This window comes from Mus caroli, unplaced genomic scaffold (genome assembly GCF_978045245.1).
Source record: "Mus caroli unplaced genomic scaffold, Mus_caroli_1 scaffold_8, whole genome shotgun sequence".
Taxonomy (NCBI): domain Eukaryota; kingdom Metazoa; phylum Chordata; class Mammalia; order Rodentia; family Muridae; genus Mus; species Mus caroli.
Window position 1 is genome coordinate 64,714,926 of NW_028227263.1, and position 268,542 is coordinate 64,983,467.

At 43.4% G+C, this 268,542-nt stretch overlaps 6 protein-coding genes across 11 annotated transcripts; 4 read left to right on the forward strand and 2 right to left on the reverse strand.

Annotated features, from left to right (window-relative positions):
- Positions 1 to 39,853: 39,853 nt before the first annotated feature.
- Positions 39,854 to 51,646, forward strand: Bnc1 (basonuclin zinc finger protein 1). The gene is made up of 4 exons (XM_021168544.2): positions 39,854 to 39,971; positions 40,941 to 41,176; positions 43,278 to 45,130; positions 49,479 to 51,646. The coding sequence occupies exons 1-4, from the start codon at positions 39,854 to 39,856 to the stop codon at positions 50,161 to 50,163; spliced, it is 2,892 nt and encodes a 963-aa protein (XP_021024203.2). The 3' UTR covers positions 50,164 to 51,646.
- A 30,921-nt stretch (positions 51,647 to 82,567) lies between these two features.
- Hdgfl3 (HDGF like 3) lies at positions 82,568 to 142,133 on the forward strand. 2 transcript variants are annotated; one of them, XM_021166349.2, is made up of 6 exons: positions 82,569 to 83,066; positions 121,150 to 121,226; positions 126,361 to 126,499; positions 126,956 to 127,111; positions 132,764 to 132,910; positions 141,012 to 142,133. In XM_021166349.2, the coding sequence occupies exons 1-6, from the start codon at positions 82,983 to 82,985 to the stop codon at positions 141,015 to 141,017; spliced, it is 609 nt and encodes a 202-aa protein (XP_021022008.1). In that variant the 5' UTR covers positions 82,569 to 82,982; the 3' UTR covers positions 141,018 to 142,133. The 2 variants fall into 2 exon arrangements, with proteins under 2 accessions (XP_085697718.1, XP_021022008.1); XM_085841592.1 differs by lacking the exon at positions 141,012 to 142,133 and having other exon boundaries at positions 82,568 to 83,066; positions 132,764 to 132,925.
- Positions 142,134 to 143,007: 874 nt separating this feature from the next.
- Tm6sf1 (transmembrane 6 superfamily member 1) lies at positions 143,008 to 167,949 on the reverse strand. Of its 2 annotated transcripts, XM_021166344.2 has the most exons (10): positions 167,516 to 167,949; positions 163,863 to 163,966; positions 161,853 to 161,950; positions 158,369 to 158,472; positions 156,319 to 156,401; positions 155,634 to 155,755; positions 153,209 to 153,313; positions 151,283 to 151,375; positions 151,006 to 151,125; positions 143,008 to 143,859 (listed from the first exon to the last, which is right to left on the reverse strand). In XM_021166344.2, the coding sequence occupies exons 1-10, from the start codon at positions 167,605 to 167,607 to the stop codon at positions 143,668 to 143,670; spliced, it is 1,113 nt and encodes a 370-aa protein (XP_021022003.1). In that variant the 5' UTR covers positions 167,608 to 167,949; the 3' UTR covers positions 143,008 to 143,667. The 2 variants fall into 2 exon arrangements, with proteins under 2 accessions (XP_021022003.1, XP_085697717.1); XM_085841591.1 differs by lacking the exons at positions 158,369 to 158,472; positions 163,863 to 163,966; positions 167,516 to 167,949.
- A 27,899-nt stretch (positions 167,950 to 195,848) lies between these two features.
- Positions 195,849 to 230,134, forward strand: Btbd1 (BTB domain containing 1). The gene is made up of 8 exons (XM_021167718.3): positions 195,849 to 196,372; positions 203,763 to 203,919; positions 206,104 to 206,209; positions 216,154 to 216,351; positions 220,848 to 221,040; positions 225,041 to 225,128; positions 227,914 to 228,060; positions 228,490 to 230,134. Exons 1-8 carry the CDS (start codon positions 195,954 to 195,956, stop codon positions 228,646 to 228,648), a joined length of 1,467 nt encoding a protein of 488 aa, XP_021023377.1. The 5' UTR covers positions 195,849 to 195,953; the 3' UTR covers positions 228,649 to 230,134.
- Positions 230,135 to 232,735: 2,601 nt separating this feature from the next.
- Positions 232,736 to 239,025, forward strand: CUNH15orf40 (chromosome unknown C15orf40 homolog). 3 transcript variants are annotated; one of them, XM_021168487.3, is made up of 5 exons: positions 232,736 to 232,893; positions 233,643 to 233,769; positions 234,476 to 234,603; positions 237,808 to 237,905; positions 238,379 to 238,618. In XM_021168487.3, the coding sequence occupies exons 1-4, from the start codon at positions 232,864 to 232,866 to the stop codon at positions 237,901 to 237,903; spliced, it is 381 nt and encodes a 126-aa protein (XP_021024146.1). In that variant the 5' UTR covers positions 232,736 to 232,863; the 3' UTR covers positions 237,904 to 237,905; positions 238,379 to 238,618. The 3 variants fall into 3 exon arrangements, with proteins under 3 accessions (XP_021024146.1, XP_029335765.1, XP_029335764.1); XM_029479905.2 differs by having other exon boundaries at positions 232,737 to 232,996; positions 237,808 to 237,915; positions 238,379 to 239,025; XM_029479904.2 differs by having other exon boundaries at positions 232,738 to 232,996.
- Positions 239,026 to 252,031: 13,006 nt separating this feature from the next.
- Positions 252,032 to 256,565, reverse strand: Ramac (RNA guanine-7 methyltransferase activating subunit). Of its 2 annotated transcripts, none has more exons than XM_021168488.2 (3): positions 256,453 to 256,565; positions 253,807 to 254,003; positions 252,032 to 253,175 (listed from the first exon to the last, which is right to left on the reverse strand). In XM_021168488.2, the coding sequence occupies exons 2-3, from the start codon at positions 253,974 to 253,976 to the stop codon at positions 252,986 to 252,988; spliced, it is 360 nt and encodes a 119-aa protein (XP_021024147.1). In that variant the 5' UTR covers positions 253,977 to 254,003; positions 256,453 to 256,565; the 3' UTR covers positions 252,032 to 252,985. The 2 variants fall into 2 exon arrangements, with proteins under 2 accessions (XP_021024147.1, XP_029335767.1); XM_029479907.2 differs by lacking the exon at positions 256,453 to 256,565 and adding an exon at positions 256,188 to 256,409.
- Positions 256,566 to 268,542: the final 11,977 nt, after the last annotated feature.

Genomic DNA, 268,542 nt, shown 5'->3' on the forward strand with positions numbered 1-268,542 from the left:
TATCAGCTTGTGGTCCGGGGTGAGGCATCCATCCATCCATCCATTCATTCATTTGTTCTAGGTGCACTTATTTATTATGGAGCTGCCATTATGACAAGTTACTTGTTCCTTGTTATTAACCTCAGTAATTCCATTAGGTAAATTGGAAGGCTGAGAAAGAAGTCGAAATTCAACACAAAGTGGGGAATTTCTGCCAAGAAATTCAGATGGGGTGCGGGCACTAATTCACCTCTGTGGTGACTGTAGAAGTGACAGAGGAAATGAAACTCAGGTCATCTTCATCAGGGTACAGAGTCTGATGACAACAGCAGTGGCTGTGTGATAAGGACTTTGCTGAGGCTTAGGTGCAGTAAGGGAATTACTTACTAATAACGGGCAGGGAGGAGCTGGGAGGAAAATGTGACGGGACTCGTTCAGCCTTGTCCAGGCCACACCCAGTTTAGTCAAAGACTTTTGAACCCTAAGAACAGGAAAGGAACACAGTGGAGCCTGCGCTTGGGACAAGGGACAGGGTGGGAGAGGACTTAAGAAAATATAGCAACCCACCCTCTCAACCTGGAGAGTGACCCCCGTGGGAAAGGGTGGTCTGGAAAGGGATACCTGGGGGTTTGCTTCAGAAAGGTACCGCTGGTGGTTCTGCCTCCTCGCTTTATATAGGACTTGTAGGAAAGCTTTGGTGAGCGAGCACCTTGTCAGCAGAAATCACTCGGAGAATTCTGCCAAGCTGAAATTCAAGCTGAGGACATGTCCTACAGTGGCACTTTATGATTCATTTTCAAGGCATCTGAAATGTTAAGGCGTATTAAATAAATAAATAAATAAATAAATAAATAAATAAATAAATAAATAAATGCCAATCGGCTGGCAATCGCAGCTCTAGGGAGCTGTCCCTTGGGGAGAAAAGAATGGAATGGAGGGGAAATCCTTAGGAGCTCAAAGCCCTTCACTTCAGCAGCACTTCCTGAGCCCAGGCTCTGACCTATCCCGAGAACCTTCCCTGGCCTCACAGGCAGGATTTGCAAATCAATGGCCCATGGGCTAAAAATCCAGCTGCCAGCTGTGTTGCATTTGGCCTGAACAGTGAATTCGTTTTCTGAAAGCTGGAAATCCTTAAGTGGGACCTGTGCTTTCCAGTTTACCACAATCCCCACTGTTCCCTGTTGTCTTACACCACCTCATCCCCCTTGAGTTGTGAGTTGTGGAGCCTCAGTGAGCTGTCAGTTCTGTCCTCAAACTTCAAAGCGTCAGAAAATACCCACTCTTGAGTCCAATCCCAGAGATAGCAATTAAACCTGTCTCATGATGCCCAGCAAGGGGAATTTTAAAAAGACCCAGCATGGTTCTACTCACATCACAGCAAGATGTGAGGTGCAGCATCCTCTGGGAAAGCCATGCAGCTAAAGGTTTGTAGTGCCAGGGTGTGTTCCGCCAGCTACTGCTTGTCTTCGAATCCAACCTTCCAGAGCCATTCCTGATAGGCTAGTAGCAACCTCTCTGCTAAATGAGAGGTGATTCTGGCTATCAGCATAGCCACTCCACTTGTCTAATTCTTTACACAGATTGATAGCAACATCAGGGAAGAGGGTTCTACCTCCTCCCTCCCTGTTTTAAAGGCAGGAGAGTGGAGGCTTTCGTCCTGTGACTGTAAAACCCCCCAAGGTGTCCTCAGTCACTCAGGCACCCAATAAATTGATTACAGTAAGAATTCTCACCTGTTCTGCAGCCTGTAGAGAGCCTTACTCCAGCACAGCCCTGGGGACAGCTGATAGCCAGCATCTGTTCTGATTGGTCAGAGCTTTGCCATATTGGGTGGTGACCACTTAGCTCTTGGTCGATGGATTTGTGTTAGACACCAGGAGCTTTCTCACCCTTCTGACAACCAGTTTGATTAACATGGGCTTACTCTTGTCTGTCGCTCAAGCCCTGAAGGGGAAATAAACAGACCCAGAAATACTTGTGATACCACGCGCGCGAGCACCAACACACACACACACCCCGGCCACTCCTGCCACAGTATTGTGAGTACATTGGAGAACCACCTTCATCACCCTCTGCACCACTGAGAAAGGCTGCACAAAGCAATAAGAGTTAGAACTGTAGGCAAAATGGTGAGCAGGCTTGCTCCAGGCAGAGAAGGATGCTTAGGGATGGGAAACCTAGCAGAGTAAAGGAGTGGGTGTGTCCACTGCACAGCAGACCTTTGGAAAACTTGGTGTTGCATACAAAAATCACTACATTTCCCTTGAAACTTAGTCCATCCTGCCATCTACAAACCTTACGAATAGTCTTGTTTTTCACATCACATTGCAGATTCTTTTTTCTTTGCTACAGGGACAGTGCTCACTAAGGTGGCAAAACCCCTTCTCTGTTACCCAGCATCTCTCAATTCTCAAAGAGCACTGCAGAAATCTGAGCATGGCCCTTATCTCTATAAGAAAGCAATCCTCCCCCTCCACACACACACACACACACATACACACACACTAAATACAGTCACAGGGCACACTAGCATTGCAAATTACTTTATACTGACTGGTTCCAAAGGCAACATCATTATAGAAAAATAATCATAGGAAGAGAAGAAATCACAGAAAAAGAGTACACAGCGTGGCACTAATACTTGAGCTATTTGATTTAAGTCATTTGGAAATATGCACAATCTAAGTCCTTAAAACCAACCACTGTTATCTTCAGATCCTCTTGACCAAGTCTTTGTGGTGTGTGTGTGTGTGTGCGTGTGCGTGTGTGTGTGTGTGTAAAATCGTTCATATGTATGAACATTTGTGTATGGTGCATGTGGGGGCCAGAGGTCAGTGTGTGCTATCTCCTCAATCTCTCCTCACCTTCAATCTTTGACTGAATCTAGAGCTGGCAAGCCATTTTTGAATTGGGGGTCTTTGACCAGAGCCCAGCAAGCCATGTCTTTAAAGCCCTGTGCTCCTGTGCTTTGTCGCTTATTCTGGACATCTTTTTAAATGCCATCAAATATAGAAAGTATGGATTTTTAATAGTCAATCCTGTTCAGTTATCTAAAGGCTTTCATTTGATCTAATTATGGTTACGCCTTCCAAGCTGAGCGCATCGTCAGAAGTAACATTGTCCAAGATCAGCCAAAACGCTGTGCAGGAGCCTGCCCTTCCTTTTTCACGTGCTTGAGTTCTAGCCCGGGGCGATCTTCACGACTTTGATATTCTTCAATATTTTCAAACGGGAAGGCCTGTACAAGATTAATTACAAACCTAGGGCCTGATGTAGCTCAGACCCTCATTATCATTAATGAACCTCGTCTTCTGTACTAAGAAGGGAAGAGGCCTCTAATTGGGTTTATTTCTTAGAGCAGATATATAAGTAGCCCTCAGAAGTGTACTTTTGGCCAACCTATTATGTAAAGTGAACCTGCTAATCCATGCAAACTGGAGGATCCGCTGAGAGTAAATGAATTCTGCGACAGTAGCTGCTTGGGGGAGGAGGCCACAGTGAAAACCCACTGCATTGCCACGTACGCATGGCTCATTCATCTGTAAGGAGAACTTGGCCTTAATTATTCATGATAATAGCCCTTAATATACTAGTTTGCCGCAGCATATTTTGTAGCCATAATGGAGGTCTCCATCTTTTAAAACTTATGACAATTCTCCACTCTTAAATCTTCCCTGCGAGGTGGGGTAAGAGTCTGAGGTTTTCCTGGGAATGTCATGTTTGTAGCATAATAATCAGGCTTTACTATTCTCAAGAGACTTTCATCCTGGGGATCTCAAAGCATTTTATGAGCCTTCATTAGTGCCAGGAATCCCCGGGAGGCACCAGTGCCTTACTATCTTTGTTTTATAGGTAAAGAAACAAGACAGGGGCTGGTGAAGTGACTTGCCCAAGGTCACATAACAAATCAGTGGGACATCTTGGAGATCACAGGCAGGTTTGGGAGACGACTGACTTCCTTCAACCCTGTAAGGTGCCATTTTTGTGTCTGGGGTGGGGGTGGGATGGTGCTAGAGAACTATGACCATGGTTTTCGATGCTTGGCGACCATTGTATATTCCTGAGACATTCTGGGCACATCATGGGCCCTTGGTGGTTGCTGGGGAGTAGAGGTAGGGGACGACAGAAAGAAATAGTAGTCTCACTAGGGTTTCCAGTTTTAAAACCTTGATTACCCAAACTTTCATTCAGTTTCCCTTCCATTTGGGAGAAGACCTTTATGAGGTGTGTGGATCATGACAGAGCTATCACTTTCCTGTGTATCATTTTGAAGAAGAATTGAGTATTTGGGGTGCAGGTAAATTTGGGTATCCACAGAGACTGGAAAGCAGCTGCAGCTAGAATTATAGTCTGCTAAACCACCCCATAGAAGTGTTTGGAACTGACCTCTGGCTCTCTGGAAGAGTAGCAAGTGTTCTTAAGGGCTGGGCCATCTCTGAAGTCCCATGTTCTTATGGGGGGTGGGGGAAGATGTCTACCTCCCATATTATTAAGGAATTTTTTTTCATATTATCATAAGACTTCAGATAAAAAAAATCTTTGCTTAAGTTAGAACCTGCCATTGTGCTGGGGAAATTCTAGATAATTAAGTCGTGGGATTCTCCTTATAAACTGGACTAGTCCTTCTAAACTCTCCAAGCTGTAAGAAAATGGAAGAGCTTTTGAAAAATTATTTTTTATGGCTAGGAACATCTATGATCTAGGTCCTACTTTTGAGTGGTACAAATGGGATCTTTTTGTTTGTTTGTTTGTTTTGCTTTAAATGTGCACATTTGAGCCCAGCTCTGATTTACATTGAGAACATTTTTAAAGCCTATACACTCCCAACCGTGTGGAATGCCAGGTTCATTCTGGGAGGAATGAGCTTTCAGCTCTGTCCTCGGTGACAGACTCCAGAGCAGCTCTACCTTAAGGCAAGCAGGTCACCAGGCCGCTTTGGTGACCCCCCCTAACCTGTACCAGGCTGCCGGCGAGCACTCCTGTCAGTTCTGTTTACTCTGACAAGACTGATGGCATCCAGGTGGGTTTCTCCACCCCCGCCCCGCCTCCTTCTCCGGCCCCCACTCCTCTGCAGCCCTGACACGGAGTTTGCCAGCAGAATCATTCTGCCCAACGCCAGGCTATGGAAGCAGCTGCTCTCCTGAGTTAAACCACTTGCTTTGGTTTAATCAGCACAGGACTCTCTCACCTGGTTCCCTTGCAACCGGAGGAGTATCCTTGAAGGGCCTCAGAGCTTTGAACTTTAGAAAAATGTGCCTTCTTGCCTTTTCTAGCCTCTGCATCTCCCTGATGAAGTCTCGGCCTACGAAGCATGCGCTGTAAGGCAGATAAGCCTGCTAAGCATCTGGAGGGTCTGGCCAGGAGATGTTCAGCTCAAGAATGTCAGAAGTAGATAGAAGGGTTGCTGAAGGTGGACGGGGGAGGGGGGGGCAGTGCTGAGGGTAAACAGGCTACTTCTCAAGTGAACATCAGCCTGAGTCGGCCAGCTCCCACTGGCCAGGTCTAAGCGGCTGATGGTGGGGAATAATTACTAGTGGACGCCTGGTATGTGTTAAGTGTTATTGGCCCCTTGGATGTGCCACTAAGCACTAGGGACTCAGACATGAGTAAGATGAGGTTCTCAAGTAATGCGTGTAAGTGTGGGGGAGGGGAAGGGTGCAGTTAAGGGATAAGACAGCCAGCAAGAAATGATGAGTTACAGAGCCAGAAGAAAATAGCCTTGGAGGAGTGAAAGGTGAGCCCTGAAGGAACAGGCAGGACACAAGCAGGGCCTGAGGAGAGGGAGGGTGTTCTTGAAGGAAGATGTTACATAAGCCAAGAAGGCGTCGAAGCAGGAAGGAATAAGCAATGCTTGAGGATCACAGAGCTATAGAACCGGGGCAAGAGTTCACTGGAGGGAACAACAGAAGAGCAGCTATGGAGAGCCTGGGTGGGGCCAGGTGAAAAGGACTCTAGAAGGATTAACCAAGAAGGTGGGAGGGTGACATGATCCAGGTGGTGTTGTGAAAAAGAAAAAAAAAAATCAACCTGGCATCAGGGTGTAGACAGAAAGAGACGGAAACTGTTTGAATGTAATAACCCGCACAGGATCTGATAAGGCTGAGCCTGGGAAGTTAGTCACACACACACACACACACACACACACACACACACACACACCGTGCTGTCTAGAGCTGCTTCAGCTTTTTTGTACTTTCTGGTTGATCCATTCACAGCTTAGGTCTTGTCTTTCAAGTCCTCAGGGGAGATTGCCCTGACTGAGTCTGAATCAGGCAGAAGCCTCCCTGTTGTATTCCCACAGAAGCTTTGTCATAATATGCTATTGTGTTGTCTGGGGCATTTTATTTTTGTCCTGATAAAATGTTTTAAAATGTTTTAACCTTGATCAGTGCAGTCACCCTGCTGTGCAGCCCCTCTCCAAAAACCTTCATCTGAGTCCATTAAGCAGTCCCCCTAGGCTCCATTCTGACCTCTCTCTTGGGACTTCAGCTACTTTAGGGACTCATAGAGATTCTGCCTTTTTGTAAGTGGCTTTTTCCTCCTGGTATAACATCCTCAAGGTGGATACATGTTTAGCACATGACAAGATTCCCTTCCTTTCTAAGGCTGAATAATACTCCATTGGATACACCTGTTGTATTCATCCATCTGATGGTTGGTGGCTGTGGGTTGAATGCAGAGCAGTCTACATATGAAGCAAGTGTTCTGCCACTGAGAAAAATAGTTCTACTCCTCTCTTAGCTTTTATTTTGAGACAGTGTGACATTGAGTTGACTAGCGTGGATGTGAACTCATTCTGCTGCCCCAACCATTCTTGAACTTAGACTCTACCTGCATAAGTTTTCTAAGTAGGCCTGACTGGCATTAGCAGACCTTTTTTTTTTTTTTTTTTTTTTTTAGAGACAGGGTTTCTCTGTATAGCCCTGGCTGTCCTGGAACTTGCTCTATAGACCAGGCTGTCATCAAACCACAGAGATCTGTCTGCTTCTGACACACAAGCACACTGGGGCTAAAGGTGTGTGCCACCGCTGCTGCCACCACTCAGCCCCTTATAATGTCTTAAATAGGGACAAGAAGGTGGAGGAGGGTCAGAGGAAGGAAGTGGGGAGAAGGCACTAAAGGAATAAACCCAGTGTCCACCCCTGACTTTTACATACTAATATACAGTTTCATGTGTACACACACACACACACACACACACACACGGTTAATAGGAAACAGACTTTAGGGAACTCAGCCCCATCTTTATGCTGCATGTATTGTAAGCATTACAGTAGGCATAGACTAGCTAGCTAATCTTTACCTGACTCATCTCAGCTTAACACCCCAAAATAAGAAATGGGAGAGAATTACAGAAGTACCATTCCTTCTGGCCACATTTTCCAGGGTATCTGCCATTCTCCAGCATAATCTATCTCAGAATATGCACAAGCTGATTGGGACACATGATAATAGAGCTAGGTGGGTGGGCAGAAGCATAAGAGATTTTAGCCCAGTCTTGGCTACATCATAAAACCTTGTCTCAGACAAACAAATAGAACCCAGAAGGCCATGCTCTGGCCCCTGGCTTCACTGTCCACTGGAGCATACTGAGCTGCTACTGTGAGCCCTTCAGATCTGTGTTCCTCATACTATTCCCAGAACAGAAGAGGAGCCCTTCCTCTAGCGCATGCCAGAGGGGTCCACAACATTTCTCTGAAAACATTTTACCATAGCGGGAGGTATACCTTCACATGTGCATATGTGTATATGCATGTGCATACACATATGCACATACAGCTTGGTGTGAAAGAAGCCAAGAAGTGGGGTTGCAACTGCACCTTGGTAACTGTGGGGAAGGAGAGGAAAACATCTAAGTGATTATCCCCTTGCTTTGTCCTCTGGTCACCCCCAAGGACACCTCGGCCCTGGTTACGTTCTGGCAATTACACAGAAGAAATTCTGCGACCTCATCAGAATAAAGGTATTTACCTCAGCAGCCCTGGGTGCAGAAGGGCTTTGTGACTCTATGTCTAACATTCTTGATTGGCCCAAGGCTCCGGTATTGTACTTGGCCAGGAGCAAAGGCATGAACAGTGTCTCTCCCTGAGAGACTTAGCCAAATTTGTATCAACAGATTTAATAATGATAATCTACTGGGAATTGTTTAACATTGTGGTCATATCCCTTTCCATATATCAGAAGTCAGATTGATAAACCATTTAGACTTGATAGAAGTAGTGGAAGGGAGGATGGTGTATAGAATGATTATGCTAGTTTTAACTACAGAGAGCTAATAAAATAAGACTTGAAAATTAAAGAATCCAGTCTAATGTGTATTTAGAAACTAAGTTTTCATTTCTGTTGGAAATGAAAATACCTTTTTGAAATGTAGACCCTGAAGACAGGAAACCGATACCAAATCTCTGTAGCAGATTATACATTGGAAGCAGCACTGAGAGTCAAAACTGAGTTAAGTTTATACCGAGAGTCCCTCTCTAACTCTCAACATTGGCGCAGTGATGGATACATGTGAAAATGGAATGCCATTCATATATGCTCATACTCAAAGCCACATTAAGCACCACAGTTAAGCAGTGAATCCCCAGGAGAAATAGGTACCTTGGCTGTCAAATCACTGAACAAGCAGCAAGAAGCCAAACACCGGGGAATGACATGGCTTTTCTCAGGTCCTGATTGTGTACAAGGTGGTATTTCTCCCACCTACCTACAAATATGAATAAAAGTAAATAAAAATAGATTGTTCCAGTGACAATCTATTTTTTTCCCAGAGTTCATTACAGGGTAGGACCATCCTGCTGTAAGCTCAGGTTTATATGGCCATCTTAGAGAGTATCTTTTAAATCAGCATCAGTAGACTAATTTATTCCGGATGAAATGACAATATAATTATCCAAAAAAAAAATGTTGTTAAAATGACTATTTTAGGGTCTTCAAAGAAATAAAAGAACAGAGAGTTACCAAACTAAAAATAGACAAAAATGAAATAGGGGATAAAAGAAAATATTTATAATAAGTTTCAGAAATGAACCATTTATTCATTGACAAACAACATTTCATATTGGATGTAAAATGAAAAGTAACAAACTGAAAAAAATTACCAAGAATTTATCCAGAACCAAATATAGAACAAAAAAGGCTAAAAACAAAAACAAAACAAACAAAACCACTGAGAGAAAAACAAAACAAATCCAAAACCAGAAGCAATTCAGAATCTCAGACTGACACACAGATTCCTGAATTATTCTGAGAAAAGACAAAGAATCCAGAGCAAACAAAGGACAGAAAAAAATGCAAAATGAGAATTTTCCCTCATATTGTAAGAACGTATCCAAATGTTGAGCAAGATAACAGAAATTGTTCCCAGGTACAGTCTTAGAAACTTCAGAAAATTAATATAGAGACACAAAGCCACAGAGACAGAGCAGATCACTGTCCAGAGAGGGTGGTGAGATCAGGCCTCAACACTAAGAACCAACCAGCTTCTCACAGAACGTCAGCTCACTAAGGGGTGGGGGTGGGGTAGCAACCGTTCAAAAGCTGCACACAGGCAAACTTTAATGGTATTGAGAACAAAAATAACAAGAAAGGCCTTTTCACATGTATGATATCTAAGAGTGTTTGCAACTTCCAGTCTCCACTGAAAAGACTACCCAAGGATTTACTTCAGCTAAAAGAAAAATGAACCTGGGAGGATGGAATGGTTTGTGAAGAAAGGTAGAAATCGCCAGCAAGGAGAAATGCACTGGTAGGTTAAACACTGCATGTAAATTTGGACCAGGATTTACCTGAAGAAGCATAAGATAGAGAGGAAATGCCCAGACATGTGTCAAAACAAAGAAATAATTCACCAGCATTAATAAAAATAAACTGGTCTCCTTAATATTCTCTTTGGCCAGCCACTCAGCAGAGGAGAGATGAGTGACCTGCATGTATTGATTGATTTATAGCCCAGTATTATTCCAAGTAAGATTCAGATTAGCTAACCTGAAGCTATTCCTGGTCTAGCCTTCATTTCCAGATCCAGGAACTTCCTAAGGGAGCCGTTCGCAGCTTTTGATTGAACCTTTGGCACCAGTCCCAGGGAGAACTCTTCCTGTTCAAATGAATCATGGGATGTGGTTGGGTTTCTTTCTTTCTTTCTTTTTTTTCTTTTCACTCCAATCCCTCAGGTCTTCTTGACAAACACAGTAAAAACTTTTTTTTGGGGGGTGGGGGGGAGCCAAACTCAAAAGAAAAAGGAGTGTGGTAGGGGGAAATGTTGCAGCACTAAATATTATATAAGATTTCCCCAAAGGAAAACCTTGCTGCCCAAGGAAGTTAATGTGAAGATAGATCTGTTTTGTATTTCCAAAGAGATAAGAGAATCCATCACATCAATCAGTGAAAAGTCAGCATAAAAGGAGAAATGACAAAATTATGTCCTGTCTTCATTAAAAGGTATAGGAAAGTTACTAAAAGTCTATCCATCCATATAAATGATGGTGTTAAGAATGGTATACCAAATTAAAATATGTTAATAAAATAGCTGACCAGAAACAAAGGAAGACAGGAAAGGACCAAATTAGCCTAACAGGTAGCCTGTCAATAAAATATGTCTGGTTAACAACTGGCTAAGACTTGAGTACTGGAGTTCCTGATATTTCAGACTGACTTTATCCAAAATATGATCGCCAAAAAAAATTAATAATACGAACTCTAGTGTGTTCTTAAACCCAAGGATAAAGCAAGCCGACGAGTTGATTGAGGGGCAGGGAAATTGCTAACTGAGTTACAAGTCAGGAGTGCAAACCCAGCTTGTTGGCACATGCTTATAATGATAGCACTTGGGGAGGCGAGCACAGGAAATTATGAGTTCAAGGCCATCCTGAACTCCATACAGAAACTCTGCTTTTAAGAAATAAGTAAGCATATAAAGTTTGCAAGACCAAAGGGCCTCTCTTCCCAATGATGGCAGACTAGGCCATCTTCTGATACATATGCAGCTAGAGACACGAGCTCCAGGGGTAGTAGTTAGTTCATATTGTTGTTCCATCTATAGGGTTGCAGACCCCTTTAGCTCCTTGGGTACTTTGTTTAGCTCCTCCATTGGTGGCCCTGTGTTCCATCCAATAGCTGACTGTGAGCATCCACTTCTGTGTTTGTCAGGCCCCGGCATAGCCTCACAAAAGACAGCTATATCAGGGTCCTTTCAGCAAAATCTTGCTGGTGTATGCAATGGTGTCAGCGTTTGGAGGCTGATTATGGGATGGATCCCCGGGTGTGGCAGTCTCTAGATGGTCCATTCTTTCGTCTCAGCTCCAAACTTTGTCTCTGTAACTCCTTCCATGGGTGTTTTGTTCCTAATTCTAAGAAGGGGCAAAGTGTCCACATTTTGGTCTTCCTTCCTCTTGAGTTTCATGCGTTTAGCAAATTGTATCTTATATCTTGGGTATTCTAAATTTCTGGACTAATATCCACTTATCAGTGAGTACATATCATGTGAGTTCTTCTGTGATTGGATTACCTTGGTCTTGCAAACTTTATATGCCTCAGTACAGGGGATTGCCAGGGCCAAGAAGTGGGAGTGGGAGTGGGGGTCTGGGGGACTTTTGGGATAGCATTTGAAATGTAAATGAAGAAAATACCTAATTAAAAAAATAAATTAAAAAATAAGAAAGAAATAAGCAAGCTTCATACACATCTCCTGAAACTATGAAAGCTGAAAGAGGAAGAGGCATCTTCAGCCCACCAAAGCACAGGAGTGACCCTAGAGTTCGGCTGGCCTCGAGGTGTTGATAGATAAGACAATATCAGAAGATCTCCAGAGACTGAAAACATTCACACCCTCAGGGTTGTTTGCGCATGTCAAGCGAATACGAGCATTATGGTCAGAATTAACTTATAATTGAAAAAGAAATAGTGATTGCCCTGGAGATTAAATGAGCTACATTGTGCTTTAAAGTAAAAGACAAGGAGTGTTGTTATGGCTGAATGATAAATACAGATACAGGAACAAAAGGGAAATGCAGTTTTGAAAGAACAAAGAGGGAGCCTTCTGCTAAGCCAAGCAGCTTCCAAGATGGCGGCTTCCTCATCCCCTTCCTCCTGATTTTGGGCCTCCCAGCAGGGTGAACAGTATCTTTACTCTTTTCTAGCAAATAAAATGGGGGCACAGCTGACAGGATGTCACTTCTGAGATTAGGTTACAGTCCATTATGGTCTTGCTGTACAACTCTGGCTCTGGCTCTCTCATTTTGCCATAAGCAGTGCTCTATTGGAGCTTCTCTATGGACAGACCTTTAAGGCAGAAACAGCTACCTTTTCCAGCATCCAGGCAGGACCTGATGCCTTCCAGCCATCACATGAGTAAACTTAGAAGCAAATCCTTACACGATTGAACCTTTAAAAGACTGTAGCCATGACTAACTTCTTAGCTATGATCCTTAGCTGTAAAACACAACTAACCCATATTCTGAAGCAGGAAAAATGTTTTCTAAATAAATGTTTTATGATTTTATAAACTTTACTATAAGAAATATTGCAGATAAAAAACATCATACGCCCAAATTAAACAGATCCAAAATCAATGCATCTCAGTGAACTTCTATACAGTTAGAATAGCATTTGAAATGGGAGTTGTATCATTTTACAGTTGGAATTTACAAAAACAAACAAACACCTTTACTGTTTTGAACCATTCAACTGTTGAATAACTGGTGGCAATACAGAATTAATGTACCTAAAATTATATTATGTTATGTTATATTATATTATATAAATATTCTGCCATGAGAGCAAGTGAAAAGATGTCAGTTTTGATTATAAAACAGAAAAGGAAAAGCATGTTGCTTTATGAAAATTATTACTTTGCTTAAAAATATAATGTCAGGCTTCCAAATAGCTGAAGGTAAGGAGAGTCTACTTCAGATGTCAGAATGAAAATAGAAGAGAAAGGCTTTGAGGGCTACGGTGAAGTCCTTGGGGTTCAAGTAAGTGCAGGAGCTAGACAGGTCCTGTTGTAGAGAACAACCTCTCCCAAATGCATTTCACAAGAGAGAGTCCAACAGCAGTTACTTATTTGGTGTATACTGGGATCACGGTGGCACCAGGACAACAGTGGAGTTGTTTTATTCACTGCTATTAAGCTGTGGCAAAGGAAATAGAATATTGTATCAAAACACTTAGAACACAGTCACACTATCACTTTAACACATGGTTAACATATACTTCATAAACACAAACAAAAACTCATTTTATATAAGTTCCCAGTAGACTCAAATGAGTAAGGTTATGTTGGTATGATCTGCTCATAGTCCAATAAAATGAGGAACCATGGGAATTAAGAGACAAGATTATTAATGCACTGGATATCCTTGCATGGCATTTGCTTCAGTGAAAATATTAATAACACAATAAGATGTCCTTTAGAAAAACTTCCAATAAGCAAACATAGGAAACGTGGCTAAAGACATTCTTAGAGCAGAGTGTATGAGGTGATTCTAAGAGAATCGACTCGGTATTTAAACTTGTCTGGGTAGTACACCACAGAGAACCTAAGGGGAAGGGGCTGGGCACTAAAAAGTGTAGAATATTGTCTTACACTAAAGAACAAATAAACTGTTCTCCCCCTCAGCCTCCAGAGTGCCAGGACTGCAGGCACATGCCCCAGGCCCAGCTATAGTCACAGGCACATGCCCCAGGCCCAGCTGTAGTTACAGCTCTAATTTAAAGAGAAAGCAAATTTAGACTTGAGAAGAATTATACAATAATAGCTATATTTTCAATTATATAACCCTACACAAATATGTTCTTAGATTTTAAAATAGCAATTAGACAAATACTAATCACTAAAAACTAAACAAGTAATTTAAAATGCTAGATATAAAAAACTTGAGGGAAAATATATTTAAAAACTACCTCCATCAACAGGTACTTAGAGGGAGTTCTGATTTCCATGTTAGAAAAGTATTTCTTTTCTAACACTGGGGCAAAGTGAGGAACTATCAATTAATGTGTGTGTGTGTGTGTGTGTGTGTATCTATGAAGAGAGAGTCTATGGTGAATGTGTGCATGCATTCGTGTGTGCATGTATGTTCCCTGAATTATGCCTGCGTGGAGGCCAGAGGTTGATATTGTTCTATTGCTGGATACATTATGTTTGACACAGTATCTCTCACTGGACCTGGAGCTGGCCATTCTGACTAGACTGGTTGGCCAGAAAGCCCCCGGGATCTGCCGCCTTTTTCTGACTGCCACCACCCACCAGGGCTGAGATTACAGATGTGTGCCACCACATCTGGTTTCTATATGTGTTCTGGGAATTTGAACTCAGGTTTTCATGCTTACTCAGCAAACACTTATCCCCTGAGCCATTTCCCCACCTCTTCCCCAATTTACTTTATAAATTAAATGTGTCAGTGGACGCTGAAGTTCTTTGATTTACACACATGCAATTATAGGCCAATTTCCCTTCTAAAAACATAGATATGAAAAATCTCAACTTGGGTAGAACTCCATGGAACCTTAAGAGGAGAGCTTATAACTCAGTCCTCTGACAAGCCCTTGGTAAACACCTTTGACCAGGTGCAGATGGGACACTGAGCACTGTGCTTAAATGCCAAGAGATAATAATTAGTAAAGCATGGTCCTTGCACTCAGCAAGCTTAGAATTAAATAGGAAAGAACACAGTTAGAACAATTAAAATGTATTGCACACACACAAAGCTACAGCCAAAGCACAGCCATGAGATGGGTTGCCCAGCCCAGCATGGGAAGGGAAGGGGGACTATGGACAAAGACATCTAGAGGTGAGTGTACTTGGGAGGGAGGGGTTTGGAAGCAATGGTGCTGCAGGTGAGGTACTCAGGGCAGAGAAGATGAGACTGGAGGCATGAGAGACAGGAAATGGCCTGGTGCTTACAGAAAACTCCTGCATACTCATTGGCCTGCAGGTTTAGACACATGCCTGTTTTTCATATTGTCTAAACTAACATCCAGCACCTGGATTTAGGGATCAGCAGCCTACATATGGTTATGGTTCAAATCATACAGAGAGATCATCCAGGCAGAAGGGGAAGTGTGAAACATTAAAAAAATAAAAACAGCTGGCTGAGAATGAACCCCGAGGATATGGACAGGGCAGGCAGAGAAAGAGGAGGCCTTAAGAAACAGAAAATGTGTGGGGAGAGAAGAATGTGGAGACCCTGGAGCTTGAGGAGTTGCAGAGACTGGGGGAAGAGTGATGGAGGAGAGGAGACAAGGACAGAGAGGCAGTTCTGAAGAACAGCCCTTAGATTAGGAATTGAGGGATTTTTTCACACCACTTACAGGGTACCTCCAAAAGCTTAGACAAAAAGAGAGAGTGGAGAGGGTGGAGATTAAAGTGGGTTTGGGGTGCGTTTGTTTGCTTGTTCTCCGGGTTGTTTTCCTTTCCTGCTACAAGTTGCTCTGAAGCTTATGGCTTAAAAGAATAATTTATTTTTCAGTATCCTAATATTTGAGTCATTCTTCAGCTCTCTCTCTCTCTTTTGGCCACTCTTAGGTGTACTCTTAGCCAAGTCATCTGGTTGGCCTGGGTTCGTCTCAGGCTTTTCTATATGCCTTCAGAACATATAGAGAATCTCAGGTTCTAGGGCCAATTCCATATAGTTGTCTCCCCATCAGAACAATGTGAGCTTTCTAGTAACATGGCAGGTGGGCTCCAAACAGGAATGATCGAAGTGAGAGAGATCTGGTGGGCAAGCACTTACCAAGACTCTATTTGTATCATACCTGCTAATAACTTTGTAACCAAATCTAGCCTTTCAGTCAAGTTTAAATCCCTAGAGGGGGATACTACTCAAGGGTGTGATACTGGGAGAATCGAGGAAGAGATGCCTGTCATGATAATAGCCCACTACAAAGGTGGGGATGTTTCCCCTTGGTATAGAACGTCAAATTTTTCTAGGCTGAGCCTAAAAGAAACGAATTGAAAAGGAGATGGTGGGAATGGGTTAAAGCAAAGAGAGATTCTTACTAGATAGAGACTCGAGGGAAGGGGATGGCATCTTCTCAGGTTAGAGAAAAAAGAGAGATTGAAAATGGGCATGCTCAGTAGTGTGATGTCACCAAGTAAAGGCATTTGCTGCCATGGCTCAAGTTCAATCCCTGGAGCTAAATGGTCAAAGGAGAAAATCAACTCCCGTGAGTTGTTCTCTGACCTCCGCATGCATGCCATGGCATACACTAAATAAATAAGTACAAATGTCAATGGTACTTGTGTGTTCTTATTGAATCAGTGAGGAAATTGGAGAGGTATTCTTAGAAGTGCGGACAGATGCATAGAATGTATGGGAATTCCATTAGTCAGGAGACTGAGGCAGAAGGACCATAGGTCCCAGGCCAGCCTGTATGAATTAGTGAGACAAACGAACAAACTAGAAAAAAATGTCCTAAGTCCATATGCATAAGTAAAATAGCCTGGGGGAAAAAATGGCAGGAGAAGCAGAGAGTTCCTCTGCAGACTCAAAGTACACTTGGTGTGAATAATGAGGGCAAAAGACAGAGATAGGTAGATAGGTAGATAGATAGATAGATAGATAGATAGACAGATAGATAGATGTAAGGTAGATAGACAGATGAAAGATAGATGATAGAGACTTAGAGAAACAGACAGATGAAAGATGGATAATAGATAATAGATAGATAGATAATAAATAGACAGGCAGGCAGACAGATGGATAGATGAAAGATATATAAAGAGAGACAGACAGACAGATGAAAGATAGATAGGTAGACAGACAGACAGATAGACAGATGAAAGATAAATGAAAGAAAGATATATAGATGATAGGAAGACAGACAGATGAAAGTTAGAGAGACAGATAGACAGACAGATGAAAGATAGATAAGTAGACAGCAGATAGACAGATGAAAGATAAATGAAAGAAAGATATATAGATGATAGGAAGACAGACAGATGAAAGATAGATAGATAGATAGATAGATAGATAGATAGATAGATAGATAGATAGATAAAAGATAGAGACAGGGAGACAGATGAGAGGTAGATAGATGAAAGATAGAGAGACAGACAAACAGAGGAAAGAAAGATAGATGATAGACAGACAGATGAAAGATAAATGAAAGATAGATGATAGATAGATAGATAGATAGATAGATAGAAATAATGAACACGGGGAAGCAAAGAAGTCAAACAATTGTACTGAGAAGCTGTTGGAAATAAATGAAGTGTGAGGCAGGGTGGGTGTGTTTTGGTTGGTGTTGGTGTGACTTAGAAGTGTCCCAGAAGTGGCAGAATTGCTAAGGGGTGCTGCTCATGAATACAGGACCTAGATCTGCTGTCAGCAGCCCAGAGTATGTAGACAACACTAATTCTTCATGAAATTAACAAAAGACTTTCAACTCCTTCACTTTTCAGATGAGCCTAGCAAGACTCCGAAAGGTTAAATGTATTACTGAAAGTCACAAGACTGGTGTCCAGTGAGCCAGAGCTTCCTACTTTCTTACAAAGCCACACCCAATGAGAGATCCTTCTCAACGTTCCCAGAGGCAACTCGGTATTTTATTGTCTCACGACTATATTAAATGGCATTGTCATTCATGGGATGACGGGACTAAATGCCCTAAAGTTGAATAAAGGGAGTGGTTAGAACCTTCCTGGAGGCCCAGAAGGACTTACTCACTACATGTCTTTTCAATGTACTGCAAAGAAGCCAGTCCTGTAACCATATCCTAGCCAGATTGACAGAGTTCTGCTGTTCTCTCCTCCCTTGCCTGGTACCATGCTATCAATGTCTTTAAGAATCAGAAGATGAGGAAGATGCACCAACACACACACACACACACACACACACACACACACACACACAGAGAGAGAGAGAGAGAGAGAAACAACAACCCCGTCTGCCTATAGTCACTATGGACTTTTTTCATGAGCTCTAGGATTAAAGAAATTAATTAACTTTCCACTGCATAGGTTTGAGGCTGTTAAAGTCTTACTGATTAATATCCTTAAAGAAAAAAAATGAAAACATCTTCCCCAAAAGCTATTGTCAGCTACGGAATTCAGCTTAAGAAGGAGGGTGGTGACATGTTCCTCTTTCCCACTGGACCCAAATTTCAAAGCTTCAAATGTGTGGTAAATCTAACCAAAGATAAAGATTTGCAGGTGTTTTTTCCATAAAAGCAAGGAGGGCAGATGTATCTGAGACGTGCTTCTAACCAAACGGGACATCTGCAATCCATTAGCGATGTCCTGATGAGAGAAAGTGAGAGGAGAGGTTCAGGCAGAGAGCCTGCTCTGGAGAAGCGCCAGCCTGGTGCATCCAGACCTTTCTGCCTGGCTTCAAGGACAACAAAGCTCTGAAGAAGGGACCTCTGCAGGGCTAAGCTTACATCTCTGTCAGATCACCCAGTTCCTCTTCTTTTCCTGGCTTCTACCAAGTTATCATCAAAACATTTGTGTCTCCTCTTTATGTAAGTCCATCTATGTGTATACCCTTTGAACTTAAGGCTTGGCGGCTCCCTCAGATAAAGGGAACAACTTGCTTGGAGTGTGTGTCCTCTCCTTTCTCAACACTCACGGGGAGCAATCGTGTCCTGACTCGGCTTCTTACACTCCAAGGGAACAAAGCAAAATTGTCACCACAGGCATTACTTGTAGGTTACTCACTGGCTATTATGTACCCTGTTTCGAACTCCCAAGGAAACCACTAACTTTTATGGAAGGTATTTTGAAGCAAAGGCTGTTGCAAAATAGCTGCAGCTGTGAAATGAGTCCGACACGTGTGATTCCTGCAGTTTGGCTTTGTTCATACCCGGGATTTATGGCCAATTTTGAGCTTCCACTGACTGGCCCCGAATGAAGCATCACAGAGAAGTGGGGTGTTCCTTAAATGAATTCAGTGAACATGCCAGATCTGTTTCCTGTATCATGTCTCTTGCTTGCTTACTAGCCTTTTGATAAACCATTAGAGCTGTGGCGTTTTGTTAATTACCAAACTCCTGGTGACAGACTGAACTTGCCTGTTTAAACTTGTGTTGTAATTTGAGGATTAAAAGCCACACCTCTGGGAAATGGAAATATCAGAACTGATTTGGTGTTGGAGACAAAGTGTTAGAAGCCACAGTTCAACAAAATGGATTTTCTGAGCACAGTTAGCAATGGGATTTTTAGAAGTCTTACATCGTGCCATTGATGGGAATGAAATTTTAAGAGACTACAAATCCAGAATGTGCCATTTAAGTCTCCTCACCCACACTGGTACAGGTAAAGTCCTTCTTTTTTCAAAGCACCTCCTATGTACGTAAAAGCATTGCTCTGTGCCAGATACAGTAAAAATCAGAAGTCCCTACCCATCACATTCTCAAAATCCAGTGAAGAAAAGCCTCTTCTAAAAGTTAAAGTATTGGTCCATGTATGTCTCAGAAGTATTTTTTCTTTCTTTTACTTTGGCTGAAGGAAAAGAACGTGGCTATAGCCAGAAGGAGGCTCTACCTGGAAGAACCTCGCCTGGCCTCAGGTTTATGAATCATGAGTCTATGTCAAAGATTCCTAACCTCCTAACACCAATGCTATTTAAAAGTTCCAATACTGAGCCAAGGATGGCTCCTGGGATGCCGGCGCTCTGCTTTTTCTTCCACCTAGGACCTCATAGCCCCAGTGGGCGTGAGCGTCTGTGTTTTGGTTGAACAGCTCTTTATTGGAAACCATCTCCACTTAAATGACGAGAGTAACTTAATTTTCAGATTTCTCCCGGGGCCACGGGCTTTGGGAACGCTTTAATCAGAGTTTCACCTGATCCTCCTGTGATTTGAGTCTCCGCCTGTCAGCTGCACTACCAGACTGACCCTCATTGTTCACAAAGTGAAGGACAGTAGCAACGAGTGTCACAGAGTCCAACAGGAGTCACGGAGTCTCTTCTTCACACCTAGGGGTTAAAAAAAAAAAAGTGTTTTGCTCCTTAAACCCACCGAAGTCCCGGGCTATAAAATGAGTGAGTGGGTTACCTAGACCTAACTCCTGTTGTGGGAAAAATCCTGTAGGACTAAGATTGTGTAACAATTGAAAAGACATTGTCCCTACATAACCTGGGAGGAATGACATGGAGGGTGAGGAGGCCGTCAGACAAGATGCTCTGATCCTTCTCGAGTGTGGATTCTAGAATGATGATTGGCTTTTATTTAATATCAGAGCTAACCTCTAGTCACAAGCATTATCTCAACTAAACTTGCTAAGTTAGACGTTGGAAGATAGTTTTACTTCTTTAAACAAACAAACAAACAAACAAACAAACGACTAAGCAATTCTGGCTTTGTGAGATAGTCTCACTATTGTAACCCAGTGTAGCCAGGAATTCACTGTATAACCCAGACTAACCTCATTCATGTAATCCTTCTGCCTCAGTCTCTTACATACTGGAAATGTAGGCATTTGTCACCTGCCTGGCCTGGTGGAGGGTTGTTGAATTTTTCCCCTAATTCTCTCTCCTCTTAATATACAGTGATACCCAAAGAAACATTTTTTTATATATACTTTGAATAATTGAAGATGACTTGAAAATCCATCCCCTTGGGCTGGAGAGATGGCTCAGTGGCTAAGAGCATCTAGTGCTCTTCCGAAGGTCCTGAGTTCAATTCCCAGCAACCACATGGTGGCTCACAACCATTTGTAACAAGATCTGATGGCCTCTTCTGGTGAGTCTGAAGACAGCTACAGTGTGCTTACATACTTACATATAATAAATAAATCTTTTTTTTTAAAAAAAAATCCATCCTCTTGCTCATCTTTCCTACCCTGTTCATCCCAATTTCCAAAAGAAATATGAATTATCTGGAATTCTCACTTAAGGCAGCCCAACTATTTTCTCCTTTATCTTGGATAATAGATCAGTGTTCAGGGTGTCTTAAATAATATACCTTAAAAGTTTCCTGCTGTCTGTTCACCAGCTTTACTGCCACTCCCTAGATATATCAAAGCGGTACTGGTCTTGTCCTCATAAAACCCACCCCAAATTCATCAGCTCATCTGTAAACTGTCCAAGAGATTTCCAGCGACTGAGTAGTTCTTCCACAGGTAAATTAGAAACGAGGCTCCCTTAGCTCAGAGATGTAATTGTAACACCAAACAAAGTAGCCAGGGAGGTGATTTCTTCCCAGCGCCTTCTAGAGAAGAGAGAATGAAGTGTTTGGAAGGCAGGCCATTGTAACTGCTTAAAGGTCGCAGAGGGACTGGAGAGATGGCTCAGCCAGCGAAGTGCTTACCACACAGGCACGAGGAACCGGAGTTTGGGTCCCCAGGACCCTCAGAGAGCTGTGCATACATTTGTAACCCCAATGCTGACGGGCCTGGGAGGGAACAAGCGGACCACTGCTGCTCACTGGCCAGCAGATCTAGTAAAAGGGGGGAGGGTATGCTGAAGAGTGGCTGAGGAAGATGCTCAGTGTCAATCTACCTGTGACTTCCATACATGTGCACATACAAAGGCCACAGACACGGGACCAGTCAACTGGGAACCCAACTCAGACATTCCCAAGCTATGATCAGTGCATCTGCAAACCACCCCACCCCGGAGTGTAACACTTGAAAGAATGATAAGCCTCTCCAGCTTGTCCATATTACAAAGAGGTAATTTTTTCCCCTTGATTGCAGAAAGGGCCACTGGTGTGTTCAAGCCACATGCCTGCTGAAGCATTTAGAGAGTCGGTTAGGCCTGGGTCTGTTTTCTCTTTGGAATTTACTACTCTCTTTATCCTGCTTCCGTTGATACCTACCCCCACCCACCCCGACAGTCTTGGACTCCAAAGCCCAAACTACCAGGGGCAGTGCACTCCTGTCTCTGTTGGAGGCAGTGCATTTGCCTGCTTTCAGCCCTAGGCCTGACTTGTGTGACGGGTAAAAGGGTAGGAATGTTACCAGCACCCCATATCATCTTCAGAATGGCCTCATAGGTCTATCTCCACAGCAAACAGCTCTGGAGCTGGAGGGGGGTGGGAGGTTGCAACACCTGCGTCAAGCTTGCAGCAGGCCAGCCTGCCCTGCAGCAGGCAGCCACGTGGGGGGGCCCAGTTGGCTCAAGCACTGCTTAGTCAGGCTCCAACACGGATCTGAGCTTTCAGATGTGCCCAGACCTGCCGCCACCAGGTGTCTGTGTCTGGGCCGGGAGGTGACTCTTGCCTGCTGCTGTTTCCCGACACTGTCCTCAGAGGAATGTGGATGACTCTGGGAGGCCACCACCACCACCAGGCTACATCTCTCTGCCCACGCTCTAGGGCAGAGCCTCTGCCTGCCCTACCCTTTTGGCCTTTACTCTGTCCTCTTGCCAACAGCCCCAGGGCTGACTCCTCTTTCCTCAGGCCGCTGATGGGCTCAGGTGAGAGGTGGCAGCCTCCTTGGGCAGGTTACCTGCTTACCCTACTGTTAGAGGATGTTCCCATCTTTACTGTCCAACCCTCCTAGCTGGTATGAGAGGATTTTAAAATACAATAATCCAAGTGATTAAAAATGTTTTTTAATTTACATTTTTTGGGGGGGGGGTTTTCGAGATAGGGTTTCTCTGTATAGCTCTGGCTGTCCTGGAACTCACTTTGTAGACCAGGCTGGCCTCGAACTCAGAAATCCGCCTGCCTCTGCCTCCCGAGTGCTGGGATTAAAGGCGTGTTTTAAGCTCATTTTTCATCCCACTCCCCCGCCCCCCGCCCCGAGGAAGTGTTTCTAAACATTACTTTCCTAAGAAGCTGTTCTGTATTTTTAACAGCATTTGTGAACACTAGAGATGTTCTTCCAGAGGGTAAATATTAGAAACTCTTACCAGCTCGTTTGTAAACTGAATCCAACACAAGGTTGAATCTAAACTCAGCATGGTTTTCAAGACATGTTTAAGACTCAAGTGGCGAGGAGCTGTTCTGGAGCAGGAATCTTACCTGCTCAGCAAAGACTCCCTGCCAATCTGTTGTGTGATATAAGACTGGACCTCAGGAAGACATCACTACTCGCCAGAGGATACGAATGACGGCTACACTGGCCAGATTCAGCTTGCAAACATGTTGTTTGACTCATACTATATTTATCAAAAATTTGAATTCACTGGCAGCTTTTAAATATCAGAATGTTTCCAGCCTTTCTTGAAAACTCAGAAAATCTGGCAAAACTGAGCCCACATTTCCAGCTGATGACAAGGAGAGCAACAAGTGCCCACTTCAGACAGCATTGGCCCTCTGTCCCTACAGCCCATACCTTCCCTGCCTCCCCTGACCCAAGACCCAAACAGCCAGTCCCCCATAGAATTGGGAGAAAGAACTCACTCAGAGACAAGAGGGACCCAATCTGGTCCCTTGTCCTTCAAGAGCTGACTCTTGTTTCCTTAAGATCACAAAGATTTGTTTTGTGTCTTCTTAATTTTTGCTCTTTTTAATAGATCGGTTTTAAAAAATTCCTGGCAGGGTTGGGGATGCATTGTTTTACTTCTTGCTAAGAGAAGAAACTAGACATCAAGGGAAAAGAGCAAGGCCGGATTTCAAAAGGAAATGCTGAGGTTTAGGTTTGAGAGAGCAGTGTGAAGGACCAGGGATAGACACACTCATTTGCCAGATGAGGATGGCTGAGGCCGAGAGAGGGGGCGAGCTGTGCCAGATCCCTCTGCTGATGAGAAAATGAAAAGGGAAGCATGGTCTGTGCCATCTTCACCCAGCCTGCACCAAGTGCCTTCCTCTAGCCACAAGTGGTTTCTTTCTCCCTGTTTCTGAGTACCTGTTTCCAAGAGGTGGCAGAGAAGCCAGCCCATTAGCTCAGTAGAGTGTGCTAAGAGCGATTTCAGAAGCCACGTTGTATTGTAAGATATGTTATTGTAAGAGAACCTACGGGAGATTAATTAGTAATTTTCATCTAGACCTATTCATTCCCTGTATGTAAAATGTGATACATTTTGAGAGAGGCAGCCTGTTCTCATGTGTTCAAACCCATCCCAAGTTGTCCCTGTGTTTGTAAGCAGGAATAAAGTTAACACGTTGACTCCAGTATCTGTCACTGGTGGAAGGCTTTACTAAATCATTTGCAGTGAACACAAAATTTGAAAAACATTTAGAATATTTAAATGGACCGTTTACTGGGATTTAGACACTTTGGTGCATGTATAACAAGGAAATATAAGTGTTCTAAAATTCTACAAGAGTTAGTTAATTAATTTAATTAAAAATAAGCTCTACATGTAGTAAGAGAGATTATTCTATTTAACTTGCCAACCTGAATTTAGAGGTGGTTTCAGGTCCACTTTTACAGATCAGAAAAGGGAGACCGAATTGGCTAGCTTCCTCCAGCAGTTTCCACTTGTTGAGAACAAGCCCAGGTCACTCTAACTCCTAAGCAAGTGTCCTGTCAGCTACAGCAACTCATTGCACAGAATCCACTAAGATGTGCAATGGCCAAGAAATTAGGACACCTCTAGGCTTCAAAATGCAATAAGCATGGAGGGTGGCAGAAACAAGTGAAGGGTGCAGAAATATGTGGAGTGGAGGCCTGGTGGGTCAGGGAAGGCTTCTGAGCCAGGGCCACATTCCTCTCTGAAGAGAACACCTTGAAGCAATAGCCACAAAAGAAAGGACCAGAAGAAAGGCCTAAAATGTTGGGTGGTGTGGTGGACTGTAGCTGTTTGGGAAGGAGCAAACAGAAGGTAACCAACCAGTTTAGCTTGGTCACTAATAAAACAAGGCTTCATAATGAAGTTTGCCATGTGGCAATATTAATGCGCATCTCCAGGTCAATGTTATCGCAATGGCTAGGCAACTTCATGCCTGCAAGGAAAAGTACCACCAGGTAGACCCAGGACAGGCACCTGGGGGAAATCCAGGTGTCCAGTTTCCGGACCCCGTGCAGCACAGATGCCCACACGTTTTTTGTTTTTCTGTCATGTGTCCTGTTCTCACCTTTCCCCCCTCTGAAGCCTGTTGTCAGCACGTGGGGTAACTGGCATCCTGTCTTCTGTTTGCAACTCATTCTTTGTCCCGGCATCTCTGATTTGTGCAGGACTGTGTTCCCTTTTCAAGGACGCCCACCAGCAGCGAAGCAGGTGCAACAAATTGGGGGAAAAAAAAAAAAGGAAACAGGACCTACCACTCCAAGTCTAGGCTCTCTTACTTCTAAAAAGGACAGACCCAAAAAGCCAAACACTTTGGCCTCTCTTCAGGTCTCGGGTCCCGCCCTGCCCAAGAGCTATGTAGTAAAACCTGGTTCTGTTTCACACCAGCTGTGGACTATCTTCCCCTGTTCTTAGGGCCGAAGGATTCTTTTTCTTTGTCCTCAGGCCCTGGAAAGCAGGTTCTCCTGGCGAGCCCCTCCCCATCAGCTCCCAGGGGACGAAACTCTTGTTTGATTTATCACTTCATCTCCGTGTCTCCTTAGAACCTAGTTAAGTCTAATCCCGCTTTCCAACTCCGAGAGCGAAGTCACCTGTCCCAGGCAAGCGGTAACACCGGGACTTTAACACGGAGCACACAAGAGACCGGGGTGTTTGAGTTCCCAATCAAGCCTCCACGACCTGACCCAAGTCCCCACATCTGTGGAAATAAAAAGTTCCCGGTGGGGGCGGGGGCAGTGCAGCCTTCTGCCTGGTCCGCACCGGGACCCGAGGCGCCTCCGGGGGAGGCGAGGGAGGCTGCACCAGCCCCAGAGAGCAGAGCCAGGGAACTTCAGAGAGCGTTTCGCCCTCGCCGGGGAGAGGCAAACACCGACACGTCTGTCTCCTTCTCAACAAGTGCCTTCAAGCCCGCCGGGGGCAGACACCTCCGCGCCCGCGGCCGCCGAGGTCTCCGCTGTGCGCGGGGGGCCGCGGCCTGGCCTCAATCGAGGCGACTCTGCGTGGCCTCCCCCCACTCCCTCGAGCGTTGCCCGCAGCCCCCGGCAGCCCGAGCAGGGGCGCGGGGCGGGGCGAGCGGAGGGGCGGACCCCGGGGCGCGGGGCGGACACGAGGGTGCACGAGGGGCGCAAGGGCCGGCGCGGTCACCCGGCGCCGTGGGGAGCCGCCCACTTCTCCTGCGCAGGGGGGGCGGGGGTGGCCCAGACGGCCAGAGCGTGGATGCGGCGGTCGCCGAGCCGGGGCGGACGCGGAGCGGCCCGGGCAGGGGACGCGCGCCGGGAAGGCCGGCTCCGCAGCGGCTGCAGGATGGCTGAGGTAAGTGGTCGCGCGGGCGACGGGCGCGGGGCCGCCCTACGAGGGCCACCTGCTCGGCGGCGGCGCCGTGTGCGTCCCGGGAGGCCGAAATGCAGTTCCTCGCAGCCTGTGCCCGGTCGCAGCGAGGTGACTTGTGAGCGGCGCCCCATTTCTCTTACACCCCAGAGCCCCTGTCCAACCGCTGTTGGCGCAGGGACGTCCATCTGTCTGGTATTTCAAGCCGTGACCTTCGGTCATCCCGGGAGGAGAGTGGCGGAGACGCCCGAGGGGCGTGGAGGGGGCGCCGGACCCCTGAGGGACAAATCCTTGCTTTTTTAAAAAGGGAAGAGACAAAAGACCAAAAGCGCCGCATTAGACGTGTCTGAAGAGGACGGACGCTCGCAGATGAACCGCGCGAAGGCGTGCGTTGGTTTGCCGGCGTTACTTCTGGCTTGTAGAGCGTGGGACAGTGAGGGGTGTTCTTGCCCTCCGGTCGCTCAGGGACTTGGAGGAGCGCATCCGGATGCTGATGGGGAAGCCAGAGGGCCAAGGTCCAGTCTCTTCGGAGATGGTTTACCTGAGGGTGACAGGAAGGGACCCTGGCAATGCAGAGGTGAGGTGCTTACTGGCCGCAGTGACTGTCCACCCCGCAGCGGGGTTCCAGCCGGGCGTACCCCAGCATCCGCTTCGGGTGCCCGCTGTCCACGGGCGCTGCTTCCCCAGGGGACCCCCTTAACCCTACTGGCCTCACGACTTCGGATAAACTCCTGGGGATTTGTCAGCCAGATGTGACAAGATTGGAGAGGCAAGTGAGAGAGATCTGATATCAATCAGTACATAGCTCGGAGCCAAACTTTCTCAAATGCGGTGTAGAAACATGTTCTTCTCGTTTAAGGCATCTCTTTGTGGCTGTGGGGCTGCCACCAGCCTGAGTTTGACAGTTAAATGGAATGCCAACTAGCAGCCTTAATTGTATGAGTGAAGTTGTGTGCGGTGCGGGGAGGGGGGGGGGAAGATCAGACACTCTGGGGTTCGGTAATGTCCCCTAGTTTTATGGCTAGGCTCACCGCAGACCTCTGAAGATGAGGGCATTTAAATCGGGCCAGACGCCTGGTCACAGCCAGGCCTCTGCTGTTAACACTTAAGGGGCTTGAAAGAGGCCCCACTGGTGTCCTGGGAATCCCTGTCAGAGTGTGTGTGTGTGTGTGTCTGTACATGTTACTGCATGGAAACACATCAACAATAAGAAGTAAATTTTTCTTATTAAAACAACAAGATTTTGGTGTGACAGCATAGGAAAACTGAAAAACAGCATTTTGGCAAATCTTTTTTGGCAGTCTTTTTTCTTGCTCGTTGTCTTCACTGTGCTGTTAGATTTTCATGGGATCTTTTCAGATTTAACAGAGGTTGAGTTTACAAATTGATGTTTGTGCGTTAAAACTTTTGTTAAGTAGTGAAACATATAACTTTCTCATTCGCCCCTCCCCAAATTTGTTGATGCATATTATTATACCTTTCTTAAAATTGTATGCATCAAAGTGTAATTTTGCACATTACTTAAAGTGTTACAATTTGTGCTGTATTTTATTTTTCTTTAAAATAGATACAGACAGCTGTCCTTCTTTCTCTGGAGAATTTTAATAACTATTCTTTTTAGCATACTTTCAGATAGTTAAAAAATATGACTCATCTTATTTATTGTTGCAAGTTCACAAACTTCAGTTTTACAGAAACTGTAACTGCCTCCACTCAGGTGTTGACGGTGTTCTGTTGTAGCTGAATCCTCAGATACTTTGATGGACTCTTTTTAGGGTGTGAGCTCCTCAGAGTTTGAGAACTCAGATTGTGTTCAGACAGCTGCATAATTTAATTTGTACTCTCATGTCCACCCATGCAGACTCATAAGGATTCCCTGGAGCTCTGTCTGTCACAGAGAAAATGGTTACTAGTTTGCCCATGAATATTTCCTAGGATACACACACACACACACACACACACACACACACACACACACATATATATATATATATATATATATATATATATGTATATATATATACCAGTGATGTGTGCACCTGGGTTGGAATTCACATAAGAAATCTTTACCCACATAAATCCATTGCCTTAGAAATATATGGTTTATACAGAGGATGATTTGGTTTTTATGACCTCTCCCCTAGAAGAAGTTAGACCTGTATCCCAGGCCCATACTCATATTTTATATCTCAGATCATCAGCTTGGAAAAGTGACCCTGCCCTGTGGTGAGAAAAAGCCATCTAGTTTTCCCCACACAACAAATAATTGTCTCTTAAGCACACACTTGTCTCTTCGGGATGCCAAGAAGTAAGTGTGAGGGAACATTTTAAAACTTTGTTAGTAAAATGAAACTGCAGTACAAGGGGCCAGAAATGTCTTTGAGCTTCTGTATATGGCTTTGGAAGTTATTCTGACGGTGGCCATTAAGAGGAGTTGCCCTGAAGGCTTGCAAGGTAAATTACTTGCAGGAGGAGTGTGCTTTACCCCAGGGTGGATTTTCTCCTCTACAGATGTCATTTAGAGTGAGGTAGTTACTTTTGTCAGACACAGTCTGGTTAGAAAGAAACTAGAAATGCCGTTTCCCCAGGTTCTCCGATCTGATGATCTGACGTGGCTCTGGCTTTGCTAAGATCAAGGTTTAGGAAGTCACAGGCTCTTTTTGTCCTTTCCCTTATTGTATGTCACTACAGATCATGACTGTTTGTCTACTGTTGGTGACTCTTTTGCGGGATGTTTGAGATAACTGGAGGTGGCACAGAAGCAGCGTCAGGAAGTGCTGGGACCCTCCTCCCTTGTTAGTTGGTTTCTAGCAGAAACCCTTTTTTCTTATCTCATCATCCTTTGAAGTCTTTTCTCCCTCCTTCTGGAGTTTCCAAGATTGCAGTGTGGCACCCCCGCTCTCTATATCCACCCGTATGCCTCTTTTAGCCAAGGAAGCTGAGTCCAAACACAAAGCAGCCCTGTTTCTCCAGAGTCCAGTTTGGGGCCTCCTCAGACATACATAGTTACTTGGAAAAAAAGCTCTCTCGGTTCCTGTCCACACACGGACCGTTTATTATAAATCAACCTAACCAATTGTAAAAGGGCTCTAGCTTAGAGGCGATCCCCATTTCTCTCCACTAATGTAAAGGAAGGGAGAGGTTGGGAAAATAAGATGTGAAAGCTGGGCTGGAGCAGACCTGTGTAGAACAGAATGCTGACCTTAGGGGGACTCTAATTTACACTTTTAACTGTTCTTCCCATTCATTATATGGATGCGGCTGTCCCTTCCTGCGGATTGTGTGAGCCTTTCATGTACTGGAATGTGGGAAACGGTTTTCTGCTCTTTCCCAGCTTCTAGAGACGGCATCGTCCCTCCGTAGTCCTCCACCTGTTTCTGGAATTATTATGACATTCAAGCTTTCTTACCTCCAACTGTAACATTTCAGGATGCACTATGCTGGGTCTTAAGGTGGGGGTGGAATGGCAGAAATAACTGAATTTGAGTTTATCTTGGCAAAAAAAAAGTTGTTTTTTAGTTCCCTTTGAATCCTTAAAATGGTTTTATTTAAACATGTTCATTCACACTTGGCTTTTACACCATCATCAGTAATAAATTTGTGTGAAGTATTTAAACTACCTTAACTAAAATTTTGAAGTGTTTTTTAATTCCCACTTTCCATGGCTAATTGTATGTTACATATCACTGATGTCTTTTTAGCCTTGTTATCTAAGGTTTATGAAGACTTCTGAGTTTGTCTACATGTAGGTTATAAGGAAAAAATATGCCCATATCATTTATATTGCTATGTGTTTCAAATCTTTTTTTTAAAAAAGGAAATATTCAGCTTAATTTCTAAGATGTTTGTATATTTTCTACAATTTTTCACATTTTCAGTTTTAAAAACTAATAATATGAAAAAAGGGTGTAGATGTTAAATTGTTTTGGCATAGGATATAGGCTTTGATTTATAAACATCAAAAGAACAAGTATTTTTCCCATTATCCTCTTTGAACTAAGCACCAAGGGAACTTTACAGAAGTGTCCTGTGTACCTTTTGCTCAGAGGTGGACTTAGTCCAACATCCGTCCCCTGAAGGGCATCTAGCTCCCTAACTCTCTCTTGCAGGCCCATCTCTGTGCCCTGTTGCTTCTGTATTCTCTCTTCAGCCCTAGCTTGCAGTGAGATGTCTCTCATGTCTCTGTCAGTTCTCTTTCAGTGTCATTTTTACATTGCAAATACTAACTACATCCTGAGGCTCCCGGTATCCCCCATTTCGATCATGGCTTTCACTCCTGATAGTGGTAAGCAGTGCCTTCCATTGTTCAGAACCCTAGAAGACCCAACAGAGAGACTCTTGACTGTCCATCAGGGCTTCCCATCCCTCAACCCCACCTATGTTGCTTTTCAAGATTGGCTCTCACTGGCCAAACAGAAACCTATGTTTTGTGGGCCATGTTACTGCACTCAGCACACCAACCCAGGATATTGCTTGTACACAGAGAACATGTCTGCTTTCTCCTGGAGGAAGACTCCTCTGGCCTCTCTACACAGGTTATTCTCTGTTGGCTAGTGCAAATTGAAATTTAGAAGGAAATGGGAGCCTTCACATAGTTTACTTTTTCACTTTTTATTATAGAAAATTTTAAATAAAGAGAATTAAACTGTACTGAAACTTGGTGAATGTGTGTTTGGGATGTCAAGAGTTGATCTTCTTCATCTGCATTTCCTATTTCCTACGGCTAGAAATCTCAGATTACTTTAAAGGAGGTTCTAGCTGTCATACAATTTCATTAAAAATATTTTATATGTTGCTGTAAAATATAAAAACATTCCCTTTTAGAAACAAATCCAATATACCATAAAACACCTTAAAATAACTTGGGGGCGTGGCTCAGTGGTGGGGCACATGCTTCACATGTTCAGGGCCTTAGGTCCAAGCCTTGGCACCAGAAAGTAATACTAGCTAATTATCATATCTCCTCACCATCATTACATTTCCAGGCAGTGTTCAAATTCCCTAGACTGTTTTATAAACTTTATGTTACCATTGGTTTGTTCAGATTAGAATACAAGTGTATACACTATCTGTAGCTTCTAATTTCTAGGTTTATAGTCTTTGTTTTTTTCAGCCTTGCCATTATCTGTTGAAAAGGCCAAGTCAGCCATCTTTAGAATGCTAGTCTGAGTTCTTAACAGTTCCTTTCTTGTGATGCCATCTACATATATTTCTGTCTCCTGTGTCTTCCAGATTCAGTGTTGGCGAAGAACCTTGCTCAGCCATAGGTTTGGATGTTTTGACAAAATACCACATGTGCAATGAGCTGTACGCTCTATTCAGGGTCTGATGGGGCCGATTGCTGTCCTCCTTTTATTAAGAGCTGTGAAATGGGAGCGTCTTAGTCTTTCCCGGTTTGACTCCAGAGAACCTGTCTTGTCAATATGTTGGCTTCCCTGGCCTCAAGTCCTATAGGAAAGAACACCTGCTTCCCTCTTCCTCTAGTTTACTGGTTTTCAAAACAGTTTGTTGATCTCCCAGAAGTCTCTAACTGCTGCCAGTGACTTCCGCATTGGTTTTGAGTATGTTTCGAAGCCTTGAGTTTTCACCTGTAAATGATACAAGCTGACTGATCAATCATAGTCACTGCTGGGCTTTTTTCTTTTTAATAATTAATTTTATTTTCTGTGCATTGGTATTTGACCCGTGCATGTGTCTGTGTGAGGGTGTTGGATGCCCTGGAACTGGAGGTAAAGACAGTTGTGAGCTGCCATGTGGATACTCGGAGTTGAACCTGCGTCCTCTGGAAGAGCAGCCAGCGCTCTGAACCACTGAGCTATCTCTGCAGTGCTAGCACTGCCACTTCTTGCCTGGCTGAGGCTGTGCAAGGTGAAGGCGTGATGGATGCGCTGTGGGATGAACAGATATCTGTTCTGTGTGCTTGTCACGTGGACTCCTGCTTAGCACTGCAGGCCAGGGAGGCTGCCACACACACGAGGAGGACCTCAGTGGCTCTCTTCCTGCTCCAGGTTGTCCTGACTCCCATCTGACAAATGACAGTAGTATTTTCAGAATCCTAGTTGCACTCCTGTGAGGTTTCATATATGATAAAATTGATGGAGAAAATAAAAAATAAAAGAAATCTATGGAAAGGGAGTGGGGAGGTCAGAATCAAAAGGCAAACCTGGCTCTGGTAAGAAAAATGACGAGTACAGAACTACAGTGTCAGCGTGGCTCCAAGGTGATGACTCCCAGCTTTGAATGTTTGGTTTTCAGAGCCAGGAGAGCCAGGCTGTAGCCCCATAGGGAGGAGAATGGGAAACAAAGCCACACTCTCACAGGGCATCCTAGCGACTTTAAATTATGTTCTGACTAGCAGTTTTGGATGGGCAGTGAAATTTCCAGGACTCACACAAACCAACAGCAGTTATCTATATCCAGTGTTTAAAAATACAAGCTGGAAAAGCCTGAAGCCTTTCTGTCCCAAAACCTAGTGAATTGTAAGTGAGCTGTGGTTTGGCAGCCTGGGGTTCTTTGATTTCAAGTTGAGATCTTAATGATATTTTTACTACTGGGGATCTGGCAGAGTCTTAATATTTTATCATTAAGATAGGTCCTCAGACTCCAAACTTAGGCTCAGCCGTCTCTCCTCGTGAACCATTTTCTAGGTGGGTTTTATTTTGTTTTTGATTTTGTGGCCCTTTTAATAGACAGTGGGAGATCACTGTGTAAGTGCAAACTAGAAAGTGCATTTGATGACTAGTAAAAGGCACCAAGATAATAGTGACCATTCTTTATTCTCAGCCATCCTTGCGATGTGCCCTCTAGGTTGCCTAATGGTTACAGAATGCCCTCTGGTGTCTAGCTACCCTAGTTTTGTTCCAAGATGGAGGAAGGACAAAGGAATTGACGTTCTACCCAGGAAGTTCTAGTGTCCACCATGCACCAGTGCTTAGCTGCCTGCCCATCAGTGATTTAAAATTCCTTTTTTCTTACTTATCCTACTAGAGGTTGAACCTAAGGCCCACACATTAAGCAGTCACTCTACCACTGAGCCATATCCTCAGCCCTCTGTTTAGTTTCCAGCTTGAGATGGGGCTTCACTGAGTTGGCCAAACTGGCCTCTAATTCACTTTGAATTACTAGCAAGCCTTGAACCTCCGCCCCTCCTGCCTTAGTCTCACATGTAACTGGGATTTATAGGTCTGCATCATGAGGCCCAGCAAAAATTCTTTTACTAAGGCAGATAAGAAGAAAAGGATATTGTGGGACAAGATGGCTCAGTGGGTAAAGCCGCCAAGCCCGATGGCTGGAATTGAACCCACATGGTAGAAGGAGAGAACAAACTCCCACAAACTTTCTGACCTCCACATTTACACTGTGGCAGGTGTGCCTGTGCACAATAAAGTAAATAAATAAATAAAAATGTAAGGAAACTAGATGGACTTCTGTAATCATTGCACAAGGTAAACTTTGCATTGGTCAGTCATTCACTTCTCCACTCACGTAGCACAGTGGAGGATTTACCAAACATGGGACTCTGCTAGTCAATAGGTGTTCTAACTGTTGAATCACCTTTTTTCTGAACTGGGGAGAGACTTTTGGGAACATTTTTATCTTCTGTCGACTTTTGGTGGTTGTGTCTATGCAGAGTCAAACCACCAGAGCCAGAGGACCTGAGAACCTACTCGTGGACATGACAGCAAGAAGCATGGTCAGACCGTGTATCTGTTTCTTCATTCCTCTGCTGTGTATCCACTAATATGGCTGACTGGCCTGAGGAGAGCAGGAATGCCTAGCAGCATAAGCTGAAGACTGAGCCAGAAGTATGACATAGGATAGGGAAAGTTGTAGATTTTATTACACTCAGTGAAAGAGCTCAATGATGTGAAAGGCGTTCGTTCACCTGTGTCGCTAGAGTTCTCTTTGTAACAGCAGACCACATTCACTTGTCTTGTTTCCAAAACGCTCACTGTTAGGACAGAATCCGAGCTCTTGGCTTGTCCCACAAGGCCCTGTACAGAGTGGTCTCCAGTGCCTCTATGACTTATTTTCTACCCTTCACTTCACTCTACTAGGCACACTGGCCTCCTTTCTCTCTCCTAAACTCACTGGTCTCTCTCATATCTTATGGCCTTTGCCCTTGCTGAGCTTGCTTTCTGAGGTACTCGCTCCATCTTCTCTATCCCCTTGGCACTTGGCTTGACATGCTCCTCTGAGGCCTTAGATGACAGATGGCTCTACATACCGACTTGTTGATACTCTGCATGCCAGCAGGTTTTAGCACTGAGGTCTGCTCAGCTCTTTCCCAACACTCACTTTATTGTGAAATTCTTACTTGCCTTCTCATCATCTACCTCCTCTAGATTTAAGCCCCAGGAAGCTACAGGCCTCTGCAGTCCTGTTCTATACTGCAGCCTCAACAGTCCAGAGTGATGTCTCACTCACATCCAAGAAATAATTACCAAGAGAAGTTTCTTTACCATATGAAACTTTAACTTCTTGATCTTGTGCATAGTGTAATACCCAACCCTAAAAAGTATTGCCACTGACTGTTACTGTGCTAACACAAAATACTGATACTTTAAGGCAGAATGTACCCTGAATATTCAGACTTTAGACCACCTGGATAGCCTGTAAACTCTTCAGCTTCTTGGTATATAAAAGAGGAATGGTAGCACCAAACTCCCTTAGTGGTTATGAGAAGGAGATATGAGTTACACATGGGTGCTCTTTGATGCATTGTCTCACACATAATAAACGTTTAGTAACACTGACTAGCTGTGTGACCCTGAGTAAGTTATAAATCTTCCATTAATTTAAGTGTTATAATTCTGTCCTCACGGTGTGATAGTAAGGACTACATGAAATAATGGCTGGTCTCATGGCCTGGCTGGCCTCACTCCCGAGCTTAGCACTGGCCCAGAGACCTTTCTGCAATGATGGTATCATCGCTGTCCATTGTTGTAGTAGCTACTAGCTACAAGTAGAGCACCAAGTATGACTGGTGTGACCAAGGAATTGAATTTAAATCCTAGTAGTTAGATCTCACATGTCAAATGCAGCTAGTGGTCTAGACCGTGAAGACAAAAGCTGACAAAGCTGCACAGCTAGATAATGTGACCCTCCAAAAAATCAGTGCAACAAACACGGGGATCCCAGAGTTCTCGTACTTACCACTTTAAAATTATGAAAATATATCATATTAAAGTATATACATGTTGTAGAGGTGACAATAGTTTTGAATGGTTTTTATTACTGGGGTCAGTTCAAATCCTGAAACAGTCTTTCATTGTCCAGTGCTGGATATCTGCATCTACCCCACTGTGTGCTTGAGATGGGTACTCAGCCCCTCTAGCAAAAGCCCGTGGAAGCATCTCCCCAAGCTAAAGGTGGAACAGGGGTGTCTGGGAGATCAAACAGATCCATCAAGCTAGCTAAAGTCTAGGCCTAGGCAGTAAATGACCAAATGTGTCACATACACGGTGTGAATGAATGATCACATGATGGTTGTAAGTCAGCAAGGCAGAACTTTAGATGTGGATTTGTATCGAGATCATCTGATGAGGACAAGAGGCTAAGACTGGACAATCATGTCTTGTTGAGTTTGGATTGCTGGAATCCTCTGCTTTCCTTCTGAGGAATGGAGAGAGAATTAGGCACCCAAATGAAAACATGTAAATTTCAAGTTTTCCATTTGATTTACATGAGGACTTTCATCTTGTAATTAGATGATTTTTTTTTTATTTCATTTGAGATGATTTAATTTATCTTCAGCTAAGGATGCTATAATTTGACTTTGTGGAATTCTGAGCTACGTGGAAAAATCTAATGGTCTCTACATCAGAATTTTTTGTTATTCTAATTAGGTTCTCCTAGTTCACAAATAATTCCTCTGACATTTATTTCTATAGATGCTTAACAAGCTTTATTAAGCCTTATTCAAATAGCTTCACGTGCAACCACGTGACTGTTTCTCATAAATCAATACTTATAAATGAGACTTGTGATACTGTTTGTTATGTTCCTTAGGTAGAAGCTGCTATATGGGAATGACCAAATTGAGTCAGTGGTCTCAACAACAGATGACATAGGTCATAGGGCATTTGGAAATGTATAAAGGAGTTTACTTGACATATGGTGAGACAGAGGCCAGGGCCACTGTCACTGACTAACACACAGGGAAGCACAGAGACCTCTGCACCTGAAATGTCAGTTATCTGAGTTGGGACATAGAAGTGGAATGGCGAGAGATGGAGAATAGAGGCATCAGTCCTTGGCTAGGGAATATGCTTGGGATTGTTCCTTAAGGTTTCATTCTGCTGAATGGGAGACAGTTTCACAGTATTTCCAGGAACTTTGTGTGAGCCTCGGTCTTTTGAGCAAAATCTTTTGAGCAACATTTCCTTCTCTTAAAACAGGCTTAATTTTCAAAATAAATGAAATGTAAGTTTATTTGTATATTTCCATAACCATATTTGTTTTTGTTTTTGTTTTTTGAGACAGGGTCTCCTTATATAACCTTGGCTAGTCTGAACTCACTAATATATACCAGCCTATCCTTGAACTCATAGGCCTGCCCACGTTTGCCTACTGAGTTCTGAGATTAAAGGCATGTGCCACTATGCCTAGCCATCCATACCTTTTTCTAAAAGAGTAAATGCTATCTCAAAAAAGCAGAGGTGAAAGAAATGTTCTTCCTTTTAAAATATTTTCTTCTTAAGCAGTATTTGTTAAGTCTGGGTTGTGAATTACTTCAGCTTTATGTAATGTAGTGTTCTGTTAGCATTTAGCAATCAACAAATGATTACTTTGTTTGTACGGCCACCATTATCATCTAATTTTAGGACACTTCACCATCTTAAAACCTACTCAAAATCTGAAACCTCTGTGTTTCAAAAGATACCATTAAGAAAGAGAAACGGTGGGAGAACACATTTGAGATAATGTATCTGGTAACAGACTGGAACTTGGAAAATAAACTAATGCATACAGCATAGTACCAACAAACACAACCTTATATTAAAAACTACTCAGATGATCTAACGGACGTGTCTCCAGAGAATAGACACAAATAGCAGGTAAACACAGAAAAGATGCTAGCCCATCGGGCATCAGGGAAGTGTGAACCAAACCACACTGAGATTTCACTTACATCCACAAGAATCACAAGGACGGCTATTAAAAACAAACAAAAAACAAACAAACAAACAAAAAAAGCACAAACAAACATGTGAGGTGACAGGAGTCTGCAGTCCCAGCTTTTAGCTGATGGAGGCAGGAGAGTCAGGAGTTCAAGGTCATCCTGGGCTATGTTTGAGACCTGTCTGGGCTTCCAAAAATCCTGTCTTGAAATACTAGCAGGTGTTGATGAATCCCTCACTTGTTACTACGGGAATCTAGAACAACCCAACTGCTTCCCAAAACTACCTGCCAGCTTCTCCACAGTTAAACAGAGTTACTACATGCAGATCTTAATGAGACTGTGCTTAATCTACAAGACACAGCAAATCATACACTTTTTGTAGTTTTCTGTGTACATGAAAGTTAAGTTATGCTATAGTCTTTTAAGTGTGAAATACCAGTTACGTGTGTATACCTTAATTGAATAACAGTGTATTGCTTTTAAAACTATGGATAACACTGAGATGTTGGAAAAGCAGTGCTAACAAACATAGTTTTGTCACAAGTTTTTAGTTGGTAAAAAGTGCAGTATTTGCAAGCTCAGTAAGTGAACATCGCACAAAGCAAAAATATTCCTTTATGTAACGCGAAGAGTCCCCTTCTGCTTCCATCCAGTCTCTTCTCCCGCTGCTCTGCTGCTCCGTTCCCCACAGTCACTCACTCACCCCTGCTCCATTTGTTCCGTAGTCACCCCTCTGCTCTCTGCCTCTATGAATTGACCTCCTGACATTTCATGTAAATAGAAGCATAGGACCATGTGATGTTTATGCCTGACTTCTTCACTCCATTGGTGGGTAGACTGCATCTTGCCTATTCATCTGCTGGTGGATACTGGGGTTGTTTCCACCTTCACTGCTGTGCATAGTGCTACAAACAGTCGTGTGGATGATTTGGGGATGGACACACAATTTTTGTTCTCTTGGCTGTATATGGAGGAGCAGAATTTCTGGGTCATACAGTAACTCTATGCTTGACATTTAAAGAAGCTACCAGACTGTCCCAGAGTGTCTGTACATTTCACAGGACTACAAGCAGATGATTTTTTTTTTTGAAGGAGACAGGTTGCACTAATCCATGGAGTGAATTTCCTAAATCCTTGACCAGATTCTCCTTCCTTGTCCTTCACACTGTGCCTCACAGTTCCTTCACTGGCAGACTAGAGGTTTAAGCCCAAAGTCAGAGGTCTATTGTGTCTTCTCCAAACACACATTCTCCCAGTTTCAAAGCTCTCAAACCATACAAATTGCACCGAGAAGCATACTTTATAGCTTTAAACATATTAAAAAAATATATAAGTAACTGAGTTGGAGCCTCACTGCCTGAGCTCCTTTTAGGGGTCTTGTTGGTTTGCTAGTAATAGATTATGTCCTTTAGGCCTCTAGCTTGTGAGAAACTCTTGACAAGATGGGTTAGTAAAGTACTTGGCATGCAAGCAGGAGGACCTGAATTTAGAATGGCAGCACCCATGTAAAATTCTAGCACAGACTTGTAACCCCAGGAGTGGGACAGGGGCTACTGGGGATGGAACAGAAGACTCTGTAGGAGCTCACTGGTTAGTCCATCTGTATGAATTGCTGTGAGACCCTGACTCATAACAAGGTGGAGGCTAACTGAGAAAGCCGCTTGGGCCATTGGGTAGACACACACACACACACACATATTCAGACCCATACATGAATGCACACATAAATGTACAATACCATGCACACACACTCACACAGAAAACATTATACGTGTGTCTCTCAATCTTTTTTTTTTTTTTTTTTTTTTGGTTTTTCGAGACAGGGTTTCTCTGTATAGCTCTGGCTGTCCTGGAACTCACTTTGTAGACCAGGCTGGCCTCGAACTCAGAAATCCGCCTGCCTCTGCCTCCCAAGTGCTGGGATTAAAGGCGTGCACCACCACGCCCGGCTTGTGTCTCTCAATCTTAACACTGGGACTTTGTTGAACACATGCATCTCTGCTTTCTATTTCCACTGTACTTTTGGACATTGCAGAAACATACATGTACATGCACACACATATATAAAACCTGAGGCATCAGTGCAGGATTTGCCCAACCTATATCTGTCTCTAACAGTCATGTAATATCAGCCATTCTGCTTCCTCAAATCTATTTAAGCTTTTCAGCTTCTGTCATATCGTAAGCATCTGAGGGTAACAGATCTGTACATGGATCACTGTTGCTTCCGATTTTTCTTTTACTGGTTCCAAACTAGTCTTTATTCTTTAAGAGTTGCTGCTCTGATCAGCTCAGACATTTGGTAAAAATATTATTTTTATTTTTTTCATAAGAGCAAGGTTTCAAACCATAATATTTTCTAAGAAATCCTTATAGAGTCTTAGTAATTATCATATGCAAAATATCTGTGTTGAAGTTCATGGTCTCCCAAGTGCTGGATTCCCTGCTTCTCTTTCCTAGTGCATACTGCGCACCTTTGGCCTGGCACAAGGCACCCACTGCTGAGCGAATGCTAATGAGTGTGGGAAGTCCCTTTGTTTAATAAATGCAGCATACCCTGCACGTAGCTCTGACGTCATACCCATGCATGTGTTCTCTCTTGCAGGCTATCGGCTGTACTCTGAACTGCAGTTGCCAATGTTTCAAACCTGGGAAAATAAACCACCGTCAGTGTGAACAGTGCAGGCACGGATGGGTGGCTCATGGTAATTTTATTTCTTCCCTCTCATCCTTTAGTGGCCTTTGTTAATAACTTAAATTTACAGAGGAACTGATTTCATAGCGAAGACTGACAGCTGACTCCTAAACTAAGTAGTAATTTCTAGTGTGTCCCAGGTAACGGGCGATATAAATTATATCTTCACATTTTAACTTATATAATATTAACTCCATTCTAAATATGTCCAAACTGATCCTTCAGGTGCTGTTGTATGACAGTGATAGACATGTTCCACGGTCACAATTAGCCTCTGGTATTTTTTGGCTGAAATGTGTCCTGATACAAGCATGCCCCTTATTCACGATTTAGCTGAAATTTATAAGTGGACATCCTGCTTTTGCATTCGCCAACTCTGACAGTCATGAGCCACTTGGAACTGGTGAGTGCTGGAATGTGGCAAAGGCTGCTGGAGAGTGGTGTTACCACCTTTCTTTAACTTTGATTGATTTCATGTAAATAGCCCCCAGAGGCTGGTAACTCTTGTGTTGAACAGACTGGATTTAGGTGGCTTAATTTCTAAAGCCCCAGTCCCACACAGCAGATTAGGCCCCGGCCCCAGATCTTTGAAGTTCCTAAGGCTATCTTCACCTCCAGACTCTGACTCTCAACTGTCTGGTCTCTGAGTCTGTCCTTGCTGCTTCTGTGTTCCCTTCTTTCTCCCTTCCCCAGTGTGTGAACATTTTCCTTCTCTGGCATGTCACAAGAGTGGGAGAAAAATCTTAAGTCTGTCCCTTTTATTTTAGAAATTTCTGTGAAGAACGTGAAGCCCTATGGCTCTTATAGATATTAGTCCTTTATGGATTTTTGGGTCCCCCCGCCCCGCACCCCCTGTTGACATAGAAAACTAAGAGCAGCCCAAGCTACCCCTATGGTTCTTTCTTATTCTTAAATTCTTTCTGTGCATTGCTTCCCCTAAAATTAGAGCTTTCCCAAACGTCTTGCACTTGATTTTCAGCTCTGAGTAAGCTGAGGATTCCCCCTGTGTATCCAACAAGCCAAGTGGAAATTGTCCAGTCCAATGTGGTGTTCGATATTAGCAGCCTCATGCTCTATGGAACCCAGGCTATCCCTGTTCGCCTGAAAATCCTATTGGACCGGCTCTTCAGTGTGCTGAAGCAAGATGAGGTTCTACAGATCCTCCATGCCCTGGACTGGACGCTTCAGGATTACATCCGTGGATATGTGTTACAGGTACAGCGACCTTGGCCCTGCTCTTCTCCTTGAGTGCCCATGCAACTGATGTAAGCCAGTGCCCTACCAGTCACTGGCCTCCTTCCCTTTGAACTTCTTCCTAATGCCTTCAGGCCCTGACTCATGTTCTGGAGGAATTGTGTGCTTTCCTAAGGTCTCTGTGAAGCTTTAGGCTGTGAGGGCACTATGTGAACTCTTGAGCATATTTCACTAATCTGACTTCCACAGAACACCACTTGCTTTATTTGGGGTGTCAGAACTGGGGGATGAGAAAAGGCTCTTGTGTGTCTGAACTACACAGCAAACAGCACTCAAGCCGATGTTCCTTTGCTGTTCTGGAAAGTCTTGGCGCCACGTGTGATGTTGTTGTGTTCATATGCTAACCCTTCCTCTCTGTCTCCATCCTGTCCTCTCCTTCCTGCTATCGACTCTCCTTCACCCACTTTCTCCTCTTTTCACCACCAACACCAGATTCTCTCTCAGCTTCCTCGCATCTTCTCCTCTTTGCTTCGGCGCCTCAGTCTTCTCTCCCTTATCTATTTCCAGAGTAGTTGAACTTCTTTTCCTGTGTTACATCTTGGGTGCAATGTTTCTTGAGAAAACAGTACACTTTCTGCAGCGTCAGAGGATGGTTTCTCGCCACTACACTAGAAATATCAGCAAGCTTCAGTTAACATTTTTTTTCAGTGAAACGAAAAATACATGCATTTTCAAGTCTAATATTAACTTTAGTTTTAGGTCAATTATATATTGGCAATAACTATTAGTGGACATATTCTTCTAGTATTTTTATGATAAAATAAATATAGTATCCCTGTTTGTCTGTCTGTCTTTCTTCCTTTGTTTTTCTCTCTTTCTTTTTTTCTTTCTTTCTTTCTTTCTTTCTTTCTTTCTTTCTTTCTTTCTTTCTTTCTTTCTGATAGGGTCTCACTATGTAGCCCTAGCTTGCCTATAATTTCTATATTTGTATATATACTGGGCTGGCCTTGAACTCACAGAGATCCACCTGCCTCTGCCTCCTGAGTGTTGGAATTAAAAGTATACAGCACTAAACCCATTTACCTTTGTTTTCTAATTGAAAATCCAGAAGGCTGTGAGTGTTCTTGCTGAAAGTTATTCCACCAGTATGGAGCAGACCCAGAAATGAGCACATTTCTTCCTAATTCTAAAGCCTGTAATCTTGCCCTGGAATCCTGTGAGCACACCTCTGGTGTGGGGCCCTCGGCTGAGTAGAAATGGCCATACATAGAGTAGCATTATGGTCTTGCATTATGATATAGATCAATATTTAATGATCCTAATAATCTTGCTTTCTAGTGTTAGGATTAAAAATGTGGAATCAATTACCTTGAACCTCTGGTGCTTGAAATATTTATGATGTTACAGTCTTCCTCATCTTCAAAACTCTCACATGCACTGTGAAAAATCTCAGTAGGCCATTGAATACATGTTCTGTGATAAAATATTTATTGCAGTTTTGGGAAAAGTTAGGCCTTGTTAGAGTTTGACAGATCTGCAGCACTCCAGCATGGCCATAGCTCTGCTTCATGGACATGTGTAGCAGATCAATATGTGCTCACTTGCTTGTTGATGGTAGGTGCTTAGGAGATTATTAAGTCTGCAGCAAATGAATACTTGAGCTATATCCAGACTTCACTGCCCCACTTGTACTCTTTAGATGAAGATATTACTGTCGTTCAAATGATACATATTTCTATTTTAGTGAAGAAAATCATTGTGCCTAATATATGACAGAAATTATATATGACAACCAACTAGTTTGAAATAAGATGAAAAATAACTACCAAATTTTCCTGACTTGGGTTTGAGTAATACACATTTAGTTAGCTCTTCTAGACCAATGGTATGGCCACTCTTTACATTTGTGTAGTTTATGATCTGCACAGAGTATCTGGCCTAGGGGAGTGGGGTGGGCAGGGATTAAGTTCAGCAAGCCCTGTGTTGATCCGCAGTAGTGTTTTCCTAGTGTGCACAAAATACCCTCTTACAGTCTGGAGGGGGCGCCATGACACACGCCTGCATGGGGAGCAGAGCAGGCAGCCGTGGACTGGCATTCTCTTACCTTCTGCTTTGTGTTTAGGATGCCTCAGGGAAGGTGCTGGATCACTGGAGCATCATGACCAGTGAGGAGGAAGTGGCTACCTTGCAGCAGTTCCTTCGCTTTGGAGAGACCAAGTCCATAGTTGAACTCATGGCAATCCAAGAGAAAGAAGAGCAGTCTGTCATCATACCGCCCACCACGGCTAACGTAGACATCAGGGCTTTCATCGAGAGCTGTGGCCACAGGAGTGCCAGCCTCCCCACTCCCGTGGACAAAGGAAGCCCCAGCGGCATGCACCCCTTTGAGAACCTTATAAGCAACATGACGTTCATGTTGCCTTTCCAGTTCTTCAACCCTCTGCCTCCTGCTCTGATAGGGTCGCTGCCTGAACAGTACATGCTGGAGCAAGGGCAGGACCAAAGCCAGGACCCCAAACAGGAGCTCCATGGGCCCTTCTCGGACAGCAGCTTCTTGACTTCCACCCCATTTCAGGTTGAAAAAGAACAGTGTCTCAGCTGTCCAGAAACTGTCCCCCAAAAGGAAGACAGTGCTCACTTAAGCGACTCCAGCTCATATAGCATTGCCAGTAAGCTTGAAAGGACACAGCTGTCCCCTGAGGCCAAGGTGAAGCCTGAGAGGAACAGCCTTAGTGCTAAGAAGGGCCGGGTGTTCTGCACGGCGTGCGAGAAGACGTTCTATGACAAAGGCACTCTGAAGATCCACTACAACGCCGTCCACCTGAAGATCAAGCACAAGTGTACGATTGAAGGGTGTAACATGGTATTCAGCTCCCTGAGGAGCCGGAACCGACACAGCGCCAACCCCAACCCTCGCCTGCACATGCCAATGAACAGAAACAACAGGGACAAAGATCTCAGGAACAGCCTGAACCTGGCAAGCTCTGAGACCTACAAGCGCCCAGGTTTTACAGTGATGTCTCCAGACTGTGGGCCCCTCCCTGGCTACACTGGTTCAGTGGAGGACTCCAAAGGCCAACCTGCTTTCTCAAGCATTGGGCAAAATGGTGTGCTTTTCCCTAATCTAAAGACTGTCCAGCCAGTCCTTCCTTTCTACCGCAGTCCAGCCACTCCCGCGGAGCTGGCCAACACACCCGGCATGCTGCCTTCCCTCCCTCTGCTGTCCTCTTCAATCCCAGAACAGCTGGTTTCCACAGACATGCCATTTGATGCTCTTCCCAAGAAGAAATCCCGCAAGTCCAGTATGCCTATCAAAATAGAGAAAGAAGCTGTGGAAATAGCCGAGAAGAGACACAGTCTCAGCTCAGACGATGAGGTGCCTCTGCAGGTAGTCAGTGAAGACGAGCCAGAGGACAGCAGTCCTCAGTCAGACAGAGTACCTGAGGAGCAGCATACACAGCTAAGCTTAGAGGAGCCTCTTCCACAAGAAGAAAGAGCCTGCCATCTTGAATCTGTGATTGAGTCGCATGGAGCTCTCAGCAGAACCCTTGAGCAGACCACGCTCACTGAGAGGGAGGCTGAACAGAAGGTAGCACTGAGTTCAGTGATGCCAAGAGAGGTGGAGGATGGTGGCCACGAGCGCCATTTCACAGCTGGCCTGGTGCCCCAAATCCCTTTTCCTGACTACATGGAGTTGCAGCAGCGCCTGCTGGCTGGGGGACTCTTTGGTGCTTTGTCCACCAGGGGGATGGCTTTTCCTTTTCTGGAAGAGTCTAAGGAGCTGGAGCCCCTGGGTGAGCATGCACTAGTGAGGCAGAAGGAAGAAGCCCGCTTCCAGTGTGACATCTGCAAGAAGACCTTTAAAAACGCTTGCAGCATGAAGACACATGAGAAGAATACACACGCCCAAGAGACACACGCGTGCACAGTGGAGGGCTGCGGGGCTGCTTTCCCTTCCCGTAGGAGCAGAGACAGGTAAGGTGGCTGTCGGCAGGCCTCTCCCCAGACAGCAGTTCTAGGTTGGTTGGTTGCTTGGTTGGTTGGTTTTTGTTTCTCCAGACAGTTTCTCTGTATAGCTCCGGCTGGCCTGAAGCACAGCTCTGTAGATGTGGCTGGCCTCAAACTCACAGAGATCAGTCTGACTCTACCTTCCAAGTGCTGTGATTAAAGGCATCACCGCCACCGCCCCAAACCAGCAGTTTTTAAACCTTAGCATGTATTGGCCTGAAAGGTCAGGAAAGCAGGCTTCTGGACTCTAACCCTAAAATATACTGTTGTAGGTCAGGGGTGAAACATGGGAGTTTGCATTTCTAGCAAGTTTCCAGATGATGTGGGAGTTATTCTGAGGAAACTCGTGAATTTTCAGTTCTAAAAATCTAAAAGTATTTAACCACAAAACATGACCTGGAAAGACATGATGCTTTTTGTGGTAGATTTCCACTATTACCTTCTAAAGGGCTTATGTAGCTTTGGTATGATTGAATTACTAATGAATGTATTGATATTAATTTATTAATAGATACTCTGATATACTTCAGCACACATATCATTCATTCTACCTTTCTAGTCTGAGAGATCCCAAATTGAGAAACACATCTGCCCCCAGGTGTGTGTGCTAACAATATGCTGGTTCTCAGGTTAGCGGTGGTCAGAAGGGCAAGTGTGGGGAGGAGGGAGGGAGGGAGGGAGGGCTTTTTAAAGTATCATGCCATTTCTCAAAACTAGCCTGATTTTCATTTCACCAAATGGAGACTCTACCACATGAAAACTTTTCTCTGGTTTATAGTCATCCAGCAACATTTGCAGGAAAAAATAGCAGTTTGATTAGAGACTTTTTAAAATGTTAACCTATCAAAAACTATAGATGATCGGCAGCTCATTTCAGTGGCTGTGATATATGTTGGAAAGATGCTTTCTTTTCCTGAAGCACATGGACTAGTCTCAGAGCGCACACGCACAGGGCTCTCATCGTCCTGGAGCACAGCACTGGGCTTTTCTTTGTGCACGTGGGCTACCAGTCATAATTTAGAGCGCCTCCTCCCAGCGTCTGGAAGGGCGAGCAGGTATCTCAAAGGTGATCTAAGAGGTGTAATGAAAGGGTCAGCTGTCTGACGAACACAGTGTGATAAATGGCTCAGAGAATGTGAAAAGTGCGTTTGTTCAAACAAGCTTGACTTGAAGCAGCTCAGCATCACCACTAACTTAGTCCAAATTGTAACACCTAATTTGTTAAGAGGGTGAAAATGTAAAGCCTCCCACACACATTCCTTGCTAGGGCTCACAAGAACACGCTCATTGTCTTTACTGAGGACACAGGAGATATTAGTTAAAATTCCTGCTTCTGTTGCTAGGATGTTTAAAGCAAACCACTAGGATACCCTAATTAGTGAACCAGCCCTTCTCCTTCGTCCTCCAAGAAGAGGAGGGTTTGCTCATGAATAAGCTGTTGTTATAAGGAAGAGGTAGTCATATCAGTGAGGTTATCTTTGCTGCTTGTGAGACTGTTGTAGTCCACAGGGTCTACTAGATTATATCACAGACTAGATCAACAGCTCTTTTCATATGATACTTCATTTTCATACAGTCAATGTTTTCTTATGTTCTGACCTGTACGTATAGAAATCTCAACTATAACAGATTCTCATCTTATGTTCTAAATGTTTCAATACAACTTATTCCAAAAGTCAAGAAATCTGAACATTTATCTAAAAATCTATAGTTTCAAAAACACTATTTTAAGTAGGACTTTATGGGTAAGTGCAGGCCCAGGTCTGTCTCTTCAGCTAAGTCAAAGGTTGAGAGCTGCATTACTGTTGTGTTAAGGAAACCAACTTTCCCACTTTGAGCTGCAGTTCCTAAGAACAGAGGGAGGGAGGGAAAGGAGGGAGGAAGACACACACACACACACACAAAGGTGGGGGGAGAGATTGTGAGAGAGAGGGGGAGAGGCAGGCAGACAGATAGACAGAGACAGTTGATCAGTAACTCTTCCCAGGAAGGGAGGGAGGGAGGGAGGAAGGCAGAAGAGGGAGGGAGAGAGAGAAAAACAGACAGACAGACAGACAGACAGACAGACACAGAGTTGACTAGTAACTTTTCTTTGTTAGGTACTCAGGAAAAAATCCTTGCTCACACAAGTCTACAGTTTAGTGGAAGAGACAGACAGCACAAGGTAACTGTAGGTGGCCATGAAGATTGCTGTCAGGTCCTGTAGGCTGTGGTGACACATATTAGGGTGCTTACCCAGGCTCCTCAATATGCTAATCCAGGCCCCCTGGATGAAGGGGAATGTCCAAGCCAGCAAGTATTAAATGTCTTAGTCCCATAACATTTTCTAGTCCTTAGCTTTTCTCTATTTAAGTTGTAGCAATCATTGCTTACTATATTAGGAAGTAAAACTGGAAAAAAAAAAAAGACATGTCTCTTTAAAACAAGAATATACATATTATATGTTAATATAACATTTTAATGGGAAAGACTTATTTTTCTCAAATATAGTGAGGTAAATTGTTTTATATATTTGAAGATCTCTAATATCTGCTTCAGTAGAAAACAGCCTGGTTCTCATTCTTTTGCCAATAGCACATGCTATATACATTCTGGAAAACTCCCCTGAATTAATAATTAGTTGTCAACTCTTGTCCTGGGAGCTACTATAAGGCTTTCGGGAACTAGGCTTGTTTAGAGCATGCTTTAAGGGTCACTGATCTCAACTAAATAGAACTGAGAGGGAGAGAACCCTTAGTGGGAGGTGGAGGTTGAAGAGAGGATGAGGCAGGGGGCCCAGATTTACAAAGTCCTGGGAGAAGAAAACCTGGTACATAGTCCAGACAGTCATAGTATTTCCTGCTCATAGGGAATGGCTTTAGCACCTTAGGAATGGCTAACTCTCTAAGGCCTGAGAAGAAGGGAAGAGTTCGCTGTTAGTCTTCACTGGATACCCAGGAACTGGACAGGAGACCCAAGAAATTTACATTGTAGTAGAACCTTCATGTTCCAGGTTCTTGCAAATGTCTGACTTTTTTAAAACTCTTGAATTTAGTAGAATTAATATGTCCATCTGCTGTCTGGTTTTCTGCCAGACAAGTACCAACCCTTCAGTGCGGAACATTAACATAATCACAGGGCAGAGCTATAGCTGAGAAGAGCTGCTTGCAAAGTGGGTGATCTTGAGGTATAATTCTCATTATGTCCACAAAAATGTATAAAGGGCTAAAAAACTGCATAACAAAATATCTATATTTTATGAAATATGATTAAGTCTCCTTCATACATGTACCTTGAGAGATTTAGAAGGGAAATTCTAATTATTTATAGAGAAGGTGTTTTCTTGACTCTGGCGTAGTTCTGATCTATATCAGGGGAGACACTTCCTTCTTTGGGATCATTCTCTTGTCACCTATAAGATTGTCACCTTTTGATATTGGGATTTTTTTTTCTTGTCTGAAGTGATCAGGGGATCCCAAGAAAGAGCAGCATTGATTTTACAAGTTACATCCATGATAACGTGAGGGTAAACAGCATGTGCCATAATGGATGCTCATCATCTGCCTGTTAGGAGTAAATCACTGGGTGCAAGATTGGCAGTGTGTTCACACTGCTGCATTTGCAAAACTCCTGTCTGGTTCCTTATGAGACACTGCAAACACGACCTACCCCAGCATACACACACACACACACACACACACACACACACACACACACACACACACAGTTTCCAGCTGATTAGGTTGTCAGCTGTAGCTACAGGATTTCTGGAGTGACACATGTACCCCTGCTCTAGACCAGTGCTATCCAATAGAAAGATGACGGGAAATCACATTAGGAATCTCTAGTGTTTTACCTACCACACCAGAGGAGCAAAAAGGAATCGGGGAATGTAAGGTTTAATAACATGTTTAATTCAATATAGTTTAAATACTATCATTTCTGTATATGACAGTGTCAAATGTTCGATGGCCATATGACATGGTGTGTTTTAAAGATGGTAGTCGTTCCTCATTTCCCCATTAGCCTAATTGAAGTCGTCTCGACATCCTCTCTGGTTGAGATAAAGGCAGTTAGGTGTAATCTGGTGGTGAGAATTGAAGTTTCCAGACTGTTAGCTTTCCTGGGGGTGGGAGGAATGCTGGCTTCTGATAGATAACCACACAGTGGTGCAGTGTCCGCTGACCACATAGCCTGGCTCACAGGATGCTAACCCTGGCGGTGACTCCCACCACACCACAGGATTTCCTAGTGTCTGTTGAGTCTCTCTACTCAGAATAATGGCTCTAACAACAACCAAAGCCACTCACCTCTGACTGTCTGTTCACTCTTGCAGACACAGCTCGAACCTAAGCCTCCACCAGAAAGTACTGAATGAAGAAGCATTGGAGACGAGTGAGGACCATTTTCGTGCAGCTTACCTTCTGCAAGATGTGGCCAAGGAGGCCTATCAGGATGTGGCTTTCACACCACAAGCATCACAGACATCTGTCATCTTCAAGGGAACAAGTGGCATGGGCAGTCTGGTTTACCCAATATCTCAAGTTCACAGTGCCAGCCTGGAGAGCTACAACTCTGGCCCCCCTAGCGAGGGCACCATTCTGGATTTGAGCACTACCTCAAGTATGAAGTCAGAGAGCAGCAGTCATTCCTCCTGGGACTCTGATGGCGTGAGTGAGGAAGGCACTGCCCTTATGGAGGACAGTGATGGCAACTGTGAAGGACAGAGCCTTGTCTCTGGGGAAGATGAGTACCCTCTCTGTGTCCTGATGGAGAAGGCAGACCAGAGCCTTGCTAGCCTGCCCTCTGGTTTGCCAATAACCTGTCATCTCTGCCAAAAGATATACAGTAACAAAGGGACCTTTAGAGCCCATTACAAAACCGTGCACCTCCGCCAGCTCCACAAGTGCAAAGTGCCAGGCTGCAACACGATGTTCTCATCTGTTCGCAGTAGAAACAGACACAGTCAGAATCCCAACCTGCATAAGAGCCTGGCTTCATCTCCAAGCCACCTCCAGTAACAAGCCAAAGACTCTTATAAGTGTTTGCCATATTTCAGGAATAAAATAATCCAAAGAATGAGGTAGCTGGACTGTTTAATACCATTTCTCAAAAGCCGAGCAAAAGTGATTTGACTCTACAGCCTTCTACAGCAGGGTAAGCACAAGACTCGCCTGTGAGAAGCTGACACTGGGGTAGCCCTTCCTAATATTTTTTTTCTTAGCCCACAAAGTTTTCCACTGACACAAGGAAAACACAGAAAGCCAGATTTCCCATATTTGTTTACATGTTTCCTAGGAAACCTCCAGGTCTACAAATTAACTGGAGGGAGTAGGGGTCAGGAGCTAGGCACGAATGAGGCCTGCAGTATTAAGGGTATCAGGAAAGAAGTTCCCTGGAATACAGCACCATCACGTGGGCATGACACCAGTCCCAAAGATGTCATTTTCAAGTCCTCCCCATTTAAACCCAGACTTGAGTTTAGGGAATTGAAGTTCAGAGAGCATCCATCCCTCCATTGGGAGTTGTTCATTGCTCCCTCCAGTCTCTCATGGAACGGCAGGGAGTTCTCCAAGGAAGCTGGGTGGCCTCCACATTTCTTGTCAAATCTTAATCTGTAACATGCATTTTAAAAGCTAGAGGGAAATATTTCATGCTCTTAAGAGTAGTGGTCTTCAGTTTAATTTAAAGTTATTTTGATAATATTTAACTTGAGTTTATATTATGTAACTATTTGGTGTGAGTGCAAACATGTCCCTGTCACCTCTGAATCTCTGTTCAGAGTTAGAACAAGTGACAACTTATGCTCCAGAGCACCGGCCTGTCTTCAGGTGGTGAACTGCAGGGTCTGTTGGCCCACCGGGGTGAGAGTAAGAGGGATTCTGACTAAATCATTTGCATATAGCCACCAAGCTACTTAGAGAACATGGTTCTTATAGCTGTTGAGTATTTTCAATATCACTGGATCCCTCAGTCTTCACCCATTGGTAAATATATAAGGTTTGGATGAACTTTGACATTTATTTGGTAGAAAGTAAAGTAGAGACCGTACTGCCTTGTTCTATGTCTTAATATTTAACTTATTCCAAGATCTATTCTACACTGTTACCCATGTTTGCCACTATAGAAAGGATTTGTAATCAGCCCTGTGAAGTGAGAATGTCTCTTGGAATTAGGCATTTACAGTAGTCAAAGGGCTATGCAGCTTTAAAAGAAGTGGATTTTGTATTCAGAGTTCAAGTTAACTGTCTGTTTGACTCATGTTGACTCAATTAAAAAATCCTTAAAGGAAATTGATGGTTATAAGAGATATTATCCCCCTGGCTTAAAGATAGAGAAAGCCAACAACCTGTAAGCAATTATTTCAACTTAAAAAAAATTACTTAAAAGTTGTCTCTGCTTAAGGAATGATGTATCCTTCAAGCTTTTTTGTTACTGAGATGTTTAACATTCTAGTTTCCCCAAAATGGAAAATTTTGTATGCAAATGTTTTCTATGATTTAATAAAAATATATGGCATACCTTTTGTTTAAAAGGCAAATATTTATAACAATGGTTTCATTTATATGTCTGTATTTTCATGAGTGGATTTTCTCATATGTACAAACACAGAGACACTGTGGACTTGAGAGAGCTGAAAGTCTACAGATAACAAGACTTCCTATACCAATATAGATTGCAATAAAAAGGTCAAAGAGATGAAGTGATTAATTCATTGAGAGGATGAGCTGAGTATTGATCTTTAAAGAAAAAAGCCACATACTGTGATGTCTCATAAATCCTGTGCTGTCCAAGATAAGCCTCACCTAATACTTAAAATAGAACAACGTGATGAGACAGTAAGCCTTTCCTTAAATGTAACTTCTTCACTTTTTGTCCACCTTCATTAATCTAGTGTTCCACTTAAACTGGCATAAAGTATCTGGCCACTCGGTCAGTGCAGGAAGCCGTGTGTCCACCAGATGGTGAAGTTGCAAACTACATATTCACAGTTTGCAGACCGTTGCGTTTCCTGGTGAATGCTAACTTCTGAAAAGCAGTGAGTGACAGCCCATAGAGAAAGAGCTTGAACACATCTGTCCATCCAGCCTCCCACATCTTCAGAGGGAAGCTATCTACTAGCATTTATACAGTCCCGCCCTACTCCTAAGCCATTTCATCCTTCTTGGGTGGCTACAGTGGTACCCTAAATGATCCTTTGTTTCTAGTCTAGCATCTTATAGCAGCTAAAATGATCTTGACCAGTTGTAAATTAGATCATGTGCCCAAGTCCAAACTTCCTCCACTGGCTTCACCTAACGGTTAATAGGAATATCTACCTGTATTAACTTCTCCATCCTCTTGCCCACTATGCTGCCTTCTTTGCATACAGTGTACCTCTTCCTTCTCCTGTAGTATCTCGCTTGCTTGCTTGCTTGCTTCCCTCCCTCCCTTCTCCCTTTCTTCCTTTCCTTTTTTTTTTCTTAAGCAACTATGCTGATATCCTGGTAATGGTTAACAACAGAGTTGGCATAAACCAGGCCCAAAATGCCAACCAGCTATTGGCTGCTGTTCTCCCAGCAATGTAACACTTGCCTAGGTACAAGGCAACCTAGGTAGCTGCCTACAGCTGGGGTGCGTAGCTCTTTCAAAACTCCACTCACAAATCCCATTGCAGATGACGTCACTTCTTTCTTCAGATAATTAAATAAGAATCCATTTGTGCACTGCCCTAGTCACAGTGTCCATATTCACTTTGTTGTGTGTGGTCATATCTGTCTACACCTACAGAAGATCCAGCTTGTGTTTGTGTGCCATCAGAGTGACCTGCAAATCTCTCTGAGAAGTGAGTGGGATTCCCCCACCACCCATTTTTCTCTCACAACTCAGTCTCATCCCAGTCTCCCTAGAATCACCTATGACTAAAAGATCCAGTTTTCCCTAGCTCCACCTGTCTGGCTTTTTTTGGTTGGTTGGTTTGTTTTCCCCATTTAGAGCTATGTATAGGTCTGGAACCTCCATGAACCAGATTTAAAATACAGGATGATTTTATTGTGACGAACTTCTTTAAGACTGAAAGGGAAAGCAGGACAGACAGCATACATGGTGCAGTTCTATCCTGAAGGGAGAGAAGATCTAGAGAAAGCACCCAACATCACTTCAAAGTCTAGGCAGCCATGGGGCCTTCAGTGTAAATGTAACCGTGGACTTCAGAACACAGTGCCTGGAACCCTTAGCCAAATGTCACCTTTCTGAAATCTGTATGTCCTGGTCAAAGTGAGTTCAAACCTTTACTTTTTCTAGACTCCACAGAAGTATTTGTCCTGTCTGAAGGATGCTACTCTGAACTCACCCTCCAGGTTTCTTCCCCATGTCTGTCATCTCCCTCCCCTTGAGGGACAGTAACCATCACTTCTCCTGTCCCACTCAGTGTCAGGCCAATCCTTTCCACTACTTGCTTTATTTTAAAGACGAGAGCATCCCACATAGCCCAGGCTGCCTTGACCTAGATAGAGTTGCTTCTGCTTCAGCCTCCCAATGGCTGGGATTGCAGGTGTGCACCATCATGCCCAACTCACTCCAGTGTGTTCCCTTATAACGTTTACAAAGCTCCTTCATCTCAGAAGTAAAGCCAAGCTGTGATGGTTTGTCTATTCTTGCACCAAGGAGTGGCACCATTTGGAGGTGTGGCCTTGTTGGAATAAGTGTGACCTGGTTGGAGTAGGTGTGTCACTGTGGGTGTGGGCTTAAGATCCTCTCACCCTAATTGCCTGGAAGTCAGTCTTCCACTAGCAGCCTTTGGATGAAGATGTAGAACTCTTAGCTCTGCCTGTGCCATGCCTGCCTGGATACTGCCATTCTCCCACCTTGATGATAATGGACTGAACCTCTGAACCTGTAAGCCAGCCCCAATTAAATGTTGTTTCTTATAAGACTTGCCTTGGTGATGGTGTCTGTTCACAGCAATAAAACCCTAACTAAGACACAAGCCTTCTGGGCTCTCATCCTTTCTTGTGGTATTCTCCTGCAGCGGAGTCAGTTGTGGTTCTTCCATTACCCTATCAACGAGCTAGCACACACCAAGGTTCCCAGTGACTTTCTGATGGCCACATTCAAAGGACACATTTGGTTCTTTGTCATCTCTTGCTCTTGACTTGAACTTTGTCTCCTCTTCCCCAGGTTACATCTCCACAACTGTCTCCTATGCATAGCTAGTGCCTTCTCAGGCAGGAAAATAAATGCCCATTAGATGTCACAGAATAAGCAGTTCACAGCCTCTCCAGCTCAACTTACCCTAAACTCAATTCCGTGGCACTTCAGTGTCTCCTCTACCCAACCATTATCCTCTGAATATTTCCTCATGTTAGAGAAGAGGTATCATTACCCATGAACACTCACAACCTGGAAGAACATCGACTGTAGTCAAGGATATTGCTCTTGTCCAACTGTCCAAGGTCAAGTGGCTACTCCACATTCTAACAGGCGACTTGAAGGAAGGAAGGGCTTCTCTGAGTCGTAGTTCCTCATCAATACCAGGAGCATAGAAAATGGTCTCCACTTCCGGAGTCATGAAAGACCCTAATGACAGTGGGCATGTACCTCTTAGCTCAGTGCTAGGTACTAAGTTCTTAATAAATGTGGTCTGTTGTGGGGTGTGAGCTGGGCAGTGGTGGCGCATGCCTTTAATCCCAGGACTTGGGAGGCAGAGGCAGGCAGATTTCTGAGTCTGGTCTACAGAGTGAATTCCAAGACAGCCAGGGCTACACAGAGAAACCCTGTCTCAAACAACCAAAATAGGCTGCCTATCACAGGCCCACGTCCTGTGGTGCCACACACAATCTAGCACTTCTTTTCCTCACTCCAAGTGGGCAGCAGTCAACAAATCCCAACACAACTACCTTCCCCACACACTTCTTCATGCCCAGAATGAATTTTTGTTTATCAAGATTGATGGTTCTCAACCCTTGGGGGAGGGTGTCAAATGAGCCTTTCACAGGGACCACCTAAGACCATTGGAAAACAGATAATTGTATTATAATTCATAACAGCAAAATTACAGTTATGAAGTAGCATGAAAACAGTTTTATGGTTGTGGGGTCACCAGAATGTGAGGAATTGTATTAAAGGGTTGCAGCATCAGGAAAGTTGAGAACCACTGATGAAGACAATGCTTTCCTTTTTTTTTTCTTGTCCAAGACTGTTCCAGTAAACTACTTCTGTTTGCTCTCAAATTCTCACATCCGGCCTTCACATAGCAATTGCAGGAAGTTCCACCATTGCACACATTTGACTGCGTCCCAACCTCTAGCTGCATTCCACTGCCCTCAGGTAGAATCCAGCAAGATCAAGCCTGTCACGTATGATTGCAACCATGCTTCATAGCCTGATCTCTACAGTTGTCCCTCTCTCTGTGCTCAGCCTCTTGTGGCCCTACATATGACAGCTACTCTACAGAAAGCACCTTTCCAACTTTGGCCCACTAGTCCACGGTCTTCCTTTGAGATTCAGCTCAGCAATCATGGTTTGTAGGAAGCCTCTTTTGACTCCTACTGTTTTCTACGGCAGGGTTGGCTCTCAGATTTCCTTACCAGTTGGTCCTCTTGTCAGTAGTCACAGATCTCAGTATTCACAGATCTCAGTATTCACAGATCGTGATAGTGGCCTCCAGGTTGGTGTCCATCAACAGAGAGAGACTGAGAGCCCAAGAACTGCTAAATACACAGTATCAAGTCCACTAAGCACTTAGTCCCTGCCCTTAGGAAATTTGGAGTCTATCAAGAAAGGGAAGGGTTGGGAGGAGTGGAAGGAGGGGAAGTGAAGATGTCAAGTATGAGAGAAGGAAAGAAGGATTGTAAGCCAAAAATTAAAACAAGAAAGTAATACAAACTAAACTGTTAGAAGACAATTCTGTTTTGTGTTTTATTTGCTATGATCCCTCTCATAGATACCCATTTGTAAGTAACTGAGGGCTAGGGTCAGGACACCTCCCAGGACTTTTCTTCTTTAAGACAAGGTTAAAAGCTCATAATGTTTGTGGTGATTTGAATGAGAATGGCCTTCGTGGGCTCATGTGTTTGAATACTTGGCCCCCAAATGGTGAAATGTTTGGGAAGGATTAGGAGGTGTGGTCTTGTTGGAGGAGGCAAGGGGGGAAGGCTTTGAGGTTGCAAAAGATAACATTTTGAGTTAGCTGTCCATTTTCTACTTATGGATCAAGACATGAGCTCTCAGGTGTTCCAGTGGTCTAAGCCTCGGAAATCATAAGTGGAATTAAAAGCTTTCTTTTGTATTACCTTGGTCATGGTATTTTGTCACAGCAATAAGAACGTAACTGAGATACTGCTTTCTCAGAGGACCCAAGTTCATTCCCAGCACCTATGTCTGGCAGCTCACAAGTCTGTGTAATTCTAATTCTGGTGGATCCTATGCCCTCCTCTGGCTTTCAAGAGCATGTGCGCATGCACAGACCCACAGAAACACAGAGATTTTTTTTAAAAAGACGAGCTACATAAATGGCTACATACATGCATGTATCCTGAGTGTCAATTGCCTATAGTGGCGAGCTGTCCTTCCATTTATACTCATGTTAAATAACTGAGTCTCCACCACACACATGAAGAAAATTGGTCTCAGCAATGATTCTCTCCATTAGCCTCTAAATGTCAGAAAAGCACAAACCTCATTCTTAAGACAAATTTTCAAATAATAAGTTACAGCTCCCGGGAGAAAGCTTGCATCATTGCTTTTCATCACAGGGTCTGATCGCACACACTTCAGTCAAACTCCAAAGCATCGCACTCCCTGTTCTGGTCAAGTGTTCAAAATCACAGGAGTACAGCTATGTCGTGTTGTCTACGTTAGGGCATTTCCCCTGACTAAGCTAATAGACAATGTAGATTGTCCCTGGTTTCTTAAAACCTTTTTTTAGGAACACTTACAGAACACCGTGGTTAGCTTTGTTTGTTGTGTGCATTTTCCTTTGAGATAAGATCTGTGTGGCATAAAACTTACCACTTTAAAGCGTTCTCTTCGATGATTTTCATAGTGTTGTACCACTCTCTCTTCCAAATGTCCCAAAACATTTCATCATCCTCAAATAAAGATATGTCCGCTAAACACTCACTTTTTGGAAATTCCCAGCTCCTACCAGCCCCTAGCAACCACTGATCTACTTTCTGTTTCTATGGATTCACCCATTCTTTTTTTTTTTTTTTTTTTTTTTTTTTTGTGGTTTTCTGAGACAGGGTTTTTCTGTGTAGCCCTGGCTGTCCTGGAACTCACTTTGTAGACCAGGCTGGCCTCGAACTCAGAAATCCGCCTGCCTCTGCCTCCCGAGTGCTGGGATTAAAGGTGTGCGCCACCACGCCCGGCTGGATTCACCCATTCTTAATACCTCATGGAGATAGATTCATACAATTTGAGGCCTTTTGAAACCTGTTTCCTTCCTGTGTTCAAGGTTCATCCATGTGTAATGTGTCATTTCTTGATATCACTAGACACTATTCCATTGCATACACAGAACTCGTCTGTTAGTTGCATTGATCCATTCATTGGCTAGCAGGTATCTTTGTCCCTGCTTTACGGCTATTTTGACTGTGAACATTTGTGTACAAGTTTTTGTGTAAATTCATGTTTTTTTTTTATTATTCTCTTGGGTGGTTATCTAGGAGTAGAATTACTGATCATATGTTAACTCTATGTTTGAGAAGTTGCTAGACTGTTTGAAGGCCCCTGATTTCCTAAATGCAGCTTTATACTGGAATCCCCTGTGCAGCTTTTTAAAAGACCAGTTATCCGGTCCGGCCTTCAAAAGTTGTGACGCAGCCTGCCTGGTCCTTCTGTGACCTAGGTGCGAAGCCAGGAACCTCCCCACTGATTGTCCCATCTTGGCTCCACAGTTTCTGCTGTAGGCCTGAGAGACCCAGAGATTGTGTTAGTCAATAACTCCTGCACTTAACCCCCGAGACAGGAGCTTCAGCCCAGTTTGAGCATGTGTTCTGATACACTGGTTTTTCCAGGAATTGCTTAAGTAGCTACTTAAGGACACTTCAGAGGAAGGATTCCTACCTGATGCTTTTACACTAGAAATCTGTGTCGTTGGTAAGTTTTGCTTTGAGCCTATATTGGTACATAGTGGTACCAATTGTACGTGGTGGTACATTTCATGAAGACATTTTCAAATGCATGTCATCTACTTTGGCTGAATTCACCCTCCGTGCCTTCCTCTTTCTTCCTTCTTTCTAGGGTCTTTCCTTCCCCCAATCTCACTTCTAATTTCTTACATGTATGTAAAATATTATTTGATATTTCTACTTTCATGTTTATATATGTAAAGAGTGTGTGTGTATGTCTAGATGTCTGTGAGTGTGTATGTTTATGTATCTATATAAAATCTAGGATTCACAAGTGAGAGAAAACATGTAAAATCTGCCTCTATAAGTCTAAGTGTGAGTTTTCTCTAATCATAATCGTAGCACTTTATCTTTACAGAAGGGCTGGAATACTGAGGTCAAGGGGAAAGTTATAAAGATATACTGTGGCTTTCCAATCAAAGCTGCTGGCTATTTAGATTATTAGGGAGGAGTGCCCTCTACCGGAATTTATGGGTTATTGCAATAGGCACTGTGTGCTACTCTGGAGTCCTCCGGATTTAGGAATGTAATTGGAAAGTTTCCTGAGTCTGCCATCCTTGCCCTCCAGTTCTAAGGGCAGCCAAGAAAGGACCTGTTCCCTGCATAATCCCTCTTCCAGGAGTTAAGTGCCTTAGATAGAATTTAATCCAGGGTTCCAGACAACACAGCTTTGTCATTTCCTTGGTGAAACAAAAGCAGAATGGGGAAGTCTGTGTCGTCAGGAACCTATCCTGTTTCCTGCCCTGACCCCTGGCATTACCTTCCACCTCAGCACACCTGGCTGTGAGACCTTAAACATCAACTCTGGAGTCCCAATCTCCTTATCTGTGACGTGGTGGCCCCACAGTGCACGTTGAGGTGTTCTGGGGGGAAACCTCAGAAATGCCTTGCGTGGCATTATTGAAGGACAGCAAAGAGAATGTAGAGAGAAGCTACTGTGCTGGAGCTCACTCTACTTCATGAGATGGAGTTCACTCGATTTCCATCCCATTGCGGTTTTATTAGGGACTCGGGATTTTTCCTTGGTTTGGGGGGGTTGATGGTTTTTGGGGGGTGGAGTTTGGTTTTCAGTTACAGTCCCTAGTGTTGAAACAGGTTTTCGTGTAGCTCTGATTGTCCTTCAACTCTTGATGCCCCTGCCTCCACCTCCAAGTGCTGGACTTAGAGATGTGTGACATTATAGTCTCCAAGGTTGGTCCTTTTAGGGGTCGTTGTTCTTTGTTTGTGTTCCATGTCTGTTGCGAGAATTCCTTCCGTGGGGAGATGTGAACAATGTCCACCCACTCCTCATAAGGTCCCAGCAACAAACCAAAATATGAATCCACCAAAGTTCACCTGGGGGACTGATGGGCTTATCGGGCTTAGCAACAGCATGTGAATAAAGAGTGTGGGTTACCCCAAAACAGTGGCACTGCAAAGTCCTCAGCAGCATTGATGCTGGCATCTCATGGTCCCAGAGAAAGAGAACCCTTTCATTCCCAGTTTATCACCTCCTAAGACTGAAGTCTCTGCGGCTACAGGCAATGAAGGTAAATTTGAATACAAATGGCTAGGAAGACCTGCTAGAGCCACTGTAGGCACCAGAGGACCTGACAGGACCTCTGTCTTGTCAACGGTCATAAGGCAGGCCCTGAGGACCTCTTGCACAACTGGTTTGGCAAAAGTGGCAGCTTTTTTGCTCAAAGGGCCACATTCTAGAACACATAACTGCACAGATACGGTCTACTGTACACTAATTCAATACGGGTGTGTGCCATGCAATGACCTCACCAAGCATTGCCCCTCCTCGGGCATCAATTATTCTTGTGCCGGTGACCTTTGAACTTCTAGTTATCTTGTATATAGATTATTCTAGACCATAGTTACTCTACTCCTACCTAACCTCCTACCTTCCCACCTCCCCTCCCACCTGGTTTTATTCATAGATGCTTTTCAATTTAAGGATTCAGCCATCTTCTTCTAAATCTGCCAGCCTACTGAACTGCACAGGTGGTCTGTCCCACCTTAACTCAACACCCGAGTTAGCCTAGTGATACATACTCATGCCACACCTTTCAATATAAAGTGTTGACTGTCTCACTGTATGGGTTCACTTTTGCACCATCACAAAAGGCACAGATCACTAACTATTGTACAGATTGATACTAAAAAAGGAAAGACTTTTCTCTCCAAAACCATCCAGAAGATGACCTCTAAAGTCCATGTTTCTCTGACTCCTGCCCCCTGCTCCCCTCTTCCCTGTTTGTCAAGCTGTGCTGTAGAGAACAGTGAGAGCAAGGGTGACCTAGTTTACAGTGAGCTGCAGTCAGTTGCTCAGTGTACTGATGACACCGGCTAAAATCCATTTCCTAACAAGCTCGATAACTTGTCATACACGGAGGTTCGCTCTGCATCTTCTATGAAGAGATTGGTTCAGCCAAATGCAGCCTCGTTGGAGCTGGTCAGGAAGACCTGTGACTATACCTTGTTCAGGGGAAGCTGACGCAATACTTTGAAAATCATTTCTAAAGTTTCACATGTAAAATGTGACACCTCCCCCGTCCCAGGAATGGGGAGGAGGCTCAGTAGACATTCACATTTAAAATAGAAGAGCCCAGGAACAGAGAGGTGATTCAGAGGATACAGTGCTTGTTATGAGTTCAAATCCCAGCACCCATGTAATGCCGGGTGCATCTCAGTTCCCACAAGGTGTCAAGAGAGAATAACTCCCTAGAATTGTACACACACACACACACACACACACACACACACACACTAAGCTCCTGGTCGGATGCCACTCAATGGTAGATAGAGTACCTGCCTAGCATACACAAAGCACTGAGCTCAGGTCCCAGCACCAGAAGAAAGTAAGAGATCTGACACAATGTCCACCCAAATTCTAGACATTGAAGCTGGGCTCCCACTCTGTAACAGTACTTGTGCCTTCATCAGTGGCTTTGCAGGCCATGTGTGTATACGGCTGTTGTAGCTCAGTCTTCCACTGGAGATGCTGCCTATTTTCTTCCTAATGTTAAAATCTGAGAATTGAAGTCTGCTGGGTTCATACAACGGGTGAGATTTTTAAATTCTCACTGAGTCTGGTAGAATTTTTTGAATCAATAGTAGCTCCTGGGGAAAACCCACTTTTCATATACTTGAGAGGTCCCAGGCTCAGAGCTCAGGAATGAACTAAGCTAACATCACTGTTTCATGATTAATTGTAAACTACCAAATAATTCCTTGGGCTTTTGGAAAGCACCAAATAATTTGCAGGGCACTTCACATGAGCCCCTCCAGGCATGTACTCAAGAACCAACAGACCCAGGACTGTAAACCCAGTCAAAAGCCCATGGCTAGGAAGCTCATAGGCCCCAGTTGGGAGCTCATTATGGTTCTTTAGATAAATTGGCATGATACAAAACTACAATCTAAATATCAATGTTTGTACTCATAGACACTCCTCCCATTCTTAATCAGAGAAGCATGCCTTTGCAGTGGATGCAGACTCGCAGCTGCTCGAGATACTTAGCAGACATGATGGTTGAGCACTCAGCCCTAAGCAGGGCATTTATACAGCCTCCTCTGATGTTCAGGGAACACTACAGAAGAGGAAGCGGAAAGAGTGTCAGAGCCAGAAGAGCTGCAAAATGCTATTTTCAGGACATAACCTAGCCATTGCAGACAGGATTTCACAGCAGCTGGGATTGCTTGCACTGGGTCAGCAATAAGACTGGGGTGCCAGCCTCCCTTGCTCTCGGTTAACTGTGTACCAAACAGTGGCCTGCCCATTCAGCTCCAAAGGGTAGTTATAAACCCATGGGTAAACAGAGGGTGCTAGTTAAAAAAACAATGTGGTACAAAACAAAAGGTCATGAAGGTGAGGAGACCTGTGGGGTGCAGGGAGTAGAACAGCATGGGGGAGATGTGATGGCAGGGAGAAAGTAAGCAGGACTCACCAAATACATGTATGAAATTGTCAAAGAACATATTTAAGTTTTTAAAAAATGACTTTCTCCTAGAATTTTATCTTGGGTTATTAATTTGCTATACAAGGCCACGATTATTTCCAACCTGTACCCCAGTGTAATTTCCACACAGCTTCTTTGGCTGTGATTGGTGAGTTTGGGCGCAATGCATACTGTATCAGAGTTGGAAAACCCTACGGTGGAAACTTTTCCTGGGGAAATGTGAACAAATCTCTACTCACCCAGAGTAGGGCACCAACTACAGAGCAAATAATAGACCCCCCCCCCAAGTCTAGCTGGATGAGCCAATGACTTTATCTGGCTTACGTACAGGTGACCCCCAAACAGTGATATCCCTACCCAACATGGATGATAACTTCCCCAGAAATGGTCTCTCCACCCACTTCATCCAAGCTTCCAAATGCTATATATTCTAGCCCCTCCTGAACCCACATGCCACAGTGGCAGAATTACAGAGCTGGCAGAGGCATGCAAGGGAGGGTAGCCAGGGTATTGGTGAGAATTTAATGACCCCCCCCAGCTCCTTCTAGGCAGGGATAGCAACAGCCAAACTTGGGGGCCACTTGTGAGTAGTCACAGCTGCCCTGATGATGGTGATAGCTGCTGTCCTCAGAGGAGAGCATCCTACAGTGGGTCTCTTGCATAGTGGAAACATATCCTAGGAAGAGCTGGGGGGAGGAGTCACCTACATGTCTACTTCTCAAAAGGAGCAGTGGCCCCATTGAGTGAGTGATGGAAGTTTCCTTAGGCATAGTCGTTATTGGCTGTTATAAATGGGTCACAGCAGAATCGGTTTGTCCAGAACTAGTAAGGCACCTGAAGCTTCACCTTCTGGTTACACACTGGTGGTGGATCCAGGTGCTTCCCACAGAGGGACGGGGGCTGACAGCATCCCCTCTGGCATATTCACACTCTGTCTTGTCAGTAGTGCCTGGTCAGAGAAGGTGTGGGGGCACCCACTGTGGGGACCCACGTGGATTCATAGCTGGTAAAAATGATGGTACTCCTCTCTGCTGCTACCACAAGTGACCTCAGGCCTCCCTTGCACATAGGCATGAAAACAAAGTATTGGCCAGGATCTTTTCTCGCCATTTCTTTCCTTGTAGCATCCTCCAGAGATCAATAGTAAATAGGCTGCAGCTGGCTCCGGCTGGCAAAATTCCTCTCAGCTAAGGAGCTCTGGGAAGAGCCTGAGGTCAGACACCACCAACACGGGGTTTCTGGACCTTCTTGGGCTGTGCATTTGGAGCAAGGCTACAGCATCAAGGCTGGATGTATTATTTGTCAGGGATCTCTGGAGGAACAGAGCTGGTGGAGTGGATCTATAGATATATAGAGCTGGGATTTATTAGAATGGCTTACGGGCTGTGGCCTAGCTAGTCCAATGATGGTTGTCTGTCTACCAACTGAAGGATCAAGAATCCAGTAGTTGTTCAGGCTGTCTCAGCTGGTCTTCAGTAGATGCTGGAATCCAGTATGCCATAATGTCGGTAAAGAAATGGACTTGCCAGTGAGAGTGAGAGCAAGCAGACAAAAGCCAGCAAACTTCCTTCCCCCATGGCCTTTATATAGGCTGCCAGCAGAAAGTGTGGCCCTGATTAAAAGTAGACCTTCCCACCTTGCATGATTAAATCAATACCTCACAGATAGGTATGTATACCCAGCCACTTGAGTTTTAGCTAATCCTAGATGTAGTCATGGTAACCACCAAAACAGCCATCATCCTGAACACGGCCCCAGAACTCCATTGTGGGTTGGGATTAGTAGAAACTAATAAATCCTTCTGCTCTAGTAAGTGATATAAACACCTATATTTGACAATAGGACAATTGCCAGTGTCACCACTGTGGTCCTGGCTCCCACAGGAAACTATCTTCAAACTCAGTCAGCAGGCAACTTCATCTCCTACCCTTGGTTCCTCTAGATGGCAACCTTCCTTCCTTCTGCTTTGCACTGTCTCCCTCCCTGTAGTAGCACTCTCTGGAAGTCTGTGTTAGCATTGAGCCACAAGTCAGGTCTGGTTTCTAAGGATGCCACCTGTAAAGTCAAAGCAGTAGTGTCTGGGGTCCCCAGGGTGGGGGCATGCAGGGCTCCTAAAGTAGCCCAAATTCAGCCAATTAGAGTCTCTCTCAAGAGAGCTCTGAATGAAGTCAATTCCTTTTCAGAAACAGGCAGCTCTGCAGATTTCAGGTGGCACCTAGCTGTTCTGGCTGTATGCCTTCAATGCTGCAAATCTGTCTATAGCTAGTATTAGCGCTGGTGGCAGAGAGCTTTGCCTTGCTCCTTAAGAAAGGAGACTCTCTCTTCCTGGCTTTGGAGCTGGAACAGGGGACGCTGGGACATTTTGTTTCTCTTTCTATGCTATTTTCACCCCCAGGCTGTTTGTTTGTTTGTTTGTTGTTTTAATTTCACAAAAGCTCCATATTCCATTCTCAAAAGCTAGGGTTGCTCTTATGATAACTAGGAATTTCTGGTCCTCATTGCCTCCCCGACTTGCTCCTAGTCTCCAGAAACAGCCATTCACAACTGTTGTTTTAAATAATCATTTTTACAGGGGCTGGAGAGATGGCTCCGTAGTTAAGTGCACTGACTGCTCTTCCAGAGGACTCAGGTCTGTTCCCAGCACCCATGGCTGTCTGTAACTCCAGTTCCAGGGGATCCACCACCCTCTTCTGGCCTCTGCAGATACTAAGCATACACACAAGGCACACATACACACATGTATGCAGGCAAAACACTCATACACATGAAAAATAAAGTAAATATTTTTTTCAAAAAATTAATAATTTCTTTTCAAAACAACAACTTTATTTGTATGAGTCTGTGTGTAGGTATACTGTGTGTGTGCAGGAGTGTCTTAGGGTTTTACTGCTGTGAACAGACACCATGACCAAAGCAAGTCTTATAAAGCTCAACATTTAATTGGGGCTGGCTTACAGGTTCAGCGGTTCAGTCCATTATCATCAAGGCAGGAACATGGCAGCATCCAGGCAGGCATGGTGCAGGCAGAGCTGAGAGTTCTACATCTTCATCTGAAGGCTGCTAGCAGGATACTGGCTCCCAGGCAGCTAGGACAAGGGTATTAAAGCCCACACCCACAAGGCCACACCTACTCCAACAAGGCCACACCTCTCAACAGTGCCACGCCCTGGGCCAAGCATATACAAACCATCATAATAGCCATTTATAAACATTCCGTATGTGCTCATCAGATATAAATAGTAACTCATAATGACCCTATGGAATGGATAACCTTCATTCTGTAGAGGTAATTGAGACACAAAAAGGTTAATGACCGTTAGAAATCACTCAGTAATAGAAAGGAAAACCCCAAGCTTTGAATGGAGAGACTCTGCCTCACATTTTCATGTTTTTTAAATCATTAAAGTGAAATAGTTTTATTTATTGTCTCTGGAGATCCCTTTTACTACTTGATAGTTTCTCTTCTCCATCAAATTCCCGAAACTCAAGATTCAGACCAGTGTATTCAATGCATCCTTTGAAAATGTGATTGAAATCTCCCTCCCTCTCCATCTCACTCCATGGCCGGGGCACAGAGTCACCACAGAAAGCAGCAGGAAGAGGGATCTGCATTGTTAATTCCTGGTGATGCCCCTCTCCTGGGCAGAGAAAGAGCTGGAAGAACTGGGTCATCCACGCTACAAGCCTCTTAGATCAGTGTCTGTTAACATGATATGGATAGTGGTAACTCCAACCAGTCCTGTTGGTGATGGGACCGTGCCATTAGGAGACATAGCTTCATCTTCAGGGTGACTGACAGCTAGTGAAGTCATGTTACATTCCTGAGATGTCTTATCTTGTCATTGCCCACTGTGGTGGTCCTAGCAAGACTCACCCTCCCTTATGTCATCTCTTCTCCATGGGAATCCATGAGCCCTTGGGTATACGTAGGTTCTCCCATTTTTTTTTAGCTGCTATCAAGTAGGGCAAATAGTCCTAGTGCTTCTGTCCCAGCACACACACGTTTCTCTCCCAGCAGAGGGATCAGCTGACTGAGCAAGCACATAATCAAGAGACAAATGCCAGTGGCCTCTCCTTAGAGTCGCTCCCAAATGCTAGAGGTGGTTTCCTGACTTGCCTTTGATAGACAAGTCAGTCGTGGAAAGACAAAGGTGGTCCAGACGGTGCCTCCCTTCTTCCTAGAGCTCTGTAGTTGAGACACCCTGTGCCCCAGACGGTTTTTCCCACTCTGCTCCCTGGAATGCAAGCTCTTGAGCTGTTTCAACAGTAAAGGATACTGTGAGTGAGTTCTTTGTCTTGAAGTTTTCCCCCTTTGGTTAAATTCTGTAAACATATTAAAGGCTCTGAGAATTCCCTTAGATGTCTCTGTCTGTGCTTTTATTTAGCATTTCTCAAACTATGCACTTCATTTTGCTCCACATTTATATACTGTCCTGGTCACAAGCCAGAGAAGCCTTTGTCCGGGAGCCCACAAGTAACAAACATTCCTAGGACCCAGAGAACGGCAGCCATCTATTGCTTTTCTAGCCTCTGCTCTCTCAAACTCCAAGGTGACTGTGTGAAAACATAATGAAAGCGTGTGGGTGACTCGGCTGGAGTGTGGATGCTCCCAGCTGGCTAGGAGTCTGGAGAAGAGCCAAGTGGGCGAAGCACTTAGGTAAGAGTAAAGAAAAATGAATGCGCCAAGATAGCTGGAAACAATCCGTCTTTACATAACCAAGCATCTTTCCCTGGTGGAGAGAGACTTCTTTTTCTCTTCTTTCTCTGTATTATGAAATCACAAAGGTGTCCACCAACAGTTGTATGCAGGATGGTTCAAAAACATGTTGTGGACTCAACCATTTAAACTATGCCAAAAAACCCATGTGACAGCAATACCTTGTATTTGTAACTAGTTGGACATTTTAAGCTAGAAAGGCAAATACTTTTCATAAAAAAATTTTTTGTTTAATCCCTATAGGTACAGTAGTGGCACACATACCTTGGCAGTAACCAATGGCTCTCTAATTGGACTTAAGATCCTCATAAATAAGAGGGATAGTATGTGTGATAACCAATCTAGCTAAGAGACAGTAAAAGCCATGATACAGAAAATAATATACAGTGAAATTGAAGGATTTTGTGACATATTCTATGCTAACGATCATTACCATAAGCTAACCCATTATAATGATATGCATGGCAGGTAAGCTTGCTGACTTGTCTCTAAATCTTATTTGAAAATATTATTCACAATTAAAGTTGTTACAGCTCAGGCAAAGCTGTGGTTTTATTTTAATTTTTAATTTTTTAAAAATTTCCCGTCCATGAGTGTTTTATTGTTGTTGTTTGGTTGGTTGTTTGGTTTTTTTTTTTTTTTTTTTTTGAGGCAGGGTTTCTCTGTGTAACAGCCCTGGCTGAGTGCTGGGATTAAATGCAACATACCACCACTTTTGGCCTTTTTTTTTTTTTTTTGTCTATAAATGTGTTGCCTACATGTATTTATGTGTACTGCAAGCAAGCCTAGTGGCCGAAGTGGCCAAAAGAGGATATTGGATCCCCTGAACCTGGAGTTTCAGATGGTGATAAGCCATCATGTAGGTACTGGGAACCATCCAGATACTCTGCAAGAATAGACTGTGCTCTGAATCACTGAGCTATTTCTCTAGTCTGTCTTTTATTTTTAGGTGTTTGTTTGTTTGTTTTTAAGAAACAGGCATTTACTTTGGCTTTGTTGCATATTCTGGCCCTGACCTCCTAGACCTAAGTGATCCTCCTGCCTCAGCCTGCCAAATAGCTGAGAACTCTGGTGTGTGCCGCTATGTTGTACTCTGAAATAGCTTTGTAAAAACATCTCTTATGGGCTGTCTTCCCTGATTAAAGACCTGGTATCCCCGGGTGAAGCTGCCAGGAGGTGAAGGGATTTTTTCCAAGTAGGGCCACATGAAAGGTCTTTCTGTCATCTGGATGTGTGCTCAGTGAGGCTGGTAGGTACCAGTTCCTCCCTACTCCGATTTTCTCTCTTTCTTATCCTGGATCAGGTCTGCTACTTGCTCATGCATACTTCAACCACTGCTCTCTGCCATGATGGGTCAGAGCCAAGAACTGAGCTAACGTCAGCACCGTGCACTTAAGTTTCTAAAACTGTGAGCTAAATGAACCTCTCCTTCTTCAGGAATAGCCTGTGTCCAGTATTTCATTCCAGTGATAAATAGCTCAATATACTATTGAAGAATTGCAATTGGGGTATTATAGACATTAGTTATATCTGTTTTTACATTATTGTCAATAAAATGCACCTTATAAATCTTGGTTTTGCTAAGATAAAGGAAAGAAAGTAAACAAAGAGGGAAAATACAAAATAATTAGCTATATTTGCTCTTTATTATTTTATCCAAACATCACTTGGACACCAACAGATGAAAAGTCAGACATGCTTGAGACTATTTTATTTTATAAAACAGAGTCTCATATAATCCAGGCTGACCTCCAACTCCATGTGTAGTCAAGACTGACCTTGAGCTCTGGATCCTCCTAGCTCTATTTTCCAAGGCTTGGAGTTGTAGGTGTGCAGCATACCTGGCCAGATATGCTTAATAATCATTGAATTCGTCATCATTGATTTCTACCATCTTTCAGATGCATGAAGAATTTTGTTGTTTTGAAGATGCTTGCCAAAGTAGGTAAATAATACACATTTTATCTAACATCGTGTTATCATGATTCATAAGCTATGCAGTTGCAACTTACACCCTTGACCTGGGTCTTGGGAATATTCAGAGCAGGCCTACGTTGACTTATGAAGAGCCTAAAAGACAGTCTTCTTTGGAACAGCTATGTGGGAGAAGGTGATGTACGGTGTGGTTTCCTATTCTGTTTCCATTTCACTGTGATGAACTGCCGACATCTTTCACTAGTCTTTGTCTTCCCATCAAACTTGATTGTCTTCACAGTAATTGTATGGATTGGTTCACTGACGTTTCTGTCATAATATCCAGCATTAGCCCAACATCCTTTGGCTCCTACTGTGAGTTCCTTGACCAATGATGTTTATAATTCAGTATTCCACAGCATCCATCAACATCCTATGGTTGTGGAATTTAAGGCCTCGAATGGCTTAAATGGTCTCATGAACCGCTGTTTTGTCTATAGTATCTACATACATGGCTGAGGGGGAGGCAGAACATTTCCTACTGATCCTATGGGCAGTTTCGAGATGCATTCTTCTATACTGCTCCAGGTATCCATAACCAATGGTTTGGACCTGACACAGTGGATGAAACCTATTTGCTTTTGCCTCGCCCAAAGTTGGGTCAGTTTACGGTAGATTCTCAGCACACCTAAGAGAATTAAACAGCCACGCCTTAGGGGAAGTCTAAATGCTACCGATAAGTGACCCTTAGTGACCTGAACAAGATTCTGAGTTTCTAAGAATTCTCTCTCCCATTCCTGAAGTCATTTTGAAAACGACAACTCCCTTTCATCCTTTAGAGATTTGTTCAAAGAAACATTAGGCATTCAAGCTCTTTTGTGGTACTCAGTTCACAATGTTTAAGCCATGGTTCCAAAACTCAATTAATGCTTTTATTTTAAAGTAACTTTATTCAAGCATAATAGTTATAGTGAAGAGAATCTTGTGTGCAGCTTGATGAATTAGCATAAAATGAACATACCTGTGCAGCCAATCCCCTGTGAGAAATAAACACTTAGCACCCCAAAGTCCTCATGCCCTTCCAAATTCCATCTTTCTACATAAAAGCAACCACTGTTGCTTCAAATGCCATTGACAAATTCTGACCTTGGTGTCAGAGGAATGGCACGGGATTTGCTCTTTCCCATGCCTGGCTTCTTCTGTTTTACATTCTGATACAACCCGGGCATATAGTGGCCATTCGCTCTCCATTCCCATGTGCTATTATATGATCGTCTCACGGTGTATTCATCCATTCTCGTGCCGGCTTATTTCCAGCTCTTGACTACCATGAATGATGCCTCTAGTAAACCTGTTGTGCCTGACTTCCGTTGCACACATGTTCACATTTATAAACATAAAGAGGTAAGTCACTTCAACTGTGGTGGATAGCTCCAACTTTAGTGAAAATTGACCACATGATTTCAAATTTATTGAGGTGGAGTCTTGTCTTAATCTATGGTCAACTGTGGTTGGAAAAATAAATGAAAAACTTTCAAAAGTAAATAATTCATCTTGAAACAACTTTTTATCACAGCAGTGTTAAAATTATCTTGCTCTTTGATTGTTGTTACTTGCTCACTGTGCCTAATTTATAAATTAAACTTTGCTATAGTATGTATGTATGTATGGGAAAAAACAGAACTTAGATAATCTATTACAGATAAGCTAACTGGTCAGTCTGATCTGGGCTGTCCCTCAACTAAGACTCTCTTCTCAGAGGACTCTAGGCTGTGTTGGCCATTAAAGCTGACTAGGACATCAGGTTTTTACTATATAGCCCAGGCTAACTTCCTCTTAGCACAGTCTCCTGACTGCTAGGGTTCCAGGTATATGCTACCACACAGGCTTAAACAAATATGTTGCCAAGGAGCAGCCCCAGCTTGGAGAGGGGATCTCAGAGAAGGGTTGTCTGAGAGCACAAATAAGAAAGACTCAAAGTCAAATCTTGGATTCAAGCTGACGACCAGTCTGTTCCTCTGTTCTGCTTTCTCTCTGAAGATTTCTATATTCTGCTTGCTTGCTGTTCCAAGAGATCTCTCTGTCCATGTCCTGCTTGTGTGTGTGTGTGTGTGTGTATGTGTGTGTTCTCCAACCAGTTTTCTTTTTATCCTAAAAAATTCTCTGAACAGCGCATCTCCCACAGAAGACAGGTCCAGCCTTTTACTTTACATATTGATCCAGTCATTCACTCCCGGTCTCCTTTTGATTATCTTAAGAATCCGGATCCCATGACTCCAACCATTTGATTTTTAGGAGACAGCAAGCATACCTTTTTTCTTAGCATTGCAAAAGAATTGTCCTAGGCTGATCCTGAACTCAGGAATCTGCCTGCCTTTGTATCTTTCTGACAAACTGGCTCATAGTGTAACTGTCTCTCTGTTCCTTCCTCTCTGTGAAGCCCCTCAAATAATTCGTAGCGCATCCTTATTTTTTGCATAGTTGAGAAATTATCTATTTTCAAACTCATGTATTTAGAGCTCTTTGCCATGACTTTAAGGGCTGTTCTGCAGGCCCCAGTATTTACCATTTTGCTGAGAGGTAGCTGCACCTCCCAGACCCATGCTGTTTCTAATTATCATGAGTCACTAACGTTAACAGGGAGGACATTCCTCAGAGAAATGTGAAATAAGTATGTTAGTATACAAACGAGCCTTCTGCCCACAGCAGTCATCAACACCAGGGCCCCGTCTCAGGGGCAGGAACCATGGCACTCTGTCCCCACCAGGGCCACCCCAGGCTCCGCAATACATGTGTGGTAACTGATCTTTCAATTTTATCTCATAGTCTGTTAGTCTACTTTCATTCTAAAACTTACTGTCTTGATCACGGTATATTGAATTAATATTGAAAACTATTAATATCTAGTAGCATCAATCCTTCAATTTTGTTCTTTAATATTTTCAATATTTTCTTGTTTCTCTTTGGTATACTACATTTTATATACGTTTTAGAAGCAAAGAGCCATATTGTTAGTGTCCAAGGATGGCTAAAGAATGGTACCCCAGACTTAAACAGTATGCAAAAGCAAAGAGCATTGCTTCCATTGAATTTCCTGCACGCAGGGAATTTCCTCTATTTGGGAATGGAGACCCCTAGTGGGCACAGGCCCAGCTTTAATAGTCAGGGGAATTCCAGGGAGGGGCGCGTGCCCTTTTACCTTGATTGGTTAGCTCTATCTCTAGGGGTCTGACTGATTCTACAATTGGTTAGGCTCTGGAGACCTCCCTGGAGGGTCGCTTATTCATTCTAGCTACCTATTCTTACTTCAGGCCAGAAGACAAGGTGTCCTTGGATTAGCTGCCCGAGACAGTGGTTGGCTGACCACAGGTTCCTAGATCCCTGGGAAACAGAAACTTAGGTCTCGTCTCCTAAACTGTCAGTTTGCAGCCTGTCATGAAGTCAGCCTGGTTTTGAGCTTTGTCCCTTCAATATACCTCAAAGAGCACTGGGGTTTTCATGTGGCTTAATTAGAACCCACAGATGAGTTTAAGGTGGGGTAATATAATATTGAGTTCCAGGATATGTACATGAGATTCCACTGATATGTTGGTATTAATTTCTCTATATAATGCTTTATAGTTCCCTGTTTAGGGTTCTTATAATTTTTCACTAATTTATTCATAAGTAGTTGAATTTTGGTATTATTATAAATGATGACATCATTAAAATTTCACTTTATAATTGTTGCTGTTATAAAGAAATACATTTATTTTTCTTTCAAATTAAAAACATTTATGTTGATGTGTACGAGTGGTTGTGTGCATGAATAGTCTGTGCACCATGTGAGTGCCACGCCCACAGAAGCCTGGACAGACCTCAGATCCCCAGGAGGGTGCTGGGAACTAAACCCTATCCTCTAAAAGAGCAGCAGGTGCTCTCAACCTCTGAGCCATCTCTCTAGCCTCTACAGCTAATTTGTCTGAAGCAACATTTTCAGCAATAAACTTGTTGGATGTACTTCTTGATTGTAATAGCTACCAGTTTTTAAAATTACTATATGCGTAATTATATTTTAAGTTTAAAAAGTGGATTGATTATTTTCCAACCCTGTGGATTTTTTCTTACCATATTTCACAGGCCAAGAATGTATTTAAGAAATAGTATCAGATGACTTTTTATTCATAATTCTAGAGAGAGTTTTCAATATTCTACCACTAAATGTAATGTTTTCTGCAGGTATTTTGTGGATATCTTGTATTTGAGTTAGACAATTTTCCCCTCTCCTATAATCTATTAATGTGATGACATCAGTTGATGTCAGGACAATGCCTGTGTTCTGTGTAAAGGCTGTCTTTGTATTATTTAAATGCTGATTTCAGTACCAGCAGAGAGTTGAGAGGAGGCCACACTTTGGTATTGTTATTTTTATGAAGCACACCTATCTCAGGATTTTGTAAACATCTTCTCCATCACCTTCTGTTTGGTTTAATAAAGAGCTGAATGGCCTAAAGCAGAACAGGAGAGGATAGTCCAGCAGAGATAGGAACTCTGGAAAAGAATCAGGTACCAGAGATTGGCCAGCCAGAAATGGAAGAAACAGGTGAGGAGAGGTAGCAAGCCATGTGGCAGACGGTAGGTTAGTATAAATAGACTAGTTTAAGTTATAGGAGATAGCTGGGAACAACCCTAACCTAAGGCTAAGCTCTCAAAACTAATAGAAGATCTCTTCATCCTTGGGCGGCTGGCAGGGTGAGACAGTTTGATGATGAGTTGGTTTTCAAATGCTGACTTGCATTCTAGATTTATTTTATTGGTGTGCTGGACTATCCTTTCTGTATATACCAGAATTTAGTTTGATAGTTGATTTTTCCACTACTAATATGAGAGACTAGTGTGAAGTTTTCCTTTCTCATGTTATACTTGTCAAATGTTAATATTAAACAATTTAATAAATTCACCCTCTTTGTAGGCTCTGGTTTGGTATGATTATTGGCATGGATTAAGCCTAAAAATATTTAGTATGACTTGCTAATAAATCTATGCAAGCCTGAATTTCTTTGACAGATTTTATATTATAGATTAAGTTTATTTCTCTGGAAGATATAGGATATTTTCTAATTCAGCTAATATTTCAAATGTATGGACATTTAATTGTCCATAATATCCTTTATGTTGAATATCCATTGGATTTGAAGTTATATGCCATTTTTAACACTCATATTTTTATTACACTTTCTGTCTTGATCAAATTCTTAATCAAATTGATTACAGTGGCATGTGCATTTTATTATCCCTGGTTTTGCTAAATCACTATATTTTTATCATATATTTATTTTCCCTTTTGAGTCATATTTTGGGTGTCTCCCTGGCTTTTTGAGATAGATTACTGCTTTTCAGGCTTCTTTCTAAGATATGAATTTAGAATTCTCTAAACAGCTTTAGCTTGAGTTTTCAAGAATAGATACATTGTGTTTCCAGTATTATTCATTCAAAATATATTTTAATTTCCATTGTTATTTCTTCCTTGAATCATATATTATTTAATTTCCAAGTTCCTAGGAATTTCCTAATATTTTGGTTATTGATGCACAACTCTAGGATCAGAGACTATAGAGCATATCTAATTTTAAAAAGCTAAAATTGCAAATGTATGGAAATTACCATACTGTCCTGCATATGGTCAATTTTGACAAATGTTCCATATGTATATTTGGCATTGTGTCTTAACTATATTAATAAAGTTACGTTTATTATTTGTGGGGCTGTGTATGTGTGTTGATGTATGGTGTGAGTCTAGGTAAACATGTGCCATTGATGGAGCTCAGTGGACAACCTCAGGTGTAGGGCTGCACTTTCTACTTTAAGAAAGGGTCTTTCAGTATTCATCTACGTGTGTGCTACACTGACTAGCTGGCTTCCCAGGATTCTCAGATCGCAACCTCCCATCTAACGCTGGGATTACAGGAGCAAGCGACTGCATCTGGGTTTGCGTTCTGAATTCACTGATTTATTCTTGCACAAGGGCTTTAGCCACTGAGCCGTCTTCACAGCTCTACTCTTGTTATTTATCTATGGCCTTACTAATGTTTTTGCAGTACTAGTGATGGAATCCGGGGCTAAGCAAGTGCTCTACTGTTGAACTATATAACCTTTCTCAGAGATTTTTTTTTTAAAAAAAAATCTATATATTCTATCAGTTCCTAAGGGAATTATATAGAAATCTCCAACTATGATTGTAAACTCCTCTATTTCTTTAGCTGTCATATTCCTTTATATATTTTGAGATACGTTTTAATCTATACAAACTAAGCATTTCACTTATTGATCCCCTTGTTTTTGTATACTATCTCTTTGTAGCAGCATTTCTCCAATAAGCATATTGATATAGAGGCAGGATAATGAGTGTCTAATAGCACCCTTTTCCTCAATAAACTACATGGTAGTAGTATCCTCAACCCAAACTGCGAAGATCAAAACTACCTTTAGGTATTGTCAAATGTCCATGGTGGTAGACACTTGGTGGTCATCACTCCTGGTTATGCACTACCAATTTATAGTAATGTTTTGTGCCTTACAGTCTATTTTGTTTGATACAAACAGAGCCACTTGTACTTGAATTGGCAAGTGCCTTTGCCTATCCATCATCTTACCTTTCAATATCTGTATTCAAGCTATCTCTCTGCCTGGGAGTAGTGACTTATATCTACAATCCCAACACTTGGAAGGCAGGGTAACTGTAGTGAGTTCAAGGTCAACCTGGAAGACAAGTAAAACTTTGTCAAAGAAGAGGAGTGGGAGAAATCTCTTGTGAGTGGTATAAAGATGCCTTTTAAATTCAGTTTGGCAATCTTTTAATTGGAAAATTTGTCACTTAATCTTTGGTGTGGTCATTGATGTACATGAACTTATAGGTTCTGTGCAATTATTTCATATTCTATGATATTTTTCTCACTTTTCCCCATTTAGGAGCATGGGTTCTTTTTATTAGTCTGAGCATTTAATTATCATTACACTGGTCGTTATCCTAAAAGTCACATGTATCTTTGTTAAAATTTAGTATTTTATTGCCTTCGTTAATTCTTTATATACTAAGAATGTAGACCTCTTTATTCCATTCATTACACTCCTGTGTTTTTTTAGATTTTTAAATTGTGTGTGTGTGTGTGTGTGTTTGTCTGTGTGTGTCTGTGTGTATGTTTGTGTGTGTGTGTCTGTGTGCTTACCTGAGTGCAGGTAACCATGGAAACCAGAGACATCAGATTATCTGGAGTTTAAGTTATAGGCTCATGTCCTCTTCATGAGCACTAGCCACTCTTAACTCCTGAGTAGACCCTTCAGCCTCATTTAAAGTTTTAATCCCTGCATAAAATTACACATGACTATGGGCTACTGTGATTTTTTAAAAATTTCAACCTTTATTTGTATTTTATGTTTATAGGCAGTTTGCCTGTATGTATGTCCATACCATATGTGTGTACAGTGAGTGCTGAGACCAGAAGAGGGTGTTGGATCCCCTGGGATTGGAGTTACAGAAGATTGTGAGCTGCCTGTGGATTCTGGGAAATGAACCTAGTCCCTCTGTAAGAGCAACAAGTGATCTTAACTGCTGACTCACCTCTCCAGCCCTCCCCACATCATGTTTTGGATTGAATATATACATTTTCATAATCCTCATGAGTTCCCTGTGCGTGTATTCTGTGTGTGGGTGCACATGAAAGTGTATGTGCATGTATGTGGTTGCCCAAGGCTGATGGTGAGAGTATTCCTCGCTTCCACTGCAACATTCATCAAGGATGGGTCTCTCGGGGAATCCATCGCTACCCTACCAACATACCTTAGAGGTATTGTAACTACAGACAAGACACCAAATGTAACCAGCCTTTCCATGGGTCTAGGGATCCAAGCTCTGTTCCACATGCTTGTTCAACAAGCCCATTATTCACTAAGGCATCCTCTAAGGCATCCTTAGGAATTCTTCAAAAATATGTATAGCTAAGTTGATTCGTGTGCATGGGGGTATTGTCTGGAAATGTCTGTGTCCACATGTTTTCCTGGTACCCATAGAGGCCAGAAGAGGGTGTCAGATCCCCTGGTACTGAAGTGGCAGATGGTTGTGAGCTGTCCTGTGAATGCTGGGAATCAAACCCAGGTTCTCTGTGAAAGGAGCTAGCTCTCTTAACCTCTGAATCATCTCTACTGCCACCGTTTTATGAATTCCTAATTCACCATATATAGCTCAAGTAAGCAATCACTGCCTAATTAAAGCACTCCATTTTTATTTTGATTTACTGCAATATTTGTTCTCTCAATTGTCTGTTTCTTCCGCATCTTCCTGCTTCAATTTAGGACCACTTTGGTTTTGCCTGACTGTCTCTCATTAGTATTTCATTTAGTATAAATTTGATGTTGATGAGTTCTCTGGATTTCTATTTCTAAAGTCTTTATTTCTCCTTTATTTGAAAGCTAACTTGATTTAGAATTTTAGGCTGCTACTTATTTCTGCTGATAAATCAGCACTTTGTCTTGTGCTGTATCTCTGAAGATAATGAGGTTTTGCACATCTTTTTTTGTGTAGACACATCTTGCCTATGTGTCCCAATGATCGTATGATAAGATTAAGCTGTCATCATGATTGGCATACAAAATACTTTTTAATCCATGTGTTTGTTACTAAGTATTTTTAGGCTGCTATAACAGAGGACTCTCAAAGGCAGCTGAAAAAGCCACTAAAAAGCTAACCCCTGTTTATACAAGGAACCAATATGGCTTTACCCACGTGGCTGGCAACTCAAATGTGGAGACAGAGATGGCTTCGTCAGGCTTCTTTCTCCTCACTTTCTATCACTTTGTCCTTTCGGTATCTTACCCATCATCTATCTATTCTGGTTTCCTTTCTACTGCTGTGATAGAACACTATGACCAAAAGCAACATTTCTTGGGCTTACACTTTCAGGTCACTGTCCATCACTAAGGTCACGGCAAGAACTCAAGCAAGAATTTGAAGCAGAGCCCATGGAGAAATGCTGCTCGCAGGCTTAATGGCAGTCTCATGCTTACATAGCTCTCTTACATGTCCCAGAACCATTGGTCCCGGAAATGCTACCACCAATAATGTGCTTCCCACCACCACATCATAATCAAGACAAGCCCCCACAGACACACACATACCCACAAGCCAGTCTGATCTTGCAGTCCATCAATTCAGACTCCTTTCTCGGGTGACTGGCTAGGCTGTGTCAAGTTGACAGTGAAAGCTAACTAGGCCACCATCTCTCTCCATATGCCCTTTCCACAGCATCAACATTTTCATAATTCTTGACACAGTGTTGGGACTCTAAGAGGATAAAAGCAAAAGCACTATGCCTCTGGATGTCTGATCCTGGAACGATCAAAACATCATTTCCTCTACGCCCTTCACTCCACATCCCCTTGTGATACCCAGAATCTCAGCCTCTGCCCGCAGAATCCTGTACCACTACTTTCATGGCTTTGCATCTGGCACCATCACTCTTTGCTCTCTGTGGTCCTAGGTCTCTAGAATATGACTGGTACACACCAGCATTCAACAACTATTCACTGAAAAGATGAAGGAATGGATGCTAATATTGATCCAATGCCTTCTTCATAACCATGCACATTAACATTAGAACAATGCTAGCAAAAATGATAGGCAATTTTGCAGAGTCTTTGAGTGTTTAACGTATTCTACATCCTGAATCTCTCCTTCCCAAGTAGCAACTAACTTATTAAACTTATCCACTTTCTTCTTCAGTCTGGAACAGGACAGTGAAGGAGTAAGAGTGGAAATGACCTTGTTTTAAGCTGTGTCTCAGAGTTCCCAAGACCTGCAACAACCTCAGGCAGTCCATGCAGCATCTTCAGGGGCTTGTACTCTGTCCTAGATTATAATGAGAGCATCCTCTGCTTATCTGCTTGGTTGCCTCAGTGTGGTTTCTTATGTTACCCACCCCACTCCAATGCTCAGATGCTAATACTGCCAGCCCCCAACCTCTCCCCATCCTAGCCCACGTAGGCTTTTCGGGGCCTTCCGTCCATTTAACACTGCTTCCAACGCACACTTGATGAGGGGGTTCTCTCAGGCAGTTTGCTATGACTTTCAAGATGTCAGTGTGGACAAGCCAATTATCTCTGAAGGAGGATAAGACCTGGGGATGAGTGGCAGACATTTAAGAGATGCTTCAAGTAGCAAAATCAGTGGAAATGGCCTGATGCACTGTGCCTGTTGGATTAGGCTCAGCTTTCCCAGACTCCCTTTCCAGTTACTTTCCCCTTGCCATGTTAACAATTAAAGAGCAGTTACTGTGTGCTCAGCACTGTCTACATTTTATTTATATATACATATATAATTATATTGATATACAAATATATACATAAATATGTAGTAATATATACAATTTATATATGTGACACATATTATATATGTTATATAATTATAAAATGTATAATATATAATTACGTTTATATATAATTTCATATAATTATCTCTATATATTTTACTTCACACATAATTTCAGGCAAAGAAATAGGTTTTTGGCGATTGGATTGGGCGAATTTAAGGGCAAGATGCGAAGACTACTGGAACTTTACTGGCTGCTAACTTAAGATATGAAGGAGAAGGTAAAAGTAGGATCAGCTCAAAATACATGGATGGAGATGAATGAAATAAAGACTTGCAAAAGTAAATCATGGAGCCAGAGGCAGAGAAATTATTAGCCCAGGGGATTTAAGAATACTAAATTTAAAAGTAACCAAAGAATATAGATAGCATTACATTTTTAAATGGATTTCCCTCCAAGTTTTAGAAATAAAATTAATATTTTTTGCTTTTGTTTTTTTAGATATGGTCTCATATTACCCGGATTGGATGCACAGTCATTTTGTACCTGAGCTGGCTTTAAATTTTTGACTCTCCTGCCTCTGCCTCTCAAGTGCTAATGTAACAAACAGACCAACTTCTGGGACCACACAGACTAAATAAATACATGAGGTTCTTTTGTATGGTCCTAATGATCCCTCTAAAGGGTTTCATATTATCTGCTAAGTAGAGCACTGCTGTGGAGTTTCCACAGCATCAGTCCTTTGGAGAAACCAGTCAGAGCTTCCGCAGGACAGTGGGCTGCATCCAACCTGGCTGCAGACAGACAGACAGACAGACAGACAAACAGACAGGCTCTTAGCCAGGCGTGTGGCGGCCCTGATGATCATCCAAATCAACACAGAAGGTGATTCCCTGTTTCTGTGTTACTATGTCTGGCTGGGTTAGGGAACAAGAGTGGGGCCAATACTATGCGCTGAGCAGTAAGGCCAAGCTCAATTGGAAACAAGAGACAAAAGTTGGGAGAAATGCCCACCTTCTCAGAATAACCCAAGTCCTGTCAATGGTCCCCTTTAGCCTCCCTCTGACAGTCTGGCTAGCTCTTTCCCCTTTCTACAAACACCGATGCCACACTAAACCTTAGCCCTCTCCCTGCCTCCTGGCGGACTTCCCTCCGCTGGTGAGAATGAGAGCGGTGGTCTGCACTTCCTGCTTCCACAGTTGCGCCTCTGACGCACCTCAAGCCTCCGCTCTGGTTTCTTTCCACAACTCTTCATTCCCAACAAGCTCACCAGCGACTTCCCAGTCTCCTTCACAGCTCACTCATCCTCTCTGGGCCATCTACTGAGACACTTCCTTTCTCCTAGAGATGCTCTAACTCGCTGGCTCCCAGGACGTTTCTCCTCTATGTTGAACCACACTGGTGACCTGTCTCCGAGTGTCTTCTGGTGACTTGTCTGTGGCTTCTCTCATTCTACAGACCTCGGGCTCTGCCAGAGCTTCAATCGCCACTCGTATATTGACATCATTCAAATTTCTACATTAACCAACAGCCCACTAAATATGACCTACAGAAATCTCAACACATCAAAAACTCACTCAGGGCCAGGCCCTATCTTACAAACCTGCCTGTTCTTCACAGACTGCCTGGCCTTTCCAGATGCTGAAGATCCGTTACTTAATCTGGAAACAAAGGAACCATATTTTAGTCACCATTCTTCCTACTACTTGCCACTTGTGAGTTAGCAAGATGGCTAAGACCATGTCTTCTCTCTCTTGGTGAAAACCCCGCTCCAGCCCCGCACCCTCAGATCAACCTCTCTTCTGGCCACCTGAGTACTCTTTAACCCAATTATGATCACTTCCAGCTTAACTTCCTTGCATGGCTTCCACACTGATTCTCTCCCCTACTTATGACTGCCCAGAGCCCACAGGCAGCCTCGGCCATTCCAGCTTTGGACAGTTAGGGCTTTGGTGGCCTGTCAAGAGATGCGGCTTTGACGTAAGGCTCTAGGAAACACTCCAGGCACCTAGGATGTGTGTGATCTGACTTGTAGAAGTGAAAAGCTCATTCTCGGGCTATCACAGCCAGGGGGAAAACCTAGACTAAGTTTGCAGCGGAAGAGAGGACAAGGTGAGCCTAGAGGGAAGGTGAGGGGTGGGTGCTGGAGAATTAAGAAATGAAGAAAAAAAAAAAAAAGAAGAAAGAAACAGCCAAGTACTGTGAACAAAGTAACCACTCCTCAAAATGTCTCCAGACTCTCCAGCCGGCCACTGGAAACCCATCACGGAGAGGCTGCGGTAAAGCACAGTTCTCAAGCACAAGTGAGTGGAGCAGATGCTTGGAAAATCTACTTTCTATAGAGGGGAGAAATGGCCAAGAGGGCAATTCACAAAGGAGAGCTGTCTTCCAAACTAGGTGCAGCACCAGAGGACCTTTTAAAGAAGGCAAGTTCACAGGGATCTTCCACAGGGTGCATTCATTCATTCATCGAGCAGATTCAGAAAAGAGCGGATTATTTTATTTACCTCTCACAAAGGAGAATGCTATAAAGATTCTCACTCCCAAAATGTCTTTTTGAAAGCAGTCAGCTGAAATCCAAATAAAACAATGGTGAATGCACACGTTTGTCGTAGACCTATTAATCTGTAATAAAGAAATCTCTAGAAGCTGCTGTCCAGTATGTTACCAGAATTGAAAACAACTGATTTGACTTGTCAGGGTAAGTCCTTTGCCCCAAAATTATTGGCCCATGAAGCCCCCACACAGAGAAGCATAACTTTGGCTATGGGCACTGAACCATATAGATCCATGTTCAAAACCTGACTGTGCCATCCTGTCGGTGAGGACTGGCCTTGACTCCAGTGAAGTCGCTTGCCCTAGGTGGGTCACAGTGCATCATTAAGGCAGACCTGGGGCAAGAACCTTGCCCTTGTTCTTTCCAGCTGCCTACTGACCAGGCAGCGAGTCCCCTGCGCAGCTATCCCCCATGCCTGGGAAGCCTTTGTCCCCCCCCCCTCTCCCCCAACTCACCAGAGAGCACCCGAGGAAGTGGCCCACGGGTAGGGGGCAGTCAGAAAGGGGGTGCAGTCCACAGGGGGTGGGCGCGAGCAGGAGGGGAAAGAGGGGCGGCCGGGTGGTGATTGGCTGGGCTTCACCAGGCAGCTCCCGGCCAAGAACAAAAGAGAGCAGGCGGCGGGCGTCCTCGGAGTAGGCGCTCCCACCCGCCGGGCACCGGCTTCGCTGCTGCGGGAGGACGCGCCCACCAGCAGCCCGCGGAGCAAGCCAGGCGGCGCGCGCGGTTTCTCCGAGAAAGCCGGCCGTGCACCTAGGAATTAACCGGCCGGCGCGCGAGGGGAGGGAAGCGGGGCGGGCGAGGGGTGGAGGGGGGGAATGCTGAGCGCGCGCGAGAACAATAATAAGATCGTGTTTGCGGTCGCTGCCCGAGGAGGAATTCGGAGGAGGCGCGAGGCCCGGAGCTCGCACGGAACCCAGAAGCTCGGCGGGGAGGCGGCGGCTGCATGAGGCTGGCGACGCCGCTCCTGTGAGCAGTGTGAGCAGCGCGCGGCAGTAGCGGCGGCGGGACTCGGCGCGGCCGGACGCGGGCTCCCCTCCCCCGCAGCCGGGCGGGGATCTGCGGGGCCTGCGGTGCCCCCCCGCCCACCGCTCGCCTCGGCCGCTGCCTCGCCGCTCTCCCTCGTCGGAGCGGCCGCTCGAGCGCCCGGCTCGAGGCCCCGCGGGGAGCGCGGCGCGGTTCCGTCGTCCCGCGGAGGGGCGGCCTCCCAGCATCTTCGCGGCGGCCAAGGACCGGCGAGCAGGGGAACGACCGGGATGGCGCGTCCGCGGCCCCGCGAGTACAAAGCGGGAGACCTGGTCTTCGCCAAGATGAAGGGCTACCCGCACTGGCCCGCCCGGGTGAGTACGGCGGCCGCGCGCGCGGGCCCGCCCGCCCACCATTTTCCCTTCATGATGGCGCGCCCGCCCCCTTTCCCCATCACCTCGGCTCGAGCCCGCCTCGCGCCTGGCCGCCGCCTGGGCTGAGCCGCGAGCCGTGCTGCGCACCGGGCTCCGGGCCGAGGCGAAGGTTCCCGGCTGCGCCCTCGCCTGCTCAGCGGCCATCCTGACGCCCACGTTCGAAGGCGGGTTCGGCCGGACAGGCCCGACGTCGCCTTCCTCATAGAAGCCGGCGGGGACCGGGAAGCGGGCCCGGGGTGGAGGCGCCGGCTGGCTCCCAGCACGGTCCTGAGTAGACGCCCTGATCCGGGCGAACGTCGAGGCAGGTAGGAGAGCGAAAGGCTGTCCCCCAGCCGGCGAGAGCCGATGACGGTCAGTCCCGGAAAAGGGGATGGTCGGGTAGAGGCCAGCGGCAGTCTCATGGTAGCAATCTTCGATCTCAGAGCATCCTTCATCTTCCAGACTTGTTGAGTGTTTCCTGGGCGCGATCCCCTGTGCCTCACCTGCCCTCTCATTGTCCATTGCCTCCCTGGTGCCCTGGTTCTTAGAAACTGACACCAAATAGCCTGTCACTGGCTGGTGAATTCAAGGAGCTTCCTTGTGCCTTTTCACCTCCATATTTGTTTTAGGTCGGTTTCCGAACCTTATTCTTGGCCTCGAACCAAACCACGACAGCTCTCTTCTTCCTAAACAGCAAGACTGTCGCTAGGTTTTCTCTAGAAAGCATCTGCATTTAATACACAGCATTCAGTATTTTTATTCCGCTCCTTACTGAGGAAGAAGCACTACCGCGTCTGTGCGCACCTTATTTTGAAAAAAGTCAATCACTTTCATCTTCAATTTGTTTAAATTTAATAGTTGGCGGTTGACTGACTAACACAAATATAGTTAAAGGATAGTTAAGGCAGTTTGGAGACAGTGTTGGTATTCTTGAGGAACAAAAGTAGTCAAGGGAGAAGCTGACAGAAATCGAGAGCCTTGGGAGTGTGAACTCGTGTTGTGTGGTAATAAAGTGAAGGTAACAAGACCAAGGGGAAAATACACCCATTCACACAAGGAAGTGACATCAAGAGGGGCAGGCTGAAGATCAGTGAAGTTGAGGTAATGGATAGACATAATCATTTTGAACTCGTTTGTTTTGGCATATTTTAAAATGGAGAGGACACTGGGCCAGGAACTTAGGGGATGTGGAGAGTGGGTCAGGCACTGTTAGGAACTAATCATTTAACTGCCTGCACTTCCATTTCTGTAACTTTAGAATAACCATCTCCAGGATTCCTTCCAACACTAACAACCTCGGGCATCAAGAGGAAAACCCCAGCCTTACTCAGATCCCACTCGGATGTGATAAGTTCTTCATGTATAACTCTAAGACCTGAAATAAGGCAGAGTTTCGGCGTCGAAGTGCTGGTTGTTACTGTTTTGTGACTTGTTTGCTTTAATCTTACAAGATTTCAGGGAGTCCCTGTGTGTATTGTCAAGCCAATAAACAGCTCTGTGAGGTTGTATGTGTATACTCACAGTCGTGCCATAGAGTCTGGCTATGGAGAAGTATCTTCTGAGGATCAAAAAGAAAATACTTAAACAGCCTCATTAACACATTGCTGTCACAGGTTGACCACCTGTGGTAATTAGTGAAACAAAACTACTACGAAAGTATTTCTAGTTGTACCAAAAAAAAAAAAAAAAATTCCTAGAAGGTATAATTCCAAACCAATATAAAAAGGGAAATGAGAAAGCAAAACCATTGGATTTTCAGATTTAAAAGGATGCATGGAAGAACATGTGTTTACATTTACCTTCTTCTTCTTCTTTTTTTTTTTTTTTTCTTTTTTTCTCCCCACCCACCCCTGGGAGCTGAGGACCAAACCCAGGGTCTTGCGCTTGCTAGGCAAGTGCTCTACCACTGAGCTAAATCCCAAAAAACCTCCCCCACCCACATTTGCCTTCTTAAGGAAAGTTCTAAGCTCACAAAAAACTATAGCAACATTTTGCATTTTCCAAGGAAAGGTAAAGGTTAGGAGAAAAAGAGTATTTTGAGGCCCTACTCTTGATTACATATGTTGATTACATAGGTTCTCATTTTCATTTCAATTTTATGCAGCATATCCCTCCTTTTATACCTGCTTCTAACTTTGAAGGTTGATATTTAAAAATACTAACTGGAAAATGAATCTTATTTGCATTTCCGATACGTTCACCTTATATAAAATCTAGCAGTGTATGAGGCCCCAAAGAGTCAAGCCTCAGGTGGGAAGGTGTGCTCTGTTTCATACAGCAGGAAGGAGCTGCTGCAGGGCCAGAGCTGATGCATACAAGAATGGGAGAATAGCTTCCTTGCTTCTGAGGAAGATGGTTGGTTCAGGGAAGCACCTTGTGAGGAATGTGGGTCAAGAGGATGCATAGGGAAAGCTGGATTCCACTCCTGGCAGGATCAGGCCTTGATGCTTAGTGGTCTGGCTCTACTTCTGTAATCTCTTCTGCATTTGAATTTAGTAATAATTCTCACTTCAGAGAGCTTATTAGTCTGCTTTACTTGTGCTTTCATTTCCTGCAGTCCAAAAGCCCAGTGTGGTGCCATACAATATTTTGAGAGATAGGCAAAGACAACACTCAAATGACTTTTATTACACTAAATTGTTTAAATTATTGTACTTTATTGTTCCCCTTTACATAATTTGTAAGTTGAACTTTTTCATAGTTATATGCATTTCAAGAAAAAAAAACAATTTTACAGGATTTTATACTATCTCATTTAGATATTGACTATGAATCTTGAAGTCTACGGAGGTGATAAGGAGCTACTGTCTCCCAAAGCAGTGTGTTTGAGCAATGTCCCTATTTTTCCTTTGTAAATTCATAACTTACAGTACCATTATACCATTGACGTTCATATCTGGCAGTTTTCAACTCTTTCATAGATGTGTTAATTTTCTCAATATTTTACCATGAAAAATGGTAAGAGAAGTTCAATTATACAGTGAACATCCATGTATCTTTCACCTGGATTTGTATCAATTATACTGTAGTTTATCATATCAAATGTCAATCAATTCTTTTATCCATATAGCAGTCTACTTTAATTTGATATATTTCAACCTAAGTTGTAGACATTATTATAATTTACTCTTAGACAGTTAAATATGCTTGTCATTAACTAAGAGGCCAACATATTTAATGAATCTTTTTTTCCTTATGAGGCAAAATTTACAAAAAGGGAAACTTAAATGTGCATTCACTAAATTTGACCAATATATATAATGCTAGATTATACATGACACAATAAAAATTACTTACCAAGATATAAATTAGTTGCAGTAACTATGACATTTCTCTTGTGTCTCTTCCCAGCAGTCCCCCTCCCTTTTCCTCCACCATTTGTGTGTGTTATTTTAATATTAAATAGCAACTATTTCTTCAACTGTTGTATATGACTTTAAAAACTAGTTCATTTGTGATAAGGATTTGCTAGTTTAATACAAAAATAATGTGCATTAGACAAGGATCTGAGCTCTTGATTGAATATCCTGTTGGTAAGATTGAAGCATATATCCCTAATATATGTAAATGCACCTTAAAATATAATACATCCTTTTATTTTATACTAATACTTTGTACATTGTAAAATAAACACCAAAATGATTCACAGGGGATGAAGTTAAGGCTATTTTATGGTTCAAATGTTTTATTGTCAAAATATTAACAGTATCGTAAGTTACTAAATTAATAGTGAGACTAAGGTAAATAAACACAACTGTCTTGTGTAAGGACATTACTGTTTATTTATATATTAAATGGTAGTGAAACCTACTTTTAGATAGAAGAATAAAAAATGAAAATAGAAAGTGTTTTCTTCCCACACACCCACCCCATTCACCTTGTGTGTGAGTTACAAACACTCTGTGTAACTGAGTTCAGGGAATAACCTCAAAGCTTTTGTACTTCAACTGAAGAGCTTTTTTAAATGGGAAAAGTTGATATGATGGACTTCAGTGGTAACCGTGTGCTTTGCCATCCCTAGTTCCTCCCCTCTGCCCCAAGTTATTTTCAGGCATGTTAGCCTATTCCTTTAGTCCTACTACTCAGGAAGCTACCACAGGAGGATGGAGAGTTCAAGGACAGTCTGGGTAACATAGTGAGACACACACCTCCTCCTCATCTCAAAGTTTCAATGAATATATTTTATATGAACTCCTAAACACTGTTCATAAGTAATTAATATACTCACTTTCAAAATATAGCTTTATCTGATGAAATTGGACCCAAACCTACTTTATAGCCTAGCAGTCTGTTGTCTTAGAATCAAGAAAAGATATGTGTTTATGTCTAGCAAAAGGTCTAAGAGTGTCTGCACACAGCAGCATATTCATAATAAGACTAGTAGAAACAACCAAATGCCCCTCAGAGGAGACTTTGTACTGTGTCAAGTATTACTGATGATACCCACAAAATATAAAGGTGAACCAAAGAAGGCAGGCCTGACAGTATACTGAGTAGAAACCTGTTTATATAATGTTCAGAAACAAGCAAAGTGTCACAGTGATGGTGAGCATGCAGTGGGAGCCGCGCTGCAGCTGTCCTGTGCCTTCATCTCTGGTGCTGGATAAGCCAGAGTTCACAGCAAGCCTGTCCAGTTGTGCTGTAATGCACTTAGTTTTTAGAAACACATTTTGGGGCAGTGTGTGGTATTGCAGCCTCTCTCCCATTTGATATGAGGTAAGGAGACAGGAAGTGGTTCTATAAGCAACATGGATTAGATTTCTCCATTTATAGTGGTCAGTGTTTTGCTTTCCTTTTTCTGCTGGAGATTTAGCTCAGTGGTAGCTCACTTAGCAATGTGACGCCCTAAGTTCCATCCCAAGGCACTGGAAGACAGAAAAAAGTAGGTTCCATTTGCCACTTTACAGCTCTCTCTCTTTCTCTCTTGTATTTTTTATTAGATATTCTCTTTATTTACATTTCAAATATTATCCCCTTTCCTGGTTTCCCCTCTGAAAATCCCCTTCTCCCTCCCCCTGCTTCCTAACCCACCCAGTCCCGTTCACAGTCCTGGCATTCCCCTATACTGGGGCATAGAGCCTTCACAGGACCTAGGGCCTCTCCTCTCATTGATGACCGACTAGGCCATCCTCTGCTACATATGCAGCTAGAACCATAAGTTCCACTGTATTTTTTTTTTGATTGGTGGTTTAGTCCCAGGGAGCTCTGGGGGGTACTGATTAGTTCATATTGTTGTTCCTCATATGGGGCTTCAGACCCCTTCAGCAATTTGGGTATTGTCTTTAGCTCCTTCATTGGGGACCTTGTCTTCCATCCAAGAATGACTGAGCATCCACTTCAGTATTTGCCAGGCACTGGCAGAGCCCCTCAGGAGACAGCTATATCAGGCTCCTGTCAGCAGGCTCTTGTTGGCATCTGCCGTAGTGTCTGGGTTTGGTGGTTGTTTATGGGATGGATCCCACACCTTTCTCTCAGATCTTCTCTCAGTTCTGGATTCAGCTGTCTCTTTACTTGTGTTTGTCCTTCTGTTCCTTTCTTACTGAATCACTGAGGATCATGTTTTAGATCTGTCTAAACCTCTATCACTTGATAGAACTTTACAGAAAAGCATTTACCTCACCCTTCTGTATTGCTTGAAGTCCTGAACTCTTATTGAAATTTTGTTGGGTATTTATTCTGTGTAGGGCACAGTACTAGATGCGATTTAAAACTTAGTCAAATTTGTGGCATGGTAAAGCCATAACTAACTATAAAGTATTTTTCTAGCCTTTACTAATGTAAGGATTTGGAACATTTTGGTTCCTTACCGTAGCACTGTCCAGGCAGGGGTGGTCATGCATTTGTTTCTTTCCCTTTGGCAGTAAAGTACTAGTATATAAGACTTTGTTTCGGGAAAGCAGGCTACACATTTTCAAGAATTTAAGTTCACATAAATCTCAGCATAAAGGAAGATGTCTATAATGTTCACTACTTACGCAAGAGTCCAGAGAAGTTATCTTCAGGTAGAAAACAGCACAGGCCTCTTCCCCCAGGGGCTGCATTGACCTTGCCAAGAAATAGTTGGGTTGTCTCATTCTTTTACATAAACTGAGAGCAAGTAGGCAGCTTGAACCCTTAATACCAATCTGTGCATTAATTCTTTGATGTAGAAACCTCTACTCTAAGGTACTGTGTATGATTCTTTTGAAAGGTGACTGATAGTTTAGAACTGTATACAACTTTATTAGAAGTGTCCATGAGCATCAGAGCAGTATGGGCTGGCCAGCAGGAGAGCATTTTCTAATTGTTGAGAGTATCCAAAGGCCAGCCAAGAATCTGGTCTGCTTGCTGTGGTTGCTGGCTGAGGCCTTCTGATCACTTCATCCGTGTTACTGGGAACATGATCTCCAGGTTGTCAACTGTCATTTGCAAAATAGATAAAGAAAAGTATAATAAGAATGTGAAAATGTAGCCCAGTGGTGGTGACGCATGCCTTAAATTCCAGCACTCATGAAGCAGAGGCAGTCAGGAGTTTGAGGCCAACATGATCTATAGAGCAAGTTCCAGGACAGTCAGGACTACACAGAGGAACCCAGTTTTGAAAAACAAACAAACGAACAAACAAAATATATGTGAAAATCTTTTAGGGTAGTTTTGTTTGTGAATATAATTATTTTAAACCAAGATTTAATTTTGTGTGCCTTTTAGTTATTACTTTTTAAATTATTTAACCTTATTATGTTTTTTAAACACCAGTAAACTTTTAAAAAATATCAGTGTCCTTCACAGTAAGTACAAATGCTATTTATAAAAGACTATTTTAAGGCAAATTACTAGTGGCCTTTTCATCTAAAATGTTTGACTCAACACTATAAACTGTACTATTACCAACTTTTTAAAAAGAAAATAGATTGAATTTTATATTGTATGTACTAGTTGCTGCTGATAAAAAGTTGTATTATGCAAATAGTATTCATTGTAGAAAGATTAATATTACCGTACCTAGTTGTAACCAATCTGAATTTGCACTTAGAGTAGTTATAAATTATAATAGTTCCTGTTATACACCATAGGTTATTTCAATTTGTAAGTATATTACAAGACTCAGAAACATTCTAAATCCTGATTTTAGTTGATGAGCTAGCTCTAGAAATTCTCTGAGTCAAGAGATGTGTGTGCATTTTTGAGCTCTGGATTTGTATTACTAAAATGGCTTTAACAGAGACATTTTGCCTCCCACATGTTTATTAGCAAAGAAAATGAATACCTATTTTACTTCTAATTAATTAAAAATAAACAACTTGACTTTTTAAGTGTCTAGCATGCATAAGGCTCTAGGTTCTATCTTCAGCACCAATAAATAAATCAATCTGTCAGTTTAATAAATGCTCACATGTACCTGAATCAAGTTATTTAGTTATGGTTAATTATCTCTAAGTGTGTGTGTGTGTGTGTGTGTGTGTGTGTGTGTGTGTGTGTGTGTATGTACATATACATATACATATACATATGTGTGTATACATATATATACATACATACATACATACATACATATACATATGTGTGTATACATATATATAATATATTTTTGATAATAGGATAAGGTAAATATAATAATATGTTTTACTCCCAAGACTTAAATGCACTAAGGATTGCTCAATTAATGAATATCTTATTTTTATTATTGTTTTAAAACAGAGTCTCCCAGCACTTGGGAGGCAGAGGCAGGTGGATTTTGAGTTTGAGGGCAGCCTGGTCTACAGAGTGAGTTCCAGGACAGCCAGGGCTACACAGAGAAACCCTGTCTCGGACACTAAATAAATACCAGAGTCTCCTATTTTCCAGGCTGACCCCAAATCCATTATGAAATAATAAATGACTTCTGCTCTTTCTCTTGTAAACCCGCTGAGTACTAGGACGATGGATATGCATTACCAGTGCTGGGAGTCAAACCTGGCCCAGGATTTCTAAGCAAACACTCTGCCATCTGTCTTAATCCCTGACTGTTTTTTTTTAATTTAATTATTATTATACATAAGTACACTGTAGCTAACTTCAGACACAACAGAAGAGGGCATCAGATCTCATTATGGGTGCTTGTGAGCCACCATGTGGTTGCTGGGATTTGAACTCAGGACCTTCAGAAGAGCAGTGCTGCTCTTACCTGCTGAGCCATCTTGCCAGCCCAATCCCTGACTGTTAAGAATGACTCAAGAGGCTAACAAGTGTGACATTAGATTAGATGAAATGACTGAGGAGACATTTGAAAATATGTAAGAAGATCATCAGATAGATAGATAGATAGTCCAAGCATCTATGAAGCTGACAATCTTAAATCATAGGACATTCATTACAGTGGTTTGTATTATATGTCTTTAGTTCATCTCTTTAAAAGCCCTTTTATTTAAGAGAATATGAAAATAAATAAGGTAGTTGTTATGTATTTAGACATATTACAGAACTATTAAAATCAATTCTGAGTTAGTTGCACAGTATTGTTTACTTAGGTGAAGGTTTCAAAACCTGCATGTGTAAGAGAAAATGTACTCTCTGAACATCAGATAGGGATCCATCCCATAAGCAACCACCAAACCCAGACACTATTGCATATGTCAACAAGATTTTGCTGACAGGACCCTGACATAGCTGTCTCTTGTGAGGCTATGCCAGTGTCTGGCAAATACAGAAGTGGATGCTCACAGTCATCTATTGGATGGAACACAGGTTCCCCAAAGAAGGAGCTAGAGAAAGTACCCAAGGAATGGAAGGGGTCTGAAGCCCTATAGGAGGGACAACAATATGAACTAACCAGTACCCCCAGAGCTCATGTCTCTAGCTGCATATGTAGCAGAAGATGGCCTAGTTGATCATCAATGGGAGGAGAGGCCCTTGGTCTTGTAAAGATTATATGCCCTATTACAGGGGAATGCCAGGGCCAGGAAGCGGGAGTTGGGGGTGTTGGGAAGAAGGGGGGGAAGGGTATAGGGGATTTTCAGAGAGGAAACTAGGAAAGGAGATAGCATTTGAAATGTAAATGAAGAAAATATCTAACGGGGAAAAAGCCTTCTTGGCCTCCAGGAAATGTCTTCAAATTCAATTAAAAAAATTTTTTTTAAAGACTTGATTTCTTGAATAAATGATATAAACATAAAAAAGAGTATTTAGTTGCTGGAGCCTTTAAGTTAAGTTGTAAGACTATTAACCAGTGTAGTTTCTACCAATTTACTGCATTCCTGGCCCTGAGAACATCTTTCTGAATTTCCCTGCCATCCGTATGGTAACCTTTCATCCTAATTAAATTAGAGTTAGTAAAGGACGATTCCTGCCCTGGCGTTCCCCTGTACTGGGGCATAGAATCTTTACAAGACCAAGGACCTCTCCTCCCATTGATGGCCGACTAGGCCATCTTCTGCTACATATACAGTTAGAGACAGGAGCTCTGAGGGGGTGGGGTGGGGGTACAGGTTAGTTCATATTGTTGTTCCTCCTATTTACTTTCTATGTGTTTCTTTTCTATCTCTTTCCTGCCCCAAAACAAATTGATTATGGTTAGTCTGGTAAATAACTGTGATTACAGAGAACCATGTAGAAGGAAAGGAAGGAAAAAGAAAGAAAAAGAAAGATAAGTTCAAACCTGTAGGATAACATCTTCCAGATACTGAAGAAGCCAGGCATCTGTTCAACCGCTGTTTAGGCCTGCTAGGTTAGGCATACCTTCTACAAGAAGGATGATAACATCTCACATCTTTTCTCTAGGGATTGACTATTAACTAATGCATGAGAGAACTATTAAGTGACTAGTCTGTTACTTCCTAAGAGCACCCAGCTCTCTACTTAGTAATGCAAAAAAAAAAAAAAAAAAAAAGGCTAGTAAATGCAAATGTTTTATATGGCTTGGCTGGTATGTTTTTCAACAGTTTCCTTGTGATTTCATAATGATCATTTTGGCAATAGGTTCTGAGATGTGTGGGGCCTTCCTATTGTAAGATTTTCAAGTGCAATGAACCATTTCTAGAGATTCCACATAGCTTCAGAATTTGGGGGCAAGACATGGTGACCATTTTGGTGCACAAGTGGGTCAGTGAATGAACAAATCAACTTCTCTGTTTGGTCACTGGGACTCAAGCACCATAAAAATACTGATAATAGTTTAAGAAGTGATGTCCAGTTTCCACAGAGTAGGATAGTCAGTGATGGCAACAATGTTTCTTGTGTGGGCACTGGAAAATTCTTGATAACACAGTAGTAGTTTCTAGTGCGAAATGTACTTAAGATGAAAGTTATTTCAAGTTTGGTTCAGTAGTGCTTAGTGCACATAAACATAGGCTTCCCGGAAGATTGAAAAATTATGTAGGCAGGAATGTCAGAAAAGAACTCAGCTTTAGAACTCTCCTTTTTTGATTCTGAAGTAGAAACTTTGTACTAATGACATCTTTAATTTTAAAGAAAATACATATCTAGAAGGAAGAATATTATAAATTCTCAGTGAGTTTTTGAATTCACATGTTGAATTGATTGAAAATGAGTTTTCTCTCTCCGTGTCTTTGATTTTTCAGTATGAGACCAACTGTTGTCAAGCAAGGTAAAACTTCCTACGTCACTGGGCTGCTGTATGATTCACTCACAGGTTTTGAAGATGTAGACCCTAAAAAAATGAATAATTGCTGCTTCACTTAGGGTGTGTTTTGGTATGGTTTTGATTGTTTTTGCTATATTCCATGGGAGAAAATAAATCCTCGTTCCCAGCACACATACACTAGAATTTTTTTCCAATCCATACTTTGTACATGTAATGCAGCCTGATAGTTTTATATGTAATTTGATGTAAGGTTAGGTTGAATACCAGTAAATCAGTTTTTACTAATTTAAAAGCACGGTTTTGTTCTATTAGGCAAGGGGGGGGGGTTAATCTATTGTGTGTTATATGTGTTTATATGGAATAATTGTTAGGCTTTAAGAATAATGATTTACTAACATTCCTGAATTGTGTATTTTAGTACTACAGTCTTATATCAAAGTCATAAATAGAAGAAATGAAAGTGATATTGTGTTAGATATTTTAATCATCCAGACCTATATATTTCTTGTTCTCAAAGACTCTAAAATACAAACTTGAACTTTTCTACTTTCCTATTCTTTCTAATATTTTAACTGTAATATACCTATAACTACCTCAAAGCTGTTATAATTTTATGTATATCACTTGTTAAGGGAAAAATACTATGTTCTTACTAATTGCTATTTATGCAGAGTCTGACTATATAATATTCCCTGGCTAATATTGAGGCTCTGGAATGTGCTTGGGTTTACAGTGTTAAACTGTTCAAGTGTTAGACCATCTGTGACTAAGGATGAAGAATTTTGTTAAGTTCACAAAAGGCAAGTTTGTGGAATACAGGTGGTGGAAGGAGAGGACCAGTTTCCAGAAGTTGCCCTCTCGCCTCTAGAAGCACTAGAGCACTTACACACAAAAGATGTAAATGTATGGGGAGAAAACGTTTAAAGGAGAAAATTTGAAGCATTTATGTAGTATTTGTGCACCACTAATCAGCACAGAAGCCCTATATAATAAATATTATTATCCCTCCTTTTACAGATGGAAAAAACTAAAGTCTAGAGAGATTCTAAGTATCTTCCCTAAGTTGCCCAATTAAAGTAATTGATACACTGAAAACTGTCTCTAGTACTTACTTTAAACTATCCAGTGAATTGTGTGTTTATGTCTGGCAGTGCAAGTTTATTCATCTTTTTCATTCAAAAGCTATTGAGTGCCTGTATACTGGTCTAGAGACAGGGTTTATATGTTTGGAATCTGACAAAGACCCTGTCGTCAAGCATTGCTTAAATAGCTGAGGAATAAAAAGTTAAATGGTGGTACTTTCTGAAATGTAAGGTTTAAGGTTTGTTGTTTTAGAGAAGATGAGAAAATTTAAATGTATTACTCTAGGCAACCAACTAAGTTGCTTAGATTACACTCAGTTAATAGAAAGTGCTTTGCTAAACTTGATGCACTTATTTACCTGTGTAATGTAGAGGAGGAAGTGAAAGTAAATAAAGTCACTCTGGTTTTGACAATTAGAAATCATGGTACAGTACACATATAAAACCATCTTAGCCATATCTTGTTTGCTACAGGACTTTGCTATTTTTAGAGCAGTGTCCAAGTTTGCAAAGAAAAAGACCACCATTCCAATTAAATAGTCTCAACAACTTGACTCAATCAAGAGGGTATGTCCTCAGGAAAGGAGAAGAGCAGGGGAAGCGCACCTAAGTGTATTCTAATGTAGGTGGTGACAGTGTCTTCCCCGTTGGCTGGAGTCCAATCTCATAGTCTTTTCACAATTGGCTAGGTTTAAAAGAATCCACATAAAAGAAAAGGAGAAAAGCTGGTTGAGGTGTGCCACTTAATTCATTTAAGTTTTGAGAATGCAGTATGACCTTTGTGTACACACAGGTTTTGCCCAGTGGGAGTGTTTTAAAATTTGTACTAAAGTCTGACCAGGTAGGGAAAATAAAAAAAAAGACTTGAATTCCTTGTAAGGAACACAAATTTTACAGTGTTTGATAGAAAAATTAATATTTAATGTTTTTACACTAGGTGGCTCAGGCCTAGAACTTTTAGCTTTTTTTTTTCTTTTTCTTTTCTTTTTTTTTTTTTTTTTTGTTCTTTTTGGTTTTTTTGTTTGTTTGTTTGTTTTTCCCAGACAGGGTTTCTCTGTATAACCCTGGCTGTCCTGGAACTCACTTTGTAGACCAGGCTGGCCTTGAGCTCAGAAATATGCCTGCCTCTGCCTCTGCCTCTGCCTCTGCCTCTGCCTCTGCCTCTGCCTCTGCCTCTGCCTCTGCCTCTGCCTCTCTGCCTCTGCCTCTGCCTCTCTGCCTCTGCCTCTGCCTCTCTGCCTCTGCCTCTGCCTCTCTGCCTCTGCCTCTGCCTCTGCCTCTGCCTCTGCCTCTGCCTCTGCCTCTGCCTCTGCCTCTGCCTCTGCCTCTGCCTCTGCCTCTGCCTCTGCCTCTGCCTCTGCCTCTGCCTCTGCCTCTGCCTCTGCCTCTGCCTCTGCCTCTGCCTCTGCCTCTGCCTCTGCCTCTGCCTCTGCCTCTGCCTCTGCCTCTGCCTCTGCCTCTGCCTCTGCCTCTGCCTCTGCCTCTGCCTCTGCCTCTGCCTCTGCCTCTGCCTCTGCCTCTGCCTCTGCCTCTGCCTCTGCCTCTGCCTCTGCCTCTGCCTCTGCCTCTGCCTCTGCCTCTGCCTCTGCCTCTGCCTCTGCCTCTGCCTCTGCCTCTGCCTCTGCCTCTGCCTCTGCCTCTGCCTCTGCCTCTGCCTCTGCCTCTGCCTCTGCCTCTGCCTCTGCCTCTGCCTCTGCCTCTGCCTCTGCCTCTGCCTCTGCCTCTGCCTCTGCCTCTGCCTCTGCCTCTGCCTCTGCCTCTGCCTCTGCCTCTGCCTCTGCCTCTGCCTCTGCCTCTGCCTCTGCCTCTGCCTCTGCCTCTGCCTCTGCCTCTGCCTCTGCCTCTGCCTCTGCCTCTGCCTCTGCCTCTGCCTCTGCCTCTGCCTCTGCCTCTGCCTCTGCCTCTGCCTCTGCCTCTGCCTCTGCCTCTGCCTCTGCCTCTGCCTCTGCCTCTGCCTCTGCCTCTGCCTCTGCCTCTGCCTCTGCCTCTGCCTCTGCCTCTGCCTCTGCCTCTGCCTCTGCCTCTGCCTCTGCCTCTGCCTCTGCCTCTGCCTCTGCCTCTGCCTCTGCCTCTGCCTCTGCCTCTGCCTCTGCCTCTGCCTCTGCCTCTGCCTCTGCCTCTGCCTCTGCCTCTGCCTCTGCCTCTGCCTCTGCCTCTGCCTCTGCCTCTGCCTCTGCCTCTGCCTCTGCCTCTGCCTCTGCCTCTGCCTCTGCCTCTGCCTCTGCCTCTGCCTCTGCCTCTGCCTCTGCCTCTGCCTCTGCCTCTGCCTCTGCCTCTGCCTCTGCCTCTGCCTCTGCCTCTGCCTCTGCCTCTGCCTCTGCCTCTGCCTCTGCCTCTGCCTCTGCCTCTGCCTCTGCCTCTGCCTCTGCCTCTGCCTCTGCCTCTGCCTCTGCCTCTGCCTCTGCCTCTGCCTCTGCCTCTGCCTCTGCCTCTGCCTCTGCCTCTGCCTCTGCCTCTGCCTCTGCCTCTGCCTCTGCCTCTGCCTCTGCCTCTGCCTCTGCCTCTGCCTCTGCCTCTGCCTCTGCCTCTGCCTCTGCCTCTGCCTCTGCCTCTGCCTCTGCCTCTGCCTCTGCCTCTGCCTCTGCCTCTGCCTCTGCCTCTGCCTCTGCCTCTGCCTCTGCCTCTGCCTCTGCCTCTGCCTCTGCCTCTGCCTCTGCCTCTGCCTCTGCCTCTGCCTCTGCCTCTGCCTCTGCCTCTGCCTCTGCCTCTGCCTCTGCCTCTGCCTCTGCCTCTGCCTCTGCCTCTGCCTCTGCCTCTGCCTCTGCCTCTGCCTCTGCCTCTGCCTCTGCCTCTGCCTCTGCCTCTGCCTCTGCCTCTGCCTCTGCCTCTGCCTCTGCCTCTGCCTCTGCCTCTGCCTCTGCCTCTGCCTCTGCCTCTGCCTCTGCCTCTGCCTCTGCCTCTGCCTCTGCCTCTGCCTCTGCCTCTGCCTCTGCCTCTGCCTCTGCCTCTGCCTCTGCCTCTGCCTCTGCCTCTGCCTCTGCCTCTGCCTCTGCCTCTGCCTCTGCCTCTGCCTCTGCCTCTGCCTCTGCCTCTGCCTCTGCCTCTGCCTCTGCCTCTGCCTCTGCCTCTGCCTCTGCCTCTGCCTCTGCCTCTGCCTCTGCCTCTGCCTCTGCCTCTGCCTCTGCCTCTGCCTCTGCCTCTGCCTCTGCCTCTGCCTCTGCCTCTGCCTCTGCCTCTGCCTCTGCCTCTGCCTCTGCCTCTGCCTCTGCCTCTGCCTCTGCCTCTGCCTCTGCCTCTGCCTCTGCCTCTGCCTCTGCCTCTGCCTCTGCCTCTGCCTCTGCCTCTGCCTCTGCCTCTGCCTCTGCCTCTGCCTCTGCCTCTGCCTCTGCCTCTGCCTCTGCCTCTGCCTCTGCCTCTGCCTCTGCCTCTGCCTCTGCCTCTGCCTCTGCCTCTGCCTCTGCCTCTGCCTCTGCCTCTGCCTCTGCCTCTGCCTCTGCCTCTGCCTCTGCCTCTGCCTCTGCCTCTGCCTCTGCCTCTGCCTCTGCCTCTGCCTCTGCCTCTGCCTCTGCCTCTGCCTCTGCCTCTGCCTCTGCCTCTGCCTCTGCCTCTGCCTCTGCCTCTGCCTCTGCCTCTGCCTCTGCCTCTGCCTCTGCCTCTGCCTCTGCCTCTGCCTCTGCCTCTGCCTCTGCCTCTGCCTCTGCCTCTGCCTCTGCCTCTGCCTCTGCCTCTGCCTCTGCCTCTGCCTCTGCCTCTGCCTCTGCCTCTGCCTCTGCCTCTGCCTCTGCCTCTGCCTCTGCCTCTGCCTCTGCCTCTGCCTCTGCCTCTGCCTCTGCCTCTGCCTCTGCCTCTGCCTCTGCCTCTGCCTCTGCCTCTGCCTCTGCCTCTGCCTCTGCCTCTGCCTCTGCCTCTGCCTCTGCCTCTGCCTCTGCCTCTGCCTCTGCCTCTGCCTCTGCCTCTGCCTCTGCCTCTGCCTCTGCCTCTGCCTCTGCCTCTGCCTCTGCCTCTGCCTCTGCCTCTGCCTCTGCCTCTGCCTCTGCCTCTGCCTCTGCCTCTGCCTCTGCCTCTGCCTCTGCCTCTGCCTCTGCCTCTGCCTCTGCCTCTGCCTCTGCCTCTGCCTCTGCCTCTGCCTCTGCCTCTGCCTCTGCCTCTGCCTCTGCCTCTGCCTCTGCCTCTGCCTCTGCCTCTGCCTCTGCCTCTGCCTCTGCCTCTGCCTCTGCCTCTGCCTCTGCCTCTGCCTCTGCCTCTGCCTCTGCCTCTGCCTCTGCCTCTGCCTCTGCCTCTGCCTCTGCCTCTGCCTCTGCCTCTGCCTCTGCCTCTGCCTCTGCCTCTGCCTCTGCCTCTGCCTCTGCCTCTGCCTCTGCCTCTGCCTCTGCCTCTGCCTCTGCCTCTGCCTCTGCCTCTGCCTCTGCCTCTGCCTCTGCCTCTGCCTCTGCCTCTGCCTCTGCCTCTGCCTCTGCCTCTGCCTCTGCCTCTGCCTCTGCCTCTGCCTCTGCCTCTGCCTCTGCCTCTGCCTCTGCCTCTGCCTCTGCCTCTGCCTCTGCCTCTGCCTCTGCCTCTGCCTCTGCCTCTGCCTCTGCCTCTGCCTCTGCCTCTGCCTCTGCCTCTGCCTCTGCCTCTGCCTCTGCCTCTGCCTCTGCCTCTGCCTCTGCCTCTGCCTCTGCCTCTGCCTCTGCCTCTGCCTCTGCCTCTGCCTCTGCCTCTGCCTCTGCCTCTGCCTCTGCCTCTGCCTCTGCCTCTGCCTCTGCCTCTGCCTCTGCCTCTGCCTCTGCCTCTGCCTCTGCCTCTGCCTCTGCCTCTGCCTCTGCCTCTGCCTCTGCCTCTGCCTCTGCCTCTGCCTCTGCCTCTGCCTCTGCCTCTGCCTCTGCCTCTGCCTCTGCCTCTGCCTCTGCCTCTGCCTCTGCCTCTGCCTCTGCCTCTGCCTCTGCCTCTGCCTCTGCCTCTGCCTCTGCCTCTGCCTCTGCCTCTGCCTCTGCCTCTGCCTCTGCCTCTGCCTCTGCCTCTGCCTCTGCCTCTGCCTCTGCCTCTGCCTCTGCCTCTGCCTCTGCCTCTGCCTCTGCCTCTGCCTCTGCCTCTGCCTCTGCCTCTGCCTCTGCCTCTGCCTCTGCCTCTGCCTCTGCCTCTGCCTCTGCCTCTGCCTCTGCCTCTGCCTCTGCCTCTGCCTCTGCCTCTGCCTCTGCCTCTGCCTCTGCCTCTGCCTCTGCCTCTGCCTCTGCCTCTGCCTCTGCCTCTGCCTCTGCCTCTGCCTCTGCCTCTGCCTCTGCCTCTGCCTCTGCCTCTGCCTCTGCCTCTGCCTCTGCCTCTGCCTCTGCCTCTGCCTCTGCCTCTGCCTCTGCCTCTGCCTCTGCCTCTGCCTCTGCCTCTGCCTCTGCCTCTGCCTCTGCCTCTGCCTCTGCCTCTGCCTCTGCCTCTGCCTCTGCCTCTGCCTCTGCCTCTGCCTCTGCCTCTGCCTCTGCCTCTGCCTCTGCCTCTGCCTCTGCCTCTGCCTCTGCCTCTGCCTCTGCCTCTGCCTCTGCCTCTGCCTCTGCCTCTGCCTCTGCCTCTGCCTCTGCCTCTGCCTCTGCCTCTGCCTCTGCCTCTGCCTCTGCCTCTGCCTCTGCCTCTGCCTCTGCCTCTGCCTCTGCCTCTGCCTCTGCCTCTGCCTCTGCCTCTGCCTCTGCCTCTGCCTCTGCCTCTGCCTCTGCCTCTGCCTCTGCCTCTGCCTCTGCCTCTGCCTCTGCCTCTGCCTCTGCCTCTGCCTCTGCCTCTGCCTCTGCCTCTGCCTCTGCCTCTGCCTCTGCCTCTGCCTCTGCCTCTGCCTCTGCCTCTGCCTCTGCCTCTGCCTCTGCCTCTGCCTCTGCCTCTGCCTCTGCCTCTGCCTCTGCCTCTGCCTCTGCCTCTGCCTCTGCCTCTGCCTCTGCCTCTGCCTCTGCCTCTGCCTCTGCCTCTGCCTCTGCCTCTGCCTCTGCCTCTGCCTCTGCCTCTGCCTCTGCCTCTGCCTCTGCCTCTGCCTCTGCCTCTGCCTCTGCCTCTGCCTCTGCCTCTGCCTCTGCCTCTGCCTCTGCCTCTGCCTCTGCCTCTGCCTCTGCCTCTGCCTCTGCCTCTGCCTCTGCCTCTGCCTCTGCCTCTGCCTCTGCCTCTGCCTCTGCCTCTGCCTCTGCCTCTGCCTCTGCCTCTGCCTCTGCCTCTGCCTCTGCCTCTGCCTCTGCCTCTGCCTCTGCCTCTGCCTCTGCCTCTGCCTCTGCCTCTGCCTCTCTGCCTCTGCCTCTGCCTCTGCCTCTGCCTCTGCCTCTGCCTCTGCCTCTGCCTCTGCCTCTGCCTCTGCCTCTGCCTCTGCCTCTGCCTCTGCCTCTGCCTCTGCCTCCCGAGTGCTGGGATTAAAGGCATGAGCTACCTTGCCCGGCCAACTTACAGTTTTTCTACATTATTTCCTTGTTAATAGAGCATATACCAGCTTAATAACCATGCACAAGTGAACAGTTTATTAATGTAATATCCCCTTCATCTATCTTTAGATTTAGAAATTATTTCTCCCTATAAAACTGAAACTCTATGTCCATTTAACAGTAACTCTCCATTTCCTACCTGCTAACGCCTATCTCTATGTATGTGACTTCATAAGAAGAATAACACATTCTGTATGTTTTAGTGGCTGGCTTATTTCACTTAGCATAATGTTCTCAAGATTTGTTCATGTTGTGTCAGAATTCTTTCTCTTTTAAAAACCAAATAGAGCAGCTGGGGCGCAGGGTCTGCTGACACTCGCCAACTGCCCACAACACCCGCCACAGGATCTTAAGACTTCTGGTGAGGGGAGCACAGCTTCTGCTCCAATCCAATTGCGCGGGACCTGAGACTGCATTAGTTAGGGAAGCAGAAACCGGCCTGAGTAGGACCACAGGCCTCATCCGGCTGGATCAGCGCCGGGGTAGCGGGAGCGCAGGGTTGCCTGACACCCGCCAACTACCCACGACCCCCGCCGCAGGATTTTGGGACTGCTGGTGAGTGGAACACAGCTTCTGCTCCAATCCAATTGCGCGGGACCTGAGACTGCATTAGTTAGGGAAGCAGAAACCGGCCTGAGTAGGGCCACAGGCCTCACCCGGCCGGATCAGCACCAGGGTAGCGGGAGCGCAGGGTTGCCTGACACCCGCCAGCTACCCACGACCCCCGCCGCAGGATTTTGGGACTGCTGGTGAGTGGAACACAGCTTCTGCTCCAGTCCAATCACGCGGGACCTGAGACTGCTCTGGTTGGGGAGAGAGAAATCCGGCCCACACAGGGCCACAAGCCTCTTCCGGTCAGAAAAGCACCTGAGCAGCTGGGGCGCAGGGTCTGCTGACACTCGCCAACTGCCCACAACACCCGCCACAGGATCTTAAGACTTCTGGTGAGGGGAGCACAGCTTCTGCTCCAATCCAATTGCGCGGGACCTGAGACTGCATTAGTTAGGGAAGCAGAAACCAGCCTGAGTAGGGCCACAGGCCTCACCCGGCCGGATCAGCGCCAGGGTAGCGGGAGCGCAGGGTTACCTGACACCCGCCAGCTACCCACGACCCCCGCCGCAGGATTTTGGGACTGCTGGTGAGTGGAACACAGCTTCTGCTCCAATCTTTAAATAGTGACAACGATAACAACTAACCCCAGAGATTACCAGATGGCGAAAGGTAAACGTAATAATCTTACTAACAGAAACCAAGACCACTCACCATCATCAGAACCCAGCACCCCCACTTCACCCAGTCCAGGGCACCCCAACACACCGGAAAAGCTAGACACGGATTTAAAAGCATATCTCCTGATGATGATAGAGGACTTCAAGAAGGACGTTAATAACACACTTAAAGAAATGCAGGAGAACACTGCTAAAAAGGAAGAAGACAATAAAGAGGAAGCACAAAAATCCCTTAAAGAATTGCAGGAGAACACTGCTAAAGAGTTACAAATCCTTAAAGAAAAACATGATAACATAATCAAACAGGTAGAAGTCCTTACAGAAAAACAGGAAAACACATCCAAACAGATGATGGAAATGAACAAAACCATACTAGACCTAAAAAGGGAAGTAGACACAATAAAGAAAACCCAAAATGAGGCAACACTGGAGATAGAAACCCTAGGAAAGAAATCTGGAACCATAGATACGAGCATCAGCAACAGGATACAAGAGATGGAAGAGAGAATCTCAGGTGCAGAAGATTCCATAGAGAACATCGGCACAACAATCAAGGAAAATGTAAAATGCAAAAAGATCCTAACTCAAAACATCCAAAAAATAGAGGACACAATGAGAAGAGCAAACCTACGGATAATAGGAGTGGATGAAAATGAAGATTTTCAACTCAAAGGACCAGCAAACATCTTCAACAAAATTATAGAAGAAAACATCCCAAATCTAAAGAAAGAGATGCCCATGAACATACAAGAAGCCTACAGAACTCCAAATAGACTGGACCAGAAAAGAAATACCTCCCGACACATAATAATCAGAACAACAAATGCTCTAAATAAAGATAGAATACTAAAAGCAGTAAGAGAAAAAGGCCAAGTAACATATAAAGGCAAGCCTATCAGAATTACACCAGATTTCTCACCAGAGACTATGAAAGCCAGAAGATCCTGGACAGATGTTATACAGACACTAAAAGAACACAAATTCCAGCCCAGGCTACTATACCCAGCCAAACTCTCAATTAACATAGATGGAGAAACCAAAGTATTCCACGACAAAACCAAATTCACACATTATCTCTCTACGAATCCAGCCCTTCAAAGGATAATAACAGAAAAAAACCAATACAAGGACAGGAACCACGCCCTAGAAACAACAAGAAGGTAATCCCTCAACAAACCTAAAAGAAGACAGCCACAAGAACAAAATGCCAACTTTAACATCAAAAATAACAGGAAACACCAATTTCTTTTCCTTAATATCTCTTAATATCAATGGACTCAACTCCCCGATAAAAAGACATAGACTAACAAACTGGCTACACAAACAAGACCCAACATTTTGCTGCTTACAGGAAACTCATCTCAGAGAAAAGGATAGACACTACCTCAGAATGAAAGGCTGGAAAACAATTCTCCAAGCAAATGGCGTGAAGAAACAAGCTGGAGTAGCCATTCTAATATCTGATAAGATTGACTTCCAACCCAAAGTCATTAAAAAAGACAGGGAGGGACACTTCATACTCATCAAAGGTAAAATCCTCCAAGAGGAACTATCAATCCTGAATATCTATGCTCCAAATACAAAGGCAGCCACATTCATTAAAGAAACTTTAGTAAATCTCAAAGCACACATTGCACCTCATACAATAATAGTGGGAGACTTCAACACACCACTTTCACCAATGGACAGATCATGGAAACAGAAACTAAACAGGGACACAGTGAAACTAAGAGAAATTATGAATCAAATGGATCTGGCAGATATCTACAGAACATTCTATCCTAAAACAAAAGGATATACCTTCTTCTCAGCACCTCATGGTACCTTCTCCAAAATTGACCACATAATTGGTCACAAAACAGGCCTCAACAGATATAAAAATATTGAAATTGTCCCATGCATCCTATCAGATCACCATGGACTAAGGCTGATCTTCAATAACAAAATAAATAATAGAAAGCCAACCTTCACGTGGAAACTGAACAACACTCTTCTCAATGATACCTTGGTCAAGGAAGGAATAAAGAAAGAAATTAAGGACTTTTTAGAGTTCAATGAAAATGAAGCCACAACATACCCAAACTTATGGGACGCAATGAAAGCATTTTTAAGAGGAAAACTCATAGCTCTGAGTGCCTCCAAAAGGAAACTAGAGAGAGCACACATTAGCAGCTTGACAACACACCTAAAAGCACTAGAACAAAAGGAAGCAAATTCACCCAAGAGGAGTAGACGGCAGGAAATAATCAAACTCAGGGGTGAAATCAACCAAGTAGAAACAAGAAAAACTATTCAAAGAATCAACCAATCAAGGAGCTGGTTCTTTGAGAAAATCAACAAGATAGATAAACCCTTAGCCAGACTCACTAGAGGGCACAGGGAAAGCATCCTAATTAACAAAATCAGAAATGAAAAAGGAGACATAACAACAGATCCTGAAGACATCCAAAACACCATCAGATCCTTCTACCAAAGGCTATACTCAACAAAACTGGAGAACCTGGATGAAATGGACAAGTTCCTAGACAGATACCAGGTACCAAAGTTGAATCAAGATCAGGTTAATGATCTAAACAGCCCTATATCCCCCAAAGAAATAGAAGCAGTCATTAATAGTCTCCCAACTAAAAAAAGCCCAGGACCAGATGGGTTTAGTGCAGAGTTCTATCAGACCTTCAAAGAAGATCTAATCCCAGTTCTTCACAAACTATTCCACAAAATAGAAACAGAAGGTACTCTACCCAACTCATTCTATGAAGCCACAATTACTCTGATACCTAAACCACAAAAAGACCCAACAAAGATAGAAAACTTCAGACCAATATCCCTTATGAATATTGATGCAAAAATCCTCAATAAAGTTCTTGCTAACCGAATCCAAGAACACATCAAAACAATCATCCATCCTGACCAAGTAGGTTTCATCCCAGGGATGCAGGGATGGTTCAATATACGGAAATCCATCAACGTAATCCAGTATATAAACAAACTCAAAGATAAAAACCACATGGTCATCTCCTTAGATGCGGAAAAAGCATTTGACAAGATCCAACACCCATTCATGATAAAAGTCTTGGAAAGATCAGGAATTCAAGGCCCATACCTAAACATGATAAAAGCAATCTACAGCAAACCAGTAGCCAACATCAAAGTAAATGGTGAGAAGCTTGAAGCAATCCCTCTAAAATCAGGGACTAGACAAGGCTGTCCACTTTCTCCATACCTATTCAACATTGTACTTGAAGTCCTAGCCAGAGCAATTCGACAACAAAAGGAGATCAAAGGGATACAAATTGGAAAAGATGAAGTCAAAATATCACTTTTTGCAGATGATATGATAGTATATATAAGTGACCCTAAAAATTCCACCAGAGAACTCCTAAGCCTGATAAACAGCTTCGGTGAAGTAGCTGGATATAAAATTAACTCAAACAAATCAATGGCCTTTCTCTACACAAAGAATAAACAGGCTGAGAAAGAAATTAGGGAAACAACACCCTTCTCAATAGTCACAAATAATATAAAATATCTTGGCGTGACTCTAACTAAGGAAGTGAAAGATCTGTATAATAAAAACTTCAAGTCTCTGAAGAAAGAAATTATAGAAGATCTCAGAAGATGGAAAGATCTCCCATGCTCATGGATTGGCAGGATCAACATTGTAAAAATGGCTATCTTGCCAAAAGCAATCTACAGATTCAATGCAATCCCCATCAAAATTCCAAATCAATTCTTCAACGAATTAGAAAGTGCAATCTGCAAATTCATCTGGAATAACAAAAAACCTAGGATAGCAAAAACTCTTCTCAAGGATAAAAGAACCTCTGGTGGAATCACCATGCCGGACCTAAAGCTCTACTACAGAGCAATTGTGATAAAAACTGCATGGTACTGGTATAGTGACAGACAAATAGACCAATGGAATAGAATTGAAGACCCAGAAATGAACCCACACACCTATGGTCACTTGATCTTCGACAAGGGAGCTAAAAACATCCAGTGGAAGAAAGACAGCATTTTCAACAAATGGTGCTGGCACAACTGGTTGTTAACATGTAGAAGATTGCGAATCGATCCATTCCTATCTCCTTGTACTAAGGTCAAGTCTAAGTGGATCAAGGAACTTCACATAAAACCAGAGACACTGAAACTTATAGAGGAGAAAGTGGGGAAAAGCCTTGAAGATATGGGCACAGGGGAAAAATTCCTGAATAGAACAGTAATGGCTTGTGCTGTAAGATCGAGAATTGACAAGTGGGACCTCATGAAACTACAAAGCTTCTGCAAGGCTAAAGACACCATCAATAAGACAAAAAAACCACCAACAGATTGGGAAAGGATCTTCACCTATCCTAAATCAGATAAGGGACTAATATCCAATATATATAAAGAACTCAAGAAGGTGGACTCCAGAAAGTCAAATAACCCCATTAAAAAATGGGGCTCAGAACTGAACAAAGAATTCTCACCTGAGGAATACCGAATGGCAGAGAAGCACCTGAAAAAATGTTCAACATCCTTAATCATCAGGGAAATGCAAATCAAAACAACCCTGAGATTCCACCTCACACCAGTCAGAATGGCTAAGATCAAAAATTCAGGTGACAGCAGATGCTGGCGAGGATGTGGAGAAAGAGGAACACTCCTCCATTGTTGGTGGGATTGCAAGCTTGTACAACCACTCTGGAAATCAGTCTGGCGGTTCCTCAGAAAATTGGACATAGTACTACCGGAGGATCCAGCAATACCTCTCCTGGGCATATATCCAGAAGATGTCCCAACCGGTAAGAAGGACACATGCTCCACTATGTTCATAGCAGCCCTATTTATAATAGCCAGAAGCTGGAAAGAACCCAGATGTCCCTCAACAGAGGAATGGATACAGAAATTATGGTACATTTACACAATGGAGTACTACTCAGCTATTAAAAAGAATGAATTTATGAAATTCCTAGCCAAATGGATGGACCTGGAGGGCATCATCTTGAGTGAAGTAACACAATCACAAAAGAACTCACACAATATGTATTCACTGATAAGTGGATATTAGCCCAAAACTTAGGATACCCAAGATATAAGATACAATTTGCTAAACGCATGAAACTCAAGAAGAATGAAGACCAAAGTGTGGACACTGTGCACCTTCTTAGAATTGGGAACAAAACACCCAGGGAAGGAGCTACAGAGACAAAGTTCGTAGCTGTGATGAAAGGATGGTCCATTTAGAGACTGCTGTATCCAGGGATCCGTCCCATAATCAGCTTCTAAACGCTGACACCATTGCATACACTAGCAAGATCTTGCTGAAAGGACCCAAATATAGCTGTCTCTTGTGAGACGATGCCGGGGCCTAGCAAACACAGGAGTGGATGTTCACAGTCAGCTATTGGATGTATCACAGGGCTCCCAATGGAGAAGCTAGAGAAAGTACCCAAGGAGCTAAAGGGATCTGCAACCCTATTGTTGGAACAACATGATGTACTAACCGGAACCCTGGAGCTCTTGTCTCTAGCTGCATATGTATCGAAAGATGGCCTAGTCGGCCATCAATGGAAAGAGAGGCCCATTGGACTTGCAAACTTTATATGCCCCAATATAGGGGAATGCCAGGGCCAAAAGAATGGGAATGGGTGGGTAGGGAAGTGGGGGGCGCTATGGGGGACTTTTGGGATAGTATTGGAAATGTAATTGAGGAAATTATGTAATAAAAATATAAAAAAAAAAAAAAAAAAGAATAGACCCAAAATAAAAAAAAAAAAAAAAAAAATAAAAAGTTTAATCAAAAGCAAAAAAAAAAAAAAAAAAAAAAAAAAAAAAAAAAAAAAAAAAAAAAACCAAATAATGTTCCTTTGAGTGAGTGAAGAATTAGAGTCCTAGGACAAAGGCGAGATTCTAGTGAGGGCTAGTAGGTATGGCCACTTACCCTCTAAAAACCAAGTAGAAAAGGTTATGATTATGTATTTCTCAATCAGGGTTACTTACTTTTGCTGTGATAAACCATCCTGGTGGAAAGGAAGAAGGGCTTTATTTGCTTAGCTCATTACACACACCCCCACCTTATTTATTAGCATTATATTACCTCATCTGTAATGTCATTAGCTTTCTAATCACAGTACTCAGAATCATGCGACTTTAAAACTGTAGCATACATTGGTAATTCCTTCCTTCTGCTTACTTATTCTGTCAAAAGCATATTTCCATCAAAATAATTTTTATTTTGTTTTGTTTATTTTTGTGTTAAAGCGTTTGAAAGATACCAAAGCTACATTTATATTTTACCCTTAAAAAGAGATAGTTTACAGAGGGGTGCATTAAATTCTTAGAATGATATTATTACTACTGTAGGTTAAATTTTGAGGTATTAGATAGACTATGAAATTTTTGCATTGATTCAGTGATTTTTGCCAATTGTGTAGTATTTTCTAGTACATATGTTCCTGTTTTCAGAGGTAAATAAGATAATTGCTTCAATCCTAAATCTGAAATTATTATAAAGTCTCTCTCTCATTGGTCTTTGCATTACTTCTTCCTTGACCTGAAGTTTTGTGTTCTTTTGTGTTAATCTTCATCTTCATCCAAAGTCATTCTTTTTGGCATCTTGCCCACATCTATGCTTTTAAGATTTTTTTTTTTATTACTTATTATATGTAAGTACACTGTAGCTGTCTTTAGACACTCCAGTTGTTACCGATGGTTGTGAGCCACCATGTGGTTGCTGGGATTTGAACTCCGGACCTTCGGAAGAGCAGTCGGGTGCTCTTACCCACTGAGCCATCTCACCAGCCCTAAGATGTTTTTAATCAGTGAAGAAAATTAGAATGTTAACAATGATGACATAAAATGGGAAAATGCAGACTGTAGTCTATAAAACCCTGACACCTAGTAGAATCAGAGCTGTAGAGAAGAGACTAGCCAACAGAGCCAGACTTTGAGACATATAGCCAAAAAAAATATTAGAGATAAAATGATAATTAATGAAGTATGCTGTGGGAAAATCAACTTTCTGAAACATGAATGCCAAAAGACAGAACAAATAATTTAAGATTATCAGGGAAAAAGCTCTAGATTTACTTTAAAAGAAAGATCTGCATTTAGAGCTAGGTAGTATTTAACATGTTTTACAAAACACATTGTTAATTAAAGTCTTAGACTTATAAATCTGAATATTTCCAATCAATGAACTGTGTTGGGGTTTTGGGGTTTGATTGGATTTAAATTTCACCATGCATTAATATGGGAAGAATTGACATAATAGTGAGGTTTCTTACTCATGAATGTAGTTTATTTACTTCTCTGTTTATTTAGGCCTTTAAATCTTTATAATTTTCTGCACATCTGTTTTAAATGCATTTTAATCTTGTTATATTTTTTACCCATGTTATGTGTATTTCATTTATATTTTATTTTTGTTTCTATTATTCAAAATGTATGTAAAAATAAGAAATGGTCAAGACAAAACATTTATAAATAATATTAAAATGATGGGACTTTATAAGATAGCAAAACATAGAAATTTTCAAAGAGTAATTAAAGATAAGGTATAAAGTAAGATAGTTTAGACTCAGAAAGAAAAAGTGAATTCAGAAACTGGTCCACAAATGATGCAGTCCACAGTAGGTGAGAACTGTGGGGTTACAAACAGGGGAGTGTTTTAAGGTGATGCTGACGTGCTTAGTCAGTCATATGCATTGTTTCAGAGTTTTATTTTATTTTGTTTGTGAAAAACAACCGAAATAGTATAAACAGCATTTGTTTTGTTCCCAGCTCTAGCTGTTTCAATCCATAGTCATCTGGTTCTGTTTGTGCTTTAAGGAGGTAGAGCATCATAGTGAAAGGGCATGACAGAACAGAGCTCTGCTTACTCAGTGTCGCCAAGAAGCCAGTGGGGAGTAACAGTGTGGGGCCAGGCATGCCTCCAATTACCCACTGCCTCTGGCTAGCCTACAGATCCACTAGCTTCCAATAGTTAATTGGTTGAGTAGGTCGGAGCCTCATAATCTATCCATACCCAGAGAAGTTCTTTACTAATTTCTTAGGCATATTTAATCTTAAGTTGACAAGATTAATACCACATCAAATATTCAGATGAGTTAACTGTCATCTTCATAAAACCAAACATCTATTTTCACACCAGATACAAACGTCGGGTGAAAGTATGAAACGTTTTTTAGGATGTATATGTGAGAGCATCATTATGTCCCAAGATCAGGGAAGAATTTTGTGACAAGACAAAGGGGATGAACCGTAAAAGGAGAGGTTGGTAAATTTGAGCTCATTAAAAATAAATTTTAGAAATTCTATAATGTAACTGCAAAGGTAAATGAGATTGAAAAGTATGCTTACTATACTATACATGGAACCTATAAAGCTTGAGTGTATTTAATGAGTCAAGTAGACAAAGACAAAAATGAGCAAAGTTGCATGAACATCCATTTCATTAAAGAAATACATATGTCTATACATTTATAAAAGTGTTCACAGAAATGAAAATTAGTATCACTATGGGAATGCCCGAAATTAAGAAATTTGTAAGTATCATAAATTGCTGATGATGTATCTCAAAAGAGATTCTTTAACACAACTGAAGGATTGTGTAAGAGTCCAGCCACTTTAGAAAACAATTTATATTGTGAAGTAGAACGTTGTATGCTTTCTGACTCAGGATCTATAATTTCCAGGGCCATATATTCCCACATCTATAAGACTAGGAAATTAGCTTAGTTGGTAGAGTGAAACACACACACACACACACACACACACACACCCCACACATGCATGCAGTTTATTAGAGTGGCTTATATGCTGTCATCCAAATATTCAATAATGGATTTTTCCCAGTAGGCCAAGGATACAGTAGTGCTTCAGTCTATGAGACAGGATGTCTCAGCAGTCTCAATCTGGTGCTAGAGTCTTCAAGGAATCATCGGAGCTGTTGGGCTGCAGTCTATGCTGGAATCCTGAAGAAGCAGCTTCTAATACAAGTGAAGGAAGCCTCACCAGCAGGATAGATGACATTGCCTGTGAGAGTGTGGGCAACTGGTTAGAAGGCAAAGCTTCCTTCTTCCATGTCTTTTTATCTAGACTGCCACCAAAAGATGTGGTCCAGATTTAGGATAGATTTCGTACCTCAGATAATCCAATCATCCATAGGTGTGTCCAGCTTCTTGGCTGGTACCAGATCAAATATAGTCAGGTTACAACCAAGATTAGCTGTCACACTACACATTGTCCTGGGTGCTAGAGATTAAATGTTGAATAGTATGAAAATGTTTCTGCCGTTGTGAGATGTTTTAGTTAGAAGGGACTTATGGATAAGCCAGCAAGCAGAATCACATGTAATTTAATGTAACCATGAGAGAACAAGAGATGAAGCAAGCTAAAGAGGGTGCTTATGATGTAATGCTGAGGTGAGGACAGAAAATGTGTCTGCATGACAAAGAGAAGAACTTTCTGCAAATGCCAGTTTTTTGGGCAGATTGTATTATTCAAAAGTCCATACAACTCCCTGAAAGAAAAGGGACAGAGAGGCGGGAATAGTCAGGAAGAGGTAAGTAGACGAGGGAGGCTCATAAAGATCCTCCTTTTGGTAAAAAGACATGGGAAATGAATGGGTTCTGCAAGGTAGACAAAAAAGCCTTATTAACATGTAGGCTTTTAGATTTTATAGCCTATTTAGAATATTTTAACTGGTAAAAAGTCATTGGGGAATTTTGAGCAGGCAGTGGCAATCTGATTTATATTTAGGAACTAAGGAATTGAAAGCTAGGTGTGCAGTTGGGGAGGGTAAGGATTGGGGATGTTGAATGGAAGGGCCTTTTTAGGAGGCTTGTACAAGTGTGGGCCTTGTTAGATGACTAACAAGGACTAGGAGAACAGTGGGCTTGGAAAAAAGTGGCTAGTTTGGAGATGTTTCTTAGCAACATAATTGGAAGAAGTTAGTGATGACCAAGGTGTCTTGCCTTTGAAGAGGAATACATCAACAAGAGTCTTCTCAGTGTCTGGTAGGAAACAGCTGAGTAGACGGTGGTCCCATTTACTTACGTGGTGACCAGCAGGTTAGTCCACAAGCTCAGTTTTTATGACAGCCTCAGTATGTGATCAGAGTCCTACAAAACGCTGGCATTTGGGTATTTACAAAATGAGACTCATCAGCTTATAGATGACATTGAAAGCCATGAAGATCACTAATAGAGTAAGTGAAAATAGAGGTGACTCATGAGAAGAGGTAGTTTGTGTGGAGGGAGAGTGGAGAGGGAGAGAGAGAGAGAGAGAGAGAGAGAGAGTGAGTGATTGATTGATTTGAATGATCAATATCCTGGAATTCCAAAAAAGAAAATGTCTCCAAAGGCATTGACTGTCTTGGGAATGCTATGTACTAAGGAAATAACAAATGTAGGGTTAAGATATGGCAGAGAATAAGGGGGGAAAAAGACAGAAGTGAAAAAAAATATGCATAGGCAGTTTGCTGAAGGGCAAATTGTAATGTTATAATGGCCAATAAAGTTATGAACAGATGTTTAACCTTCTCCATCAATCAAAACATGCAAATTTTTAAAAAAGTAACACCCAAATGCTATCAAAGATGGGAAAGGAGGCCATTTTTATACTTTGGTGGAGATGTGACTTACTACAGCCCTATTGAAAACAATTTTATCTATGACCCAACAAAGTCCTAGCACTCTATTTCATTGAGATTGTTACATGAGTGTAGGATAAAAGGCCCTGAAAAGCAAGGTACATGTCCATCTCTTAAGGAAAGGTGAATGTATAGCTTCTATAACCATTCTATTATTATTCGTTTAAAAAGTTAATTGGTCTATGCCAATTTTAAGAATTTTCATAATGAAGAGCATTTTATGAAATGAAATTCCTCTGTTTCTTTGTGTGTGAGAAGTGTCACAGGCACCACTCTGCCCTCCACCCGTGCCCCCATCCAGCCCAACGCTGTCTAAAGCATTTGCTATGGTCATGTGTATGGAAATGGAGAAGAGCATACTTTGTTGTAAATAGTATTTACCGGGGAGTGAGCAAATCTAAGAGAAGATAGGAAAGTAAGCCTGTCTCAACAAAGAAGAAGGGACTCCATGATCAAACATGTTCCATTTATGTAGTATAGATGCACACATGCAGAAGATACAAATTACAATTTTAGGGATAATTAATTTTAAAGATAAAGTGCTAGTTGGTAAGTACTCAGTACCTCTTTATTAACCTTTCAATGATGGTTTAGATGGAAAAAATCTTTACATTGGCCAAGGTTCAATTCATATTATTTTACTTGTGAGAAATATACAGAAATGTTATTATTTTATGCTTTTCACTAATGTTTATTTCCATGTTAATTTTGTTACTTTCACTTACCATTTTTAACCATCACCTTTATTTTGGGTATAAACTAAATAATATGAGACTAATAACGAACATTGGAACAGTTTAATAGTTAAATTCACAAATAACTAGCAGTGCTTAATTGAGTGTAAATTGTGAGCACAATTATCTGATACCCTCTACTGTTAAACATATTTGTTCAGTGTAGACAGAGTAACATACTGCTAGGTTTTAGAGAAGAAATCTGTAAAGTATTACTTACTTTGAATTTTAAATGGAAGTGAACTAATGCCTGGCAGTGTGTTGGGTACCTGTGTGTTTGCTAACTATCATTCATAAAATGTTATATCTACCCTTGCTAGTGTTTTCTTATGTCCTTAATTTGGTGTTGAGCTGTAATTCAACTGATAAGACTTCTCTGTTTTCTTTGCTCTGTTGAAGCTATGCTTTGTCTCCACTGACGTGATGCTGGCCTTTACTCTGCCACCTTGAGTAAGGTCTGCTAATGAAAAGTCCTGAAGTCAGTTCAGAGCTGTTAGTCAGAGGTTGTTCTGTACCCCATGCCTTACAGGCTTAAAATATCAGTCCGCAGCACAACAAAAGTCATTGTCTGATTAACCTTTGAATGACATCTAATCATGTTTGTCATGTTTTACTCATTGCTAGTAAATAGCTAGATCTAGCCTGTACTATAGGAAAGAGATTTTACACAAAACAGTGACTATCAGGCATGGCTATCACAGGCACTATTTTTTTTTTCATTTAATTTTCCTTTTCTACTTACTCACTTTACATCTCACTCATTGCCTCCCTCTCAATCACCCCCTCCCACAACCCTTTCTCACTTCCCCTCCCCTTCTCCTCTGAGCTGGTGGGGGCCCCTCTAGGTATCCCCCCCCCCAATCCTGGCACTTCAAGTCCCTGTGAGGCTCTCCCAGGAGGCCAGACAAGGCAGTCCAACTAGAATATACCACATGTACAGGCAACAGCTTTTGGGACAGCCCCTACTCCAGTTGTTCTGGACCCACATGAAACCAGGCTGCACATCTGCTCCATATGTTCAGGGAGGCTCATGTCCAGCCTGTGCATGGTTTTTAGTTGGTTGTTCAGACAGAGCCCCAAGGATCCAGGTTAGTTGACTCTATTGGTTTCCTGTAGAGTTCTTATCCCCTTTGGGGCTCACAGTCCTTCCTCCTGTTCTTCCAAAAGAGTCCCCAAGCTCCATCCACAGTTTGGCTGTGGGTATCTGCATCTGTCTGAAACAGCTGCTGGGTGGAGCCTCTCAGAGGACAGCCATTCTAGACTCCTGTCTGCAAGCATAACAGAGTATCATTAATAGCGTCCGAGATTGGTGCTTGCCCATGGGATGGGTCTCGGCCATTCCCCCAGTCTCTGCTTTATCCCCTGTGCCTGCATTCTTGTAGACAGGATAAGTTTTGAGTTGAAAGTTTTGTGGGTGGGTTGGTGTCTCTATTGTTCCACTGTGGTTCCTGCCTGGCTACAAGGGGTAGGTAGCCTCTTCAGGGTTCATATCCCCAATGTTGTGAGTCACAGCTAAAATTACACTCCCCCCAATTGATTCTTGGGGACCTCTCTTATATCAGGTCTCTCTCTTGTACTAGGCACCATTTTTTGGTTGTTTTTGTTTGTTTGTTTGTTTTTCGAGACAGGGTTTCTCTGTATAGCCCTGGCTGTCCTGGAACTCACTCTGTAGACGAGGCTGGCCTCGAACTCCATAATTCGTCTGCCTCTGACTCCCAAGTGCTGGGATTAAAGGAGTGCACCACCACGCCCGGCTACTAGGCACCATTTTTAAAGCAAACTACAGTTCTCATACCAATCTCATGGAATTACCTCGTTTTTATTTCCTTACTATAAATAAGTGTACATCCTCTCAGTGATCTTTTCCCTGGTCATCTTCTGGTGTTATCAGCTTTTTTTTCCCTCCCTGCAGTCATCACCTTACCTCGAGGTGGCCCTCTTGAGCAGGAGTTAGAGAGCCCATCCTACGTCTTGCAGGTGACCCATGGAATTCCTGGCAGTCCCCCTTGATTTCAGGCTGCCGTCAGAATAGTCACATGATTCTGAATGTAGCCTCTCAAGTCATCTGAAGATCTAGAAGACATATCTTGGGCTCCCAAGGGACCTTTCTGTAGGTTGAAATCCTGGGGAAAAGAGAGTCCCAGCATACCAGAGTCTTCTCCAGCTCTTTCCCTCTCACCCTTTCCGTTTGTTATGTAGAGTAAAATTTACATGGATTTTTGGCTGCATTCTTGTCCCTTGGCTGTTTACTCACCTCTTTTTGGAATATACTGTTTTTTAATTTTGGATCTTCAGCTAAAACTGGCACTCAGGTAGCTTTGTGTCCGTGTCCTGACCTGTGATACTTGGCTTCTTGCAGCTCTTTTATTTGGGACTGTTTACTCTCAGTGTCACTAACAAGAAAAGTGGTTGCTAACTAATTTATTAAACTGAAACCTGATGAAGAGGAAGGGGCAGATTAATAAAGATTGGGAAGGGAGAGGAGGGTGAGAAGAAAGCACTAAATACCTTGTTTTATATTATGATAAATATTGTGGTTTTGGGACAATTTAACTGCTGATAGAATTTTAAATGAAGTGTTTAAGTTATAATTTACAGGAATTGATACATATTAAAAAGACTGGTGTTTAAAAGGTACAACATAAGTGATTTTTATTTGGGCTAATAAAATCCAACAGTATAACCCTTATAAGAGACTGACTTAACAAAGAGAATAGAAAGCAAAAAAAATAGTCCCAAATTGGAAAGGTATATTTACATAAAACAAAAAGATGACTATTTATGTGACATCAAAAGGGGGTGCAAATTGTCACATATAACCTGGGTTTATAAGTGTTTCAAATAATTAATTTCACGTGCTCATCTTCATTTAAAATTTTTAATGAGAGGGCACTGGAAAATCAGAATTAGGTTCCCTATTAAAATAGAAAATCTTGGCTATGGATAGGAAATTTTTGCTGGATAAGAACCTGCTAAGAATCCTGCCTGGGGACCTGGAAAAGAGAAGGCTAAAGTTTCTAAAAATAAAGATTCTTTTAAAAAATTATACTAAAATATAGTAAAACACACAGGGATTGTGTTAGCAAGCAAAAGGAAAAGAGCCTGAGAGAAGACACAAGAAACAGACCCACTCATTTACACTCACAGGAATCCATAAAAAACTAAACTGGAAACTATAGTATATACTCAGAAGGCCTGGTGCACAGCTGTGCATGTGGTTCACGCTGCCTCAGTCTGTGAGTTCACATGAGCTTTAACATGTTGATTCAGAGGGCCTTGCTCTCCTGTTGTCTTCCACCCCCTCTGCCTCTCACATTCTTTCTGCCTCCTCTTCCACGGGGTTCCCTGAACCCCAAAGGGAAGGATTTGATGGAGACATCCTGTTCAGGGTTGAAGTGTTCCAAGGTCTCTCACTCTCTGATGTCTGCCTGTGGCTCTTCTCTGTATTCCCATCTGTTGCAGAAGGAAGTTTCCCTTATGATGGCTGAGCAAAACTCTGGCGTACAAGTACAGCAGAATAACATTAGTGTTAGCTTCCACCCCAACGACAGATGATGGAGGTGCTTATTTAACATACCATATTGACCTGGCCACCAGGCTCTCTCTGCAATCCCCCGTCCTTACAGGTTATAGGGCCCTTCTGGCTGGCATGCTCTGCCCTCTAACCTGAACTCTCCAGCTCAGAGATCTGGGCTGCTCTTTCCTGTATAATCCAACCATTTAGGTTACCTGCTTGTTCTCTCTGTACCTTTGGGCCTCTGGCTGCTGCTCCTGGATCCTTTCTCCCCTCTTCCTTCCAATCCTCCTCTCCCTACATGGCACAGCTCATTCTAGTCATGTCCACTCTGAACTCGCCCAGATAATGTCTGCCTCTGACTATGTTCTCCCTTTTATCTACAGTAAACCTCCATTACCATATCTAGGAGCAGTCATGTCCTTTCTTTTCCTTTTTATTTCTTTTTTTCATTCAGTTAGGAGTCATTTTGTTGCGTGTGTGTGTGTGTGTGTGTGTGTGTGTATCAGTTGGTTTCACCCTAGGTCCCTGGGCTATCTAGTCTCAGGTCACCCAAGCAGTGAATGTGGGCTCCACCTCATGGAGTGGTCCTTAAATCAGATATTGGTTGGTTGCTTCTACAGTCTTTGTGCCACCATTGCCCTAGCATATTTTACAGGCAGGATGTCATCGTAAGGTTTCATGGCTGGGTTGGTGTTTACATTTCTTATAGTAGCATGCAGAGTACCTTCATGTGCCAAAGACACTGGAACACTGAACTTAAGTTTTAGGCACCAGTTCAGCTTCTCCACGTTCAATGAGTTGTGGGTGCTACCTTCAGCAATAAGGCCTTGCCATCAGTTTGTGGAGGCAACCTGTAATCTTGGCAACAGCCTGGGCCATTTGGAGATTCTCACAGGACGCCTTTGGCCGACAACAAATCCTGGTACTAGAAGCTTCAAGGTAGGGCTCTGTCCTCCATTATTTGGCAATTTATATCACCTTCATATATGTAACATTCTAGAAGCTTCTACTGTATTAGGTTTCCCCACTACCCCTCAGATGGCCTTTAGTGTTAGCTTTCTCCCCCATTCCCTCCCTCATCCCCTTCTGTCTCCCCACTTGATCCACCTGGTTTTTGCTCCCTTTCCCCGTCCTATGTATCCTTTTCACTTTTTCTAATGAGATCTATTTGTCCCTCTAGTCCCTTACTCTATAACTAATCTGATTCTTCTGATTGTGGCTTGGTTAGCGTTGACTTAACAGCTAATATCCACTTATAAGCAAATGCACACTATATTTGTCTTTCTGGGTCTGAGATACCTCACTTACAGTGATTTTTCTTTTTTTTAGTTCTATTTATTTGCCTAGAAATTTCATGCTGCTGCTTTTTTAACAGCTGAGTAACACTCTAGTTTGTTAATGTACCACACTCTCTTCACCTATTCCTCTGTTGGGGACATCTAAGTTATTTATAATTCCTGGCTACTTTGAATAGAGCAGCAGTGGACATGTTTGAGCAGATGTCTCTGTAGGAGGACAGGTATCCATTGGATCTATAACCAAGACTGGGATCGCTGACTCTCGAGGGAGCTGATTTCATATCCTGGTGAACACACACTGGTTTTCACAGTGGCTGTATGAGTTTGCATGTCCATCGGCAGTGGATGAGTGTTTCTCTTACTCTGCATCCTCGCCAGCATGAACTGTCACTTGTTTTATTGGTCTTAGTCATTCTGAGGGGTGTAAGATGAAATCTCCAATTTGATTTGGATTTCCCAATGTGCTGGCTAGCTTTATGCCAACTTGACAGAAGCTGGAGTTATCTGAAAGGAGGGACCCTCAACTGAGAAAATGCCTCCATAAGATCAGGCTGTAGGTCATTTTCTTAATTAGTGATTGACAGGGAAGGGCCCACCTCATTGTGGGATGGTGCTATTAGGCTGGTGGCCCTGGGATGTATAAGAAAGCAAGCTGGGGGCTAGTGAGATGGCTCAGTGGGTAAGAGCACCCGACTGCTCTTCCGAAGGTCCGAGGTTCAAATCCCAGCAACCACATGGTGGCTCACAACCATCCATAACGAGATCTGGCGCCCTCTTCTGGAGTGTCTGAAGACAGCTGCAGTGTACTTACATATAATAAAAATAAATAAATCTTTAAAAAAAAAAAGAAAGAAAGCTGAGCAAGCCAATAAGTCACACCCCTGCATGCCTTCTGAATCAGCTCCTACCTCCAGGTTCCTGCCGTTTGAGTCCCTTCCTGACTTCCTTTGATGATGAACAGTGATGTGAAAGTGATAAGCCCTTCCCTCCCTAGTTTGCTTCGATCATGGTTTCATCACACTAGTAACCCAACTAGTAGGACAACTGAGAATGTTGTACATTTCATTGTTTCTCAGCCACTTGAATTTCTTCTTTTAAGAATTCTGTTTATATCTGTACCCCATTTTTAATTGGGTTATTTATTTTCTTGATATCTAGGTGTTTTATTTCTTTATATATTTAGGTATTAACTCTCTATCACATTTGTAGTTGGTAAAAATCTAGAGTGCATGAAGGGACCCGTCCTGTGGAAGCATAGCCACAGGATATCAGTGACTGGTCAATAGCAGAGTATCAGAGAGGAGGCTCAGCAAGGATCCAGTAGTGATGGTGTGCAGAAGCCAGGGGCTTTGAATCAGACCAACAACTCGTTGCAATGAACACTTGCATGTAAAGATATTTGGGCAAAAGGGTATACTGTGTGACACGCTATAGCTTCCAGTGCCACTGTGACTAACCAATATGTGATAGAGAAGTAGGGAAGATGGAGGATCTGAAAGGTGCATGCACAGTAGAACTGGAGACTTGTCAGCATGGTTGATAGAGGAGCAGGTTGTCACCCAGTAGGACTAACAGGATGGTGTACAACAGCCTGGAGCTTGCACAGAGTCAGCCCCCAAACAGGCTGCCCAGCCACAGGATCATGCGAGTGAAGAATGGTCTGTTTACTGGATTGGACCTCCTCAAAAGCCCCCACAGTCCATGCTTCTCCCAGGGACCGTGCAGTCAGTTGCCTGTGCTTCTGCAGAGTTGGTACTGCAACCAGAGACCCAGTGGGCGTTCAGGGACCTGTGCTGTTGCTAGAAACCGTGTGCAGCCTAGGATCCCTGCTCCCACTGACGGAGGGACAAAGAATCCATTCTTGCAGTGTTAACAATGACTGTAGGTACACAGTTGAGAAAGAGGAATATAAAAGGCTTCTGTGACAACCCCTGCCTCCACTCCAACCCTTCCCCAGAAGAAGTGACAGCCTAGAGAGGAAGCTATCAAAGAGAACTTAAAAAAAAATGTATGGGAATGCTGAAGTGTAGCTCTCCACAGTGATGGCTTCTGGCAGGGGGTGCAGGTGGAAAAGGACTCCGCTTCTGGGGGGGGGGGGCTATTAGGAGGTTGACCGTATACAAGGAGTAGATGGTAGATGGTCAACACAACATGATGGACTTGGGTTTTTTTTTTTTTTTTTTTTTTTTTTTTTTAGAGGCAGGAGGATATGAGGGGAGGGAGATAGATATGGGAGGATGGGGAGGTGAACTCAATTGGGGTGCATGATATGAGATTCCCAAGTAATCGATAAACTTATGTTAATAAAAAAATCATAGATGGAACTCGAGAGGTATTAATAAAAAGTACATCTTTTGTTTCTCTGTTATTTTATTTCACTAGAACAGATTTCCAGGAGTACCTCTTAAAGAAATGAATAGTTTGTGCTCAATAAATTATTGTAATGGGTGTAACCGATTTACAGTGATAAGTAGGCCAAATAGGATGGTTAGAATAATTTTGCTAGGTTTGAGGAAAAAAAACTATTAGAATTTTTATTATACTAATTTTATTTTGAAATTAGCAATAAATTCAAAACAATGTTTATATGTGTTTACATTATTTCATAACTAAATTTATCTTTAATAGATTGATGAACTCCCAGAGGGAGCTGTGAAGCCTCCAGCAAACAAGTACCCTATCTTCTTTTTTGGTACCCATGAAACGTAAGTTAACAAAATAGCTTAAAGTTTTCAATAGCTCTAATTTGACTACACTAGATTATATACTTAACTGTGATCTATACTATTTTATGTGTTGTTAGTCATTATATTCATTTTAAAAGTAGCCAAACTTAACATATTTTTTATTAATGAAAGGTATATTATTTTTTTCATGTTGTAACAAAGTACATAACAGAAGCAGCACTAGGAAGAAAATGTTTATTTTGCCCCCGGTTTCTGAGGATTTCAGTTAATCATAGCAGGGCAGGCATGATGGGGTCTGTGTCTGCAAGAATATTTGGTGATGGGTTTTTACAAGGTGAATTAGAACATGTAGAAAAGGCAAAACAGGAACAGACATAGGCGTAGCTTAAAAGATCCATTTCTATTAGCCTATCATTCAGGCCTCACCTCATAAGACATCACTGCTTCCCAAATTAGCATCACCATCTGGGGACTGCACGTCCAAACACAGGAGTGGGGAAGCATTTCAAATTCAAGCCATGAAATAGGTTTTCATGCATAGAAGTCTTGATTACTGAAAGCACATCTTTGCTTGTTTCTGTTTTAAGTGTTGGCTGTCACCCACAGTCTCTTCCGGACACTGGAAAAGTCCTGGGGTGGTAGACTTACCACTCTGCTAGCCCCTTCTGGAACTCAAGCTTCTTCAACTCACTTTGTATAGGACAAAGTTAGGTTCTTTAAACTCTCGCAGTTTCAGACCTATGACAAATGCACTGCCTTTGGAAGGTTGTCTAATTATGTCTGTTAATATATAGATTAAAGTAATGCAGACATGTATTTCCTTCTTTCACAGTATTACACACATGAGCGCAGGTAGAGTGGATAGACAGGCTTGCTAAGAACTCAGTATCCTTTGTCATGCTGTTTGTGAGAGTCTCTCTCTGTAGACCAGGCTGGCCTTGAACTCACAGAGATCTCCCTGCTTCTCCCTCCTACGTGCTAGAGTTAAAGTCACTTGCCTTCACACCCAGTTTGTTTGCTTATTTCTAAAAATTACCATGCTTCAGTTATATATGCATTGTCCAGGGAGAGGGAAGGAGAGAAGAGTGAAAAACTAGGAAGCCCTTGTAAAGAAGTGGCGAGAAAGGCTTATGGGTCACTTCTGCGTACAGTCATTCATCCCACTGTCAGGAACTTGGTCATGTGGCCATACTAGGCTGTGGGGGAGCTGGGAAGTAGCCTCCAGCTGAGCAGTTCTAGGACATGAGAGGAGTCTCTGTTAATGAAACATAAGAGAATGGTACTGGGGGCAGTGGTAGTCTTGCCACACTGCAGCTGTATCATTTATTTTCGTTTGAATGTTGACAGAATTGGCATGAATCTTAGCTTGCTGTTTCTTCCTTTCTAACTTCATTCTGGTCTTGATGACGTCCTAAAGACAGAGTTTTCTCTTATGTAGAAATAATTGTGCATCTTTCAGGAAATAGACATTTTGTAAGAGGTTTTTTTTTTTGGTATTGTTTTAAGTTTGGCTTAGCTATTTTTTTTGTTTTAGCTTTTTTTTTTTTTTTTTTGTGAGTGTGTGTGTGTGTATGTTACTTGACTAGCTGTAAGTCCTCAAGCAGGCATGAACTTTACAACTAAGCTATATCCAAGCCCTGTCTTTTCATCTAATAAAAATTGTATGTGCCTTTTCTTCATTAGGTACCTTAACCCACAGTTACTTTCTATACATAGAGTCAATGCTTGCAGAAAGTCAAAAGCCAGAGTACTAATTCCTGTTATGTTTCCTTGAAAATGAACTAGCCTTATATAGTGTCCATTTTTTCTCATGTTCATATCGTCTGTCAAATAAGACTTTGGCATACCCACCCCTCAGTCAGTTTCATTAGTTCTTGGGTTTGTGTTTTGATCATACTCATTTCCCCTCCCCCAACTCTTCCTGGACCCTCACCTTCTCTATCCACTCAACTTTGTGTTGTCTCTTTTTAAATCACCAATAGCGATTTGTACTGCTCAAATAGTCATAGATGTGTGGTCTTCCTAGAGTATGATTAACTACCAGGGCTGCATTCTTAGATAAAACTGCCTTTTCTTCTCTTTTACAGACAGGGTCTCACCATAGCCCAGAATGGGTTCAAACTCCTGCCTCCACTTTCTAAATGCATTAGGAGGATGTATTGGCATGCTTAGTATAAAGATATTTGTTAGCTGTTTTTTTGTTTTGTTTTGTTTTTTGTTTTTTTTTTTGTTGTTTTTTTTTTGTTGTTGTTGTTGGTTTTTTGAGACAGGGTTTCTCTGTATAGCCCTGGCTGTCCTGGAACTCACTTTGTAGACCAGGCTGGCCTAGAACTCAGAAATCGGCCTGCCTCTGCCTCCCAAGTGCTGGGATTAAAGGCGTGCGCCACCACCGCCCGGCATTAGTTGTATTTTTTAATCAACTGGACAGTGTGAGAGATCATTACTATACTCTGTCAGAAAATGGAATTTATGAATTGCTGGTAACATGTTGACTGGAAGGTTCCAGTGTTGTCTTTTGCTGATTTCTAAATTCCTATCTAGTTCAGGCCTTTTTAAATTTCTAGAATCATCTTCTAACTCCCTACTTGATATCTTCATTTAAATTTCTTAATTGGGACTTTATATTTTATATCTAACAATGACCTTCTCCCCAAATATTTTCCTCCAAAAGAAAAATCATATTTCAGTAAATAACAACTCCAGCTTTCTTATTTCTTATTCTGAAACCTTAGAGATAGCCTCAAATCCACTTTCTCTATCAAAAGTTCTTTCCAAAGAATGAATTCTGGACTTGACTATTTCTTCACCGACTACATTGTCCATCCTGGCTCAGGTTGTCAGTATTAGTTTACTTCAGTAGCCTTCTGCCACTTCTGCCTTACATCCTTCTCCCTAACCTTTACTGGGTTTCCAAAAACACCAGCCAAAATGATGCTGTTGACCCATCATCACTTTGCAGTGATCTCCAGGACCCTAAATAGGCTGTGTTGCTAACCTGTTACCTCTCCGTCCTTATCCCACACTGGTCTACTGTTACTTGTTTCATTCCAGCTCCCCTGGCCTCTTTTGTGTCTCTCAGACATGTTATTCTTTCCCAGGTATAGCACAGATGGTTCCTTCACCCTCTTGTAGAGGTTTGATCTGTTTCTGTGTATTGTAATGCTAAGTGCAAGATTGGAATAAGGGGCAAGGCCTGTCCCAGAGACTAGAGAATCTGCCCTTAGACTCAAAAGAAGCTATGTGACCCTGCCTCCAGGTTATTTCTCATTGTCAATAAAGATGCGTACAGCCTGTAACTGGACAGAATTGAGATAGACAGGGCTTGGTGTTCCGTAATGTGAGTGTGTAGAGAAGAAGGTGGAGAGAGGAGAAAGACTCTGAGGGTTAGGAGTCAAGAAAGTATGACTGTGAGGGCTAGCCAGTTGGAGTTGAGAGCAGCCTAGTAAAACATAATAAGAGGTAACTCTGGGTCATCTATAGAAAATAGATTTTAGTAGCATGGAGTGTAATTATCTGCCCAGCCCTAGTACTGATTAAGGCTTATTGTAAATAATAAAAGTTGTGTGTCTTTTAACCAAAAATGGAATGGTCAAAGACGGGATAAAAAATCCTGGATTGGGATTAAATCTTTTCTACAACTCCTCCTTTTCTTAGATGTTTCTTTCCTGGTGATGCCTCACCCAGTCTTTATAGCTAGAATTATAAAGGTCATCCCTAGCCTGGCCGTCTGTGATGGCTAGTTTTAATTGTCAGTTTGACCCAGTCCAGAATCACCACAGTAAGTTTCAATGAGAAATTATCTAGACTGAGTTGGCTTATGGGTATGTCTGTGTGGGCATTTCTTAATTGAGTTGAGATAGAAAGACCCACCCAAAATGACAGCACCATTCCCTAAAATGGATTCTAAGTGTATGAATGGTGTGAGTTGAGCGTTAATTCATTACTCTCTGCTCTTGACTGTGGATTAAATGTGTCTAGCTGCTTCAAATCCCTGCCACCCAGACTCCCCTACAATGATGGATGATAACCTAAATTGTAAATTAAATAGATCCTTCCTTTCTTCCTTCCTTCCTTAAGTTGCTTTTTTCAGGGTGTTTTGGTTGTTGTTTATTGGGGTTTTGTTTCAGTTTGTTTATTCACTTTGCATCCCACTCGTTGTCCCTCTCCCAGTCACCCCGTCCACAATCCTTCCTTCCACCCTCTTCTCCTTCTCCTCTGAGAGGGTGGGGAGCCCCTTGAGTATCGCTCCCCCCCCCCCGGCTCCCCATACTTCAGGGTGTTTTATCACAGCAATAGGAGAAGAAACTAAGATACCATCCTTCTTCTCTGAATACACAATATACTTTTGTTTACCATTTTAATCTATTAGCACCTATACCTCATGAAGGCAGCAATGGCTGTGCCTTATTCTCTGTGGAATTCCAGCACAACTGCAACAATGCCTGTCACATTATAGGTGTTTGGTTGGTGTTTGAAATGTAAGTCTCCAGGGTGTCAGTCAAAATGAGCCTCCATAGCTTCATTCACTGGATTTAGATCACAAATAACGATGCTACAGACTGTTTAGAGTGCAGCAGTGTGTTAGCTAGAGAATTTAACTACTTTTTAATGGTTACAAGTATTTTAGAGTAAGACTTAAATTAGATACAATTCTTTATACTTCTGGTTTGTTCTCCCCTCCCCCCATTGATGCCCAATTTACAGAAATAAAACTGGCTAACTATTCTAAAGTACTATACGGAATTAAATAATTTTTATTCCAGTATTTAACTTACTATAAATCTCACAAACCCTTATTTACAGTAAAACATAGATACTAGTTTAAATGATGATAGATGCAATCAAAGTAAAAAGCTCTAGTGATACTTGTGTAACTAGGAGTCAGTTTTAAACAAAGCATATTGTATATTAATGTAAAGTTAAAGTAGGACAACCCAGAGTTGGTGGCTTACACACTCAGATACCCATTTGTATTGCCTTGAGATATGTTTCTAAATCATCTTATGATATTTGCTTAACCCACAGGGCTTGTGTATACTTTAAATATGTTTATTGTAATGTGCTCTGACATCACATTTGATCCTGATGTTTAGAATACCTTGTATTTGAAGATCAGCGTGTCAGTTCTATTTCTATCTATCTATCCCTGCAGTGCATTTCTAGGTCCTAAAGACCTTTTCCCATATAAGGAATACAAAGACAAGTTTGGAAAGTCAAACAAACGGAAAGGATTTAATGAAGGATTATGGGAAATTGAAAATAATCCAGGAGTGAAATTTACTGGGTACCAGGTAATAGTTTGCATCACAGTCTCTTGTTATGTCTCATTCTTTGCTTTTAACTCGTATGCACCTGTGTAAAGTGTCCTTCATGTTAGTACTAACCTTCCATTCATTTGAGGTCAGAGTTCTTCTTTGATGAAGTACCAGCTCTTGCCCAGAAGAGCCTGAGTTAAGTGGACATTGAAAAATTGACTTTGGCAGCCACTTGAGTCATTAATTGAATCAGGATTACACATGCTGCTAAGGTTAGCTTCAATCTTGGCTTCAAGCAACTCTCCTACCTCAGCCTCCCTAGTAGCTGAAATTAGATATATGTGCCACTGTGCCTGGCTCCCATAGTTCTTTATTTTGAAATGTTAAAAGTAGGCCAATGTCTTTAAAATTAAAACATAGTTATTTTTTCCAGTTTTTGTTCCTGTTCTTTTTTTTTTTTTTAAATGTAATTGGCTGATTTTTTTTCCTTAGACAATTCAGCAACAGAGCTCTTCAGAAACTGAGGGAGAAGGTGGAAATACTGCAGATGCAAGCAGTGAGGAAGAAGGTGATAGAGTAGAAGATGGAAAAGGCAAAAGAAAGAATGAAAAAGGAGGCTCAAAACGGAAAAAGTCCTACACGTCAAAGGTCACTGAAAACCCCTCCTACTGTTATGTGTCCTGCATACGCTCTGAGGCTTCTGGATTGGGTGGGAGGGATAGCTCTTAGGCAAAGTACTTGCCTAGAACATGTCATTCAGCACCACTCCCACCCACCCACCCCAACACACACACTACAGACTTTAGAGGCAGTGGTATACCCAAGAGAGGAAGCCAGAAACTGTGCGGTGCTAAGGGAGTCACTACTGACTTGCCCTGAAAGTACATGCTTAGTTGCAGGAGGAGGGCTAGGCATATAGGCTGAGCCAGACACGGGATTGAACAGGTTGTGCGGGAGTGAGGAAATTCAACTCCATAGAAAAAGAGAGGGGAGAGAATAACGAGTTATATGTCAATTGTGGAAGGGGTTCTGAAGGGAATGAGGTCAGGAAATCTCACGCTAGAAAAGTGGCCAGACCTTTCTGTAAAGACACAGCTTGTGCTAAAGACTTGAAAGAAGGATGAAGAAGAGCCATGTGTGGCAGAGGGAAAGGAATGGAGCAGGAAACTTGAGAAGGCAAAGGTCTGGCAGGCACCTAACCTCAGTGCAGGCATGCCCAGATCCCGAGGAAAGAGAGAAGGTAAATGCTGACAGGGCAGACTTGTAAGCTGTATCAGTGAGTTTAGACTTTATTCCAAATGTAGCAGCATCAACATGATGATTTACAAAAGAAAAGACTAGGTCTGTTACACAGTATTTCAGGTATTTGTGAAAACTGTCCTGTAAACACTAAAAGCGAGATCTATGGATCCTTGAAGACTTAAGGTTCAAGATTCAGTAGAGTCTTTCACATGATTGAATACTTGAAGAAATTATTTCTATTTAGATTCTTGTATTTAGTGGCTAGATATATTTAGAAATCATCTGAGAAATCAAGTACCAAGAACCTCTCAGACTATTAACATTTTCTCTTGGCAGTCTTTAAAATCCACCTTGCTAACAGACAGGTAAAATTGTATGCATTTCCTATGTTCCTGGTTGTGTTATTCTCTGTGTACTTTATTGATTACAAACATGATGGCTGGGGCTGGAGAGATTGTTCATGTGGGTAAGGTGTTTCCTGAACAAGCACCCATCTAAAATCCGGGCCCACGCTGCTCGGCTGTCACTCCTAAGTTGGGCAGGTACTGAAACAAGGTGAGCCCTGGAAAGGGCTTGCTGGCCAGCTCCCTCAGAGAACTCCAAATTCACTGAGAGACCCCATCTAAAGATAGAAGGTAGATTCAGGCCCTTTGAGGATATCTATGTTCTGGTAGATAGCCCTGCTCCTGTGAACATACAGGCTAAATGGACACAGTTGGCATTTAAGTTAAAATTTTTTTAAAAAGCACAAGCATGTGCAGTTGGCAGGGGAGAGTAGTGGGAGAGGAGAGAAGGAGTTGAACACACGTGCATACACACATATACCACAATAACACATATGTGCATACACACATATACCACAATAAACAAACAAACAAACATGACTGCTTCTGATGGGGGATAACATTTATAAATGGCTTTTAAAAGAAATCCCTCTCAAACTGTTTCTTCCATTGCATTTATTTTTAGACTGAATTTCTTTTAGCATTTTAGGTTTCACTTAAACATCCATTTGAGTTATTTTTATTTAATTGATTGTCTGCTGAGCTTCTATGGGATGTGTTTGCAACCCTAGATTATGTAAAAGCCACATACGGTTTGTAGACTTTTAACAACAAACATGTGACCTTTAAATGTCATTATTTCATTACATGGTTCAAAGATCAACAGTACCAAGATCCTAGTTAGGATGGAGTTAATACTTTAAAGCAGTGAAGGAGAGGGCTAAGGTTTATCTGTTTAGAGGAGTGTTTTACTTAAATAGAATTACAAGTTATATTTAATTTCAGCTTCACAGTCACTTAAGAACTATTTAATTTTTTGCTATTGGTGTTTTTGCATAATGCTAGGCAAATACTCTACCACCTGAGCTATAGCCCAACCAAGAATTTAACTTTTTTATAACATTTGTATGTTAGAATGGAGGAAGGGTTGTTTTTGTTGTTGTTGTTGTTTTGGTTTTGGTTTTTGTCCTTTTTTTATAACTTGTAGAGGCACAATCCCAGACTAGCCTTGAACTCATGTCATGGTAGTCTTCTTGCCTCAAACTCCCAAATGATATGATTGCAGGTATTGGCCCAGAAGCCAGTCAAAACTCTTGCTTTTTACTGTCAGTATCCCATAGGGGTCCCATGTGTATCAGAATCCTGTGAACTGCTGTTGACATGCCTTAAGGCCCCAGCACTGCTAATTGAGAACTTGTAGGAAAGGACGGGGAGTCTAGTTTCCAAGTGCACTGACATGGGAATAGCCCTTGGAGAAACTACTCCCTGCTCTGACCCTGGCACCTTTTCTGGATTCCCACTGGTTTCTTTTTGTTGAATGTGTTGAATTTCTCTTAAAGTTGAGTAGTCTCCCTTTGCACTTAAAACTAGTAGTCAGTAAATCTTCTGCAACCTGCCAGTTTGCAGAACCCTCCTCTATTTACCTAATCATTTACCTGTGGGGAAAACTTCAATGATCAAAAAAACGAAAGGATAACAGATCTAGAGAAAATTATATATCTTTTAAGTAACGGTCTAGCTATTTCATTTTAAGCACTACCAGATAATGAAAGATATAGATTAAAAGTATTTGTATGCAAATGATTTACAGTTAAGGCTTATCAGATTCTTAAATTAACTAGTAAAGATGCTAAAAGAGCAAGAATTTTAGTTAACAAAGTAACCATTAGACATAAACCCAATTCAGTACCACACTAATAAAATAGATGATAAACACCAATTTCAAACAATTGTATAGGAATTATGATCTGAAGAGATTTAGAAAGTTAGTTTGGCAGCTAGACTTCCTGCTAAGATACTAAATATTGTTACCCATTAGTGGAAGTACAGTGATGCCCTGGTTCCCATTGGTATTGAGACTTGGTGTTTGTATCATGCCAAATGCTGAGAAGCAAAAACTAAGTGTTATTTGCAAACATCCTGCATAGTGTGGGGTGGGGGTGGTGTATCTCGTGATGTATGTTAGGCTGAGAGTGGTAGATCAAACTGTTATTTGAGGATTACTAGATAATGCAGTTAGCATATTTCAACTGTTACGTGATAGTTACTAAAATGAAAAAGTTACTGTTATATCATCATATGGAATCTTTAACTGACCATGCTCCAAACTTTGTTAATAAATCTTTTTGTTTTGTTTTGTTTTTTGTTTTTCCAGACAGGGTTTTTCTGTATAGCCCTGGCTGTCCTGGAACTCACTCTGTAGACCAGGCTGGCCTTGAACTCAGAAATCAGCCTGCCTCTGCCTCCCAAGTGCTGGGATTAAAGGCGTGCGCCACCATGCCTGGCATAAATCTTTTTTTTAATATAAAAGTTAAAAGTAATAACATTTTAAACTAACATTTTGAGTGTACTTTGTAGATTTAGTTCAGTAAAATAGAAGGAATGTAATGTGTTCTGTCATGTAACTGGATGATCTTTCTCTTTGTACTTTACATTTATTTATGTATTTTGAATTTATTTAAATTTTGTGTGTGTGTGTGTGTCACCAGCATGTATGTATATACAATACATGTGTGTATTGCCTGCAAAGACCAGAATGGGGCTATGGGTCCCCTGGAACTGGAGTCACAGATAGTTATGAGCCATCATGTCGGTGCCAGGAACTGACTGAACCCAGGTTCTCTGCAAGTAAGCTCTTTTAACCACTGAGCCATCTTTTCAGCCCATCTTTGCATTAAAAACAACACGTCAAACACCCCCACTCCCAAAAGTAAATGATTGTGTAGGTAAGGGGCTGGAGAGGTGGCTCAGAAATTAAAAGCACTCACTGTCCTTGGAGGACCAGAGTCGGCTTCTCATTACAACTGCTTATACCACACTGTGCACACACACTCATGCACACACAAAACAATATAGTATTTAAAATCTGATTGTATCAGGGGCTTAAATTTAGTAACTCATTTCTGGAAGGCCAAAAAGTAATTTGGTTGAGTCCACTTACCTTACTTTTTGTTTGCAAAGTATTTGAAGATGAATTTCTTTTAAGTTTCCCTCTCCCCTTTTTACTTCTTGCCCTAGAGAAATGGTTGCATACAGCCCAGGTTGATCAAACTCATTATACAGTCCAAGGTTGCCCTTGAACTTGAGGTCCTCCTCTCTCTCCTGAGGGCTGGGCTTACAGACATGCACCCTCATGCCCAGGATATATAATGCTATAATGCTTCAGACTCAAACCCAGAGTCTCCTACATTCTAGGCAAGCATTACTAGCTAAGCTATAATCCCAGCCCTCAAAACTTCTTAAGAGGAAAATAAATTTGACAGATGAGAAAGCAAAAAATGTTAAAGGGACTGCATTAAAACAAACTGTCTAGTTTTTCTACCTAGTGGTCATTCACCCAAGCCATTCGTCATTGTTTATATGCTTAGAATTAAACTCATTTTTTTACTTAAAACAAAAAGCCACTTAAGAGCAGTCATCAAGGTGACCCAGTGGGTGAAGTCACTTGCTACCAAGCCTGATGACCTCAGTTAGACTCAGGAACCACTTGACTGGAGGACAGAGCTGGCTCCCACAGGTTGTTCTCTGACTTCCACACATGCAGTGGCAGGTACATACACCCACTCAAATACATACTCATACACAGTAAATAAATGCAGTTATAAAAAGTCAGGGCTAGAGAGATGGCGCAGTGGTTAAGAACACTGACTACTCTTCCAGAGATCTTGAGTTCAATTCTCAACAACCACATGGTGGCTCACAGCCATCTGTAATAGGCTCCAATGCCCAATTCTGGTGTGTCTGAAGACAGGTAAAGTGTACTCATATACATTAAGTAAATAAATATATCTTTAAAAAAAATCAAAAAAAGTCTTTTAAAAGGAAATGCTAGAAAATCCTACATTTCATCATTGTGAATAAGACATAAAATTGGAGGCATCTTTTTCTAACTTTAGTACTGTTCTGCCAGGAGACTTTTGCTGCAAGCTATAGTTTGATTTCAAATGCAAGATGACAAAGAAAATAGACTGGTTTACCAGTCTATCTTTAGTGTGTAAGTCATTACCCATAGTTTAAAGATTAAATTTCTTGTGTTGTGCTGTGATACAAAAGCTTTGTCCAGGTTCTTTCTGTGTATATCCTTAGCCAAACTGCTGCAAGGATTCTGCCTTGAATGCCATATGTTGTCTTGGAAAGTTGACCTCACTTCTCTGGACCTTGGTTTCTATTACTCTGATGTGACAGAGAAGGACATGATGACTTTGAGCATGCCTCCCAGTTCTCATGTCTCCTGAGGTAGTAGGGACTCACCCAGTTGTATTCAGTCCTGTTGTGGATATCTGTGTAGTCTAGATTTTAATATCACACTTCTTACAAGAATTCAGGAGTTATCTAGTCTACATCTGCTTCCTTTCTAGCTAGTGATTAGAGGCCTGGGGCACTAAAATGATGTGTGCATCATCACCTAGTTCAGCCTTGGGCACTGCATGGTCTCTGTATGTGCTATGTCAAGCCACACAGACTACCCAACAGCTCCGTGTGCACCTCTTTACTTACATGTGTGCGTTTGGAGCTCTACTTTTGACTCTAATTCTTAACTTGTCTAAATGTTTAGAAGTCTTCTAAACAGTCCCGGAAATCTCCAGGAGACGAAGATGATAAAGACTGCAAAGAAGAGGAGAACAAAAGCAGCTCTGAGGGCGGAGACGCTGGCAATGACACGAGAAACACGACTGCAGACTTGCAGAAAGCTGGTGAAGGGGTGAGGATGTGCTGATGGTCTCCTTATCCTTCCTGTCGGCCTCTTAGAGGACACTGCCTAGTGTTAGGAACCGGTCAGTCAGCTGGGTATCCATTCACTAAGCCTGAATGACTGGTTAGATGCTTAGAATCTGAGGACGAAAGAGAGCCATGTGGAAAGTATTCTTGAAAAATTCAAGCTCTGAATATTACTTTTTCAAACTACATTAGTAACTATAGAATATTTTAAAGTAGGTTACAAATTATGATACTATGAAATTTAACAATTCGGGGTTTTTTTGTTTTGGTTTGGTTTTGGTTTTTTTTTTTTTTTTGGTTTTTTTTTTTTTTTTTTTTTTTGGTTTTTTGAGACAGGGTTTCTCTGTGTAGCTCTGGCTGTCCTGGAACTCACTCTGTAGACCAGGCTGGACTCGAACTCAGAAATCTGCCTGCCTCTGCCTCCCAAATGCTGGGATTAAAGGCGTGTGCCACCACGCCTGGCTACAATTCTGTTTCTTTTATTACAAAGTCAATGGCATGTCCAAAATAGAATATGTAAATGAAGTACCCTTAATATAAATATTAAGGATGAATTAATAAGGCAGCTATATTTCTTGACCTTATGCTATTCCCCCATAACCACACAGAAGAGGTAAGATTTATTCAAAGCTTGTTTCAACAGCAGAGCAATTAAATGATTGCCATTACCTCCCCTGCTAATCTGGCTCCTCCGACCCCTCCTTCTTGGTGGCTCAGATTCCTCCATCCTGCTGCTGACCTCCTCTCCCCGCCCCTCTTTGCTGGCAAATGTCCCATCCTATTCTCTCTTCTGCCCAGACATTGGGTGATCAGCATTTATTGACAAGGCAGAGAATAAATGGTAAGAACTGTTTACACAAACTTGACAGGAGATTCTTGGTATAAGCGTCGCAATGCCATGTTCCGGTACGATATGAGGGCAGAGAAATAAGTACTTGAACAGCAAAGGCAAACCATACATAGTGCACAGAACATGAGGCCTACAGGAGTAGGAGTGTTCAAGCTCTATTTGAGCACTGATATTTAAAATACCCACAGGAACAGATTTACTTACCTTGACTCTTGTTAACTTCTGTTGACTTTGGCATTTATAGGCAGGTCCGCATTCATAAAGTGTGGTAAAGGTCATTTGTGCACATAGGCATCTCCCATAGCATTTCTTCTGTGTACACTCCTCGTCTTCACATAATGACCCATGAAGGCTGAGCACTTGAGCGCAGAGCGCTGGCCTTAGGATTGACTCTTGCTTACAGTGATGGAATGAGAGGGTGAGTGGTGATGCCCACCAGGTACATTGTTACTCTGCGTCGGGCTCTGATTGTGTCTGTTCTTACCTGTTCATATCGGTAGCGTGCCTCTCAGCTCTATCTTCTTTCATCTTAGTTATCCGTCATTTCTCTTGAAGTTTGGTTTCATTGATGTCTTACTCCTGTCACTCAGGTTAGCCTTCCTCAGCATCCTCCTCAGCCCTCCTCTCAGTTTTTGAAACAAGGTCTTGCTGTATGTGTACCTCTGTCTGCCTCACTGTGTAGCTCAGGCTGGCCTCAGATTCATAGCCCCATGCTTAACCTCCTGAGTGCAGGTCTGCAGGGTGCAAGACACTTGGTCTGTCTTGCAGCATTTGGTAGCATTAGACAGTTTGTTCTGACTTTCTTTACCAGCCACTATTCTCTTCTGCTTCCCTCAGGCTCCCAGAACTCTCCTTCCATCTGTCTAGGTACACTTCCTTAAAAGTCCCCAGATCTGTCTTACCAACATTGTTCAGTTTGGCTTGTTAATGAGTATTGGCATTTACTCACCACTGTGCTTCTAAGGTTTATTCTTTTGGTTAATAAAAAAAGTTATTTCTTGGGGTGAGCCTGTCACAGCTTGCAATGGTCCATGCATGGAGGTCCCAGGACACCTTTTGAGGAGCCATACTCTTCACATTAGTCCTGGGGATCGAGCTCAGACCTTGAGCTTAGCAGAAAGTGCCATCTTGCCAGGCTTTATCAGTTTTCAGTGTTCCCATTTATATGGTGTATATAACGCTATATGAACACAATTTATTGAGTCTACTATTAATGGATATTCAACCTGTTTCCAGCTTTGGACAGTATTGTTAGAAGCATTTTGTCTCCTAGTATAAATGCTCAAGTGTTTTAGGTATGTAACTAGAACTGATGGTGGCTTTCAGCTTTATCAGTTACTAGATGGAGGAGTTGGCCAGTTTATGCTCAGGCCAACAGCATATTAAAGCCCCTGTAGTTAACCTGGTAACAGCATCTTAAAGCCCCTGTAGTTGACCTGGTGTTATCTGACGTTTATTTTGACAACATATTGGTGTAAAGTGGTCCTTGTGTTATGAATTGTAACGCAGTATTATCAATGATGAGGTCAAGTTGATCTTCTTTGTTTCTATCAACCAGCCATGTTTCTTTTTTTTTTTGGTTTTTCGAGACAGGGTTTTTCTGTGTAGCCCTGGCTGTCCTGGAACTCACTTTGTAGACCAGGCTGGCCTCGAACTCAGAAATCCACCTGCCTCTGCCTCCCGAGTGCTGGGATTAAAGGCGTGCGCCACCACGCCCGGCCATGTTTCTTTTTTATGATACGAAGTTCCAGGGTGTTCACCTATTGCTCCATTAGACTTTTTTCTTACTAGTTTATTTGCTTACTCTGTAGAATACTCTGTAGAATGTTTGTGTTCCATCTGTTCACTTTCTTTTGCTTTTAAAAAAATTGTTAACTTTATTATACTCAGCTGCTCACATTTCTTTCTGTGGTTAGCGGTTTCTGTCTTTATGGGTAACCATGTCAGCCTTCTTACTGAGATTGTCTGGGTTCTCCTGGGTTCCCTTGGTCAGTTACCCACCCACCCTAAGTTATAGTAGCTTTCTAAAGAGTAACGATACTTCATAAAGCTGACGGCCTGATGGTAAACGTACTTTAGATACTTAGTCATGAGCTGGATAGAATGCTTCAATATATGATTTATCAAAACAAAGCGTTAACGGTGCCATGACCTTTAGAAAGCAGAGAAGCATGAGATGAGTGCATACCATGAGACAGTAGTAGGGCAGAAAGGCAGGTATGTGGATGCTTGCTTGGGATACAAGCTTATAAAAACACTTGTGTGATTGCTTGTTTTCCAAGGAAACAAGGTCATGGCTTGAGGGGGTGCAGGAAAGAGTGCTGAGGTATCGCAGGAAAGGACAAAGTTTTAAATAGTGTCTTACAGGAGGAGGAGAGTGAACGGACTTAGGAAATGAGAATACTTGTTGAGCTCTTGGGGCCAGTGGGTGTGCATCTGAAGTAAGCAGTGGGAGTTCAGTTCATCTTGAATACAGTAAAGGAGGTTGAGGTCAAGGAGTGGGGGTGGGGGGGTAGCAATAGAATGCAAAGGATGTTTATTAATTGAATTTCTTAGTGTTCATTTTTTGCAGTTTCTCATACATTCTAGATACTAATTCTCTGGGGAATGTAGAGTTGGCAAAGGTTATTCCCCACAATACAACAGGTTGTCTCTCCTCCTCCTTCATCTTTTCCTTTACCTTAACAGGAGCGTTTTAATTTTTATAAGCCCATTTATCAGTCCTTGGGATATTTCTCATGCTGCTGAAGCCTTTAGAAAGTCCTTGCCTGTGCTTATGCCTTAAAATACTTTGCCTGTGTTTTTCTTCACTTTATTCAGGTTAAAAAATTATGGAGAATTTCCCACATACGTATAAGGTATTTTTGATCAGATATTGATCCTTCCAGTCAATAAGCATGATAACCCCGTCCATCTCCTCTTTCCAGTTTCTTTCTTCAGCGTCTTCAGTTTTCATCGTGAAGGTCTTCAACTTCCTTGGTTACATTTATTCCTGGGCATTTTACTTTCTTTTACAATGAGATGGTTTTCTCTAGTTCTCATCAACAGTATATAACAAGTGTTCTTGATGTCTGTATGTGGTCTTTGTATCTTGATCCTCTGTTTTTGTGGTCTGAGAATTGTCTGGTGAGACTGAGGACAGTCAGCTGAACTGCATGTGAGGATGACTTCTTTATCCGCATCTCTAGCCCTTTTAGTTTTTGTGTATAGTAGGGTCTCAAAGGTCATTGCATTAAGAACTTGTCTAGTTTCCTTCTGTTGCTGTGACAAAACACTGACCAAAAACACCCTGAGGAGGGGAGGGGTTATTTGGCTTACATTGCAGGTCAGTCTGCTATTGAGGGATGCCAGGGCAGGAACTCAAGCAAGGCAGGATCTTGAAGAGGAAACCACAGAGGAATGTTGTTTGTTGGCTCACTCACTGGCTTTCCCATTGGTTTGTAGTTAGCTAGCTTCCTTATATAGCCCAAGACCACCTGGCCACAGTGTGCTGGGCTCTACCACATCAATCATCAGTCCAAGACAGTTGCTCCCAAACATGGCCATAGATAACCTGATCTGGGTAGTCTCTCAGTTGAGACCCTCAGATAATTCTAGGCTGTGTCAGGTTGACAGCTGATGTTAACAATGACAGAATCTGCACTTTTTATGTTTTGGTTCAGTAAAGTCTCTTAGACTACGTGACACTTCACATAGCTTTCACTTGTTTGCAAATACTGCTTACTACTTTTTTACGCTACTGCTTTGTTGTGCTTTACTGCTTCTTGTATTGATGTATTTTTTATAATATTTTTTATAATATTTTTTATTATATTTTAATCAGGTTTCTAAATATCACTGTCTTTTTAGAAGTCTTTAAATGTCAAGAAGCTGTCACATGGAGGATTTAATATTATAATTTTCACTTAATCAAATTTTATCACTAGCAACAAATAATATATTTTTTCCTATGAATTAGAAGTCACTTTATTCTTTACTAAGTGCTCAATAGTAAAGTTTTTATCAGTGTATAATAACTTAATAACTACACACACACACACATCCTGGTCCTTGTCCACTCCCACCTCCTGCTTATCTCTTCCTGGTTCCAATCTAGAATCTGTATATGAGAGAAAACAAGCCTTCTTTGTCTTCCTAAGTCTTGTTTATATGTTTAACACAATGATCTCTAATTCTAATAATTTTTCTTCAAACACCATAGTTTCTTTTAACTGAGTAAAATGAATGTGCATGTCCGTGTTTCTGTCTGTCATTATCTTTATCCTTTCATAGACACCTAGCCTGATTCCATAACTGGGCTCTTATTGTACGTGCTACAATAGACATGGGTGTACATGTACCTCTACTGTGTGCTGCCTTGGTTCTTCATATATACATATTCATGAACTGTAATAATTCTGTCTCGTTATTGATTTTAAAAAAATTTTTATGCATGAGTATTTCAGAGGGCAACATTGAAAATCCTCTATCATTCTCCACTTTTAAAAAAAAAAAGAAGACAGTTTCTCAGTAAACCTGATGCTCACAGATTTTGCTAGGCTGGCTGGCTAGTGCCTCCCCTATCTCTGCTTTCCTCTTTTTTTTTTTTTAAATTTATTTTTTATTAGGTATTTTCCTCGTTTACATTTTCAATGCTATCCCAAAAGTCCCCCATACCCACCCCCCAACCCCCTACCCACCCACTCCCCCTTTTTGGCCCTGGGGTTCCCCTGAACTGGGGCATATAAAGTTTGCAAGTCCAGTGGGCCTCTCTTTGCAGTGATGGTGAGCACTGGCATTACCATACACGGTTACACCAGGCTTTACATAGCATTGCGCTAGGGATCCGAATTCAGGTCTTCATGCTCGAGCAGCAAGCACTTCACTTGTAGAGCCATGCTCCCAGTCCTTATTTTCAGTCTTTTGGGGCCCTCCATACAGATAATAATAGCTATGCTAGTTTGTTTCCCAGCAGTGTGTTAGGCTTCTATTTGCCACCTGTATCCTCCCCAGTGTTTGATGCTTGTTTTTTTTGATGATGGATCGCTATTCCTGCTGGCATGAGATGAGATCTTACTGTAATTTTGATTTGTACACCACTGCTCAACTCACCAAATATCAAAATCATAATACCAAATCTTTTCATATAAAAATGGTATATATGGAAAAAAATCATTTTGGCTTCTGCCTGCCATATTTTGGGTATCCATTAGCTTTGCTGTCCCCGAGAGCCTCTTTCACTGTGTCTCTCATTAAAATACCTCAGCGTAGACTCTGATGACATTTTCCAGATGTCAGCCAACATAGCCAACACAGGGCTCAAAAGGTGACCACAGAACATGACCACCCACCCCATTGGCTTTTAGGTCAAGGAAGCAGCAGGCCTAGCAGATATCCAGAATTCTGTGTCCACTCTATAGATACCATTATGAATTGGAAATTAATACATGTAATCACAGTAGTTATAGTAGACATTTAAAAGTCATAAACTCTACAGTTGCTCCACAGGAACCCATTTGACAGCGCCCTACTGAAAACAAAGAGGTGTGCTCTTAAAGTGGCCACGCTGGTACTATCATCTCCTAAGGGCATGCGCAGTGCTCCGAGTCCACTGTTGGATTTGCTTTAAGCTGCTCTTTAATATGAATTGAGCTGTTAAATGAATTTTCTGCCGCAGGAACAAAGAATTTATTGCCTTTCTCACGTACTATTAATAAAATACACTTTTAAAGATTTCTTTAACAAATGTTCATTATCTGGGCATCTTCCTCCTCCCAAGGAAAGAGTCCTCCAGAGTATCTGTGAGTATAATCATGTTTAGTGTTTCGTTTACTGATAAATCAGTTGCCAGGCATTATATTTTTCAAGTTCAAAGTTGTAAATATGTCTTTAAAAGTTTAAAGATCCACTAGTCTCCTTGTTTGGGGGTAGGAACAGAGAAATTAAATGTTCTTTTCTGTGGGAATGGTAAGCTTGATAGCTTTTCTCCTTGTGAAGGGCCTATGTAACTTGACAGGGTAAGTGTAGCAGGCTTTGCTGAAGAGGGAACATCTGCTCACACATGTGTTGTTGAGTTATTTATGATAATGCTGTTTTAAGGGGAAAATATTTGGGGCCTGAGTTCCCTTTTATGCTCATCTCATGAGAACTAGAAGTGGTTAATATATTTAGGTTAATGACACAGAAAACAAAAATAATATCTCTTTGGGGAAATATAACCTGACATAATTTAAAGTGAAATCTAAATTTAGATGTAATTCTTGGGTTTATAAGATGGCTCAGTGAATAAAGTAACTTACCCCCAAGCCTGATGACCTAAGGCTTTTTTTGTTTTAGTTTGGTTTGGTTTTCTGAGACAGGGCTTCTCTGTATAGCCCTGGCTGTCCTGGAACTCACTCTGTAGACCAGGCTGGCCTCAAATTCAGAAATCTGCCTGCCTCTGCCTCCCAAGTGCTGGGATTAAAGGCGTACACCGCCACTGCCCTCTTGACCTAAGTCTTGATCCCAGAGTTTACATGGTAAGAGAAGACCTACTCCAGTAAGTTGTGATCTGGCCTTCATATGTTCACTCTATCACATGCATATACACATACACACACAGACAAATAGACACACATATTAAAAAGGATAAAATATAAAAATTAAGAATTTAATTATTTTACAAAGCAGGAATATTTTATCTTTGTCACATGCATGCCATATAAGTTTTAAAGAAAATCTGGATGGTTTTTGTTTCATTTGTTTTTTTGTTTTCTTTTACTTTTTCTTCAAAAGTGCAAAGTCAGAGACTAGACATACTGAGGTTGTTAAGGTCTGTACTTTGCTGCACCATGTGTGCCCCAAGTAACTAAAGTTGCAAGTATTGTGAAGGACAGTCTGCGTGCACCCAGATGGGCTTCAGCTTACACTGCTCACCCCGGTCAGACAGACCACCTCTCTTAGGAGTGTGGTGGGCACCAGCAGTACTTGCCTCCTTGAGTGGTACGGCATGTGCCACTGCCCTAGCTTCCTCCACTGGAGAGGAAACAGAGGTTCCCCCTAGGGTTTGTCTGGTTTTGGACAGGATACTAAGGTAGCGTGTCAGTGTTTAGTTGATAGAAAGCAAAGAGTCTGACGCTGTTTCGCTAAGTACTGCTGCTGTGATGCTGACTCAGACTGCAGAGGACAAGAACCCGGTGCCCACGGGGTGATGAGCTTCCCTCGGTAGTGTCCTAGCTCATCTAAGGCTTGTTTTATTTGCTTTTTTTTTTTACAGACCTAACTACCGTAATGAATGCTGCATATTGAGAGACACCACAAGAAGGTTAACTGTTTGATTGTCTAATTCTTGGATTTGGATTTGATATGAACCAACAGTCTTTGTTGTCATTGACAGAGCCCCAGTATGTGTGTGCATTAGTCACATTCCTCTCTGTTCTGTTGAAGGAAAAAGAGACATTTTAACCTTTTTAAGGTTATTGACTTTATTTTATGTTATTTGGTTGCATGAAGTTGCCCTTAATCACTAAGAATGATGAAGATTTTGCAGACTTCTCTGTGTCTAGGCTCCTTTTCCAAGGCAGTCCAAGTCATCAGCTTCCTGCCTCTCTCCCATCACCAGATACTCAGCTAAATAGTAATTCGTATTGTTAGGTGACTGCTCAACATAATACTTCAGGATGGGATTTTCTTTATAGCAGAACCCAAGAACCAACTCCTAGATACATACTGTTGGTGTATTGGAGATGAAGTTAGAGTCATCTTTCAGTTTTAAGGCCATGTGTAAAGTTTAACCATATGTACAATACCTATTCTGTATTAGAAATAGCTAGTTGAAACTTAATACTTCTCAAAACTCATGTTCCTGTGTCCACAAACTGAGTTTATATGTGAACTTAGTGAGTCTTTTTGTGTCATACCAAAATAAAGCAAGGATTTATTTTTTTTCTCAAAGCCAATATGATTTGAGCCAATCCCTCAAGATGGTCACTTTACACTGAAAGCTGAGCTCAGCAGGAGCACTGTGGGAAACAAAGCATCGACTCTTGAATACAGAGTTTAAAATAGACTTTTCTTTTAGAACTAGAATTAGAGTAGTTAATGTTTATCCGCCAACCATTATTACGTGTGCATTATTGTCGCTCTTGTGATAATAGAGTCTTATTTATTTTTATGCCAGCTTATACTGTGAGAACACATTAGTCAGTTTGGGTTTCATCAACCCTGCTATGCTTGTCCTTGGAAGATCTTTTGTGTATGTTTGAGGTTTGTAGCTGAAAAGTTTACTGTAAAAAAAAATCAAAAACAAAAAAATGTATTGTTTTTACAGAATAAATTTATTGGAATGTGTACTGGGAGTAAGGTTTGAGGTTATAAACAGCTGAGTTAGTGTTATTTGGCTTCATATGTGTAATGTGAAGTATTAATGTGTTTCTTGTATTATAGCAAAGATTGACAGCAAATTGACATTAGAATTAAGTGCAGGTGAAATTTTTATTTTTTCTATCATGTTTCTTTTTAAGTATTCTGGATGTTAGGTTAAGTGAAAGCCGTGGGGGGACAGGAGGGAGCAGCAGCATGAGCTGCAGCAGCAGGGGCTGTCTGCACGTCTGCCACAGCCCAGCTCAGGGGACCCTGCATTCACACACAGCCTTCCGGGCATCCAGTTTGCTTTTGGTGTTCTTACTGTGTTGAAGAACTAATGAAGGTGAAGAGGAAATAGAAGAAGACCTAAGAGCCCAGTGTCGTTGTGACGATGGAGGTGATGCGGGGCTCTGGATGCACCTGTCTACTCACCCCTCCCTCCAGGACACCACTGTCCTTCAGGCTTGCTCCTGCCGTTTAGCAATCAGCGGTCCCTGTTGTACTCACACAGTTCCACATATGGAAAATTCATTAAGAGACAGGCTGTTAAGTCATGGTTTTTTCTTTAAAAGGTACTTTTTAATTTTAAATATTTTAGTTTAAAATAATGAAATTTGTCAAAAGATCTCTTCATTATCATGCAAAACATATGGAGAATGTAGATAGCATTTTAAATTGGAACATATAACCAAATTTTTTTTGTTTGAGGCAGGGTTTCTCTGTGTAGCCCTGATTATCCTGGAACTCACTTTGTAGACCAGGCTAGCCTGGAACTCAAAAGATCAGCCTGTCTCTGAATCCCAAGTGCAAGGATTAAAGGCATGTGCTACCACTACCTGGCACAGATTTCTTAAATAAAAAATTCAAATTTGTCATGAAAATGTATATATAAAATGCTTCAAAATTAATAAAGTTTATCTTCATAAACACCAAAAATAATTTTATTGAAGGTATACACAGAAACACAAGAGAAATATTATCAGCCAACCACCAATAAAACAAGTGTTCATTAAGGCAACTAATAAAGTTGATTTGTGTCATCTTAGCTATTCAAATTCACAATAGAAGTTTTGACAGCAATTTTTAAAACGGCAATAAATAATATGCTTTCCTTGTGAAAACACTTGAATCAATTTAAAAATATTGTGATGATCTGGCATTTATAATAAGATTGTCAACAACTCATACACTTCATATGAAGCCATTTCTCCAACCATCAATTGCTATTTTGAATTATTTCTTATGCATAGTGAGTATGGTTAATTACTTCTGAATAGTTTCATCTTTATGCTTTTTGTAGGCACTAGAGTTGTAATTTTCACACATACTATGTGCAAACAATGCTAAGATCAATGGTCACATTCACAGACAAATGTTGATATATTTCCTTAAACAAGCTGTTTCTCAACTTTAATTTTCTTTCAAACTGAGAATATACCCATACACTACCATTAGTTTCACTCACATGTATGCTGCAGAGCAAGTGTGTTCTTGTGAATATTCCTGTATGGAGGGGATATAGGAGAGCGCCAGTCCCATTAACAGGTCAGAGAGAACATGAGGTATGTTTATTCCAACTTCTCATCTGCCTTAGTTCTTAGGAAGAACTCGGGATTGTAGGTACAACGGTAGGCCAAGAGCTGAGGAAGAACTCCATATGCTATGTTTAGTGCTAGAAAAAAGATTTTCGCTTCTTCGGGGACTCTGTAGACATAAGCAGTTCTAGCATGAAGGGACGCACCAATGTGAGAAAACTGAGCCTGTTTATATTAAAACAAAACAAAAAGCAGTAAGGATGAGCTCTGTTCACTTGGATTAATATGAATTCTGAGTGTCTCATTCAGACCATGTGCCCTCAAAACCTGTTTTAAAGGCAAAATACCTCTAGGTAATCCAGTCTTAATATATAATCTTTCACTAAATTTAAGGTGGTTCTTGATATAAGTATTCAAATAATGTATCCTTCTTAAAGTGTGATTTTATCATTCCAGTTGTGTGGTTTTAACCTACCCAGTGCCAAATAACAAATAGTACTGGTTCAATTCAACAACAACAACAACAAACCCCCTTTTTCTAATTTGAATCTTAGGAACACGATATAGACACTTAGCAAGGTCTCACAAATTGGGTTTGAATTACAAATGAAGTTGAGTTTTAACATTTAAGCTGTAATTAGTATAAGGAGCTACTTTAGAGAGAAGCACTGAGGGTCTCAGACCAACGCTCAGAGCCCATCACATGTACTGCTTATTCATTCATGTGTTTGGTTTTATGTAACTTAATAGCACTATGGTTGTTTGTAAGGTAAGCTTGTTAATAGCTTGGCTGTGGATAGCAATATGATTATAAAATGGCAAATATATACACAGGCAGCCTTTCCAAATCAGACTGAAATCTACTTAGAATTGTGACTGGTCAGCATGTTTGAAGTTTCAGAACAGAACAGCAAGGGCTCCCTCTGTTTATATGGAATAGTTTATAAACTATTCAGAATGTGCCAGTTGAATTTTGCTTGGCTCATTTGTGTTTTGTACTTTTCATAAGCACAGAGAAAAACTATTAGAAAAGTAATACAGGCCATAGCAGAATTAAAAACCAACAGAGTATTTTTCTCAGAAAACTTGTTATTATAAAATGCAAACCCCAAGTCTGCACTTTTATGTTTGCCTGAAATTCAAGATACACAGAAATAAAGACTAAAGATTTAAATGTATTTAAATGGCAGATTATCAGTATACTATGATCAGAGTGAGATGATAAAGGATCCTGCAATCTAAAGAGACAGAAGTAACAGTGAATCACTAGAGAGTGTGTTCTTAATGTAGAGTTACCTTCTATATGATCAATTGAGAGACCTAAGTGCTAACAGATAAAAGTGCTACTTGCCATTTGATGTGACCTTGGCAAAGAAAAGAGCATGTTTAGGAATTTGTATAAATGGCAGATATTTTAATGGGCTACAATTTATAAATTACTGATATATTCCGGATACTTCTAATATGTTTTTACTACTCTGGAAATAAAAATTAAATTCCTGATGTGTGTTGACAAGGACCAACAAGTGGCTTACCCACACTGTGAGCCTCCTCGGGCACTGAGAAGGTTCTGCCCGCAGACAACTCCCTAGGGCACATAGCCAAAGGCCCAGCAAATGATTGCATCTCAGGGCTACACAGACAAAGACCTTGAGAATAAAGGGCACTTTGGAAGCTGCCCAGAGGAGACACTGCTGTGGACAGTCTGGGGACTCTGGCAGAAGCCTTGGCTCCTGACACTTGTTCTCTGGGTCCTGCTTTAGCTGTCTTTCTGAACATACAACAATTTTCTTCTGGACTAGAGGCCAGTTTTGAAGCCTGGTTTTGTCATATTTGTGGGTTTAGTGATTCTATCCTTATAGATTATTGTGCTCACCATAAAATGACAGAAAAATACTACCCACAATTCCCAAGAATAAGTAACATGAGCAGCTGGGTGTGCCTACATAGGTAAACCTGCATGAAAGGTCAGTGATTGTGTGGACCCTCCTCTGCACTGAACAGTGCAGTTAATACCTCATTCTCGTGAACAGGAAGCTCATGACAACATTCAAAAAATGATGCGTCCTTAGATTAGATTGTACGCCCACTGGGCAGATACTGTGTCTAATGTTTTGTGTGGCACCTATCACGTTGCTAGAGTTCAATAAACATTCAACAACAATGGCCTTGTGACTGTCAGAATACAAAAAGAATCTTGAAAGCATTTTTGCTATAGCAGTAGGAGGAGGAGGAGGACATTACACTCAGAATTATTAATAAGGGGTGAAGATCATAACATTCTTTACCAAAAGGTGTGTGCCCATGAGAAAAGAAACGTGAAACCAGTTGTGTGCCGCTCCTGGCGCTGCCACGGGTGTGTTTGTGGCAGCTGAGTGGGCCCACACCTGCAGCTTCCTCTGATGGCAGCTGCTCGGGGTTCCTTTCCCACGCTTACTGAACCGCAATACCCACCACACCTGCTTCCCTGCAGGGCCTAGAACTCTGCTGGGAACCCTGCTGGAGTTGAGGGAGGAAGGTACTGTGTGCTGCTAAATTCCACATCTCAATTATGATAACTATAAAACTCAGTGATGTGGCTGACACATCTAGTCATTTCCCTTTGACTCAATTCTAAGTTTTCTACCTAGTAGAAATAAGAGATACTTGTTTTTGGCTTTTGGGTTGTTTGTTTGTTTTGTTTGGGTCCGATTGGATGTTTAGAACATAGTAATGAAAGTAAGCAAAAGCTAAATTGTAATAGCTCCCTTTCCTGTGTTTATAGAGAAAATTAGGAAAGGATGACCCCCCCATATTATCTTTCCCACCCCCCCACCCCCCACCCCCCAGTCACAATCCTGGCTCCAAAACGAAGTGAGCCTTACATGTCCAGGTGGATGTTAAGAGGGCAAACCCTGTAGCCCTCTGCTGGACTTCATGCACTGCAAGCAGATGCCCCACAGCATGGGGTTGGCGGTTCTGGCACGATTGGGTCATAGCTCCACCACAAGCCAGGTGAAAGGTCCACCCCAGCAGGGAAGGGTTAGGCTCACAAAGCTCAGTTAGATACCTGTCTGACCTTTTAACTCCTCTATCAAAGGAGAAGCATGTAAGAAAGTAAAACCCAAGGTCAAAATGTCACCACTAAAGGAGCTTGGTAATGAAGCACCCAAGCAGAGGGGAGATTGGTAACCTGGGGGCTTCCTAAAAGGTTTCCCTGAAGGAAAAATGTTACAAAGCTTAACTCAAGGAAGATCAACTCTTTTCAACTAGACTGTCCACAGATGTACCTGTGGATCCCAGCATAGCGGGTGGGGGTGGGGTGGACAGTGCATGGGAAGGGATGTCACCAGACTCAGCTGGCCCCAGTCAGCATGGGCTTACTGAATGCCCACCGGGAACCTGCCCCTAAGCTTTTGTCTAGGTTTTTTTAGGTCAGTATATGTGGGATACACTTCGCTTAAATTGTAAAAAAATTTATCTCAGTGAGAAAGCATTCTTCTCTCAGTTCTTTCTGGGAATCTGTATTAATAGTAATTATAAATAGGAGTCGCATGGCTTTTACATGTCAGGCACTGTCATTGGCTCTGGACTTAGAACCCTATTTAATCCTCAGCAGCTTGACGGAAGAGAAAGTAACAGACGTTGCTTTAGCTGAATTTACTGAATTACCTAGAAACAACGAGGAACTTGATCAGCTCCTGCTGTTAATTATATTAACTTAGATTCTAACAGTGTGCAGTCAGTCAGCCTTTGGGATCCAAGGAGGATTGGTTCCGGGACCTTGGGAAATCCCATATATGTCAAAATCTTTGGAGCCTCAAGTCCCTTTTTATAAAACATGTTTGTGTCTTCTGTACATCTTTGTGCACGTGTTACATTAAATGACTCATAGAGCCAAACAGTGTACATGCAGTATACACAGTTGTACTGTCCTTTTGGAAATAAGAAAAGTGTAAAAAGTTTTGTTCAGTACTGATTACAATCACAGGCCTCAACATACATCTCTTAAGTTGGTTAGTTCTGCACATCCCTAAGAGCTGGCTGCGCCAGGCGAGAGGAAGCACTGGTAAGCGAGTTGGTAAGCTCTGCCATATCTCTCCTTAGTCTTACAACTTTAGTCCTATAGCAAGCTGTGTATGAAAAGAGATTTTATTATAAGTCCCCAGTGGAATTTGGCCTGGTTTTTATTTTAAAATGTTGACTAAGCTTATATTTTCTGAAGAGAACAGACTTGAGAGGTTCCTAACACAGTCTGAAATCAAAGACCCAATAACCAATAATCACCCAGTGTGTCTTCCAGTGACCTAAATAAGAAAATATTGGGAATTTTTCTTATTCAATTGTAGTGCCTTAGGAGTTAACATGGTGGTTTGTGTTTGTGATTCCTGCACAGGAGGCTGGAGCCGGAAGGTCACACGACCAGCCTGGACGCTGGTGGTGCTGGGGACCAAACAGAAAGGTCTGAGGGTGTCAGTAGGAGCACACGTGTGTGAAGTGTCTGAATTAGGCAACAGTTTTAGAAACTAGGGGATGCTGGTCAAGGTTACAGAGATCCTTTCTGCCACAAGTATACCCTCATAACAGGTGGGGCATTTCCTAAGTACGCTTCAGTATGTGCATTGCTTTGTTGTAGCATCATTTCTAACTTTTACAGAAGCTGAACACAATAAGTAGATATTAAAGCCCAAACTAGGAGGATGTTGAACATACAATCTCTGCACCATGCCATGTGGGTTGATCTGTTGGGAGATCTGTTGGGAGATGTCCTGGATCTGTACTCAACAGCAAGAGTGACTTCAGTCTATCTTGTCAAACTGGACTATGATAGATAAGCCCAAAAGATCTGCTGAAAAGCTTTAAGTCTGGCTGAGCTACTACCTCTGCCAGGCCTACAGCCCATGCTGCCCTTCCCAGGGCCACCTGTTTGGAGTCACAGCGACCCACTTGCAGACTAAGCCTCGTCCACAGAACGGTTAGTCTTGCTGTAGGCTCTAAACCTATTTGCCTCTAGGTTAGGCCTTCCTAAACCTCCTGTCTTGGCCATGTGATTCTTCCACATAACTGCACATGTGCGTTTCAGTTCTTATGTCTAGTTCTCGAGTTATCCCCTGAGACTGACCAGGCTGCATACCTGTCCTTTGCCACCTTAGCTGAGGACACTCAGAATCCTATCTTGGGTGGTGGCAGTGGCATGTAGAGGATGTCCACCTGAATCAAAGCATAGTTAGCTGTTGGACTGGCTGGAGAGAGTGAGGTAAGTGTGCCTCCTTTGCCCTAGAGGGTACAAATGAAAAGGGGAACCAAGCCAAGGAGACAAAAGCTACAGCTAAGTCTGCCCCGACCACCTGCTTCCATACCTAAATGCTATCCATCTGTTGTTTCCTGAAGCAGTTCAACTTAGTGAAGTCCCATTCAGCACTCAAAAACTGCTGCCTCCCACCACTATGCTTGCCCTACAGTGGTTCTGCTCCCTGATACCACACACAGGGCTTACTTTGTGCTGTTGGGCACTGCCTCACCTTATTGCTTGCAGGGGAAGGAGGAGATGATACCGTGGATATGAGGTTTAGAACTGAACAGAAGAATTTAGCCTTACATGTCATTTGGTGATGCTGTACCTCATCTTTGAAGGGGAATTCATTTAAATAAGAACACAGATGTTCCGTCCATTAGTTATACCATTGCTTCAGAGAACTAAGATCACATTTGCCAGCCTTCCCTGCAGCTAAATTGCAAAATCTGGCCCATGAAAACTTTCCTGTGATCTTTGCATGAGCTGACTCCACTGGCCCTAGTAAACACATGTTTACTTCGTTACTACCACAGAGCATGTAGCCTACCCTCACACAGGCAAGTAAAACAAAACAGGAGGTTAGACGCTCGGACTAGCATAGTGGCAACAGGCTCACACTGGAAACAACAGACTTGACCTGAGATTGGCTTATACGTAGCGGGTGAGGGGAAGAAGGGCTGTAGAAAGAAGTATTCCAGGTTCTGGAGAGAGGGCTCAATGTTTAAGAGAACTGGCTGTTCTTAAGAGGACTGGAATTCAATTCCCAGCACCCACATGGTGACTCACTGCCATCTGGAACTCCAGGTCCAGGTGAGAAGGTTCCTGTTCTAGCTTCCACAGGTCCACAAATGGTGCATAGATAGACATGCAGGCAAAACACCATATACATGAAATGAATTTAGAAGATTCCAGGTTTTGGCTTGAGTTGGCCAATGCAAGCTCAGGCTATTTACAAAGACAATGGACAACAGGAGAAATGGTGAGACGGAGAGTCCTATTTGAGTCTCTGCATTTGCCATGCTCCCTGGACAAGGTAGGAGATTGCAAATCGTGAGTTTAAGGCTAGTCTGGGCTACAAAGCAAGACTCTGCATCAAACAGAAAAATATGTTTTCTTGTCTAGATTGATACTTGATTTGCAGCTGTGCTTAAAAACTCTTCCATTACAAAGACACCAGAAGTTTCTCAAAATACATCAAAAAAAAAAATCTGGTGAGCTAGTAAGACATCCAAATGAGATTATTAAATTGGGAGTTAAATTTAGGAGTTAGCACTCAAGGCTGAAGAGACTGTCACCAGCTTACAGTTATAAGCTGTAAGGCCTTGAAGATGATGAAATTAAAGCCCAAGCCAAGGCCTTGAGGATAAGGTATTCAGAGACTGACCAAGGAGAGCAAAGTGGTGTTTCTTCTGCAAGCATTATCTATTTTTTTCTATGAATATTCTAATTAAGTACCCTAGGAAGTATTTAATCCACTGACCCCATGAGTACTCTGTTTTTCAACCCTATGAACTCTGGGATCTTTCTGCCATCATGGTTACTGTACCATGAGTGTTTAATTAACTGTGCTTTGCTTCTGGGTGGACCCCAATCTCATTTCCAGGTCAGAGTTTCTTTCATTAAACACCTGCTGTCAGGCAGGAACTTGTCAGGTGCCAGGGTGAGGGACCAGGAAGGCTCAGCTTTGCAGAAACAGAACCAGCCTTCTTGGTTCTGCTGAGCGTTGTGTAGGAGAGCTCTGGACTCATCATTTAGCTAGAGTAGACAGCTTAAGAGTTACAGCTCTGAACTCATCAGTAATCATTATGTCCATAGTTTGGGAAACAATTCTATTACACAGCAGTGCTGCTTGGTACTCTTGTGACTCCAGAAAACCCTTAATTTCACCATCTAACCACATCTACAAGGTGGTATCATTAGATTTAAAGTAAGTGTGTGTGTGTGTGTGTGTGTGTGTGTGTGTGTGTGTAGCAGAAATGCCTTCCAACACACTAGAAGGCAATTTCTTACTCAGACACCAAGCAGAAATGGGTTACATAAACCCAATAAAAGCTAGAGAACTAAAGAACTTTCCCCCCAGGGAATAGTCTTAGTACCTGAGCTAGACCTCCAGCATGGACCAGCGTTATATCAGGCATCCATGAGCATCCAGGGACCACTAAGCCATAAAGTGCAATCACAAAGTAAGGGATGGAATAGAACATGTATGCCAGCATCTGTGTTAAAAAAAAAAAAAAAAGGAAGAAAAGACAAATTAACAGCTTGACCTTCACAAAAAGCAAAAACATGAAATATTTTCCAAGATAAAAATGCTAATTCCTATTCCCATTTAAAATAAGAGAATTAACTTTAGACAAATTATAACTACTTGACCTGAATCTTAGGATAAGCAGCAGGGTCCTTTAGGTAGGGCTCTTGAAACTGCGTGTAGAGTCGGCAGAGCTCAGCTGGGCAATCCAAAGCAATCTAAGGACAAAGTGAGCTCATTATAAATAGTCTTGTCTGGTTCTTCAGTTTGCTGATAAGGCCGTGTGCCAGCTTTAGTCATAAGCTGCTTCGGTTTTCAACATAAATCATGTGTCTTTATAGGCTCACCAGTAAAGGGAAAAGAGAAATATGCAAGAAATGTTCAGACCTCTCTAAATGACTAAGCCTAGGTTAACAGTGGAGAAGGGCTTTGAGATGGATAGTCACAGCTTCTGCACCTAGGTGTAGTGAGCTAAAGCATGGCGGCTGGGGCGGCCAACAAGCCTCGACAGGAAGAAAAAGAAGGATTCTGTACAAAACTGTTCTATGCTTTGCAAGATTCAAAGATAGTATCCACCTCTCTCCAGTGCCTCAAAGAGCATATGGCCCCTGGAGGCAGTAAGGATTGCTTTGAAAGCTGGGTCCTGGTCTGGCGAGATGGCTCAGCGGGTAAGAGTAGTGACTGCTTTTCTGAAGGTCCTGAGTTCAAATCTCAGCAACCACATGGTGGTGGCTCACAACCATCTGTAATGAGATCTGATGCCCTCTTCTGGTGAGTCTGAAGACAGCTACAGTGTACTTATGTATAATAATAAATAAATCTTTGGGCTGGAGAGAGCAGAGGTCCTAAATACAATTCCCAACAACCACATGAAGGCTCAAAACCATCTGTACAGCTACAGTGTACTCATATACATAAAAATAAATAAATAAATCTATTTAAAAAGAAAAGAAAAGAAAGCTGGGTCCTTGTGTGAAGCCCCCCTCTGCCCACTTTGTAAAAGGGCAGAGAGCAGATTCAGTCCTGGCACTGAACACCAGGCCACAGAAAAGTCTTTGGCACATTCCTGAGACACTTCTCCCTCAGGCACCATTCTTCATATCCTTGGCTGTACATGAAATTTTCCACCTCGATAACAATGTAGATTACATGCTGGCAGTGGATTTGGGCCTCTGCCCAAATTCTCATCTGCAAAAGCCCCACCCAGTATGCAAGAACACATCTCTCTCAGGGGCAAGAGGAAAAGGGCATGGAAGGATGTCTCTTAGGTTTGAACTTGGCAAAAAGGTTCTATGGCTTGTTCTCAACTTGTGCCAACACCAGTGAGTTTAGACTAATTGGTAACTGTTGAAGCTGAATATGAATAGCAAATAATTCTGAGATAGTAAATATTTCTTCTAAGAATAAGTTATAAAGCTGGGTCAGAGTGAATAATCACTAATGAATTAAGACCACAACAATTGTATTGAGTACTTACTATGTGCAAAAATGATAAAGGGCAAAGAGAAAAAGAAAACAAAACCAAAAAGCTCGTGAGGCCTTCATGTTATCAGACTCCAAACCTGAGCCTACGTCAGCAATACCCTTAGCAGTGACCCTGCACAGGTGAGGATCAGGGGCCCCACTCTTGAGAGCACGTGGACACTCTGGACCACAGGTGAATTGAGGTCTTAGGGGATCACTCTGACCCAGGATGGTCGCCTTTACATCGGAAAGAGATAAAAAGAGGAAACAAAAGAATAAGATTCTAATACTAATTTGTCAGGTGACTAAAATACTTCTAGACAGAGCTTGACCTGAGGGCCCAAAGGAAGACAGATGAGATAGCCCAGGATGAGACATTTCCTGCGTGGAATCAGGTGGGGCAGGGGGGCCCTGAGGGCAAGCAGGAAGGAGTGCAGAGCTCCAGACTGTGGCAGGAGCAGAAGTTTGTCAGTTTGATTTTACACACACAGAGGCAGAGACAGAGAGACAAGAGAGACAGAGAGAGGGGAAGAGAGAGGTTTTTTTCCTGTTTGGAATAGTATATTGTTGCTTGACATCATGCTTACCAAGCCTCTGAACAGGCAAAATCCAGTTGCCAAGAAAAGACACACAGCCAACACTAAGTCAAACGGTCTTCTCAGCAGGGTCTTTGCTTGGGCTTCTTGAAGAACCTGAAATAGAGTTTGCCACCAGAGAACAAACTTGTCCCAAAGCCAGAGACAAGTCTGAAACACTGCATGCCAGGATATGAATACTGAGTCTAGAAGATGCACAGTTCACATCATAGCCCACTGGCACTGAACGGCATGAGAGTCTCCTCGTCCCGCGCATCCCTTCCTCTGGGGATGGAGGTGCTGAGCCAGGTGATGTGGGGCCCTTCCAGCTTTAGTCCATATTTTTTTTTTCTTGAAACTACATGATTTTATGATTTTAAAGGTTAGCTATGTTCATTTGAAAAATGAAGTTTTAGACAGTAAACCATAAGCTGCCACACTGCGCACAGTCCCCCTCATCTGTGGTGCTCTTTGGTTGGCTGGTCAGCTGGTGGGTTGATGGTCAGGTTTGGTTGGTTGATTGGTTGGTTTTGTTTTTGTTTTTTGGGTTTTTTTTTTTAAGACAGGATCTCAATTATGTAGCTGAGATAGACTCCCTGGGTAGCTCAGGTCAGCCTCAAATTCATGATCATCCTGTCTCCACCTCCCAATTGCTAAGATTAGATGTCATGTGTGCCACCATGCCTGTCTCATACGTTCCTATACATTTATATGTATATACATATACTCACATGTAACCTTTTTGAAAACCAGGACTTAGAATACAAACAGTTTTGCATTCACTGAATAACTGCCTGTGAGCACATCCCCCCCCTCCCCCCACCCCCATGATTAAAAACTGAGAACACCTTAAGGAAGCCACTTGTCCTCCCACTGCAAGATACTGGGCAGTTTTTACCGGGATGCTTCCTGTGATGGAGAACAGGCTGGCAAAGACATCTCTGTGGTGTCTGCACCACGACTGTCTCAGGAAAGGCCCTGATGGGGCTGGGCTGGAAGCCTGGTTAAACTCCTTTGCAGAGTGCTTCTGAGTTGGCTTTGTTTGCTCTGAGTTTTTAGTTCTTATCAGCTGTGCTTTAGCATTGAACTAACAACTGGAATGGCTCTGTGTCTCTTGTTATGCAGACAGTGTTCACAACCTGATGAGGAGACCCCTCAGGGCCATGGAGCCAGGGCCACAGGGTTTCTGTTTACTTTTCCCTTTAACACCCACTCGCTCCTCAGAGACAGATGAGTGTAGCTGCTGTTGGCCTGAGTTTACTCAGCGGTATCTAAATATTTACAAACTAACTGTGTAAGTTAGAATAGCAGTATCTAAATATTTACAAACTAACTGTGTAAGTTAGAATGTACATGGAGCGAGATGGAAACCGGTTCAGCACACAGGTGGCCATGACTTTATCCCCAACACTCTCCTAAAACAGCATTTTTTTTTTCTTTTGGTTTTTTGAGACAGGGTTTCTCTATGTAGCCCTGGCTGTCCTGGAACTCACTTTGTAGACCAGGCTGGCCTCGAGCTCAGAGATCTGCCTGCCTCTGCCTCCCGAGTGCTGGCATTTAATGATTTCTTTTTGTAAAAATAACTTGGGCCGGGTGTGGTGGTGCACACTTTTAAAGCCAGAACTCAAGAGACAGAGACAGGTAGATCTCTGTGATCTTGAGGCCAGCCTGGTTTACACAGAGTTTAAGGCCAGCTACATAGTGAGACCCTGCCTCAAAAATAATACATTTAAAGCTAAAATGGCTTTGTAAGGTCAGTAATTGTACTCTAACTAGTAGTGCAGATCTAAAAGGACCTTACCCAAGGATCTCGTGTATAAACGGAAGAGAAAGTTAGAAAGAAATCACTAGGTTTAACCAACCCTGGAGGGCTAGCCTTACTTCGCCCAGACCGTCTCAGCAGTGAATGGAAGGGAGGGGCCTCAGGTGTGCTCCTGCAACCCCTGTCCAGGGGCCAGCGTCCCCGGGGAACAGATCCTATGGCCATGTGGATCACCTTGAACCCTCAGCAGTAAATGATATTACTTAAGAATGTATCAGGTGCTCAGCCACAAGGAAAGCACATGCTCTGAACTTCACCTGTCACATGCTCTGAACTTCACCTGTCACATGCTCTGAACTTCACCTGTCACACCAACACAGGAGGGTAACAGGAACGGAGGCAATTCCCTGCAAAGGAAGTCCCCAGAAGTGTGTGGCCTGGATGGGCTCGGGCCGTCCAGTCTGCAGAAGCAGACTGTCGGCCATGTTACAGAAGATGGAAGCAAATGCCAGGCCATCAGTACAGCCCCAGATGCGCCTCTCCTCCCAGGAGATGTGAGTGCGCCCTGTGAGGTTGAGAACAAGTAAGACATACCAGCTGCTGGAGAGCTAGCCTGAGTTCACACGCCAGCACTGAAATCTTCACACTGGATAAATCTAAATGTAATAAAATCACCTTTGAGGGATAATTATAGTTTTCTGGTGGTTGATTATAGATTCTGAAGCCAGCCCAGACCGGAAGACACGTATATGGTATGCTTAAGAAAAATGCAGGGCAAATCCGTGTCCCATACTTTCCTATTTCAAAAGAAAGAGGAAAAGACAGTCAAATAAATGTGTGTTCACTGCATTACATACTGCATACAACCTTCCATCCCAAATTACACAATTTCACTATGAACCAGGCAATATTTGTATTAGGTAAGAAAAGTCATGAGATGTTTGTAAGAGTGATGCCCCAGATACATTAAAAAACATGTATAGCACATATGTCCTAAGGCTTTGCACATCCTATGCCATCTCTTACTTCAGCCTGGAAGACTCTTACTGTCCCAGTGCATTTAGCATGAGCTCTCGGAGTGTGTGAGGGGTAAGCTCGATACTCAGCGCTGTAAGCACTCTCCGTGCACCAGTGCCAGTTGTTCAGCTAAGCTCAGTGCACGCACGCGTCTGAAAGTGGCCAGGAAGCACTTCCTAACAGGCCAGAGCACCGAGGGGGATAGGAACAACTTTGCCAAATTGTTTTCAAAATATTGGAATTATTCTATTACAATGTTTTTAAAAACAACTCCTCTAAAAACCCGTTATCGAAAAGCAGACAGACGCTGACAACAAAGTGACCGTTAGAGCAGGGTTCTTACCTACGATGTTTCCAGGCACAAAAACCACGATGCTCATTATAATGGATCCAACCCAGTATAGGCCAATGGTTCTGTAGTTTTCCCTACAACAAGACATTTTTGATACAGTGCACTTGTCTTAACACTCCAAGGATGATCCTAAATTTATCTTTCATTCTAGCTATGGAGGCACAAGACTAGAAACTCACCAAATCAAATGATAAGCCCAAGAAACCCTGACGATCAAGCATCACTTTGAGAAGTGACACAGTACAGAGCCGCCTTTGTGTCCTTTGTAGCTTTGTGCACTCATTCACAAAACCATGTAGTGTGTGTGTGTGCACATGTATGTGTAGGCCTCTCCATGTGTGTGTAGAGACCAGAAGGCTCTGTCAGGTTCTCTTCTCAATCACTCGCCACCTTATTTTTTGAGACAGGGTTTCTCACTGAGCCTGGAGCTCTGGCCAATTCAGCTAAGTGGCCGGACAGCAATCCCCGATCCTCTTTTCTCCTCACTGCACCCAGCACTGGGGCTCCAGGTGCCTGCCCTCACACCTGAGTGCTGGGGTATAAAGTGGACTTTCTGTGGCAACCGAGTTTGGGGTAAAGCCCCAGAGGTGAGGATAGTGGGATGTCCCTGTGTTCTATAGGGGCTGCTCTAATCTCAGTGATGGCCAGATGTCCCTTCAACTGATAACCCAGAAACAACACCACACCAGAGGCTGAGAGGAATCCAAAAGGAGGGGACAGGGTGGTGAGCACTGTGCATTTTCTGCTCTGCTGCAGCCCCTAATGGAGCCAGGCCAATGACTAGTCTCAGAATGCCACAGGAAGACAGACAAGACCAAGGTGAAGCATGACACAGGAAGTGGGGGTCAGCTCATGGGGCACACTGCAGCCTCCCAGGGACAGAATTGAAAGACCTTCTCTAACCTCAGGCCACACGGAGGCTGGGGAAGCTCGGGCTGTTTGGAAAGAGTCCATAGGCAAAGCCTGCCTCCTGGGCCCAAAAGAAGCCATGGAAGCCATAGTGGACAGAGAGTGAGAATCCAGCCAAAGCTGCGGTTACTTTTGCAGTTCGTGTGATGCAAGGAATTCTGCTGCAGGAGTTCCCCCAAAGAGCCCATGTGCTGTGAGATACAGCTAGCTTGTCACAGCAAGGGGTACTGGTACCCCAAAACAGCAACTGTCACAAAATCTTCCCTCATTTCTTTAATAACACAGTCATGCTCCCAGAGGGGCCAGCCACAAAGATTTGAGGGGTAACCCAAGTCGGTGTGCAATTTCCCAAGCCCTGGGGCCACACCTGACCTGAGATCAGAAGAACCATGGAAGTACAACGTGTTTGACTTTGGCTCCTTGTGAACCCGAGTTCAGATCCCTAGCACCCAAATGAAAAGCCGAGATTGGTGGTGTGCACCAGGGGGAGGGCAGAGACAAGGAAGACCCCAGGGGCTTGCTGGCCAGCCAACCTAGCCAAAATGGCGAGCTCCTACCTCAGCGAGAGACCCTACCTCTAACTATAAGATGGTGAACCAACAAGGTGGCTCAGTGGGTAAAGGCATCTGCTGCCGAGCTGCCAACCTAAGTTAGGTCTCCAGGGTGCAAGGAGAGACCCCAGCCTTGTGTAAATTAACCTCCACATGCCTATCATAGCAAACACACACACACACACACACACGAGTTTTGTTGTTGTTGTGTGTTCGTTCATTTGTTGAGACAGGGTCTCACTGTGTAGCCCTAGCCTGGAACTCACTCTGTAGACCAGGCTGGCCTTGAACTCACAGATCTGCCTGCCTCTGCCTCCTGAGTGCTGGGATATAAGTGTGAGCCACCACACCAAGAGAGATTCTGCCTGAGCTGCCACAAAAAAAAAAAAAAAAAAAAAAAAAAAAACCCAAAAAGCAATAAAACAAAACAAAACAAACCAGTGATTCAGGGAAATACAGCTTTGTTCAGCTCATCCATTCTCGCCCTGGCGTGCCCTCGCGTATTCGCCTCTGTGCATGCACTGTCCTTACATACCCCTTATGAGTTGCAAAGGATAGCACAGCCAGGAGAGCTAACTTACTCCCAGGCTATGGCGGCCACCATCACCAGGTACATCAGGTAATGAACAGAGCCATCCCAGTAGCAGATCATGTGCCCATAGGCCGTGTTCAGATACGGTTCACCCTAAGGAAAGCATTAAAAAGACATGTGAAGGAAGACTCGGATCTTTACATTGCAAATAAAACAACAGAGCTAAATGCTGTTCGTTCGCTGAGATGAAACAGCCTCCATGCAGTTGGTAGGACTGTGAAAATATGTCTTTACCCTGGGGCTGCCAAAACCAGGGTCTGCCATGGCGCCAGACAAGAGAATCCCTGACAGATTGGCATCTGATGGCTCAGCAAAGGTTTGTACAACAACACAAAGGCATCAGATGGCTGTGTGGGCAATCCCAGCCAGCTGGAGCAAGGCCAAACCTGAGCCTGCAGGTGCTTGGCCTTCGCACAGAGGGGCAGCCCAGGAAGGCCTTGCTCACTGGTGCCACCTGCTGGCCGTAACCACTCATGCTGCTCTTGTGGGCTGGGCAGTAAGTGAGGAGCTGCTTGGGCCCAATTCCGTGGGTACACACAGGCAGCCCTGAGCTCAGCTTCCTACCTACCCGTTATTTAGCCTTCCGAAACAGGCTTGTGGGTTGGTCAGGACTGACTGTCCTGAGAGGAGGAAACATGTTTCAAAGGCTTTTAAGACTTGCCTGAGGTCACATAGCTAACACTGAACCACATTTCTGAGATATTTTTTGTCTCATGAACACAAGATTATATGATGAACTATGTATGCTTCCCTCCCCCAGGTAGTCATGTTTCCGGGTCCCCTCACGGGACTTGGGTTCTCCGATGGTGTTTTCTCTCTTCCTTCTCCCAGGTTAGTACCCTCCCAAGATTGCTTCTAATGTATCCCTAATATACCTGCAGTCCTTTCTCTAACTAGGAAAGGTCTGAGCAGCCAAACTGTGCCAAACATCCAAGCAGGCATTCTCTGAAAAGCTGTGGTTCCCCTGGGGTAAGGAAAGCAGCCTTTTGCCTAAAGTCAAATCAAATTCAATCACAATGGGGGAGGAAGCCACACCCAAACTCTAGCCCCAAAGCCTGGCTGCCCTTTTCTCTCACCTTGGCATTCTGACTGCCAAATTCCAACTTATTTCATGGCTCCAGTCATTCCTACCTACACACTCAACTCTGCGAGCCAGCACTGGCCTCCTCCGAGAGCTTGACGGACCCCCGTGGGCCCTTCAAACTCACCTGAACTCCTTCAACCAAGCTCCAACTGCCTCTCCCTTCAGCCAATCCCTTCCTGGCCTCTCCACACAGGGCTCAGGCAGCTCCAAGCTCTGCTGTGCAGACTTTGGACAAATCTCACCAATGTGATGTCTGTGCTGTCAGCTCAGGCGATCTTCCCTCTTCATCACAGTAGGCCTTCAGAATCACGCATAGAACCACGGCTACATTTCCAAATGGGCATCACCTCTCCCCACTTCCCACACTCCCATTGCGGGCCCACAAGCCTGTGGGTCAAAGCCCCATCTCTTCTACTCGGTCCTCAGGTCTTACCACTGTTGCACCCCAGTTTCCTTTCTTGTACCTATTTGCCCCGTTTCTTGTCAACCTCACCAGGTAGATATCTTGCCCCTGAACAGAAGCCTCCCTCCTAAAGACCCCTCCTCTGGACCCATTGGCCCCTCTCTGGGCTTCCCTTCTGCCTCTGTCTGCCGACTATGGTCCATTTCCAAAGCTCCTCCCCTTCTGACCAGTCTCCAGAGTTTGAGCATCTCTTCATCACTGCCAGTGTGAGCAATTCTCTTCTTAGTTTCAACTATATTTGGGTAGCTCCTGAATCTCCATTTTTTAAAGGTCCAGACCCGCCCAGACCCGCCATCTGAGGCACTGGTAGATGTCCTTCAAGCACTCAAAACTCCACACATTCCCAGACGAACTCTGCATCACTCTGCAAACATTCCTAGCCCCCCTAGGAAGGCCCTAGACACTGGGCCTGCTCTCCAGACCTTAGCCCAAGCTTTCCCTTTGCCATAGAAGGGAGGCCTTTCCCTTCCTTTCACCATGCAGACGTGTGTGTGTGTGTGTGTGTGTGTGTGTGTGTGTGTGTGTGTGGTCCTCTCCCATGGCCATTCAGAAATTCTGTGGAAACAACAGCAATTCAAAGAGGCCCCCCTGGCCAGTCCCAGAGCCCATCCATCTGTGTGGAGAGTGTGCCTTTGTCATAGAGAGTGTGTCTCTGCCATCACACCCAGGGCAAGGTTGTCCTCCCTTCATATTGAACAGTGAACTCTTTTTTTTTTTTAAAGATGTCTTCATTTTTATATATGTGAGCACACTGTCGCTATCTTCAGACACACCTGAAGAGGGCATCAGATCCCATTACAGATGGTTGTGAACCACCATGTGGTTGCTGGGAATTGAACTCAGGAACTCTGGAAGAGGTCAGTGCTCTAACCACTGAGCCATCTCTCCAGCCCCGGACAGTGAACTTTAAAGGCAGGAGACAAGGTTCGATTCAACGACTCTCCACAGAACTTGGCTCCTCAAGCCTCCAGCATAGTAATTCCAGCATTCTAATAAACCTCAAAGCAGGAACCAGGAGGTCCTCCCCAGCGGTCCTCTCCATCACTCACCACCCCAACTCGACCCCCAAATCCCAATCCCTGAAACTCAGTCCTCTCTCTGTTTGCCCTGCACTGCCTCTGGCTAGCTCTATGCCCTCGTTGGCCTTGCAGAAGCCACCTTAGGGATGTCCCACCTCATGGCATGGCTCCATGCCCACAAACTTGCCTTCTTCCCTGGTTCAAACTCTCCTCTCACACACTCCTGGGGAGACATATAAACTCCCCATCATTTGAAGCACAGAAAGATAATAGACAACACTTTTCATCTCTGTGCCTTTCTCTCCATATGACCTTAAGCAAGTCACTTGGCCACTCTGGGACTGGATTCAGCCCACTCTAAATTAGAAAACAAGACAAGTTTCCTCGAGTGCTATGATTTGGTTGGTAGGGACTTCCAAACGCTTAAGTAAGTACCTTGATATTATTATTATTATCATTACTTTTGATACAGGGTCTCACACTGTAGTCCACACTGGCCTAGAACTCCCCATGTTGTCAGACTGCCCTCAGACTTGCAGCAATCCTCCTGCCTTAGCTTCCCAAATGCTGAGATTACAACGAGGGCATAGAGCTAGCCAGAGGCAGTGCAGGGCAAACAGAGAGAGGTATCCTGATTACGGGTAAGCTGGTTAGGGACCCCCTGAGATTACAACCCAGTAACAGAAACCCAAATACTAAATCCATGAGGAGTTCTTCACTTAAAGGGAAACGCTAGCTCACACCATGGTTCTGGAGTGAAGGCGCTGTGAAGGGAGAGTGGTCTCCCGGGCCTCTGTTTTCTGTGGCTGGCTTTCCATCTGCCTGCTTGGTGACTGAGGAAACACTCCAACAGCAGCCTGCATTTGAGCCACCCACTCATTGAGCGACCCTTGAGCAGCCAGCGTACCTCTCTCAAGTAGTGCGTCATGAATCCATCAATGATGCCATCTTGCTCCAAGCCTATGATAAGGTTCACCACGCTGGTAAATCCAAACACCGCATACACTAGAGCAAAGGAAGGAGAGCTGAAAATGCGTGCCGTAGGAGACAACCAGGACGGGGCATCCACCAGGTGTTCCAGAGGATTCTGTGGGCGTCATCTACACAGAGAAGCAGGCTGTGTCTGCTTCACACTGGCTGAGCATTTACCCGTTGTCCTGGACCTCTGCATACCTATCCGAGGCTCTCGCTGAGGGAACTCATGTCAGGGAGACAATCACGGTGTCCCAGAAGAGTTTGCCAGGCGACCCCACTATGCTCATTAGCTTCGAGTGAAACCCACATCCCACTTGGGCAGCAGGAGCTGTGCCTGTGACCAGGCAGTCAAAGAGGCCCTCGGTAGTCTAGAAAAGATGGGTCATCCCAGTGTGGGATGCAGGACTATTAAGAGTATGTCCCTCCTGGAGGTCCTCGTGACAGGTGGCTGATATGTGACAGCCAACCGCTTTCAGAAGAAAGGCAGTGAGGTTTTTGTTTTTGTTTTTTGATTTTGTTTCTTTGAGACAGGGTTTCTCTGTATAGCCCTGGCTGTTCTAGAACTCACTTTGTAGACCAGGCTGGCCTCGAACTCAGAAATCCGCCTGCCTCTGCCTCCCGTGTGCTGGGATTAAAATGCACATGAGATGGTATGGCTGGAGATGCAGGAGACGAGCTGCGGTGTCTGAGGAATCCAGCCAGTTGTGTAAGATCCCTAACTAAGACTATGAGCGCCCACCAGCTGCGGACCAGAGCTTTTTAACAGCTGGGGAGCCCACTCAGGGCCTCTGAGTCTAGAAAGAAAACTGCATTTCCAGGTTATAATGAACTGATGTCTGAGCCCGTGGAAGGGGCTGTAGAAAACCCAGTTGGTGAACTGGAAAGCTATAGAAAAGCAAAAATCGTGGGACAGCTACAATGGTGGGAAGCCATCAGAAGTGAGGCATCCCTGAGAGTGTTTCACCAGACTCCACTGAGGCAGGCCCATGGCTACTTCCTGCTGACTCCCAGGTGAGTAGCCAGCGTGTCTCCTGGAAAACCCATTAGCAGCTGCTGAGCCATGGAGGGGTAGATACTGTCTTAGAGGTGACAGCGACAAAGCCTCCTAGTAGATGAGGAACATTGTCCAAGGCTTGACCTCAAGGTCAAAGGGTCCTCCAGGCTCTAACAGAACTGAGGACACAAGAGTGGTTGCTCTGCCTCAAGGACGGGGGACTGCATCAGTAGGTTAAGTGTGGGCTCTCTGGGGGAGGGAGAGAAGAAGGATAGACAGCAGAGGGGGACTGGTCTGGGCCTGTAGGGTTTAGGGGTGGGACAGGGATAAGGACCCGTGCTGACATAGAGAGGTGCAGCTAGACATGAGAGGTATATGGTTTCTCTAAGGGTCAGCTTTGTGTGTGTTCAAACAGGGAGAAACCTGTGAGTTGCAACCCTTTGTGGCTCACTTAGGACCATTGGAAAACACAGATACTTGCATTATGATTCATAACAATAGCAAAATACAGCTATGAAGAAGCAACAAATAATTTTATGGTTGGGGGTCACCACACGAGTATTTAAGGGTCTCAGCATTTGGAAGGGTGGGAACCGCGGGTGTGGACTGAGACACCGTACACTAAATTCAATGCCACATGCCAGCTGCCAGTTGAAGGCAGAAAGCCCAGCCAGGAGGCTGAGGTAAGAGCTTGCTGGGGGCTCAACAGAGTGCAGGGAGGAGGCCCGCCTGGCCCTGCCAGTCACTCTCCAGCAGAACTCTATTTAGAAAGAAGACACCACCGCCTAGAAGGGGAGCTGAGAGGGAAGAGCCTTCTCCGGAACAGCCCTCCACTTCCGCTTTCTGTGGGCTCAGAGCAGTCACAGCCCAGAAGGTATTCAGACCCAGTGCCCGGCTTCCTGCCACAGAGTGGATACAAACCCTTCCCCTCCGAGGAAGCCTACCTACCGTAGAACAGAGGGTCCCTCGGTGGTTTTCTTCTGACAAGGACCCGAGCCAAAAGGGCCACCAGGAGCAGGATGAGGGCAGCAACCCCAACAATGGTCCAGGAACTGTGAGGACCAGAGCAGGGAGGCGGTCAGCAATCACAATAAACAATGGCGCCTGGAATTTCCTGGCTGTGGCTGTAGAAGGCTCCTGGAATCCAGCCTCAACCGCATTGAAAAGTCAGTTCGTTTTATCCGCAGCCCGCTGATCTGGGTCTCGACCCCGTGACTCTCAGGACCAGAAACCCAGCTCATTAGTTTCTCCTTCCCACCCACCCTGTGCACCTGTTTCTTCCTCATCCTCCCTCATCCCTAATATGGCAGCGGCCTAGCTGCCTCTGCCCTCCTGTTTCTCTAACCCATCTCCCTGGAAGCTAATGAGCCTAAGCACCGGGTCTGCCACCTCCCCTGGGCCAGCCATAAACCCTCACACTGAGTTCCTTATGATTGCGCATGCCCTCCAGGGAGAGAGCTGTGCTTCCCCATGTGTCAGGTACCTTTACTGACCTCAGAGAGATTCCAGATGAACAAGAGAGGTCTCTGTCTACATGGAGAGACTTATCTTGTAAATACCTGCCTGGTTCTCCCTGTCACCCTGGTGTATACCACCCACTCTCCCTCCACTGCCACTCAGAGACGCTACAAGCTCTGATCCTTAGCCGGTAGGTCTCCACACCATGGCCTGCACTCTGAGATCTCCAGATAACCTCATCCCATGCCTCTGGGAACGAGGAAGAAAGGGGGGATGAACAGAATGGAAGGGGAGATGATGGGCAGGTAAATGTACCCATTTACGTGGAGAGTGGGTGGAGGGGTGGTAGGTGAAAGAGCCTTAGGATGTAGGATGAGTTAGTTCTCTAATATCATGAGAAGGAGGCTGGGTCTCTGGGAGAGCTAAAAATAGAGGTTTCTGATGCCTCACAGCAGTGCCTTCTCCAGACTTCTCACAAGGGTCCAAAGCAGAGGAAGGAGAACCTGTCATGGGTCACAAGCGTGATGCTGCTCTAAGATATCCATCCAGGGAGGAGAGGAGCAGTTGGGTGAGCCATGTGACAAGGTGTGAAGGATGAGCCCAGAGGCGGGTACTGGTCAGGAGACAGGGCTCTCCCTGGACACCAAAGACTGAGCTCACAGCTAGCCTGCTCACGGGGCTGGGCACTGATGGGATATGGCAGGCAGCATGAATTAGTTCAAGCTGTCCTCTCATGCTCCCTATCTCTGAGGGAGGAAGACAAATGAAGAGAAACTGGGGCAGTAGGTCATTTCTTCCTCCCAGGTCTGTTCTTGGAGACCCTCTAGGGAAAACAACACATGCCCAAGACAGACAGAAAGAGGTCTAAGTGGGATTGCAGGTGATGGGCAAGCAGAGCTTTGAAGGCCATGGTTGTTATCCTTGAATGGTGGGAAAAGCTACTGGGGCTCTTTGGTGAATCCTCTGGACTGCCAAACAGCCCTTCCTAGGCTGTTCTCCCAACAAACACCAGGTTAGCCCTCCCCCTTCCTTACCTAGCTCACATATACCCGAGAACACCTGCAAGGTTCTGTCCCCAGATCTCACCATTACTGAACATAGGTGGGTGCACTGTGAGACCCGCCCCCCTAAACCCTTTCCTGACCCTTCAACTTATCTGATCATGCTGTTTCTCAGAGTTTCATAAAAGACCCTGGGGAACCAGAAGCCCAAGTTAAGAAAGTCAAGTGTAACTGAATGCCTGCTACACACAAGGCACTGGACTGGGCAGAGCAGTATCAAGACAGGCTGCAGCCTGGGAAGGTGAGCTCTGACCACAGGAAGGAACTCTGTGGGAAAAGTGAGTCATGAGGCTGAGGGGGCTCAAAGCAGAAGTCCCTGATTCAGTGGGAGGATGCAGAAATGAAGAAGTGACCGTTTCATTTACTAGGGGCTGTCAAGCTAAGCGTGTCTTCAGCAATCAGCAATGGGGAGGAAGGAAGAAGGAGGCAAGAAGGTGGAGCAGGTGCTAAAGATCTACGACAGTCAACGCTGGGGGTGGGAGTGGGGGAGCCGGAGGCTCAGAGATGTGAAGGGGCTCAAGCAGGAGGGAGCCTTTGCCATTGGCTGTGTCAGAGTAAGCCAGCACCAGAGAGCTCAGAGGAGGACACGGACACTAGAGTAGCTCTGAGACTTACCAAGAAAGGAGACTGTAGGAAGGAGAAAGTGAAGTGCTATAAGGGAGGTGTTATGGGCTGCTGGCATTTAGCCTGCAGGTACAACCGTGCAGGAAGATGGGTGTGTGTGTGTGTGTGGCTGGAACGAGTCCACTCCAGGACTCAGCACTGATCAGTAAGTAATACACAGTAATATGTCATCAAATCCTCACCACCAGCAGCAGCAGCAGCAGTAGCAGCCCTTCCTAAATTGCTCTTCCTGCAAATGCCTGTCCGTCACATCCACTTCCTTCCCCTACCACGCTCACCCCCTTCCCTATGCCCTGCTCTGTTGTCTTCATTGCATGCTACCCTATATATCTGATAGTGTCTGTTTTAATGCATGGCTCCTCAGACATCCCTGGCCTGTTCAGCAAGGGCTCCAAGCACAGAAGTGTACAATGAATGGTATTACTTTAGGAGCCTAGGTCCCTATGCTCTGTTGACAGGCACAAAACATCTGACTGCTCAGAGCTGCTGCTTCAGGAGATGCACCAAAGGCCAAGCACAGGGGCAGGCTATGCCTAAGGGAGCGTCGCAGTGCTCACTCATGCCGTCTGGATGAGGTGACCGCAGCAGTGAGAGAGAACCACTGACTGCGTGCTCACTCCGCTAGCAGTCTGGCGGTCTGGCGCAGGCTGCAGGGTATAGATTGATGCAATTTCCTTAGCACCAACTGCTATGAAAAACACAGTCGGCCAGTTACTTCCTCCTCCAGCAGCCCACAATCAACTCCAGCAGAGCCACCGCTGGCGCCTTTCCAGTGACCACCCAGGCCTTCCGCTGCCCATGGGGGCTCGTCAGTCAGTGATCCCTTTAGAGAACTGAAAGCCAAGACTGGGACCCAGAGCCCTTACAGAATTCTTCGGTTCCACCCGTTTCCTTAGCATTAAACTGATCACTGAACCTTTGCTCCTGGCCAGCATCGAACCTCTATCCCTTTCACAGAGCCCTTGCACAAAGTTCCCACAAGATCCTTGAGGTGCAAAGACAGACCAGAACACTAAAGCCAGATCACCCTGTTAGTAGCAAAGCCAGGCTCAGAAAGCCATAGTTATTTCTGTTAGCCGCTCACAACAGTTTCTAAAATTAAAAAAAATGGTAAGTATGTGAAAGTCCATACATGGAAAGCGTTCCTTTCAAATAAGGCGGTTCGTGCCTTCCGTGTTGCTCTGCATCCCTCTAGTGTCTGAGAGCCTCGGAGGCAGGGGCATTTCGGTATTGACCTTGGTAATTATCAGCTACCCACCCAGTACTGGCAAAGAGCAGGCGCCGAGCTCTCAGACCTTGAACTGCCCTAGCCCAGTTGAGGACCTAGGGCCGGGTGACCCTGGTGCCTCCCTCATGCTGCGGGCGTGGCGTTTCTGGACGCTACCCAGTCCCAAAGCCGCGGTCCCAAGCCCGCGGAAAAGTTGCGGGCGCTTGTCTACCCCGCGCGCGCTCACTCACTCGTGCTGGGCCGCCAGGTGGTTGAAGATGTAGGTGACCGGGATGGCTGAGAGGGACAGCACAAAAACCCCCGTGGCCGCAGAGGCACTCATTGCTACCTCCGGGTCGCTCTTCTTTCACCGCATCGCGCCAGGGGCCCCCGCCCCAGCTTCCGGCGGCTCCGCGCCCCTCGCCGCTGCCCTTCCAGGCGGCCCCCGGCCGCGTCTCCTCTGCGCGTCCCCGTCGCCCGTAGCTGCCCGGCGCGCACAGAGAAAGGCACCACCCGGGTGCTCTAGGGCCGCTGTACAATCCCCAGAGGCGTCCCCACCCGGCTCCTGCTAACAAACGCAAGGGCTCAGCAGCCACCGCGAGAAGACAAGCGCCCCAGGACGCTTGCTTTAATGGGGAAAGGAGGGACCCGGCGAAGGACGCGGGTCACAGATGGGAGCTGGGCATCCTCGAGCTGGAACGGAGCTGGGCTGAGCCAAGGGCCAGCAGAGGGTGGAGCCAGATCTGAGGGTGTCAGAGTCTGCAGGCCCGCGAGATCGGCTCAGAGACCTGTGGGGACAGATGCTCCTGGAACCTTGGGAACAACACTGTGCCTCCCCACCCCTCCGCACCCCCTCCCTACACACAGCTGCCATCAACGTCCGCAACCAATGTTCCAGTGCCAAGTGGAAATATTTGTTTTCCACCTTGATTGCTCACTCAACGGCCCTTGACCTTGATCAAGTTACCGAAACATTCTGTATCTTTTCTCTGTGAAATGGGGATAACCTGCTCCCTCGTACGATTGTGGAAATCGGCCGAGTTAACAAGCGTGGAGTGCTTGCCCTGCACTGCTCAGCACACTGGTCTGTCTCCTGCTCCCTTTCTTTTTTTTGTAGCAGAACCTACCCTCGGAGGAATGCCCTGATGTATTCCTTGCCTGGAGTGTTCTTGGAGGCCAGGTTACCACCGGCTAGCCTGGCAGGTCCCGAAGACTAGGGCTCTTCGTGGAATATTCCCAGACGTCTGGGTGTAGAGCATGAGAGTGCCGCCCAACGAGCTGCTTGAGCAGGATCTCTGTGGGTGTGCTCAGGAAGCCCCCTGGGCCTGAGTCCTGTTGGTATGGCCCCAGAGAAGGGAAAAGAAGTGGGCTCCCAAGCAACAGCGGGGGCAGCAGAGTGCACCCCTTCCTGTCTTTAGGTCAGAGGCTTACAGGTCATTTGGCTCATTTTCAAGGTGAGGAAAATGAACCTGCTCCAGGCCAGTCGGTTGTTCCAAAGCCAGCTCTCCTACTATCTGCCCAACCTTTTCTTGAAAACTCAGCCAACAATGGGCACAAAAGGGTAAAGACTGTCCAAACTGCAGCATCTCCAAAGCTTCTCCCAGAAGTCTCAGCGGGAACCTGGACATCACTCACTATCTTCCATGATCGCTCCTTGCCTTTACCACCTCCTTCATTCCCCAAAGTGCCTTCTCTCCTCCAGGCCATCTCCTAGGCCAGTTTCCCAGGCCAGTCCAACCTCCTCCACATCCCACACCGAGCTGCTTTTAGCCTTCTGGGTGTATCCTGAGCCTCTCTGGCTGCTCTGAATCTTTCTTGTCTACCTAGACACTTGCTGCATATCATTTCTAGTCCTTCTCATCCATGTTTGGGCTTGTTTTAAATTCAGAATTATATTTATGGAAATAACTTAATAGAGGCTGGGGGGGGTGTAGTTAGTTGATCGTGCTTGCTTTGTGTGCACAAATCTTAAGGCTCTGTCCTCGTGCACTTCATGAACTGACTTTGATAGGGACTCATCTGAAATCCCAGCGCTAAGAGATGGAGGCAGAGGGAGTCCCTGGTTCAAGGTCATCCTTAGCTACCCAGCAAGTCTGAGGCCGACCTGGGATATATGAGATTCTGTCTCAACTAACAAAAAGGTACCGAGAAATGCTACAAAGTATGCCACATCCTGAGCTCTGCTCCGGATGGAATCTGAGGTATTGAGGGACAGAGAGATGATCAGACTCCTCTCAGAAAACCTCAAGTGCAGGAAGCTATTTCTAAGGTCCGACCTGGTGAGGGAAACATCTTAAAAGCCTGTGGTATGCACAGCTGCTTTCCAGAAAAAGAGGCAGCAAGAAGATCAGTTGGGAAGCCTCTACAATTTATCCTGGCAAGAGATGATAAGTCCAGAACCAACCCAATGGCAATGAGAGGGCAGAGGAGACAGACATGAAAGATGCCAGAAAGAATCGGACAAAGTGAGAGGAGACTAGAAAAGAACGTGTTCTGGGTGTGTTGGATTTTCAGTACCCACAGTGTTCCCACCGTCCCAAAGGCAATTGGGAGTCTTGATCTGTTCCAGCAAAAGGCAAAGGCTGTAGATACAAGTTTGGGTGTCATCAGCCTAGAAGTGGGGCTTAAAACCAAGACAGTGAATTCAGCACAGAGGAAGAGTCAACAAGAAGGGTAAACAGAGGTCGGTGTGCATTGCCACCGGCAGACCAGTACACTCACACCTACCCTGACAGCACCATCAACTAACATCCCACGGCTGAGCGCTGACAAAGGTTTATATAACAGGCATATTGGACTTGTGTTTGCAGTGATTGAAGATGAACACACGGATAGTAAGAGGTGGGAAGGTTTCGCAGAACTTCCCCGGGCTTGTGAGTAGTCACATCTAGCAAATAGAAACCCATCTATAATCTACCCTGTACCCTGTAGATTAAAAAGTAATCCTCATCTTTTGCCACTCCGTGTCTGCATCTCAATCTCGGGGTAACCAGGCCAGTTGGGCACCAGGCCGGGCTGGAGGGAGGGAAGCTTAGCTGGGCAGGTGGGTACCGGCAGGATTTTGTTCAGCAGTGAGTAGTTGGGCAAAGAGCATACACCCAGAAACAGCTTTTGAAGAACTGTTATAGTTATGGGGGTTGCGGGGGACAACAAAGGTTATTTAAACCTTTGGGGGTGGTAAGTAGGGACTATGGGTCTGAGTGTACATCATTGGCCAGGACTAGGGTGCTAGGGATGCCTCATTTGCATAAAGAGGAATTCCAGTGCGGCTGGACTTGACTTTGTGAGGGGAGAGGAAATGAAACTTGGGTACCAGGTTTTGTGATGTCCTCTGGTAATGCAAGGCTTGGGGGCATAACACTATATGCACCAGGACATTCAGGTCCAGGGCAGGGGGAAAGCAATCCTACTCCCACCGATCTCAGGGTGAGATTTCCAGGGTTTGGATATGCCTCGACCCCACTCTTGCTCCAGGCCTGTTGCTACGGGTCCCACAGCTCCACAGCTGCACAATCGCTATCTCCTGTAGAAAGTCCTAAAGAATATAGATTCATTTGTGGATGAAGAAGCTGAGAACTCAAAAGAAGTTAGCTGACTTACTAATAGCCGAAGGATAAAGAAGGAATGACAAATTCAGGTCTCCTTTCAGTTGCTCAGCATGCCACAGCCAGACAGCAACAGAACACTGGAAATGGCACCTTAGGAAACTGTGCACACACCTCAAGTTTGTCTGGGTGACCCAGAGCCTCACTCAGCTTAATAATTTAAGTTTGAGAGAGGGACAAATTCTGCTTTTAAAAGGACATTCAGGGGTCTGGAGAGATGGCTCAGGAGTTAACAAACCTGGCTGTTCTTCTTCCATAGAACCCAGTTCTGCTTTCTAGCACCCATGTGGCGACTCACAACCATCTGTAACTCAGATGCGCCTGCCTCTGCCTCCCGAGTGCTGGGATTAAAGGCGTGCACCACCACGCCCGGCTGGATTGGTACTTCTTTAAAAGCAAATTAAAAAATACCTATAAGACAAAAAAACAATTTCATTATGTGCATGCCTTAAAACTTTTACATGCCAGAAAAGGGAGGCAGAGGCAGGCGGATTTCTGAGTTCGAGGCCAGCCTGGTCTAAAGAGTGAGTTCCAGGACAGCCAGGGCTCCACAGAGAAACCCTGTTTCGAAAAAACAAAAGAAAAAAAGAAGTACCAACCCTATAAGCTGTGAGTGCTAAAACTATAGCTACAACCAAACACCAGACTGATTCCAAGTGTCAAGAAGAAGAAGAAGAAGAAGAAGAAGAAGAAGAAGAAGAAGAAGAAGAAGAAGAAGAAGAAGAAGAAGAAGATGCAGAGGAGGAGGAGGAGGCAGTGGCTGAGTAGGTGTTCTTACAGAGGCTAACCTGCTCTAGATGAGTGTTCTTGAGGCACTCAGGGTGTTCTGTGGGATACACTGTGGCAAAACAAATGACTTGAAAGTGATCAAAGTAAGGACAGTGTGACACATGGGGTACATCATGAGGACGCTGTGTGATGACAGAAGCCAGGAAGGAATAACCCACCACTTCCCTCCCTACAGGAAGAATCTCACAGTGCCTATGACTGCTTAACTCTACAGTTACTATTAAAAGTAAGGGCTCATTATAAGTAAGGATCTTGAGGGAAGTGAAGTTGCTGTGCTTCCAGCCCCTAACGGCACCAAGCATAGAACATGTTCAATACTGACCGCAGAGGGAGAAGCAAGTGGAGGTGCCATGTACAGAAGTAATGTAGAAAAGAGCAGTAAGAGAAGAAGATGAAAGCAGACTGTAAAAGGGTTGCAAAGGTCCTAAGCAGTCGCTACTGGAGGTCTGCAGTTTTGCCCGGGGTTTCCTAGCAACCAGAGCAAAAAAAAGAAACACAATCAGTTGTAGCATTCACCGTGCCCATAAGATTAAGAACAGAGCAGTTGCTCAGAAGAACGCTTCCCTCCGTCTTAAGGGAACATTCCTACAGTAAATGTGGGCTCATGTTCTAGACAGCTGGTGTTCAGTACATCCTCAGGCAGGTGAGTGGCATTTTGCCAAGTGTCAGTATACTTGAGTGGTCAAAGCAACTTCATGGAGATAAGAACTCTCTGGGCACTTGGGATCGGTTCAGAGGGAGATTTTATAAAATCTGGGGACAGTGATGTTGAAAAATACTTTTCTAGCAGTCACACCATCCACCACTTGCAGAGAGACACCGCCACCTACCTGACCAGGGCATTCTCCTGTTTCAGGTGTCACCTCCCCAACAGAGCATGCTGGTAAGTTGCACAGTGTTTACCATGCAAGCTTGGAGAAGTGAATTTAATTTCCATAATGGCGGAAGCCTAGCACGACGATGTGCACTTGTAATTCCAAAGCGGAGAAACAGGCAGGTTCCTGGGGCTCACTGCCCAGCTGTCTTAGTCGCTATTCTAGTGCTATATGAGGAGACATGACCATGACAACTGTAATGAAAAAAGCATCAAAGCATCTAACTGGCGCTTGTTACAGCTTAAGTCCATTAACATCATGGTGGGAAACATGGAGGCATGCAGGCAGACACGGTGCTTGAGGAGCAGCTGAGGGTAGAATTCCAGGAAAAGGGAGGCCTGGCCTGGGCTTTTGAGATCTCTGAGCATACCCCAAGTGACACACTCCCTCCAACAAGGTTACACCTCCTCCCTCTTAAATAGTGCCACTCCCTGTTAACCACATTCAAATACAAGAGCCTATGTGGCCATTCTTGCTCAAACCACCACACCAACCAATCTAGCCTAATCAGCAAAGTCCAGGCCAGTAAGAGACCCTATCTCAAAAATAACAAGGTGGGGAAGGGGTTTCCTAAAAAATGATACCCAAGGTGACTTCTGGTCTCAATAAGAACACACACAAACACACACACACACACACACACACACACACACACACAAAAGTGCGCGCTCTCTCAAAGAAAATTTTGTTTTTGTTTTTGTTTTTCGAGACAGGGTTTCTCTGTATAGTCCTGGCTGTCCTGAAACTCACTCTGTAGGCCAGGCTGGCCTCGAACTCAGAAATTTGCCTGAATCTGCCTCCCAAGTGCTGGGATTAAAGATGTGTGCCACCAAGCCCGGCTTCAAAGAAAGGTCTTTTGGGTTTTTTTGTTTTTTGTTTTTTTTTTTTTTTTGGTTTTTTGAGACAGGGTTTCTCTGTGTAGCCCCGGCTGTCCTGGAACTCACTCTGTAGACCAGACTGGCCTCGAACTCAGAAATCCGCCTGCCTCTGTCTCCCGAGTGCTGGGATTACAAAGAAAGTTTTAAGGCCAAGTTTGATGGCATATTTCTGTAATACCACGACTTAGAAAATAAAAACAGAAGATGAGAATTCACAGTTAGACTCAGTTACATAGTAAATTAGAGACCAACCTCTAGAGGCCTCGTCTCCAAGTATGAAAGGGAGAGGGAGGAAGAAGAGGAGGGAGAGGCAGAGGAAGGGCATTTTACTACACAAGAGGTGATAGGGAGATTGAAGTCGTGGCAGAGAAAATGTTCCATGCTTTTAAGTAAGCATGGAAAATAGATGATTTGACACTCTGAATGAATAAGGTGAGTCGGGCTACAACCCATCAAACCCCAACGTGTCAGTAGTGTTCAGGCTGTTCCTGAGGCACGACAAGAAGAAGTCACCAAGTTTTGCATTAGAAAGAACTGACTGGAGAAGGGCTTAAAAACTAACCTACTTAAAAAGAAAAAAGAAAAAAAAATACCAATAAGATTGATAGGCCATGAAGTCTGAAGGACAGGCAGAAGGCTATGATGGCTGTCACAGGGGTGGGGACAGTGAGCCACGCCACTGGACATCAGGCTTGGCAGCGTAGCCTATTCCTCCCAATGAGACACTAGCACAGGGAAGCTGAGGTCTGTTAGTGGGTCTCGCTTCTGGAGTCCAGTCTCTTAGAACCCAGCTGTGACATGAGGAGGGAATTCCCCGTAGCCACGAGAAGAGGCCTTGCTGACGGCCATGACGGCCATAGACAGTCCCAGCAAGTAGGCAGCATTTTTAACCTTCTAGCCCACCCAACACTGACACCACCTGAAGACAACTTTTCTTAATCTTTACAGATTACAAAGCTTTGGTGTCCTAAAGCACGGAATTGTGGGTGTTTTGTTGTGCCACAGTGGGCAGTGATGAGGAGATAGTGGCAGGAGAGACCAGAGGAACCTAATCCTGACCTATCCAATGCTTCCTGTGGGAGAAGACAAGTAGACCTAGGGTCAGAGGCCACAGGAGCAGGGCTTGGCATGCCTGTCCTCTTCCCTACCAGACTAGGAAATGGCCTGAAGTAATGGTTTCCTGTTTCCCAATCAGGATCTGTAAGAAAATAGGTGATCTGCCAAGGGAGTGTTTAGAGGAGGGTGTAGGGACCCCAGCCTAAAGTGCTGCAGTGTCCTATCCCTTAGAACCAGGCCTGCTTGGTTCTATGCGCAACGCTAAGCCCACTTCTACTTCTCGGTAACATTCTTTTAGATCCTGCCTGCTTACACAAAGCTCTCTGCTGATCTGTCAGCTAAAGAAGGCCTGCCGAGCAACCTACACATCTGCAAAGACACAAAAGTGTGCATATTGACCACCACAGTCCTCTATTCATAAATATAAGCAAAACCCAAGGATTTCTAAATACGTCAGGAAAACCAACAGCACAGAAGACAGGTCCAAAAAGAACCAACTGGGAGGCTGACCATGGAGGGAACGGGCAACTTAAAGAAGAGTGTACTCCAAAACTGGTTACCATCTGCAGGGATCTGAGGGACCTTAAAAGCAAGAAGAGGTGGGAAAGGGACAAAACACAACAACAAAGCAGTTGGCCCAGGAACTTCAGGATGTAGAGTAAGAAAAACAAAGGGCCAGAAGTATTCAAGGGGGAGAAAACTAGAGCTCCATCAACTGTGTCATTAGGAAAAGACCAGACATCCTCCCACATCGCTTCCCAGTCTGAGACTATAGACGTGTACTACCACGCCTAAGTGAACACTTGCTCCCCTGCCAGCGTGTCCCTCAGCCTGGTCTGCTTGCTTCGGCTCCCCACAGGCCTGTCCATCACTAACATGCTGCACATTTTTCTTATGCATTGCACGTATTGGCTATGCCCTGTCTTCCCCTATGATTCTTCCAGCTCCAGGAAAACAGGAACTGTTCCCTGACTTATTCACTAACAAACAGTGCCTAGACTCAAAAGAGGCCAACAAAGATTTATTGAATTAAATTAAACCTGGGTGCAGAGAGCAATGTCTTATAACTCCAGTTATTAGAAGAAAATCGTGAAAACTTTGGTGTTTCCTTCAAGAGAAGGGAAAGCAGAGCTGTCACCCAACACAGAGAGCTTTAGGTCCTAGCAAACAGAGTCAGCAAGTTAGAGGACATTGGTCCCAGAATAATGAACTCTGCCAAAACAGCTACTGTCAAGTGCTAAAGAGTACATTTTCAAACATGCTATAACCCAGGATATTTACTACCCATACTCCCTAGGTAGGAAAATGAATCAACAATATTGTTCAGTAAAAATCAAAGGAGGCCCAAGAAAGAAGACAACATGGAAACAAGAAACTGAAATTCCAAGGATTGAAAGAAGCCAGAACTTAAGGGACACTCAGAGAATCTGCTTAGGGCAGCACAATGTAATGACGTGACTTTTCACATTTATAAATGTCCTCTGGCTCTGCTCACACTGCGTCTGTTCCCCACACTCCCCACAGAGGCAGTGGCCCTCCCCCTCACAGACAGCCTTTGCTGGATGGCTGAACTGCAGAACTTCATGATGTTGATTAAAGTGGTGGCTGAGAATGGCTTACCTACAAAAATAAGACTTTAACTGTGAAATTAACAAACAGCCGAGTAACAAAGATAGAGGCACGGCAAATGCTTCCAAATGGGTAGGTTGACTATCAAAGGATCAGTGGTGGAGGTGGGCTGTGGAATAGCCCAGTAGATACCACTTCTATCATTGACCAGCTTGGTAGCAAGGATTTTGAAGAGTTGATGGCTTTTGCTACTTTTCACAGACTGTATGTAAAGACTGAAGTGTCATGTCACATCCCGTGTCCCTCTGGAGCCTGATGTGTTCAAAGCTGGGTCCCCAACTGCAGGTGCTGTGGGAAGGTGACTGGCCATGAGGGCCACTTAGCCAATGAGCTAACCCACAGATGACTTCATACTGAAAGGGTTATTGGGGTGGGGCCTGGCTGGAGAACAGAGTTACCTAAGTGTATCTTTAGGGTCATATTTTGCTTGGACCCTCTGGTTTCTTTCAGGGCCTCTAGTTAACCACAGGGGGAGCCATTTCCAACGGAACCCAGTGATGAGGGACAGAAACCTGTGAACCTTAACATTAAGTAGATCTTCCTTCCCAGTAGGTTCATGGTCTCAGGCACCCTGTCTGTAATGAAAGCTGTTTCACACACCCCTTGGCGGGATCTTGAATAACAAAAAAGTCAGACAATATGAATTCTGGGTGTTGGGTATTAGCCGTCTGTCACATATGTTCTTCCTTCAGGAGTTCACCATATCCTTGATCCTTGATTCCTATAGTCAGGAAGTAGAAAGGAGAAGTGAGAAAGAGAACACAGCCGGAGATGAACAAACTACCCCCTCAGTGCTGGAGAGCTGAGTGAACTCTGCCCTAGTTGTCAGATTTAACGCAATGTCCCCAAAGGACTTTTCTGCATTGACCGGATACTTCCTGTACTAGGCATTGTGGGTAAGTTACCAACTCATTCACAGTCTACAAGGGAGTTAGACATATCACTCATCACAAAGGACTTTTCTGCATTGACTGGATACTTCCTGTACTAGGCATTGTGGGTAAGTTACCAACTCATTTACAGTCCACAAGGGAGTTAGACATATCACTCATCACAAAGGACTTTTCTGCATTGACTGGATACTTCCTGTACTAGGCATTGTGGGTAAGTTACCAACTCATTCACAGTCTACAAGGGAGTTAGACATATCACTCATCACAATCACAGTTGGGATGGGAAAACTTAATCATGAGAGCATGGGCCCCACAGCAAGGGAAGTATGGGGGACATGACATCTTTCTGACCTGCCACTAGGTCCATGGCTGAGACACCTAAAGCAAAAGACAAATGATCAAGAGAAAATCATATAAGGGGATTTATAACTTTTCTGTAACACTACAGCCTTCAGAAACGAAGACTTGAAGGACCCCGGAAGCCTGTGTGTGTTTATATATGTGCTATTTGATGAGAAGTGTCTATCACGGGAAAATAAAGCTGAACAAAGGCAGCCATCACAGATGAGGATGGCGCCAGAGCACTTTGTCCAGGTTCTGCTTGGCGTCTCTGGGTCTTCGGGGATAAGGAGATCCCTGTCCACATGGTCACTTCTAGAAGGAACACTTTGCGAAACCTGCTTCAGGGGGACAATGATGGTGTTCTGGTTCTGTTGTTTTCTCAGATGTCAAGCTGCTGCATTCAGAGGTATCCCAGGCACTGCTCTACTGCTCTGGAAAGACACCGCGATCAAGGCAACCCATATAAAAGAAAGCATTTAGTCGGGTTGTGGTGGCACATACCTTTAATCCCACATACCTTGGAAGGCAGAAGCAGGAGGATCTGAGTTCAAGGCCTGATCTCCACAGCAAATTCCAGGACAGCCAGGGCTACACAGAGAAACGCTGTCTCAATAAGACAAACAAATAAACAACAACAACAATACAAGAAAGCATTTAAATGGGGCTTGCTTACAGGTTCAGAGGTTTAATCCATTACTATGGCAGCGTACAGGCAGACACGGTATTAGAGACATAGCTGAGAGTCCTACATCTAGATCCACAGGCAGCAGGGAGAGAGACGAGACCCAGCTTGTGGTTTTGAGACTACCAAGCCAACCCCCAGTGACACACAAGACCACACCTTCTAATCCCTCTCAAGTAGTGTCACTCCCTGATGACCACGCACTCAAATAGACAAGCCTATGGGGGCCGTTCTTATCCAAACCACCACCAAGAAATAACCCGTCCTGAGCCTCAGGGTACAGGCAAGTCAGCAAATGGGACCTGGGAAGGAGCAGAGTGGAGGGGACCTTTCAAAAAGCATATGGAATGGCCCAACGGAGGAAATGCTTGGGACAAGGGGACTAGTGGAAAGTCTAATAAGAGTTGTCACACTCAGGTAGGCTGTTTCAGTAGCTGGGGCTGGTGGTGTGCAGGGATCAGGTGAGCGGGAGACGTCAGGCAGCAGGCAGCTAGAGAGAACACTCATCTCAGCAGGAAACTAAGGGGCCAGTGCTGAGCCGCTGAGAGCGGAAAGGACCTGTTAATCAGAGCTGGAGCCTAGAGTCTGGTGCTTAATTGACCAAGAGTAAAGTGGGCCTGAGGATTTAGGGATGACAGGTGGCTAGGGAAAAGGAGCCAAGGAGAAAGATGTTTTGAACTGGACTGAATCCCATTATGGTTTATGGAGACAGGTTCCTCTTTCCTTATGCTTGTTGCTTCCCAAATAAAACAATGGAGCTTTATAAACTGGGAAAGACAGGAAAGACTGTCAGGAGGTAGTTGTAAGATAAAGATCTACTGGATGATTTCTCTGCTCATCCTCTCCACCCAGGTTTCCACTATGTAGCCCAGGCTAACTTGGAACTCATTCTCCTATCTCAGTCTTCCCACTGCTGGAATCACAGGAGCCTGTGAATTTGCCTTGGAGCTGTCCTCAGTGTTGGATTCTCAGACACCTCCCCAAGGCTCTGCTTCCCTTGGGAATGGGAGGGGTTCTGAGACTCAGCATGCATCCCTCACCTAGCTTAGGGAGAAGCGCCTTGACAATCTGATATGAGAAATCCTCGAGGATTAAGGGTCCTCCTTCAGCGTGAGTGGCTCGGGATGTCACCGAAGACATGGCCTCTGTGCCTTCCTAATCCCACCCTCAGCATGCTGGATTTTCACCTTGAAGCTTGGCAATACACTCCTGGTTCCTCTGAGGTTTTTTAATTTAACTAGGCCACACACACCCCTTCTCATTGGCTGGAACTCACAGACTGATTGGTTCAGCGTCACCAGCAGGGAGGGAGACAACATCAGTCGTGGTTACTCCCCTGAAAACAGAGTCAGTCCCTCAAGGGCATGAGATGTCACTGAGGGAGACCAGATGCTATAATCTAGAAAAGAAATAGAAAGTGGTTGTCTGCACTTTGGAATATCACAGGAGAGGAGGAAGATATGTAGAAAGAAAAGAAGGAAACAAAAGCAGAAGGCCAGGACAGCCTCCTAAATACTTCTTGGTGGCACTTAACAATAGAAAGATTTGTTGTCGTTGTTTGAGACGGAGTTTCTGTGTATAACCCTGGCTGTCCTCAACTCACTTTGTAAACCAGGTTGGCCTTAAACTCACAGAGATTGGCTGGCCTTTGCCTCCCACGTGAGGTTGGGGTTAAGGGCATGCACCATCGTGCCAGGGTTAAAAAGAGTTTTAAAAGATCTTATCCATGCAACACACTTAGCAGGATTCAGCTAGGTTAAAATGCACTGTCCTATCTGGGGTGTATGCATGTAACGATCCAAGCACAACGGAAAGCTTTAGTAACAGTGTCTTAACTACTGCACTGCAAAATAAGGGTGTTTCCTAACTCCTTGGTGTAAGTAGTGTCCTGCATGTTCCAGTATGTCCCTTATGGGATGCTGTATGCCCTACTGTTGGAGAGGCCAGCCCTTCATTGCTGGTCCCAGATGCCTCTCAGCTGGCCCTAGACGCAAAGCCATCTGCATCTTTTTAATCAGTAGTAAAAGCCAGTGTTGAGTAAGACGCCTGGGAGTTGTGAGTGTAAACAATGAATCCTTTTGTTATCTCAGGTAAATAAATAACAATGTTATCACATCCCTTTGACAGGTGAGCAAACAGAGCTTAGAGATTTAAACTCTTGTGGGAGTTCATCTACACTGAACAGAACAGCAGAGCACCAGTGCTTGGAGGCTTCCCACAACGGGCTTGTGGCTGACTGGACAGTGGGGCCAGTTCAAGGGACAGGAGTGTCATCAAGTGACTCCATCTGTAAACACAATGGCTAGCGTGCTGTACAGTTCTGTTGCATTCTGTTGTGGCTATTGAGACCACAGGCGAAGCTGATAGCCTGACTGCCTTCCCACTTCATATCTAGAATTTTGGCTGAACTTAAATCTGTTTACATGTATTTGTTGTATGTGCCTGTGCGTGATGTGTCTCTTGCATGAAGGCATAGGTCCGAGGGCAACTTCAGAGTTAGCTCTCTTCTTCTAACATGTGGATTCTGGGGATCGAACTCATGTCCTCCGGCTGAAGGGAAAATACCTTTGCTTACTGAGCCATCCTTATGGTGTGCGCCAGTTGACTTTTGTCAATTTAACACAAACCTAGACATATCTGGGAAGAGGAACCTCCATTGAGAAAATGCCTCCCTCCATCAGATTGCCTATAGGCAAGTCTGTCTGGTGTTTTCTTTATTAATAATTGGTGTGAGAGCATTCAGCTCTCTGTGGGTGATGCCACCTCTGATTAGTGTGTTCTGCATGGTTTAAGAAAGTAGGCCAAGCAAGCCATAAGTGAATACACCAATAACCAGCATTCAAGATGCTGTGAAAAATTATAAAACGCGTGCCACAAAGCCCAGGCAAAGGCAGTTGCAGACCACAAGGTCAAACGTCATGCCCAAGGAGGTCAACACAGAATGGAAAAAGACTCAGAGGCCTTGACAGTTAGATCACCAGCCAGCAGCCCTAGAGCTACACGCAGGGGTGGATGACAGAGCCAGACAATGCCAGCTTGGGGAGCATGAGGCATGGGAGGAGATGAAGATGCTTAGACAGGAAGGAAGAGGAAACATGAAAGGAAAGCTGAGGCAGGGTTGAGGAAACTTCCCATGATGGGCAATGGCCATATACTTATAGGTATCTGGAAGAAAGAACTGTGGAATGGGCACGTTGATGTCACCAGAAGGAGAAGGCGCAGAGTAGTTCTGGATGGTGAATTCAAGTGCAAAGACAGGAAAATTGGTCTTGAAAAGAAGGGGGATTTCTGCAGCTGGCAGGCAAGGGTCAAGCAACTGCTTACACTTGGGCCGTCTACTTCCCGAGGGCTAGGGAATAAGTAGAGATGGGCAGAGCTAACGAGACGCGTTCACATAATCAGCATCTATATTTATTTCCCTGTAACCCGAGAGGCAGCAAATGCAGGAGAAGTGGACTCTGAAACCCAACCTGCTGCTTTGTATTTCACTTCTGGCCGGGACGTGTTTTTCGTGGAAGGTCATATTTAAATCCCGCAGCAGAATCACAGCAACTGTGCTCAGAACACATGGCCCAGCTCCTCCATGCCGTAAGCCCTAAGATTACTTTTATTATCACAAAAATCTTGAGACATCTAACGATCATAGTGCAACTGAACGGTGACAGTAGCTTAAAAGTGGAAAGGTGGCCGTGATGAGAGCAAATGCAAACCCGGGAGGTTGAAGAAACAAGACACTGTAAGGGAAACAAAAGCAAAGTCAAAGTAAGTTCGTGGAGAGTGGGCCTTAGGAAATACGTAGCACAGAAATGAGCAGTGAGAACCTAAGCCTTGTGGCCCTGGCTTGTGATGCTGAGGATGTGAAGACAGAGGGGCAAGGGTTCAAAGCTAGCCTAGGATACATAGGAAGAATCTATAAAACAAACAAACAAAAAGCCAAACAAAAAAAAATCAGCAGTTAGTATTTACACTGACTCATTTTTGAGTAATTTCTCGCATTTTGTAGCAAGGAAAATGGGGGGTGGGAAGGTGAGGTAAACCGGTCACGTCATAAGTTGTGGCCCTGATGCAATTCAAAACCAGGTGAATTGAGTTCAGAATCCTTCCTCTCATCTGTCCCTACCCTATGCCAGCAGCTCTTACGCTGTGCTCAAGAAGCTTAACACTTTTGGTCTCAGGATCTTAGAAAATATAATGGCTTTTATGATGAAAAATCCTTAGCTAACTAGGAATAAGCAAAAAGGTTACTACCCTCAACATGGGAAGAGCAGCAGCGAGTAACCCATAGTTGGCTTTAAACTCAATGGGGAAAGACATTGCTGTGATGATGTGGCCATTAGAAGGGAGGGTGGTCTGCCTGTGATGTCTGTGGTACCGTTGATCTGTCTGGATGGGCAGAGTGTTCTCTTTCTCTCTCACTATCCCATGCACGCACGTCCCTCTTAAGGCTGTGCACTGAGAGGATGCCCTTCCCTACAGGGAGAACTACTCAGTGGCCAAGGCTATGTAGGTACCAGGCTCCCCTTTCAGTTCCTCCAAAGCTGCTCTCAGGATCAGGAACACAATAGGCTGATTCTCACCTCCCCTAGCCAGCACTGCTCTAGAACTCCAAGACAGAGCAATAAGGATAAAAGAAAAGAAAGAGAACAAACATCTAAAGTGGGAAGTCTGAAATAAAACTGTTTCTAGTCACAGATTATCTGATTCTATATAGAGAAAGTACCAAAGAATATATGCACAAAAACCATTAGAATTAATTGCTGGATTTGGCAATTTGGCAGATATAAGATCAAAACCTGGAAATCTATTGTATGAACAATGGACCATTCAAATATACTTTTAAAAAATTCCATTCATAATAGCATCAAAAAGAATACTTTGAATTAAGGTTAATAAAGGAGAAATAAGTTTTGTTGTGTGTGTATGTATGAGTGTGCACATTCATATGTGTGCAGATGCATATGAACATGTGTGCACTTGCATGTAGAGGTCAGAAGACAAACATGATTCCTCAAGTGCCATCTATAATTGCCTTTTTAAAAAAACAAAACCAAAAACAGAGTCTGTCTTAGTCGCGATTCTATGGCTGTGAAGAGACACCATGACCACAGCAACTCTTATAAAGGAAAGCATTTCATTGGAGCTTGCTTACATTTTCAGAGGTTTAGTCCATTATCAGCATGGCAGGAAGCATTGTGGCCCACAGGCAGACATGGCGTTGGAGAAGTAGCTGAGAGTCCTACATCCTGATCCACAGGCAGCAGGAAGAGAGAGACTCTAGGCCTGGTTTGTTCATTTGAAACCTCAAAGCGCCCCCCCTCCCCCCAGTAACATACTTCCTCCAATCAGGCCACACCTATTCCAACAGGGACATACTTCCTAATAGTGCCACTTCCTGGTGACCAAGCATTCAAATCCAAGAGCTTATAGGAGCCATTGCTATTCAAACCACTACAGTGTCTCTAATCGATCTGGAACTGCCCAGCAGATAAGCTGGCTGGCCACCAAGCCCCAAGGATCTGCCTGTATCTACCTCTCCACTGCTAGGCTTATAATCATGCAGGTTTTTGTATGAATTCTGGGAACTGAATTTAGGCCCTCATGTCTGCCTCTGAAGACACCAGGTACACATACATGCAGGCAAACCCTCATGTACATAAAATAATAAATAAATCCTTTTAAAAAGAAAATGAGAATCCTAGACCAGTGGATCTAATCAAAACTAAAAACTTTTACGGTCCTAATAACAGTAGCAAGAAAGTAAGAAGACAGACAACAGAATGGAGACCATATTTGTAAGCCACACATTCAATAAAGCCCCAGCATTCCAGAGCATGTGATGAATAATTACAACTCAAAAGCACAATTTTAAAATGGCCAATAAGCACATGAGATTAATGATTGGTAAGTTCATGAATAATCAGGGAAATAAAAACCAAAACCACAAATGAGACGCCACTTTACAACAACTACGCTCTCTTGGGTCTGAGGCAGGAGCTATGTATATTCCAACATACGACCAGGCATGGAGAAAGACTGCCATCTTGTCCTGGGTCTCAGAAGCAGCATTTAGATGCTGGAGTATGACAGACATCTATGTGGCTGTGTGGGGGAGTGGCTGAAATGCTGTGAGTCTCTGTTCTAGAAGCACGAAGTCAAGTCTCCATGTTCCATCTCGGTATCTGAGATACAAATCCAAAGAAGTGGCTGCTACTTAGGCTAGATGATTGGCTGGTGAGCAGAGTGAGGAGGGGAACACGTTCAAATATTTTACTAGTAAATAAAGGGTGGTGTGGGGGCAATGGCTCCGGGAGTTTCCTCCTTAAATCCTCATCAGAAGTCTAGAAAAATGTTCAAAGTAAGTTACTCTCATGGTAACCATAAAGGTTGGAAAAACAAACAAAAGAGAGTGGTAAGTAAACCCACACAATACTCAGACGCAGGCACTGAGGCATGGGACTTCCTTATTTATCTTAAAGCATATTGGTCTTACTAGGTCCCACCTACTGCGTGAGCTGGGGAAATGTGTCTAACTTGTTTCAGTACAGTTTATCCAAGGCAGGAAGACAACCAATCCCTACACAGCCCATTCCCTCAGCCAGAAAAAGTCTCTGAGAGTCTACCTTTTCCCCACCCTATCTGTATGTTAGCAGCTGTATGTTGTGGGGAAGGACCCACGCGACCTCAGGATATTGGTGAGATACTCAGCTAGCTTGGCCTTGTCCCGGATCTGTCCTATGTGCAGGCTGGTGATGGCTGACATACTGGCCCTGCCCCTGGCATTCTGGTGTCCACAGCTGACCTTACCATTCGCTCTAACCTGTGGCCTAGTTTTGCTTCTCTTGGCTAGAACCTGAGGGCTAGCCTCGCCAGCTGGCTCAGCCTCAGTTTGGCTTTTGCTGACCCCATGAGTTTCCCTGACACATTGTCTACCAGGCCCTAGCTGGAAGGTCCAGGCAAGGAGGACTCTTTGCCCCACCCAGCAGAACTATGGAAATCTAGTTGCTCTTAACTAAACCTGGGAGCTAAGAGGCTCAGGAGCTGGTGAGCACCGCGTCTCCTCCTCGGCTACTGAGCTTTCTCCAAATTACCTTGATAAGGAGGCCAAATTCCTACTCCTTCCTTCCGAGGTCGGATAAATCTCCTGTTTTAAAGGAAGAACACTAAACCAGGCAGAAGTGGTGCGTGCTTTTAGTCCCAACACTCAAGATCTGCAAGTCTGTGGGAGACCCGTGGGAGGCTAGGGCTGGCTTAGGAGCTGCAGTCAAGGCTGCAGTTTGGGCTTCTCACTCTTTGACCTGCCCCTTGCCTGGAGCTCAAACTGAGGTTGTAGGCATAGTGCACAAATCTCAGGAGTAGAGGGTGTGATTTCACATGGTTGTAGTTTCTGTGGCACACGTGAGTGTTTCTGCCTTTGGCTCCTTTGCCTTAGCTTCTATTTATACCCTCAGAGCTCATCCTTTAGAGAGCAGGCAGTCCAACAGCGGCTACTGTTTCATGCACTCCCTGGGACACAGCAATCGCAGGGCTCTAATCACCGCCTTTTATGCTCTCTAAAGCTCTTCTCTTCTTTGGCATCAACTCATTTTCCAAAATAGAACCTTTCCTCCGCCTTTTCCCGGCTGCCTTTTCTAGAGTTTTCCTCAATGCCTTTCCGTCAGTAGGTCTTTTTCTTCTGAGGCCTCACATCTGCTCTAATTATAAACCAGCACGCATGGTGGCATATGTTACCTTCCCTAGGCTGATTTCCAGAAGGCACTGACAAGCAAAGAAAGAAGGACTCTGGAAGAAAGCCTCGTTTAGTTTAGGGCATGGCAAATTGCTGTTGCTGCCATGGTACTTAAAGAAATACAGAAAAAAAGGAGTTTGCTTTTGAGCTGAGCAGGCCTTCCACCTCTTGATAAGGTAGAAGCTTCCTGGGACCTGGGACAAGTGATGTTCATTCTAGTCACTTTTGTAATTTCACCTCTATCTTTGCAGTGGGTGCAGAAGTGAGTTAAATGGCATCTCTTCAGATTCAATGCCTCCTGGCATTTCAGAGACCCAAGAAATAATGGTGACTTATGACAGTCATGCCTGGTGTCCCTGTTGGAGCTTACCCGGGAGTTCCCTTAAGATCTTAGTGTAGTCTCTTCCCAGTGTTTTTCCCTATAGAAATCAACCCCCTCTTTTTCCCTCAATTAGTTATTAAGTGAGGGAAAGCGCCCTTAACCTTACCATTCTGTAAGATAGAACAGCAGTGGTCATATGCTTTCCTGTATATATGGTGCAAATGGTTTTATAAAGTCTTAGGCATTTCAAACAAAATGCCGTACTCTGAGCCCGGAGGACAAAACAGTTGCTGTGTCTGTGAGCTCTTTTTCATCAGTATTATGTGTTGAGGACACTTTTTCACTTCTATAAACCTCGTTCCAACAGATAATTGTTACTCCCTCACATGGCTGACTGGGAAGAAGGATGCTGAACTGAGGAACTGCCTAGGTCAGACTGTCTCGTGTGCATGTCTGGGGTGCACTTTCTTAATAGATGGTTGGTGTGGGAGGGACCGTCCCAGTGTGGGCTGTGCCACTCAGTGTCTTTGTACTGGGTTGTATAAGGCAGCTGGCTGAATCAAGCTAGTAAGCAAGGTTCCTCCATGGTCTCTGCTGTAGTTCCTGCCTCAAGCTCCTGCCTCGAGCTCTTGCTCTGACCTCCCTCAATGATGGACCTATAAGATGAAAAAACCCTTTTCCCCCAAGATGCCTTCAGTTTTACCACAGCAGCAGAGAGCGACCCAGAGCAATAGTCAAGTGTCCATTTGAAAAAGCGTCGTACCACTTCTCTATCCTCGTCGTCTTAAAATCCACACCTAGCTCTATTTCTTCAAGATAGATTACCATGGACAGTTTCTCATACAGGATATGTATTGGCTTTAATCTGTGGACACATACTTCTGAATTACTTCAGTACATTTATTGTTTTATCCATTGAAAGTGAGAATGAGCTGTGGGTATAGTTCATTGGTAGAGAGTTTCCCTAATATGTACAAGGCCCTGGGTTTGAGTTCTGGAACAAAAGAGGGTGATGGGTATTTGTCTTATTGATTTATAAAGGTCTTTTATATATTACAATCCATGACTTTGTCTAAATTCTGTCATGTAAACTCAATATTACTCTGTTTTGCCTACTTTTAATTTTATTATATATATATTTTTAGGTAGATAAATTTTAACAGCTTTAATCTAACATGCTTTTATTTTTTATTTTATGGATATTGATTATTGATTTCCTGTTTATAAAGGCATTCCCTACTTTAAAAGCAATCATTTCCCCTTGGACTTTACTCTGGTTACTTTATAGTCTCTTCTTGGTATTGCTCTTCTTTGCTTTTCCTTTTTTTAAAAAAATCATTATGGTTTTGTTTTGCTAAGACAAGATCCCTGTATAAGGCTCAGACTGGCTTTGAACTCACTACATATCCCAGGCTGGCCTCAAACTCACCTGTCTCAACCACCTGAGTGCAGAGATTACATATAATTATTGACACAGATGGGTTTACATCATATTTTAAAATATATAGACTACCATTTCAAGCATATAGGGGAGAAATATATTCTAACTCACATGAGTTAAGTAATTTTCCACTAGCATCTTTACTAATGAATCCCATACTTTCTCCACTAACATGAACTCTTATCTTGTCTGTCTGTCTGGTAGACTTCCACTTACCAGCCACGTATACTATGATTTGTGGAGCACCAGACCCTCCTGCAGGCTTTCCACATCTCACTTCTGTTAACCATTACAGAGCCTCTGCAGTGTAGCCCTGTCTTCAAACTGACGGAGCTAAAGCTTAGGGTGTTCACTGGCATGAGGACCCCAGCAACATCTACACACAAGCCTATGCTTTTGTAAACTTTGAAGAATAAGGTATTTCACAATAGTTGGTTGACTGATGCTTATGAAAAAGAAAATCTTCCATGACAATTTCCCTGAGTCAGAGCACGAAAAGGAGGTGAGTGGAGGAGCACTTAACTGGGGTCTGTGGCTCCCAGTTCCTCCCTCTCTCTCTCTCTCTCCCTCCCTCCCTCCCTCTCTCCTTCTCCCTCTCTCCCTCTCTCTCTCCCTCCCTCCCTCTCTCTCTCCTTCTCTCTCTCTCCCTCTCTCTCTCCCTCCCTCCCTCTCTCCCTCCCTCCCTCCCTCCCTCTCTCTCTCTCTCTCTCTCTCTCTCTCTCTCTTCCTCCCTCCCCCAACTCTCTCTCAGATGCTGTAGGACACGGATTCTCAACCTGTGGGTTGTGACCCTTTCGTGGGTGGACCGACCCTTTCATAGAGATCACATGTATGTTGCACGTCACATGTTTACGTTATGGTTCATAACAGTAACAAAGCTACAGTTATGGCGTAGCAATGAAAGAATTGCATGGTTAGGGGTCACTACAGCATGAGGAGCTGCTGTATTAAAGTGCCACGTCCTGAGGAAGGTTGAGAACCACAGATCTAGCAAGCTAGTAAGCAATGTTCCTCCATGGTCTACTGTGTGTGTGGATCAAGCAGCAGCGTGACAGGACGCAGGGCCAGGGCTTTTCTGCAGTTAGGTGTCAGACCTAGAGCAGGTGAGTCCTAGGAGAAAACAAGGTCAAAATTTGTAGCACTTAAAGCCAATCAGTGGAGAATTTCTTCCAATCCATCCAAGTCCACATGTATGGGAACTTGGTTCTCATTCCTGTTGATGGAGCAGGAGTGTCCTACTGTGAAGAACTCACTGGTTTCGAGTAGATAATCATACTGTTCTTGTGAAACCTCACAGAACAAACTAACCAGCATTCTTGTTTCTAGAACCCACATCTGTAGTATAAGTCTCTGCTGTAGGGGCTCAGTAGTTAAGAGCACTGACTGCTCTTCCAGAGATCCTGAGTTCAATTCCCAACAACCACATGGTGGCTCACAACCATCTGTAATGGTGTATCATGCCCCCTTCTGCTGTGTCTGACGACAGCAATGGTATACTCACATACATGAAATAAATAAATCTCTGTGTAGCTCATACAGAGAAGCCTCAGTCTACCCTGGATTTCAGAACACCCTACAAAAGTGATTGTCTCCACTAACAATCTAAAAGCTGAAGACATTTACTAAAAAAGCAGTAATAATCTTCTTATCATTTTAGAACATGCTCTGTTCTTCTCCCTTTCCACCCCCATCCCATTCTCCCTATACCTGGTCCCCATCCCAGTTCCCCATTCCCACTCCCTCTCCTACCCAGTTCTCTCTCTCCATCTATTTGTGATGTTTATTTCCACTTCTGAGTGAGAGTCAAGTCTCCTCCATTGGGCTCTCCTTGTTACTTAACTTCTTTGTGTCTGCGGTTATCCCGTACTTTACGGCTAATATCCATTTATAAAGAGTGCATACCACACATGGAAGACGTTTTCTGATCATACAGAAGAGTCGAAACTACAGGAGCAAAGCCCTGCAGAGGTGACCTCATCCTTCCTCCATCCAGAGTGCTGGAAGGTTTGAAAGACTTGTGTAACAAAGACTGCTCAACCCTGTTTTCTACTTAGCTTTGCATAATTTTTTCTTAAAAGTTCCTCTTTATAATAGAAGCTTCAGACTAACAAAAGTATATAGTAATATTATATAGTAATTTTACAGATGATAAAATAAGAAGAGGTCAGGAAAATGTTGGCTAATATACTGTCACTAAGTTAGAAAATATTGACCTAGAATGTCTACAAATGACCACACTCCATTTTATTGCATCTTATCTCAACTTTATAGTTGTAGGAACATTTGATTTTTATTTTATGTGCATGTTTTTTTTTCTGCCATCTTCCATGTATGTTTGTGTACCACTTATGTGACTGTTGCTCTAAGGGGCCAGAATAGGGTCCCTGGAAATGGAGTTACAGATAGGTGTGAACTGCCATGTGGGTGCTGGGAATTGAACCTGGGTCCTCTGGAAGAGCAACCAGTGTTCCATCTCTCCAGCCCATTCTGGGGACATATTTATCTTCCTTTAAAAAAAATAAATAATACAACTTGAAGAGCTTTCCAGTACACAAGATACCCTGCAGGGGGCTCTGTGATCACCTTGGCCAGCAGAATAATAATTCACAGGACACAGGAAGGCAGTTTGGTTCAACACCAGTATTGGTTTGAATTTTGGTCTAACCCCAAGAAGTTTATTTTGAGTTTATTTAAGCACAACACAATTTGGTGGAAACTTCCTTGGTGATAATTAACTTAATCCTGTGTGTACAATAAAGCATGCATGAATCTCCCCGAGGAACAAAATAAACTAAATGAAGATTGGACATGACTACATCAACTCTTTGTAAAGAATGTGTGACAGCTTCCCTAAAGATGGGCTCTAGAGATTGACTGAGAAAAACAAGTTTATGATAAGGTTATGTGGGAGCATCCAGTGTGGTCTTCGACCACACAGATAGCTCCAAGGTCAGCAGGCAATAACCAGCTCTGCTCCCAGCCTTCTGGGAAATAACAGGTTATACATTCCTTCCTTTGAAGGAATAACCCTGTGTGTTTAGCATTCTGATTCCCCAGTGCTCATCTGTGAACACAAAGACCTCCATGTCTCTTACAATACTCATTTTTAAAATGACTATATGAGTAGACCATAATTTAACCAGTCCAGTCCTCTCTGGATGAGTATTGCATGAGTTCTGGAGATAGAACTCAGGCCCTCAGGCTTTCAAGGCAATCACTTTTCTGACAGAGTCGTTTGCTTGACCATGTTAAATTGTTTTCCTAATTTTGTTTGGGATTATACACCGATAGCATATTGAAGTATAATTGATAGTCCTTATTTCTTGCATACTTGAACTTGTTGCTCTAGGAATTTTCATACTTGTGTGCATTTATTTGCACAAGAGCTTCTGTTATCCCTGCCTCTGTCCCTCCTTTCTTTGTTGTGTTGAGAGGTCTAGGTATTCTGCCTGGAACTAGCTGTGCTATGTAGTTCATGCTGGCCTTGAACTGACAATCTTCCTACCTCAGGCTGTTAAGTCACAGCATGCTCCACCATGCTCAGCTAGTCCTCAGGATTTTTTTTTTTTTTTTTACATGTGAGATTATCTCATCTGTAACTGCAGATATTTCCTCTTGACTAATTAGCCTGGCCAAATCTCTAGCACAATGTTGCATAAAGGTGGTAAAAGCAGATGATATCCTTGTCTTATTCTTTATCTTAGGGGGAATTTTCTTTCTGCAGAATTTTTTTTTAATATGATGTTAACTAAGAATTTTCTTTATCCCTTTGTCAGGGTGAGGATGCCTTTTCTTTTTCTACTTTAATATTTCTATGACTAAAAAATAAGAGTTCATAATATTATAAAACTAATTGTATATTTAATATGTTTAATTATATTTAATATGTTTAATAATGTAATAATATTCTTTACATATAAAAATGTTGGGACCTGAGGGTGTAAATCCCTTGGTAGAGTATGTATCTAGCATGTAGAAGGCCCTAGGTTCAACCCCAACTACATGAGAAAGGGGTGAGTGTGTGGTTGTGCACGTAGGAAATCGGAAGTTCAAGGTCACCCTCCACTACACAGCAAGTTCAAGTCCAGCCTGGGCTTTATGAGTATGTCTCAAAATGCATGCATACGTATGAATACCTGTGCATGCGCACGCGTGTATGTGTACATACATATATGTTTTGTTAGATGTTTTATCTAAATAATTTATATATTTTTTCTCTTAGTCTACTTATATGGTGATGTATTATACTAATCATTTTATAAACTTTGCCTTCCTAAAATAAATTCCTCTTGATAATACTTGATTTTTTAAATATTATTTGTGTGTGTGTGTGTACATGTCACATGTGTGTAGGTCTCCAAAGAGGCTAGAAGAGGGTATGCATCCCTTGGAGCTGGAGTGACAGGTTGTGAGCCACCTTACCCAGGTGCTGAGAATCAAACTCTGGTCCTTCAGAGCAGCAGGAAGAACACCTATCTACTGAGCCATCTCTCTAGCCCTAGCAATATACTTTTGACATGTTGATAAATATGATTAGTTAGGGTTTTTGTTGATGAGGATTTTTGCACCTATAGTCATCATGAATATTGGTAGCTTTCCTTTCTTGGAATGATCTGCCTGATTTTGAGTTCTCTGTTATCGCCTTACCAAGACTTTTCCCATAAATGTTTGTAGCTTTATAAAGTATTTCCTTAATTCTCTCTGCTTGGGAGATAAACAAATCAGAATATGCTCTCAAGAGTAAAAACTGACCAGATGTCCATTTCTCTGAAAGATTCTGTCCCCTCAAGTTTCAAGATCTCTGTATCCATTACTGTATAGTGCTGATAGTTGATCTTGCTAATTCTTGGCATTTTAGGAAGATTCTTCTGAACCCTCTCGTCAAATAGACATCAGCTAAGGCCCTTGTCCTGTTTTTGGTCTGCCCCGCCCAGTCTTAGCAAACATCCAACTCTTAGCCTTCATGTATCCTCTTAAAAGTTTCCATTTGTCCACTCTTTTGCTTAGGCCACAAATTCCTAGCTAGCTTTGCTGAATTCACAGTTGAATCTAATTTTTCTTCTGTTATAATGCCCCATTGTATCAATCTTAATGAAAGTATTCCGTGGTGTTTTATTAAGTATCAGAATAATCTTTCCTTCAGCAATGCCCTCACAAGAGTTCTTTTATATATTTTTCATATTTGTGCAGTTGTGGGTGGGAGAATGAGCCAGAAGTGAGTTGCTACATTGTGATAGAAGACAGTGCAAAGGTTCTTCCATCTTGTATTCTTTTTTTTTAACTTATTTTTCATTTGTATTTACTTTATTCCTGTGTATGTCTTTTTTTTTTTTAAGATTTTATTTATTTATTATATGTAAGTACACTGTAGCTGTCCTCAGACACTCCAGAAGAGGGCGCCAGATCTCGTTAGGGATGGTTGTGAGCCACCATGTGGTTGCTGGGATTTGAACTCTGGACCTCTGGAAGAGCAGTCGGGTGCTCTTACCCACTGAACCATCTCACCAGCCCCCATCTTGTATTCTTACTGAGGACAGTTCAGTTTTAGCTAGAATTTGATCTCCTTGATGAAGAATCCCATAGAAAATTACCAACTCTATTCTGGAAACAAAGGTCAAAATGTCCTGGATAACTTACCTTAGCTTCTGTTAACCTGCCTGTTTGTGCAGAAACCCCTCCAGCTAACTGCTTATCTTCATTTCTGTACAATGGCTTTCTTACCCAAAGCCCCTCACTCCTCTGCTGCCTATCAAAATGCCAGTAAGTGGTTTTGTCTTCAAAACATCAAAAATTCTGTGTTCTGGCTACTCAGGGCCACAGCTAGATCCTCTAATGCCTGGGTGTGGTCCTAAACAACTGGAATCAGGAATTAGCTATAAACTGTATCTGAGTGGTGATCTCTGGTGTGCTACCCATAATATTATTGCTAAACCCATAAGTCTATGTATTTCTGTAACAAGAACTCATTGTTTTAAAGATTTTCATTTACAATTACAATTAAAACATAGTAATGGAGATATAAACAGTGACTCAGAAAAACTACCAAGGGGGATTCAGGGCAGAGAGAAGAGCAAATGGTGGAAAAGCAAGTGGATTTTATGTGACCGTCATAGGGGTGGGGAATCTGAGCTGATAGAGGTTGTTTGGGTTGATCTCAAACTAGGTGCCCTTGCCTGAGGTAGTTGACCTTTGGGGGAAGATTAAGAAAGGTTTCTGGAGGATTTTTAATTTTTTTTTTTTTTTTTTTAGGAAAAGGTTTCTCTGTATTGCACTGGCTGTCTTGGAACTGGCTCTGTAGATAAGGCTGGCCTAGAACTCAAGAGATCACCCTGCCTCTGCCTCCCTGCTAGAATTAAAGCCCAGTATGTATGTGAGCATGTGACACTACCACCCAGCAGGTTCCTGGAAGATTAAGGGAGATTCTTGGTGAATAGCAACCACTTTAAGAGATCTGCTTTTCTAGTAAATAGAAACCTTTAGGCTTGTTTACAGATAAACAATCCTATGTTTACCCAAAATCCTTGCTTAGGACAATGTCACTAGCATTGCCATTTTGGAGGAAGTGGGGCTTTGGACCTGACAGAAGCTAGTTTTGGGTTTTTTGCTGTTGTTGGTTGGTTTTGAGACAAGGTTTCACTCTGTAGCCCAGGCTGAGTAGGAACTTGCTTTGTAGACCAGGTTGGTCTGGAACTCACAGAAAACTGCCTGCCTCCGCCTCCCTAATTCTGGGATTAAAGGCATGGGCCACTGTGCCCTGCTCTTTTTGTAGTTTTTTTTTTAATTACTCATTTTTGTGTATCTGTAGATATATATATATATCCTGGAGTACCACAGTGCTTGTGGAGTGCAGAGTACAGCCAATCGGTCTCTCCCAGGATGAAATTCAGTTCTTTAGTCTTAGCAGAAAGTACCTTTACTTGCTGAGCCATCTCTCTGTCCCTGTAGGGTATTTTTGGAACAGGGTCTCCCTGGCTGGTCTGGAATTCACAGAGCTAAGTGAGCCCCTGTGGCACAGGTTCAAAGGTATGCATCATCACACCCAGCTATGTTTTTAAATTACATTCCATTTTTATGGGATGTTACACTAGACATCAAGAGGTCAAAGGATAACTTGCAGGAGTTAGTTCTCTCCCTTTACCATGTAGGTGCTTGGGATTAAACTCGGGTCACCAGGCTTGGTGGCAACTGCAACTCTATTTTTAAAGTCCCATAACAGATAATTGAATTGTATACATTTAAAAATTAATAGTAGAGCTTGTTCGGATTGTTTTTTAATATTCCTAAAAATAGAGATTAAAATGGGGGGGGAGGTTCTGGTATCTTGCTTTTGTTTTCAAAGAATCAGCTTAAATTTCTTGTCCAATTCCACTATAAAGTCGAAGCGTGGGACTCTTAGATTATCTGTAAGCTGGAAGGTTCCCGCCCCCCCCCCAATTATTCTCATGTCGTAAAGAATCATTTTCTGGGTCTTTTCCTTCTGTCTATAACAAGTGCCTTATCTTAGGATCTATTTATTGCTGCAGGGTTCAAGAAAGGCTCCCACATAATGACAACCACACAGGAACACTGCCCCCAAAGATATGTAGCTGGCAGCACCCTTCCCATTTGTTTTTGAGGGGAAAGGAGTTAAGACGTGTGTGTGTGTGTGTGTGTGTGTGTGTGTGTGTGTGTGTGTGTGTGTGCATGTGTGTGTGTGTGGGGGGGAGAGGGTCTTCATTTGCTACCCAGGCTGGGTTCCCAGTTGCAGCCATGTTCCTGCCTCAACCTTCCATTTTACTGGGATTACAGGCATGAGCCAATCTCAGCTCAAATCCTAGGGCTCATAAGGTGGTGTTTTCTGCACTGGAACCAAAAGCAAGGCCTAGGAGAGTCGAGCAGGAAGGTCTTCCACCTCAGACATGGAAATGGCGGAGGAACTCTCTCACAGGGCGGGGTGGAGCCTCGACAGTCGGAAGGGGTAAGAAAGAGACTGCGGACCGGGGAGAGGGATCAGTGGGCTTCCAAGCCTCTCAGCTCCGCCTGGGGTTTCCAAGGGTGACGTAGCCATCGGGGCTGTGACAGGGCCACCATCCCGCCTTTAGAACAGCAGGGTGTCTGTCTCTCCTCTACAGACTCCCTTGCCGTGCCCTCGAGGTCCTTCCACGTCCAGCTCATCCACCAAGCAGGCTGAGGCGGCGTCCTCGCAGGGTGACGCGGGTGGGAGCGAGGCGAGCCTGACGGGAGGGGCGGGAGGCGGCCTGAGGACCCAGCGCGGCGCGCCCGCCCGCCCCTCAACCCTCTCGCGGCCGCGCGCCTCCTGCCTCAGCAACACGGCCCTGCGGGAGGACGGGCGCGCGCGGCCGGAAGCGCCTTTCCCGGAAGGCTGGGGGGCGGTGCCGGCCTCGGGGCGGCTCGACCATGGCGGCGGCGCGCCGGGTGCTCGCAGCCTGAGCAGAGCCGCGCAGCAGGAGGATGGCCTCGCTCGGGTCAGCCGGGGCCGGGGAGCCGGCGACCGGAGCTGAGGCGGAGCCGGGCCCTCCGGCCCCGCCGCCGCCTCCGCCGCCGCCACCGGCTCCCTCGCCGTCCGCTCTCGGGCCGCTGCTGCCCCTGCAGCGCGAGCCGCTGTACAACTGGCAGGCCACCAAGGCGTCGCTCAAGGAGCGCTTCGCCTTCCTCTTCAACTCGGAGCTGCTGAGCGATGTGCGTTTCGTGCTGGGCAAGGGCCGAGGCGCGGCGGCCGCCGGGGGCCCGCAGCGCATCCCCGCCCACCGCTTCGTGCTGGCGGCCGGCAGCGCGGTCTTCGACGCCATGTTCAACGGCGGCATGGCCACGACGTCGGCCGAGATCGAGCTGCCGGACGTGGAGCCCGCCGCCTTCCTGGCGCTGCTGAGGTGAGCGGCGGGCGCGCGGAGCCGGCGGCCTGGAGGGTGGCGGCACCCGACCCGGCCTGCGCCGACTCCCGAGTGACCTTGGACCGGGCGAGTCGGCCTCCCTCGGGTCCTCCCCGGCAGGCAGGCAGGCAGGCGATGCTCGGGAAGGTCCGCCAGTGTCGCCATTCCCGGCTGCGGCGGGCGCTTCGCCGTTGAAGGGTGCTGTCACATTCCAGTAGCGGGATTGTCTGTCGCCCGGGCTTCAGAATGGAGTGGTCAGACTAGAAGACGAGACAGGCTGTCCCGATTACCCACTTGCAGGATTCGTTTTTGTTTAAAGGACCCGGGTGGATGAAGGGTCTTAGAGGACTGGGGTTGTCAGGGTCTCCACGGTTTGCTGTCAGGACTCTGGAAGATACTAGCCATAGCAGGTATCAGGCTGGCCTGCTTCAAGTTTCTGCAGACAAGGTGACACTTTTTGTATTCTAAAACACGCTAGTAGTGTTCGAGTTTGCTTTCCGACGATCTGAGGGTAGGAGATTGATAGCTTATAGTTTGCTTTAGTGGAAGGCAGTGGCATTGTGGCGTTGTTAATCACAGCAGTCCTGTTAGGGAGGCATATCGTGTTGTTTTACCCCAGTTTTACAAATGGGACCGAGGCCCAGAAAAGTGACTTTTCCAAGGTAATCGAGCCAGCTCCCGGAGGACCGAAGATGGTGTTGGCTGCTTGAGTATAGTGTTGTTTTTAAGATAGCAGATTTTGAGTAATTCTGACGTAAACAGGCAAGTCAATGGAGCACAACAGTCCACAGAGGCTCACAGCTTCCTCAAGAAGATGCTTATGGAGTGAAATATAAAGTTCACACAAGAAATATATGTTAAGTTCCCATCAATAAATGGATAAAGGACAAGATGTAATAGAAAAGAAAAAATACAACCAAGGAATGTGTGACCTCATTAGTAAATGAGGAAATGCAAATTAAAACAGTAAAGTGCTTTCTCCTTTTCATTTGGGGGCGGAGATGTGGATTTGGCTTTTATTTTCTTGGACCTGGGCTCATTATTTAGACTTGGCCGATTTGGGGCTCGATATGTATTCCAGGCTGGCTTCGAACTCAGCGAACTTATTACCCCCCTCAGTGCTGACCCACCAAAAAATTTAAAAGTGACTGAAGGAACACTTTAAGAGAAAGATTATCACAAAAAAGCCTTTGAAAAATAGTTGGATGCCTTAGACTTTTTCTACACTTAGAGAACATTAAATTATTGAAAAAGGTGTCTACAGCATTCTTCACTAGAATGTACGAAGAAGTTGAGCCAAGGAAATAAATAATTCAGTAACAGTCATAGGTCCACTTGATGGAATATAATGCAGTCACTGTGAAGTTTATAAAAGTCAGATAATATGGGCAGTGTCCAAGTTAGCATTTTGAATTTCATGCACCATAGTAACAACTGAAAAAGAATGGAGCAAATGTTATATACCTGGAGATAGGATAGAAGGAGAGACCAGTATACCAAGGTGTGGTGAACTGAAAAGCCGCCGATAGTACCCTTTTCTCTCTTTGTCCTCAGGTTTTCTAGCATTGAATTTGTATTTATGGGGATAGGTGTGCAGCCTACCTGCTAGTATTCGAGTCATTTGGATTTTGAAGTTGAGCAGGAAGACTGGATATAGCTTGCTTAGCAAATTATGTAGTTTAGAAGCCTTCCTTAAAATGATAGGCCAGAGAGGTGGCGGAGTAGTGGGTACAGGCTCCTGTTGCCAAGCCTAGAGGAAGGCCTGAGGTACCTGTGGCCCTGTAGTAAAAGGGGAGAACTTAGTCCTGCAAGTGTCCTCTGACCTCATATGTGAGCTGCTGTGTACCTGCCTCCACACACAGGCAGGAAAAAATACAGCAAAATGTTTTTTTGTTTTTTGTTTTTTTTTTTTTTTTTTTTTTGCAACCTGTACCATCCACTGGGATGCTAAATTAGTAGATGTCTCCTTTTGGTATCATTTTTGGAGGTAAAACCTTAGAGCATTTTTAATACTTTTCCTAAGTGAAGTTTACACTAGCTAACCTTGAGAACCATGGAGCTAAACTACTAGGCACTTTTTATTGATAGGGCTAGAATAGAATTATGGAGGGGACTATTTCATACTTTTGTTTTTTATTTGTATTTTCATTGAATGTGCTAATCAGTTTTAATAGGAAGTAAGTTAATTTAGAGCCCTTGAAATATACAGTGCCATTGATTTCTTGCTCTCTAAGTAAATTATTTTCCTGATAGTCAGGTCCTGGTCATTTTTCTATTCTGAACTGCATGTCTGGACTAATTTTTACTTAGGCATTGATTATCTTTAAAACATTGTGTGACAACAATGGTGGAGCTTGCTAAACTGGAAAAGTGAGGTAGCTGAGGCAGATTTTTACTGTTTTTACAACCTAAATTAATTACCATTACCTCGAGGCTTCTGAACTTAGGTTTTTACACTTTAATAATCTGCTTACTTAAAGCCCTCTCACTTACAAATGATATTCTTGTTCATTTGACGTACACTGTGTCTCCCTGTGTAGCTTATTTCTCAGTGTAGGAGTCAGCAGTGGACAAAGTGAGGAATTACATAAGAGAAGGAGGACACTGTCAGGGCTGACAGGGTTTGAAAGGAAATGATACCAGAGAAAACTTTTTAAGGGGGTGGGGCGTGTTTTAGGCCTTAATCTCTTCTGCCAGAGAAACTACAAGAGTAAACTAGCATGGTTTGAGTAGATAAAAAGAAAGTGATGGGTGATAGTGATAAAAGAGATAGGCCAGGCAGGGATTTGAGAGACTGAGGAAGAAGGCTTGAGAGAAAACAGGGTTTTCAGTGGAGTGATGTGACCCTATTCGCATTTACAATCCTCACCTGCCTGTTACTTGGAGGAACTGGAACCTCCAAATAACATATAAATTAAGAGGTTCTGTTGTGCTCTATTTAGATAGGAGATGCCGATGAGCTGCAGGAAGTTAGAACAGCCTTAACTTGGGAAAGTAGTGGACTGTGAAAGGTACAGGGTGCCTGAGACCTTGCAGTGCATAGAGCTGGAGGAAGGGAAAGGGAGCGAGAAGCAAGCTAGGCAGCTGTCAGAGAGGTGAGAAAGGAAGACAGCCGGGCATTCTGAGAGGCAAGTCAAAGAGAGTATTTGGGAAATGAGAGTGGAAAACTTTGACAGCTATAGAACATGGTTAGCTGTTAAATGGTACCGAGGGTTGGGTAAAGTGAATTCTGATGGTATGATGAGATGTAAGCTATTGATCTCCCTGCTTATCACTATCACACTAATGCCTGCACTCTCACTCAGGATTCCTTGAGGGGCGGGAGAGAGGGGCTTCTGTTCTGGCCTTGACTTCAGGTTGACCTTTGGGTGCCCCTCTTTGGGGCTGGTGTCTCAGTTTCCGACCACACTGGAGAATTTCACGTTCGTTTCCTTGGCCAAGCTCCAGCTCCTGCTGTCTTTGGACTTGGCTCTCACTCCAGCTCTACAGTCCCTCTCCTAGTCTCTTGGGAACTTGTCTGTTGGGTGAAGTTTAATGTTTTACAGCTGTTAAAGGCCATTGTGGTACCACCTTGCCCCTTTATTCAATGTCCCACTTAACTACTAGTGACATTTTCCTAATTTTAATGCCTGCCTTCCAAGGCCTCTTGTAACTGTATAGCCTCTATCTAAAAGACAGTAATTACTATAGTTAAGGTAGTAATTTTGGGCTTTACTTTTTGATTAAATCACTGTTCCTTTCTCCTTCAGGCAAATTTGTACCCTAGCTCATTTAATCTCTCAGCGTGTTTTGGTTACATGTTACCCTAGAACAAACCATTCCAACAACTGGTGGTTTTAAACAGTCATTTCATTATATTTAGAGCTGTGTGGGTTGATGGGATCACCCAATTGTTTGGCATATCTTTAAGGTTCCAAGAATTGATTTCCGATAACATCTAGGGCTGTGGTCATATGGAGGGTTTGACTCAGATTCTGGATGGTTTTCAAGTAATTTGAGGTCATTTCAGCGAGCTTGATTTCTTGAACAAAAATAGGAGCTTCCAGGTGTTGTTATATTTTTGGTTGTGAGCCTAGCCTTTAACAGCTGAGCCATCTCTCCAGCCCTCCAGGTGTTCCAAAAGTGTAGGCTAAACTGATATGTTTTTGATGCTGCATTCTGCTGATTAATGGTGAATGGGAATCATGTAAGCCAGCAAAGATCTATATAGCAGCATTAATATTAGAAGGCATGACTTAGTGTGGGCTTCCTAAGTGACTGTTGTTTCTTAGTGTCGGTTGATACTTCTGTTCTTATGGCATTACTTTTTAAGCATTCATATAAACTTACTATGGAACAAATCTATGTTAGTCTTTCTGTAGCTCTGTTATCTATTACAGTGCCTAATGATATACATAGTCCCTCAAAAATGTTTTTGAATAAAATGGATCATTGGTTAAAAAAAAGTTCTTTATATATGATCCCCAGCCCCCTGGTTCTCCCCCCCCCCACACACACATACAACCTTTTTTTCTAATTCGAGGTCAAATTTTTCACTCTATAATTTCAAAAATAGTTTAATTTCAGGGCTGGAGGAATCTGAGGCCTGAATTTGGTTCCCAGAGCCTGTATCAAAATGGCAGATGTGGCAGGCATGTACTTGGAGTTCCAGTGCTGGGAAGGCTAATTCAGGAGGAACCCTGGCCTCCCTGGCCTGTCTGATGTAATTAGTGAGTTCCAAGCTACTGAGACTCTGCCTTCAGCGGAGATGGATGTTATTGCAGAGGTTGACCTCCACGCCCACCCACCACATACATGCACCCACACAAGAACACATATGCATAACATTCTTTAATTAGCCAGATGTGGAGGCACACCTCCCAGTATTTGGGAGGTGGAGGCTGGAGGATGAGAAAGTCAAAGCCTGAAACAGCTACAGAAGACCCTATCTTAAAAATTTCTTAAATTGTATTAAATATAGCCTTAGCTCTCATCTTGTTGGAGACCATCTTTGTTTTGGGATGGAGATAAGGAAACTGATATTCTTTGACATACAATCATTTCTCTGGGCTTTATGTTCCTGTCCCTAAAGGTTATGTCTGAGAACTTCAGTTGTCTGTTGAGAATACAAAGAGCTGTGCCTGTGCTCTGTGCCTGCTGTGCAAGCCTGGCAATCTGAGCTGAGCACACACAGGTGAAAGGGCAGAGCCAGTTTCACAGAGGAGTTTACCTACATACATACTGTGATATCATGTATACAGACTGATAGTTAAAATTCAAGTGCAAAGAATTGTGGTAATGTCATGTTTACGTTTTAGTTGTATCTTTCTTAGTTTTTCTTAATATAAAATTCTAATTGGTGGCTAGAGATTAAGAGATTTAGAGATTAGAGATAATTGGGGGTTCAGTGATTAAGAGTACTTACTGCTCTTATCGGCAACAAGATTTGGTTCCCAGCACCCACAGAACAGATCACAACTACCTATAACTCCAATGCCAGGGAGTCTAGGACTCTTCCGGCCTTTGCAGGCTTTTGCACGCAAGTGGTACAAAAACTCACTCAGCCTCATATACATAATATTTTATAAGTAAATAGATGATGAATAAAAAGAAATCCTACTGATTAAATTATTTCAGAGAACATATGTAAATGAAATATGAACAAGATGATTCCTAGATTTTTAGTAAGTTTTCTTATTAGAAATAAGAATACCAGCCAGGTGGTAGTGGTAATGCATGCCTTTAATCCTAGCACTTAGATAGCAGAGATAGGTAAATTTCTGAGTTCAAGGCCAGCCTGATGTACACATCGAGGCACAAGACTGCTAGGACAACACAGAGAAACCTTGTCTCAAAAGCAAACAACAACAACAAAAAAAGAAAAGAAAAGAAAAGAAAATAAGAAATAGAAAAAAATTAAAATACACCCACACCACCACATTGATGTCACTTAGAAACTTTTGCCTAGTGTGTTAACATACATACTCATTAAAACTTAAATGTGCCCATTCTTTGTTTGTCTAGTATATAGGGGAGGGGGAGTTTTTATTGTTTATAGTCCAGTATTTACTTTTAACTTGGCATTCTCAAAAATAATTTAAAGTACCTTACAAGAATGAGAGTAATAATGAAACTGACTGTCCCAGCTGCCTTGCCTTTATAGAGAAGGAGTTATTAGAATAATGAACAATGTTTGTAAGCAATGGCTGTAGACACAGGTGATTCCTTACTATAATAATGATGTGTTCCTTGATATAAGCTAAGGTTATTACTAGAGTGAAATTTTTATTAAATTCAGTTTGAATGTGAAGGATCACGTGCAGAATAATCTAAAACACAATTCTTTTTTTGTACCTAGAAATGCCTTCACAGATGTTTCATGCCAGCCTAAATTGTAGCTCCCAAACATAGATTCATATAGAGCCATGCACTTCAGCTTTGTGCCTTGTCTTCCACCTCTCTCTCTCTCTCTTTTTCTTTTCTTTTCTTTTCTTTTTTTTTGAGACAGGATTTCTCTGTATAGCCCTGGCTGTCCTAGAACTCACTTTGTAGACCAGGCTGGCCTCGAACTCAGAAATCCGCCTGCCTCTGCCTCCGGAGTGCTGGGATTAAAGGCCTGTGCCACCATGCCCCGCTTCCACCTCTCTCTTAATTAAAGTGACTATTAATAAATACGGAAGACAGTATGCCTACTAGAAGAAAAGGAGAGGATTTGGAATGGACAACGTATAGAAAATAGACAGTGTACTTAGAAATTGTGTGGATAAAATGAGAGTGGCTGAAGCAGCTGGTGGAGCCAGGAACTGGTCTGGTAGAAACCCCCTACTCTAAGTTGGTAGTAAAGTAGCGGGTGGGGGAAGCCTAATGCTTAAGACACAAATTTATATAAAGCCTCCGTGATATGGAACCTGTGGATACAGGTCAAGTGGATTATTAAATTATTTTACCTCTAAAGCACTCTAATCCGTGGTCATTGTGCTAATTCTGAAATGACTACGAAAGGTTTTAAACAAGATTCTGATACCAAGAAATAAATGAATCTTTTAACATTTGGAGATGTGACCTTAGCTAGCTGTAGATTTACTCAAGTGAACGTCCTTTGCTGAGGGAGACATTAATGATCCACTGTTCTTGTAAGCAGCTGTGGAGTGCTACAAGGAGCCCAAGGCTTGACTTAGGGACATGTGTTTGTATGCCTGTCTCCTGAGCACTACTGCCCTACTGGAAATGGGAATACTGTGTACCTCTGAGGGATAGGAATCAGAATCTGCAGGTGCTGGTTACCCGATGCAAAGGTCGGGGCTTGTCTTTCTTTTTCTTTTGTTTGTTTGCTCATTAAAGTTTAATTCTGATGGATTGCTTGTCTAAAACAATGCCGATTGTCTATATGAATTTTCCAATTGCTTTTTAGATTTTTGTATTCAGACGAAGTTCAAATTGGTCCAGAAACTGTTATGACCACTCTTTATACTGCTAAGAAATATGCAGTCCCTGCCTTGGAAGCACATTGCGTAGAATTTCTCACCAAACATCTTAGGGCAGATAATGCCTTTATGTTGCTTACTCAGGTAAGTAAATATAGGTAAAATAGTAGCTTAAAAATTGAACCTCAGCTGGGCAGGGGTAGCACACACTTTTAGACCCAGCACTTGGAAGGCAGAGGCAGGCAGATTTCTATGAGATTGAGGCTAGCCATGTCTACATAATGAGTTCCAGGACAGCCGGGCCTACACAGAGAAACCCTGTCTTAAAAAAACAAAACAAAAATCTGTTTGATAGATTTTCACTTTATAAAAATGCACTAAATTGCTGGGCAGTGGTGGCGCACGCCTTTAATTCCAGCACTTGGGAGGCAGAGGCACCGGATCTCTGAGTTCGAGGCCAGCCTGGTTTACAGAGTAAGTTCCAGGACAGCCAGGGCTACACAGAGAAACCCTGTCTTGAAAAACCAACCAACCAACCAACCAAATAAATAAATAAAAAATGCACTAAATTTCTTTAAGAATGAATGAATTCTGGTTATTGACTGGAATCCCATACTAGAAGTAAAAATGTTACAAAAATAGGACCAAGTCAAAGTTACAAAACTGAAATCAGCCCTAATAAATATTATATTAGTTTTGTATTTACCAAATGATTAAAGTTATATGAGACTGTCCTCGTTGGTAGGAAATTTAAAAGTCCATAATATATGCAGCTTACTTTCCTGGTTCACCCCACCCCCACAAATATATTTGCTCTCCCTACAAAAGAGAGGTCTGTATGGAGGGAAAGAATGAACAGATACAATAAGTAATTTTTAGATATGTAATCTGGAGATATGATGTCTGTGTGTGTTCAAATTACATAAAGTAATAATAGTTTTTTTTTATTATTTAAAGCTAAAATTAGATTGGCAAAGCAAGTTAATATAAACAAGTCCAATGTGTAAATCCAAGGAGAATATTTGTTCAGTTGCATGTGAATTGCTGAATCTGGGTTGGAGAAATGACTCAGTGAAGTGCTTGTAATAAAATCAAGAGGATATGTATTCAAATCTCTTAAATTCACATGAAAGTGTCACATCAGCATTGATGGACAGAGACAGGTAATAGCCAGTCAGTCTCGCTCAGCTGTTGAGCTTTAGGTCTCTAAAGACCCTGTTTCAAAAAAATATCGTGAACAGTGATAGATGAAAGCACTGGGCATCCTCCTCTGGCCTCTGTGTGCACATAATTGGGCATATACCCATACACACATGCTCACATGTACTGTACATATGTGCACACACATACACAAACTTAATTATTGAATCCTTTAAAATTAATTTTACTGTGGCTAAAGAGATGCTCAGCAGTTAAAGAGCATTTGCTGTTCTCATAGAGGAACAGCGTAGTCAGTTTCTAGCACCTAGATGGTGTCTTCGGTCTTCTGCAACTCCAGTTCAAGGGATCCAATGCTCTCTTTGTTTTTTACAGGTGCCAAGCACTCATATAGTACACATATATACAGTACACATATATAATGCATGTAAAGCACTCATAAAAATAAATCATTTTTAAAAGATTTATTTATTTATTTATTTATTTATTATATGTAAATACACATAAGATCTCATTATGGATGGTTGGGAGCCACCATGGTGACTGCTGGGATTAGACCTCAGGACCTACCAAAGAGCAGATAGTGCTCTTAACCTCTGAGCCATCTCTCCAGCCCTAAATAAATCTTTAAGAAGAGAATTTTACTCAAAATTAAGTGAAGACCCATCAGTCATGTCAGGTTATGGGTGTCATTTCTGATGTAGTTAATTAGTTGGGTGCATGGACTTCTAAAATTCTTACACAGCTCCCATCACTACAGGAAATGTTTAAAAAAAAAAAACCTTACGATCTCTTTATTCTTGACAGTTGGTGTACTAGTTAGCAGTGATGGCAAGACTGAAGTTTTAAGTACTAGACTGCAGCATATCTAACTAGATCTTAGACAAGTATGTGTACACCACCGAAGTGTGTGATGTCCTTTACCTAATCTGAGAGTTTGTTAAGGATCAGACTAAGTAATACATGAAAATTAGGCTGTAATGTATAACGCATATGAAAGTAAAAATAACAAGACTGTTGATATTGTGACACACTAGTATTCTTTAGCCTTCCATTTCTTATTCTCAGTATTTTGCATAAATAGCAATTGTAGCTTTATACAGTATCAACTTTGTGCACAGTCTGAGGTAAGTAACTGAAAGTAAGATGACTATTTGTCTGTTTGTGTAGGCGCGGTTGTTCGATGAGCCCCAGCTGGCTAGCCTTTGTCTGGACACCATAGACAAAAGCACAGTGGATGCAATCAGTGCGGAAGGGTTTACTGATATTGACATAGGTGAGTTCCTACTGATCAGAGTGTTTACATTTGGAGACAGCACTATCTTGTTGGAAAACTGTGTCAATTGGTGTTTCCTCCCGATATTTGAAGGTCTCTGTCCTTAAGGGGGTGTACTTTCTTTCATCTTAGTGACAGTACTCTTGAGAATCTTCACTACCTGGGTGTGTCCCAAAAAGTACCAAATAGCTAAGATTGTTCACCATCTTCATGGGATTGTCCTAGAGCAAATAAAAAGAAGAGTAAAATGTGATCGTCTTGTTAAATAACTGCTAGTCAGAGATGCCAAGGAACAAAATACGTGAACATTAGGATTTAGCATGTTAGTAGATAAGCTAGCATATAATGGTAACTTTAGCCATTCTAAGAAGGTATCATATCTGTGGAAAATAATTACTTGATAACTACAAAAAATGAGAGACATTACCTTACATTGGTGTTGTGTTAGGAAAATTATGACACAAGAGGTTCTGATAAGAGCCTTATGGAATGGCTAGCACTTGGACTGGGGATACGGCTTAGTCATAGATTGCTTGCTTGACATGCATGAGACCCCGCTTCCCATCCCAGCACCACAAGAAGCAGGATCCCTCAGTAGTTAAAGCAACAACATTAGGCATTAGAGACAGCAGAATCACAGGAAGTATGTGGCAGAGAAGAGCTGGCTGTAGGCTCCAGACGGTAGAGGACCAGGAAGTGGACAGGCTTAGGATTTGTTTTGCAGGAAGAGAAAGCGAGTTTCCACAGCTTTATTTTTTTATGGTGAATTGAAGTTAGGTGTCATGAGTCCCTCTCTTTGGGGATTGAAACTCTTATACCGGTTGCCTGCTTCATTTTTAAAAAAAGGTATTCCATACAAAACAGTCAAAAGAGAAATGTTAATTTCTTTCCCTGTGTTAGACTTCCTCAGTTCCTTTCTGGCTGTTTTTAGTCTTCACCAAAAGTCTGATGCTCTGAAATCTTTGTATTCCTCTCATTTACAACAGGAAATGTTTTTAAATATATTTATTTTTAGACCTGATTGCTCAAGCTTAAACCCCAGAACTTAGTCTTTGATTATTCTTTTTCATTACCCCACATGCAGTCTCACCAGTAGGTACCCATTACTTCACTTATAAACAAATCCTACAAATGACCATTTCTTATCTGTTGCTACCATATAAGCCAGCATTCTTTCTCAGTGGGATGCCTTAGAATGATGTTCGTAACTAAAAAAATCAGATTGTATTACTTCTGTTTCCACTGCAGGAATAATATAATTCAAACTTTTCATAAATCCTAGAAGATCAGACCCTGTGTAAGGCAGAGACTAGGCTTGACTATAGTAACAAACCCCAGAGTGCTGTCTGGCTCAAACACAAAACAAGGTCATTTTGTGTTCATGTAATGGTCCATAGAGAGTGTCTTCAGCAGGTAGCCTGATTACTGCCTGTATCTTGCTAGCAGATGGGAGGGAAAATATCCATGTTACAAAACACTTGGGTCTAAAAGAAATAGCCCCCTTATTTCATTGTCCAGAATTCAGTCACATGATCCAGCTGATGTGACGGCAAGGCAGGACGTACAGACTAGTTACTTCCTAAGACGAGAGGGACGATAGCTGTAACTAACAGCGCAGACGCAGCACAGCCGCTGCTCTCTACCCTCTTGTCCATCCCTGTTCTTTACACCCAACAGGAGTCACTGCCTTTCAAGCCTTTGTGTTTGTTGCTCATTCTGACTGGACTCCTTTTCCCTTGGATCTTTATATGGCTGCCTGTTTTTAACTACTCAGTTCACAGGTTAACTGAGACTTGGGATAGACTATCTCAGACCTACTTAATTAAATAACTAAATAAAATCCCTGGTCCTTTACTCTGGCTTATTTTCCTCATATTAATTGCTCTTTGTGAGTCTTAACTAGGTGTTTCTCTTTCCTTAAGTGTGGGCTGTCTGATTTCCTCTCCTAGACTGTAAGCTCCATGAAGGCAGGCCTTTGTCTTGGTTACCACTGTATTTGTAGCACATAGTACACGTTGAGTTAATACCCTGACCAGCTGTGATAAAATGCTGTTTCTTTGAATGCGTTTCGTTTTCAGTCAGGAAGCCAGGATGGTCCTTTTAAAATACAACTTAGCTCAGCTTATACCACTGCAGTGAGTTGTGTAAGAACTGACACCTTACCCTTTTCCAGACATGGAGTGTACTTCTTTTATAGCGAATCTAACAGTTCATTGTCAGTTTACCTGTTCATTGCTCAGTGCCTTGGGAAGAATTTATCCATTGTGTTTTACTGAAGGGCAAGGGCTAGTACAGTGTTGAGCTGTTAATGAAGCATTGTTTAAGCTTAATTGTTTCTTGTTAAGCTGTCAAATGCTCCATTGTTTTTCATCTAATTGTGAAATCACACTACCTGCTTCTGAGTGCTTTACATGTGGCAACTGGTTTATAAATAGCTTTTATATTTTTTATCCCTGGGATGAAATCTAAGAGCCTGGGAATCTTAAAGTGTGGGTGCTTAGCTGTGTAGACTTGCTGATTTGTTTAACACCCAGTGTTGTATTATGTTATGACTCATAATTTGTTGTGTTTTTATCATCTTGGGCTCAGCTATATATTTTTTTTAACACATAGAATCCTGTCAGTAGGACCTATTTGTTCCTCCACCTATTTCCACACTGTAGGCCAATTTGCCTGACATGCACTTATTGAACCTGGGAATTCTAGAGAACGTGTAGTAACTAAGAGGATAGGGATTTTTTTTTCCTTCTCTAGGGTGTGAGCACATGTTCTAGAGGAAAAGAGATGTTTTAGCTTTTTTACTTCAGGGGAAAGAATCATTTTAACACGGATATAACAAAATGAATTTGGGCCAGCAAGATAGCTCAGCAGGTAAAGGTGCTTGCTGTTAAGCCTGATATCTGGAGTTGGAGCCCCAGGACCCACATAGTAGGAGCAGAGAACCAGCTCCCGGAAGTTTTCCTCTGGCTCCCACCTGTGCACTATGATGTGTGCATACACGCAAAATTTTTAAAAAAAATTTCACACTGTGTCAAGAGCAGGATGATGTGGTGTGTATCATACTCCAGAATTTAAGTTTATTTTAAAATCAAAGTTAGTACTGAATTAGATAAGAGGTCTGTTTTCCATTGAAGAGATTAAATATTGTTTGGGTTTTGTTTGTTTTGGTTTTTGGTTTTTTGTTTTTTTTGGTTTTTCGAGACAGGGTTTCTCTGTGTAGCCCTGGCTGTCCTGGAACTCACTTTGTAGACCAGGCTGGCCTCGAACTAAGAAATCCGCCTGCCTCTGCCTCCCGAGTGCTGGGATTAAAGGTGTGCGCCACCATGCCCGGCTGTTTGTGCAGTTTTTGAGACAGGGTCTCACTCTGTAGTCCAGGCTGGCCTTGAACTTGTGGTGATTCTCCTGTTTCAGCCTTTGGAGGCTGGGTTCTAGGAGTTAGCCACTATGCTATGCTCACTGTGTATTTTTAAACTTATCTAATTTTATTTTATATTCATTGGTGTTTTGCTTGCATATATGTCTGCATGAGGGTGTCAGATGCTCTGGAACTAGAGCTACAGACAGTTGTTAGTTACCACGTGGTTGCTGGAAATTGAACCCAGATCCTCCGGAAAAGCAGCCAGTGCTGGTAACCTCTGAGCCATCTCTCTAGCCCTTTGTTGTGTATATTTAATCCAAAAAATAATAAAGTATGTTAATCTTCACTTAACTGAATTGTGAAAAACTACATAGATCCTTAGTTTGAACTGATTTGCTCAATGAAAATGAAAATTTAAAAAGTTTGATTTGTTAAAAAACAAATCCGAGGATGCTGGGATGAGGAAAGGTGGGCTGTTGGCCGGTGCCAGCCCAGGACTCAGGTGCTCCCACCGTTTGTCCTGTGAGTCCCATGTTACCACGTGTACAAGTTATAGTAACATACACACAAGAAATAACAACTAGATGTAACTTTTTAAAGAAATTTTTACTTAACCAATTTTTAACGTATTATTGAACCCCTACTTTGTTCTAAGGACTAATATCAATGTTACCCTCCATTGATAAGCAAATATTTGATTTATAGAGTGAATGTATAGACTGCAGGATGTGTTTTTTAATCATTTTATATTTATTTCTGAATAATTTATTACTCATGTGTAATGCTTTAGTTGATTTCTGCTATGTATAAATATAGAGTGCTTTTAATTAAATTTAAAAGGTAGGGCAGCAAGCCTTGGAAACTTGAGACTTCTGCAGATGCTCCAATCTAAATCAAAACTTCTGATTCCTTCCTTGCTGTTTTACAACAGTCATCCTACATTTCTTAATTAAGCTAGAATGTAAATTTTGTGATGGCAAGGACTTCACTTTTGTTCAGTGATATATCTCTGCACAGAGTACCTAGCAACAGTGTATGCTTCAGAATAAATATTTACTGAATGGATTGTGTCTGTAATCATCATTAGTTTTTGTGAATAACTTTGATGCCTATATGTTGTGTACTGGCTATTTTTGTGTCAACTTGACACAGCTGGAGTTATCACAGAGAAAGGAGCTTCAGTTGAGGAAATGCCTCCATGAGATCCAACTGTAAGGCATTTTCTCAATTTGTGATCAAGGGGGAAAGGCCCCTTGTGGGTGGGACCATCTCTGGGCTGGGTAGTCTTGGGCTCTATTAGAGAGCAGGCTGAGCAAGCCAGAGGAGGCAAGCCAGTAAAGAACATCCCTCCATGGCCTCTGTATCAGCTCCTGCTCCCTGACCTGTCTGAGTTCCAGTCCTGACTTCCTTTGGTGATGAACAGCAGCATGGAAGTGTAAGCCGAATAAACCCTTTCCTCCCCAACTTGCTTCTTGGTCATGATGTTTGTGCAGGAATAGAAATCCTGACTAAGACATGTTGCTTTTTAAAAAAAAATTATGTATGTATGTATTTATTATTTATATGAGTACACTGTAGCTGTCTTCAGACACCCCATAAGAGGGCATCAAATCTCATTACAGATGGTTGTGAGCCACCATATGGTTGCTGGGATTTGAACTCAGGATCTTCAGAAGAGCAGTCAGTGCTTTTAACCTCTGAGCCATCTCTCCAGCCCCGATATGTTGCTTATTATTAATTTTCTGGCTATCTAAACATGCTTAATAAATGACATGACTATAGCAGGAGTTCTAAGTGATAAGTTATGTTTACCATATATAGTTTTTTTAGAATACCTTTTATTTTTTGACAGTGTCATATATATGTGTGTGTATATATATATATATTTAATTCCTTTAGTGTCTTTAGTATTTTAAAGATAAAGCCAATAATTTTTATGAGTTGGCTAATACAAAGTACTGGACGTTATTATAGTAGTCCCTCCTTAATCCCATCCCACTAAAACCCATCCCCTTACTCCTCTTGCTGCTCTCTGTTCTTCCCCCCCAACAAGCCCTCTTCTGCTTCCATGGCACATACATTCCATTACCTTCTCTTTTCTCCTTCCCACTAAGGTCTGTTGTTACCATTCCATGGTCCCATTTCCAGTTATACACAGGCATGCCCAGAAAATGTAGGCTCACATAAGAGAGTATTCTATATTGGACATTCTGAGTCCAGTTTGTTTCATTTAAGGTGATTTCCAGTCCCATCCATTTTCCTGCAAATTCGACTTTTCTACGGGTAACTAGAATTGTAGTGTGTGTATATATCACACTTTCTTTATTCTGTTCAGTTAGTCTGTGTGTCTGGTCTGTGCCATGCTGCCTCTGATGTGGTCCTCCAGCATGACTCTACTCAGCATCACTTTGGCTAATATGAGGACTTTTGTGCTTCCATCAGCGTTTTAGAGTTGTGCTAGTTCTGTGAGGAATGTTTTGATGGAGATTGTACTCAATATGTAGATTATTTCCAGTCATGTTTTTATACTACCAATTCTGCCTATCTTTGATCATAGAAATACCATTTTCTTGTGTCTTTTTTTTTAAGTTTTCATTTATTCTTTTTTAAACAGTTTTGTGAGTGAGATATCTTTTCTCATTTCTATCTTGACATGTTCATTATTCATGTATAGAAAAGCTACTAATGGGCCAGTGAGATGACTTTAGTAAAGTCAGCAAGACTGGAACCCGTATGGTGGAAGGATGGAGCAGACATCCTTAAGTCATCATCTTTCCCCACTCATGTACTGTGGTACATGTGGCACACACATGCAGTTTAAAAGGAAAGCTGCTGGTTTTTGTTTTTGTTTTTAATGTGGTAATCTAACCATCTAATTTGTGGAAAGTTTTTCATCCTGAGAATTTTCTGATGGAGTCTTAAGGGCCTTTTAAGTACAGGATTATGTCCTTCTCTGAGAACAGGAATAATTTAGACTTCTTTTTGTACTTAGATTCCTCTTTGTTTTTCTATAGACTTTGAGCCCTATATTGAATAAGAGTGGGGATAGTCGGCACCCTTGTTTCATAGGAAATAGCTCCTAGTTTTTTCCAACTTGGTATAATGCTGGCTATAGGCTTGTCATAGGTCGCCTTTATTATGTTGAAGAACATTTCTTCTGTTTTCTTCAGGCCTTTTATCACAAAGGGCTTTTGAACTTTGCCAGATACATTTTCTGTGTGTGTTGGGATAACGATGTGACTTGTGTTGTAAGTCTGCTTTTACATTGCGCTGGCTTGCTTGCATCCTGTTGAATATATCCTAGAGTTCTTGGGAGCTTTGCTCATACTCACTTTTTTCTTTCTGAATATCAGGATTTATTATTGCCTCCACTTGGACCTCCATTCTTGATATTTTCTCGTCTTCTGAAGATGGTTTCCATAATGGTTTTTATTTAGTTATGCTAAAGTTATGCTAAGACCAGGCACATATTCTCACGTCAAGGCTGGACAAGGCCACCCAGGAGGAAAACGGTCCCAAAGGCGTCCAGAAGAGTCAGAGATTACCACCTGTACTGGCTAGTTTTGTGTCAACTTCTTTTTTAATGATTATGATTATGAAAGGCTTCAGTCTTAGCACATCATGCAGGCATGACAAAGTAGGTTGGAGGTTTTATGGTTGGGTTGCTGTGCCAACCCCTTCACTGGAGGCCTTGCCTGGTGATAGAGCATGGCTGCTGGTTCAGGCTCCAAGTCACCTTACTAGGAGTCATTCCATTGCATGAGGTTTCTACCTGACTCCTGATATGACCCCAGTTCCAGACATCTCTTCCAGTATCGTCTCCCTACATTCCCAACTCCACTTGATTCCCTCCTGTTTCCATTCTTTCCTGTCTCCAGTTCACCCAAGAAGTCTATTCTGGTTCTCCTTCCCGGAAAGATCCTTGTGTGTGTATCTGTGTGTGTGTGTGTGTGTGTCTGTGTCTTCCCCACACTATCTCCTGATGCCCTACTTGTACTTAGCCTCTCTGGGTCTATAGATTGTAGCAAGATTATCCTTTATAGCTAATACCCACTTAATAAGTGAATACATAGCATGTTTGTCATTTTTGGTCTGGATTACCTCACTCGGGATGATCTTCATTTTCTATTTGCATCTATTTTCCTGTAAATTTTATTCGTGATATCATTTTTTTTTAAACAGCTGAGAAATATACTCCATTGAGTAAATGCTTTTTAATCCATTCTTAGATTCAGGGACATACAAGGTGTTTCTAGTCTCTGTCCATTACGAACAAAGCTGCAGTGAACATAGCTGACATAGCTGAACATAGCTCTGTGATGGAATGGAGCATTCTTTGGGTAAATGCCCAGAAGTGGGTCTTGAGGGAGATTGATTCCTGATTTTCTTATAAAATGCTATATTGATTTCCAAGGTGGTTGTACAAGTTTGCGCTCCTACCAGCCATGAAGGAATGTTCCCTTTGCTCCATATCCTTGCCAGCATGAGTCGTTGTCACTTGTTTTTGATCTTAGACATTCTGTAAGAGAGAATCACAAATTTTTTGATTTGCATTTCCCTAACGGCTAAGGATGTTGAACACATCTCTAAGTGTTTCTCAGCTATTTGAGATTTCTCTGTTGAGAATTCTGTTTTGATCTGTACCCCATTTTTTAATTGGATTATTTAGTTCGTTGATGTCTAGTTTCTTGAGTTGTTTTATTTATTTTGGATATTAGCCCACTGTTAGATGTAGAGTTGTTTTGTCGTATTGACAGTGTGCTTTGCCTTACAGAAGCTTTCCAGTTTCATGAGGCTTCATGTATTAATTACATGATCTTAGTGTTTGTGCTGTTGGTGTTCTGTTTAGGAAGTTGTCTCCTGTGCCAGTGCATTCAAGGCTACTCCCCATTTTCTCTTCTGTCAGGTTCAGTGTTCCTGGTTTTATGTTGAGGTCTGTAATACACTTGGACTTGAGTTTTGTGCAGGGTGGTAGATGTAGATCTGTTTGCATTCCTGTATAAGGTGACATCCAGTTATACAAGCACCATTTATTGAAAATGCTTTTGTCCCCATTGTATATTTCTGGCTTCTGTATAAAAAAGATCAGGTGTCCATAGGTGTGTGGATTTATGTCTGGGTCTTTGATCTGATTACATTGATCATTCTGTATGTTTTCATACCAGTCCCATGCAGTTTTTATTACGATAGCTTTGTAGTACAGCTTAAAATCAGGGATTGTAATACCTCTGGATATATTTTTATTATATAGGATTGTTTTAGCCTGTTTTGTTGTTGTTTTGTCTTTCCATATGAATTTGAGTATTGTTTTTTTCAAGGTCTGTAAAGTATTGTGTTGTAAATGTGATGGGGATTGAATTGAATCTGTATGCCACTTTTGGTAGGATGGCCATTTTTATTATGTTGATTCTACCAATCCATGAGCATAGGACATCTTTCCATCTTCTGGAATCTAATTCAGTTTCCTTCTTCAAAGTCTTGCGTTTTTATTATACAGGTCTTTCACTTGCTTGAGTAGTTACCCCAAGATATAGTATCTGTGGCTATTGTAAAGGGTGTATTTCCCTGATTTCTTGCTCAGCCAGTCTGCCATTTGTATGTAAGAGAACTACTGGTTTTTATTTTTATTTTTTTAGTTAATTTTCTATCCAGTCACTTTGCTGAAGGTGTGTCTCAGCTATAGGAGTTCCCTGCTAGAATTTTTGGGGTCATTTATATATTCATTCTATCATATACCTTGAATATGAATAGCAATACTTTGACTTCTTTCCCAATTTGAATCCCCTGGATCTTTATTTAGTTGTCTTAGTGCTCTAGCAATAACTTCAAGTTCTCTATTGAATAGATACGGGGAGAGTGACAACCTTGCAGAGACTCCATTTCTACCTCACCAGTTAGTTACAGCTTGTCTCTGGAGTGTGGGGGATTAGTTCGTTCCATGTTTAGAGTTTCATGTGATTGAGGCCCAGGGGGTATGGAAGGCCTAGCCACCTCTGTCCTGTAATCTCTTCCTACCTGCACAAGGAGACTGCAGCAAATTCAGCAGCACACTTGCTGCTTTCTCTGTTTCTCTCACGCAGGCATGGTGGGGCTGATTCCTTCCAGGCTATTCACTTCAGAGCTCTGGTGGAGTCTCTGTGTGAGGCTCCTCTGCTACACCTCCGCCTCTGTCCCCATAGCCTGTATTGCCCAGGCCTTATCTCCATTGACTGTGTCTAGCTCCTGATCAAGTCTACTCTCTGGCCCGCTACTGTTGTAGTGCTGTGTCTGTAAGAAAGGGCACTCCCCCAGCAGATGCTGCTCATTCAGTGTGTGCCAGTCTGCAGCTGTTCCTGCCTACTGTCTTGTAGAGGTCTCTATTAGTCTTTATTCTTTTTCTTCAACACTCTCTTACAAAGAGTTTATTGTTTTTATCCTAGTTACTTTCTGTTACTGGGTTGCAGAGGATGCTGCTAATCCACCATTTTACCTGCTTTGTATTAATAGTCTTAAGTATCTAATTGTGTTTAAGCTGAGATTTAAAAACGTAAAATAGTACTTTGTTAAAGAACAGAATATCCTTCATTACTGTATTTTTTTTCTGTAGATACACTCTGTGCAGTTCTAGAAAGAGACACACTGAGTATCCGAGAAAGTCGACTTTTTGGAGCTATTGTACGTTGGGCAGAAGCAGAGTGTCAGAGACAACAACTGGCTGTGACATTTGGAAACAAACAGAAAGTTCTAGGAAAAGCGCTTTCCTTAATCCGCTTCCCACTGATGACAATTGAGGAGTTTGCAGCAGGTAAGGCTGTAACTTCACTAATTTGAAACTATTTCCAGGGCAGAAAATAAAGAGTAAGCTATGACTTAGTAAGTGCTAGTTAAAATATAAATATTTGTGTGTAATTTCATTTAATTCTCAAAAGAGCTGTTCAAGATAACATCCACATTTTATAGATTAAACTAGAGAAGATTAAGTGCCTTGCCCAAGGTTATAGGAACGAATCGTTTTGGTCTTTATGGTTGCACTTCTGATTAGAATGAGACAGACCTGATTTTCCGTTGCTGCTGTATAACTAGCACTTATATAGTAGTTCATAAGCAGGGGTCTTGAGACCTTCTTCCTTATTCTCTGACAGAACTTTGGGTACCATGAATGTACATGATGCAGACAAAATAGTCATACATAGAGAATAAAATAATAAAAATTAAAAAGTACATTCATAATACATGTCATTTGGTGTACAATGTAAATGTTTCAATTGGGCATATGTAAGTAGAACTACTACGTGGAGAATTAATATTTTAGCATCGGTTTATCCTGTCAGTTTCCCAAAGTGGTTAAGTCCACATGGAGGCTGAAAGTTAGAACAATTACATCCATTCTGATTCTTCCTGTAACATTCTTCCCTAACACTTCTGATCATGATGGCTGTAGTTTGTTTTCTATCACTGCGATTAAAGATCGTGATCCAAAGCACCTTGGGGAGGAAAGGGCTCGTTTTCTCTTTCTTACAGCCTGGAGTGCTTCCCCAGCATTTACATGGTAGTGGGCTTAATTCACAGCAACAAAAAAATCAGTTCTAGTTTTGTAGTAGAGGTCTTTTTTTTCCTCATCAGAACTGTGATTATAGGTGTATGTTTTTATTTTCAAATATTTGAGATTTTATTTTTATTTTCTTTTAATTCTGGTGTAGTTAGGACATCGCTTCTGTATCATCTCAGTCCTTTGAAATTTGTTGAAACTTGTTCTATGTGCCAACATGTCCAATTTTAATAAATATTGATGTATAATAAAGTGAATGTAATTTGAATTGTTAAATACAGAAAAAGCTTGCTTAACAACTTGATTAATCACATATCTACAAAATACATTCTAAAAATATTGCTCAACAATTTATCATATCTGCTGTTTTCTCCTGTTTCCTTTTGTCAGTCACTAGGAGAGAGGAGAGGTTCGAGTGTTTGTTTTTTAGTTGAAAGAATGTCCCTACTTGGTTCCATAAATCTTTTTCTTTAAGATTCTATTAGGTACATTAAATTTTGTATTACTTTTATTGGATTTATGCCTTTACCTTTATTTTATATCCCATTTTAAATCTAGTAAAGCTTATTTTACATCTTTGACACTAGTGTAGTTTTACAACCTTTTTTAAAAAGGTTTTTTGTATTCTGTATTTTCTAGGGATTTATTTTTGTTATTTGTAGTTGTGTTTGAGATAAGGTATGTGCATAAGAGTGCAGGTGCCCAAGAAGGCCAGAGGTCTTGGGTCCCCTTGGAGCTGGTGACAAAGGCAGTTGTGAGCTGCTGATCCGGTGACTAGGAATCAAATTGGGTCTCTACAGGAGCACTCAGGTGCTGTTACTTATTAAGCCATCCTTCCAGAGCTGTAGTCTTTATTTTCCCCATTTTAAGTAGGTTTTCACTATCTTTGCATGCCAATTATGTTTTTGTAAGCTGCATTTTTTTTTGTTTGTTTTGTTTTTGTTTTTTGAGACAGGGTTTCTCTGTATAGCCTTGACTGTCCTGGAACTCACTCTGTAGACCAGGCTGGCCTCGAACTCAGAAATCCGCCTGCCTCTGCCTCCCAAGTGCTGGGATTAAAGGCGTGTACCACCACGCCTGGCTTTTTTGTTTGTTTGTTTATCCTTTTTTTGGAGGAACCAAATGCTTTCTGGTATTTTGTTCTCTATTTGCTTGTTAAACATTCTTTTACTATTTTGTTAGTGAAAAGCAAAAGGTTAGCAATTTTAATGAGAAATTAAGTATTTTTTTACTATTCCTTTGGTGGGTTACTTGATAATATACAAATCCTTCCTTATGAGATTTTAAAATTAAATCCTAAAAATTAAAAAATTTAAATTAAACTTTCTCATGCAGTACAAAAGATTTTACTAATACTTTATTCTCTTCAGTGTTTGGTGCCCTTTCATGTATTTTAACTCTTCATATATTTTAAAGTCTATAAGATGTTGTTATCTTAAAAATTAACAGTCATGGACTGGAGAGATGGCTCAGCGGTTAAGAGCACTAGCTGCTCTTCCAGAGGACCTGAGTTCAATTCCCAGCAACCACATGCTGGCTCATAGCCATCTGTAATGAGATCTGATGCCCTCTTACGGTGTGCATGAAAACAATGTACTCATAAATAACATAAAATATATAAGCCTTTAAAAAAAACCAGTAGTCATTTAGATTACCTGTAAATTCATACTACTTATGACTGCTGTGTTCTGTCCGGGATCATTTCTGTCAAGCTAAACAAAGAGTATTTTTCATAGTAATTATTAGGCCATTAGAGTCTCTTATTCCTTCTCTGCTCTTCATCTGTAAACATCTTCTCCTGTTTGCACTTTTCAAGGTTGTATTCCTGGGTCTGCAGCTTCAGTTTGGCAGTTAGTTATTCATCTGCTATTTAGATGTCATCCTGTTCCTCGGGGTCCCACTATTCCCATTGGCAGGCTTGTTTTTAGGAGAATGAACACCTTTTCACTGGTACTTGTAGGTTTTTTTATTATTATTATGTTTGCTTTCTAGTAGGTTGTTGATATATTCAGTGTATCCTTTTACATAACAGACCTGAATTATTTGATTGACCTCTTAATTTTGATGAATGCTATTTTACCTTCTTGAAGCTGTTACATGTTTTTCATGACATGAAGACTTTGTTTTTTGGATTTTTTCCCCCCCCAGACAGGCTTTCTCTCTGAAGCCCTGGCTGTCCTGGAACTCACTAATATAGACTAGGCTGGCTTCAAACTCAGAGGTCTGCCTGCCTCTGCCTCCTGAGTGCTGGGATCAAAGATGTGCTCCCACCCATGCCCAGTGAAGGCTTCTTTTTTTTTCAATGAAGGAAAATTCTCTTGCCACAGGCTTTTGAATTATCATGCAGTTTTAACCTTAAAAAGTGTGTGTGGTGCAATGTGATGCACAGTATGGAGAGCCAGAGGAGAGGCATGGGTGTTGTTCCTTGGGAACTCTCCACGTTGGCTTTTAAGACAGTTTTTTGGGGACGGCTTCTTACTTGGACTGTGTGTGGCTTTTATATGGGTGGTGGGGGTTCAGGTTTGTAGGTTTGAGGAGTCTCCTCAGCCCTATCCTTAAAATTCTCATCCATCTGGAGGGAGGGAGATGGGTTTTCATCTTCATCCCTTATGTCATCCTTCACTGTGCTGCTGTTTCCTTCCTTCCCTCCCTCCCTCCCTCCCTCCCTCCCTCCCTCCCTCCCTCTCTGTCTGCTTTCCTTCTTGTTTGCTTTATCCTCTTTCCTTATCCACAGATAACAAAGTAGTAAAGCTTGCATCATGTATGTTGAGCAATATATTTTGTATGGTTTTTTTTAAACTTATTTGAGTCAGGGTCTTACTACATAGCCACAGTGACTGGGAAATTGCTATGTAGAATATGCTGATTCTGAGCTTACAGAAATCAGCTCCCTCTGCATATGAAGTTCCAGGATTACAGGCATGCGCCACCACACCTGGCACTCACACTGAAATTAAGGGAAAAAAAACAAATGTGTTTTAAAATTAGTAGGTTTTCTAATCCAAAATTACAGTATTTTGAAGTCTCCTGCTTCTACTTGATTTGCAAAGGCTCTCCTACCCTCTTTATTTATTTATTTTTAAACCAAACATTTATTTATTATTATATCTAAGTACACTGTAGCTGTCTTCAAACACACCAGAAGAGGGTATCAGGTATTTTTATGGATGGTTGTGAGCCACCATGTGGTTGCTGGGATTTGAACTCAGGACCTTCAGAAGAGCAGTCGGTGCTCTTAACCACTGAGCCATCTCTCCAGCCTTCCTGCCCTCTTTATAAGGGTACAGCATTAATTCTGTAAACTTAAAATACTCCAATAAGAGACAGGGACCTGGAAAATTTTACTAGATGTGGTTGTCTGTTTCCACAGCTTTCCCAACCGAAGTTCTCACTTTCTGCTCACTTCTAAACTCCAGAAATAAGTATTACTCTCTGTGTTTTGTTCTGTGCTGAAATGTTCCTTTGTTAAGATTATAGCCTCAGACAAGTATTAAATGGGAGATGGAAGGTCACTGGTACCTACCTGTCTGACCTGGGAGGTGATGAGCCATCAGAGACAATGATTCTTTTGGTGAATGGAAGTCTGTGGTACAGGGGAGTGGGCAGAAACAAATCTTTTTTGTTATGGTAGAGTTCCATCTAAGCCTTCACTTATCTTAACACACTCTTTCAGGTTAGCCTCAAAGCGATTGACTAAAACCTCAAATGTATACTAAAATTTAATATGCGAAGTTTATTTTCTGTTTTTCCAGGTCCTGCTCAATCTGGAATTTTGTCAGATCGTGAAGTGGTAAACCTCTTTCTTCATTTTACCGTCAACCCTAAACCCCGAGTAGAGTACATTGACCGGCCGCGGTGCTGCCTCAGAGGGAAGGAGTGCTGCATCAACAGGTTCCAGCAAGTAGAGAGCCGCTGGGGTTACAGTGGGACAAGCGATCGCATCAGGTATCTGTCGGAGTGTGGGCGTGACGTGGAGTGGAGGGGACAGCTAGTGGCTAGTTTTTATCCTCTTGTGAGAGGTTGTTAACAAGTATTTTATTTAGTTTATAGTTTGCTTAATACAGGATGAGGTCAAAGCTGCACACAAAAGAAAAAAAATAACTGTTTTTAGCAAATAAGAGTAGGGACAACTGATTTAAGTATGTAGTGCAAGTAAGTAGAAAATGAGCATAGAGCCCTAGAGAAATTAAATAGGCAAGTGAAGACAGTAGTGAATTAAAAGTAGGAAAGCTGATCAACTAGTAATCTGTCTTTCTTAAAAGATTAACAAACAAACCATCCTAGAAGCAGTTCTTTAAATTCATATTTAGAAATCAAAATGCGACTATCATATGCTGAAAATTTTACTTTAGTTCTGGGTTTACTCTATGCTAATAAATTGAACATCTTGATGGAATGGATCATTTTATAGGCAAATATAAATTATCAAAATTGACCGAAGAAGAAAGCCTGTGTAGACCAATTACCCTGGGAAGAATTAAGTTATCAGAGAACTGTCCATTCACAAAGTTTTTACAGGTGAGTTTTTCATCCAACATTCAAGGAACAGTTTCCTTGAGCACTGTAAGAGGAAAATACCATGTGGTTAATTACTGAAAGAAGCAAAATTCAGATATGAGTTTAACAAGACACATACTGTAGATGAGCCTCACCATAGAGAGGAAATTGTATGTGTCCACCCCACCTTCATGGGACAGTGCTGCAAGAACGAATAGTGTGTGCTTGGAGAATCAAGAAGTAGGTCAGTAATACAGCTCATCCCAGCAGGAGACCCAGGAACAGTAGTTCCCGTAGGCAGCAGGACTCTTGCTGGGTGGGGGTGCATTTGATAGAAATTTACCTTTGTACCTAGTGATGATATTAGTAGGTTAAATTGTTAGCATTTCTCTAAGAATTAATATAGACTATTGAAGAGAAATTAAAAATCCACTTAGAGAGATGTACCAGCTTTACTGAGTTTCTGTGGTGATTGTTGTGGTCATAAATTAGAGCCCTATAGAATCAGAAAGGAAGAGGCCTTTCCCATTAACTCTGGATCTACATCAGTATATAGCTCTCAGAAGCTCAGTTTTTCTGTAGTAAATATTTTTGTACTTTTTCCTTTACCGACATGAAATTCATAGTGTCACAATTTAGGGGATAAATGGCATATCTGTAGTACAAAGGAGAAATAAATACAGCTGATAATAAAAATTTAAAGAGAAATATTGAAGCTGATAGTAAAATTAGACTTTGGTACATAGACTTTGGGTACGACACTAGCAGGCAAACTGAAGTGTACATCTCTATACTCATGTGTCAGCTACAAATATGGACATGTTTATGCTTTACATTCCAATATTCATTTTTCCATATCTGAGCTTACCTACTGGCTGAAAGCTATTTGGAACTCAGAAGTCACTACTCAGCTTTTTGGTCCTTTTCTGCCAGAGACTTGAGTTGTATGTTCCCAGGCAAGCTGAAGCTCTGCCTTCCTATTTCAGCTTTCCTGCACAGGCAGAAAAGAGAAGAGCGGGGCGGGGCAGTGCAAGAAACTGCTTGGAGCTGGGCCTACAGACCCAGGTGAAGCAGCTGTTAGCAGGGCAGCCTTGATCAAGTTACTGAACTCCAAGTGGTCCTTTTGTAAAATGAAGATAACACTGTAGGATAAGACGTTTGTAGGATTTAGGTCTAAGGTAGAGAAGGGTATCTGTGTCTTCACATGTAACAAACACATGTATGGGTGGAAAGTTGTGTGTGTGTGAATTAACACACAATTACCAATGGCAACAATAACTGTGTAAGAGTTTCTTTACGTATATGGTCCTTGCCTTTTATGGAAGGCAGTGAAGTTGTACTTTGGTTTTTAAATAGAATATGATTAAGGCTAATAGTCACAGACAATTTCCTGTAATGAATTTGGAGCTTTTGGGTTATAGGGATCGGTTCTGTCCATCACAGGAATTGTAGCATCACTGGCTCTTCGTGTCTATAAACTTTAGGGTGAAGAAAAAAAATAAAGTATTGGAATTAGTAAAAGAATAGTTGCTGCTTAAAATGTGAATTTGAGATTATTCTCACCCAAGCTCTGATAAAATAAAAAGTCCTCAGTTCCAGAAATGACAGTGGCAGTTGTGCAGTGATGTGAGCACTTAGTGCACTCAGCCGTGCACGGAATGACTGACCTGATGCGACTCTCATATGTATTGCCACATTGTTGAAACCCAAGACTTTACATGCTTAAAAAACTGAGTTATGTTGAGTAAATAACATGCAAATATATATTTTACTATATTGCAGTAAATTATATATTTATTATGTTGGATATTACTGTGATAGAATAGAATTAAACTCTGAAATGTCCCGCAAATAGGACTATCTAGAGAACTTTGGCTTGAATCACACTATGATAGGGATAAGTTAACTTTCCAAATTACTGTGAGTATCTTAGAACATTCCTTTCAGAAGTCCCATGTGTTTGGTAAGGGAGTTGCCTAACAAAATACAGTTAATCTGGGAGAATAAATACTCTTCTACAAAGAGAGGAGTAGCTCAAATATGAAAAAGTGCAATGGGTCTATAAGAAGTTTTCTGTGGCCGGGCAGTGGTGGCGCACGCCTTTAATCCCAGCACTCGGGAGGCAGAGGCAGGCGGATTTCTGAGTTCGAGGCCAGCCTGGTCTACATAGTGAGTTCCAGGACAGCCAGGGCTACACAGAGAAACCCTGTCTCAAAAAAACAAAAAAAAAAGTTTTCTGTGAAACACACTCCAGGTCAAAACCCCTGAGGCCAGGTGAGTAGTTAGAATTGGATGAAGGAGAGGGAAGGATTACCCACTGGGAAATTAAAGTTTTAATATGAAACAAAAATGAAACTTGAACATACCGTAGTGATGAGGATTATCTGCCTCTCTAAACTTGGAATAAATTATAGTTTGGTTTCCACATGACTAAAGAATTTTATGTCTAAAATCAAAAAATAAATAACAAATGTTGAAACTTTTTTGAAACAGCTTAACAAATATCAGAAAGTCTAGGAGTGTGCTTTGATTTTTTTCATCAGTGCTACTTCTGGAATTTATTCTAAGGAAGTAATGAAAATCTTATAAAACAATTTTGCTCTAAATCACACACTATCATAGACTTAAAAACTGCAGTTAAATAACCTAGATTATCCAAGGAATTGGTTGATTGCAGTGAATCGATAGTCATTTTTACTGTTTTACATGATTAAGAATTTAAAATACAAGCTGGGCATGGTGGCGCATGCCTTTAATCCCAGCACTCGGGAGGCAGAGGCAGGCAGATTTCTGAGTTCGAGGACAGCCAGGGCTACACAGAGAAACCCTGTCTCGAAAAACCAAAAAAAAAAAAAAAAAAAAAATTTAAAATACAGGGTCTGATAATGATTTTTAATATAGCTCATAGAAAGGAGTTGACAAGATTCACTTCTGGTTTTACAGGATGCTCCAAATGCCTCCTCACTTTTTCTTTTGTGCTGAGGATTGACTACTACAGAACCTAGGCACATTCTCTACTACCCAGCTCCATATCTGGACCGCTTTCTGGTTGGTAGGTAGGTAGGTAGATAGATAGATAGATAGATAGATAGATAGATAGATAGATAGATAGATAGATCAAATTTGGAACTTTGATCTTAATGATTAGCATATTCATGAGAGCGATTGGATAAGTGTAGCACTGAGTCCACCATTATAATAAAAGTAGTTGTTTAGGTTACAATCCTTTGACTGTACAGAACAAATCCGACTTGAGTTCCTCTTCAGTTCACATTAGGTTATGTGGACAAAGAAAATGACATTTTCAAAATTGTCTTTTATGATAGGCTTTTTTTTTTTTTAAGTAAAATTCAGTAAAAGTAAAATACTTTTAAAAAGCTACCACCTTCAGAACATGAGCACATAGAGAACTGTTTCTGTTATTTTGTAATGGGCTTCTTTCCCACAGGTTCACAGTTAACAGAAGAATCTCTGTAGTTGGATTTGGTTTGTATGGATCTATTCACGGGCCCACAGATTATCAAGTGAATATACAGGTAATCCCCTTCTCTGTTAGCATCCTGAGACGCAGCAGCAACTTTTCAGTAAATACTGTCCTAACAGAAAAACAAGTTTAATTGTCAAAGGCATCAGGAAGCATCAGTAGTATTTTGAACCGTTTCTGTTTTGTGGTTGCTGTAAAGTAGAAAATTCAGTTTGGGGAAATTTAGGTCCTTTACAAAAGTATAAGCGTACGGGAACTACCTGTGTTCTATTTCGACAGAGTCGGACTGAGGATGGTCTGAACTTGCCATCCTTCTTTTGTCTTTGTAGTACTGAGACTACAGGTGGGTGCCCCCATAGCTAGTCTGGCCATTCTTGAGGGCTGCTTGGCCTCAGTTCTTTGAGATAGGGCACTAAGGACACCTCTTCCGTTCCATCCGTCCAAGAGGTCTACTGCCCTCCCTCGGGTCGCATACCCTGTCAAGTAGAATTATTTTGGAAAACAAGTCATTTATGAACTATGCAGTGATCTGCATCTATTTTATACATAAAACATACAAATAAGAGAAAAGGAAGTAAGACATGTTTCAAGGTTTTATCAACAAAACAAAAGCATGCTTTATAAATGCTAACCACTATATTCTTTTTAATAGTAAAATCTTTGAACCTTGAAATGAAATGAATGCTTTTAAAATGTTGCTATTTTGTATTCTTTGTGACTAAAAACAATTTCTGTGACAGCCAGAAACAAAGGAAAGTTATTTTATGCTGTTTTGTGTGTGGGGTTAAGTATGTCTACATATGCAGAGGTACACGTTAATGCACCTGAGTGCATGTAGACTCCAGAAGGAACCTTGGGTATCATTCATTCCTCGTGCCATCTACCTTTATTTGTAGACAGCCTCTCCGTGTCCTAGAATTCACTCTGTAGCCTTGAACTCAGGGTGTTGGGCAGCTTAATGAGAACTTCATGCTCGTGCAGCAGATACTTTACCCACTGATCCATTCCCCAGTTTTATTAAGTTTTATTAGAACCATCGAGAGGACTTTTTATTTTCTTAAGTATTTGTTTTATTTTGTGTGCGTGTATAAGTGTATGCATGTGCACTGTATGCATGCACAAACCTGAAGAGATCAGGGGAAGCATTGGATTTCCTGGGAAGTGGCGTTAGAGACAGTTGTGAACCATCATGTGGGTACTGGGAACTGAACCCAGTCCTCTGAAGGGACACTAAGTTTTCTTAATTGCGGAACCACCTCTCCAGCTCTTAGATACTTATCTCAGGGACTTGTGGCACAGAAAGGGAAGTCTGGTGTTGTAGACAGAAGGCATTTTCTATGTGAAAGTTCATCTCTGTGTGCTTGCTTTGTTTGAGATACACTTTACCTTTCCTCTGAAGCGAGAGCCCTGCACTACCAAGAAACGGCTTTGGCTCCGCTGTATTAACAGATGACAGTATTAGAGACTTGTGTAATAGAAGGGCATTTTTGAAAGTCGATCCGTATCTCCCCTGCCATTAGCTATGTGGATTATTAAGGAAAGATAGTGACTCTTAGGACTGTAGCAGTTACATCACATACACACTCCATCTCAACTCCCCAAAACTCCATGGGTCAGCAGTACTGACTAGGAAGTAATGTAAATTGATGGTAACCAACACAAGAAGGTGTTGGAAACATCTCTGTATGCTGATAATGATACCTCATAACGGTATGACCTCTTTTTCTACTGAACTGATAGAAGATATTTGAAGGGTACGTTCACTGAGTGTGGTGGTGGACACCTCTATTCCCAGCCCTTGAGAGTTCCACTGCAGCCAGAACTACATAGTGAGACCTTGTCTTTAAAGAAACAAACAAAAACTTGGGAAGGAGGCGGGTTATATTAATAAACGGTACGTGTCTTAGTGTTCACAGACTGTACAACTAATACAGACAGACCTGTATAACTAACGCCTAGTCAAAGAGCAAGACAGAGCAACATCTAGAACTCTTAGTGATCCTTCCACCCTCCTTACAGAGGAAACACTGTTCTGACCTTAGCTTTAGGTAGCTTTTGCTCATTTCATTATTGTTTGCTAGAATGCTGGCAGAAAGGCAGGCTTGTAAGGTGTCACTCCATAAGCTATGGCTTGAGTTTGTCAAGCTGTCCCCCAGGAAGCTTCAGCCCTCTTCAGCAAATGTAGTTAACTCTCCGTCCATCCGTCTCCTTTCATCTGAACTGGCACTGCCAGCATGTTTCCTGTTGCCTGGACCCTCCTGGATGGGTCCCTTAGTAGTCTGTTTACCACTTGGCACATAAAGGTGACAGTGCATTTAAGGACATTTTAATTTCGTAAATACTGAAGCTGAAAGTGTTGAGATTATTGTAGGGAAGAGACATGGGCTAAACAAGGAGGACAGATTCTTCCCTGTAACATCCCAAGGCCACATCTAAAGCTCGTACACCAAACTCTACTTTTCTTTATGAAATCCTTCTGTAGCCAAACCCAAGTTTGATGTCTTTCCTGTTCTTGTGATGTGTGAGTTACAGAGCCATTTTCTGATCATCTTATGCTTTAAAAATCTTTGACAATTAAAGATAAGTAGAGAAAAGTTTATACTATGTTACAATTTCTGGTTTTTGTTTTTCGAGACAGGGTTTCTCTGTGTAGCCCTGGCTGTTCTGGAACTCACTCTCTAGACCAGGCTGGCCTCGAACTCAGAAATCCACCTGCCTCTGCCTCCCAAGTGCTGGGATTAAAGGCGTGTGCCACCACGCCCGGCAAACCTTCATATTCTTTCCCACAAAACTGTTACAATTTAACTTAAATGTAACTTCTCTTTTAAAAATCACAGATCATTGAATATGAGAAAAAACAAACCTTGGGACAGAATGATACTGGATTTAGTTGTGATGGGACTGCTAACACATTCAGGGTTATGTTCAAAGAACCTATAGAGATCCTGCCCAATGTCTATTACACAGCATGCGCAACACTCAAGGTAAGAGCCACTCAGCCCCACAAGCTGTGCCTGCTATGCACTCAGGAGGCTCCTGGCTTCCGTGTTTTAGAGTCACTAGCATGGGAGCCTCTTAGACAGGGGAAGAGGAAGCCTGAGCTAAGATGCTCTGCTGCACTCAGTGCAGCCCAGCACTCATCCATTCTGAGAGAAGAGGTCTTCCCAAGAACTTCCCGTTTGTTTAAAGAAAATGGAACGTTCAGTTTGCTTTTCTTAAACCTTTTTCACAGTTGTTAATGGCTGAACTTCATATTGCTATTAAAATTGTTTTTAAGCAAACCCTCATATTTCGTTAGATGCCTGCATGAGATTTTATACTGAGTCTGTAATGAATAGGGCAGACCATTAGTCACCTCAGAACACAGGAATGCTTCTTAACTGACAGCCACTGAATTGTTTATTTTCATTTAGGGCCCAGATTCTCACTATGGCACAAAAGGACTGAAGAAAGTAGTGCATGAGACCCCTGCTGCAAGCAAGACTGTTTTCCTATTTTTCAGTTCCCCTGGCAATAACAATGGCACATCAATAGAAGATGGACAAATACCAGAAATAATATTTTATACATAATCTAGTGTTAACCATTCAGTCTAATCTCAAAAGCATAAACACCTGGCCACAAATAGTTTGAGTGTCTTGAGTATTTATAATTACAGATTAAGAAACATTTTAATTTCTTAGAAGTAAAATAGTTCATTTAAGTCTCTGCATGATTCGAAGCAAAGAGAACCAGGTGTGTGTGTAAATTGCCGTCTTTTCTGCTTCGTCTTGTGTGATTTCATAGATCCGCTGACTCATGATCTTTCAGTAGTTTGGGAATTGAGAGATTCTTGTCATAATAGCAGATGTGGGTGTTTGTTTTTTAAAACTTTTGTTTTAACTGTTTTGAAAGTTAGATGAGATGGGTGAGTATTCCTACAGAATTCTTTTTAACTCAAATAACTAATTTCAGAAAATTAAGAAAACTGACTTTATATTTGGGGTTTTCAAATATGTGGTCATTACCTTTTGGAATAATGCCTAGAAAACACTCAAGAAAAGTTTCAGTGCATTTACAGGGAAGGTATTCTGTAGCAGTATAGAGGTACATCACATAGCACTGTTTTAAAGCTGGAAGTGGGGTTTGTATAAATTCACAATGTGATATAAACAGATCTAAGGGATTATCTGAGATGGATTCTTTATCACTCCCATCCCACTAAGCCTGTCATGGGTGCTGCCAGTGATCCAGATGACTGAGATATGACAGATGCCAACAGATGACCACTGCAGCACTGCAGTGCCCATACACAGCAAGAAGGGGATAGAATACCAAGATCCCTAACAGCTGTGCTGAACCATAAAGCTGTCCATGTCCAGCTGAAGAGGAAGAAGGCTTTGTGTCACCTACATAGTTCCACCCAAGAAGTAAAAATGCTACAGTAAGAGTGGATCAAAAGGATATTTGGCAGTGTGACATTTCTACATTTTTTATATAAAGCAGATTTTTAAAATACAAGTAAGATAACATTTTCCCCTTGAAAATGATTATCTTACCAAAAAAACCTTGTATAATTAAGCTTAAGGTCTATCAGTCTATCAGATAGTTGTGGGAAATTATTAAAAATATGAATTCTTTTAAGTATCAACTTAAGAATTTTTCTAAATAGGATATAAAAGTTTTCATCAAAAGTAAATTTTGTATTTTCAAGATGGCAGGGAGGTGATGTGTTGGTGGCCAGGATCTCTTGAAGTTGTTGAAGAAAGGGACCTGTTTTCAGTCTGCTCTGCTACCATGATCTTATGGTCTAAGCTCAGTTAGCGGGAATGCCCATGGAATGTGTGATTCTGCTTAACTGAAGAGAAGTAAAGACTGTGTAGTAACCATTCCTTAACCAGTGTTGCATGCCAGAGGTAAGTTAGTGCTTTCTGACAATTGGGGCATTCACATGCCTTGTGCTTTACTGAACAACTGTAACTGAATGTAGTCATGGAAGGAACAAGATACGGAACCACTCACTGACATTGGGACATCACCTGGAATTTTTAAAATAAATTTATCCTTTTTGTTTACCTATTTTTTGTCACCTCTCTTTCTCTCTAAAACTTGAGATGCTACTTTAGAACAACGGTTCCAGATAGTTAAAGTTTAGCTTTTATGCACTTCTAATTTTAACTAATACTTAGAGAGTTGGGCAGGGAATAACTCAGCGGTATAGCAGTTGCCCAGTGTAATGGTGTGAATGAAAATGCCCCTGTAGGCTCATGGGAGGGTAGCACTATTAGAAGTTGTGACCTTTGCACATCATCATGCTTCCCACCATGATAATGGACTGAACCCCTGAACAGTAAGCAAACCCCAATTAAATGTTTCTTTTATACGAGTTGCCTTGGTCATGGTGTCTCTTCACAGCAATAGAGCACTGACTAAGACACCTAGCTGGAATTTCATTCCTAGTTTCAAAATGCCAGTCATTGCAGCCTGAGTAGTTACTGTGCACTGACTGGCCTTTGCTCTAAGTCTTTTGCAAAAATTCTTGCTTGCCACTGCATCATTGTGCATTGGTATTATAGTGCCCAAAGAATTTAATAATTAGAAAGGTTACTACACGTTACTGGATACGATTTAAAGTAACTTATGCCCCACATTATTGAGCAGGAAAAATGCTTCATTAGAATTGCCAAAACAGCCAGGCAGTTGTGGTGTACACCTTTAGTCCCAGCACTGGAGACAGAGATGGGTGGGTCTTTTGAGTTTGAGACCAGCCCGGTCTACAGAACAAATTCCAGGAGAGCCAGGACTACACAGAGAGACCCAGTCTTAATAACAACAACAAAACAACATAGTATATAGTATTACACAATTATATAATATATCAAGACATAATTATATAATGACAATAACAAAACAACATGTTATATAGAATTATACAATTATATATTTTCACTAACCTGTACCTACTATAGGATATCAATAATTTAAAAAGTATTTCTTTAAAACACTCCTAATCTAGCCAACAATTTAAGATGGACTATTTGCACTTTCAACCGTATTTTAGGTGAACATGAAGTTTTAGGGAGACACACACTTTGAAAGGGAAGATGCTCATAGCACAGTAATGGGGAGTGTCAGCAGCGATTGCTGCCCTCTTGTTCTGCTCTGCCGTCTTCAGCCTTCTGTCTCTGTCCTTGTCCTCACATTCAGAAGGCCAGAGAGGGAACCACAGCATTTATCCTTCCTACATGCCAAACAAACCCTTAACTCCATTGTCAAATCTAAGACAATGGGTTTCTGCCATTTGGATTACAAACCCCTGTTCTTTCCATTGGGGCAAGTGGCTGTGTGACAGATTGACCTGAGGCGGGGTCCTGTTCTTTCTAGCTGGTGATGAGGTACTCTAGAGGTACCTGTGGAGAAGGCTGACGGTTCCTTAGAGGACATTGCTTCCCCCTCTGCCCATCCAGCCACGTGCCAGGCACCATCAGAAATACACCAATTTGTGTTCCTCCCCTAAAAAAAATTGTCAAGTCTCTAGAGCAGTGGTTCTAAACCTTCCTGATGCTGCAACCTTTTAATACAGTTCCTCATGTTGTGGTGACTCCCGACGATAACATTACTTTTGTTGCTACTTCATAACTAATTTGGCTACTGTTATGAATCGTAATGTAAATATTTTTAGGGCGAGGTTTGTCAAAGGTGGAGACCCACACTGGTTGAAAACCACTGCTCAAGAGGGTATCATGATTTCACCTCAAAATTCACCAAATTACTACAGTATAGTTTTGGCTCCACTTTGTGCCTCTATTTGTAATTTATTTCAAAATAGGTGTGGTGTGGTTTCATCACCTGAGTCATAGGCTTTAGCCACTTTCTCATGATCACACCACTTAACTTGTCATATGGAAATGGTGTCTCTGGGAGAGTAAACTGAGACATCCCATTCTGATCCCAACCTTTAGTGGCTGTTTTCAGCACTCACATTCCAGTCTCACCTGTTTGTGAATCTGAATGCTGTCGCCCTTTGACATTTGTCATAGTCTCTGTCTTCCTCCTTAACTCCCCTCTCACTGGCACAGTGGATACATACTTTGGTTATGTATTCAGGTAGCTCCTTAACTATTCCACTTGGATGTCTCCAATCATTTCATACTTAATGTACCCTAAAAACTCCCCCTCGGACTGCCACAACTACTAGCCGGAGACTCAGGCATCTTCAGTCAATCTTTCCCATCTCAGACTATTCAGGTCCCAAAGATTCTCAAAATGGTTACAAGCCATCTCCCATTTAGGTAGCAGATCTTCCTACCTCTGGGCATATACCATATATACTTTCTAACCTTATTGGACAAGACCAGTCCCTAACTTTAGCACTTGCATTGATTTGCCTCTGAGGCTCCAGGTTCACGAGCGGTTGTATTCAACCCCACAGTGTATCTCCTCTCCTTGCACACTGCCCTGTGCGAATTGCCATGGTGCCGCGTTGGGCAGGCGAGCACCAAGGCTGGCTGGTCTTGCCAACCCTAAGGATAGGTGACAATTTTCCCTCTGCTGACAAAGATGGCTCACCAATGGATCACACCCCTAGACTGGCAGGTTGCAAAGGAAAGAAAACAGCGCCATCTCGGGGTGAGGTGGCGCTCTTAGGTGCGGGCCGACGCGCCCGCCTCTTCCGTCCATGACTTGCGCAGGCGCACAGAACTCTTCCGCCACGCTGCCGCCGTCCATGGCGCCTGCGGGGCTGGGATGCTGCTGCTTGCTGTAGGTCGCTGTGCTTGGCCTCTGTTAGACTCCTGTGTGGTTCCACAATGCCTAAGAAAGCCGGTGCGACAAGCAAGGCCAGTGGCAAGCCTCGTGTTATGGAGAGGGTGGGCCACGGGGCTACACTGGCGGGGAACAGACGCAGCGCCTGGAGGGCGGAAGACTTCCCTTCGGGTCCAGGTCTGAGACTTCCTGGGTCGCACCTTAGCTCGCCCTAGGATGAGTAGGCTCCACTGCGCACCCGCTGACCACGGTCTTTGCTCCCTCACTCTGAGGGTTACACTTCCCGGCACGGCAGGCTGTGCGTTCTGCCTCCCAATAGCGGCAGATCACTTCCTTCTGTCAATGAGACTGCAGTCCCTCCCCTAATACCTTTTTGTTTTCTGTCGCTGTGATCCCAGCCCCTTGAAGTCAGGGAGTATGAATCCTTATTCCTCTTCATACCCGCTGTCCGCATACTGCCCTGGAAGTTGTTAGATGGCATCAGTCCTTGTTCTTTCTGCAATGGACTCCTCACCCACTCTTGAACTTTAGGATGCATTGGCTATAAAGATGACTAATAAATGCCCCTTCTCTTGAGAAATAGAAACTATAGAGTGTGGGAACAAGTCCTAAGCTAGCCAAGAGATCTTAAGTAGGACACATACCTACACAGAGACAGCCCCCAACCCCTCTCTGTCTCTCTATGTTGGATCGTGAAGGGATGTGGGAGGAACACGGTAGTGGCTAGTTCCTGCATGTAGGCTCAGTTTAGTGAAGGTGAGGGTAGTGACGGCTCAAAATAACTGAAGTATTTTGTTACCTGTGAAATTGTATGTCATTTTAGGGTAAAAACCAAACCAAAGAACCAGAGACAGCACCTCCTGCTGCAGGGCCTGTAGCAACTGATCCTAAAGGTTTTGTCACCATAGCCATTCATGCCAAACCCGGCTCCAGACAGAACGCTGTGACAGGTACGTCTGAGCACTGGGTGGGATTTGGATGTGGATCAGGCAACTTTTTTCATCTTATTTTTGCCTTGTTATCTAAAAGCTTATCCTGTAACTGTAAATGGTATTTTTTATGTCTGCGTTTAGAAGCTTCTCCATCTAAACATTCTATAGTCTCATATTACCTAATGCCAATTGCGTCACCTGTAAAATAGGGTAATAATGGCACTAAGTTACGATGCAGCCCATTAGGGAGGTTCATATGCTCTTAAAAGTAGTGAAATTACTACATAAATGCTAAACGCATTGACTATTGAAAGCATCTAAGATACATATCTCAAAAGGGAGGAACCTAGCCTAGCGGTCAGCTTTTCCTGATGTGAAACCTGCGACCCTGGAGCTGAAGCTGGCTCCCCACTCCCTTCCTAAAGACTCTTCCCATTCAAAGCGGGTGCCTAGTTGCCTAAATCCAAGATACTCCCTAAGACTCTAGACCTGTCTCAGTAGGGTTTTGTGAGTGTGTTCTGTAACTGTAGATACGATTTCTCTTTCTCGGAGTATATGTGTAGTCATTCAATTCAGTCCTTGTCCGTGTGCAAGAGGCTGAGCCTAGCTCGACAATTGGCAGTTGACATCCTGTCCCAGGTAGATACACACTGCTGGATGGTTCTTTACTTCGTGAGGGAAGGAAGCCTCTTACAAGGTTGGGGCTCATGCTGTTTCTTCCTAGATCTGAGCACTGAGGCCGTTGGCGTGGCCATCGCAGCACCTCCGTCCGAGGGAGAGGCAAATGCGGAGCTGTGTCGGTACCTTTCCAAGGTCTTGGACCTCAGGAAGAGTGACGTGGTTCTGGATAAGGTGGGTCTCTCCTCCTTAAATTATTGTATGTTGATCATAGTTCTTATTTTCTATAAAAGGCTTTCAGCCTTTAATCCCAGCACTCGGGAGGCAGAGGCAGGCGGATTTCTGAGTTCGAGGCCAGCCTGGTCTACAGAGTGAGTTCCAGGACAGCCAGGGCTACAGAAAAACCCTGTCTCAGAAGAGAAAAAAAAAAGTTATATGTGTCAGACTGTTTGCCTGGGTGTATATATGTACCACATGTATACCTGGTGTCCTCAGAGGCCAGAGAGGATGTCAGATCCTCTAAGACTGGAGTTACAGATGGTGAGCCACCATGTGGGTGCTGGGTCCTCTAGAAGATCAGTCAGTGCTCTCAACCATGGATCCATCGTATTTGTCTTGTAAAGCCAGGTTTTAAAAACACATTCATTTAAACGCAAAAATGTGTGATTTCAGTCTCCTCTGTCCACACTGCCTCTGTCCATTTAGAGACTGCCCACTCCTTATAGACCTTCATTATGCTCACTTACAGTATGTTTCCCATAAATTCATAACTCCCTACTGTCAGATTAATTTTGCCCACTTCCTTCAAGACATCACTATACTGAAAGACTCTAAAATGTTTGTCTTCCGCAGTTAAGGCGTTCCCCAGGTATCTCTGACCTCACAGTGCTACTGCCCACTCGGGGGTGCTGCTCATGAAGACAAGCTAGTCTGTCAGAATCTCCAGAGAATGACTTTTAAACAAGCCCCTGGGCATCTCTGTAGACATGCTGAAGTGGAGTCTGTATGTATGTAAGAGAGCAGGTCAAGTTTATGTGCATAAAGCTCTGCATATATTCTAGTGCTAGCCCCTGCAGTTCATATCTGAGTGGCATTTAAAGTCCTTGATTGGTCGGGCACTGGTGGCACACGCCTTTAATCCCAGCACTCGGGAGTCAGAGGCAGGCGGATTTCTGAGTTCGAGGCCAGCCTGGTATACAGAGTGAGTTCCAGGATAGCCAAGGCTATACAGAGAAACCCTGTCTTGAAAACCAAAAAAAAATTAAAAAAAAAAAAAAGTCCTTGATTAATAAAGTACACCTGAATCCATCTGACCAAGCCTCATTCTGCCTCCCCCAACCTGTGGCAGAGCATGTCTGACCTTGGCAGTGTTCCTCGATTACATTAGCACGAAGCACATCTCACTCTTCCCTTTGTACACACGGTCCATCTAGATAAATTCCTGCTCAAAGTCTGTTTTATAAAGGACGTGTTTCAAATTAGTCCTTTTCTGAGAATTTTTTTTAATTAGGTATTTTCCTCAATTACATTTCCAATGCTATCCAAAAAGTCCCCAATACCCCAAAAGCCCCCAGTCCCCCACCCACCCACCCCCACCCCTTGGCCCTGGCATTCCCCTGTACTGGGGCATATAAAGTTTGCAAGTCCAATGGGCCTCTCTTTCCAGTGATGGCCGACTAGGCCATCTTTTGATACAAATGCAGCTAGAGTCAAGAGCTCTGGGGTACTGGTTAGTTCATAATGTTGTTCCACCTATAGGGTTGCAGTTCCCTTTAGCTCCTTGGGTACTTTCTCTAGCTCCTCCATTGGGGGCCCTGTGATCCATCCAATAGCTGACTGTGAGCATCCACTTCTGTGTTTGCTAGGCCCCGGCATAGCCTCACAAGAGACAGCTATATCTGGGTCCTTTCAGCAAAATCTTGCTAGTGTATGCAATGGTGTCAGCGTTTGGAAGCTGATTATGGGATGGATCCCTGGATATGGCAGTCTTTAGATGGTCCATCCTTTCTTCACAGCTCCAAACTTTATCTCTGTAACTCTTTCCATGGGTGTTTTGTTCCCAATTCCAAGAAGGGGCACAGTGTCCACACTTTGGTCTTCGTTCTTCTTGAGTTTCATGCGTTTAACAAATTGTATCTTATATCTTGGGTATCCTAAGTTTTTGGGCTAATATCCACTTATCAGTGAGTACATATTGTGTGAGTTCCTTTGTGAATATGTTACCTCACTCAGGATGATGCCCTCCAGATCCATCCATTTGCCTAGGAATTTCATAAATTCATTCCTTTTAATAGCTGAGTAGTACTCCATTGTGTAAATGTACCACATTTACTGTATCCATTCCTCTGTTGAGGGGCATATGGGTTCTTTCCAGCTTCTGGCTATTATAAATAAGGCTGCTATGAACATAGTGGAGCATGTGTCCTTCTTACCGGTTGGAACATCTTCTGGATATATGCCCAGGAGAGGTATTGCTGGATCCTCTGGTAGTATTATGTCCAATTTTCTGAGGAACCGCCAAACTGATTTCCAGAGTGGTTGTACCAGCTTGCAATCCCACCAACAATGAAGGAGTGTTCCTCTTTCTCCACATCCTCGCCAGCATCTGCTGTCACCTGAATTTTTGATCTTAGCCATTCTGACTGGTGTGAGGTGAAATCTCAGGGTTGTTTTGAGTTGCATTTCCCTGATGATTAAGGATGTTTTAAGAGAGTGTGAAATCACATATGGTTGATTTTGTTTGAAATTTTCAGAAATGTGTAACAATTTATAAAAGAGCAATTTATTTATATTTAGGTGTTAAAAAAGCTTATACTGGGCCGGGCATGGTGGCCCACGCCTTTAATCCCAGCACTCAGGAGGCAGAGGCAGGTGGATTTCTGAGTTCGAGGCCAGCCTGGTCTACAAAGTGAGTTCCAGGACAGCCAGGACTATACAGAGAAACCCTGTCTCGAAAAACAAACAAACAAACAAACAAAAAAGAGCTTATACTGAGTTTCCGTATTTAATAGTTTAAAATTATTTTCCTATGTAATTTAAACAAATTACTTGAAACTAGAATATTGGCCAGGCATAATGGGAAGTATGTGTAATCCCAGCACTTGAGGGAGACAGACAACATCAGGGGTCCAAATTCATACTTGACTATATATTGAATTTGAGCTAATCTGGACTACATGATACCCCGTCTTAAAGAAAGACAAAAAGACTTAGAAATTGTAAACATTCATGTTGAAATTTTAATGCCAAACTTTTGTTATTACTTGAAGTAGAGAAGCAAAAGCACTGGAGAGCTGTAGGAACTTGTCATAAGGTGGAAGCTGTCATAAGGTGGAAGCCTGCAGAACCCCCTGGGGGATGCGCTGCAGTGGGGACAGGGAGGACTGTCGCTCCTGCCAGTGTTAGCATGCTGAAGGTGTTGTTTTCTTTCTGGCTCAGGGTGGTAAATCTCGGGAAAAGGTGGTGAAGCTCTTGGCCTCTACAACTCCAGAGGAGGTCTTGGAGAAGCTGAAAACGGAAGCTGAGAAGAAATAAAGGTGAGAAATGGTATGCACTTCCTTGTGGGGTTCTCATAAGAGTAGAGGGGCCTCAGAAGAATGTGTACAGCGGTGCCCAGATGTGGGGAATAAAATGCATAGATAAGATCTGACTGAAATACAAGGAGAGAATCTAAGTCTGTACATTAAATACAGGCTCTCAGATCCCTGGCTATGGGAGCTGGAGAGACGGCTCAGTGGTTAAGAGCACTTGATGCTCTTCCAGGGGACCCGGGCTCAGCTCCCAGCACTGACACTGGAGGGTGGTTCACACACTCCAGTTCCAGGGTGTCCCGACATTCTTTTCTGGCCTCTGAGGTTACTTGCAGACTTGTGGTTCATGTATGTACATTCCAGACACACACACACACACACACACACACACACACACACACACACACACACACACACCTTTCAAATCCCTGAATGCAAACAGCCTGAAATATATTCCTCTCGTTTCTTGGGATTACAAGGAAACAGCTGCTGTCTGTGATGGAGCGTCTGAGCTGCAGGCACTGGGAGAGGAGTTGAAGGTCGCCGCGTGGAGGAAGACAGGACACCAGCTCCCTGGACTCCTAGTGAAGCTTTAGCCTCATAGCTCCACAATGTTTTGTGGAGTTCTGAGGTCTTCTAATTCAGTTTACACCTGGAAAACCTTTTGTGCTGCTTCTATTTTAAGTTTTTGGTTATTAAATGCACAAGTGTTCTCTATATATCTTTTAAAGATTTTCTGGAACATTTCGTGGAAAAGTAAATAATCATGAAGACGTATAACTTAATGTCACTTATTTTTGGAACCTTGTAAACTTTCAAATCTAGAAGTTCTTAGGAATCTCCAAAGCTTTTAAAAGAATAAAGAAGTATCAGGATCAATGGCTAGCAGTTTAGAGTGCTACTGCTCCTGGAGAGGACATGAGTTCAGTTCCCAGCAACCCAACATGGAATGGCTCACAACCGCCTGTAACTCCAGTTTCATGGGATCCAATGCCTCTGGTCTGAGGGCACCCACACTCACATATTCATACACAGACACACACCTGCAGAGATAAAGACAGAGACATACATAATTAAAATAACTTAAAAACCAAAAAAAAAAAAAAAAAAAGCCGGGTATGGTGGCGCAGTCCTTTAATCCCAGCACTTGGGAAGCAGAGGCAGGCGAATTTCTAAGTGTGAGGCCAGCCTGGTCTACAGAGTGAGTTCCAGGACAGCCAGGGCTACACAGACAAAACCTGTCTCGGAAAAAAAAAAAAACAACAACAAAAAAAGTTCTTTTCATTGTTTGTAAAGCCCATCAGAAATCAGTTGGGAGTGTTTCCTGCCGTGCATGAAGCCTTGGATTCACCCCAGCGTTGTGTGAACTGAGTGTGGGAGTGCACTCTTATAGTCCCAGCACTCTGGAGCTGAGGGCAGAGGATGAGAAGTTCAAGGCGATCCTTTATATAATAGAGTTTTAGATCAGCCTGAGACACACTGTGTGGGAAGCCACATACGCCATTACAAGATGGTGCTGGCTAGCGCTGGCCACCACCCATAAATTTGGGTAAACAACTAATGTGCGCATGTGCAGTAGAGTTTTTTGCTGAGTCACTGCCTGGCCGGAGGCATGCAAATGAGGTACTGAAAGCATAACCAATTGGGTGTAGACACACCTCTCCTAGGCCTATATAAGCAGCGCCAGTTCTGGGGCTCGGGGTCTTTTCGCCTCTGCAATCAAGCTCTCCCAATAAATGTGTGCAATCCTGTTGTGGTGTCTTTCTTGCTGGCAAGTCGGGCGCTCACAACACTGGGTTATATAGATAACATGAATATATTGCTTAGTAACACATATATATATATATATAGCTGAAAAGATAATATATCTTATATATTTGACCTAAGCTGTAATACTTTAGATTGTTGTTCGTGTTGTTTCTGAAACAGGATCTCATTATGTGGAACTCACTATGCAGACTTGTGCTCGTTCTGGTCTGGCCTCCCAAGGCTTGAATTACATACAGACATGCACAGTGAGCCTAGCCAAGTTACAGTAACGTAGTAAATAACAGAATTACTCTGATCTGTAGTATGTGCTTTGCTGGTAAGTACATAAGAAAAACGTATCAATCACAAAATCCACAAGAAATACCGATTATAAAAATGCTTGATGTAAAAGAAGTAGAAATTACTCCTCAGGAGCCAAGAGCAAGGGCACTCAGGAGGCTCCTCCAGGGCTCAGTGCCTCTCCTTAGAGACGTGGCTGCCCGCTCTTGTAAGATGCTCTTCTACCACATTGCTTCTGAGTCCTTGTTTCATGTGGTGTGGGCTATAGAACTTTCCCATTCTTCCCCACAGTTCCAGTGGGTGTCAAAAGGCACTTCACCTGAGGCCTTGTGTGGTGTGACTTACTACAGGATAATTCTCATGGGACAGACACACACTCCATCCATGTGTCAAGTGGATGTGTTAACATGCTTACAAAATTTCTGGTTTCGTTGGAGACTCAGTTGTGTCATGTGATGTTTTTCTGGAAATTGTCTTATGAGAGGATGTTTGGCTGAAGCAGACATGTGAGAGGATGTCCTGCTGAGCACAGACACGTGCTTTTCTGGAAGTTGCCTGATGAAAGGGCATGTGGTGCTTTGCCGGAGAGAATGCCTAGGAGGCATGTGGTGTTTGGAAAGAGCATAAGTATAACCCAACAGACAGTAAATGACACTCTTGCGTTGATTCGCCTTGCAACTCTTGGTTGGTCTTCATGTGCTTCGCTGACACTGGTCTTCACCGTTGACACTCTTGCATTGGTTCTCTTTGCTTTCTTCCATGACCTTTACTTGTCCTGCCTCCATAGAGAGAAACACACCAAAGAACGTCTGCTGGTGTTCTGGCTGCTGCTCTCGGCTTCCGCAGCCTCATACCAGTTGGTGGAGCCTTGCAGTTTCTTCTAGATCAAGTCACTGCTACTGATTTGGTGTTTTGCCAATGGACTGGACTGCTGACAACGAAGATTGGAATCGCTCCAAAGAACTATTTCTGAATATGTCCACAGCCGCCCTTTCCTATTTCTTGTCCCCTTGTCGTGGGCTAGAAGGGAGGTTAAAGCATGAATGAACCATAATTAAAGTAGGTTTTGAAAAAATCTAAGCCTACAACAAAATGCAGAGGTGTCCTTAAGGGACTGGTGAGCCGCTCAGCCATGGCCTAGAAGGCCCACTTGCTTTCTGTAGTCACACCAGCTTTATTCTCAGGCCCACTTCACGAAGACAGAGAGCCCTGGCTCTGGGTTTCACATAGGTGCAAGACCCTCTGTTGTAGAGGGCAGCACAGAAGAGCCTTGGTGTTTGTTTTCCATAATTTCATCTCCTTTCTACCCCAAGCCAGATCAGATCACATGAAGTTTCTAAGCTACCCTCTTGGCAAGAAATGCCAACCCATAAATAAGTAGCCAGAATCAATGAATATGGAAAAGATTTATCCTAAACACTGTAGCCAATTAAGGTCCTTCCCAGAGCTGGAGAGAGGATCAGCATACACTGTAGCAAACTAGTGGAGAGAAGTGGATACCAGAATTAAAAATAGCAAGAATGGAGGAATCAAGAATATAAATATCACCAGGCGTGGTGGCACACGCCTTTAATCCCAGCACTCGGGAGGCAGAGGCAGGTGGATTTCTGAGTTCAAGGCCAGCCTGGTCTACAGAGTGAGTTTCAGGACAGCCAGGGGAACACAGAGAAACCCTGTCTCGAAAAATTAAAAAACAAAACAAAAAAAATTATAAATATAAAGAATAGGAACCAGCAGTTTTTACTACATAATCTTTTTAAAAGATTTATTTATTTTATTTATATGAGTACACTGTGGCAGCTGTCTTCAGACACACCAGAAGAGAACATTAAATCCCTTTACAGATGGTTGTGAGCCACCATGTTGTTGCTGGGAGTTGAACTCAGGACCTCTAAAAGAGCAGTCATTGCTTTTAACTGCTGAGCCATCTCTCCAGCCCCCTTTTTTTCATTTTTTGAGATGAGGCCTCACCTTTTTGCCCAGACTAATTTCACAAGTTCACTTACCTCAGCTCCTGAGTGCTGGGACTACAGGTGTCTACCACCCACCAGCGTTATTTGACTTTAAGTGATCATATTTTAACAAGGAGCTTTGCCTACTATTTTTTAAAAGAAATACAACTATATTTCCTAACAAGATGCATCCCAATAAGCATATAGGTGGTACAGGCCTATAATCTCGCTGCAGAGGACCTGAGGCAGCAGAACTGAAAGTTCAAGGCCAGCCTGGACTGTGTAGTGAGTTCTGGTCAGGCCTGGATGAAACAATAAGAGTCTAGCTGCAAATGAACGGGTAAACAAAACGAAAGATACATCAGAGTGACACTGTCAAAGAACTGGTCCAGGGCCTGTATTCAAGATGGACAGTCCCTTCCTCATCTTCAGCAGTCAGCAGCCTCCTGTCCTCACTGTTGGGAACGCTGACTTGCCACAGACAGCCGGTTAGGCCACTCTCTTCAGCTGGACTCTGAGCTCACCTCAAGGATACTGCAGTGGAGCCAAGCACAGGGCACAAACTCCAGTCCCCACGGGCCCTTTCCAGGTACTGTGATTCCAGCCTGGTCCACCCACACTGCTCTGAGTGTTCAGAAAGGCCGGAGACACTGCATTTCTTGTCCCACGCTAACCTGGGAATCCTGGCTTTGCCAGGGCTATAAATGAGGTTTGAGATGACTGAGGGCTACTGTCAGGGTGATGCTGTAGCCCTCCCTGTCCCTGTCCCCTCTCACTGCCACCATAAGAGACAGTCCCTCCCGCACAAATGTTCTCACACCACACATTAACAGAACTTGAAGAAGGAAAAAACTGGACTCATTCTGCCCAGGAAGCAAGGGCAGATTTTGAACTTCTGAGTTCTAGGGGCCATTCCACACCCTTCCATTGGCTAAAGGATGGAGAGCCAGAAGCACAAGCGGGACCTTTAAGCCCCACCCCACCCCCACCCCACCAAAGCTAAAGACCAAGAGTTTTAGAAGGCTATGGACGACAGCATTCTACCTCAAGTTTTCAAGGGTTTGGTCAGTCCCTTAGCTGTAAGGCAGAATATAAATATTTAGAACCTACCCCAAATCCAGATTGTTTTAATACATGTGATTAGGAACTAAAAACCCAGGGCTGGAGAGATAACTCAGTAGTTAAAGCACCGACTGCTCTTGCCTAGAATCCAGGGTTCAGTTTCCAACACCCACACTGAAGGCTCACAACTGCCTGTAACTCCAGTTCCAAGGGATCTGACACCCTTGACACAGACAATACAGGCAGGCAAAACACTAATGCACATAAAATAAAAATAAATCATAAAAAACCCTAAAAACTCAGTTTACGTCCAGGAGGTGGCACCACAGCAGCACAGCAGAAATGGACAAAGAGTTTGATGGTGGCCTTCAGTTCATTTCTGTCAGGACGTCCTTTCTGCACGCTGTTCTCACACACAGGACAGTGTGGACTGCGGGCCAATGAGGCACTGGCAGTCCCGGGTGAGTGCCATGGAAGACCCTGGGTTCTGAGCCCTCCCCGCTGCAGCTCTCCTCCCTAGTGGGTGCTTCTGAAAACGACATCAGGCAGCACGTCTGGCCGGGTCCCTCACATGCCAACATGTGTGAATGAAGAACACACCTGCCAATGGGCTACACATGGGGTCTTCTACTGAGAACATTCTGTCCCTTTGAGAAACCCACAAACGCCTTTATTGGAAGATGTCTTAGAGAGCCTGGAATCAGAGCCAGGGAATCCCTACATACACAGAATTTAAAATAATAAATCTGTAGAAATAAAGAAAAGAAAAAAAAAAAAACAAAAAAAAACAGAGCACTGAAGACCATGCTGGAAACAAAGTAATACAAAGGCTGAAAGCGAGGGCAGGTTGGAGAAGCTGAGCAGAGGGAACGGCAGCTGTGGAGCTCTAAGGAAAGTCGGCACCTGTAAGCCTAGGAGCCAGTGGGTTCTAAGTGGAACAGATGGTTAAAGACAAGAAAATGCTTGGGAAACAAAAGAGGACTTTACAGAAAGGTGCAATGTCCCAGGTGACACGGGCACAGTGATAACCAACAGCAGGGCAACCTAGTAAACGCGCTGTGATTACAAAACCCGGAGAAACTCATGAGCAATCAGACAAAAAGCTGAAGTTCAGAGGAAGAGATGGCTTAGAGCAGTGGTTCTCAGCCTTCCTAATGCTGCGACCCTTTAATACAGTTCCTTATGTCGTGGTGACATGGAGCCCTAAAATTATTTTCATTGCTACTGCATAACTATAATTTTGCTCATTATGAATTATAATGTAAATATCTGATATGCAGGATATCTGATACATGAGCCCCAAAGAAGTCACAGCCCACAGGTTGAAAACAGCTGGTTCAGTGGATCAGACACTGGCTGTGCGAACCTTGGCACCTGAGTTGGGTTTGCAGAGAGGACCAACTCCTGAGAGCGGTCCTAATGCCATGCATGCACTGTGGCATGTGTGTGCCCACTCACGGACACATGTGCTTCACTCCCACCCACATCATACTGACATCAATGTTAGAAAACGTTTTAAAATTTTGAAGTCATAGGGAAAAGCCCTTTAGATTTTACATATTGGACACTTTTGTGACAAGCAATCTGACAAGAGCAACCTTAGTAGGGTTTATTTTATTTTATTATTTTGCTTCAGTTTGAGGGGACAGTCTATCATGACAAGGAGGGCATGGCAGCAGGAGCTTGTGGCAGCTGGTCACACCACACTGTAGTCAGGAAGCAGAGAGATGAAAGGACACTCTTGACTCATTTCCTATTTCTTCTGCAGTCCAGGGCATGTGAATTCCTAGTGTTTTAAGTGTTGTCTTATTTAACCTGACAAATTTTCTTCTTTTTCCTTTTTGTCCTCTCATACTGCTCAGTCTCCCCTCCCTGCATTCCCTCGTGTCTCTCCCACCTCCCCCTCCCCCCATTCCCTGCTCTTCCCTTTCCCTCCAGAAAAAAGCAGGCCTCTGAGGGCTAGCAACTGAACACAGCATAGCAAGAAGTAACAAGACTAGACACAAACCCTCACATCAAGACTAAAGAGGCAGTCCAGAGGAAAAGGGTCCCAAGAGCAGGCAAAAGAGTCAGACACCCCCACCCCCACTGTTAGGAGCCTCTCAAAAACCCCAAGCTAAACAACCCCAGCATGCAGTGTAGACCCGTGCAGGCTCTGTGATTGCCACTTCAAGCTCTGTGAGCCGCTATGAGCCCTGCTTAGTTGATTCTGTGGGCTGTGTTTTAGAGTCCTCTCTACAGAACACAAAAGAAAAGCACAAAAGGATATATGAACCAAAGCAGTGTAGCACTGTTAGTACATGGAAAATGAAAAGAGAATTTCCAAGTATCTACCAGGAAAATAGACATTTAATCAATGGCAAATCCATACTGTTAAGTATATGAGAATTGTGTGTGTGAGTGTGTGTGTGTGTGTAATATATATCTCCTCACTTTGGCAAGAAAGGCAGAAATATATAATTTCTATAAATCTATATGAACATGGTAAAACATAAAAGTATAAAATGGTTGGGTGACAACTAATTTTTATATGGCCTCATGCACTTTTCACGTTTATTCTGCATATTCATGGAGTGTGCATAATGAAATACACGAGAGGGAAAAGAATACAAAACATCAAAGCCCTCTGGCTTTAGCAATGAGACAGCTTTGTTTACCTCACTTAGACAAAAAGAGGCTGGAGACAGGGGAGTCAGAAGCACTGGCAGTGGAAAAAAACCATGAGATCATAATCACACCCTCCCCAGAACTGGTCTCAGGAGAAGTCACTGAAACGCAGAGAAAACTTCACTGGTAATTAATACATAGGGTTCTCTGTGCCCCTGGGGACAGAATGAAACACCATCTAAATTAGTGCATCAGCCCACGAAGACACTGGAGGGATATTTGTGTGCTGAACTTTCATTTTCGAGGCAGTCTTCTGCAGCTGCCAGGATGGCTTTAGATACACTATGTAGTTGAAGATGAGTTCGCAATTTCGACCTTCCACTTCTGATATAGAGCTGTTGATTAGACTCATGACTTGGTGAATGCTAGGCAGACGCTCTTCAAAAGCTACACTCCCCAGCCCTGTGAGCTGAACTAATTTTTGCATTGTTTTGTTTTTCGAGACAGGGTTTCTCTGTATAGCCCTGGCTGTCCTGGAACTCACTTTGTAGACCAGGCTGGCCTCAAACTCAGAAATCTGCCTGCCTCTGCCTCCCAAGTGCTGGGATTAAAGGTGAGCGCCACCACCGCTGGGCTTAGCTTTTGCATTTTTATTTACAAAAAAAAAAAAAGCTTATACAATATATTTACATTCTTCCTCCTCCCCAATGCCACCAAGACCCTCCCCACCTCCCTCCCCACCCAACTTTATATTCTCAGTCAAAGCACACAGAGTAACCGCACAGGAAAAACAAAAAATCAAAATCAAAATCAAATTTAAAAAAGGAAAATCATTAAGACAAAAAAAATACCAAAACAAAAGATGCATTTAAAAAAATGGAGTCTGTTTTGTGTTAGCCACCTACCCCTACCCTCTAGGGCTGCCCTAGAGCGTGGCTGAGACACCCAGTGACACTCGGCTGAGACACCATGACACTCGGCTGAGACACCATGACACTCGGCTGAGACGCCATGACACTCGGCTGAGACACCATGACACTCGGCTGAGACACCATGACACTCGGCTGAGACACCCAGTGACACTCGGCTGAGACGCCATGACACTCGGCTGAGACACCATGACACTCGGCTGAGACACCATGACACTCGGCTGAGACACCATGACACTCGGCTGAGACACCATGACACTCGGCTGAGACACCATGACACTCGGCTGAGACACCATGACACTCGGCTGAGACACCATGACACTCGGCTGAGACACCATGACACTCGGCTGAGACACCATGACACTCGGCTGAGACACCATGACACTCGGCTGAGACACCATGACACTCGGCTGAGACACCATGACACTCGGCTGAGAAGGTTGATTTTCCTTGTCATGCAGATAGCAACTGTATGCAGGTGCCAATGTCATATAGCTTCTTGGGTGCCACTTTGTGTCCCTTTCCTGTCTTCAGTGCTGGGCTTTTGTCTGGTTTGAGGCTGTGCACGTCCTTTGCATGCTATTCCCAGAGAGCAGAGCATCATCATTCAAGCCTTGTCAGAGAAGCTGCTTTTTGCAGTAGAAAAGGGACCCACAACTGGACCAGGTGTAGAGTGAAAGGCTTTGGAACACTCAGCCCTAAGTGGGATGTTTTCTTCAAACCCCTTCAGAGCCTCAAGGCTCAGGGATCTATGTGAAAGAGGAGGCAAAGGTGGTAGATGATTCTAAGGAATCCGCATCTTCCAGAAACAGCAGGGCTGCTATGCACATAAACTCATGGAGACTGAGCTGAACAGCTTACCCCAACCCAGAGAGGCTTTCTTTAAATTTGGGAGGTATGAAGCTGCCATTGGCCAGGCACCATTCTGTGCCTAGTCCCAGGATGTATTCTTGGTTACTTTGGTATAAGATTTGTGCTTTTTCATGGAATGTAGTATTTGTTACATGTACAGTATAGTGACTAAATGGGTAGTTAGCATTTCTATCATCTTACACATTATCCTTTCTGTGACAGGAACTCAGCCTTCTAGTTATTTTGGAAAGATAGAATCATGATTCTATTCATGACTATTAGTGCTACTTCCCACCACTAATTTTATTTTGGAATCCATAACCAACCCTCTCTCTTCCCCTCCTCCCTGCCCCCCCCCCCACTTTCTAGTGACCTCTGTGTTACCCCATACGTTTATGTGGTCAATAAAGTTTTTGTTTCTGCTAGTGATACGTGGTATGCCTGGCTTACTTCTCCGAACACAGCAGCCTCCAGCAGTTCTGTTCATGGGGCACATGAATGATCCCACCCTCCTTGGTTTTGAGATGGGATCTTTTTATGTAGTCCTGGCTGTGCTGAATCTCACTATTAGGCCTTGAACTCGGGATCCCCCTTGCCTCTGCTGCCTAGTGATGAGACATGCCACACCCAGAAGATCCCATCCTTTTCACGTGCTTGCCTTTAAATAACCCTACAAAGGAGCAGTTGGAAGCTATCTTCTGTTAACCTGCGCCTCCATCCTACCTAGCCTGGAAAAACCGTGAATCTGACAGGCACCACCCACTGCTCATCTCCATTCTTCTAACATCCGAGGACAGCACCTTCTCAGAGTGAGTGTTTCTCTAGTGCCAAGGTCTCTGCACTGTTGGAGGAGCTGAAGAGCCACTCCCTCCTCACCCTGCAGAACCTCACACAGCACAGCTCTGCTGATGAGCACCACGTAGCCATCCTGGCCCAGGGCCACGCTTTCAGGGAAGCTCTACTCTCCTTAGTTTCCTCAAAAGCAGCATCAACCAGGTTCCTAGAAAGGAGTTAGTATTTGCTCTCAAGGTTCCCTTGGGGTCCAATCTACTAATTAGATCTAGTATTTAATTTGTTCTTTAATAATATAGCAGAACCTGGGAAATTTATTAGGTATCACAAAATGTCATGTATAGCTATATTCTAATCCTGAAGTATTAGTCTAAAATGACGGTTAATTTTCTTTTACTGTAGACAGTAGTGCTAATTCCAAGTTCATATCCCAAGTAGGACTGAAAGTTCAAGGTCAGCCTGGGGAACTGGGTGAAATTATCTCAGAAGACAGGGCTGAGATAGGGAGCAGTAATCACAGAGCTTCTTTCTATCCCCAGTATCAACCCTGTAGCTCAGGGTACGGATTTCCACAACCAAATCTTTGTTGGCTCCTAAGGCCCATGTGTGAAAAGCTTTGTCCCTGCCTGTGGGATCACTAAGAGTTTAGACAGAAGACCAAGTAGGAAGTTCTTTAAAGGGGCTAACCAGACCCAGGCCCTTCCCTTCTCTCTCTCTCTCATTTTCAAACAGTCATGAGGCAACAGGCTTCTGCTATGTGCTCTTTCCACAATTTCCTGCTCTGCCAGGAGCCCAAAATAGGGCCAACCATGACAGCAGCCCCTGAGATCCTGAGCCTTGTCTGTCACCCTTGGAAATTTCCTCATGTATACTGACTACCAAGGAACACAAAAAAATGTTTTTGTTTTGTTTTTGTTTTTTGTTTTGTTTTTCGAGACAGGGTTTCTCTGTATAGCCCTGGCTATCCTGGAACTCACTCTGAAGACCAGGCTGGCCTCGAACTCAGAAATCCGACTGCCTTTGCCTCCCAAGTGCTGGGATTAAAGGCATGCGCCACCACGCCCAGCAGGAACACAAATTTTAAAAGTCAAGTGGAATAAAAGGTTAGAAAAAAGTTTAAGGCATAACCATGTTATGAACAAAGTAGAGTGCTGTTTGAAAGAAAACAGCTGCCAGAGGCGCACAGGGAGTGGCCTTGTTGGAGCAGGTGTGGCATTACTCCTTGTTGGAAGTGTGTCTCAGTCTCTTCCTGCTGCCAGTGTCCAGATGTAGAACTCTTAGCTACTTCTCCAGTTCCATATCTGCCTGTGTGCCACCATGCTTCCTGCCATGACAATAATGGACTAAACCTTTGAACTCTAAGCCAGCACCAATTAAATATTTTCCTTTATAAGACTTGCTGTGGTCATGGTGTCTCTTCACAGCAATAGACCCCAAGTCAAGTACTTTTATTAGAATTCAAAATCAGTGCCATCAGTAACCTTCGGAATGAAAGGTCATTTCCTTCTACTTTAGCATTCTTAGGACTATCGTGGCTGTCCTCTGAGAGGATCTACCCAGCAGATGACTCAGACAGATGCAGACACCCACAGCCAAACAGTGGATGGAGCTTGGGGACTCATGGAAAAGCAGGAGGAAGGATTTCGGGCCTTGGCAGGGATAGGAACTCGACAGGAAGACCAACAGAGGCAACTAACCTGAACCTTTGGGGCTCTCAGAGACTGAACCATAAATCAAGGAACATACGTCAGCTGGGCCAGGCCTTCCCAGTCGGTCGTCTGAAGCAGATGTGCACCTTGATCTGCATGTAGGTCCCGAACAACTAGAGCGAAGATAGCCCAAAAGCTGTTGCCTGTCTGTGGGATATGTTCTTCTAGCTGGGCTGCCTTCTCTGACCTCAGAGAGGATGAGCCTAGCTTCACAGAGACTTGATGTGCTAGAGTGGGAGCATCTGCCTTACCCACTCAGAGAAAGGGAAGATTATGGGAGGAGGTGGCCGGAGGTAGGCAGTGAGGGGGATGTAAAGAGAACAAGTAAAATCATCGTCATCACCACCATCATCATCAGGCATTCTGGTTGGGCAGGGTGGCATACACCTGCAGGCTCCTGATACTCAGGAGTCTAAGTGCTGTTTGACCCTAGGGGATTTGGGCCAACCTTAGTAACAGAGAAATCCCACTCTTAATTCTACCATAAGGTCCTGTATTTTCCTTGAGGTCTATAAAGCACAAAAGGCAAACTGTACCCGTGTCTGTTAAACATGAATGCCAGAAATCTTTCCAGATGCCTTTCCTAAATGGCTCCAAGAACCCAAAACCTCCTCTCAAAGCAATGGCACAAGGTTCTTTATAAGCTAGCTACCCCAAGTCCTTCTAGCACAGCAAAACACACGCCAGGAAATTCTTAAATCATGTCCCCAGCAAGCTGTTCTCAAAAGGATTTAATCTGATATGTTCGATAATCAACACATTTGAAAGTGAGTGCAACTTCCAAAGTGTGTGCCATTAATTTTAGCTCAGCTTTTATATAGTTCTTCCAAACTTGAAGTGTCTATTTCCAAAATATATTTTGTTCTCCATTTTCAATTTAATTTGAATATACATAAGGAGACGATAAGTCTCTATCTACCATTGTTTCCTGCCCTTCCTAATCTTGCTTGTATGTTTGAACTCACTATGCAGCCCAGACTGGCCTAGAACTTTTGAACCTCTTGCCTAGGCCTCCAGACCTGGCAATGGTGTTCTCCATCCTGCACCACTCTGCCTCACAATTCCCTGGTACTCCCTCTCCACAAACGTGCTGTACTCATGACCTGAGAATGTACTCATCAGCTTCAGTCCTCAGACTCATCCCTTGGACATTTACAACTCTGCATGGGTCACAGGCGAGTTATTAACCCAAAATTGAAGTGATTTTTCCTCAAGGCTATAACCTTTAAAGATGGGACTGGAAATCAGGGCTCCTTCTACCTAAATGTTGTGTGCTATTATAATAGACTGTTTAAAGTTTCATTCAACTTTTTTGGGCTCACCTTTAAAGTACCCCTTTTCATGTTATTTCCTGTCTTATGAAGCAGAAATTATACCTTTTATTTCTTATTTTAAATGCACAGGGGCAGTCTGATAATAATTACTGGTTAAAAAAAAACAAACTACCTACCACATGGGTCACTCACATTGAATGAAAAAACTAATTCATGGTAAGAGGACTCACTTGTTTTTTCCTTTTTCTCTTTTAAAATGTTTCAATACTGTTAGAAAATAAATTTTCTTCTGAGCATCTTGAGACATCCCTCACTTCAACTCTCTTGCTCTGTACCAGTGGACAGATATTTCTGGGAACCCCTGTTCTTTCAAAGATCCCGCAGTGCAGCCTGGTGCAGTACCTGGACTACCAGGACTTATCTTTATGTAGCCACAGTGGCCCACTGCCTAGTGCTATGAGAAGGGTACATGGAAAAGCCTTACTTTATGTTATAAGCTTATTACCTCACTGTCAATACCTGATGTAGTAGAACCTTCTTTTTTTTTTTTTTTTTGTTTTTTTTGTTTTTTCGAGACAGGGTTTCTCTGTATAGCCCTGGCTGTCCTGGAACTCACTTTGTAAACCAGGCTGGCCTCGAACTCAGAAATCCGCCTGCCTCTGCCTCCCGAATGCTGGGATTAAAGGCATGCGCCACCAAGCCCGGCTGTAGTAGAACCTTCTTAATGAGACGGCTACCTGAGTGGATGGCTAAAAAGAGGGACTTGATACATTCAGATTACAGAGAGCCTGGGAGAGTCCATCTCAAGGAGCTAAGAGAAAAGGCAAACTTGGAAAGTTAACTCTTATTCACTGTATAAAGGACAGCATAATAAAAAACCAATTAAGTCATTACCACATAAATAAATGGGCTGTCAAAAACTCAAAGGTAAAGTTACCTACATTTTAATGCAATTTATTTATTCATTCTTTCACAACTTGGTACACACATAATATACTAAGGACTTAAAATTTTTTTATTTGAATAAATCTGTTACCATGAAAATATTTCAAGAATGATTGTTCTGAAGCAAGTGACAGCCTCACTATAGCTGTAAGAGGAAGCATCAAAGGTAAGCATTTGAAAATGAAAATAATCTCACAAAAATCAATACACAATACCAAAACAATCAAAATGCAACAATATTTACATGAGTATTGTGTTACAGCGCACATCCATGTCTTCCTTGTTGTAAGTTTACAAAAATCTTGGGATATACAAAATGTTGAGTGCTACCATCCCACCCTCTACTGCCTCAGGAGGCTGCACAGAAAATGAGCCCTTCCACATAGGACCAAAGCAGTTCTAGAGCTGACTCACTTATAAACCACAAGACACCATGGTCACATACAACACAGAAGCGACGTAACTGTTTTACCTTTCAACTGAACTGCTGTTCAATTACTGTAAGTAATTGTGGGTGTGTTTTCACAGACTGACAGTTTTAGCCTCTGAAACACTTCTGAGGTGGGCACATGTGAGCATGCTATTCTTTCAGACAGCAAAAGCCAGCATTTTAATTAAAAATTTTTATTTCTGTGATACAGAATCCCTAGAGTCCAAATAAGGAAAACTCAAAACACTACCAAATCATAGAACAGAACAGTATGTAAGATAAGTCAAATAATCCTCACTTAGTACATTTATCCCCATCAATCATCAGGTTTTAATAAGATTACTTTTTTCCCAAGTCTCAAGTTCTAATCAATTAATAACCCATTCTTTAAAACAGAATGAAAAACTATGACCAACAGAAGACACACAAGCATTTAGCATGTTGTCAAAATAAAAGGTCTTTGTTAAAAGCTGCCAACATTTCTGTCAGTAGTAACCATACGGAGGCCGCTGGTTGTGGCCATACTGTGTGTACTGTTGTTGATAGTAGGGCTCTGGTCTCTGCTGCGGGTAGTTGTTGTTACCCCATGACCGTCCATGCCACTGATTTGACCGGTTGTCACTTGGCCATCCTCGTCTGTTATCCCTACCTCTAAATTGTCTGTTGTCTTGCAGCCTACCAAAAGAAGACACGACTATTAACTTCCCTTTACTAAATAAAAACGAGAAATCAATCCTAGTGCAATTGAGTTCTTGATATAATACACAGTAATAGAGGCTCTTTCTCTGTGGCACAGCACAAGTCAGATTCTCCTAAGATTTAAGTGAGTCTCCCAGCATCACACACTGGACATCTTTTACAGGACAGAGGCAAGTAATAAACCTGATTGTGATCAAACTGACACCTATTAAATGCATACATCAGTGTCATTTATTGTCTTGAGTTACTACGTTTAATTTTCCACCCCATTTTATAAAATTTCTAAAGTAATCAAAACAACACCTTCTTTATGATATGAAGCACAAAACTCCAATTTTATAAAGTATATTTATAAAGAAAACATTAGTTTGAGACAGGGTCTTACTGTTTGGCCCAGGCTGGCCTAGATCTTATAATCCTATTGCCCCAGCCTCCCCAGAACTGAAGTATGGTTTCTATCACTATTCCTGGCTTTAATAAAACACATAAAAGCAGGTATTTATATGCTTATTATGTTGCTACTCTAGCTGGCTCTGTGAGCAACTGTATTAAAGCTCTCTTCTCCCAGATCACCCTCTGCATTTATCCTGCAAAAAATAACACATACCAGTTGCCTCTATTTCTTTGGTTACCACCAGCTCTGCTATTCCACTCCTCAACAATTGGAGGGGACTCAGGAGGGCGTTTCAAGTATTCCTGGTATTCTTTGTCATCTTTCGTGAATCTGCTTGCAAACATCTCTTCAAAATTTGGAATTACTTCAGAAGTATCACTCATCTTGAAATTCTGTACGGTTTTTAAGGTCTGTAAGTATTAAAAAAAAATTACACTGACTTGTCAGCTGATGAAAAAATAAGTGAACAATTTAGATGGAGTAGTAACAAAAGTCCCTATGTATTTTAAACTTAAGATTGTAGGCATTCACTTCAATAGTTCTTGACTACGTTACGCTATTGGAGCCTGCAATACTAAAATGAACAATAAATACATGGCCATACCTCCCAGAGCCACCAGTCTAGAAGAGACATGTATGAGGCTGGGGAGAATAGCTTAACTGGTAACATGCTTGTCCTGTAAGACTGTGGACCTGAGTTTGCTCTCCAGCATATGTATGAAAAGCCAGGCCCAGTGGTATAGGGCTTAGAATCCCAGTGCTGGGGAAGGAGACACAGGTAGATCCCTGGAACTTGCTGGCTGGCTAGCCAGCCTAGCTAAATGGCAAGCCCCAGGTTTCAGTGAAAGAACCCAGTTCAAAAATCAAGGTACACAGCTCCCAAAGAGTGAGCCTGAAGTGGACATCTGGCTTCCACAAGCACCCCCACACGCTTACATACATAACAAGAAGCATAAGGGAGACAGATATGATGTAAACATAAAGGGAGAAGCAGAAGACATCAAGAAATAAAACTAGAGAGGTAATCCAGGGACAAATTGTGAAAAATGTTTATCTAGTGCAAATATTAAATTAAGTTCAAGAAACAGTACTTGGACATTTTATCTTACAGGCTACTACTTAACTTCTACCTTATTTATTGCACCTCCTTGTGCCTGGTATTGGCAAACTAGTATTAAATACCAAAAACCAAATGAGTTTAGAATAAATCCAACTAGGTTGAGGGTAGTGACACATGCCTTTCATCCCAGCACTTGGGAGGAAGAGTCAGGTGGATCTCTGTGAGTCTGAGGCTAGGCTGGTCTACAGAGGATGTTCCAGGCCAGCCAGAGCGATGTAGAGAGACACTGCCTCAAAATAAGACAAGGAAAACTCCCAACTAATTAAAAGTGTCCACAATTCCAAACAACCACAGAAGCCATTAGAAGAATGCCCCATCCCCAATTAAGACAGACATTCACAAGGCAAGGAAAAGGCACTATTTATTCTATTTTCCCCATACCCTACCACACAGGTATCTTCATACTTATTCATGAGAATGGAATTGAAACAAAACCTTAATGCAAGCTTTACTTAACCCAAGGATTTGAGACAACTATACTGTTTAACATTTAGGTTGATTAAATATGGGCTGAGGCCAACAATACCAAAAGACAAGAGAATGTGGAAGAGGGAAAAGTCAAGAGGCCTTAACAAAGAACTACAGGCAACCAAGGAATGCGGAGAGCAAGAGAAATAGTCTTCTCAAGGGAAGCACACTAACTGGTTCTCTAATACCATATATGATTAGCCCCGAAAACACACACATAAGTAACACCATATATGAACTGAGCAGGTTGTATATATCTAGATATGTACTAAAGAGACTATGAATTTGAAAGAGCTGAGGGGATAAAAGGGAGGGTCTAAAGGGAGGTAAGGGGAAAATGTTATTATGATTTAAAAATATACAATACATATGTATAATAATCACATAAAGCACAATTACATATTATATAAAATATAATTATGTAACAAACATATAAAAGAAATAATAGAATAAATAATATTAAGAAAATACGGTTGGGGGAAGGGGGTCTTGGAGGAAACCTCAAAAGATGAGGGAAGTGTCGGAGAGATAGCTCAGTGGTCCAGAGCGCTCACTACCCTTCCGATAGACCACAGTTCAGATCGCAGCACCCACGCTGCTCTCAGCTGCCTGTAATGTAGCTCCAGGGGACCCGACGCCCTCTTCCGGCCTCTGCGGGAGCCAGCACACGCAACCCGCAGACAGACAGACAGGCAGACAGACACACACACAACCCCCAGACAGACAATTCTTCCCCACCCCACAAAGGCATGGGCAGAGGGGCTGCGCACGCACACGCCTCGATCTGAGAGGGCAGGATTCGAGACCCAAGGAGCTCAGCCCTAGCAGCCCACGAGGAAACTCGCGCTTCCACGGAGGAACTCCGAGAGGCGACGACCCTCGTCGCCTCGGTCGTCACCAGCTACAAGCTAGGTCAAGCACGGGCAACCTGGGGCCGCGCGCTCTCTGTCGCTGCGGCCGACAGCCTTCCTGGCACTTGGATCCCACCAACCTCCTCACCACATACCCTGGCTCGGCTGCTCTCCAGAGCGGAGCCCGGAGCACAGAGCAGGATGACTGACTAACCACTGCGCTTCCCAGCCCGCCAGCCGACGCGCGGCTGACGACGGCCGGGACAAAGCGGCTCCTTCTAGAAGCGCTGTCAGGAGCCGAGCTGCGGAGAAAGAGGCTCCGAGAGGCAGCGACCTCCGGCCTCTCTCGCCTTCCGGCCCCAGGCCCCCATCACCTCCGCCGCCCCGGTGGGAGATTCATCCGCCATGTGCGGTCCTCACCCTTCACGGGACGCGCTGGAGACCTAGGCCGTCCACACCGCCGCACCCCACCCCGCTCTCTAAGGTAAACAAACTCTCAGGAATCCCTCAACCACCACCCGACTTCCGCTTCCGGAGCGTGTAAGGCGGACTTTCCTGCCAAGTCTCTCGAGATCTAGAAATCGTCGCTTCCCCCCGCCCCGCCACGCCCCTCGCATTCGAACCTTTCGCGCGGCCCTAGGGAAGCTCAGCAGGGTCGAGCATCTTGGCGATGGCGTGCAGTGCGGTCATTCGCAGCCAGTGCCTGCTGACCGTCGGGGGAGAGGATATCGTCATGTATAAAATCCCTCGAACTGGCAGTGCCTGGTGCACTGGTAGAGGAAGTCTGAGAGTAGGACTAGGAGGGAAGGCTGCTTGTCAATGGAGACCCCAAAGCCGGAGCCCACCCAGGCGACGCAGCGGAGGAGCAGACGCGATTGTACTGCTTGGGCGATGCCCACCCGGTTCTTAGCCGGCCTGGGCAGTAAGGCTTCTGCGCACCGTTGTCTACGTGTGTTTGCAGAGACGAACCCATGCCTCCACTGTCCGTATTCCGCTCGCTCCCAAAGTCTCAGCTCTTGGCAAGTGTGGCAATGCCAGCTGGTGACTTGCCCCTTTTCTTAGATTGCTTCCCGGACCTTGCCCTCTTCTTGGGAATAAGATCAGCCTGGAAAGTTTAGTGTCAAAATGGGATACCTTAGGGCTGGAGAGGATAAGAACACTTACTGCTCTTCCAAAGGCCCTGAGTTCAATCCCCAGCAACCACATGGTGGCTCACAGCCATCTGTAATGGGATCTGATGCCCTCTTCTGGTGTGTCTGGAAACAGCTACAGTGTACTCATAAATAAAATAAAGCTTAAAAAAAAAAAGAATACCTTTTCTTTCCACGCCCTGGTCAGATATCTCGTTCTGTTGTTTGGTCCTTGTGACTCCGGCTTTCATCCACTCCCATCCCCACTGACTACATCTCATCCAAGTTCTCTCTACATTCCCTGAACAGCGCACCGATGCCCTTCTTCCTAAGTCACTGCCCCTCACCAGCATATCTCCAGACAACTGCCGTAGTTATAGTCATATTCAAGCATAGCTGGGATGCAAGATATTCAATAACTCCTTGCTGCCAAGGCCAACAATCTTAATTTGGATTCAAAATTCTATTTTCTGATATTTCTCTTTCATTCCCTCACAGTAAAGCAGACCAAATGCAGTAGTTCACGAATACTCATTATGTTTTTATAGCTTGCCAGTGTTCCCTTATGCTTAGAATATTGCCACTCCCCTACACACACACACATACACACACACACACACACACACACACACACGTTGACATTAATGTTACATCCATTCTCTAAGACTTTACAGGGAATGAGTTTTACTTCTGCTGGGTTCCACAGTACCTTCTGAACTTTATGTGTTAATACCATTTTCTAACTGTTTATACACACCTTTAATTTAATTTGTACATCACACTAGTATATAACACCGTACATAACTCAGTACTAGTATATAACTCAGTACCTACTTGTGGGATGAACAGTGGAACTATGTTCTAAACTATCCACACCATAGTTTAGAAACAACACCAATGTAACAAAAATAGGCCAGTGTTGATGTGGGGGTGCAGGTCACAGAAACGGTCATTACTGAGTAGGTGATGGAAGACGAAAATGCGTGGGAAACGGAGACAAGTCCACTTCTTCAGGCCTCGGGGTTGGCACTGGAGGACTTTCAGTTCCATTTAATTGAAGTAGTTAAGAGCACGAAGTAATAAAGAGCACAGTGGTGACGGTCACCCAGCCCTAGGGAGGTGGAGGGGGATGATGGGTTCAAGGTCACCCTCAGCTAAATGAGACTGTCTTTTAAAAAAATTCCCTGGTTTACTAGTTCATCATAAAGTAGCAATGCTGTGTGTGATAACCACTGCGTAACAGAATTACATGTTTATAAATAGAGTCTTTTTTCTAATTTATTTATTTTTATTAGGTATTTTCTTCATTTACATTTCCAAAGCTATCCCAAAAGTCCCCCATACCCTCCCCCACTTGCCTACCCAGCCACTCCCACTTCTTGGCACTGGTGTTCCCCTGTACTGAGGCATATAAAGTTTGCAAGACCAATGGGCCTCTCTTTCCACTGATGGCCGACTAGGCCATCTTTTGATACATATGCAGCTAGAGACACGAGCTCTGGGGGGTACTGGGTAGTTCATATTGTTGTTCCACCTATAGGGTTGGAGATCCCTTTAGCTCCTTGGGTACTTTCTCCAGCTCCTCCATTGGGGGCCCTGTGATCCATCCAATAGCTGACTGTGAGCATCCACTTCTGTGCTAGGCCCCTGCATAGTCTCACAAGAGACAGCTATATCAGGGTCCTTTCAGCAAAATCTTGCTAGTATATGCAATGGTGTCAGCGTTTGGAGGCTGATTATGGGATGGATCCCCGATATGGCAGTCTCTAGATGGTCCATCCTTTCGTCTCAGGTCCAAACTTTGTCTCTGTAACTCCTTCCATGGGTGTTTTGTTCCCAATTCTAAGAAGGGGCAAAGTGTCCACACTTTGGTCTTCGTTCTTCTTGAGTTTCATGTGTTTTGCAAATTTTATCTTGTATCTTGGGTATTCTAAGTATCTGGGCTAATATCCACTTATCAGTGCATACATATCATTTGAGGTCTTTTGTGATTGGGTTACCTCACTCAGGATGATGCCTTCCAGGTCCATCCATTTGCCTAGGAATTTCATAAGTTCATTCTTTTTAATAGCTGAGTAGTACTCCATTATGTAAATGTACCACATTTTCTGTATCCATTCCTCTGTTGAGGGACATCTGGGTTCTTTCCAGCTTCTGGCTATTATAAATAAGGCTGCTATGAACATAGTGGAGCATGTGTCCTTCTTACCAGTTGGAAAATCTTCTGGATATATGCCCAAGAGAGACCCTTCAGTATTGCGGGACCCTTCAGTAGTACTATGTCCAATTTTCTGAGGAACCGCCAGACTGATTTCCAGAGTGGTTGTACAAGCTTGCAATCCCTCCAACAATGGAGGAGTGTTCCTCTTTCTCCACATCCTTGCCAGCATCTGCCGTCACCTGAATATTTGATCTTAGCCATTTTGACTGGTTTGAGGTAGAACCTCAGGGTTGTTTTGATTTGCATTTCCCTGATGATTAAGGATGCTGAACATTTTTTCAAGTGCTTCTCAGCCATTCAGTATTCCTCAGGTGAGAATTCTTTGTTTAGCTCTGAGCCCCATTTTTAATGGGGTTATTTGATTTTCTGGAGTCCACCTTCTTGAGTTCTTTATATATATTGGATATTAGTCCCCTATCTGATTTAGGATAGGTAAAGATCCTTTCCCAATCTGTTGGTGGCCTTTTTGTCTTATTGACGGTGTCTTTTGCCTTACAGAGGCTTTGCAATTTTATGAGGTCCCACTTGTCGATTCTCGATCTTACAACACAAGCCATTGCTGTTCTATTCAGAAATTTTTCCCCTGTACCCATATCTTCGAGGCTTTCCCCCACTTCCTCCTCTATAAGTTTCACTGTCTCTGGTTTTATGTGGAGTTCTTTGATCCACTTAGATTGACCTTAGTACAAGGAGATAGGAATGGATCATTTCGAATTCTTCTACTGATAACTGCCAGTTGTGCCAGCACCATTTGTTGAAAATACTGGATGGTTTTAGCTCCCTTGTCAAAGATCAAGTGACCATAGGTGTATGGGTTCATTTCTGGGTCTTCAATTCTATTCCATTGGTCTACTTTGTCTGTCGCTATACCAGTACCATGCAGTTTTTATCATAATTGCTCTGTAGTACAGCTTTAGGTCAGGCATGGTGATTCCACCATAGGTTCTTTTATCCATGAGAAGAGTTTTTGCTATCCTAGGTTTTTTGTTATTCCAGATGAATTTGCAGATTGCCCTTTCTAATTCGTTGAAGAATTGAGTTGGCATTTTGATGGGGATTGCATTGAATCTGTAGATTGCTTTTGTCAAGATAGCCATTTTTACTATATTGATCCTGCCAATCCATGAGCATGGGAGATCTTTCCATCTTCTGAGATCTTCTTTAATTTCTTTCTTCAGAGACTTGAAGTTCTTATCATACAGATCTTTCACTTCCTTAGTTAGAGTAACTCCAAGGTATTTTATATTATTTGTGACTATTGTGAAGGGTGTTGTTTCCCTAATTTCTTTATCAGCCTGTTTATCCTTTGTGTAGAGAAAGGCCACTGATTTGTTTGAGTTAATTTTATATCCAGCTACTGCACTGAAGCTGTTTATCAGGTTTAGGAGTTCTCTGGTGGAGTTTTTAGGGTCACTTATATATACTATCATATCGTCTGCAAAAAGTGATATTTTGACTTCTTCCTTTCCAATTTGTATCTCCTTGATCTCCTTTTGTTGTCTAATTACTCTGGCTAGGACTTCCAATACTATGTTGAATAGGTAGGGAGAAAGTGGGCAGCCTTGTCTAGTCCCTGATTTTAGGGATTGCTTCCAGCTTCTCACCATTTACTTTGATATTGGCTACTGGTTTGCTGTAGATTGCTTTTATCATGTTTTGTTGATTTTCTCAAAGAACCAGCTCCTCATTTAGTTGATTCTTTGAATAGTTCTTCTTATTTCCACTTGGTTGATTTCACCCCTGAGTTTGATTATTTCCTGCCGTCTACTCTTGGGTGAATTTGCTTCCTTTTGTTCTAGAGCTTTTAGGTGTGTTGTCAAGCTGCTAGTGTCTGCTATCTCTAGTTTCTTTTTGGAGGCACTCAGAGCTATGAGTTTTCCTCTTAGAAATGCTTTCATTGTGTCCCATAAGTTTGGGTATGTTGTGGCTTCATTTTCATTGAACTCTAGAAAATCTTTAATTTCTTTCTTTATTCCTTCCTTGACCAAGGTATCATTGAGAAGAGTGTTGTTCAGTTTCCACGTGAATGTTGGCTTTCTATTATTTATGTTGTTATTGAAGATCAGCCTTAGTCCATGGTGATCTGATAGGATGCATGGGACAACTTCAATATTTTTATATCTGTTGAGGCCTGTTTTGTGACCAATTATATGGTCAGTTTTGGAAAAGGTACTGTGAAGTGCTGAGAAGAAGGTATATCCTTTTGTTTTAGGATAAAATGTTCTGTAGATATCTGTTAAATCCATTTGTTTCATGACTTCTGTTAGTTTCACTGTGTCCCTGTTTAGTTTCTGTTTCCATGATCTGTCCATTGATGAAAGTGGTATGTTGAAGTCTCCCATTATTATTGTGTGAGGTGCAGTGTGTGCTTTGAGCTTTACTAAGGTTTCTTTAATGAATGTGGCTGCCCTTGCATTTCGAGCATAGATATTCAGAATTGAGAGTTCCTCTTGGAAGATTTTACCTTTGATGAGTATGAAGTGTTCCTCCTTGTCTTTTTTGATAACTTTGGGTTGGAAGTCGATTTTATTAGATATTAGAATGGCTACTCCAGCTGGTTTCTTCAGACCATTTGCTTGGAAAATTGTTTTCCAGACTTTCATTCTGAGGTAGTGTCTGTCTATTTCCCTGAGATGGGTTTCCTGTAAGCAGCAAAATGTTGGATTCTGTTTGTGTAGCCAGTCTGTTAGTCTATGTCTTTTTATTGGGGAATTGAGTCCATTGATATTACTCTTAATATTAAGGAAAAGTAATTGTTGCTTCCTATTATTTTTGTTGTTAGAGCTGGCATTCTGTTCTTGTGGCTGTCTTCTTTTAGGTTTGTTGAAGGATTACTTTCTTGCTTTTTCTAGGGCATGGTTTTTGTCCTTGTATTGATTTTTTTTTCTGTTATTATCCTTTGAAGGGCTGGATTCGTGGAAAGATAATGTGTGAATTTGGTTTTGTCGTGGAATACTTTGGTTTCTCCATCTATGGTAATTGAATGTTTGGCTGGGTATAGTAGCCTGGGCTGGCATTTGTGTTCTCTTAGTGTCTATATAACATCTGTCCAGGATCTTCTGGCTTTCATAGTCTCTGGTGAAAAGTCTGGTGTAATTCTGATAGGCCTGCCTTTATATGTTACTTGACCTTTTTCCCTTACTGCTTTTAATATTCTATCTTTATTTAGTGCATTTGTTGTTCTGATTATTATGTGTCGGGAGGAATTTCTTTTCTGGTCCAGTCTATTTGGAGTTCTGTAGGATTCTTGTAGTTCATGGGCATCTCTTTCTTTAGGTTTGGGAAGTTTTCTTCTATAATTTTGTTGAAGATATTTACTGGCCCTTTAAGTTGAAAATCTTCATTCTCATCTACTCTTATTATCTGTAGGTTTGGTCTTCTCATTGTGTCCTGGATTTCCTAGATATTTTGAGTTAGAATCTTTTTGCATTTTGCATTTTCTTTGATTTTTGTGCCGATGTTCTCTATGGAATCTTCTGCACCTGAGATTCTCTCTTCCATCTCTTGTATTCTGTTGCTGATGCTCACATCTATTGTTCCAGATTTCTTTCCTAGGGTTTCTATCTCCAGTGTTGACTCACTTTGGATTTTCTTTATTGTGTCTACCTCCCTTTTTAGGTCTAGTATGGTTTTGTTCATTTCCATCACCTGTTTGGATGTGTTTTTTTTTTTTTTTAAGGACTTCTACCTGTTTGGTTGTGTTTTCCTGTTTTTCTTTAAGGACTTGTAACTCTTTAGCAGTGTTCTCCTGTATTTCTTTAAGTGAGTTATTAATGTCCTTCTTGATGTCCTCTACCATCATCATGAGATATGCTTTTAAATCTGGGTCTAGCTTTTCGGGTGTGTTGGGGTGCCCAGGACTGGGTGAGGTGGGAGTGCTGCATTCTAATGAAGGTGAGTGGTCTTGGTTTCTGTTAGTAAGATTCTTATGTTTGCCTTTCACCATCTGGTAATCTCTGGAGTTAGTTGTTATAGTTGTCTCTGGTTAGAGCTTGTTCCTCTCGTGATTCTGTTGGCCTCTATCAGCAGACCTGGGAGACTAGCTCTCTCCTGAGTTTCAGTGGTCAGAGCACTCTCTGCAGGCAAGCTCTCCTCTTGCAGGGAAGGTGCACAGATATCTGGCGTTTGGACCTGCCTCCTGGCAGAAGATGAAGGCCTGAAACAGGGCTTGTCCCAGAAGCTGTTAGCTTTTGTAGTCCACACTCTCACCTGTGCAGACTAGTCTCAGAGGTATCCAGGAACCAAGATGGCTCTCCCAGGTGTTCTGGCAAAGCCCTCCTGGGTGGGGCGGACACCTCTCCTCTGGCAGGAAGGTGCCCGGATGTCTGGAGCCCGAAATGGGGTCTGCCTCAGAAGCTGTCCTCTAGGGACCTTGGGGGTGTCCGCCGACTCTGCGTCCAAAGTGACCAGGTGCTGGCGCCGACCAGAAGGGACCTTGTGCCCCTGGTCAGGCCAGGTTTTCTGCTTCCCTAATGCTGTCTCTGGTCCTGCGTGATTGGAATGGAACAGAAGTTGTGTTCCACTCACTGTTGGTCCTAAGATCGCATGGAGAGTCCTCTACCTTGGGTGTGTCCGCCCATAAATAGAGTCTTGTCCTGATCAGTTTCTTGTATTGATTAACACTTAAGGGCAAAGTCACTGGGTAAACCAACATTTTATACTCCCCTTTCCACAGCATTTAGTGTAGAGTTCCAAAAGGTTGCATTTAATGAGGGGGGAACTTATAAATGTAAAAATTAGAAGCCAAAATGAATTCTCACATTGTCAATAAAATGGAAAGTTTCCATTGAAACAATCAGCCCAATGTTGTGGTGAACTCCTGTAATCACAGAACTTAGGAGGTGGAGAGGGGTAGAGAGGGAAGCCACGTCTGAAAGAGACCCCTCCCCCCAAAAATCAACCACCCAGGGGCCAATGAAATGGCACAGTGGATAAGAGCACACATGAGTTCAATCCCTAGAACCCACCTAGTGGAAGGTGAGAACTGACTCCTGCAAGTTTGTCCTCTGACGTCCATATGTGCACTGTGGCACAAGGTCTCTTTCACCATGAATATACATGCACAGTAGAAATAGGCTGAGAAAAATGAATTCCAAAGTGAATCAGTCAAGTTTCTTCTTAAATGCCTGCTCACATAAATAGAGAAGCAGTTAGCAGAAATAATTGTCAGCTTCTGTAACTTTTTTCTGAGTGTCTAAAGTACTAAAAACCATGCACAGAGCAAGGACTATGTGCTGTTTTAGAGACTGGTCCCCAGTTCCATGAGTCTCATGTGTCACGATGCCAGCAGCAGAGACACTCAAGGAACCAAGATTTGGAAATATTTCCTGTCCAAAACCTCCTGCTGAGGACAGCAGAAACAGGTCGCGAGGCCAGATCATGTTCCTGCAAAGCTCACCATTTATTGTACTATTAGACTCTTTAATTACTGTGTTACAGATTTTGTCTCAGGGCCGTATTTCCTCAAATCAAGGCTATAATTTCTTGTAAAGCACAGTTATATCAAGATGTATAATACTGTCTAGTAACATTAACTAATGTTTTCATAATACAAATACATCAATTGAAGGTATATCATCACAGTTTCAGGAATGTTAAAAGGTTTACATGTTTATACATAGTATACTCGTGTGTGTGTGTGTGTGTGTGTGTGTGTGTGTGTGTACATCTTCAATAAAATTTAGTGAACTACTAGCCTTGAGACAAAATATTTATTATATATGTTATAAAAGATAAATAGTTCTCTGAATCCTTTAGAAGGCTAACTTTGTCATAAAATAAAAATAGATACATTTTAAACGTGAATAATAGGTACCTGCAAGCATTTGCTAACACATTCTCTCTCTCTCTCTCTCTCTCTCTCTCTCTCTCTCTCTCTCTCTCTCTCTCCTAATCAAGTGGTTCACAACCTCCAGTTCTAGGAAAGCCAGTGTTCATTGGTCTCCTTAGGCACCTGTGTGCACATAAACTCATGAAAACATACCATATACATATTAAATAAAAAATAAAAGTGTTTTCATTTCTGTGGTATTAAGCCATACTTTATGATGTTGACATCTTTCTGACCTTTAGCTATTAATGTCACTTATATTTTATAAGTGTGCACGAGAAGGCGGTAAGCACATTTATTTATAATATTTCATTAAACGCAGAGTTTAGCCAGGCATGGTGGCTCATGAATGTCATCTCAGCATTTGGAGGGTTGCCCCAAGTCTGAGGTCAACTTGGCCTGGCCAAGAGATTTTTAGGCCAGCCTAGGCGATAGAGCAAGATATTTTTTTTAAAAGGCACATTTAAACCTTTTTAAAATGTGTCTCTGTGTGAGCCTGCATGTGTGCACCATGTATGTGTGAGAAAATTGAGAGCAGATAAAGGTGTGGGATCTCCTGGAATTGAATCACTGGTGGTTGTGTACGGCCACGTGGGTGCTGGTAACCAAACCCAGATCCCTTGAAAGAGCAGTAAGTATAAACCATATTTTAAATATTCACCTTTAAAAAACCACCTTTTCCCCTCTGAATGTTAAGGAAAGCAATAAAAAATTTCTAGTTCACATTTTAGCAAATATTCTCTGATACTGAAAACACAGTCATAAGGTCCTATAGAATAAATAAAGACCATGCACATTACATAGAAGCACTCTCCATACAGCTTCTATTTGGATGCAGACATGCTCCATTTTTAAGGCCTTCTTTCCTCTAAGAGTACTTGTGCCCCCAACCCATGGTGTCTACCCCTTCCTCAGATATATGCTCCATTGTCCGCTAATGGAGAAGAACTGACATCACCAACTCTGGCGCCATCCTGAAGTTCAACTTTCTTTTCCACCCGTTGTATTGTTCATATGAAAACTTACAGAGCCATGAACACCTTTTTACCAAGCCACAATATCAAGTTAGGTAAAGCTGTAGCTCAGAATCAATAGCTACGGATCTTCTTTTTGCAACCAAGAGCATAATACACCATTACTAGCTACCAGTGTCTACCTGGTGCCATTTTCAGTGTAGCAACATTTCCATTTCAGTCTGATTTGGAGTTGACAGCTGGCAGGCGGTAAGTGGTGTAGCTATGACAGTCATAGCCACTAATAGTCAATCAACTATCCTGGTAAATACAAACCCCAGTTCCTTGTCTACAAGTTTCACCTCCAAAATTAAAGGCAAAACATGCCCTGGCTTCCTTTATTCTTTTTAAAAATAATTTAAAAATATTTTTAAGATTATAATTACATCCTTCATCTCTCCCTATCCTCCACTCAACTCCTTCCATGTCTCCTCTTGCTCTTTTAGAAATTCATGGCTTCTTTTTTTTTTAATTGTTGCTGCATATGTCTGTGCATATTTATTTATTCCAAAATATATAAATATAACGCATTCCGTCTGTATCATGCTGCTTTGGTGTCTATGTTTTTCGGGCTGACCATTTGGTATCTGATAACCAGTTGGTGTGCTTTTCCCTGGGGAAGACTATTTCTCCTGTTCTCAGCATCCCTTAGTTGCCTGTAGCAACTTTATTTAGGGTTGAAGCTTTTGTGGGTGTTCCCCATTATATGTTAGCATGTATTATGTTTTCATCCTTGTTTGGGTCATGTTCAGGCAGCCATGGTGATGAGATTTCATAGTTATAGTAGCTTTTTCGGCATTTCTAAGAAACACAATCTCACAGCAAACCCACTGGTCCTCCGGCCCTTACAATCTTCCTGCCTGCTCCTCCATATGTTCCCGGAGCCGTAGGTTCGGGAGCTGTGTTGTAGATGTATCAATGGAACTGGGCTCCACAACTCTGCATTTTGATTGGTTGTGGTATTCTGATATGGTATCTGTCTGTTGCAAAGAGAAGTCTCCTTGATGAAGAGTGAGAACCACACTTATGTGTGGTAAGGATAGATATTTACAATGTCGCTAGGAGCTATGTTGGTTTTGTCACGTTATGGTTGTAGGATTTCCTCCAAGATCTATGACCTCACTGGCCCTGGGTTCTTACTTGGCTAGATTTCCAGAACTAAGCATGGTTCCCCCTCTTGGTGAACCAGCCTTAAGTCCAATTAGAAAGCGATTCATTTCCATCAGAGAATGTGTGCCACTATTGGACCCTTAGGGTTGTGGTGCCATCCTGCTCATTGTTGTGGTTCATTGCTGTGGGATTTTCCCTGTCCAATCACATTAGGTCAGTGGGAAGCCTGTGATTGGACAGGGAAAAGGGAAGCAGCACTAAGGGTGGGAGAGACAGGGAGTGTCTCTGAGTAGGAGAGGAAGGAAGATGGCTGCTGACATGTACCTGCGTGGCGTTTTCCAGACACAAGTAACTATGATTTCACAAGGTTAGAAATATTGGGGTAAAGCTTTTATCATTATCAATTGGCTCTGAAATTATTGTATTGGCATCTTGTAAGTTGTGATATTATTGGTACATAAATCTGATTCGTTAATTAAGCTTTAAGAGTTTTGATTCTATCGGGGTACTGGGTCTTGTGATATCAAACCTCGAGGATGGCAGATCTATTTGGTTATTGGAATGTGAGATAGAGCTGGCAGAACCCTGCTGGGACATAGGGTTGTGGCCCACCAAGGCTGGTGTTAGAGTGGGAATGTGGCCAGGCGGGATCGGAGGGTTGGCGGGTTAAGAGAAGCAGGAGCGCTGAGAGTTGGCTGGTTCTTTTTTTAATAGTTCCCACAACAGTTCATAGGCATCATAACAAGGAGAACTCGTGTTTGCTTCTTTCCTTTGGAAGCTTGCATGGTGCCTTCTGGTGACATGAAAGCTAGTTCTCAGAGAGGAGGTTTTCAGTTCAGATCCAGTTCAGGTCCTCTGGGTCCTGTGTCCAGAGTGCATGGTGTTATCAGCAGTAGGGACTCTTCCACCTCTGGGGTTGGAGGGAGTGAAGGGCAGCAGCAGCAGCTTAGAATGTCTTGAGAGTGGCTTTGGAAACACTTGACCATCAATCTGAATGACAGATTTTCATGCTTGGTATTGGGATTTTTGTTTGATCATCTATGGGTCTTGTGGGGAACATTGTCATTCTAGATGGAAGTTTTTCATTGAACTATATATGTATAAATAGATTTACATATAATATAGGTTTTTAGGTAGATACATAACAGAATAATTCCTTATGACTTTTTTGGTCATCCTTATTGTTATTCTATCCTTCCTTCAATA

What these genes read in the sequence shown, in the direction of transcription:
- Bnc1 (XM_021168544.2), top strand. Translation starts at nt 39,854, where the DNA reads ATGTGTTCTCTCTTGCAGGCTATCGGCTGTACTCTGAACTGCAGTTGC. An exon ending in GCACGGATGGGTGGCTCATG is followed by an intron (nt 39,972 to 40,940) that starts GTAATTTTATTT and finishes CTTGATTTTCAG; the next exon opens with CTCTGAGTAAGCTGAGGATT. An exon ending in TCCCGTAGGAGCAGAGACAG is followed by an intron (nt 45,131 to 49,478) that starts GTAAGGTGGCTG and finishes TCACTCTTGCAG; the next exon opens with ACACAGCTCGAACCTAAGCC.
- Hdgfl3 (XM_085841592.1), top strand. Translation starts at nt 82,983, where the DNA reads ATGGCGCGTCCGCGGCCCCGCGAGTACAAAGCGGGAGACCTGGTCTTC. An exon ending in TTTTTTGGTACCCATGAAAC is followed by an intron (nt 121,227 to 126,360) that starts GTAAGTTAACAA and finishes CTATCCCTGCAG; the next exon opens with TGCATTTCTAGGTCCTAAAG. An exon ending in AAAAGTCCTACACGTCAAAG is followed by an intron (nt 127,112 to 132,763) that starts GTCACTGAAAAC and finishes CTAAATGTTTAG; the next exon opens with AAGTCTTCTAAACAGTCCCG.
- Tm6sf1 (XM_021166344.2), bottom strand. Translation starts at nt 167,607, where the DNA reads ATGAGTGCCTCTGCGGCCACGGGGGTTTTTGTGCTGTCCCTCTCAGCC. An exon ending in GAGGGACCCTCTGTTCTACG is followed by an intron (nt 161,951 to 163,862) that starts GTAGGTAGGCTT and finishes CCTTTGCTCTAG; the next exon opens with TGTATGCGGTGTTTGGATTT. An exon ending in TTTGCCTGTTCAGAGGCTTG is followed by an intron (nt 151,376 to 153,208) that starts GTAAGCATGATG and finishes CTTTGTCCTTAG; the next exon opens with ATTGCTTTGGATTGCCCAGC.
- Btbd1 (XM_021167718.3), top strand. Translation starts at nt 195,954, where the DNA reads ATGGCCTCGCTCGGGTCAGCCGGGGCCGGGGAGCCGGCGACCGGAGCT. An exon ending in GGGACAAGCGATCGCATCAG is followed by an intron (nt 221,041 to 225,040) that starts GTATCTGTCGGA and finishes TCTTTCCCACAG; the next exon opens with GTTCACAGTTAACAGAAGAA. An exon ending in CAGCATGCGCAACACTCAAG is followed by an intron (nt 228,061 to 228,489) that starts GTAAGAGCCACT and finishes ATTTTCATTTAG; the next exon opens with GGCCCAGATTCTCACTATGG.
- CUNH15orf40 (XM_029479905.2), top strand. Translation starts at nt 232,802, where the DNA reads ATGCTGCTGCTTGCTGTAGGTCGCTGTGCTTGGCCTCTGTTAGACTCC. An exon ending in CAGACAGAACGCTGTGACAG is followed by an intron (nt 233,770 to 234,475) that starts GTACGTCTGAGC and finishes GTTTCTTCCTAG; the next exon opens with ATCTGAGCACTGAGGCCGTT. An exon ending in GTGACGTGGTTCTGGATAAG is followed by an intron (nt 234,604 to 237,807) that starts GTGGGTCTCTCC and finishes TTTCTGGCTCAG; the next exon opens with GGTGGTAAATCTCGGGAAAA.
- Ramac (XM_021168488.2), bottom strand. Translation starts at nt 253,976, where the DNA reads ATGAGTGATACTTCTGAAGTAATTCCAAATTTTGAAGAGATGTTTGCA. An exon ending in CAAAGAAATAGAGGCAACTG is followed by an intron (nt 253,176 to 253,806) that starts GTATGTGTTATT and finishes TTCTTTTGGTAG; the next exon opens with GCTGCAAGACAACAGACAAT.